A 243,793-nucleotide genomic window follows, 5' to 3' on the forward strand; every position below is an offset into this window, starting at 1 on the left:
TTCTAAGTACTCCCCTGACATCCTCAGCAGGGTGGAGGCAGCCTGCTGACCAATTGGCCATGTTGTCTTGGATGATGTTGGCGACCGCCCTCTGGAGACCCGAGGGCCGCAACTTACTTTGGCTGTCCTGCTGTAGGGCAGCTGCTTCCTCTGCATTCACAGAGGACGAGGCTGAAATGGTCACAGGCAAAGGGGATTCGGAAGGGTCGGACACGATCAGAATCCTGAGTGGTGATTCCAGGGGTTTTCAACTGCCGCCACTCCTCCCTTTGGGTGCCCGAAGGCTCCTGTCTGACTCCTCGAGGGAAAGGGGCACCTAGAGGGAGATCAAGGTGCCCCATCTCCCTCTGATGTAGCCACTGCAGAAGTTCACCCATAGCTACTGCAATGGAATGGAACTCTGTGCACACTGCAGCAGAATCTGCTGGACCTGGTTCTCCAAGGAGTCCGCCACCCTCCCCATGGAGACCTCCATGCATGCACAGGTCAGCACCACTTCATCAGAGAGCAGGTGGACGGACTCCTCCGCCTCGCATGCCACCCTGTTGAGGGCGTCCCCCACCTCTGCCTGATACTTCCCCACCTCTTGCTGCCTCTCCAGCATTTCTTGGAAGGTCAATTCCAGGTGCCTGTTGTCAGGCACAAACCTCACAGGTGCATCTTCCCCAGAAGTCCTCCCAAGTGCTGGTGAACTTGCCTGACCTGCCACTTCCTGTAGCAGACATGTGTCTGTGCAGTGACCACCAGAATGTGAGACCCTTCGTAAACTAGAACTAATACTCACTCACCGAGGTGTGTGTCACTGGGCTGGTAAGGGTGCAGGCGTCTGCTGTGACATCTCTATACGTGCACTTTCTTCATCAGCGATATCTTTGCTCCTCTCCAGGCTTGTGTTCATGTTTGACAGGGCTTCCTCCTTTCGGGCCTTGCCCTCTTCCTGGTGGCACCTGTAAGGGAGAGAGCATGTCAGAAAACAGCTAATGCAGAGAGATGGGCATGACCATGGACTGCTGATCACATTCCTGAATGATGATAAGATTACTGGAACCTGTTTTAATCACAAACTGTGGTATTTGCTGTGATATTGTACTTTAACCACATCACAACAGAATTGATCACATTTGGAGCCGGAGGTGTCCTCACCATGAGGTGGGGCCCATTGTGTCCTGTTGTGAAGTACAACACAAGAAAGGAGTTAATCAACCAGCAGGATGGGCCCGAGAGATGAGTTAATCGACAGTACAATACCACTAATAAGCCAATTTCCAGCAGCTATGGTCATGCACGAAGAAAGAAGGATAAAAGGAAGACTGAAGGCCCGGTGAGGCAGGAGAACCCGGGACCAACACTCCAGAAGCAGACCCAAGTTGGGACTTCATGAGCAAGTACCTCGCCAGCAGGCTTGATCAACCTGAGGACAGATGGATAATATCACACACATAAGAGATTATTTGGTTGATGTAATTGGGATATTTAGTGATTAAGCTAGGAAAATAAAGCATTGTGATTGTTTAAGTGGAAACTTGTGCGTCCTGGTTGTTACTCGATGCCACCAGCAAGTGCAGAGAATGTGCTAGACATGGGTCAACAACTGCATGAACTGCCTCCAACATGGAGACACCATTGAGCCTTAGGTTTCTATGACATGCATGGATCCTTACTGGAGGGAGGCCGCAAGCCTTTTAAATATGGCACCCAGATATGATGACGGGGTACGCGCCATCCAGCCTGCCCCACTGGGAGAAACGTTGGGAAGCCTCTGACTGCACAATTAATCACACCAGGGTCACGCAACATGGCGCAAACTCCCAGCAACCTCACGGCAGGTGACACTCCAGTCCCCGCCCTGAAAATTCCAACCAAGGTTTTGGGAAAAAGAACACACATCTGAGGTAGATTAGGGCCAAAGATGACACAAACAATGGAAATAGCATTCTAAAAGTAGTTTAGAAAAATTAAACATGTCATTTTAACCACATCAGTAGCTATTCCTTCCTGATTAAAATGAGGATCCAATCAAGAAAACTCCCACACAAAGCAATTTTTTTGTCAGGACTGACCAAAGGGAATGTGGAAATCTGCATGCTGTGGGAATATGTGTGTGAGATTAAAAATTATTCAACAGAAGATAATTCAATAATTGCATCTAACACCATTAAGTCTTCCTAGCTAGAAAGGGTAGTTTGACAATTAGGTTTATATGCAATGGCCATTCCTGAAGATGGATTATTGTATGTGGTTTGAAAGGGTTTCCCAGTGATTTCCCCATTCAGGAAGGAAGAAGAATGGAGAGAATGAGAACAGACAAAGAAATTGGAATTTAAAGCTAGAAAAAAATCGCAAATCTGTCCAAAAACAGAAGCAACATGGGGATCACATATAATCCAATGGGGAGAAACATCTGCTGCTGTGGGAGCTGGATGATGCAGTGGGTCTGACTCTGGAATGGTTACATCTGGAAATTGGATTTATCTGATTGAGGGGAGGGGAAACTCCATTAACACCTGCTTGTAAAGGCCTGACATGAAATAACTTGGAACAGTCTCCATTCAGTACCAAATCCTTGATGCTTGAACTGGTGTCTAAAATAGGGAGAGTTCCATTCCACAGCATTAACATCCCTCAGTTTGATGAGCACTGAAAAGTTTTAGCTGGAAAATAAAGACTTGCATTTATACATCACCTTTCACAACCACAGGACACCACAAAGTGTTTTAGATCCAATGAAGTACTTTTGAAGTGTAGTCACTGTTGTAATGTAGGAAGCGTGGCAGCCAGTTTACACACAACAAGCTCTCACAAACAACTATGACCAGATAACCTGTTTTTTGTGATGTTGATTTAGATAAATGTTGACTAGGACACCAGGAATAACTCACTTGCTCTTCTTTGGATTAGTGCCATAGGACCTTTCATGTTATCTGTCAGGAACTACCTTCCAGAATGCAGAAGTACCTCAGTACTGAACTGGAGCGGTCATCTTTGATTTTTTGCTCAAGTGTTAGAATGGGATTTGAACCTACACCTTCTGACCTTAGAGGCAAGGATTCTATCAATTAAGTCACATTTGATACATGGAAGCATAGATGTATGGAAGGCCAAGATGTATTCCATAATTTTACACTCGAAAAACATATTGCTCCCTTTTCCAATCTGGCCAAGCGGAGTAGTGAAACAGGTTTACAAAAAAAAGTGATGCCTACTATAGAAGATCTAGCTATAAAGCACTTAAAAGGAAGCTGGATGACAAGGAAGAAAGGAATAGAAAGCTAGGCGGATATCTTTACATAAAGGGCGAGAGAGAGGAGGAGGCTCATAAACATCAACTTGGACCAAATGGCCTGCTTTTGTGCTATGTATTCTGTGTGACTTCATGCAGTGAAGCAATAGCTGGCATAATAACCTTTTCTCTCCTCTTCCTGCTGACAGATTTTCCATGGAGCAGAATTTTATGGTCCCTCGTTGGTGGGTGTGCTGGCCGGATGGCTGCAGGGGGTGGGGTGGATGCTGTAAAGTTCCCCAGGTGCCTTGCTGTGACCCTTCTACCCACCCCCCCCAACCTGTCCACAACTTAACGTCGGGTGGGTGAGGCCTAAGGCAGCTCACCCGCTCTTGCCCCAATTAAAAGCCACACCCTGACCGGCCTCAATTTTGAGGCTGGTGGGAGGAATTCAGTGGCAAGGGGCAAGCCTGGCAGTTCACCCTTCTCAGGCCTTGGGTAGAAAGTGGGTGGGCACCTTGCTCAAGGATCCCTTTCCACATCTGGAACCCCTCATAGTCTGCCTCCTACAGGTGCTCTCTCCCACTCCCTCGCCCACCCCAGGGCCTCTCCATCAAGATCTCCACTACCCAACCCTCCAACTACCCCCCCCCCCCCCACCCCCGGCCTCATCTCCCCTCCCTGCTGTGAGACCCCCTGTACTTACCTGCCTCCACACCAATTAAGTCCATGGCGAGATTGCTCCCATGGACAGCCTTCCTGCCCCACTGCCAATTGAGGCCTTTAAAAGTGGGCATTAATTGCTCTCAAGTAATATATCATGTAAGGCAGCAATCCTATTAAGTTCACAAACTAAAACAAAATGTCCTCATTAATATGGGAATTAATGATATCTGTCTCAGCTCTAAAGGGGTTTAGAGGGACCATCAACATTTGAATATTCAATTTTTATTCTGAAAATCTTTACACTGTTGTATTAAACTTGAATCTTTTCCTACACTAACCTTGCTTTGTCTCTGCTTAGATTTCAGATTATGCTTCTCCTGAGTCCTCCACTTAATCAATTGTTATTGTTCATCTACTTCTCCTTTCTGCAGTTTATCTTATGCTCCATAAGCTCGAAAATCCACCTGGGAAGGGATACATCCCAACATCAATGTTAGAGTGGAGCAGCCAGAACTCAATCTGTTGCTTACCCCCCCAACCCCGACTTTAATTTACAGGGTCAAAGAGAGGAGCCTTCAATATGATACTAATGGCGGGCACCCACACCACAAAGGATGTACTTACATATGGTCAGAAAAGTGTGGCAAAGGTGAACAATCTAAGGATATGTGTCCCAGGTTAGACATCAAGGTAGTCCCCACTTTCATCCTTGTTGGGCCATATATCTGATCTTACCAATCATATACTGAGTGCCTTTGAGTCTCTAGTGAGCAGGAGCTCCCAACAAAGGGAGTTCTCACCCTAACCTGCACCCATTTACAACAATGCCATAATTGAGTTTGAGCCAAGGTTCTTCCACAAAAAATTATCCTTCCTTTAGCAACCGACCAAGACCCAGCATATTCAGGCCCCAGCTTACGTTCCAACCATTTTGGTAACCTCCTACCAAAGTTATGGCCAGAAGAGCAGAACAGACAGCACTTTTTGGGACCTATATTTCTTACTTCATGAGAAGTTCTAAACATTGAACATTGTAATAAATATGTTTTGCAATTGGGCTATGGTTTTCAGGGAGCTATTTAAGATTTATCAGATCTTCTGTTAAAAAAAAGTTTTGAAATGACAGTTGAGTTTAATTTTTTCATTGTAAAACTAAATATTTGAGTTTCTGTTTAACATTTATCAGAGTATTTGTACATGGTTATTAAAAGTTCTAGTTAAACTTTACACATTTGAAGCTTCTTTTGCAATAAAACAATCTTGGAAGTCTATAAGTGTAAAAACAAAAAAACTGCGGATGCTGGAAATCCAAAACAAAAACAGAATTACCTGGAAAAACTCAGCAGGTCTGGCAGCATCGGTGGAGAAGAAAAGAGTTGACGTTTCGAGTCCTCATGACCCTTCAACAGAACTAGGTGAATCCAAGGAAGGGGTGAAATATAAGCTGGTTTAAGGTGGGGGGGGAGGTGGTTGGGGTTGGGTGGGGGGAGAGAAGTGGAGGGGGTTGTGGTTGTAGGGACAAACAAGCATTGATAGAAGCAGATCATCAAAAGATGTCACAGACAACAGAACAAAAGAACACATAAGTGTTGAAGTTGGTGATATTATCTAAATGAATGTGCTAATTAAGAATGGATGGTAGGGCACTCAAGGTATAGCTCTAGTGGGGGTGGGGGGAGCATAAAAGATTTAAAACTATTTTAAAATAATGGAAATAGGTGGGGAAAGAAAAATCTATACAATTTATTGGAAGAAACAGAAAGGGGATGGATGAGGGAGCTCAAGATCTAAAGTTGTTGAATTCAATATTCAGTCCGGAAGGCTGTCGACTAGGCACTTTACACCCTTCTGGACTGAATATTGAATTCAACAACTTTAGGTCTTGAGCTCCCTCCTCCATCCCCACCCCCTTTCTGTTTCTTCCCCCTTCCTTTTGTTTTTTCCAATAAAATTATATAGATTTTTCTTTCCCTACCTATTTCCATTATTTTAAAATATTTTTAAATCTTTTATGCTCCCCCCACCCCCACTAGAGCTATACCTTGAGCGCCCTACCATCCATTCTTAATTAGCACATTCGCTTAGATAATATCACCAACTTCAACACCTATGTGTTCTTTTGTTCTGTTGTCTGTGACATCTTTTGATGATCTGCTTCTATCACTGCTTGTTTGTCCCTACAACCACACCCCCCCCTCCACTTCTCTCCCCCCACCCAACCCCACACCACCCCCCACCTTAAACCAGCTTATATTTCACCCCTTCCTTGGATTCACCTAGTTCTGTTGAAGGGTCATAAGGACTCGAAACGTCAACTCTTTTCTTCTCTGCTGATGCTGCCAGACCTGCTGAGTTTTTCCAGGTAATTCTGTTTTTATTTTGAAGTCTATAAGTGATCTCTGTCCGATCCTTTGCCTGAATACTCCTATCTGTTTAGAAATCCTGCTCTTTTTTATTGATGTGCTTTTCTGAATCTTTCCCTTTTCATTTCTATACTATTAATGTAGACCTCAAAATTTGTTTTTAAATATAGTTACACTGTTTCCTTTTCACTGCTTCCTCCAATCTTTTTTTTTTAATTCCAGCGCTGCTCTTCATCTTCATTAAACTCTCATTGCTTCTTGTTTTATTTTACTGCTAGTCTACCTCCAAGTGTTTCTGTTTGTATCGCCTGATCCCAATATTCCTGTTTCTTTTAATCTTGTTGGTTCCCTGTTACTCTCACCTTTGTTACTCTACTGCTGCGTTTAATCCAGCTCCCATCTTTGCATATTTTGACAATCCACCTTCAATTAAATTTTCCTAAACAACCCTTACAAATGCTTTTTACCTTTCCCCCCTTGATTCCTCCTGACCATTCTCTTCATAGCTCCCTCATTCCTCAACCTACTAACCTCTTGTACAGACCAGCACCTAATTCCCTGGACCCATTAAATTTTACTCAGATATTTTTCAATGTTTTCTGTCACTTAATTTTTACCATCCATTACACTTCACTAGCATCAACCTCTCCAGGACCCTCCCCGACATTTCACACCACTCCACCAGTTCAGTGTATTTCTCCCAACCTTATGCCTCCAATTATCAGAAATCCAACTTCTCACTTCCAGTCAAATGATCAAAACAATTAACGTCCTTAATACTTTTATTGCATTATTTATACACAAGTTACAAAATAGAACTTAAATTCAATGGTGTATGTACAACTTACACATTCAGATTTAACTCATTTTTTTCCTACTTCATACAATCCTTTATGATATTAAAACTTCTTATATAAAATTTCATCTCACCATCTAATTATTTCCATTCAGTTTAGGTAAATTTGTTTTGAAATTATACCTGACTCCAGTGGAGTCTCTGCAGTTCCACCGATATAAAAAGTGCAGTAAATTCACATAGGCAGTTACCTTTCATAATAAGTGTGCACATAGAAATTTATAACAGAAATTAAAAATAAGGGCAGAACATATGACTTTAAAATGGAGGCAGGACTTTATCCGCACAACCTGTTCTGATTATCCTCGATATCTAGCCCATTTCATCTGAAGTCTATACTTGGTCTTGTCTTTCCGTATGCAACATTATGAGAGAGTGACAATGTTCAATAAGTTTGTCTAGCGTTTTTTAGGCTAGATTGCAGTTTGATAAAAGCAATATCTATCTGTCTATTAAAGACGAGATCACATGGCAGCACATGCCCATGATACATCCCATTAAAGTGGAATACAGCGACATTGGGTGGAATCACAGAATCACGCAGTGCAGAAGAGGTCCTTTGGTCCATGAGTCTGCACCGATATGTGAGAAAACCTGACCCACCTCCTAATCCCATTTACCAGCACTTGGCTCATAGCCTTGAATGTTATGATATGCCAAGTGCTCATCCAGGTACTTTTTATAGGATGTGAGGCAACCCACCTCCACCACCCTCCCAGCAGTGCATTCCAGACCGTCACCACCCTCTGGGTAAAAAGGTTTTTCCTCACAGCCCCCCAAACCTCTTGCCCCTCACCTTGAACTTGTTGCCCCTCGTGACTGACATTCCAACTAAGGGGAACAGCTGCTCCCTATCCACCCTGTCCATGTCCCTCATAACATTGTACACCTCGATCAGGTCACCCCTCAGTCTTCTCTGCTCCAACGAAAACACCCCAAGTCTATCCAACCTCTCTTCATAACTTAAATGTTTCATCCCAGGCAACATCCTGGTGAGTTTCCTTTGTACCCCCTCCAGTGCAATCACATCCTTCTTATAATGTGGCAACCAGAACTGCACACAGTACTCCAGCTGTGGCCTCACCAAGGTTCTAAACAAACTCAACATGACCTCCCTACTTTTGTAATCTATGCCTCGATTGATAAAGGCAAGTGTCCCATATGCCTTTTTCACCACCCTACTAACATGCCCCTTCACCTTCAGAGATCTATGGACACACACACCAAGGTCCCTTTGTTCCTCAGAACTTCTTAGTGTCATGCCGTTCATTGAATACTTCCTTGTCAAATTACTCCTTCCAAAGTGTATCACCTCACACTTTTCAGGGTTAAATTCCATCTGCCACTTATCTGCCCATTTGACCAATCCCATCTATATCTTCCTGTAGCCCAAGACATTCCCTACCACTGACGTGAGACTCACTGGCCTGCAGTTCCCTGGCTTATCTCTACAAACCTTCTTAAATAGCAGAACTTATAAGCTGTTCTCCAGTCCTCTGGTGCCTCCCCAGTGGCCAGAGAGGAATTAAAAATTTGGGTCAGAGCCCCTGCGATCTCCTCCCTTGCCTCCCTCAGCAGTCTGGGACACAAATCATCTGGACCTGGAGATTTGTCCAGTTCTAAGCCTGCCAACACCTCCAATATCTTGTCACTCCCTATATCAATTTGCTCAAGAACCTCGCAGTCTCTCTCCCCCATTTCCATACCTTCATCCTCATTCTCTTGAGTGAAGACAGATGTGAAGTATTCATTCAACAGTGATGTCCTCTGGCTCCACCCATTGATTGCCCCGTTGGTCCCTAATGGGCCCTGCTCTTTCCCTGGTTATCGTCTTCCCATTAATATACTTATAGAATGTCTTGGGATTTTCCCTACTTTTACCAGCCAGAGCTTTCTCATATCTCTTCTTTGCTCTCCGAATTGCTTTCTTAAGCTCCACCCTGCACTTTCTGTACTCCACTAATGCCTCCACTGATTTGCTCCCCTTGTACCTGCTAAAAGCTTCTCTTTTCCTTCTCATCATATCCTGAATATCTCTGGTCATCCATGGTTCTCTGGGTTTGTTACTCCTTTCTATCATCCTAGAGGGAACATGTTGAGCCTGTACCCTCCCCATTTCCTTTTAGAACGCCCCCCCACTGCTCTTGTGTAGATTTCCCTACAAGTACCTGTTCCCAGTCTACCTTGGCCAGGTCCTGCCTTATTTTACAAAATCCGCTCTTCCCCAATCCAAAACATTTTTTTTGCAACTTGTCTATTTCTTTGTCGATAACAAGCTTAAATTGTACCATATTGTGGTCGCTTTCACTAAAATGCTCCCCCACCACCACCTCAGCCACCTGTCCAGCTTCATTCCCCAGAATTAGGTCCAGCACTGCGCCGTCCCTTGTTGGACTCTCTACATATTGACCTAAAATGTTCTCCTGTACACATTTCACAAAATCCACTCCATCCAAGCCCTTAACATTATGACTATCCCAATTAATGTTGGGAAAGTTGAAATCACCTAATATAATTACCCTATTGTTACTATTTTTACACACCTCCACAAATTGTGCATATATTTGCTCCCCAATTTCCCACTGACTATCTGGGGGTCTACAATAAACAGCTAACAACATGGCTGCCCCTTTTTTTATTCCTAAACTCTAACCACAAAGCTTCATTCGATGCCCCCTCTCCTTACTGCAGTAACTGACTCATTAACTAATTTTACAATGCCTCCTTCTCTTTAACCCCCTCCCCTGTCTCACCTGAAAATTCTATATCCTGGAATGTTGAGTTGCCAATCCTGCCCCTCCCTCAACCACGTCTCTGTGATGGCTACTATATCACAATTCCACATGTCAATCCTCACCCTTAACTCATCCGTTTTACCTGTAATACTCCTGGCATTAAAGTAGAGCCATCCAGCCTTGCCTTACTCCCTTGAAGCTTAATGCAGCTGTACTCCCTCCGACTTGATTGTTTTACTGTATTATGATGTGTTCCTATTCTGCTAACATTCTGTGTCCCCTCCCCCTGCTGAATTAGTTTAAACTCCTCCCAACAGCACTAGCAAACCTGCCCACAAGGATGTTAGTCCCGCTCTGGTTCAGATGTAGACCATCCCGCTTATACAGGTCCCACCTTCCCCAGAAATGGTCCCAGTGATCCAGGAATCTAAAATCGTCCCTCCTGCACCAACTCTTAAGCCACATATTCAACTGCACTATTCTCCTATTTCTGTGCTCGATAGCACGTGGCACTGGGAGTAATCCAGAGTTAACAACCGAGAGGTCCTGCTTTTTAGTCTACTGCCTAACTCCCTGAATTCTTGATGCAAGACCTCATCCCTCTTTCTACCTATGTCATTGGTACCAACATGTACCATGACTTCTGCCTTATCACCCTCCCCATTCAGGATGCCCTGCAGCCATTCAGTGACATCCCGGACCCTGGCACCAGGGAGGCAACATACCATCCTGGAGTCACATTGACAGGCACAGTAGCGCCTATCTGTTCCCCTGACTATAGAATCCCCTATTACTATTGCTCTTTCTCTCTTCCTCCCCTCCTGTAGAGACAGGCTGCTTGTGGTGCCAGAAGCTTGGCTCTGTCTGCACTCCCTGGAGGAACCAGCGCCTTCACCAGCCTCCAAAATGGAATACTGATTTTTGATCGGGACCGCAGGGACTCCTGATCTACCTGCCTGTTTCTCTTGGACTGCCTGGTGGTCACCCATTCCCTTCCTTCCTCAAGTCCCTTCAGCTGCTGTGTGACCAATTCTCTAAATGTGCTATCCACAATGCTCTCAGACTCACGGATGCTCCACAGTGTCCCAACCAGTCGTTCCAGCTCTGAAACCTGAGTTTCCAGGAGCTGCAGTTGGACACACTTCCTGCACACATGCTGGTACTGGGCACAGGAAATGTTCCCGGCTTCCCGCATGGGGCACGAGGAGCACACCACGGCATTGAGCCCTCCTGGTATAACTTATCCCTTTAAATTAAACCTTTTAAATAAATTACTCTAGGGCCCTTCTCTCCTGATCCTTGTTACTACAGAATAGACAAACTATAAACCACAAAAAGACCTTAAACTATAAGTGATAAAAGTAGTAAATACTTACCTGACCTTACCCACTACTTAACAGTCATTCCTCTCCCTTGTAGCCTCTACTGCTGCAGCAGGGCAAGACCACTCTCTGAAGATTTAAGAAGTTGGATAGCAAGGAAAAAATGCAAATAGCACCACTTACCCTCTGCACCGAATTCCCACTGTGCACCAAATTGCCAATACCCACATTCACTCTGGCTGTGTCTCACCCAGGATGAGGTGTCTCTCCTGCTCGTGTGCAAGCACACTGATGCATATACACTCCACGTCCCTGCCAACATATTCTTGGGCATGATAACATCAGGTCGTGCCCCTACTTCTTACAATCCTTTATGATATTATACATCAGGTTTACATAATATGGCAGGTGAGCAGTCTTAAAAATTGAGACCCTACCCGCATTATTCAAATTTTATTTAGGTAGTTATTTAAAGTCGTTAATGACCCAATTGACTGCAGTGATATGTTGTGTCAACAATAATATGTTTGCAGAGTCTGTTTCACGCCATGTGCAGTTCCCTTTTTTATGAGGAAGCTTGTTAGGGTGAGGTTAAAAGTTCAGCTGAGCCCTGAGTCTCATTCAGAGTTCTTTTATTGTTGGGAGTGCTTCATACAAGGAGCAGAGTTTCCATTTAAAACTGATATTAATTCTAGGTCTTTTATTTGCCTGCTGAGTGCTCTATTTATTTCTTATCCATCACCCAAGGCATTAAAGTAGTTGAGAAATGTGGGCATTGTGGTCTTGGCGGCAGAGCTGTGCCAAACTGAGAGGGAAATGAAGGTGTCGTACATCCTCAGCTGACGTGTAGGAGGTCTTATGCAGCCTCTTGTACAGGCAGAAACTGAGCTATCTGCAGATGTCAGAGACTCAGTGCAAAAGAAGGCTCGAGCTTTCAAGAGCCACAGTCACATCACTGCGGCATGCTCGCGAAGAAAATCGCCTCCAACTGCCTAGGGGAATACCCAATGCCCATAGCTCTGAAGGTCACTGTCAAGCTCAGCTTCTCCACGCCAGGCTCCTTTCAGGTAGCATGTGGAGACCTCAGTGGCATAATGCTTTCTGCTGCACGCCACTATATCGAGGTCTTCATTAATGCTATATTTTGAAGGGCAGGGAAATACTTCTCCTTCATACTTGACTAGGGTCAACTGGATAGAGCCAGAGGGTTTGTGGCGATTGCACATTTCCCCAGGGTGCAGGGAGCCATTGTTTGTACACATGTCACCATAAAGGCTCCTGCTGGACAGCCCTGCACCTTCATCAAAAGGAGGGTGTGACGCTGCATCCTCTGAGGGTTCTTCCTCATCCTCAGAGGGGAGTGATGGCACGTCAGTGGAAGAGGCTTCACCCGTGACAAGGAGACGTAAGTCAGGGTATTAGTGGTCATCACAGACCTTAATGCATCTGCGGTAAGTCACTAAGCTCTTCAACAATACTCATGTCCAACATGAAAGATGAGACTACGCAGATACAATACAAACGTACTAATATCTGAAGCTTCCGTTTTGAAGCTTCTCATGATTTCAGTGATGGAACTTTATTAATGAGCTTCATTGCATCATGCCTAACCTCTATCCACCTCCCACTTCCCTTCTCCCCTTTTCAATCACTTCATGCCATTTGCCATCTCACCAGACCCAGGCCTTCCTCCAATCTCACCTCTGCCACTAGTCCTGGATGACTCTGTGTCAGTGAACGCCAACACCTCCTCTTCAAATGGAGTCAAGAGCATTAGGTTCGCCACAACCCCACCAGTCTGGCCTCACTCTCGGGAATTGTGGGCTCACTTCTTCTGAAAAGATGTGCAAGATTGCGCTCACTCGCACTGTCAGCTTATTTAATGGCATGCCGCTGACGTATTATTAGCAAAGTGCCTGGCAGCCTAGATACTGTGCACACCCCTCATCTGTACAGTCTGCCAACTCCTTACCCTCTAATTGGACCAAAGCTTTAAGAGCACACTGACATTGTCACTGACCGCAAGGTCCTTGCACTTCATACTGCCTTGGAGCTCCAGCCAAACTCATGTACCCCCTGCATTTGCAAGGGCACCCTGTAACACTGGCACAAAATTGCATATACTGAGGACTTATTCATCTTGACTGACCTCATGAGGTCATTAAGCCTTTTCTGGCATTGAGACCACGATCTCCTCACCAGCCTAACACTGCTGACCTCCTCGGCTACCTCCTCCGAGGCAGCATGTGTTTTGGTTGTGTTTCTCCTCTTCACACTGGATATTATCAGCTGTTTATGTCGGTTTGATGTCACATGGAGGAGGGCTCTGAGGAAGTCATCATTAAATCGAGGGGCTAGTTTGTCTCTTCTCCCCTGCCTCTCCCCTCACTCCAACAACTCTGATATCTCTGGAGGGAAACATGCAACAACTAGACAACTCCTCCATGCAAAGATGCAGAAAACTTGTTCAGGTTGAAAAGGAAAGCCTCCTCTGCAAAGCTTGGACACAGAAGAACTCAAATAAATGCACGCTCACCTTAAAAACCTGCAAATCACTGAAGTCATAATGAGCTTCCAAACTTTGAGCAATGCTGGCATTTGCTAGGTCCCCTGACACTGTCCCATGGCAGGGAGCCCTTTAAATTACTGGCCGTGACCTCATTCCAGGTCAGGGCCAACAACCTCTGTTTGGGTTTTGAAATGTAATCACTCTGATGTCACATCTGGCTTTCTGTACTCATGTGACTGTGCCATGCGGCTGTCTCTCTGGAGGGAGACATCTTAAGGCATATCAATAAAGACCTCTCACTGAGTCAGAGACAGATGAAGCTCTTCTGTCCTTAAACATGAAACAGCCTCGGAGGCTGAACATCTCACCCTCCAGCACTGATTGGGTGAGATGAAGGTCTCAAACCCACCCGGTGTTTTCAAGTGCCCCAATTAACGCTTTACCGAGTGTGTTTTGAAGGCGGGCCCAGAAGTTGAAAGACCGCCAACGTCGGGGTGCAGAACCCACTCATTTCCTCCCTTGTCAACCCCGGGCCACAGCATATCATTCAGCCCATTGGCTCTCTGTTCATAAATGGGGTTTTATTACATTTACTTAGATATTGGGCAAGTAAAGGTTCATTATGGTTTGTAGAGGGCACAAGATCTGCTTCCAGGAGTATCCAGTAATACAGAACCTAAGGAACTACCTATTATAAAAACTGCAAAACATAATGCATGGGTAAGGGAGAATTCAATATATTATGCAGATAAGATAAAGCTAGAAAACAGGATTAGGTTACAAGAGCATTCGTGCTGTGCCCATGGATCCTCCTTAATATGAGTATCATGGTAAACTGCATTTACAATTTCATCTTAGTTGCAAGAAGGATCAGTTATGTCAATGTTTTATTTTCCTAACCATGACTTATTTTCAATTTGTTTATACAGAGTTTCACAATTACTCTTACAAGAAGTCATACATGCTATCTAACCTATTTGGGTGTAGAAAATAGTTGCAAGGTATTATTTTATACACACAGTCTTCAGATACATTATAATCATTATTAATTCAAAACAATTTTTTTCATTATTTTGCACTGTAATGTACCCAGTGATTACATAATGATGTAAGTATGCTGCTATCAACTTGATAGCTTGAGGTGTCCTGTAATAATTTATTGGTATAACTGATAATAGGTTATGGATGAATTACTTAATTTCCAAGACTGATAATAACACAGGGCATATGTTGTCTAATCTATTCCCCACCCACCACCACCCCACCCCCGCACCCCCCCAACACTACAAAATAAATAGCTTGATCACTAAGCTCAAATAAAAGACGTTAGTGTCACTGAGAGGATACAGCTGAAATGGGATAATATCTAAATCATCAACTGAGCTCTTAAATCCTCTCCGTCAGCACATTAATGGGGTCAGCAGCATTTCTCAAACATATCTTTAACACTCTTCAGTAAACTCATTGCTGTTCACTCCACTTGCCACTGAAGGGTAAGTTTCTTAAAGGCAGAAATGTTTAAACTAAGACGCCAGAGTCTGTTTCCGAACTACAAATTAAGAGAGAGTTTAAATGCACCACAGCAACAAGGGAGTGATTTGGCAATTGTAAAAGAATTGTCCTTGAAACCATGGAGCTCCATGCAAGAACTCGGGTCTGATATCTATGAAATTAATTATACTGATGTGGAATCTGATGACGAGTTCATAGGGGTCTCCCAGAACTGCCCAAGTTCTCCCTCAAAAAATTATGAGCTGAATATTAATGTTGGAGGCAAATTGTTCCAGATCACTTACCTTGCTGCTGCCCGGTTTCCAAAGAGCAGAATTGGAAAATTAGCTACTTACACTGATTCCACAAGGAAATTGGATTTGTGCGATGACTACAGTGTAGTAAACAATGAATATTTCTTTGATCGCGATCCTGCAATCTTCCATCATATCTTCAACTTCTACAGAACAGGGGTTTTGTGGATCAAAACTGAGCTCTGTCCCAGAAACTTTCTTGAAGAGATCCACTATTGGGGTATACGGATCAAAAACAGTAATAGGTGCTGCAGAATTTCCTTTGAAGAGAGACAAGATGAGTTGAATGAGCAGCTCAAGATCCAACAAGAGCTCCTAGCTGAACTTGAAATGGAAGAAAATGAGGAGCATTTCAGAAACTTGATGTGTGGTTGCCAGAGAAGAATAATCTGGAACTTAATGGAAAAGCCTTTCTCTTCAGTCATAGCTAAGATGATGGCAGTGGCTTCCAGCATGTTTGTACTAACCTCTATTGTAGCCATGGTCTTGAACACAGTTGTAGAAATGCAGTACGTCAGTGCAGCTGGCCAGCTGAGTGGACATACCTACCTGGAGAATGTAGAAACCATTTGCATCATTTTCTTTACTGCAGAGTACCTGCTGCGAGTTGTGTCCACACCAGATATTGAGAAGTTTACACGCAGTGTTCTAAATGCAGTTGATCTTATTGCAATCCTCCCCTTTTATCTCCAGATCACCCTAGAATGTTTTGAGGATGAACACCATGGGAGGCATGGGCAGGATATCGAGACAGTGGGCAGAGTGGGAAAAGTTGGCCAAGTGCTGAGGATCATGAGACTGATGAGAATTTTCCGAATTTTAAAGCTTGCCCGACATTCCATTGGACTGAGGGCATTTGGTTTCACATTGAAGCAATGTTACCAGCAGGTTGGCTGCCTTTTCCTTTTTATAGCAATGGGCATATTTTCCTTTTCTGCTCTCGCCTTCTCAGTTGAACATGATGTCCCAGATACTAATTTTACCTCCATACCCCATGCCTGGTGGTGGGCTGCGGTGAGTACAACCTAAGAATTCCAGAAAAAATGGGATAGCATTACTTTGTTTAATAATTAACTATCCTCAGGGCTTAAAGTGGAGTATGAGGAATGTTATATTGCTGTACACAAAATATATTCCTGTGATGATGTTAAGGGCTGTCAACATAGGGGACAGGGTCATTAATTTTCATTATCAATCCTCCCTGGTTAGGTGGATGGGTCAAATGCAGAGATAAGCTGTTTACTGTGCTTCAAAATAATAACTGCGACCACAGAAGAGTATTATGCTAATATGGACTTCAGGCTGACTCAAATGTGATCTTTCCCATTTTGTCCCAAGCAAAATCTTTTGACTGGAACTTTAGTGTCAATTCATACAAAATTACGGAGTCTTGAAATTGTTATTTTAATATTGTATCCTTACAATAGTAGGGAGATAAGGCTGTCAACATCAGTCCATGACAGATGAGGACAAACAATGGGATGGGGGGATGAATCAGCAATGAAGGAAAAGTATGGAAGAAGATTTTATGAATGTACAAAAATGGTGGACAGGAGAAGACCAGTAGATTTACTTTTCTTTAGGCCTCCTGAAATTCAACCTAGTTCTGTCCTTGTGTTAATACATGACCCTTTGCCCTCCCTAGTCTATCTAATTGAAATAATCTGTCAAATTGAATTCAGCGTATTCCCTTCATTATTTTAAACAAAAACAGAATTACCTGGAAAAACTCAGCAGGTCTGGCAGCGTCGGCGGAGAAGAAAAGAGTTGACGATTTGAGTCCTCATGACCCTTCGACAGAATTTGAGTGAATCCAAGAAAGGGGTGAAATATAAGCTTATATTTCACCCCTTTCTTGGATTCACTCAAGTTCTGTCGAAGGGTCATGAGGACTCGAAACGTCACCTCTTTTCTTCTCCGCCGATGCGGCCAGACCTGCTGAGTTTTTCCAGGTAATTCTGTTTTTGATTTGGATTTCCAGCATCTGCTGTTTTTTTGTTTTTATTATTATTTTAAACACCTCTATCAGTTCACCCCAGATTCTATGAATCTTTAAAGTGAATAGACTCAGCTAATTAAGCCTATTTTATTAACTAAGCTTTTCTGAGTTTGGTATTGTTCTTGTCCCCTGAACCTTTTCCAATTCCTCTAAACATCAGATGAGAGGATCAAACCTGGACCCCGTAACCAAGTGAGGCCCAATCAAAGGCTTATACAAGGACAAAATTATGTGTTTGTTTTATATTAAATTGTCCTGGCAATGCAACTTAATGCTTTATTTGCTTTGGTTACTCCATCATGACATTGGTGATGAACTGCAAGAGAATTGAATACTGTACTACCAACATCTTCTTCAACAGACTTTCATTCTGCATCCCATATGATGTAAATATACTTGGGGCTGGATTTTCTGGCTGGTTAGGGGGGACCGGGCGTGGGCGGGCACGGACCCGGTTGCCGCCTGCAATGGGGTCTGCGCCGCCATTTTACACAGACAGGCCAATTAAGGCCCCCCCAGTGTGAATCGCGGCTTCCGAGGACAGTGGGAATGGGCGGCGGCGGGGGGACTGCAATGACCACTGGGTCCAATGGTGACCCGGCGGCCGGTTTAAAAAGCTGCTGCAGCCGTTCAAAGGCTGTGAATCATGGCCAGTGGAAGAGCTCCCCAGAGCGCTGCTGGTGAGCAGGCCAGGAAGGAGGGTAGGGCAGGGGGGCACAGTGCCCTTGTTTTTCTGATGATTGTCTTGCTGTCCTCCTCGAGGAGGTGGCAGCACGGCAGGAGGTCCTGGTACCACATGACTGGGAGGAGGTGGCGGAGGTGATGAGCTCCTGCAATGTGATGCAGTGCACCTTGGTCCAGTGTCGCAAGCGTTTCAACGACCTGTTGCACTCAGGAAGGGTGAGTACCATGTTGGCATTGGTCACTTAAACCTGCAGGTAGGCTTTCCCCCCCAGTGCCCCTCCCCAAGTCTGAGTGTAGTGACTGCATTGAATCATTGATGGCATGTGTCCTTCGCTGGGTGGGCCAGCAGATATTGTCCATGCCGAGGTCATCCTGAGAGGATGATGAAGAGATGGGTTCTACCCCCGCAGTATGTGGTATACTGAGACCCACATTACTGTTTTGAGGGCAACCTGGAGGAGCTGCACCTAGGCGCAGTGCTGGAACTCCAGGACATATCAAAGTCAGGGTGATGACATGCTGGGAGGGGAGCTTCGAGGTGTCATAGTGTCTGCTGTCCTCTGTGTTCCATGTGCTTGCGCCTCCTTGCTATAAAAGGTTAGACCGTGTGGTGTAGGCAGCATTTGGTCAAGGGGGTGAGGGAGGAGGCGGGGGGGGGGGGGGGGGGGGGGGGGGGGGGGGTGCTGGGGGGGGGTGTGCAGGCCTAGCATCTTTGTGTGAGTGTTCGGCAGCAACGGGGTGAGGAGACACTGGAGTCCTGATATGTCCCACTCTGGTTGGGGTCGGCCGTCCGCAAAGAGAATCAAGGTACAAGTAGCACAAATCAATGCTCTTCTCTCCTTCTCAGGAGAAGAATGCACATAATGCCGCCGAGCGGGTGAGGACTGGCAGAGGGCTGGCACAGTTAGCGATTCTCAGCCGCTTCCAGCAGGAAGCCCTAGATCTGGAGAGGCGCATGTGCCCAGGTCCACCAGAGTCGGTGAGGCTGGGGTGCCACGGGCAGGTATATTTGCCCAGCAGTGAGGTCACCATTGTTCTCCCAGCAGCCATGGCAGTGCTGAATGTTCAGTGATTGAAGTTTGCAACATGGCTTGCCCATTGCTTATGGAAGGATGAGCGCATCATGATACGGGGGAACAGGGATACACATTGACATTGTCTCCACATTAACTGATCCAATGTCCTTGTTCTTCCTTTCAGCATCAGTGAAGCAGGGCTGGGAGGAAGAGCAGCAGGGGCCCCCTCTCACACCTGAGGGCCCTGAAGTCTCATCAGCATCACATCATCTCTGCCAGGCAGGCACCAGCGCAGATACTAGCACCTCAGTGGGAATTAGAACATCGGCTAGTGTCCTGGGGCACAGCAGTGAGGGCACTTCACAGTCACTGGAGGAGCTGGGAGAGACAAAGAGTGCCCATGGTGCCAGCAGTCAGAGGACTGAAGGGGTCCAGGGACATGCTTAGTCAGTGGCTGATGATGTACCTCTGTATCGTCCGCGATGCAGCAAGCGCAGAAAATGCGGCCTGGTGTGCGGAAGCATCTGGTGGAGATACATGAGGTTATGCTTGGCTTGGTGTCCATGATCCAGGAGTCTACACGGACTATCGCCGAAGCAATGAGTCTCATGTCCAAGGGCCATGCATCCTCCATGGAGAGTGGTGACTCTTGTGGAGGGGCTCCTCCAGGAGACCCATCAGGGCTTCCTGGGAATGCTCTTTGACCAGCAAGCCCTCACATCAGTATTGACCTCAGCTGGTCAGTGCCAATGTGGGAGATGGTCTGGGCACCAAGTTTCCCAGCTCGATGCCCATCCATCCACGGTGAGCAGGGAGGCCCAAAGCAACCTCACGTCAGCGCAGCAGCTGCCTGTCATCTCTGCGGTCTCCTCTCAGGGCGCTCCAGTGAGGGCAGCAGCTCCTCTGCCCCTCTGCCAGTGATCGTTGCATCTGGTGAGGCTATGATGACTGGGGAGATGCCAGCTGTGGAACTGGCAGCTCCCTCCCAGGTGGGGCCAGCACTGGCTGCACGGGCCAGAGGACGGCCGCCAAGGTCATCGAGGCCAACAGGACAGCAGTCAGCAGGCTGTCTCAGATACCACTCCCAGCAAGGGGTCAGCACCAAGACGTAGCACCCGAAAATGTCAAAATAAGGCACCTTAGGCACACCACGGGTTTATCACTGGTGCTTTTGTGCTGGCCCGCAATGAGGTCTTTATGAGTTGGTGTGATTTTTAACACCTTTTTCATTTTGTTTCATTAAGTTTTTTTGGTTATAATATTAAATTCAGACATGTCACCATGGCTGAGGTTGCCTCTTTTGTTCTGCAGGTGGATGGTTTCCAATTATGTAATGAGTGCTTTGGGGGACATTCAGCTTTATTAACAAGGACCTTATTTACTGTTCCTATCCAGGCAGATTTAGCACTCAGGTCTCGAATTTGGAGCATACAGGCTAGCCTTTTCCTGGAGCTCCATCTGTGTTGAGCGAGCTGAAGAGTCATTAGATTAAAGCCTCCCGGGTGTCCCTGCCTCCCTGGAGTATGCCTGGGTCAGCGTCTACCTCCTCAGCATTTCCCTGTGTGTGCTCATCCTCCTTCTCACTGCTGGACTCATTGTGTGCAGCCGCAGCCACTGTGTCAGCGTATTCATCATCCACAGTGTCCCCCCCTTTCCAGCGCAAGATTGTGGAGAATGCAGCATGTAACCACTATCAGCGACACACAATCTAGGGGGTACTGGAGTGCACCCCCTGAATGGGCCAGGCATCGGAAGCACATTTTGAGAAGACCGATGGCTCTCTCCACCACAGTCCTTGTGGAGGCGTGGCTCCTATTGTACCGCTGCTCAGCCTCTGTTCTTGGATGGCGGATAGGTGTCATGAGCCACCTTCTGAGGGGATAGCCCTTGTCACCCAGCAGCCATCCAACCAGCCGGGCTGGAGCACTGAAGAGACCCGGCACCTGGGAGTATCTGAGGATATAGGCATCGTGGGAGCTGCCTGGGTACCTTGCACAGACTTGTAGAATCTGCATCCTGTGATCACACACTATCTGCATGTACATGGAGTGGAAGCCCTTCCTGTTGACGAAGGCACCGAGCTCACCTTCATGGCCACATGTGTGCAGTCCATTGCACCCTGTACGCAGGGGAAGCCGGCAATGGCCGAGAAACCTCTGGCTTGCTGTATCTGGCTTGCCTGGTCCCAACAGTAGTGGATGAAGGTCAATGCACGCCTGAACAGAGCATCTGTAACCTGCTTGACACAAGTGTGGACAGCTGATTGGGAGACAATGCAAAGCTCCTCCACCAACCCCTGAAAGGAGCCAGAGGCATAGAAGTTGAGGACAGCTGTGACCTTTAGAGTCACTGTGTCCACCCACACAGTTAGTGGAGATCTCAGGCCTAATCATCTGACAGATATAGTTGACTGTCTCCCTTGAGAGGTGGAGCTTCCTTCAGCACTGCACCTCAGACATATTGAGGTAGCTGCTTCGCCGCCTGTAAACCCTGGCAGCAGGATAGTGGAGTCTTCTGCAGCCCCTTCCACCTTGGTCTACCTCCTGGCCCTGCACCCCTTGTGCCTGTGCCTGACCTCCCAAAGGTGGCTCCCCTGGAGGCTGGATGTACAATCCTGGCCTCCTCCCTCTTCTAGCCCTCCCTTCCTCCTCAGAGAGTTCAACTCCCATTTCCAGACTAAGGGAAGGCTTCCTGAAACATGCAGGCCCAAAAAAGATTCCTCACTGCAGAGTGCTGACCTGAAGGTTGTGAGACCAGACCAAGCAGCTGGTTGAAGCGTTTTGAAGTATTGCAGATCACACAGGCAAGTATCAGTATATGTGAAAAATCAATATTTGACAGAGCACACTCGCAACCCCACTGAGCCCTCTTATCCTGCCCATGGAAGAGGTTTGTATAAATGTGTCCTACATGCCTACCCATTGCGCCCTTGTGCTGACCTGAAGATTGCACGGGCGCCGATAAATCACGGTCGATTGGCGTCTCAAGGACCTTAAGTGGCCGGTTAATTAATGGCGGGCGGGCATCGGAGAGCGTCAAACACCCGCCCAACTAAATATCACGTGTGCGGGGCCCGCCCCTGCACGCCAATGGGAAAATTCTGCCCTTGGTGTTGGTCCCTGTCCTTGTGCATAACGCTACATTTAAATACTATTTTCCAAACACAAGCCCACTCATCATATCAAGACCTGCCTGCTGTAGTTTATCCGCATCCACAGGCCTAACACTTGCACAGATCTTTGTGACTATTCCCCCAACACCTCCAAATGAATAATTAATGAAGATATAGTAAAAAGCAATAGCCCTAACACCTTCTGGAACACTTATCGTTACTGATTTCCAAACCATTAAGAACAATAATAATAATGCTAATAATGAGAATGCAGTCTATTTCTTAATCCAATGCAACAAATTATCACCAATTCTACAAGATTCTCTCTTGTAATCTATTGTGTGTACCTTATCAAATGCTTCCTGAAAATCCAGGCAGGCCATATCTACAGGGCTATTCTCAACCACCAGCCTCGTTACTTGGTTAAAAAATTCAATCAAATTAATAAGGCATGGCCTTTCTTTTCTAAAAGTTATTTTAATGTCATTGGTAATTTCCAGCCAGGTGACTATGAAGAACATCTTTTCAGATCCCTACTGGTATCTTGCTTATGATTGAAGTGAAAGTAATGGCTTATAGTTCCCAGGTTCTTTCTCACCCTTTTTGAAAATCCAAACTGCATCAGCATTGTTCCAGTGCAAGGGAGCAAACTGTTAAAGATTTGGCTGAGGGGTTTGTGAAGCACAGACCCATCTCATTAAACACTCCCAGGTCAATGTCATCTGCACCAGCAGCCACTTAATTCCAGGAAATTGTTAGCAGGAGATAATTCTATTCAAACACATAGTCTCAGCTAATTTAATTTGTACAAATTTCATGTCAATAGCGCAATGCATTGCTGGTAATTGAGCATCATTCACAGGACAGGAGGCAGATGCAAATTAATCATTTAAATCTTCAGCCATAATCTGGAGATCCACTTGAATCTGTTCTGAGGAATATTTCAATGCTCCCATTGAGCTTTTAATGGCCCTCTGACTCCAGACATAAAAACAAACATGTTTTTGTTTTCTGAGTTAAGCTGAAGACAAATAACAATTAAACCTCTGTGACCTTTGGTGTGGCAACACCGATATCAAGGGAATTGTGCCTAAAAGAAAGCACATATGAGCAGAAACTCCAGTCTAAGTTCTTCTTGGTTTATATGCTGTTTTCTTTTATTTTAGCTATGTTTACTTATAGTTTTAAATTCCCACCTCTTGTTCCACACATGATTCCTTGGCATCAATTATAGTTTCATTTTCTGTCTCGTCCTTTATTTTAGAGTGATCATGATTTTACTGTTAATAAGTCTTTTTTTACCTTCACTATGGCTGGAATTTTCCACTCCCATTGGCAGCAGGCATCATGGTAGATGTGAGCGGACAATACAGTGAGAAGGCCAAAAACCTGTTTTATGCCGTCATGAAACCAATTTGCGATCGTTCACTCCGCCCGTCAATGGCAGGCTGTGTTTCCCGCTGTCCAACATCAGGAACTTAGGGAAGAATTTTCCTGTCGGCGAGCAGGGGCAGGGCCCACTCGCTGATGCGTAAAATGATGCATGGTGACATCGGGTGTGCGTCCTGAGGTCACTGCGCATCATTTAGATTTTCAGTTCGGCAGGCAACAGCCGCGTCAGCTGTGCACCCACCAAACTGTCAAAGGCCTATTAAGGCCATTAAGAAAGCCATTAAAGCTGTTAAGAATGCTGCCCATCCAACCTTAAGGTTGGCGTAGTAAGACAGAGGTCCAGTCACTGCACTTATTTCACCCAGTAACCACTTTGGTCCTTCTCCAAAGTTCTTCATATAAAGCGTCTCACCCACGTTAAACTTCCTGTTATGGCTATGCCAGTCATGTCTAGTTTTCTGACTTCCCTGACTCCCCCCTAAATTCGGCATTATTAAGCTCAATCTTGTCCTGAGGCGGCATTGCATCAATAATTCTGCAGGAGTGACACCTGTTGTTGTGTGAGAGGTGATCCAAAATGGAAAGGAAAATGTGCTAGCTTGGTTGCTATGGAATCTCCAGTTAAAATTTTCATGCCTGACTTGAACATTTGAACCACTCTTCCTGCCAGTCCATTTGAGGAAGGGTGGTACAGTGAAGCTTTTACAAGAATGATACCGTTGAGGCTGATAAACCGTTGAAACTCAGCACTCGTAAATGCTGTGCAGTTATCAGATACAACTACTTCTGGTGGTCCATAAGCGGCAACACTTTGACGTAGCTTCTCAATTGTAGTAGAAGACGTTGGTGACTTCATCTCATATATGTTCATCCATTTTGAATGGGCATCAAAAATGAGCAGAAACATTGTTCCCATGAAAGGTCCCACATAGCCAATGTTTAACCACACCAATGGCCTTCCAGGCCACACCCAAGGGTTTAACGAAGCTGTTGAAGGTAACATTTGCAATTGCTGACACTGCACACAATTCTTCACTAAGCTCTCTATTTTTCCATCTATCCCAGGCCACCATAGATAGCTGCAAGCTATGGTCTTCATTTGGGAAATTCCTGGATGTGCGCTATGTAGTTCAATTAACAACGGCTTTCTTTCTTTTGGAGGAACAATCACTCATGTTCCCCACAATAAGATACCCTCCTGGCTGGCTCTTTCATATCTTCTGTTCAAGTACAGTTTCGTTTCATCAGATACATGCTCTTGTGACCAACCATGAAGAACTTTTTCTTGTACTTTTGGCTAAGACTGGGTCTTGACTTGTCCAGTCTCTGATCTGTCTAGCACATATCGCTGATGAATCTAAGAAATTTAACAATAACAGTAGTTCTTGTGGAACTGGGACATCCTCATCTTTTTCTTGTAAGGGCCATCAACTCAGCGCATCAGCGTTTACAATTTGATTTCCAGGCCTGTGGATGAAAGTACACTCATACACTGCCAGGATCAATGCCCATCATTGTATTCTTGCTGAGGTTATGGGTAGTATAGCCTCGTCCTCGCTGAACAATCCTAGCAATGCCTTGTGGTCTGAACCGATTGTAAAATGATGGCCTTGTACATACTAGTGAAATTTCTTGACACCAAAGATGATTGACAGGCCTTCTTTTTCTATCTGCAAGTATCCCTTTTCCACTGTGGTGAGCATTCTTGTTACATGTCCTATTGGCCATTCCGTGCCATCATCCCTTTGATGGGAGAGCACTACTCCCACTCCATAGGGAGATGCATCACATGTCAACACCAATTCTTTCCTCTGGTCATAATGTACTAATAGGTTGGACAAGTGCAATAATTGCTTCACCTTTATGAAAGCTTCTTTCTGTGGTGTCTGCCAAGACCAACATTAATTCTTCTTGAGTAAATAATGCAAGGGTGCCAGTTCTGTAGACAAATTGGGTAAGAACTGCCCATAATAATTGATCATTCCTAAGAACAATTTGAGTTCTGTGTTCTTTGGCGTGGGTGCCTCTCTTATGGATTTCACTTTCTCCTCAGTTGGATGGAGGCCCTGCGAATGTACCCAATGACCCAAAAACCTCCCTCGCTTGGAATGAGCAATTTTCTTATTTTAAATGCACTCTAGCCTGCAAGAAACATTTTAAAAGTTGTTCTATGTTTGCCAAATGCTCCTTTTCAGTGAGTCCTGTCACCAGAACATCATCTAAATAAACTACAACGTGGGGCAGCCCATGCAGTAAATTTTCCGTTGTTCTCTGGAAGATGGTGCAAGCTGAGGAGACACCGAAAGGCAAACGGGTGTATTGGTACAACCCTTTGTGTGTATTAATTATGACAAATTCCTGGGAGGCCTTCTTTAACTCAAATTGTTGATGAGCATGACTGCCAGCTTGGCATACAGGTCTTCAATTTTTGGTATGGGGTGTCTGTTCAGCTTAGCCACTTTATTAACTGTCAATTTGTAGTCTCCAGAAATTCAAACACTTTGTTCGGGTTTAAGGACAGGGACTATTGGTGCCCATTCTGAGAATTGCACAGGTTGTATAATACCCATTTTCTCTAATCTGTCCAGTTTGGTGTCGGCCTTTTCCCGCGGTGCATAAGGTATAGGTCTTGCCGTCATGAATCGGGGGGTTGCCTCTGGATCCACATGAATTTTTGCTTGCAGCCCCTGGCTCTTCCTAAATTCATCCTTGAAGACTGAGACATATTTTTGTAGTAGCTCTGGTAACCCACTTGCTCTCAGCTTGAAAATTTCAGCTTATTCTAATTTCTTGTGTGCAGCATTGGCACTGACTGCCTCTGCCACCGCCTCCCAAGTTGGAGTGGTGAGACTGATGGGTCTCCTGCAGCCAGAGCTGAGTAGAGGACATCCCGGTGGGCCTCCACAGCATTCAAAAGACATCATCAATGAATCGGGGTGGGGGGCTGCAGTCTTCCTTGCATTTGGGGCTATTGTCTTCACCGGAGCAGTCCTGGGCTGCAAGCATTGATAACTGTGCACATGGCTGCAGTTTAAATATGGTGCCCGGAGTGAGGAAGCAGTGAGGTAACTGCGTGGTGGGCAAATTGGAGGCCGGCCACCAGCAATCCAGCATGTTTCCTGTGAATGCATAATTTATAATACAGGAAAGGGACAGACAGTCACTCCCTCCACCACCGACACACAGTGGTAGCAGTGAGTACCATCTACAAGATGCACTGCAGAAAATCACCAAAGCTCCTTAGGCAGCACCTTCCAAACTCACAGCTGCTAGAAGGACAAGGGCAGCTGATAGATGGGAACACCATCATCTGCAAGTTTCCCTCCAAGCCACTCACCATCCTGACCTGGAAACATATTGCTGTTCCATCACTGTTGTTGGGTCAAAATCCTGGAACTCCCTCCCTAACAGCACTGTGGGTATACTACACCACAGGGGCTGCAACGGTTCAAGAAGGCAGCTCACGACCACCTTCTCAAGAGCAATTAGAGTTGGGCAATAAATGCTGACTTAGTCACTGACACCCACATCCCATAAATGAATTTAAAAAATATGGTGCAAAAATCCACCATTGCGGTGGGCCGGTAAAACATTTTTTTTCATGCCCACTACCACACTTAGTGCAAATCTGGGGCAATTCCGCCCTGTGTCTTTTTTGTACATTGTTTTTCCTGTAACAGTATAAAACACTTCTATCCAGTGTGGTCTTCACTTTTACTTTTCAGGGCTAGTGCAAGCCAAACTCTATGGTTCCCCTTTATTTATTTGCTTCTGAATTTCGCATTTGACTTTCATTCTTTCTACTTAATTCTATTGGCATTAACTACTTCACCTGTAATTTTTAGGCCTTTTGTCTACTCATACAAACAGATGCAGGTTGTAGCTGTTGTTTGGGTCAGATCATAAAATGAGTGCCCCAAAGTTCCATAAAATCATAGAAATCATGGAAATTTATGGCATAGAAGGAGGTGATTCAGCCCATTGTGTCTGTGCTACCAAAAATGAGCTATCTTGCCAAATCCCACTTTCCAGTTCTTGGTGCATAGCCTTGTTGGTTATAGCACTTCAGGTGCATATTCAAGTTTTTAAAAAATGCAATCAGGGTTTCTGTGTCTGCCATACATTCTGACAGTGCATTCCAGACTCCCACTGTCCTCTCGGTGAAAAATTACCCTTTGCTTGCTGACACTGACTCAACCACCAGCATAAAATTATGCAGGTCAATATCAGCTTCCCTTGCAGTTTGCATGCCTCTATACTCAAGCCATCTACCATCCTACCATTTGTTGGAGGAAGTGCAAGAATCAAGGGTCTGGCTGCTAGGAGACCTTGGCTACCCATTATTACCATAGCTGGCATGCTATGAACCTCTAGTACATTGAGGTTCAAGTGCTTGGATTGCTCCAAAGCTGTCCTTCAGTATAATTCATTGAAGGGTTCCAGGATCATCCTATAATGCTGTAATCTGCGTGACATTTTAATAGGAGAATCCAGCTAAATGGTCAGGTAATTATAATGGACGTTGACCCCATTTCAAATCCCCGGGATAAGGTAATAGGAAAAATGGTGGAGGTGATGGGTGGGGGTGGGGGGTGGTGGTGGTGGGGGGGGGGGGGGGGCACAGAAGCAATGGCTGGAAAAAGGCAACATTGGCAAAAGCTCCAATAAGGTCCTGAAAATCAGAGAAACATCCCATCATACCAAAGAACTTGAGGACCTTATTGGGTCCAACATTAAATTTTACAAAAAGCATTTTTGTTCCTGCAGGAAATGTGTTGGTTGCCTACTTAAGGCAACAACCCCGTAACTCTAGTAGGACAGGAGCCATAGAATCCATTGCACCAGTTCTCAGCCATTGTGGGATATTCCAGACAGCCTAGTGAGGGGTAGAATTTCTGTCCATCCCTTCCAAGGTAAATAAATTCAAGGGGTCATCCCATGGTGGAGACTCCTTATGCTGGGAGTTTCCACTTCACCAACTCTGTCAGGACCCGGTTTTGGACTGGAATCCAATACATCAAGTGATATTAGGTGCACTGGTCTTTACTGGGAAGGGTCCTGTCCTGGGAAGTAGACTGGACCTTCAAGAAACGGCCAAAGGTTGTTTTTAATGAAACGGAGGGCAAATGGAAATCTTAATGAAATCTGGCAAAGGACAGGGCAGGGGAAGAAGTAAGGGGGTTGGGTCGGTGGGGGGGGGGGGTTATATATAATTTGAATGAATCCTAACCCATCAAAAAGCAGGCACTTGGGCACCAGAGAGTGGCCCACCAGTCTACTTGCAAAATAGATGCCCTGCCCGGAATCCACAAACTCCAGCAGAGAGGGTGATGCCAGATATTGTCCTGGCTAATATGAGGTAAGACTTAATTTAAAATCTGTTTATACACTAATTTACCTAATTTAGGCAAAATTTAATTTAACAATGAAATTATAAAGTCACAAATAATTTTTCTTTTGTTTTTGATAATGTAATTATCGTTAGCATCTACACCCAAATTTAATTTGGCTGACACATCTTTTTAGTACAGATTAGTTTTTTCCCTTTTCCTTGTCCATTATATTTATGAGTGCAGGTAAAGCTCTGACAGCTACTATTGGTTTGCTCCTTCTTTGTCATTCCTATAATTCCCTTCCCATTAGTATATCAAGTGATAAGATTCACCTATTATGCTCCTCACATGCACTCTCTCTTCTTTCATGTGGCCTCATATATGAGTATCACATGCAAGGCTATAAGCAGCTCAAAACCTACTGTATTTTTGTAATTAAGTTTAGATTTTGCATTTCTGAAAAGCACAGTTGAGAAATTCATAAAGTGAGTTGTAAACCCTGATTTAATACCTCAGAGCAAGATTTGAATTCATACTTGCATACTTTCTACTCTACTTTTATAGGAACACTGGACTTAGGAGCAGGAGGAGGCCATTTGGCTCTGTGAGTCTGCTCTGCCATTCGATAAGATCATGGCTGATCTGATTGTGTTCTCAATTCCACTTTCCTGCCTATCCCCAGTAACCCTTGAATCTCTAGTCTATCAACAATCTAACTCAGCCCTGAACAAAGTCAATGACCTAGCCTCCATTGCTTCCTGGGGAAGAGAATTACACCAACTAACTACCCTCTGAGAGAAAAGAAATTCTCTTCATATCTGTCATAAAAGGGAGACCTCTTATTTGTAAACTGTGCCCTCTAGTTCTGGCCTCTTCACAACAGGAAACATCTTCCTGGTATCCATCCTGTCAAGTCCCCTCAGGAGCTTATATGTTTCGATAAGATCGCCTCTCATTCTTCTAAACACCAAAGGGTAAAGGTCCAACCTGTTCAACCTTTCTTCATTAGGTATGTCCTTCACCCCAGGAATGAGTTGAGTGAAACTTCTCTGAATCTCTTCTAACACAATTATATCCTTTTTCAAATAAGGAGATCAAAAGTGTACACAGTACTCCAGATGTGATCTCACCAATGCCTTATACAGCTGCAGTAAAACATCCCTATTTTTATATTCCATTCCCCTTGCAATAAACACCAACATTCCTAATCACTTCCTGCACCTGCATACAAACTTTTTGTGGTTCATGTACCAGGACACCCAGATCCCTCAGTACCATTGAGTTCTACAGTCTCTTTCCATTTAAATAGTATATTGCTTTTCTATTCTTCCTGGCAAAGTGGACAAGTTCACGTTTTCCCACATTATACATAATCTGCCAAATTTTTGCCCATTCACATATCTATATTCCTTTGTAGACTCTTGCCCTCCTCTTGACAACTTACTTTCCTACCTATCTTGGTATCATCGACAATTGTAGCTACCATACATTCAGTCTCTTCATCCAAGTCACTGATATAGATTGTAAATAGTTGAGTCCCCAGCACTGATCCCTGTGGCACTCCACAAGTTGTGTTGGCCACCTTGGCTGATTGTGCTAATTGGACAAATTGTGGGGAAAAAAAACAATTATGTAATAGCTTCACTTTATCTGTACAATTTTTTTTATCATTGTGAAAGGAAAGAGATGATTTGGTTCGTTGTCATGGTAACTATATGACCTGTGGAAAAAAATGACCTTTGAAAAATTAAAAGCATACTTTTATCTGAAATGTGAAAGCAACAGATGAAAGTAAAATTAGTCTGAAATCTTGTTACTCATGTGAAGTGGAAGTTGCAGGTCAATATTCTAACATAGATGCTCAAATTACAGTGAACAGGATGTACTTTGTAAATAAAACTGCATCATTTGTATACAATTGTATGTCTTGTAGCTTGTGGCAAAAGTCACAACAGTAAACAAAACATTCGTGCTTCTTTCCTTCATGCCAGAAGTTCTCCTGATCTGATTATGTACTAACCTTTATGCCATTAATGATAGATAAGCAATTTGCTGTTATATGAACATCCCAATGTGTTGTACTTTGGAATTGGAGGTGAAGAGCTGATGTGCAGCTGACAATTTTAATTTGCTCTAACTTTCCCCTATTGGGCACAAAAATGCTAGAATATTCATTATAATCACCTGGCATTGTTTTCCTTTACTAATGGGATCCAACTTGATTCTCTTTCTGCTTCTTAATTTCTGCAACCATTAATATTTTTCTTCCATTAGCAAACTTTTATCTCACCACACCTTCCCCACTCCACTTAAAACTGGTCTTCCATTTCCAGCATTTTGAGTTCTAACCCTAATCTCCCATTTCCATCCTTCTCCATTAATAGATTCTACTTTCTCCGATCTCCCTTTCTCAGTTCTGCCTATCTCTATTCAATTCTCTTCCCTCCTCAGCTTAGTCTTATCTTTTGGTCTGATGCCTACCTTTTCTGAGCACATAGTTTAATAGTCCCATGCATTTAATAATTACCAATTCGTGTACGAGTTAGATCCTGTTAAAGAAAATGTTTTGTCAAGTTAGCTACTAAATAATGGTTTTATTTTATTACAGGTTAGCATTTCCACAGTAGGCTATGGAGACGTCTGCCCAGAAACAGTACTCGGAAGGTTTTTTGCTTTTGGCTGCATTTCTTTTGGTATCATTTTAAATGGCATGCCAATCTCCATCCTTTATAATAAATTCTCAGATTACTATTCACAGCTCAAAAGCTATCAATATACAACAACTTCAAAGCAGCGAGGCAAGATCAATTTTTCAGGAAGAGCACGGAGGAAGATGCTGGAATGCTGCGGAGGGGTCCCACACCATCATTTGCCAAGAGAGCAATAAAATTTTCTCAGAAAATGATGAGTATAACACATGCTTTCTTATTTTCTTTCCTGAAATACAATAGTGGTTTGAAGAAACAGCCCATCGTTAAAATCCAGAGAACAAATTGGCAAGTCCCCTGGAAAATGGATAAATACAACTAGAAATATTCTGAATGTTGTTTTCATGATTAAATCACACAGCATGAAATGTATATTGTATATGTTTTTAAGTATTATACTCTTATTCAGGATTACTTGGCATAGAGTTGATTTAATTCAACCAAAAAGTAAATGGTCTGGATAAAATACATGTTAAATAGCACAATACAGGTAAAAAGTAAAGATTTTTTAGCAAACAAGATGTCGCAGAAGAGACTTGTGACCAAATTCAGAGTTTGTGCAGTCAGAGCCAGGTTGCCCAATGGATTGAACAATGTCAGCATGAAAGGATAAGGGTTGAGTGATGTTTTTCAGACTGCTGGAAGTGCAAATTGGGATTCCACAGGAATCCTTGTTGAGAACATTGTTATTCACCATATACATAAATTATGTGGACTTAGAAATTAGGAGGTGCGGTGTCAGAAATTGCAGATTACATCAAATTAGGGGTTAAAATTAAAAACGTGGAAGTCAGCACTAATATATAAGACAAACAGGTTTGCCAAGTGACAGATAGGCAGCAAATTGACTTAGATATATTGTAGAGTGTGAGATAGTTCCTTTCAGTAGGAACAAAGAGCTAAACTATTCTTTGGAAGATGTAAAAACCAAATGGGATGGAGGAGCAAAGAGATCTGGGAATATAGATACATAAATCACTAAAAATGGCATTACCAGTTGATAAGAATTTATTGAATACAAACAAAGTATTGGGCTTCATTTCTAGAGGAATAGAAATACAAAAGCAGCTAGCTAATGTTAAGTTTATACTGAATCTTAGTTAGACAACATTTGGCTTAATATTCATAGTTTTGGTCTCCATACTGCAAAAAAGGATATTGTAGCACTGGAGATAATGCAGAAAAGATTTGCTAGGTTGTTAGGAGCAGTTGAGAGAATGCAACTACCAATAAACTGCCATTCAGAATACCGAGGCTCTTTGGAAAAGAAGACTGGTAGAAGGCCTGATAGAGGTCTTTAAAATTAAGGAAGGTTCCATATGGTGAATATGGAAAAACTGTGGGTTAGTAAAGAAGTGGGCATAAACATACAATAGCCACCAAGAGCTCAAATAAGAAGTTTAGGAGGCATTTCTTTACACAGAATGGTGAAAATTTGGACCTCAACAGCCACATGGGTGGTTGAAACAGATAGCATTGATGCATTTAATGGAAAGCTTGCTGTATATGTGAGGGAAAATGTAATAGAGGGATATGGGGCCAGGATAGCAAGAGGTTAGAGTGGGAGGAGGTTTGTATGGAATATGAATGTTAGGGACTGAATGGTTTGTTTCTGTGCTGTACGTGATTCCAAGCTAATTCTATGTAAAATTTACCAAAGAAATGCATTCAATATGGACAACAGAATAAATGTCTGACACTTATTCAAACCATTGTTTCTATAATACAAATTCAATGTTATTGCAGAATTCCAGTAGATAAGCAAGGAATGGGGCCACTAATTTTGAATTAGGATTCAGGTATGTTTCCCATGACACACAGAAGTGCCAGGGTCACATTCCCTGAAAGCAGCCAGTGAAAGAATGCTAACTACCCATTGTGTTCAAGGCACTTTCCCAGGATCAGGAGAGGACACATGGCAAAGGGAGGTGTGAAGACACTGGCGGGTGACAAATGGCAAGGCTGCCCATACATACTTTTTAAACTGGAATGCCAGACCTCTTCAGCACACATTTAAAAGTAGAACTTAAGAATCTAATGAGATAAGTACACAGGTTATGCAGAGGCTTCCAGCCACTTTGCACTCGCCACCTGCATTGATATATGCTGAGTTTCTTGGACACGCTGCTGGTCTCAGGCCTCCATTCATGACATTCTAGACAGCATGTGCACAATGTACTTCAGTTTCACACGCCCCAATGTTTATTTTACAAGAGATATATTTTACAAATATCATTTTGTCTTTAGGTTGATGTCTCAAATGTTAACTAATTCTAGTGTAATGCCTGAGAGAAAATTGGAGAGAAAAAGGTGATTTAGTACTTTAATAGATTTCTGGGCTCTCAGCCATGTATACATAACGAGGCTTGGCTGAGAGGCCAGAAATTCTCAGCCCCAGAGAAAACGTTGCTTGACAGTTCTGGCTCTCTGATCAATGGTGTCAATTTCACAATGTTTATTTACAAAAAACAAAGAGGTTTCATGTTCTTTCACTTTCTGCTATTGATACTTTAAATAGTCTGTATGGTTGATGCTTTTAAAGGGCTCTAGTAAAAGGGGGGGTTTTATTCAGGGAGTGGAAAATTATTGATGAATGCAATTTTTAGAAGTTTTTTTTACACATCCTACTGTCACTATGGAGTCCATTGCTTCTATACAATATACAGTGGGGTGAATGGGCATGGAAGTGCCATACATTAGTATGGGGGGCATTAAAGGCCATAGAGGATGTTTGGTGGCCATAGCTTGGTTTGGGTGAATGATGGACCATAGTGGGTGTTTGGGAGGGCTTAGCTTGGCATGGGGGGGCATGAAGGGCCAGGGAGAATGTTTGGGGGTGTATAGCTTGACATGGATGGCCATAGGGGTGAATGAGGGGTGGGGGGGCATGAAGTGGTGTGAGGGCTGGAATGCCTTTCTATTCTTATTTTAACTGGGATGAAGTCCTGCAGCACTGAGGTGGGCCTTTCAAACAGCTCAGCTCTGCATCCGACAGCTCCTGTGGTTGCCTCTGAACTTTCTCCTGGGTTGGCTGGCCCAGCTGTAGCCTACACCCACCCCTCCACAATGAAAATACGGGCCTTTGGGCACTTTCTCCTGAGACAGGTGGGTTGAGCTGAGCATTTTCCTGACTCCCGCTGCCCGTATTGAGGATGAAAATCCAGTCTATAGAGTCTAGGAGACCATTGGTTCTGTATTCTGAGAAGGCTTCAAACAATGGCAGGTGTAAATTCCACAAATAACATTCATCTTGGTATAAAAACAAAAAAACTGCAGATGCTGGAAATCCAAAACAAAAACAGAATTACCTGGAAAAACTCAGCAGGTCTGGCAGCATCGGCGGAGAAGAAAAGAGTTGACGTTTCAAGTCCTCATGACCCTTCGACAGAACTTGAGTTTGTGTCCAAGAAAGAGTTGAAATATAAGCTGGTTTAAGGTGTGTGGGGGGGCGGAGAGAGAGAGAGAGAGAGAGAGAAGTGGAGGGGGGGTGTGGTTGTAGGGACAAACAAGCAGTGATAGAAGCAGATCATCAAAAGATGTCAACAACAATAGAACAAAAGAACACATAGGTGTTAAAGTTGGTGATATTATCTAAACGAATGTGCTAATTAAGAATGGATGGTAGGGCACTCAAGGTATAGCTCTAGTGGGGGTGGGGAGAGCATAAAAGATTTTAAAATATTAAAAATAATGGAAATAGGTGGGAAAAGAAAAATCTATATAATTTATTGGGGAAAAAAAAGGAAGGGGAAACAGAAAGTGGGTGGGGATGGGGGAGGGGGGGTCGTGAGCTCCCTCCGCCATCCCCACCCCTTTCTGTTTCCCCCTTCCTTTTTTTTCCAATAAATTATATAGATTTTTCTTTTCCCACCTATTTCCATTATTTTTAATATTTTAAAATCTTTTATGCTCTCCCCACCCCCACTAGAGCTATACCTTGAGTGCCCTACCATCCATTCTTAATTAGCACATTCGTTTAGATAATATCACCAACTTTAACACCTATGTGTTCTTTTGTTCTATTGTTGTTGACATCTTTTGATGATCTGCTTCTATCACTGCTTGTTTGTCCCTACAACCACACACCCCCCTCCACTTCTCTCTCTCTCTCTCTCTCTCTCTCTTTCTGCCCCCCCCACCCCACCCCCCCCCCCGCCCCCCCCCACCCCCGCCCACACACCTTAAACCAGCTTATATTTCAACTCTTTCTTGGACTCGAACTCAAGTTCTGTCGAAGGGTCATGAGGACTCGAAACGTCAACTCTTTTCTTCTCCGCCGATGCTGCCGGACCTGCTGAGTTTTTCCAGGTAATTCTGTTCTTGTTTTTCATCTTGGTATGCCCATTCCAGGGGGAGGCCCCTACTCGTGGTTATTTAATTCCAAACTTTCCAAAAGCTTGATAGTCTGTGTTGAATAAGCAGAAGTCACCTGAACTCTTGACAGCCACCTTAACAATTTATCAGTGTCCATTTTAAATAAATAAAAGGCAGTTCCAGAAGCTTCTTTGTGGGCAGCGTCCATGTTTAAAGTTATGAATATGATAGGCATTTACTGGGCATGACAATATATTTAAATAGCAGCTGTTATTTAAAGATGCACGCTCCCCTTATCAGCAAGCTTCCAGTCTCAAGCCATTCTGGGCCAGCAGTTCACTGAGCATAAATAACCAAGTCCAATCTTAGAAAGTCCCATCAACGCCCATCAGGCAAGTGATCCATCCAGTCAGTGATGTGATCGCTTGTTGCTTCAGATCCAATACCAGGAAGTTACCCCTTATAGTCCTAATGCATTTGCCATTCATATCACTTGGTAGGTGAGCAGGGACAGGTGTGGTGGGGGGGGTTGGGGGGGGGAGCTGATCAGCCATAAACTTCATATAAGCGCTCGAGCAAGGGAGAGCATATATAAAAATGATCAGCTTTCATTACATTTTACAGTAGTCCTTTGGGAGCAGAAGTACATAAACATTTGGTACAGTTTGAAAAAGATAGAAATTAGAATTCAGAATGTGAAAAAATTAATTAGATACTTAATACTTGAAACACATGACAAATAAATCCTATATCTGAACTATTGTAAGCAGGACAGATTTAATGTTTATTTAATGTTTATCTGTAAACTGTTTAAGTTCACATATTCTAACACAGTTATTTATGTATTCTATTCTTGACAAATACTAGATTGTTAATTACTCATCAGCTTAGTACCTCAATAGTTATAACATATCCTCCTCAAGAAAAGAATATTGACAAGGAAGATTGTTGAAATTGCTCAAAAGTAAGATTGAGATAAGAAAAATACACAGCCATGCAAAATTAACTGAACATTGATCATGTGAAGACCATGCTCAAAGCTTTGCATTTTTAACTTCTTGAATGCACGGAAAAACAATTTTCTAATGTGCTTATAATCTACCAAGTTTCATCTTTCCCCTCCTCTCCAGAAGGCACCAACTCCTTAATGATGTACAGTTTAATGGGAACTTTCTGATATTGGCTTGATGGCCATTATTCATGTGTTATCCTCATAGAGTGTTGACAAACCATTCAATCATGGTGGGAATCACTACTAAGGGTGATACCACAAACACACATGCTGGAGCTCACCAGGGCCTGGAGGCCAATTGCCATCTCCTAAAGCCACCAGGTAAGATCAACTAAGCTGCCAGAGACTGGGGCTTTGCTGGTCTGCATGGTTCAGGTACTCACTGCTTTAACCAGCTGAGCTTTGATCCATAGATAGTTAAACAAAAATGAACACCCACCCTGCCCTCATCACAACAGTCCACCAGAAATCATAATAGGCTGGTCACTGTGACTCTTTCTCGAATCAACTGAAAACTTTTTAATCAAGTTATTACTTGAATCTGAACACAGCATCCATGACTGCTATATGTTGTCAACGTATCATCAGTGGCACAAGGAATTCATATCCTCTTCACTCTAATTATTACCAGTCTACTGAACAGCAGAGAAAATAAATGTTTAAAATATTGATCAACAAGTATTAATTACTCAGTTAATATTAGTGAATTATGTGTTAATGATTTTTTTCAAACAAGGAAATCCCAAGTTTCATTAGATAAGAAAATGCCACCTCAGAGGCCAATTTTCATCAGAATTTATGTGAATGCAAGACACTGCACCATCTTAGTAGTTTCTGCTACCAATGGGCATTTTTTTAGTACTATCGAAAAAGTGGCTGTCTCCCGCAGCCATATGTCTATTAAGTGTATCTTCTAGAGAACTGAAATTTATGTTTGTGTATTTTATGCTGCCTTGCTCTTGCAGCAAGACAATTGGACTTGCTTGTCACATGCATGATATGGTTATATACTTTGAGGAGGCAGAGTCCATTACTCTCACCTTCATTCTTTTCCAGAGACTGGAATCTATTTTTATGTGAATAGAGAGACTGCATTCACCTTCACAATTGTTGGCAGTACAGTCTCCAGCCAAATATTTAAATTCCACTTCATGCTAGGTCTGTTTGACACTAGGTTTCGAAGAAGGGTACTTTTTAGCACTAAAATTGACAGCCATCCTTTGTTGACACCTCCTTGAAACATTTGCCCAGTGCCTTTTCAAATGAATTTTTCTCCATTTCTTTCTTCCATCCCATAAGCCTGCATGGTGAGCAACAAGCCCTCTAAGAGCTACATCACTAGAAATCTAACCCTGTAACCAACTCTGTGCAAGTTCTATGAAGCTATGCAAGGACTGTATTAAAGTGGATTTCATGGGCTGACGTTGCAAAAGTGCCCTGAGCATAACTAACCTCACTGTCATTGTGCTCCAGGAACCATTGGTTACAATCCTGATAGCTTTTTATGCTAAGATTGCCAAATTGGTATTAATGAAAAGGAACAAACATCATGATTAATAGAATACGCAGAATGAGTTGACCCATTGCTGTCCTATGCCGATATGTTAGTTAGTAAATGCTATTGAAACAATTTTCCAATGTGACAGCTCTGCAGCGGTTACAGTGTTACAGTCCAGGGCACCATAAAAATGTCCACAGTGTATTTCGTATTTTTAAGGTTCTGAGCGGGCATATCAAATATAGCTGCCTCTTGTATTTAGCCCAGTTTATTACTTATCAATATCTTTAATTTCTGCATGAATCATTAATCTTTTGATATTAATTTAATATTTAGTCACTTTAGCATCATAAGAGGTGAAAGTGCTTGAACATGCAACATTGAATTAATTCATGCAAACACACTGCATGAAATGTCATTGTCAATTAAATTTAGATTAAGTCTGAGTAATTAAAGCTCTCTGTGATCCTGAGCAACGTATGGCAAATAGGCTTATGTCACATTAGTATGTAGTAACTTTCCATTGCATGCAATTGTAGGAAGCAGTTGTGGCTGCTATATGCTAGAATTGCACAATTGATGGATCCACAGGCAGCAGCTAAGCTTCTAAATCCCCTCCTTCAGAGATTATTTCAAGCACTTACATGCAGACTTCAGATATGCACTTCCATCCAATCCATGTGCCTCTCAGCCCACTGATTTATTGCAATGACCTCAAATGGAAAGGAGTAGGACAATGAAAGTTTACAAATGAATTTGACCTTCCCTGTAAATTATGATGCACCATTTCCCTCTTAAAATACTATAGTATGCAAATAAATAAATTTTACTATAGAAATTCTGTTAACATGTTAAAGTACAGCTCAGTTGGAAAATGTTATGTTAAAAATGGCTTGTTCCATTTAGTTTTTTTTACTTCATATAGGTCATTGATTTTAAATGCAAGACAAAAAAATGGTGAATCTCTAGAGGGTTGGTTACCGCAGTACTGTAAAAAGCTGGCATTCAGGATTATGAGGCAAAAGTTAATGCATTTTACTTCAAGAGTTCATTACAGTTTACTATTTTTGAACTCAATCAATTTTATACCTTTTTTAAGTAAACCTTTTTTACTCATTTCACCCCTAATTGCCTTTGAACTGAGTGGCTTGCTAGGTCATTTCAGAGGGCAGTTAAGTGTCAACCACTTTACTTTGGGTCTGGAGTCACATGTGGACCCCACTGCAAGTAAGGATGGAAGGTTGCCCTTCCCTAAAGGACATTAGTGAACCAGATGGGTCTTTATAACAATCGATGATTCAATTACATATTTTTATTAACTGAATACAAATTCCACCAGCTGCTGTGATGGGACTTGAACACCTCCCCCAAGGTATTAGCCTGGGCCTCTGGATTACTAGTCCAGTGACATTACTATGCCATCGTCTCTCCCACTTCTAGGATCCCAAGCTTTGTAAATAGAGACATTGTGTACAAAATCCAGGAAATTATGCTAAACCTATATAAAATATGACTTTGGACCCAGCTGGAGGTTTTGTCCAATTCTGGGCACCTTATAAAGGACATGAAGGCTTTGGAGCAGGTACAGAAAAGATTTACTGGAATGATTCCAGGAATGAGGGATTATAGTTACTTGAAAGACTGAGAAGTACAGAAGTTCAGAAGCGATTTTGCACAGGTGCTTAAAATCATGAAGTGTTTAGATAGAATAACTAGAGATGAACAGTTTCCGTTGGCTGCAGGATCAATAATGGAAAATACAGATTTAAGGTGATTGGCAAAAGAGCCAGAGGCAACATGAGAAAAGATTTTTTTAAAAAATCAAACAATTAAGATTTGGAATACACTGCCTACAGGGTGGGAGATAGATTCAACCATGACAGGAAATAGGAGCAGAAGTAAGCCATTCAGCCCAAGCCTACACTGCCATTTAATTAGATCACGGCTTGTCGTCTACCTCAGTGCCATCTTCCCACACTATCCCCATATCTCTTAATATCATCGGTAGCTAGAAATCTATCAACATCTGCTTTGAACATACTCAATGACTGAGTCTCCATAATCTTCTGGGGTAGACAATTCCAAAGGTTCACCACCCTCTGATTGAAGAAATTCCTCAAGTCAGTCCTAATTGGCCTACTTCTTATTCTGAGACTGTGTCCCCTGGTTCCAGATCCCCCCCCCCAACCCACCCCAAACAAAGGGAAACATCATTCCTGCATCTGCCCTGTAAGAATTTTGTACACTTCAATGAGATCACCTCTCATTTTTCTAAACTCTAGCAAATTCAGGACTAGTCTCCTCAATCGTTCCTCATAGACAATCGTACCATCACCCAATGAACATTCGTTGTACTCCCTCTATGGCTGGTCTATCCTTTCTTAGGTAAGGAGACCAAAACTGCACACAATACTTCAGGTGTGGTCTCGGCAAAGCTCTATACCTGCAGCAAGACTTCCTTATTCCTGTACGCACGTCCCCTTGCAATAAAGGCTAACATACCATTTGCTTTCCTAATTACTTGTGCAATTGCATGTAGCTTTTAGTGACTTCATAAGGCCATTGGTTAGAGGAAAAATTGCAAAAATATGGGAAAAAGCAGGGGAGTAGGACTAATCGGATTGCTCTTTGAAAGAGCAGACTTGATGGGTAAAAATGCTTTCTCCTTCATTCCCTAAAAGTGACTAAGAATTCAATGCTCTTTAGCTTGTAGAGTTATGACCTGTTGAATTCTCATACATAAAACATGCTCCATATAAATTAAATTCCTACCTTGAAAACATTTCATGCTCCACTAAAATGTTACCACTGTAGCTTCCTTCAAGTAAACAAGTATTGAAAGCAACATGGGCCATCAGAACTTGATTCTGATGGTGATGGGGACACTGTCAGTGGCCAGTTCCATACAATATAATTATCCCTTTAATAGAGCCATTTGAAAAATCCAACCCAGTAAAAGATATTTAAAAAGCTGAAAGGGGGTACAGGTCAAATAAATTGCTAATAAAATCATGATTCAGCAGAGTCATATGATACATGTAAGCGATAAAACCAGAAAATGCTGGAAATACACAGGTCAAATAGTATCTGTGCAGTGATGACTCAGCTGAGAGAAAAGGAAGGCATATTAGAAGCAATAGTATGAAAAGTTGTACTGTCAGGACAAATGCAATAGACATGCTTTTCTCCACCTCCCCTTTCAATGTTCCAGAAGGACCATTCCCTTTGCTACGCCTTTGTCCCACTACATGTACCACCTTCCTATGCAAGCACTTGTTCTTTCACATCCCCCATCTCCCTCCTAACTATACAGGGCCATCATTCACAAAACAGCAACTTACTTGACTTTTAAATTGGTATATAGTACTCACTATATCATCTCCTCTACATTAGAAAACCAAACACCAGTATTATGTAATCATTTTGCTGAACACCTCCACTCATTCTACAAGTCAAAACTTAGCACATTAGTTCTCCAATTCACTCACTGGCCTCCTACTCTTTTCCAATGATGTTCAACACAAGCTTGAAAACAGCACCATGTCTTTCTAGGCCTACAGCTGCATTAGAGATACTGGCAAGTGGCATTGTGGTTTTGTACATGGGATGGGGATTCCACACCCAATACACATCTAGCAGGTGATCTGCCCTCTGAGGTCTAACTAGCTTTCTCCACCACCTCCCTGGACTACAGGAGCCTTCGCTTTGCCAGATGTGCTTCTTTGTTTTCCCCTATAATAATTTACATCTCCTCTACATCCATCTTTTGTTTCTTTACTTGTCTCATTTGCCTTGTACCATATTCCCACCTACCCTATCACAGATCTGCTCTCTGGTGAAGCACTTGCGTAGAAACTGTTAGTTTATACCATCTCAGTTCTGATTCCACCTTCACAGGTGATGTTGAAAAACACTCAAAATCGGGCATCTGTATTTATCTCATTGCTGCACACTGCATGGTCCCAGAAGCAAAGTACCTGTAACAGGGCCATAAATATATATTAAAGTGAATGTAGTCACATGGATGGACAAATGACTTAATGATAAAAACAAAAAACTGCGGATGCTGGAAATCCAAAACAAAAACAGAATTACCTGGAAAAACTCAGCAGGTCTGGCAGCATCAGCGGAGAAGAAAAGAGTTGACATTTCGAGTCCTCATGACCCTTCGACAGAATTAAGTAGAAATAGGAAAGGGGTGAAATATAAGCTGGTTTAAGGTGTGTGTGTGTGGGGGGGTGGGTTGGGTGGGGATAGAGAAGTGGAGGGGGGTGGTTGTGGTTGTGGGGACAGGCAAGCAGTGATAGAAGCAGATCATCAAAAGATGTCACAGACAACAGAACAAAAGAACACATAGGTGTTGAAGTTGGTGATATTATCTAAATGAATGTGCTAATTAAGAATGGATGGTAGGGCACAAGGTTTAGCTCTAGTGGGGGTGGGGGGAGCATAAAAGATTTAAAAATATTTTAAAATAATGGAAATAGATGGGAAAAAGAAAAATCTATATAAATTATTGGAAAAAAACAAAAGGAAGGGGGAAGAAACAGAAAGGGGGTGGGAATGGAGGAGGGAGGTCAAAACATAAAGTTGTTGAATTCAACATTCAGTCCGGCAGGCTGTAAAGTGCCTAGTCGGAAGATGAGGTGCTGTTCCTCCAGTTTGCGTTGGGCTTCGCTGGAACAATGCAGCAAGCCAAGGACAGACATGTGGGCAAGAGAGCAGGGCGGGGTGTTGAAATGGCAAGCAACAGGGAGGTTTGGGTCATTCTTGCGGAAGTGTCAGAGATGGACCACGTGAAACTGATGGAGGGGTGGAGATTGGAAGCAAAATTAATACATTTTTCCAAGTCCCGGCAAGAGCATGAAGCAGCACCGAAGTAGTCATCGATGTACCGGAGAAAGAGTTGTGGAAGGGGGCTGGAGTAGGACTGGAACAAGGAATGTTCCACATACCCCATAAAGAGACAGGCATAGCTGGGGCCCATGTGGGTACCTATAGCCACACCTTTTATTTGGAGGAAGTGAGAGGAGTTGAAGGAGAAATTGTTCAGTGTGAGAACAAGTTCAGCTAGATGGAGGAGAGTAGTGGTGGATGGGGATTGTTCGGGCCTCTGTTCGAGGAAGAAGCTAAGGGCCCTCAGACCACCCTGGATGTGGGAAGGAGGTGTAGAGGGATTGGACGTCCATGTTGAAGAGGAAGCAGTTGGGGCCAGGGAACTGGAAATTGTTGATGTGATGTAAGGTGTCAGAGGAATCACGGATGTAGGTGGGAAGGGACTGGACAAGGGGAGAGAGAAGGGAGTCAAGATAACGAGAAATGAGTTCTGTGGGGCAGGAGCAAGCTGACACGATCGGTCTACCGGGACAGTTCTGTTTGTGGATTTTGGGTAGGAGGTAGAAGTGGGCCGTCTGAGGTTGGGCGACTATCAAACTATATTTGTTTGACAAGGTGTTTACTAAAACCCGCTTTCACAGCCATATCTCCTTTCTCAGTGACTGTCTCTGTCTTCGAATTACCCCACATGGATTTCAACTGAAATTCCACCCCTCATGTTTCGAACCCACCCAGGATTAAAGTATTTCCGGGACATAAAACGTTTCTTGGATTGCTGTTCCCATCGCATCCTGAGATCCACACTCAGTGCCATGCGCCACCATATGAACACACTCGACCTCTCCCTCCAGCAGCACCGCCGTACCCTTTTTCAAAGCTACGCATGCCCCCAGTTTCATTTTATTCTTCATCTCATCCGACACCTCAACAAGAAACTTTTTCTCTTTCTCTCAAGTGCTAAGGAACGCAAGCTCCAACAACTCATCGACACCAACACCCATCTAGGACCCTCCAACCCTGCCTGTCCCTCCGTCCCCACCCCATCTTCCAATCCCAGCCCCAGCCGTGTATTCACTATACCCCCTGACCTTCCCCTCTCTGATGCTGAACGTTCAGTGCTCAGCAAAGGACTTAGTTTCATACCCCTACGCCCTCACCTTAATGAATTTCGGGCTCGGCACGATGCTGAACTCTTCTTACGCCGTCTTCATCTCCGGGCTCACTTCTTTGGGCAGGAGTCCTCTCCCCATTCAATGGATCCTTTCACCCACCTCCAATATTCTCCCTCCACCTGGACCCCTCCCTCTGGATTCTTACCTTCTCTTGATCTTTTCATTGAGAACTGTCGGCGCAACATTAGTCATCTCAATTTCTCTGCTCCTCTCACCCATTCTAATCTCTCTCTTTCTGAACTTACTGCACTCCATTCTCTCAGGTCCAACCCTGACATCATCATCAAACCCGCTGACAAGGGTGGTGCTGTTGTTGTCTGGAGCACTGACCTCTACCTCGTGGAGGCTGAGCGTCAACTCGCAGACACTTCCTCCTACCTCTCCCTGGACCATGACCCCACCACTGAACATCAAGCCATTGTTTCCAGGACTGTCACTGACCTCATCTCCTCTGGGGATCTTCCTCCCACAACTTCCAACCTGATAGTCGCCCAACCTCGGATGGCCCGCTTCTACCTCCTACCCAAAATCCACAAACAGAACTGTCCCGGTAGACCAATCGTGTCAGCTTGCTCCTGCCCCACAGAACTCATTTCTCGTTATCTTGACTCCCTTCTCTCTCCCCTTGTCCAGTTCCTTCCCACCTACATCCGTGATTCCTCTGACACCTTACGTCACATCAACAATTTCCAGTTCCCTGGCCCCAACCGCTTCCTCTTCAACATGGACGTCCAATCCCTCTACACCTCCATCCTCCACCAGGATGGTCTGAGGGCCCTTAGCTTCTTCCTCAAACAGAGGCCCGAACAATCCCCATCCACCACTACTCTCCTCCATCTAGCTGAACTTGTTCTCACACTGAACAATTTCTCCTTCAACTCCTCTCACTTCCTCCAAATAAAAGGTGTGGCTATGGGTACCCGTATGGGCCCCAGCTATGCCTGTCTCTTTATGGGGTATATGGAACATTCCTTGTTCCAGTCCTACTCCAGCCCCCTTCCACAACTCTTTCTCCAGTTCATTGATGATTACTTCGGTGCTGCTTCATGCTCTCGTCGGGACTTGGAAAAATGTATTAATTTTGCTTCCAATCTCCACCCCTCCATCATTTTCACATGGTCCATCTCTGACACTTCCCTTCCCTTCCTTGACCTCGCTGTCTCAATCTCTGGTGATAGACTGTCCACCAATATCCGTTACAAACCCACCGACTCCCACGGCTACCTCGACTACAGCTCCTCACACCCCGCTTCCTGTAAGGACTCCATCCCATTCTCTCAGTTCCTTCGCCTCCGTCGCATCTGTTCCAATGATGCTACCTTCAAAAACAGTTCCTCTGACATGACCTCCTTCTTCCTTAACCGAGGTTTTCCACCCACGGTCGTTGACAGGGCCCTCAACCGTGTCTGGCCCATCTCCTGCGCATCTGCCCTCACGCCTTCTCCTCCCTCCCAGAAACATGATAGGGTCCCCCTTGTCCTCACTTATCACCCCACCAGCCTCCGCATTCAAAGGACCATCCTCCGCCATTTCTGCCAACTCCAGCATGATGCCACTACCAAACACATCTTCCCTTCACCCCCCCCGTTGGCATTCCGTAGGGATCGTTCCCTCCGGGAAACGCTGGTCCACTCCTCCATCACCCCCTACTCCTCAACCCCCACCTATGGCACCACCCCATGCCCACGCAAAAGATGTAACATCTGCCCCTTCACTTACTCTCTCCTCACCATCCAAAGGCCCAAACACTCCTTTCAAGTAAAGCAACATTTCACTTGCATTTCCCAAAACTTAGTCTACTACATTCGTTGCTCCCAATGCGGTCTCCTCTACATTGGAGAGACCAAATGTAAACTGGGCAACCGCTTTGCAGAACACCTGCGGTCTGTCCGCAAGAATGACCCAAACCTCCCTGTCGCTTGCCATTTCAACACCCCACCCTGCTCTCTTGCCCACATGTCTGTCCTTGGCTTGTTGCATTGTTCCAGTGAAGCCCAACGCAAACTGGAGGAACAGCACCTCATCTTCCGACTAGGCACTTTACAGCCTTCCGGACCGAACATTGAATTCAACAACTTTAGATCTTGACCTCCCTCCTCCATTCCCACCCCCTTTCTGTTTCTTCCCCCTTCCTTTTGTTTTTTTCCAATAATTTATATAGGTTTTTCTTTTTCCCACCTATTTCCATTATTTTAAAATATTTTTAAATCTTTTATGCTCCCCCCACCCCCACTAGAGCTATACCTTGAGTGCCCTACCATCCATTCTTAATTAGCACACTCGCTTAGATAATATCACCAACTTCAACACCTGTGTTCTTTTGTTCTGTTGTCTGACATCTTTTGATGATCTGCTTCTATCATTGCTGCTTGTCCCTACAACCACAACACCCGTCTCCTCTTCTCTATCCCCACCCAACCCAACCGCACCCCCCCCCCCCCACTACACACACTTAAATCAGCTTATATTTCACCCCTTTCCTATTTCTACTTAGTTCTGTCAAAGGGTCATGAGGACTCGAAACGTCAACTCTTCTCCGCCGATGCTGCCAGACCTGTTGAGTTTTTCCAGGTAATTGTTTTTGTTTTGTGTTAAATGACTTAGTGACAAGCTGTTATCTCTGTTTTCTGTAAATGAAGGTTTTCCAAATGGAGTCCTCAACGGATTTCTGCATTTGTTATACTGGTATATTTCTAAATTTGCATCGATAGCACTGTTTTCCTAAGCAGCAAGACATTTTAATTACAACTGTCCCCAAAATAAGGGAGGTTTTGGGCAACAAATGCATGTCACTTATGAAAAAACTGAAAACAGAGCCCAGGAGAGGCTATTAAAGTCTCCAGAACACAAAATAGGACAAGAGTGTTTGGAAACGGCTAGGAATCTTACTTCAAGTACATCAAATAAAGGGACGACAATGAGAAGGGGGGGCGGGAAACATAGGACTGAAAGTGTTGTATCTGAATGCACTCAGTATACGAAATAAGTTAAACGATCTTGTGGCGCAGATTGAAATTGTCAGGTATGATGTGGTGGGCATCACGGAGAAATGGCTGCAAGGGGATCAGGACTGGGAGCTAAATATCCAAGGATATACATCCTATCGAAAAGATAGGCAGGTTGGCCGAGGGGTTGGGGTTGCTTTGTTAGTAAGAAATGAAATTAAATTGACAGCAAGAAATGACATAGGGTCAGATGATGTAGAATCTGTGTGGGTAGAGTTGAGTAACCGCAAAGGTAAAAAAAACATATGAGGAATCTTTGAGGACTCTGGATCTATACTCGATGGAGATTAGAAGGATGAGGGGGGATCTGATTGAAACTTACAGAATACTGAAAGGCCTGGATAGAGTGAATGTGGGGAAGATGTTTCCATTAGTAGGAGAGATTAGGACCCGAGGGCACAGCCTCAGAGCAAAGGAAAGACCTTTTAGAATAGAGATGAAGAGAAACTTCTTTAGCCAGAGAATGGTGAATCTATGGAATTTATTGCCACAGAAGGCTGTGGAGGCCAGGTCATTGAGTGTATTTAAGACCAAGATAGATAGGTTCTTGATTGGTAAGGGGATCAAAGGTTACGGGGAGAAGGCAGGAGAATGGGGTTGAGAAACTTATCAGCCATGATTGAATGGTGGAGCAGACTCGATGGGCCGAATGGCCTAATTTCTGCTCCTATGTCTCATGGTCTACTTATATTTAAAAGCTGAACTTTAATTCGGTCTCACTCCCATAAGTGACCTTGAACATCCTACAATCTGGAAGACTGCTTTAGTACCCACTTCTAGCTAAATGGTTGTAGGTCAGGAAGATATGACAAAACCTCTCTCTAGTTTCTGCACCCCCCCAGGTGAATGCACGGATGCTATGGTCTGACATATGCCACCATGTGTCCTGTATGTTAAAAGACAGACTGAAAAATATTTTTGAAAAGCAAGAAACTGCTTGAATAACAATTAACTAGCTTCTTGTGCATGAAATATACTTTTCCAGAGATACATTTATTTCATACCAACTATACAAAATACACAATTTTACACTTTCCAACTAGAATCCACTCAAAACTAGCTGCCATGCAAACCCTACATTGTTCAGTTGTGCTTTGTTCATTTGTGCTTGGGTCAGGAGTCTCCAACTGTCTCTTTGCCTCAGAATCCCCTCAGGGATTGCCCCACTAAGCCCGAGCTGCCAAACAGTTACTAACTTGAAACAAAAAACACCCCTTGCTGTGGAAAATCACTGCATCTGTACTTAGAATTTAACAAAACTCCCTTCAGTCATACCGAATGAAAAACAGCCTAGGGTTAGGACGAAAACTGCTGCAGTGTGCTCAACTTCCATTAATTTATTGCGCAAAAGAATAGACCAAGGACTATACTGACCTACATCATGTTCCAGATCAAGATCCATCCAATCAACATTCTAAATAACTAGTATATCTTTGGGAGTTAATCCTTTGCAAGCTGAATTTAACTTTGCATTCAATAACATGGTCCTAAGGGAAAATAGTTAAAATCCAAACTATTATACATAAGCATCAATAGAAATGGTGTATTTCCTTTCACACATTGGTTTGGAAAGTCATATGATGTTGGAAGCTGCAAATGTCATTTCCACTGATAAATACGGATGAACGTGAAGGTTTCATTCAATTCTTTCAGGGGACAAGAAGAAATTCCACTTTTCTTTTTGGAGTTGTGTGTGCTTATTTGTTACATTTGAGAGCATAAACAGAAATAATGGAAAGTGAGTTGTATTACAAGAAAGCAAGAAGGTATTAATAAACTGCAGTTGGAATACAGAAATGTTTCTTTTTGCACTTAAGTAAATGGCATGTTACATTTTTTGCATAAAAAGCACAACTTGGTATCCAATTAAAAAAATGAGAAACTTTTACAAACATGATCATATTCAAGGCGTTAATAGCGATAGACACTATTTTACTTTGCTCGCACCAACTGCTTTTTCCAAATCCTCTCAAATGAAGAAATACCAGGAGTTGAAGCCTAGAAATCAGCTATTTGTGCCTTCAATTACAAATTTATATGTGTATTATGTAAACTACAATGTAATCATGACCTTTTGTAAGTTAGTTGATGTGTTATTATTCCAATAGCCATTCTCTCTAAAAAGCTACTGCTTGCTGAATGGTGAGTGTAATACTGAATGAAACTTGTCTGAGACACCTGGTATTTTAGATCAATAGGAATTCAAAAATAGCTGCTGCCACCCCAGTATGAAAAACGTTACAGGAACAAATTATTATTTCTTTACATTTTAAAAGTATTAAACAAGTCAGAGTTGTTTGTACTGAGGAGCAATCTTGTTTGCTGTCTTCACTAGGCAGTCATTTTCTCCAACAACATTTCTACACCCTTCACATTTTCCATCTTCTTTAACTTTGGAATGAGACTCTTTAAGCCTTTTTTTACTTTCCTGGCTGCATCTTCATCTTTACTCTGAAGAAGACTTAAAAAAAAAGAAAAATACATTAAATCCCATACTTGTAACAATATCACACGAGTTCAAACTGAGGTTGCTCTTTAGGAAATGAACTGCCTTTTTGAATTTCAATAGCAGTAACAGAAACCTACTAAATTGAAACTGCATGAATACACAGCAAAGTCTATTTTAAAATCAGACTTGTGAAGCACACTGATCTTTTACGTAGAAAATAGTCACTTCTCAACACTATGAAATGCCATGCTCCAATATAAAATATCCTTTGATTGAAGTCAATGACACCATTAAACCTCAAGAGTGAGATGAGAAAGGGAAACTTAAGAGGTGGATGGTATTACCATGAGCCTTGTAATTTGGTGGTGGAGGTCAGGATCTTGGGAGGTGCGACTGAGAAAGCTGTGGCGAATTGCTCCACTCCATCTGACAGATAGTACACACTGCAGCCACAGTAAATTGATGGTAAAGAAAGTGAATCTTTAGGATAGTTGATGAGGTGCTGATGATGCAAACTACATTGCCCAAGATGGTGTCAAGGCTGGGTGTTGTTGAAGCCGCATCCAATCTGACAAGTGAAATATATTCCATACACTCCTGACTTGCGCCTTATAGGTGATGGAAATGGGAGGCGAGTCAGTAGCTGTAGAATGCCCAGCATCTTACATGCCCCAACAGCTACAGCAAGTATAGGCTTGATCCAGTCGAGTTTCAGGTTAATGGTGCCCACCAGGATGTTGATGCAGCAATGTTGTATAAAGGGGGAATTCAATTCAATCAGATTTAGTGCTCTAAACACATCCCTCCCATCCTAGGACCATCTCATTCAAATGTATTTTACCACTCTTGACTCTCTACCTTATTTCCAATCAGCATACTCATTATCCAGCATTTTATGAAGTTCTCTGGAACATCTCTGCATGCTTTGAGAGCAATAGGAGCTTAAGTACGCTTCTATTTTGCTAGAATCAAGTATTTTTTAATTCTGCCACTAAAAGATTAGTCATACACAATTCTGGTATATGAACACCAATTTAATTAATATGCATATATACGTACAATGAAATCATGTTACCATGAATTAGAATTTAATGCTTACCAGCAAAGCACAATAGCTCCACGGTTTACCTGCACCCAGGTCTTTAGATTCTCAATCCCAACATATTCTACCAACGTTCTTGCAAAGGATTCTGTAATAAATATTTAAAATGCATTCAGTAATTTTCCACGGAAGCTTTGGCTTTTGCTTAAGATTTTAGGTCTTATTCTGGAGCAGTTACTTTTCACCTGCAAACAATTTTTTCACATTAATACAACAGGCAATTGATCCTGAAACAGATTAATTTACTTTGATAAGTATGACAAGGACATAAATAGAACTGTCTACACAGGTTATAACAGAGAACGCAATGATTAATCTACTGGCCTTCTAGAATGCCACTGCAGAAAAACCATCAACATAATCTAATTTGGCTTTTAGTCTCAGGTTGAAAAGCTTGCAAAGATATTGCTTAAAAAAAGTGTCCAAATATCACTGCACATAATAGGAATGTATATACTATCGATAGATTTGATCATCTGGTTCAAATTTAAAATGCTTGTCATTGGAAAGCATAAATGTCTATACTTTGTTGGTAAGCAGTCTACCCTTAACACAGGTTTAAAATAAAAGTTTATATTTTCAACATGCCTCTTTTCAGTTTTGAAAGCTAAGTCTAGTAGTAGTATTCACATGTTAACATTTTGAACAAAGGCAATTTACATTTTGAACAAAGGCAATTGACCAATGTAATGGAACACAACTGGACTTGAAGTAGACTCCCAGTTAAATGACACCTTGGAAAAAGATTCATCGACTGAATTGATCTTAGTTGGTCAATATTGACCCTCTTGTGTGATTCCATTGGGATAGAATAAGGCTTTTAAGGCCATGCTTGCCAACTGAATCAGCTCTTCTACAGTCCATAAATGTTTGAGTGTAAGTTGGAAGGTTGTGTTTAATCAAACAGGGGAAAACAGCAAAACGTATCACAACTGTCAGTAGCTTAAATATGAGTACAGAAGTTTGCTTGTATGTATATATATCTCAGTATTATTACCAAAAATAGATTAAGCCAGCACTGGTTGAACTCTGTTGAAGGAAGCTTACAGCCATGGATGACAACTCAGCACAGCCACTTCTAAAGGAGAAGGCAGAAAAGCCAAGAGAAAGGCAAAAATGCCATAGCAGTTAAAGCACTAAAAAAACACTTTCTCTTATGCTGATGTCAGAGGGTTAGCCGAATACTGGAACTTATAAAGAATGTATTTATTATTCTTAAACAGGATGTGGGCGTCGCTGGTTAGGTCAGCATTTATTGCCCATTCATACTTGCTGTCAAGAAGGTGGTGGTAAGCCACATTCTGGAACTGTAGTCCATGTGGTGTAGGTACACCCACAGCGCTCTTAGGGAATTCCAGGATTTTAACTCAGCGACAGTGAAGGAACAATGATATAGTTCCAAGTCAGGATGATGTGCAACTTGAAGGTGGGTGTTCCCATGCATCTGCTGCCCTTGCTCTTCTAAGTGGTAAAGGTTGCAGGTTAGAAAGGTGCTTTTGAAGGAGCCCTGGTGAGTTGCTGCAGTGCATCTCGTAGGTGGTACGCTGCTGCCACTGTGTGACAGTGAATGTGAAGGTGATGGACGGGATGCCAATCAAGTGGGCTGCTGTGTCCTGGAAGGTGTCGAGCTTCTTGAGCATTGTTGGAGCTGCACTCATCCAGGTATGTATTAAAATACAATAAACTTAAACTTGTTAAGCAATCTTGCACAATCCATGTAACTCGGCTAATTATTAAGTAAAACGCATCTGGTAAAATGTTGTGATGCACAACTTTGTGCTGGTATCAAATGCATGGTCACAACTGTGAAATCACACTTAGTGCTGCGCTGCTGGCTTGGAATATATGGTTAAATACCTGAAAAATCTTAAGTCCCTATATAATTTTCCAATATGTATGTCGGATGCAAAAGCAGGATTTTTGGAATCATTTAGCCATGTCACCATTTTTCTGAAATTGTAAAACTTCAACTTCGTTTGTCTTCATTATTTGTTTAGCTAGATGATGAAGTTTGCGTCATTTTGTTTTTTGTCCAGAATTTACAGAACCTCCAGGTGTGCAGATGTGATTTTAGTAGTTTCAGAAAATAGCTTAGAACAGAGCAAATGGGTTTTGGACTACAAGCAGGGCTTTGGATTTGGGAAATGGCAGCACGCCTCTGCTGAGACGTGGAAATTGGATCCACAAATAGCAAATAGTTGGATTGTGAGGGACAGAGGATACTTATCTAGGTTTGGAAATCCACAGATCCAATCTGAATTCTATTGGACTGCCTGAATGTTGTCTGGCTGGTGGTGACAATGTGGACTTGGGAGTAATCGCCACTTGGTTCTGGACCAGAAACAATAGTTCTCTGGTAACTTTACTTCACCAAAAATGCCATGAAAAGACAATTCTCTTAATTAGTCAATAATGCAGAGCCCCACTTGGTGGGTAAAAATTTAAACCAACACACCAAAGCCCCAGTTGCTGGGTATGGTTACCATGCTTTAATGCAGGAGTGCAATTGCTTATCCTTGGCCCAAGTTCCTTAAAGCATCTTTCAAGCTCAAGGCAACATTAGTCCTTATAGTACAGTGGAATGGGATCAGATGGAAGAGAATGAAGGCTACAAGCATTCTATTTTCCACTCACCAAGAAGTTTCAGCTCAGAGCTGCGGAAGTCCTTAGAGAATTCCATTTTCATACTGAATAAAGGCAAAATTGCTGCCTTCCCAATTGTGACACATAACTTGTAAACCAAATACCTAAGTATCATTGCATTATATTTTTACTGAACCCTAAGGAATGGATTCAATATAAAGAAATTCAATAAAAAGTACATCCTAGTAGTATCAAAAGCAAGACATTCTGAAATGTCAATTGAGAAGAAATATTTTCCCTTCCTTTTGTGGGGCGGAAGGCACGCTCAAAGTGATAACATTTTAGTTTAGTTCAAGCGCTGAAACTTGCTCAAAAAATCAATGTGATCACTCCTACCTGACTTTCCAAGTTCTTTCATCTTTTCATCTTGTTCTATCAACCATTTAAGAACCAGGTGGCCTGCAGGGTGCTCTGCTATATGCAGCTAAAAAGAGGAAGGGGTAAAAAAAAGTAATCACATTTAAAGTATGCTCTATAGTTACCAATTTGCTCACAGTTTAATTCCACAATAAGTGAATTTAAAATAAAAGAAAAATAACATTTGAAAAGGGGATTTTAATTTTTAAAATCATACTTGCTAAGATAACTAGCACTTCTGCATTTTTTTTTTTGTCACACTTTATTCTTGTGGAGAAGCTTACCACTAAATATGCAAAACCCTCTAATTAGGTTTCCTCCCCTAACAACACTGTAATGGCTCTTGTCAAAATCACAAATGACATCCTGTGTGGCCAGTGATAAGGTAAACTTTCCCTCCTTGCCCTTGTCAATTAATCTGCAACCACTGGCACAGTTGACCACACCATTCTCCTCCTTCACCACTCCACTGTCATCCAGCTGCTCTCACCTGGTTCCATTCTTATCTAATCGTTACCAGAGAATATCTTGTAATGGCTTCTTTTCCTGCCCCTGCACCATTACCTATGGCACAGGCCAAGAATGTATCCCTGCCCCCCTCCTATTTCTCATCTATATGCTGCTCCTCAGAGGCACAGCATTAAGTTTTCACATACAAGCTGATGACATCCAGCTCTACATCACCACCAACTCCTCTGCTGTTGCTAAATTATCAGACAGCTTTTCCGACATCTGGCACTGATCAGCAGAAATTTCTTATTAAATTATATCTTAGGAACACTGAAGCTACTGTTTTTCAGACCCCACTCCAAACTCCATTCTCTAGCTACTGACTCTATCCATCTCCATGACAAGAGCCTGAGATTAAGCCAGTCTGTTCACAACCTTGATGTCACATTTGATCCCGAGATGAACTTCCAACCTCATATTTGTGCCATCACCAAGGCCGTCTATTTCCACCATCACCACTGCCCGTCTCAGCTCACCTGCTGCTGAAACCCTCATTCATATTTTTGTTACCTTTAGACTCGAATATTCCAATGCACATCTGGTTACATATCCCACAAACCTGCAGACACCCAAGACTCTATTGCTGTTGTCTTAATTTGCAGCAAGTCCCATTCCTCTATCATCCCTGTACTGGCTAACCTACACTGACTCCCACTCATACACCAACTTGATTTTAAAAATTATTATCCTTACTTTCAAATCCCTTTATGGCCTTGCCCCTTCCTAACTCTGTAATCTCCTCCCGCTCCCACAACTCTCCGAGATATCGGCGCTCCTCTACCTCTGGCCTACTGAGCATTCCTAATTATAATTGCTCTAAAATTGGTGGCTATACCTTCAGTTGCTTGGGGCCTTAAGCTCTGGCATTCTCTCCCTTTACTCCTGTGCCTCTCTAACTTACTTTCCTCCTTTAAGTCACTCCTTAAAACCTATAACCAAGTTTTTGGTCATCTAACTAGTATCTCATGTGGTCCAGTGTCACACTTAATGCCCCATCAAGTCCTTGGGGTGTTTCATGACATAACAGGCCTTATACAAATATAAATTGTTGTTACTATAATCCAATCCTATAAAAATAACCTTATATTACATAAAACTCCTTGTTCTCTATTAACCCTTTTCTTTTAATTATATCTAGTTCTCAGAGGTATTTTAATTGCACTGATGTGACCAGATTGACTGGTACTTGTACACCGCACATCTGTTTTGAAAGGACAAGGCAAATTTGAGTGATGACTTTATGAAGAAAGCAACATAATGCAAATCTGAAAACATTTAACTATTTTGGAGTCATTCTGGACAATCATTCCGAAATAGATCTGGTAAAAAGCCACAAACCAGAGATAGTGATTTTACTGGGTGGGTGGGAGGAGGGGGATCAGGAAAACAGCCCTTTTGATAATCTTTTGGCATTTTGGTGAAGTCAATTTAGTTATTGCAGCTTTTCTCTGTATGACGAAGCCTTGTAAAACTATTAGTGACAGAATATAATCGGAAATGTATGCAGAATGAGAAAGCAATTGTCTGCTTGTATGCAGGAACAATTGCAGTGAAGAAAGAAATGGTCCTGTGTAAGATTTAAAACCTATGTAATGTCCTTTAATGACCACAAGTTGATCTTGAAAATGTAATGCAGCTTTCTGCATTCAGAATTTATCAATTCAAACTTATAAAAGGCCAAGGTAAGTTAAGTGCTGTCTTTCTACAAAACAATGCAACTCAGTGATTTAAGATGCAGCATGTTTGATGGCACATAGATACAAGGGAGCTTAAAATAAAAGGCGAATATTTGCACATTACCTCACCATTATTGCCTCCAGGTACAAAATCTTCTGCAGCCAGTTCAGCGATAGCATTTAAGGCAGGCTGCACATCACCAATGGCACAACCGAGAATATCTGCCACAATGACACTTGTTGCCTTATTCATCACCATTTCACGAGCATTCTCCTGCAAGTATTGCAGCAAACATGGCGAGATGACCTCCAGCAACTCATGATGGCGGATGCTTGTATCTTTTTTACTGGGATAATAAAAGAACACCGAAATCTTATGACTCTTTCTGGACCTAAAATTTGGCAGTAATGCATTTTCATAACATTTAAATAAATTCTATGGAATATACTTTTAATTTTGATTTCTGATATTCAACTTTCAATCCCTAAATAAAAAAGCACCACATCAGAATTTACTTTCATTCTTTCTCCTCTTTTCCTTAAAGTTGGAATACTACATTTATTAGAAAAGGATGGGGAAGTAAATTATTTAAAAAACTGAAGCAAAGGCTTGGTATTGTTTTAGTTCAATTCACACACACATGTAACATAGAACAAAAATAACTGAAGATCAATTCTAGAATCAAAGACTACTTTTCAGCAACTTATGGATAGGAATATTAATACATTTATCCAGAAATGGTAATTCAAATTGAAGAAAAAGTTCTAAAGGTGTCGAGGACTATATCAATGATTGCCAAAATTTGTAGCCTTGGCTTTTATACTTGCAAACATTTTCAACTGCTCTCCCTCAGATTTTGTTCAAAACTACTTTCACAACCATCATAATGCCCCTTAAAGAACCAACTCTCAATTGTCCATGCACTCCCCAGTTCCTAGTCTCTTCTTCCTCAAAGAGAAGTCATTGTCATCAACTTCATGCCCACTACTCGCTGTTCAAGTCCCCTCAGATCAGTTCCCATCACAGAACACAGAAAAAAAATCAATATTGCCACGTAAACTTCAATAAGTGCCGGAAGGGTAGTTAATTAATGAGGACATCTGAGCTGTGCTTAAATTTATCTTAATTTCACATTCACACATGCACATTTTCAGGAAAGGAAATCACATAACATTCATAAATGTGTACCCTGGTGTGCTCATACCAATTATGGTGTCTTTACTTCCAACCCAACTTGTGATAAGACAACTATTCAGACTGGGAGCTAAACAGGTACACTTCCAAATTTGGCTAACAATGAAATCTCTTATTTAATGATAATGAGGTAAGTCAGTTTTTCTGCATCATTGGTAACTTAAAATTGTGAGAATATACGGCTATGGAAAATTTGATTACCGAGAATGTAATCTTAAGGGGGAGAGAAGAGGGCTGTTAATTGTAAACACAGCAACAATTTTTGACAGGAGATGATTGTCTGACTATCTACCCACAGTATTCCTTTTGCCTATTTCTAATGACCCTGAGTCCAATTTGTTGAAAAGAACCTAATTCCTTCTTGAAACCCATCGAGGTTTCTTGTTCCACCAGCCACTCCAATAATCTTGTCAACTACTGCAGGATAAAGATTTGTTATTCAAATGCATTATACTCTATCTTCTACATTCATTGATCGATATGAAGTTCAAGCATTGTCATTGAAATCAACAGAGCACCTGAAAATTTAAGACCAAAAGGGCTAATCCCTGAACACAACTACAGTCATTTGAACATGTGAAGCATTCTGACCTGTGGGCATTGCCATCTCCTTGCTGTAGAAGTTTAATCATTTCTGGCACGCTGTGTGCTGGGTCCCTCGGACTTAATAAATACACCAAAACCTTCTTGCCATATTTATTGTTGATCAAGTTAGGTAAGGCACCGATGATCTCCTGTAAATAGAGAGTTTCAAGATGGCATGGACAAGATGGGCTGAATGGCCTCGTTCTGTGCTGTAACTTTCCTATGGTTCTATACTAAATGGAAATCAATTCTTCTGTTGGTTCTGATTCCAGTTATGCAGATATCAAATTTTTAAATAGCCAACAGAAAGTAGTCAGTCATTTAATTTCCCAGCTCATTCAGTTCTCCTACTTAACCCATCTTCCATTTCATTTCAGACTTTCCTTCCATCCTCCACATCTCTTGAAGGTGGTAACTTTTGCTGAGATTTGATTTAACAGGGATTTGATTTAATCGGTGTCAAGGAAGATGAGAGCTCCCAACTCAGATGTGCTTCATCAGGGAATTGCATCTCAGGCAATAGAGTTCAGAGACACTGTCAAATCTGGGCAATTGTTTTCCAAAAGAACAGTGGCTTTATATTAATTTAACACAGTCATTAGCAATACATAGGCTGGGACGGGGATCGAGTAGTGGATGAAAGGCACAGCAGGGCCCAATTACTAAATATGCTCCAGGCTGAAAGTTTGCATGCTGGGAAACTACAGGGCTAAGATCTGCTGTGATACTGCTGTCACTCCACTAGAGGGCAGTAACTGGAGCAAGATACTCAAAGGTTGCTAGCCCTCATCAGCGTATCCTCCAGCACAAAGTACCATCTTTGGGAGAAAGTGGTGGAGGAAGACTAGGAGGAAAGGGAAGAACCTAGTTTTGAGACGTCCTGTACACAGGGAATGTTAAAGCTTTGACTTTAGAAGATGCTCAAAGCAATTTTATAACTTATAATGTTTAGAGCTCTCAACAAACATATCCTTTTAAAACAACCTCACTTTGAATAACAATTGCTCGATTTTCAATTCAACTTCATCTTCACCTGCTCAAATTTTATTGAAGTATCAGGCTCAACAGTAAAAAAAATTGCGCCCGTTGTTGCTTAGTAGCATTGGACACTGGCTCACTTTTGTCTAAGTTTTCACCATTAACCTTTCCAAATAACTGAGAAAAATTATTTTGTGAATTGTTTACAGGCTTCATTGAGGTTCAAACATGTCACCATTCAAAGCCTACATCACTTCTTTGGGGGCTCGGCAGCTTCAGAATGGCTTTCAGCCAACCTGAAATCAAGTCTGCTGCAAACAAGTCATTCCAGTATTCATTCAGATGCTCATCAATTCATATTTGCACATCACCCAATAGGGAAGAATTTACTAGGTTTCCTTGTCAGCAAGTGAACTGACACATTAAAACAACATTCATATTCTTTCCTACTGAAAAAATGCACTTAAACTAAAATTTCTTTCTTTTCCAAGTATTATAGAAAAAGTTTGAATACTTACTGACAGAATTATCTGTTTTACAAGTTTTGTGTCATCTATACAGTCGAAAGCAGCCATGAGAACCAAATGGGAAAATTCACCCTGCAAGACAATTTGCGTGAACTGCATGGGTCAGTATTTCAGGATTCTTTAGTAGTACCCTCCGAAATCAACTACATAAATGTTGCTCTTCGTGATATCAGGATTTAAGCCAAGAGCACAAATAAAAACTACTAAACGTGTAATCGCCTCTCAAACAAACTCATTTCTTAAGTCACTACTAAAACTCCATTCTTTAATTTTTATTGGAGAATGAATGATTGTTCCTTCACTGTTAGTCATAAAATTAAAGCTGAAGAGTGCAAAGGCTGCACCATAAAAATAAAAGTGCTGAGTAGTACAGAATGTGATGTACTGATTTGCCTCATCAATGAAGTTAAGGACAGCTAGGATTCGTTGTACTGCAAGATACCAATCTTCACTGAAGAGGTCATCATTGTCCCTCCTCACAGGTAGGGCCACTTCATTACAAATTGTTCCCACACCCAATCCTGATAAGTCAATGTGTAAACTAGTAATGGTAGGTATCATAAAGATTCAAAAATAGGAGGAAAACGGAATCTTCCAGTCCATGACTTGTGGAAGATGGTGGCATAGTGATAATGTCACTGGACTAGTAATCCAGACCCAGAGTAATACTCTGGGCACAAGGGTTCCAATCCCATCACAGCAACTAGTGGAATTTAAATTCAATTAATAACATTTGGAACTGGAACCTAGTGTCAGTAATAATAGCCATTAAACTATCATTGATTGTTATAAAAGCCCATCTGGTTCACTAATGTCCTTTAGGGAAGGAAATCTGCTGTCCTTGCCCTGTCTGGCCTATACGTGACTCCAGACCCATAACAAATTGGTTGACTCGCCTTCTGAAATGGCCTAACAAGCCACCCAGTTCAAAGACAATTAGGGATTGGCAATAAATGCTGGCCTTGTTAACAACATCCACATCCCATGATCAACTGTCAATGATAATTTGCTCCAAAACACAAGTCATGTTCCAGAAAGCAGGTAACTTTACTCCACAGGGTCATTTATGATCAAGTAACAAAGAGATGCAAAGTATTAACAAACTGAGCTAAATGTGCTCCATCTTTTAATTGACTTTCCCATATTCTCTACTTCTCCACTTTTTAAAAAAAAAATAATCTGGTTACATTTCCAAAAGGTCTTTTGGAACTGCTGGCATACAAAAAAACAAGTTGCAGATTCACATCTTACAGAAGCAATTTTCTCTATGTAGGTCTTCATTGTTTTCACAATAACTTTTCTGTCCTAGGAAGAAATAAAAGAACTTTCAGTAAAGAATTGTATCCAAACTATTCTAACAAATACATAATTGATGAATACACCAAGCTGTTTAAAAACTGGGCCCAACAAAAAAAAAAGCAACCTGATTAACTGGTCAGTGTAACCCAACGATTTGCTCCTTTCAGGACTTCAAACAAAGTAGTTTTATTCTAATTAGATTCCCTCCCCCTCCCGGCCCTCTTCTAAAAACACTGAACTGTGGATGCCAGTTGCCCTCTAGTGACTCCAAGTGGCTAATCATTATGCCTTAGCCTACATTACATTGGCAGACTATTCATCATCACATTTCTTATCTGACATTTGCATACATGCCGTTCCAGAGGCATCACTGTATAGTGATCAAGAGTCAGAAATGTTAATGACTATCTCTTCCCTAATTCAAGGCATAGTGAGTTTACTTGTAGTGGCCTGTTGTCACACTACCAATACTCCACTTTCACCCTGCCTATCATCAACCATGGGTGCATCCAGGTACTTCCTTGGAAAAATACACCACAACAAATGCATTAGACCAAAAAAAAAAGGAAAGCAAAAGATATTGTGTTCTTCTTCAGCTTACTTTGGGGGTCCCGTGCCACAAACATTGCATGGCTACTCTGCTTCCATCATGTGTGTGCGCCATATAGATGACCGCTTCTCTCACTGTTTCAATCATTTCCTGAATTCAGAAAAGTAAATTTCAAATAGATGCATCATAATTGGTGACAATATTAAAATATACTATATAATCCTTCAGTCTGCATAATACTATGCTAAATGTTATGTATTCTACTAAGTGAAGCAAACTAGGTACTGAAAAAAAATCACTAAAGTGCATAACTGGGAGTAATTTGAAGGCTGTAATCTCATCTCAAGGGCCAAGTGAACATTAAAACTACTTGAGATTCATTTGACGCATCAATCAAACCCCAAATTGCATTGCTTTCTATCCTGTTCATTTTATTGGAGTAAGTTGCAGTGAACACAACGTTCAGAATCAAAAAATCATTTGTAACAATAACAAAGAATGCTCAGCAGGTTCAAATGAAAGGCCATTGATTTGAAACGTTTCACTCTCCACAGATGGTGCCAGGCCTGCTGAGCATTTTCTGTTTTTATTTTAGATGTCCAGCAGCCTCAGTATATTGCTTTCGGGCAGAATATTTAGCTTGGCTGGGCGCTGATGTGAAATCGCTCAAGATGACGTCGCACGAGCGTCCCAATGTCATCCTGCGCTCATGTACAATTTCAGCTGGCAGGTGCGCACAAAAGTTGGAAGTGTGCCCGCCAACAATTAAATGTCCAATTAAGGTCATTAATGTCAAAATTGATTTTAATTTGATATTACTCGTCCAACCTTACGGTTGCCGGACAGGTGAATTGGCCAGGCGGACTTTGCATTTTTCATGAAACCTCATCCAAGGGCAGGATGAGGTTTCTGTTATTAAGTGAAAGAAAAATAAAAAAACTATGGACAGCATTTTTATCATATATATGTTCAGGTAACTGATAGTGACACATGGACATTTTTTTCCTGATTTTAAAAACTTTACTTAATGCTTTTCAGGTCTTCAGCTCCCTGCCTTCAGGGAGCTTCTGTCTGCACTCGTGCTGATATCAGCACATGCCCTCCCCCTGTCCCTAACCTGGCAGCATTGAGCTTCTGAGCGCGCACTTCAGGCTGGCTGGCCATTAATTGGCCAGCCAGTGTGAAATTGCTGTCAGGGCCAATCGCAGTCGACGGTCCGTTCCCCGCCCACCTGCCAACCTAAAAATTCTGCCCTTTGTGATAGTGTTAATAATGAATACATTTTTAACATGTTATTTCTTCAGAGTATCAGCCTCTATCTGCATCAGATAGCCAGAAAGTAACTGCACTCATACCAGAACAAAACCACCCCCCAAATTAACATGCAAGAATAAGACACCCTTCAACAATTATAAGGCAATTATAACTTCAAGCTTCACATGACAGTTGTGAACCACACAAGCTTTGGTATCATTTGAATGAGTCAATGAAATCACTTCAAGGCATCCAACATATTCTGGAATGGGTATTAAAAACAAAACAAACTAATCATTTGTAATTTTTTTCCATCCATCACTATTCTGTACAAGACCCTTTGTACTGATCTACAGCTGTTTGTAACTTCCTGCATAAGGATTTTTAAAATAACATTTAAGATTTAATGTGCATCATAATCACAGTGCTTTAAAAAAAAAACAAAATGCTTTGTGCACAAGGCGCTTGACCATCTGAAATGAACAAAAATCAGTGTGTTAAACTATATTTAAATTATTAATTTTTATTCTGTGTGTAATGCAACTTACTCCAATTAAAAGGAAACAGGAGCATAAACATTAAAGGACAGAGCACATTTAAAGCAATTCCACTACTGGCTGAGTTTATACAATACCTGAGATTTACATAGAAATTTTTACATAGCAAGATGCTTCACTTGATTATGGATATTAACTAGTAAATCACGAGTGATTACTCAAATTCAAATTAAGATTTGCTCCAATTTTTTTAAAACCAACTGAGATTCTAGTCCCTGACAGAGCCATAATGAAAGTGGCCACTGTAGCTGATTAAAGGGGTCAATATGGCTGGCTTTCACTTGTAAAGTATCTGGCCAGTTGTGTACTCATAAAAGCTAGTTATTACAGCTAGTCCAACTCACAATCTGAAATTGTATTTTAGTTTCAAAAGGATTAAGGATTCACTGAACAAATTTAACACAAATGTATGACAATACAGAAGATAGCAATATTTAAATTTACTAACTCGAATATTCAAAAATTAACTAATCCTTCTAAATAGACTACAACACAAATTGGAAACAATAAAAATAATGAATGGTTATAAATACAGAATAGCATTTAAAAAAAAATAATTTACCGTTCTCATTTTATCTGAGCAGTGCGTGAAGAAGTCCAAAAATGCTTTGTGTACCAACGTGTGCTTTATTACCGCCTCTCTAGAGATGACCAAGGAGATCAAATGGATTAAACTACATTTATATTATTAGCTTTGATTGAAAATTGCGTGCAAATAATTACACAATGAGCGTAACCATTTGTTAACTCTGAAAGCACGTTTAAAGCAGCTGCTTGATTGACTCTGCAAACTTATACAACTTAAGTTTCAACAGCATCTTTCACAAGATATTTCACAGTTGAGGGGGGGGTCAGACTCAGGCAGGAAGAAGAGCTAAATTAGGGGATTCAGCCAAAGATGCAATTGAAGTGGTAGGTTTTTCCAAAAACGGCTTGTGGAGGTGGAGAGAGGTTTAATAAGGGGGAGTCCCAGAATGTGGAAGCTTAGTGGAAGGAGACAGGTGACTGCCACCAATGGCAAAGCAGGTGCAAATATACACAGTCGAGGACAGATGACAGAGCAGAAAGCAAGAGTAGCAACTGGAAGGTAGCAGAAGAGACTGTTAAGTTATCTACAGAGGGACCAATGAACATATATACATATGGACAGGGCATTGGACCTGGGCAGGAAGGACAGTTAGATATATTTTTCAGAAATATAACAGAAACAAACAGAATTTCACACACAAAGCAAATACTGCAGCTTTGGAAATCTGAAATAAGAAACAGAAAATGCTGGAAATACCAAGCAAGTAAGCCAGCATTTGTGGAGAGAGAAACGATGCTAATGACCTTAAATCTCTAACATTATCCAGTTCTGGTGGAAACAAAAGTTAAGCAAGCAGAGGGTGGGGGAAACAAAAAAAGTCTGCAGTAGGGTGGAAGGCAGGAGATGTGACAACAATTTCTATTGACATAGCATCTTTAATGCAAAAAATCCCAAGTCATTTAACAGGACCATTATAAAACATAATATGACACACAGGAGTACTTTGCTTATGTGCATTTAGTCTTACAAAAATTGAATGACCTCATCTGCAGTTAGCTAGGTAGGAAAGGGTACAAGTGAAAGGTGGTTCATGCAGGATAGGATGCAGGTGGCAAAGTTCTGTATGAGTTGGAAGTTGGGAGATTAACAAAAATATCATACACTTGACAGTTTATGAGGCAATGGAATGGGATAAAATTAGGGGCCACATGAGCGAAATTAAAAAAATAGGGATGAGGTTGGCTGGCAAGAGATTTATTTTACCCGAAGAGTAAATTAGTTCTGGAATAGAATACCTTACTTCAAGAAGGTGTTAGATAGAATTCTACAAAACAATGTGATCAGAGCATACAGAATGGAGGAGTAAATTATTATGGAAATTAACAGGTCTGGTATTTCCTTGGGCTTACCTAGTTGTTTACAAGGGGCTGGATGGAATTACTTGGCACAAGACTCCTTATTGGTTAGTTGATTTCCCTTCCCCAAACCCTCACACTAGATTGAGCTGATGGGATGACTGATGTACAGGGTTGTAACCATCATGTTTCAGGTCAATTCACATACTGGATATAGAGATATTTTTATTTGGCAATACCCTAGAGACAGGTCACTTGTTTCATTGGAATTGAAAGTCTCTAATAGTTTTCTTACTTCTGTGCCATAGGAGCGAGGATCTCTTTCATTTCCCCCATTACGCCCTCTCGTTTATCAGGATTGGACTCGAGAACTTTGTCCAATGTTGGACAAAATACAGACTAGTAAACAAAAAAAAGGTTACAATTCATTTCAAAGAACAACTTTTAGAAGCCTGTTTTAAAATCATGTTCTACATAAACATTAACTATGTTCCTTCTTGTTTCTGCAGGGAACCTATGAGTACAAAGCCAAGTCACAACAGTCTACGCACTGTTGTTCTAATGCACCAAACTATCTTTCACAGCACAGTATAGCTCTAGATGAAAAATATTTATATTTACAACATTTTGTTGTACAGCAGTAGTGTTACATACACAATCAAAACTGAAAAATTGCAGTACATTTTTGCTGCTCTATCAGATTTCTTGTCGATCGTTAAATCAAAGTAATAGTTCCTCGGACCAGTGGAAATTCCATACAATTTTATGTGAAAGCTGTAGAAATTCTTGGATTAGCATGGAAAACTTGCATAAAGGGTTTATCACATTCCCAAAGACTGCTGAAGTTAAAATTTTCACATTTATCAATATGCAAAGTTTAATATTGTTAACATTAATATTTGAATAATGAAAGATATTAGTATTCTGAACACTGGAATAGAGAGAAAATTTTGTGATTTAGTGGAAATAATGCATAAAAAGCAGCAACTGAATACAGGTCATGTGCTCGAAGAATGAAGGAGAAAAGAAAAAAATACATTTTTAGATGCTGATACTGAGTTTTCCATTGGGCCTCTTTTGAACATTACACTAACCGCATCAGCAACCTTTATCACTAAAATTTGTGCCACTGGTTAGCAAGACCATAAAAAAAAGCAAAACACCAGGCTTTATTCCTAGACAGACAGAATTGAAAAGCAGTGAAGTTATACTAAACACTTAGCCAACCTTGGTTAGGCTACACTGCATGAAGTTCTGTTTGTCGTATTAATAAAAGATATAAAAGCACTGGAGAGGGTGCGTACAAGATTAACAAGGATAATAACAGAAATATATGGATGTGTATCTGGGGAATACCATCCACTAGCCTGGATGAGTGCAGCTCCTACAACACTGAAGAAGCTGGACACTGTCCAAGACAAAACAGTCTGCTTGATTGGCACATCTACAAATATTCAATCCCTCCACCACCGACGCACAGTAGCAACAGTGTATACCATCTACAAGATGCACTGCAGGAATTCACCAAGGCTCCTTAGACAGCGCCTTCCAAACCCATGACCACTACCACCTGGAAGGACAAGGGCAGCAGATAGATGGGAACGCCGCTACCTGGAATTTCCACTCCAAGTCACTCACCATCCTGTACAGGAAAGGATTGACAGGTTCCATCTCTCCTCTCTTGAAAAAAGGCATCTGAGAGGTGACCTAATAGAGGTCTTCAAAATTATGAAAGGCTTTGGGCACAGGGAGAATGTTTTCTGTTGTGGGGAAGAGCATAACTAGAGAACATCAATATAAGATAGTCACCAAGAAATCCAAAAGGGAACTCAGATGAAACTTCTTCACCCAGTGTGGGAAGAATGTGAACTCGTATGGCATGTAAAAATTAAAAAAGGATCTGGTCAAGGGTGACCATCTTTCATTGTTTAGATTAATCCTTCCAATGTGGGTTCCACCTACAAAATGGACAGTAGGTGGTGAGATAGAAGGAAATTCAACTACAATGTTTCAAACAAAAACTGGACTGGAGAAAGGGGAATGACTGGTTAAAAATTAGAAATAAATTAGAACAAGGCTAAGAGTAAAAGAGGGCAGGGTAATCAGACGCACTTCAAATTTTGTTAAAATAATGTGTGTGATTATTTGAGTTTATACATAATCCACTCCTCACATCAAGCAGTTTTATTACACTAATGTTACTGTTTGTTTCAGTGACAGTATGGAAGCCAAGTTAAAATAGACAAAGACATGGACATTGGGATTTTTCTGGACTCTCAAAAATAGTCAAAAATTACCTTGCAAATCATAAATGTATTTCCATACAGTTCCTCTGTTAACATTTTCCTCTGTTCTAATATTGCTTTGTCATTGTATGCGTATTCCACAATTGCGGATGCCTCGGAATGTCGTAAAAGTTTTTTTACTTCACCTTTAAAACTTTTGATTACTTCTGCGACTTGTTGCTTGTTTCTAGCAAAAGAAAATCCCACATGAAATCTTTCAACACTATTAATTTGCACAGCAGCAAGGGATGTTCTTTTACAACTTCACACTTATAATAATTTCACTACTGTTGAAAATTAAAGTTAACATTGTAAAATTTACGTTTGTCAGAGATTTGGTTGAGATTCATAATGGGAAATCAACAGTTATCTTTCTTCATCTGACTGCACTCAAGAATTTGTTTAATGTTTTTTGCTAGCCTAGATGCCACTTGCAGATTATCTCCAGTTGACCTGTGGCTTCATTTGCCTCTGCACATAATCATTAAGGTGCGAGAGCTGGGAACTAATGCTGCTTCCTCTCCCTTTCTTGATTTCCCACAGAAGCCGGTAAAGGAATTGCTCTAGGAGGCAGAAGGATGACCCCAGTATCCATAAAGCAAATCCAAAAGCTACTGTAAGACCAGATTTATAGCCTTCTTCCTATATTGAACCATCTCTTTTGGTTTCTCAATCTATTTGCTAGGATCTTTACTATTACCTTGTATGCATGTGTAATCAAAAGGTATGACGTGATGCTCTTCACATTTTGCAATATTTGCCTCTTCCTCTATTGGGACCATTGTGCTCCTCAAAATGTTTTCCGGCCATGGTCCCTTACTGTACATTCTTTATACAAGTTACATCAATACTCGTGTTGCCTTCTCTCAAAGTCCTTTTATCATTATGTAGAGCTTCCACCACATCCTTCTGCTTTTCCTGGCTTCAGTTCTTTCATAGCTCTATATATTTCACACTCCAGAGGATCAGGTCCTAAACCATCCTGGGAAATGTCGTCTTCTTTCTCACGTTCTAGTTTTGTTGGTTTGCCATACACGTCTTGGATGTACTCTTTACACCCATTCTTTACTTCCTCAGGCTCTATAAGCAGCATACCATCTCTATCAATTACTCTTTCAGCTTGTTTACCTGTCGCCCCCCGCCCCCCAAATTCAATTCCTTCATTTTGTCATAGAGACTGTCCGTTCTTCTTTTTGTAGCTCTTCCAAATTCTCTACATTGCTATCACCAACAGCTCTCTCTTACCTAGTCAGTCACTTCTCTTAGCTCATTGATTAGTTTTCTACACATTCGTTTACCTTCATTAACATTTTTGTTCTTCCATCATTTCTTCTGAGATCCATGACTTTCTAACGCTTTTCCCTTTAACCATACCACTGTGTTTTCTTTAGCACTTTCTAGGATGACACTTCTCAATCTCTCTCATTAGTCTTGGCAACTGCTTTTTGAACTGTTTTTAACATTCAACCTTTTCTTTACTGCTTGGCAAACCTTGACCCCCTCAGAGCCCTGTATCTTCTCTCTAACCCACCAAGATTTTTGATTTCCCTTCTTGATTTTTTTCAGCTTTTTTTTTTTCACCTTCATGGCAAACAGATTGGAAGCCAAAGCAAGCCACTGCATTTACTGTGATCAATTCTGTTTTAGGAAGAGTTGTGGAGCTAGAGAGGCTACAGCAGTGATGAGAGAGTTAAACGAAAGCAGCAGAGAATACCAGCAAGAAGTATAAATTTGCTTTGTGGAATGTGAAAAGGTTTTTGACTGGGTGAACTGGGAAAAGCTGTTGAAAGTGCTGGAGGCAGAGTTGGTTGTAGAGGTAAAAGAATGATCGTAGCTCTGTATATTGGACAGACTGTTACAATCTAGTCAGTATTTGATGAAACTGAACCTGGTGTAATTGGGTGCAGGGTGAGACAAGACTGTCCACTATCAACATTACTCTTAAAAATCTATGCAGAAGCCATGATAAAAGAAGCACTAGATGAAATACATACTGGCGTCAAAGTAGGAGATCAATTGGTCAAGGTAGCAAGATTTGTAGATGACTAGGACCCTGGTGGTGAGAACAGCAGAGGATTTACAGATACTAATCGACAGAAGGATTGAAGTAGTGAAAGTTTCAGACAAAAAATAAATTTTAAAAAGTCAAAAGTTATGAAGATTGGAAGAAACAATAGTGGAAAAATAGAGGTCAAGATAAATGGTCAACAATATGGAACAGGTATCACAATTTAAGTAGCCGGGATGGTTATTGCCATAAAGAAATCAAAGTGAGAATAGCAATGTCGAAGAATACATTGTCCAAATAAAGAACTGTTCAGTATCTGAATTAGCAGAAAATTTAAGAGAAGAATTATCAAGTCTGTGATTTGGAGTGTCTTGTTGTACAGACCAGAAATGTGGACTTTGGGAAAAGCAGAGATCCAAAGTCTAGAAAACTGTGAAAAGTGGTTCTGGAGAAGGATGGAGCAGGTCAGTTGGAGAGAACATAGGAACAATGAAAAAGTTCTCAAGATGATGTCAGAGAAAAGGTAATTAGTGAATATCAAAAAATGGCAACAAGGTTGGATTGGCAATACACTTAAAGACATGAGAACTTGATGGAAGCGACTGAAGGTTCGAGGGATGTATTGACCAAAAGGGGCACAGGGAATGATAATGTTAGACAATCTGAAATTGAAAATAGGAGACTCTTATATAAGCAATTAAAGAGGAAAGCGGAAGACTGCGAGATGTGGAGAAATGAGCAGAGGACTTGCCTTTAGGCAGATAACGATTACTTCTTGGTTTCATGTGGGATGTGTCTGGTCTCACTCAAGAATGTCCCATGCTCACATGATAAGAAACCTGGAACTCCACACTCAAAAAAAAGAAAATCACACGTACAGACCTACACCCCATTATCTCATGATGCAGTATATAGAAGCCTAGCTAAGTAGTCTAGTTAATGGCTGTTTGGGATTTTGGCCCAGACAACATTCAAGTAACAAGTGAAAAGTTGGCATCAAGTCTGAAGGATAATTTACTAATTGATTTAATGTGATACATCTAAACCAAGGAACACCAGAAACAATCCTAACAGTTAGAGAAACATTGGCCCAAATCTTCAAGTCTCTGACATATGACTGAGATGAGTGTCAGGACCCTGGGAATCCTGAAGCACTGACTTAAGCACAAATTGCCCAGGAAGTTTCAACTTCTGATGGGCAATTCCCCTACACCCCAGGGTCTTCAGCGAATGTCTCAGAGCCAGAAACTTGAGACAGTTGTGATGTACTTACCTGAATAGTTACCCAGGAAATGTTAGACAGTATAAAACCTAACTCCTTGGTAACTACAGAACTGACCCCTTCAAATCGCTCTCACAGATCCCCCAGATCCGACTACCACCCCAAGCACCTCACTAACTTAACTATATCACCACCCACCCTATCTATTCACTCACTCAACCATTCAAACTGGACCTTTTAACTTACGACAGGGCACCTAGTGCCATAAAGAAGAAGCATGGCCTTTGTTGCCTTGTTCCCTGGTTCTATTTGGTTGTCGCAGAGGTCTCCAAGAGACACTGCACTCCGCATTTTTAATACAGAGAGGCATCAAGTTGTGGCAATGTTCGAGCTGACTGGCAATTCGACAATGACTGCTGCTCCTCGGAAGATTCAGGCCATTGTCAAATGCAAATTTCCGTATTACTGCCTACAGGATCACAATTATCTCTAAACATTCTACTTACCCATACATTAGAAATTTTTTCACAACATGCCTGCCATATTTGGACTTGCTTAAGTCAACCAAATGCCCTGAAAACAAAATACAATAGTATCAAGCAAGGGGTATTATTTAGCAAACATCTTTCCTCAATGTAATGAAGAGCATACAAAAATTTCAGGTACCTTTCAATTCCTCAAAGGCCTCTTGCCTTTGTTTTTCATCCCCAAACTGAACATAACATTGGATAACTCGGGCAGAATCATGTGCAAAAGCAATCTGGAAAGGTGACAAATAACAATTCATACTAAAAATCGAAATCTGCAACCTCTAATTGCGTAAATGCTTTGTTATAACCAAGTTTATTGAAGGAGAATTATGGATTGAGTGAGATATTTTCAAGGTGACACAATTCGATAGTATTTGTGTGTCAACCTAATAATCCAATACTTATAGATGTCTTAGAAATCATGTATGTCCTGGTGGGCTTCCTGTGGCATCACTCACAATAAGTCAGACGATACAAAGACAGGATACTAAGATGGAGCTGTGTTTAATTTGTCCAAAAGGTCACAAAGTCTATTTGCAATTTCCAAAAATAGCCTGAAATAAGAATTTAAATGTTATCTGATGAGAAGTTTGGCAGACTAAAAGTTTCCAATTCCAAGGTAGGATAATGAAAAGTAGCATGAAGTAATTGCCTCTCTATTTTTAATACTTAGCATATGCAAGTTTTACATCGAAACATGATGCACACACTCAGAACTTGAAGAATTCCCCAGGCACCACTCGTGAATAGGTCTTATCCTTTTAAAAAGGATAAGATGTTGCACAATGTGAAACAATGTATTACTCTGTTGATGAAGAGTGTCTTTTTTAGGCTACAAAGTGTAACTATTCTATATTACTGAAATGAACACGGATGTGATTTACAGGTTACGCCATAGATTGGAACACTCAAGACGCCAATTAAAAACTTGCAAACATTCTAGTATTGAGTATGATACAGAAATTTGTACTGAAATGCGAGATATCTGCAGCATGTGCACATATGGAGACTACATAATGAAAGCAGAAGGCACAATGAAAGATTGAAAGCAAACTGGAAAAAAAGCCATACATTTTTAATGTTTCCGTGGATTAGCTTCTGCAAATCTTTCATTAGTTCTGCTTTCTTCTCTTTACTGCAGTCTTTCCTGTAAAAGAAAACCTTTTTAGAAAATATAAAGTAAATTAAATTACCTTACAGTCACTCTTACAGGAAGTACGCTTTCCAAAAGGTGATTTAGAAGTTTTAAAAACTAGACAAGGCCACTTTGCCATCATACTTTGTAAGCATACCTTTTCTTAATAAATACAAAAACAGTTGTCCTCAAAGGTGATTCCAGCAAGGAATCCAAAACATTTGTCGCCTGCAAATAGTTAATAGCGAAAAAATAGTTGTAGTGAAAACTATAGAATGTTCATGGCAATTGCTGTCCACTTTATGAAGTAGCCACCAAACAATATTCCAACTGCTGATGGATCTGGAATTGGCATCCATGACTACCCTAATAATTGAATGTTGAATAATTCAACACTGATCAACTTAAATTGTTGATCTGAAGCAGTTTTCTGATGGAATGTAAAGGTGATGGTCTAAAAGCAGGAAAATTCTAATTATTTCCCAAAACTGCACAAGTAGATATGCAATTTACAATGAAAATACGCTGCCCTGTCCACAAGTACTAAAGGTAAGCTTTAATCTTTCTTCTGATAAGATATTTACTGTAGGCGAGAGGCTGCTTTTCTTAATTTAAAGCTTATTGATAGTGGACAACATGCAGCTGAAAATCACTTCATAATCATTTTCTATCCCTGCCTTCAAAGTAAGCTTTCCCTTTATCTACACTTTTTCTTTTAAAGTGCTCCAATTTTGGGAGGACCAAGATTGGGAAAGCAATAGTGATAGACAATTCAATAGTTAGGAGAACAGGTGGGTATTTTTGCATTTGCAGACGTGATTCCAGGATGCTATGCTGCCTCCCTGGTGCCAGAGTTCAGGGTGTCACTGATCAGCTGCAGAACATTCAGAGGGGGAGGCCATACAGCAGAGGTTGTGGCTTGTATTGGTACCAACCACAAAGGTAGAAAGAGAGATGAGTTCCTGTGGCAGGGAGACACGAAAGAGACTAATAAGCAGGATAGATACTAGATCAAATACAGTAATCTCTGGATTGCTCCCACTGCCTTGTACTTGAGTACAGAGATAGAAGAATAGGGCAGATGAATGTGTGACTGAAGAAATGGTTCAGGTGGGAGGGCTTTAGATCCCTGGAGAATTGGAACTAGTTCTGGGGAGGTGGGACACGTACAGGTCTAATGGGGTTAAGTTAAAGAGAGCCGGGACCAATATCCTTGCGGGAGGATTGCTAGTGCTGTTAGAAAGGGCTTAAATTAATTTTACAGGGGCATGGCACCAAGGTATAGTGTAAGAAAAGATAAACAAGGGGCACAAAGGATGTAAATGACAGATAGCAATAGGATAAGAAATGTAAGGTATTAGGTAGGGTTGGCATAAAAGAGAATCCAAGAAAGTCTAAATTAGATTACTGTGCGTTTACACACGTGCACAAAGCATAGTAAAAGGAGGTTGGTGAGCTGCAGGCAGAAATCTGCACATGGGAATCTGATGATGTGATGATAAAGGGTGCCTGGCTCAAAAGAGGACGACTTGGTACTAAATATTGCTGGATAAAAGGTGTTTAGGAAAGCTAGGGAAGGAAAGAAAGGAGGGGTAACAGTATTGATTAAGGAGAATATTACAGTGCTGGAGAGTGAGGATGACCTGCAGAAGTCAAGGGCAGAATCTATTTAGCGAGAGTTAAGAAACAATACAGGTGTCATTATAACACTACATGTATTCTATAGATCACTAACCAGTAAGAAAGATATGGAGGAAAAAATCCACAGGGAAATTAGATAGGTGCAAAAATTATAGAACAGTTATAATGAGAGACTTCACTTTCCTAAATGGACTGGGATAGTAATGGTGTTATAGGGCAGAGATGGGAAGTTTCTGAAGCATGTTCAGGAGAATTTTCTTGATCAGTATGTTTCTGGCCCAACAAGGAGGCATTTCTAGATCTGGTTGTGTGAACGACATAGGTCAAGTAGATCAAGTGTCAGTATTTATCAGCATATGGAAAAAGTGCAAGGAGCAATCTAGGGGAAAATTAATTCACTGCAGGAGGGTCAATTTCAATCTTATGAGAACAAAACCGCTCCAAGTAAAGTGGAATCAAAGACTCGCAGGCAAAACTGCAATCGAACACTGAGTTGTCTTTAGGAGGAGGATATTGTTAAGTACATTCAAATGAGGGGGGAAACAATAAGGCAACCAAAGCCAGAACTTCCTAGATATGTGAACAGAATGGAGAGGCTGGGTTGTTCTCCTTGAAGACAAGTTTGAGGAAAGACTTGATTGAGGTGTTCAAAATCAAGAGGGGGGTCAAGACAAGAGTAGATAGAAAGAAACAGCTCCCATTGTTGGATAGGTGAGAACCAGAGGAGACATATTTAAGATTAATGGCAAAAGAACCAAAAATGCAACATGAGGAAAATCTTTCTTATATAGCAAATGATCATGATCTGGAACACGCTGCCAAAAGGGTGGTGGAAACGGATTTAATCATGGCTTTCAAAAGATAATTGGGTAAGCAGTCAAAGGGGAAAACTGTGCTGGTGAAGGAGAAAGGGTGGGGGAGCGTGACTAGCTAAATTGCTTTTGCAGAGTGCCAGAACGAGCCTGATGTGTCAAACAGCCTTCTTCTGTGCTGTAACCTACGATTCTATTAAAATCCCACAGTTCTTGACATGATGTCAGAAACATGAGGGGAACATCCGTGCAGAAGAAATTAAATTTAAAATACAGATCAAAGTAAGCAATTAGATTTAACTGAAATCAAAAACAGCTGTTTCCTTTAAAAAACCTGCAATATTTGAGCTGAGGTTTTATGCATTAGTTTAATAAAATCTATACATTTTAAAACAAACCACATAATGCAGATTGAGATCTTAGAACAAAATAACTACATTTTCCATTCCAGTAATGTTTAAAAAACTCAAGAAGCTCAAAAGTATCTAGGATAAAGCAACCCACTTGATTGGCACCCCATATATCATCTTAAAACATTCACTCCCTCCACCAACAACTCATAGGGCAGAATTTTGTCGTCGGTGAGCAGGGGGCGGGGCCCGCTCACCGACGTGTAAAATGACGAGGGAAGACGTCGTGCGGAACCCCCGACATCATCCCAGTCCATTAAAATTTTCAGCAAGATGGGCCTGCAGCAAAATCAGCTGCGGGCCCGCCGACCTGTAAATGGCCAATTGAGGCCATTGACAGGATCAATTATACAATTAAAGGACCTGCCCGTCCAACCTTAAGGCGGGCAGGCCAGGAGCCCCGGTGGCAAATAGAAAAAACAGGAAACCTCATCCACCGGCGGAATGAGGTTTCATGTAGGGTTTTAAAAAGTTTAATAAAATTATGTAAATTATGAACATGTCCCATCTCATGTGACATTCTCACATGAGGGGGACACGTTAGGGAATTTTTTTTTTCTTATTTTTCATATTTTTCAAACCGTAAGTGATCTCTCTGAGGCAGCACTTAGCCTCAAGGAGATGTGCGCTCTTTTGTGAGCATGCGCGAAAGAGCGCACTCTCGCTTTTGGAGAATCCCCCCCCACTCGCACAGGAAGCGCATAGCGCTTCCCGCCGGACGTCACGATGGGCAGGCCTTAATTGGCCTGCCCACATAAAATGGCGGCAGGGCCCGATTATCTGGCGGGGATCGGCTCCCCACCCGCCGGAGATTGGGTCGGGCCCACCCGCCCGACAGGCAGAAAATTCTGCCCATAGTGACTGTAGTGTATATTGTGTACAAGATGCACTGCAGCAACTCACTAAAGTTCCTTGACTTCCAAACCTGCAATCTCTCCTATCTAGAAGGACAAGGATAGCTGATGGAGAGGAACATCACCACCTGCAAGCTCCCCTCCGAGCCACACGTCACCCCAACTTGGAACTATTCCTGACTTGGAACTATCGCCGTTCCTTCACTGTCACTGGGTCAAAATCATGTAATTCCCTTCCTAACAGAACTTTGTGTATGCCTGCACCAGATGGACTGCAGCAGTTCAAGAATTTGGCTCACCATCACCTTCTCAAGGGCAATTAGGGACGGGCAACAAATCCTGGCATTGCCAGTGACTTCCACATCCCATGAAAGAAAATAATTTAAAAAATTGTGATTGATCCATTTATGTAGAATTTTACACTATTGGAACAGGCCATTTGACTCAACAGGTCTGTGCGGGTAATTTTGCTCAACAGGAGCAATTACCAAAACGTGACAAATCCACAGGGCCCATATTCCTAGGATGAAACCACAGCTGGACTTTTGAACTGATCAAAGTAGTTAGCAGTGACACATATGAAGTCAGGTTGCAACGTAACGTATCTACAGACTAGACAACTAGCTGCGGTTAAAATGATCAAGTGGAACCAGGTAGCTTTTCTGTTGGTGCAGCAAGAAATCTTGATGGTAAAAGAGTGTAAACAAGTTCAAGCAAGATATAACACTTAAGTATACAGCTTTCTGATAAGACCAGCATTCAACTTACTTAAATGGGAGGTAGTCTTCACCCAGTGATGTTAACCTTGCAATTTAATGTGAGCACTTATCAAGAACTGTTATAATTTTAGTTGAACTTTGTTAAAAGTACCTTCTTACAGTTTCCCAGATCTGCTTTGAGCGGATAATTAAATCATAATTGGTTTTCTTGTCCTGTTGTCTGTTTTGCTTTAGTTCTTTCTTTTGCTTTTTGAAATCATCCCATTTAGGTTTCTTTCCTATTGAGCCTAAAATACAAAGTGTTACTAGCTTCACATTATAGTTAACACAAATTAAAAATTTATGCACATTTTAAAATGCCATGGGTAGACTGCTACATGAACTCAAGATCCAACATAGACCATTAAAAGGCGATGTCACTGATATGTTCAACAAACAGAGACCTGTTGTATCTTACACAAAAGGAGGGAAAGCACCAACGATGCCCGGGTCTATAACTGGAGGCAAGAACTTAGTAAAAAATGAAACAATATTAAGTAAAAAAGCAAGATCCCTGAAATGATTATTAAATTAACATTAAACTACAAATAAGATTCCTTAAGCTTAAGAACACTGCTGATAATTTGTTCACATCTTCCCAAACCAAAGATTTTACTATTGGTAGGCAGTTACTAAGGTGTATAACAGCAGTGTAATTTTCTTTGCCCTCCATTTTCAATACACTCCCGAGCAGGGCAAATCATTGAACCTTGGAACAGCAAAGCCAAGATCAAGAAATCAACACAAGAACCATCATACCCATTGCTAAGTCAGCACAGCATAGCATGCAAATAAATACAATGGCCATCAATCCTTATATAGTGATATAATTTTTTCCAACAATGATCAAAAAGCATAAAACAAGACTGACAAATAGCAGTGCTTTCTCACAAAATCTGTTGAATCTGCAGATGGCTTGAAAACAACTTGCTGCCAAGAACTGGTTTCACTTCTAAAAGTTTGGAATATTAACCCAAAACAATTCAAGAAAATACACATAATTTAAAAGGGATAAATTACAGGTATGGTCATATTATATACAAATTAGACAAAGCTTGAAATATATATCACACACACACATGCTAATTTTAAAAATTGGATTTCTAAAATTTTGTTTAAAATGGTTAGCAGTTGTTTTTATTTTCATTCTGCAGATTTGCTTAACAAAACAAATAGGAGAGCCCAACCCAAAAGAAATACAATCAGCTAAATACCCTCTTCATTTCCAGCCAACTGCTTCCTCTTATTTCCAATCTGCTGCTTTCCCTTAAACTTCACTACATCCACTTTTCCAGCAGCATTTGTCAACTTCTTGGGACTAATTGTTTCTGTCTTTTTCTCATACTTTTGAGATATGAATTTTGATTTGCCTTTCCCACTTTCACCTTTGAATTTTTTGGGAGTGTCAGAATCTACATAAAAAGAACAAAAGAAAGTTACACAGATTACTGTTCTTTCTATTACAATGTAATGCAATATCCACTTTGGGAAATAACAAAGCATAAAATCCCCTGGTTATTCACTTCTACAGTTTACCTGGACCAATTAATACACAACAGCCAGCTAAGACACAATAAGCATCTGTGGCTTGTTTGCAAAATATTTCATGCAAGTAGGACCAACTTTGACAGGAGAAAGCATTTAGAAGATGTAAGGTGAGAACGAAAAAGAGATAGAAATAGGTTATACTGACAAGGGGAGATGAAGGGGAGTGGGAGGAACCTCATGTGGGACATTAAAATCAACATAGATTATTTAGGCCAAATGGCCTGTTTTGGTGTATATCCTATTCAAAAGAAACCATGAAGTTCTTGCTTTCAAATAAACACAACTTGTTTTAAAAACCAAATGTTACTTTGATGGTGGGGTTTGATACACTGGGGTGGTGATCAGTTATGCACAAATATTTTAAATCAAAAATAAATTCCAAAATTCTCTTCTTTTATCTTAACGTGAACATTATAAACAGTATAAACAAAAGTACAGTTGCATGCATTGATCCTTTGTATTTGCGAAACATTTACTTGAAAAGTTTTCAGAATTTGATTCCAGTTTCTTAATAAAATCTCAAATTGAACAAAATTAAATAAAATGTTTAAATATTGTTATATTTTCAAATTCTAAGAATCTGTTGAATTAACTAAGCAGTTTAATTGTAGCAAAGAGCAAAAAGTTGTAAAATCCATTTCTTTGTATCTGACTAAATAGTGACCAATTTTGTAGCTGCTTTTCAAATCACTTGGAAGATACATACCCTGGAAAATACATGCACTGGGAAATCATTAAAGTGATTCCAAGACGAGGGTATTTATTATTGGCTGTGCTCAAATTTTATACCTCAGTTTAGTCATGTTGTTGTGAATTATTTTTACAACTCAACACATTGGGCTGGTCTTTGAGGTCAGCGGCAAAGCAATAGCACTAAAGAAAGTTGTTTGCAAAGGTACAGATATCTTTGTGGCGCAGACCTCTTTACCTGAGGGTAGTTTCAGTCTGTCGTTAAACTAAGGGGATCCCCAAGCACCCAGCAGCAGTGACATCGGCAAACAGGGTAAGCAGTCAATCATATTGAAGTATTTTCACAGACAGCAGACCAGAAAGGTAAAATCACTGAATTCCTTCACTTCTAATTTAAAATTAGATAGTGAAATAAACCACATTGCCACAAAACCAGGTAGATAAACCTTACTTTAGACATCAGAAATTTCAGTAGGAGAACAAGAGAGGCTAAAAGGATTATTCCTTTTGGGTGATTTGATCAGTTGAGTTTGTAGATATTTGAGAGCTGCACAGGTATTAGACGATTGGTAGAGTCAGAAAGCTGCAAACCAAAAAAAAAATGACAGCATGATGTGATGGACAAAAAATGAATGCTAGATAGTTTTAATAGTTCATCTCCCTCAGCATTGTTGAGTCAGAAAATACAGTCTGTAAAGAAACTGGATCTTCTGTGGCATAGGTTATAGTAGTTAAGGCAATGTGGCTTGTAGGAGAAAGCTTTTTAGTTTGTGAAAGTTTAGGAAAAGTGTGGGAATAATGAAGTGGTTTGGGGAAGCAAGTTGTGAAGACATTGAGCTTTCGTAAGAAAATTGAGAATTTTAAAGTGGTAATTGAGATAGCACATATAAGGGGAAGGAAATGCTAGTGAGTTTTTGAATGAAGAGTTAGACACATTTCATATGGCATACTTAGAATTTGGGTCTGTGATTGAAGAAGGCAATGGCAAACAGGAGCTGAAAATGGAGAACGCTCCTTTGAAATAAAAGACCATGCCAACTATCATTTGTTTACACATGACCAACAGATCCAAGTTCTGTCGAAGGGTCACGAGGACTCGAAACGTCAACTCTTTTCTTCTCCGCCGATGCTGCCAGACCTGCTGAGTTTTTCCAGGTAATTCTGTTTTTGTTTTTGTTTTGGATTTCCAGCATCCGCAGTTTTTTTGTTTTTAACCAACAGATCCATTGTTTTTGCCAGTAAACTTTTCCAAGACAAACAGTGCTTTAATAGCACTCAATTCAATCATCGCACCATTCTCATGAACTTAAGGAGGCTTCACATTGCTATGTGGAGGAGATTCTTTCAAGGTCTCTGCATTTAATATATGAACCATTTAATATAGGGCAATGGTAACAGGAGGTGGCAGGAGAGTGAAATTTCATTTCTGGTTTAAAACTGGCAGAAGTTTGTTGCACATATTATATTCCAAAGATATCAAGGTCTTACCTGATGAAAAACGTTTAGATTGTCTGAACTTTTTAAATTTGCCCTTTTCAGGTGGTGCATTTCTACCTTTCCCAGAAAACCTTTTACCTTCAACCACCATGATCGGGCCTCACTTCAAGAAACCTGCAAGGACAGAAAGAACAGTTACAGCATTAGACCAAATGAAAGTGTAACGCTTTGCTATGCTACAACAGATTTTTTTCTAAAGTCAGGAATTTGATCATAGAGGCAAAAATACATACAAAGATGTTACATTTCACTCATTCAAACTAGGAAACTGAAAAATACGTTACCTCATTTTTTCTTTTTTTAATAGACTACAATTATTTCTAAATTTGTAATGCCTCACCGTTGTCTTTGTTAATAGAATGAATTAATCATTTAACAGATTGCTGCACCTTGAAGTTTTGAAAGGAAGAACCATCAGGCAATCTGAGCACTACTCTGTCTCACTAGCCCAAAATATTTGCTTCCTTGAGCTGAATTTCTCTGAAAACTGAAGTACTGAAGCTTCTGCATACTTAATCAAAAGATGATTAATGAAACAAAGGCATCATGTGGGAAAATATGTCTCAAATACATTAATTACTTAGCTATTTTGATGATTAATAACCTAAATGTAAAACAAACGAACGGTAAAAATAGGCAGCTCAAAGAGAATCTGGCAAGTATATTCTGACAGTATGTACAATTTGCAAGGTGTCAGACGGCAATAGCAGAAAAATGAGGAGGAAGGCAAGAGCTCACACATATTTACTTTTCTGAATTACAACTTGCTTTGGTCTTGATTTTAGAGTTATATTTCCCTTAAATTCTGTCAGAGAAATATCAGGTCAAACATGCTTTTGATTAAAGGAGGAACAAACATTGTAACCGACAAATGGTCACAGTTAAATCAACAAAACAATTCTGAAAGTGTGCAGCACTAACTGCATCTTTAATATCTCCTCGTCCATGAGTTTTAAGATATAAGTAACAGAGGGAACACTTCACCTCACTGCAGAAAGGTGAAGTGCAATCATCTCAAGTGCAAATCTCAAGTACAATCATGGGAGCAATATGGGTCACAGAGAACCAATGACAATATGTTTAGGAAATTTAACCTTAATTTTGGAATTATCGTTGGGGAATCATCTGGCAGAATTTAACAAGGGGGGGGGGGGGGGGCAACATCAGCCACCAAAATCAGTTGCACCCTTGTCCACTTGATCTAAGGGAACCCCAAGGAAATGAAGTCCCTAATTGGCAGTGGGAATCCTGCCACCAGGGCTCCATGGAGTTGTTTAATTGCAGGGTTTCCCCCAATAGGGCAGAAATCCTGCCACGAGAACTGCTAGCCAATCAGAGGCCGGCAGCTTTCTGCTAATAGCAGTGGTGGCGACTGCCAGTAACTCAAATGAAATTTCTCCGGGGAATCCCTGGTGAAGGCAAGCGAGGGTTGGATGATAGTTCATGGGGAAGGGGTGTCAGTGAGGAAGAGTGGAGTCAGAGGAAAGGGCTTTAAGTAGCACCCCCCTTCCCGATGCCAGGTCCCCTGCTGAAGCACTGACCACCTTGAACAATAGAACCACAACCCCCCCCCCCCCCCCCCCCCCCCAGCCCCAAACAGGCTGCAAGAAATCCCAACAGGGTTTGCTGGGCAGCCTCCCCACATAGTGAGATGGATTCCCTCAGCAGCAGTGGGATGAGGCTCCTAAGTAGGCATTACTTGCCCACTTAAAAGGCCTTCACTGGCATTTGGACAGGAAGGCCATCCTCAAGACTTCCTACCCTGAACATAATTGGAGGGAGGCAGGAAGGCAGTGGGGTCCCCATGGATCACATAGCCACATGCAACACCACCCCACTCCAAGCTTTCACTAAGGGACAATTAAATAACCCCCATTCTATTTATCCCTGAAACCAGAAAGCTTGTGTGTACTGGCGATACAATTGTAGTATATACTAGCAAACCTGGGAAAGGTAGATACATGGTTAACAATTCCATACACACTTTAAACAACTCTTTGGCCATGATCTATTCCCAGAGAACAAGACCTGGTTCTGGATTTTTAATTTGTTCTCAGACTGTGTGCATAGTTGATAATGCTACATTTATGCCTGCCCTAATTGCCTCAAGAAGGCAACCTTCTTGAAACTGTTTGAATGGTGTGGCTTACTAGGTCACTTCACAGGTTATTAAAAATTGTGTGGACTGAAGTCACATGAGGCTGGACTTTTTTTTCCCCATTCTGTTGCGGGATGTCTAGGCCAGAATTTATTGCCCATCTCTAATTGCCTGCTTTCTTAAACTGCTGGCGTCCATATCCACCCATGCTGCTGTTAAGATGTCATAACAGTACAGGTGGCGAAGGACAACATAGGTCTAACACAACAATCCAACAAGACTGGATTTATTGAGTCAGGCTTCACAACCTGTTATGTTACGATTTGAACTCTCAGTTTCTATACTGGTAGTACAGGGCGGTAACAATTGTATTGCTATCAGAACACTGCAACAAGCACACAGCCCCCGAGGCTGCTTTGCCACTCATGGTTGACATATCTCAGTTCATTCTACCTGCTTTGGTTCTGTAACCCTTATTACCTCTGCAGCCTAACAAAAATCTGTTTGAAATTTTGAACTAACAACTTTTTGGGGACAATATCTAGATTTCCAAGGCCCAGTCACACTGCATACTACGTGTATTGCGGCTCTTCGTGTTGTTTTTCTAGGCTTGGACACTTATGTAAAAAAGCCAAATCCAATTATAAATACTGAACAAAAAGCACCATGATGAGAAAAAGAAAACAAAAAATGGTGTTGAAGAGTAAAGCAAGCTTGCAGGTGAAATACATTCATTACATCCATGCTCTAGATTTATTTCTTTTGTATCTGACCCTGTGCTAGTGTCCTTCACCTTTCATATTGATGCTTACTGGTGTCAATGTCCCATACAATGTGTCCCACACATTGTGGAAGCAAGGGTTGCCCCACCCAGCCCCAAGAAGCTGGAGCCCGGGCAGCCTGCTCCTCCTCTAATTGGTGGCTAAATAACATGCCGGTCAATCATTCTTGTTGTCATCTCCCTAACATGAAAGATAATGCAACTCTGATCCATCTACTTCGCAATCTATTTTTATAGTTATCTGAGTGCATCATTACATGGTATCCATCTTCTGGCACCTCATACAATATAAAATAATATTTCTTCCAGTAAAGAACCATTTGAACTCTGAGCCCCAGGTTTGACATTTCTGGTAAATAGGCTGCAGTTGAGGACCACTGCTTTAGGGCATTTTCTGAAGTATACACCTTGTAGGTGAAATTATGTTGAGCAAACTGTTCAAATTCATCATATAATTTCAAAATTCATGTACGGTAGGTGACTTCAAGCTCTACGCCATTTGGAATTTTGATATATAATTCTCTTTATTGACAGGTCAATTAATTGGTCAACTTTATTTGATTATGAATTAACTTTTATCACACATTTCACTCTAAAAGTTAACTCAATACCATCTCTTTGTAATTATGACCAATGTGTACTGATTTAAAAAAAAAATCCTTCTCCCATTCAACCAGGTCCACCCCCACCGAGTCTCCAAATTCTCCCAGGTAAAAACTGGCATAATCCCAGCAAATCCCTGAAAACATTAACAACATGCTCTCCAACACTGCCCCCGCACCTCCTGAATGACGATTGTCCTAATTTATAAAGGTGAACAACAGTAATCACAATGCTTTTAAATTCATAGACAGGAGTGATTGTATGTCAATAAATAGGCAGTAATTCCATCAGTCCTCTTCGCAAGCTAACCTAATCTGAAAGCCTCTGGTCTACAGCCGTTCACTAACGATTGAAACACACAGAATTGCACCCTTAAAGTAGCCATGGAGTCAGCAACCCCAGAGCTCCTTGCATCTCACCAACAGCGCTGCCATTGTGGCTGCCTGGGCTCCTCTGCTCCCCGCTGCAGCCTGACACTGACCCATCAAGGGACAGGGCGGCTGCCTGTCTATTCCTTATAGAGAGAGATAAATTCCCAGGGATTTCCACCATATTTACAGGAGAGGAGGAAACATTGGTGAAAATCAACCCCATTAATGGTGTCGGAATTGAACACAGGAAAAGGAGTTGGCCATTTAAGCCCTTGTACTTGTTACGCATTTAACAAGATCGTGGCTTATCTATGATCCAACTCTATGCACCCACCTGTGCCCCATATTCGGCTAACCAAACACTATCAATCGCAGCTTAAAATTGTCAATTGATGGAGCATTACAATAATTGCTGTTTGCAAATGGCTGCAAAATTCAACCACTGTTTGTCTTATTTTAATTCATTTACAGGATGTGGACATCGCTGGCTAGGCCAGCATTTACTGCCCATCCCTAATTGTCCTTGAGAAGGTGGTGCCTTAAGTATTATTTCCAAATTTCACACCATAAAAGTCAGACATTAACTTTTAGACTATACGCCCTGAGACTCCCCCAACCAAAGAAAATAGTTTCTATCTAACCTATTCCCCTTAAAATATTGCAAACTTAGATCAAATCACCCTAAAGAATACCATCTTAGCTGTATTACAATCTCTCCTCATTTTCTAACCCTTAGAGTCCAGGTATTATTCTCTTAAATTTAAACTGGCTCCCTTCAAGGTCAATACCTCCCTCCTCAGGTGTGATGCCCAAAGCTGCTCATAAAATAGCAGAATGTGGTCTAACCAGGGCTTTGTATAGCTGAAGCATAACTTTTAACCACCCACCCGCCCCGCCATTGTAGCCTTCTAGCGATAAAGGCCGGTATTCCAATAGCCTTTTTGACTTTTTGATCATTACCTATACCTGATCATGGCATTTTAATGTACGCTCCTAGCACAATAAAATACATTAGTTTAAGTTCCTGGATCTCTAAGAGTCTTTGGACGTCCACTGTTTTTTCTCAGCATTTACAAAGTATCCTATCCATATCTCTACGGTCCAAAGTGAATGACCTCATATTTGCCTACATTGAAATCTAATTGCCACGGTTCTGCCTTAACGGCAGGGTCCCGGTCAGAAGCTCCACCGGTAAGAGTCTTAGCCCGGACCAAGCCGCCAGGCTACCCCCGCAGCTTTCGGTGCCACTCCGCACAACCGTGACTGCAACAACCAACCTGCGTCTGCTCCGCTCCACGTGCCGCTCCGGGTCCAGCTGCGGATGACGGCTCCGCACGCACTGCGGGTGACGTCACCACGCTTGCTCTTTCATTGGCCGGGCTGGAGCGTATTTCCTGCAATGACATTAATTTTAAAATTACGTTGTCGAATTTGAAATAAAATGTAAAAAAAAATCAAAATTAAATTTAATAAAACCTTTAAAATATTAATCCTCAATTATGGAGGTTACCCGACACCTCTCGAGACGGTATTTAACACTGAAGAGGGGCGTGTTGACCTGTGACTCCAGGAAATACTGCTGAGTAGGACAGATTTAGTGTCCGGGTGACTCCAGGAAATAGAGGCTGGTACAGCGAATTTGATGTCCGACTAATGCTTGCTCTCTGAGTACTAGGTTTGCTGTGGACTATGGTGCTTATTTTGATCGGTCTATCATTTAGCTTTGAGATTTTCGATCTATTATTACACAGTAAAAATAAAAATGTAATTTATTTAAATAGGTTTGGAATCTAACTCAATATTTTCGTGATGCTGATAATCTCACTTGTTATATATTAGTTCTAAAGTTTCCTTTGATGTTGAGCTGTGGAAATACTGAGCAGGGAAGGCAGAATCTGGCCAATATGATAAAACTTAACTTTAACGTTCCAGTGAAGCTCAAACCTGAGTAAGGTCGAGGAACAGCAACTCATCTTTCGTGTTTATTTTGGATTTCCAGCATATGCCATATTTTTCTTTTGTATAAAACATAATAGATCCCACCAAACAATCCCCAACCTAAATGACTTCTTGTCAGGAAATCAGAGTGAAACATGCATGCATTGCCAACATTTCGGAATGGATCGTCGGTATCCCCTTAGGCAGTCCCTTATGGTTAAGGATTACTTGCTTCTGCTGTAGTTGGATGGGCTCAGAGATGGCTTATAAGTCCAATACATGACCTTTAGATTCTAGCCACATGAAGCAGGTTGTGCTTGAAAGGGTAGTAACTGTTTGGAGGTTTGTGCGTTCCCTCTGATACCTTGACTTCACCTCACCTCTACGTTCTGCACATCAAAGTTGCTTATTGTGTTGGTGCCTTTTTGAATGAGTCTTCTCTATTTTGGTTGGTCATATATTTGACCTTGTCAGGGATGCTTTGAGGACGACACTAAAGCAATTCCGCTGTCCTCCTGGCAGTCTCCTGCTGCAACCACGGCCAGAGTAGAGTTGATGCTTCAGGAGTCTGATGTGAGGCATATGAATAACATGTCCCAGCCAGTGGAGTTGGTTTTGAGTGATTAGTGCCTCGATGCCGGGCCAGATAGCTTGGAAGAGGACGGTGCTGTTGGACAGCCTTTCTTTATACCAGATTTGGAGGATATTGTGAAGGCTCCACTGGTGTACTTCTCCAGCACTTTGAGGTGCCTGCTGTAAGTTGTCTAAGTCCTTGAGGCATATGGAGAGCTAGGTATAGTCCCACCTGTCTACTCTTATTGGCTATTCAGTAGTAACCCAAACAAAAGTCTACCAAAAGTGCCCCATATAATAAACACCCACAAAGTACAAAATTAGAAAGGAAACAATAAATAATCAGAATGGTTCCAGCAACATTACCACATGCCTATAGCCTTCAATCTGGTGTCAGGTAATTTCTAACAGTTTCAAACAATATTTTCATTATGACTGGGACATTAGGCTTGATCAATATCTGGGCCTCACAGTCTAATGTCTATATATGTGTTCTTTAAAACACATGGTCACTTGATAGGTTTTCCCCCATCATTTGATTACCATGGTTACTAATATATTTAATAGCTATAAATAGCAAGATTCCTGTGCATCACATTCTCATAGCCTGAAGGTAGTGTTAAATTGCTGAGTGATTTTATGACCAGATTTTGAAATGCTCAGAGAAATATACAGTGCAGATGGAAAGTGGTTGGGAACCAGAAAATGAGCAAAAAAAAATCAAGCTTTGGAGAAGACTTGGTATTGTGCAGAATTTCTCATGCAGTCCCCCTACACACAGAATACTGGCAGATATCACAATTAATGTAATGTTTTATGTGAAAATCCTCATTTTGAATGATGTTTTTCCTGTGTGTACATTTATCACAATACTTTTTGTACTGAAATATATTGTATAAAACAGAAAAAAATCACAATGAACCAAAGCTTCTGGAGGTTCCAGCATACCTGGCAAATTTGAGTATGTTTGTTCCTTTGAAGCTTTGCTGACTCTCCAAACTCATGAAATTAGCCTCAGGTTGAGAATACTGTTTATTGTGCAATAGTATACCAGATAAAGCAGGATATCCTGTACTGATTTACCAACAAAAGAACTGAATTAAGTTAGGGATGGAATTGAGGAATATAGAGTTGATTGAATGTTGTATTGAACCATGCTGTTTCTGGTCCGCTGTGATCCAGAAAATCTCATGCAAACGAAGGCGGCTGATCAGGGATGAATAATGTGTGATATATGATTAATGTGAAATGTCTAAGTTTCTCCCAGTTTGGTTTTGGGTGAGAGCAGGAATAGCAACTTCTTGTTGTTCCATGTTCTTATCAAAATTGCATGAAACTAGAGTAGGGAAGCTGCAGCAGCTGCATAAAAGCTTCCATCACCAGGTGGCACCAGCCTCATTTAGTGATTTTTTTTCTCTTTCTCTTTCTGGGAAGCACAGAAGTCCCAACATCCACCTGAGAAGATAGTTGCTGTGCGGTATCAGACTTACATGATAAATCCAAGGTCAGCACCACATATGTGGAGAATATACTGTGGTCTTTAATCATTCTGTGCTAATAGGCCACTTCTGGAAGCACTGGACTACTTTGCATAACAATTCATTGCTTTCATGGCAGTCCATCATTTTATAAGAGAACAATCAGACCACCCCCCGCCCCCCCACAGATTAGTGTAATAAATTCATTCATAACTCACAATAATGAATACCTTGATATCTCATACTGAAATAAAGCTAACTTTGTCAGAGATTACACCCAGGGATTTTGCAGATAATATTTTCTGCTTTTGTATAATCGTTTCTGTTACATATTTCAGGTTTGCCTTACATATTCTCTCACATTTTCTCCATTAAGCAGATCCCCGTTGTTCAGGAGTCTGCCCAAACTGCTCAATATCTAATCCTACATTTGTATAACCTGAGGCTGTAACAACAAAGTGACTTGTGATCCAAACAGGATATCATAGGCTGGATTTGTAGGAACTACTAGGCGAGAATGGAGACGGGTGAGTGATGAAAATACCAATGTTAGCTGGTGTGCCAGTTTCCCATTGCTGCTCCCGGCTCCAGTGAGTTTCACCAGGGAAGGAGGAGTTAACTCTTTAGAGTATAATTAAGTTTGTTATAGAGAGTATAATTAAGTTTGTTAAAGAGCTCATTGAGAACTCATTGAGAGACATATTGAAATTTTGGTGGGAAGTACTGGTTGCACACTGAATCAGGTGCAGACCAGGTGCATGAAGATGGCAACACAGCGAGGAGCCAGTCCAACAAATTAGGTGGGTGCCACTTGGTCATTGGTTCTCGGCTGCCATTGGGTCAGTGCAGGTTGCGGGGAGACAGTTCAGTAAGTGCTTGGGCAGTGCAGAAGGTGAGCATGTGGGCCCAAAAGAGGAGGGGGCAAGGCTTCCAAAGTTAATTAGGAGGCTGCACAAGCACAAGGAAGCTGCCCGAGCACTTTCAGATTTTGGGCCCAGTGGCGATGAGCAGCAATAACCTTTGCGGGAAGAGCAGAGTCATAGGCATGAGGAGGGCAGAGGAGAAAGATGAATATCAGGAATGTCAAATATTTTGAAAAAAGCTGACTGCCATAAAGTAAGCACTGTGGGGAAAAAAGTGCAAAATGACCTGTGCACCATTGCATAAATTTTGAGAATTTTGGATCCAATAAAATTCTCACTTCATTTTTTAAAAAATAAATTTATTCTGAAACAGCAATTATAATAGATTTGATTACAAATGAAACTTTACTGCACCTGTTACAGTATCAAGTTTTACAGAATCTTTCTTTAAATATTCACTGACGAGAAAGCAGCGCGAATGTTGAGACAGTTGGGAGATTGTAAACAGTGCGAGTGGAGAGTCAATCGGGAGCATGAAAACAGAGCATGTCCTAAAACACATACCTGTGTAATTAAGATATGAATAACTTTTAGCTGTATTTATAGTTGGTACTAGCATTTAATAAGCACAGTAAATTGAAGTATACATAGGAAGTATTCTAAATTAATTAAGAAAATATTTAAAATAAATTAGTAAATAAATACTGTAGTAAACACTTTATATAAAGTTCAAGGTGTGTCAGTGTAGCTCGGCCGTGTAGAATGTGCATCCTGCGGGATGGGGTAGTCGTGCATGTACAAAGTGCCCTCGATGACTACACTGCAGGATGTGTCACCAGCTGCAGAAACCTGAGCTCTGAGTTGTGCAGCTTGAGTCACTGTGGTGCATCTGCAAGGCTGAGGATTATGTGCGTAGCACATTTAGAGAGGTGGTCAGACTGCAGCTAAGTAGTACACAGGCAGAGAGGAAATGGGGTGATCGCCAGAATATCTAAGAGGAACAGGCAAGTAGTGTAGGAATCCTGAGGCTTTTTACTCTCCAACCACTTTTCCATTTTGAATACTGGTGAGTGAGATAGTTCCTCATAGGACTGCAGCAACAGCCAAGTTCGTGGCACCACAGGTGGCTCAGCTGCACAGGAGGAAGAGTGGAAGTGCTATATAGTAGGGGATTCCATAGTTAGGGGAGCAGACAGGTGTTTCTGTGGCCATGGATGTGACTCCAGGATGATATGTTCCCTCCTAGTGCTAGGGTCAAGGATGTCAGTGAGCGGCTGCAGGACATTCTTTTGCGGGAGGGTGAGCAGCCAGAGGTCGTGGTCCACATTGGGACCAGTGACATAAGTAGGAAAAGGGATAAGGTCCTGAAAGCAGATTTTAGGGGGCCTCAAGAGCAGTAATCTCAGGATTATTCCCAGTGCCACGTACGAGTGATTTTAAGAATAGGAAGATTGAACAGTTCAACACATGGCTGGGGAAATTGAGTAGGAAGGAGGGCTTTAGATTTCCAAGGCATTGGGACTGGTTAGGGGGCAGAAGGGACCTGTACATGGAGGACGGGTTACACCTTAACAGGACTGGGACTAATTTCCTAACGGGGATTTTGCTAGGGCTGTTGGAGAGGGTTTAAGCTAGATTGCCAGGGCAATGGGAACCTGAGGGGGAATTCAGAATGGAGAGGAGAAAAACTGGCAGTGGGAAATATCAACTAATAATGAGGATATATCAGAGAGTAGTATCAAGGTAGATAGAAAACTTGGAGAGTTTGATAGAATTAGAGTAGGCAATAGTAAGTCATTAGATGGGGTCAGAATAAGAGGGAAAGTAAAAAAAGACTAATTCAGGGCTAATGTGCATGTATGTGAATGCACGGTGTGTGGTTGATAAGATTGGTGAACCGCAGGCACAGACTGACAAATGGAATTATGATATTATTGCTACAACAGAGTCCTGGCTCAAAGAAGGACAGGACTGGGTGTTAAATATTCTGGGGTACAAGGTATTAAGGAGAGACTGGAAAGAAAGTAAAGGGTGGGAGTGGCAATATTGATTAAAGTTGGCATTACAGTACTGGAAAGGGAGGATGTTTCCAGAGGAGTCAAGGCTAGAATCTCTCTGGCTAGAGGTAAGGAATGAAAAAGGTGCAATAACAATGATTGGTGTAGTATATAGACACCAACTAGTGGAAGGGATGTGGAGAAACAAATTTGCAAAGAAGTTACAGAGAGGTGCAAGAATTATAGAGTAATCATAATGGGACACTTCAATTATCCAAATATAGACTGGAATAGGAATACAAAGGGACAAGAGTTCCTGGAATGTATTCAAGATAATTTTCTGCAGCGTTATGTCTCTGATCCAACGAGAGGACATGTACTTTTGGACCTGGTTCTGGGGAATGAGTTGGACCAAGTGGATCAAATCTCAGTGGGAGAGCCTCTAGGGGACAGTGATCATTGTATCATAAGGTTTAGGCTGGTCATGGAAAAGGACAGGGCACAATCCAGAGCAGGGATAATTAATTGGGGGAAAGCCAACTTCGATGGGATGAGAATGCATCTGAGTCAAGTGAGTTGGAGTCAAACGTTGGCAGAAAAGACGGTGGCTGAACAATGGACCACCTTCAAAGAAAAGGTATTATAGGCAATGTCAAGGTATATTCCCTTGAAGGGGAAAAGGTAGGACAAATAAATCCAGAGCATTCTGGATGATGAGAGAGATAGAGGTGAAGATGCAAAAGAACGAGTACAAGTATGACAGATGTCAGGTAGAAAATACAATGGAGAATCAGGCTGAATATAGAAGGACCAGAGGGGAAATGAAGAAACTAATAAGTAAAGCAAGAAGAGAGCATGAAAAGGGGTTGGCAGCTAACATGAAAGGGAACCCCGAGGTCTTCTATAAGCATGTAAACAATAAAAGGGTGGTAAAAGAAAGATTAGGGCCGATTAAGGACAAAAAAGGGGATTGCATGTGGAGGCTGAAGAAATAGCGGAGGTATTGAATGAGTACTTTGCATCTGTCTTCACAAAGGAAGAAGATGCTACCCAGACCAAGGTGAGAGAGGAAGTAATTGGAAGAATTTATAATTGATAACGAGGAAGTGTTAGCAAGGCTATCTTTACTTAAAATAGATAAGGTACCAGGGCTGGATGAGATGCACACAAGGGCACTGAGGAAAGTGAGTGAAAATTGTAGAGGCACAAGTGCTAATCTTCCAGTCTTCCTTAGACACAAGGGAGGACTGCGAATGTTACAGTCTTGTTCAAAAAGGGGTGAAGGATAAAGCTGCCAGTTACAGACCAGTCCGTTTGACCTCAGTGGCAGGGAAACTTCTGGAAACGATAGTTCGGGACAAAAACAATAGTCACTTAGACAGGTGCAGGCTAATTAAGGAAAGCCAACATGGATTAATTGAGGGAAAATCATGTTTAACTAACTTTCTGGAGTTTTTTGAGGTGGTAAGAGAGCAGGTTGATAGGGGAAACGCTATGATATGGTGTATATAAATTTTCAATAGGCATTTGATACAGTGCCACACAACTGACTTGTAAGCAAAATTCAAGGTCATGTAATAAAAGGGAAAATAGGCATTTGGATAAGAAATTGACTGGGTGACAGGAAACAGAGTAATGATAAATGGTTGTTTTTCAGATTGGAGGAAGGTTTGTAGTGGAGTTCCCCAGGGGTCAGTGTTGGGACCCTTGCTCTTCCTGATATATATTAATGGCCTAGGCTGTGATTTCATGATTGGCATGATTTCAAAATTTGCAGATGATACGAAGATTGGAAATGTTGTCAACTGTGATGAAGATAATCTTGAACTTCAAAAGGACATAGACATTGGTGGATTGGGCAGACAAGTGGCAGATGGAAGTTCAATGCAGAGAACTGAGGTGATCCATTTGGCAGGAAGAATATGGTGAGACAGTATAAAATAAGGAAAGACTCTAAAGGAGGTGCAGGAACAGAGGGACCTTGGTGTATATGTACATGGGTCATTGAAGGTGGCGGGGCATGTTGAGAGAGCAGCTAATAAAGCATATAGTATCTTAGACTTTATAAATAGGGCCATTAATTACAAGAGTAATGAGGTCATGTTGAACTTGTATAAGACACTAATTAGGCCTCATCTGAAGTACTGTGTTCAGTTCTAGGTGTCATTCTTGAGGAAGGATGTGAAGGCATTGGAGAGAGTACAGAGGAGATTCACAAACTGATTCCAGTGATAAAGAACTGTAGCTGTGAGGATAGAGGGTTGGGACTGTTTTCCTTGGAGAAAAGGCGGCTGAGAGGAGACTTGATAGAGGTATTCAAGATTCTGAAGGGTATGGATAGGGTAAATAGTGAGAAACTGTTCCCATTCAAGGGAGCATCAAGAACTAGAGGGCACCGATTCAAAATAATTGGCAAAAGGAGTAAATGTGATGTGAGGAAATTGATTTTCACCCAGAGGGTGGTTGGAGTCTGGAACAAACTTCCTGAAAGAGTGGTGGAGGCAGGTTCGATTAAGGTATTCAAAAGGGAATTGGATTGCTACCTGAAAAGAAATAATGTGCAAGGTTACAGGAATAAAGACCAGATGGAATGTTCTTTCAGAGAGCCAATGCAGATTTGATGGGCAAATGGCCTCCTCCTACACTGTAAAGATTCTGTGATTATGCAGGATTAGACGTATGTGGGGTTAGAATGCTACACTAATACAGTAATCAAATACAAACTGAATCATCACTGCAACATATTGCTTCCACCATTCCATCACTGCAGTTACTTTGTCCAGTGATTTCCAACACTAGTTTGAATTTTATCTTAGAAGTGCAGTAAGTCATTGTTTTCAAGTAGCAGTTTTAGAGCATTTCCATACTAACAGCAGATTTGTTAGCCTACGTTATGGTATCTAAAAATAAAAATGTTTTTGAATTTTTCTAACACCTGGTGTATATATGAACAAAAGCAGCTAACCTCAAAATCCCAAAGCCAACATCTTCCACATACAACATTTAAAGTTAGCTGTGTGATCATTTTTCAAACAGATCACACTTTAGAAATAAAGTGATTTTTGCTGTTGCACTGTCTAGTGACCTGGCGGTTAAACAACTGAACAACGAACTTAAATAGTGTCAAATGATTCCTCATGTATTGGTTGCAAGTAAATAGTGGAATGGTTGAATGAGCTTAAATGATAGCATTGTGCAGCAACGATTTGTCAGAAATCCCTGGAAAGATTTCAATAATGTGGCTTTGTCCAGCAAGATTCTCCCCAGCTTGTCTCCCCTCTTTCCCTTTCCTCCTAAACCCAAAATGATAACCTGCATTTACATCCAACTGGAACCTGATTTAATTTCAGCTGTAAATTGCAAGTAACAACCCTTCCCTTAATCTACTGGAACAGAAAAAAGGCAAGATTGATATAGAGATGATGTTTGTATGGAGACCAAAATTAAAAACCATAATTAAAAGATACTCATTAATAAATCTAATAGGGAATTCAGGAGAGTTTTTTTTTAACCTAGAGGGTGCTTAGAATGTGGAACTTGTGTTGCCACATGGAGCCATTGAGGTCAATGGCAATAGATGTATTTAAGGAGAAACACGAGGGAGAAATAAATGGAAGGATATACCAATAGGGTTCAATGAAGTAGTGGGAGGACTCTCCTGTCAAGCATAAACACCGCTGCAAACTCTAGGTAATGTGAAATGTGCTTGAAACACAATTAAAAATAATTTTCCTTTCAAAAATACCACACCAAAATTTTGACTTGAATAAAAAAATAACCGCTTCCATAGTAGTAACAACACCAAACAGCTTGGTGTGGATTTTTGCTCCCAAGTCGGGTAGGGGAGTCAGGAAATTTCCCGAATTGCCGCATCTGCCTCAGAAGAAAATGGTGGGATCTTCAGTCTGGAGTAGCAGGTGGCTGCTGCCCCCAGACAGAGATCCGAGCCGTCCACAGGGACTGCTGAGCACTGAGGCAGACTCTGATAAAGGCCTGCCTTGGTGCTCTGGGACTTTATCCTAGTTGTTTGCTCATATTTTAGGTCCTCTAGCTCTTACCCCCCAACACCATCTCCCCGCCCCACCCATTTCTCATGCCTATACATGCCAACACATGATCCCTTACATGATCCCCATGGCCCCCAATAGCCCCATATTCCAATTTGTTAACTCTTGACCCCACCCACCACCCTTTGCTCTTACACCATCCATGCCAACTTACCTAGTATCTGCCATAGACCAACCTCAGGAGCCATGCTGCGATTAAATAAAATAAAGTTCAATATCTATTACAGAGTTCACTATTTAAAACACACTCCAATTTATGAAAGCACATTCAATACATTTAAATCCTCTCAAGTACTTAATCTCATAAGATTGATAGCTCAAAAAGGTTTGTTCTATCAAACTGAACTTATAGCTCCCCCACCCCCACTGTGAAAGTGAAGGTTGTGGAAAGCAGTTAAATATTAATAATGCTATAATGGTAGCACCTGAGTTATGTCAACAACTAGCTGTTGAAGCTGCTAAAACATTTTTTTTTTCAGATCTCAGGCACAGGCAGGCAGTTTTTTTTTCAATTTTTAAAGGCTTTCTATTTAAATAACTAGACAGCTGCCAGTTCTACAGACCTTATCTGCCCTTCAAGAGCATTTACGACTTCTCTAAATATTCGTAACTCCCACACTGATGGATAAGGTCCCTGCTCCAGCAAAAAACTCAGCACTGAGTTCAAATGTGGGTTTCCCATATGTAGCCCTCCCTCACTCCCACTGGCCACCCCCTGGCGAAAAAAGATTGTCAGATATGGGGGTGGGACTTCTAGATTCAGGTCCTGCATGCCATTTTGAAAGGTCCCCAGAGTCCATGAAAATACAGGCTCTTGACTCTTGGCTTTGAAGGTGAGGATTCAGTCACTGTATAGGTTTTGTATTTTGTCAGCTGATTCAACGACACTTCGCCACAGCCGCGTTTCAATAGCTGTAAACCCTCTTCTCAGCTTTATTTTGGGTCCAGTTCTCACACCTATACAATGCAATGCTCCATTGGAAGTTTGCTTTTGCAAGTGCAGGCCAATATTGGATGCCCTCCATATTTTATTCAGCTAACAAATTGTAGAGTGGGCAATTGCTAGCCTTGTCTTGATTTCAATGCTGCTATCCCCATTTTGGTCACTTTTGATCCCAGAAACGGAAGTTGATATACCTTCGCAATGGTTGTGGATTGAAATGCCACGCTGCTCTCAACATGAATTGTTATCAAGTATGTCTTGTTGTTGATGCTCAATCCAAACCTCAAACTGTAATAATGCTACTCAAACAATATATAATATTAACCTTGAAGAACTAAAATGTACACTTAAAGCACAATTTTAACTTGAAGACAAATCACTTATTTTTCCCATTTACTATCTGGTCTAATTTTTATTAGCATCACATTTCCTTTGCTGTACTATCAACTTCAAGCTATCTTACCCCAACTTTTTTTTAAACTAAAAAAACTTCCAAACCTTTCACTTGTTTCTTCTTCCTCCTGGCTCTCACTGTCCACTTTGAAAATGGGAACATACTTGAAAAAGAGAGGTTAGATTAGCTGAAAAGTGGCTCTGAAGGGTAGTTTTCCATAAAACCCACATTTTGATTTGAAATTGATGTTAAAAGGCTTATAATGGGACCCGCTCTAAATGTGAAACTGTATACACGGGCAAAAGATGACATGGACGACAATCTAAACTGTGGACATGGCGAGATATCAACACTTTACTAATTAGAAAAGGATACCAGATCTTTAGTGCTTGACTAAAGAAAAACAGCAAATGTTAGAGGAATACAGGCTGAATGACACAACATAACACAATTCTGCAGTTTATTTTCTTTTGATTAGATGATACAAGCAAAAGCCATTGGTATGAGGTAGCTTTTTCGTATATCATTCAGTTCAAATGAGATGTTACGCGACTGATAGCACCTGATGTTGTTCAGTGAGCAGCAGGCTCCTGGACTGTGACTAATAGAGTTTTATTGCAAAAACAATTATATTGACTTGGCCAATTCCGACTGCACTCATCCATGTCAACTGCTATCAGTGTCATAAATGTGGATTCACCATTCTCTAAAATGTACCGTCGTATGTACAGGAGATTAAATTTCAGTTCTAACAATTTTTGTTCTACAGATATCAGAAAATATCTCCCATAAATGCTGCATTAATTGAGTTACACACGACTTTCAGATAAACAATAGGTTTCAGAGTCTGAATACTTTTCTTTGAAAATGTTGATATTCAGGTAAACTAAGATTCTTAAGCAAAACTGTGTTTTCCAACAGAAAACAGGGGTGGGGGCTGGAATCCTTTGAAAGGAAAATGCAGCAAGGTCTTCAGTTCCCTTACAGTCCATAATAATTGCGGGTGTAATTCGATGCATCATCAGAGCTGGCAGTTAGCCTGAAGCCTTTTGGGAAAGCCTTTTGCAGAGGTCTTGTGGCCTGGAGATGTTTTGGCCGTGTGGATTTGCAAAGCGTTACAAAGTATAGTCTCTCGGTATCCTTGGAAAATTAAACAAAACACTTCTCTAATTTTCCAAAACATCTTTCTTCAATCCTGACTTCAAGTTACCGACTTGAAATCATTGTATTCCTTTAACAAATACAGTCTTAGAAAAATAAATATAAAATTGAGCAACTTTAATTTCCTTTTGAAGTGCTGAACTGGTAACATTTGAACAACTTTTGCAAATAATAAACATCATCAATAATTCTTTACAGGAGGCCTGAATATGGAGTTTGGTGGCACACTAGCCTTGCACCTCCCATGGTAGTCCCTTGCAAGATGAGTTCCATGATAAAGCCACCCATAACTTGGCAGAAGTTAGAACTAACTGGCAGTCATGTTTAAAATGCTGCGAGAAAAGTTGGTTTGGAAAGTGCAATTCCAACTGCTGCAGTAGCAGGTACTGGTCTGACTTTCTGGTTGTTCTTCATTGTTGGGGCAGAGTTGGGGTGTTGGGGTGTTCTCCTCTATATTTGGTTCTACATCCAAACCAGGAGTGAGTGCTTAGCATTGGATAACAAAATATGTCACGTCCCCTTGCACTGACATCCCTCCAATTTAATGAGTGTAAAATATCATTACAAAAGTTAATAATTCTAGATTGTAGGCTGTACAGCACTCATATTTTCCACTGCAATATAGCTACATATGTATAATATATCACACAGAATCCCAATGTATAAATAAGCCATACCTATTAAATGATTGATTCTAAAATCTTTTCCTCTAAGCATGACATGAAGCATTTTCTTATGTGATCCATCTATTATTAAAGTTGCAATAAAAAAGTCACATCACTGTCCAGCTTGATATAACTGTCCAATTTACACAACATTTTTGATTAGATCTGACCTACTACAGATCATCTGACTGTGTGCACAGACACATATACATGTATAAAATTTTAAGTATCTATACAATTATCACATTACTTTTGTTGCTTTGCAGCTGCCAGCTGATGGTTTGCTTGGCTGCCTTTGGCTGATTCAAGAGCTGAGACTACATCTGATATTTTGCATATGTGCAGAATAACTACGTCAATTCACACAATGTGTGTTTATTTATTCTTTAATACAGCTGATAAAATGTTCTAGGAAAGGGGTTATTGCAACTTGGAGGCATCACCAAAAAATCTGATTCTAGTTCCACCCAGATATTGTTGCATTGCAGTCCTGCTCCTACGCATCACCTGAGTATCTTGTTCGGTAGATATGCTGGTGTCAGTTTAGAGAGGGATTTATCACAAGGACTTCATTCATAAGAACTGATGAACAAACAGAAAGCAAAAATAAGAGAAACTGATGATTCAAAAGAAACAATCTTTCTCTGACTTCTATTCTTATTAACAAAAAGATTTATTCTGCGAAGATAACTCAAATTTTCAAAGTTTGAATGCTAAAGAATGCTTTCAAATTGTAAAATGTTTATTTTCTCTCTTTAACATACCTGAAAGAAAACCTTTCTTTAGCTATGTCTCATACACACCTTTTGCATGATGCTTTCTAGTTGGTTCCTGTCCAGTACACAGGGTTCTCTCAATAGCAATAGTGACTTGGATTCAGATAGCATCTTTAGCATAGTAAAAATGTCACAAGGCACATCAGACAAAATATGGCAACAAGACACATAAGGAACTATTAGGACAAGTGAGCAAAGACTTGGTGAAAGAATAATTATGAAGAAGCATTTTAAAGGTAATGAGATAGAGAGGTTTAGGGAGGGAATTCCAGAGCGCTCAGTCTAGACAGCTGAAGACACAGCCAACAATGATGGGAAAGAGAAAACTGGGGATGCACAAGAGGCCAGAATTGGAGAAATGCAAAGCTCTTGGAGGGTTGTTAGGCTTATCTTAAAAAGGCTGCACAGGGGACATTTTTGGTAAATCTGCCAATGCCATTCTAAAAATACTTACTAAGAGGCATGCAACAACTGTACATAACAACTTATCTGTTTCTCACTCTGATGAAGCACTCATCTACCCAGTCCAACTGAGGTTTGAAGTTGACCTTGCCGAAATATTAACGAGTCTGTTCTTGCCTGACAGATGTTGTCTGACCTACTGAATGTTTCCAGGGGAAGAATTTCCCACCCCGTTGGGGAGTGGGGGGGGGCGGGGAGAGAAGAGTGCAGGACTGGGCGCGCCCAGTGTAACGTCCGCCAGGAAGCGCAAAAGAGCGCACTGATCTCCCTGAGGCTAAGTGCTGCCTCAGGGAGATCGGCTCAGGATTAAAACTTTTAACCTAAATGTTTAAAAAATTTCCCAGACATAAGTTGGGACATGTCCATCACGTAAACTCAAACCTTTATTAAAAATTTAAAAACACTCATGAAACCTAATCCCGCCCGTGGATGAGGTTTCATGCTTTTTCTGAAGCCCACCAGGGCTCCCAGCCTGCTCGCCAACCCTAAGGTTAATTAGGTTATTGACTTTTTAAATGGCTCAATAGACCGTTGACAGGTTGGTGGGCGCACAACTGATTCAGCTGCGTCCCTGCTGACCTGAAAATGGAGATGACGCAGGGTGACGTCGGGAGTTCCGCCCAATGTCATCCTGCGTCATTTTACGCGTCGGTGAGCGGGGAGCAGGGCCCTTGCTCACCGACCTAAAGATCCTGCCCAGCATTTTCTGTTTTTGCTTTACAGAAAATGCCATGGGGAAAGAAAGGAAACCGCATAATGCACTACTGATGTTCTTTTCCAATGATCTTGATAGAAGAATGCACTGAGTCACTAAACATCTATTAAACATGAAATAATTCATACAAATCTTCTATCTGTTCCATATGTATATATAAATAAAATCCCCTCTATTCCACCATTCAATTAGATCACGGCTGATATATACTTCAAATATAGTTACGTACCTTTTCTCCATAGCCTTTGATACCTTTAACAAAAATCTATGATTCAGTCTTCACATTTTCAGTATCTACAGCCTTTTGGGTCAACCAATTCCAGATTTCCACAATCCTTTATGTGAAAAAGATTTTCCTAATTTCACTCCTAAATAGCCTAGTTCTAATTTTAATGTTATGTTCTCTTGTTCTGGATTCTTCAGCAGCGGAAATAGCACCTGTTATATCTATCTACACTAACAAATCCCTTTATGCTTTTAAACAACTCTGTTAGATCACCCCTTGACATTCTAAGCTCAAGGGACTACAAGGCAGGTTTATGCAACCGGTCTTCATAATTTAACCATTTAACCCCTGTATCAGTGATTCCATCACTGCTTGTTATATCCTCATTTATCCCTCCATGGTCAATATGTCGTTCCTGAGATTAGGCACTCAAAAAACCGAATGCAGTAATCCAGATAGAATCTGGTCAAGTCTTTTTACACTTCCTCACTTTTTAATTGCAAACTCCTTAAGATAAAGGTCAACATTCCTTTATTATTTTTTGTACCTCTCATCTTGCTTTTACTGATTAGTGTAAATCAGGCTTGTCTAGCCTTTTTTGTGAGGGCCACATTTCCATTTTGTTTTCACTCAAGGGGATGATGAACAAATACTGGAAAGATAAGGTTTGGCACAACATTAAACTGAATTTGAAAAAAAGTGCATGTATTAAGAAAAGAAATAATTGCTGAGCAAAAATTACACTATGTCATAGCAACAAACTGTTGTTAAAAAAGAGTAATTAATAAAAATGACCACAGTGTGAGAGGGCCAGGGTGTATGTGCCAGGTTCACTTCCAGTCTCAGGGTGGTCACTCACTCACGGGATTTTCCAGCCCCGTTGTGGGTGGGACCCGCTGCGGGGAAGGTGGTGACCCAGCCAGAAGTCCACTGACTTGCAGCAGGACCGGAAGATCGTGGCGGGTGGGTGGGTGCGGAAAATCCCGCCCTGAGTGGGTGTGTGCATGCGTTGGTGTGAGGTGCTGAGAGTGAGTGAGAAACCTGACACTGGGAGTAAGGCAGACACACACTCCCACACACATATTTGCTCTCACACTCACTCCCACATATGCAAATGTGCACACATACATTTCTCACTTCCACACACACACACACACACACAGTTATGATCACAGTCAATGTTAATTGCTGTGCAAACCAAATCCCAGAGGGAAAGTTGGCTTACGGGCTTTTTTTGTATTCTGAAAATGAGAAGAAGACATGCTGATCTTAGCAGCAAGAAGTCCAGTAACACTTTTGGGATTTTAAAACTAAAAGTAAAGGTTTTATTCACAAGAATAAAAGAAAATTTAAGCACTCAAGATTGCAGCTACACAGTTAAATTTAGTCTTACAAAACATTCCCCCAAAAAGACTCTGCATGGTCAGACCCACAAATAAACACATAAGAACATAAGAAATAGGAGCAGGAGTAGGCCATTTGGCCCCTCAAGCCTGCCCCGCCGTTCAATACAATCGTGGCTGATCTGCCCCAGGCCTCATCTCCTCTTTTGTGCCAGCTCCTCATAGCCCTCAACTCCCCAATATTTCAAAAATCTGTCTACCTCCTCTTTAAATACTTTGTGATCTGGCCTCCACAACTCTCTGAGGTAGAGAATTCCAGACATTCACTACCCTCTGAGAGAAGAGGTGTGCATGACCTACACTTTCCTACATTAAACTCCACCTGCCAAGTTTTGGTCTACTCACTGTCTATATCCCCTTGCAGATTCCTTATGTCCTCATCACAACATGCCCTCCCACCTATTTTTGTTTTGTCAGAAAATTTGGATACATTACACTTTGCCCCCTCTTCCAAGTTATTAATATAGTTAGTAAATAATTGAGGCCCTAGGACTGATCCTTCTGGCACTCCACTAGTTACATCCTTCGAACCTGAAAAAGATCCATTAATCCTGATTCTCTGTCTTTGGTGTGTTAACCGATCCTCAATCCATGCTAATACATTACCCCCAAAACTGAGCTCCTATCTTGTGCAATAACCTGTCATGTGGCACCTTAATAAAATGCCTTCTGGAAATCCAAATACACTATATCGACCAGTATGCCTTAATCAACTCTGCTTGTTATATCCTTAAGGAACTCTAGCAAATTTGTCAAACATGATTTCCCTTTCACAAAACCTGATTCCATTAAGCTTTTCTAAATGTCCTATTTCTTCCTTAATAATGGACTCTAGCATTTTCCCAACAACAGATGTTAGGCTGACAGGAATTTAGTTTCCTGCTCGTTGTCTCCCTCCCTTGCTGAACAGGGCTGTCACATTAGCGGTTATCCAATCTGCTCGGACCCTCCTGGAAACCAGTGAGTTCTGGAATATTTCGACCAATGCCTCCACTATCTCTGCAGCCACTTCCTTTAAAACCCTTGGATGCTGGCCATCAGGTCTTGGCGACTTGTCTGCCATTAGTCCCATTAGTTTCTCAAATACTTTGTCCCTCGTGATAGAGACTGTTACAAGATCTTTCCTTCCATTAGCTCCTTGTTTATCTGATATCTTTGGAATGTTTATTGTGTCCTCGACCTTGAAGACAGATGCAAAATATTGATTTAAATTATCTGCCATTTCCATGTTCTCTTATCAATTCTCCAGTCATATCCTCCAAGGGACCCATGCTCACTTTAGCTACTCTCTTTTTATATATCCGTAGAAGCTCTTGCTGTTTGTTTATATATTTCTTGCCAATTTACTTTCATAATCAATTTTCTCCCTCTTTACTAGCTTTTTAGTCACCCGTTGCTGGTTCCTAAAACATTCCCAATCCTCTGGCCTACCATTAGTTTTCACCACTTTGTATGCCTTAGTTTTTGATTGGATACTCTCCTTGACCACGAGTGCTCCATCCTTCTCATCAAATCTTTCTTTTTGACCGGGATAAATTTTTGCTGGGCATTATGAAATATCTGCTTAAATGTCTGTCACTTCGCCTTAGTCTATTTTCCCAGCCTATTTTAGACAACTCTTTCTTCAGACCCCTGTAATTGCCCTTATTTAAGTTGAGGACACAGGTTTGAGATCAGAGTTGCTCACCGTCAAACTGAATTTGAAATTCTACCATGTTGCGATCGTTACCCCCTAGAGGATCCTTAACTATGAGATCTCTTATTAATCCTACCTTATTACATATTACTAGCTCTAAAATAGCCTATTCCTAGTAGGTTCTGCAAAGCATTGTTCTAAGAAATAATCCCTAATATACTCTACAAATTCATCTTCAATGTTAGCCCTGCCAATCTGATTTGTCCAGTCAATATGCAGATTAAAATCATCCATGACAATGTAGTGCCCTTCTTACACGCCTCCATTACTTCCTGATTTATACTTTGTCCTACAGTGAGGCAACTCTTCGGGGGCCTTAAGATGAGTCCCACCCATGACTTCTTCCTCTTGCTATTCCTTATTTCCACCCAAACTGATTCCACATCACAATCTATTTCACCTACATAATTATTCACCACTGCACTGATACCTTCCTTTATTAACAAAGCTACCCCACCTCCTTTTCCTTTTTGCCTATTTTTCTGGAATGTTGAATACTCTTGAATATTGAGTTCCCAGTCTTGGTCACCCTGCAACCACGTCTCTGTAATAGCTATCAAGTCATATCCATTTATTTCTACTTGTGCCATCAACTCATCTATCTTGTTACAAATGCTGCATACATTCAGATAAAGAGCCTTAAGCTTTGACTTTTTAACCATTATTACTCATTCTGGTTCTAATTTCTGCTGCACTCTTCTGCTTATATTTTCTGCCCCTTCTTGTCACACTTTGATTATAGTTCGCCTCTTCAATACCCTGCACCTCTGCTCGCTTAATTATTTTTGATTTTCTAAACTTCCCTTCAATTAAACCCCCCTCCCTACTAATTAGTTTAAAGCCCTATCTACAACCTTTGTTATACGATTCGCCAGGACATTGGTCTCAGCATGGTTCAAATGAAGCTCACCCAAACGGAACAGCTCTCTCTCCTTCCCCACTACTGGTGCCAGTGCCCCATGAATCGGAACTCATTTCTCCCACACCAATCTTTGAGCCACGTATTTACCTCTCTAATTTTATTTACCCTATGCCAATTTGCATGTGGCTCAGGTAGTAATCTGGAGATTATTACCTTTGTGGTTCTGCTTTTTAATTTAGTCCTGGGCTGCTTGTAGTCCCTCAGGTAGGACTAGGAAAGAGGTTCTGCTGTGCCGTTGGTATCTACGTGGACCGCGACAAATGAATCATTCCCCTCCCACTCCAAGTTCCTCTTCAGCCCTGAAGAGATGTCCTTTACCTTGGCACCAGGTAGGCAACACAGCCTTCGGGACTCTCTGTCTTTGCTGCAGAGAACAGTATCTATTCCCCTATCTATGCCCCCTTTTACTGCTACATTTCTTTTTTCTCCACCCACTTGAATGGCGCGCTGTACCATGGTGCTGTGGTCAGTTCGCTCATCCCCCCTGGAGTCCGTGCCCTTGTCCACACTGGAAGCAAGAGCCTCATACCTATAGGACAAGGGCACTGGCTGAGGCTCCTTCAATTCTGGATCCCTATATCTGCCTCACTTGCAGTCACACCCTCCTGTCCCTCACCACAGACCAAATTTGATGTCTGCCTCCTGAAACAGTATCCAAGTAATTCTCCCCCTCCCTGATGTGTCGCAGTGTCCACAGCTCGGACTCCAGTTCATCAACTCTGAGCCGAAGTTCCTTGAGTAGCCAACACTTGCTGCAGATGTGGTTACCGTGGATCGGACCAGTGTCCACCATTCCCACATACTACAGCTGCAACACATCACCTGCCCAGCCATCTCTATTCTATTTAATTAATTAATTTGGATGTTAAATATTTTAAAAGTGAATTTCTTAACTGTACTCTTCAGCTGTAATAATATCTCCTGATTTAAACCACTTGGCCAATCAAAAGAGACAGGGAAGAGATACCCACCAGTCACCTACCTGTTTTCCTGTGATGTCACACTTCGGTCCTTAAAGGCAGAAACAGGTTGAAGGGGCTTTCTGCCGCCAGCTTTTATCTCCTGCCGCCGCTGCCCTTCTCACGCCAGTCTGATCTCCGTGTGCTCCCAGCTCTCGTCTTACTGTTTTAAACTGTGAAAACCCTCAGCTCTCCTCTCCCAGTTTTAAACTGTTAAAATCCCGGCTCTTGTCTCACTGTTTCAAACTGTAAAAATCCCAGCTCTGCTCTAGCTGTTTTAAACTGTGAAACTCCCGGTTCTCCTCTTGCTGTTTTAAACTGTGAAAATTCTGGCTCACCTCTCGCTGTTTTAAACCTTCCAGGCAACACTCCCTTATAGATGTTTAACTATAAAAATCCAGTAATATTACTCAAGGCAAACTGCTGTAGCTTCAATAAAGCCACCACATGACCGTGCACACTGTTGTGGAAATCTAAACTTCAGAATAAAACTGTTTATTGCAGCCTAAGACTTTTCTGGCTTGACTGGATGGCTGATTCAAATTGCATCTTCTCCCAGCCCAGAGCTACCAGCTCTCAGCTCAGCTCCAGCCCAACAACTATAGCTCACAGCTACAGTAACTCTAAAATATATTTTTTCCCTTTCATCTCAGGTTCGGTTGTTCTCACACCTCTGAAACTCAAAGCCTTCGAAATATAAAATCTTTCTTGTCTCTATTTTGTCTTTGCTTTTGGGTCAATAGAATACAATATCCCCACTTCCATTTACCTACGAAACTCCTGAAAGATAGAATCACGTTTCTTGGCACCTCTGACTTCCCTTTGATATTCGGACAAACTCTCAACTTATCTAAAAATACAAATGTTAGACCCAACATATTTACTTGTACCTTAGACCTAATATCTCTATCCTTTTCATATTTTAAACCTTCCAGAGAACCTGTCTCCTTTTAATCTCTGGCCAGCTTAATTAAATCACACATATAGCCTTCTAACACATTATCCAAAACTATTTTTAACAATACCATCCATTCTTTCGATGCTCACTCTCTCACTCTTACACACACACACACACTCTCACCCATCTGCCCCCAGGCCTCAGCAGCCTTGTCCACCCCCAGGCCCCAGTACTCGCACCAGCCCGCAGGCCTGGCTCTCTGGTCCACGCCCAGGCCCCAGCTCTCTGGTCCGTCCCCGGGTTCCAACACGCTGGTCCACCCCTGGGCCCCAGAAATCTTGTTTGCCCCCCACCTACCTACGGGCCCTGACACCCTTATCCCCCCCCCTGCCCTCCCCTGGACCTTGGCACTCTTGTGCCACCTTGGCCCATGGCACTGTGGTCCCCGCATGCATGCCCCAGTCCACCTCCATGGTCTGGTACTCTGGTTTCTCCCCACCCCAAAAAAAACCTCTTTCTCCCCAGCAAACCCATCATTGCTGGTGTTCACTGTTCCTCCAATCACAGACTTTTTCTCTCCTGCATGGGAGAGGAGTGGCCTGTGATTGGACCAGCAGCCCCTTGCAGACTCTTTCACTCAATATACCTGTGTGACCGGCACTTTGAAAACTAACTCTGGGGTCCACATAGACTGGCTTCGGGGGCCACAATCCGGCACACGGGCTGCTAGTTGGACAAGCCTGGTGTAAATGCACATCTAAATCCCTCTACTCCTCTCAATTCCCAGTATCAAACTATTAAGAAAATATTCCAGTTTAACTTGATTGCATCCAAAGTAGATGTCATACTTCCCCACAAATGAATGCCTTCTGCCACGTTTCGACTACTCACTTAGTTTATCTATGTCTCTTTGTAACTTCCTACCCACACAACCTACTGTGCCTCCTTCTTACTGGCATCTTAATCTTGGATATACAACTCTCTTCCTATATCCACATAATGAATATATTTGGTGAAAAGTTGTATCCCAGTATAAATCCCTGGGAAACACTACCTACCAGATTCCAATACTGCTACTAACACTCCTTTCCCAACTTCCCCATCTTTTCTAAAGATACAATAGCTTGGAATATTTAACTCCCAAGGTCAAGTTGTAGAAATTTCTCTGTAATGGCTACATCATTGTATATTTTAAGGTGAATTTGTGCTTCCAACTCACTTGTTTTATTACTCATGCTACATGCATTCTTATGCTATGTACATCCATACAGAACTCTTATCTAGGTAACTTTCCCCACCTTCCCCTCATGTCTTGCTCTTTATATGTTTCCTCAGTAATTTTCACTATGCTTATACAATGCAATTTGAATCAAATATTTTAATCTTTAAGTTTATATTTTAAAAAATAAGCCTTGCATTTGCATTTCCTAGGAGCAATTTCCAAATTCCAAAAAATATTAATCCTTCTTGAAACATCAAGCCATTCAGATAGGACCTGCAACACCTCAATTATTCACAATGCTTTTGTTTTAATGGCAGTCGGAGTCACAGTGCATTACATCAGGTGTCTTTGAAAAAGGGCTGACAGGTACAATTTCCATATAGAAAAAATCCAATCACAGCAACAATGTAGGGTAAATGCTCAGGGGAGACAAAAATTTCCCCACGGAGGTGAGAAAGGGAAGAAAGTATGAGGGGAACGATAAATTTATGACATTCATACAAAGGGGCAGTTGGCAGATGCCTGGACATGTTTATTGCCTGCCTCCCAGTTCAGGGTATATGGTAATACACAGGAATGTAAAAATTAGTTATGAAAAGCAAATAAGGGAGAAGAAAATAGGTAATGATTAATATAGTTTCACATTTGTGTGTATACTGAGCCAATTCACATTATCAACTTGGAATCCAAAAATCCATGAAGTTTAAAGTTTATATTATGTAGCAAGCATCACTGAATTACTGTATACACTTAACTAATACTCTATGTTCAAAATATTCGCAAGCCATGCTACCTTCACATTCTTCTAAGGAATAATGTAATGATGAATTCTAGTATTTTATGAAACAAAATTGAAAAGCTTACCTAAAGAAAGGATTCTTTAAGTCTAGCAGGTTTCCAGACTTGAAGCCAGTTTGGTCCACCATAGCCATAATGTGAATATCATAGCTTTGTCTGTGATATGAAAGCAGAAGGAAACATAAGTAAAGTAAACTCACTTGTCATCATCTTTGATCAAAGATTCAGGCAATAGGTTTTTATTGCAGCTGGGAAAGTTGTGGAAAAATTGCTTCCTAAATGCTATTTTGACTGTGACTACAATATACTGATGCAGTTTCATCCCACAAAGTTATTGCCCCCCATTTCCACCTTCCAATGGGCAATTCTTTGACAGATTAATTTTCGCTCAGCTAGCTTTAAAAAAGATGAAATGCTGATGCAGTTCCTGCTATTCTGATCTCTGCTTCAATGGGTAGATGGAAGGAAAATACATCTTCTTAGTTAAAAATGTTTCAAAGAGAGGACAATTTGGGGATTTGGGGGAACGTGGATTGGTGGGGTGGGTAAATAAGTGGCGGATGGAGATCGGTGTGGACAGGTGTGAGGTGGTTCATTTTGGCCGGAGGAACAATGCAATACAACACATGTTGAATAATAAGAAATACTGGTTCATGTGACCTTGCAACCCTTGACCTGGAAGCAGTATCAATAGGAAGGAAGTTAAGAAATGAAAGCTGTGTAGTGTGCCTGCAGATACAAAGGAGAGCCAGAATACAATACAATGTACAATACAATGTAGAATGGGGGGTACAGCTCTGGGGCGGTGGACCTGGGTTTGTGTGTGGATCATTGGGGGTGGCGGAACAGGTGGAAAGAGCAGTTGATGGAGCGTGCAGTATCCTGGGTTTTATTGGTGGAGGTGTGGAACACAGGAGTGGGGAAGTTGTGAAGAACTTCTGTAGGACACAAGTTAGACCTCAGCTGAAGTATTGTGTACAGTTCTGGGCATCACATTTTAGGAAGGATGTGAACACATTGGAGAGAGTGCAGGAGAGATTTACAAAAATGTTTCCAGGGATGAGAAACTTCAGTTATGAAGATAGGTTGGAGAAGTTGGGACTATTTTCTTTGGAGAGGAGAAGGTCATGAGGAGATTTGATAGAGGTGTTCTAGATCATAAGGGGGCTAGACAGAGTTGATAGGGAGAATCTTAAGAGGATTGAGAATGAGAGGGCACATATTTAAAGCGATTTGCAAAAGAAGCAGATGCAATGTAAAAAAAAACTTTTTCACAAAGCGTGTGGTTTGGGTCTGGAATGCACTGCCTGGAAGTTTGGTGGAAGCAGGTTCAATTGAGGCATTCAGGAGGGCATTAGATTATTTAAATAGAAACAATGTGCAAGGTTATGGGGGAAAGGCAGGAAAATGGCACTGAGTCATAATGCTCATTCGAAGAACTGGTGCAAACATGATGGGCTGAATGGCCTCCTTTTGCGCCATAACAATTCTGTGATTCTACCAACCAATAACACCTGGTTCACGGTTTGGCCATTTCTGGTAAAACCAGCAGCTCTAGCATCTTTGAGCTACTCACACAACCTTTAAGGTTTTAGATCTTTTTAGCCTGCTCACACAGTGCCTCCAAGAGCTCCTGCAGTGTGTGCAGATCACCTTCTGCCTACAGCTCTCCTTTGTATCTGCAGGCACACCACACAAGCTTTCATATCTTAACTTCCTTCCTGTTGATACCGCTTCCAGGTCAAGGGTTGCAAGGTCACATGGACCAGTATTTCTTATTATTCATGAAAATTACAATTGACTCCTTTACATTTGATACAAACTCTTAAAAACTCTTGTAAAACATTCTTTAAAACAACTGCAGATTCCATAGACATTTTAAAGGAATTACAAGCTTTCCTTACTGCATTGCTTTTGGGTCAAAGGTTGTCACACCATTTGATTTGAAAATCCCGCAACAAACAAAGGACCACAATTTGTATTATTACAGCAGCCAGTGACAGGTGGGTGGGATGATTTTCCATTTACAGGCCTGCCTGAGAATTGCATAAGGCAAGGCTTGGGTGTCAATGGGCTGGCCAAAGTGACTCCCCCACCCCCATCGAACCACCCCATCCCTTCCACCCCAATTTTCATTTGCCGATCATCCATTTTTTAGTCTCCAAACTTTCAAGCTGATTGCAGTTCACTTTGCCCCTGTTTTACTGGTTAACACGCCTATTTTTTACAAACTTGTTATCTGTTCAGCTTATGGTATGTCCATATCAAGTAGGAAAATTATTTTACTGGATCATTTACAGATCAGTATATTTTAATTCTTACCGTTTATTGGCCACTAGTAAGACTTTCCCTGAGAATGTTTCACCTTCTTTGGCAAACAGTGGGGTCTGTAGGAGGCAGCGCACCTGGTACCAGTGTGTGAGGGGTTCAGCAGGGGATGTTGACAGCCAGACTGTTTTCCTGAAAAGGGAAGAATTTATGATTTCATATTTTTAAAATAATGTTAAACTGCAATTTCAAACATTGAAAATTTCTGATTTGATACACTACTCAGAGAGTTAGCTGAAAAACCAAGAGAACAAGTTCTATAAGAAATAATATAAAAGGCTGTGTGGAACAGACAGGAACATAAGAGTGGACAAGACCAGTGAAGGAGCAAGCACTTGAATCTTTGATTTGCTGTATGATGTACTGTGTTGTAATTTTCCATGATGGAGAGTGAGAGGGAGAGTGAGAGAAAGGGAGGGGAAAAAAAGAAATAAATGATGAGAAAGGGACATGAGAGTTGAGCTGACAGAAGTGAGAGAAATTTGAGAGAAAAGTGTTGAAAGGGGAATTGTCTCTGTCCCTCTGGATTCCAGGTTCATCAATTTAAAAAAATATATATATATTTGTTCAAGGGATGTGGGCGTCGCTGTCTAGGCCAGCATTTATTGCCCATTCCTAATTGCCCCTGAAAAGGTGGTGGTGACCTGCCTTCTTGAACTGCTGCAGTTCATGTGGTTTAGGTACACTCATAGTGCCATTAGGGAGGGAGTTCCAGGATTTTGACCCTGTGACAGTGAAGGAATAGCGACATGTTTCCAAGTCAGAATGGTGTGTGGCTTGGAGGGGAACTTGCAGGTTGTGGTGTTCCCAAGTATCTGCTGCCCTTGTCCTTCTAGATGGCAGTGGTTGTGTATTTGGAAGGTCTAAGGAGTCTAAGGAGTTCTTTGCGTATATTATTCCCTCTGTTGATTTTAGCAAAAATATAGTTTAAAAAAATCAGCAACGATGCCAAAAAAATATGCTTGTTAAAAAGAAAAATACATACATTTATATATTGCCTTTTATGACCTCAGGAAATCCCAAGTGCCTTACAGTCAATTAAGTACTTTTGAAGTGTGCAGTCACTGCCTTGTTACAGTCATTAATGAAAAGGATGGGGACAGTCAAATTAAAAAGTGAGTATTCTACTCCAGGTTAAGTCTAGCATTAATGAACATAGATGAAAGGGAGGATTTTACCACACCAGTAACACAAGTGATTGCACTGATCAAAGTTCTTGAAAGCATTGTCATCTCCCAAATTTGTGATCATCTTTGCTGCAACTCCATGTTTGAATTTCTGTAGTCATGATTTTGTCACTGCCACAATGCCAAAAAGGCCCTAATAAAAGTCACAAGTAACATCCTTTGTGATGGTGGTTTAATCGCTCTTCCTGCTCCTCAGCCATGGTTGACCACAGCATTATTATCCAACAGTTCCTTCTATTGATCAGCTCAGTAGGATTTCCCTTGCTTGGTTCCACAATTACCTATACTATCGTACCCAGAGCATCTCCAGTCATGACTTCTCTTCTTGCCCCAATCTCCCATCATATTTTCTGAGTCCACCAAAGATCTGTCCTTGGTTCACTCCTCTTCATCTAGATGCTGCCCAATTCAACATTGTACAGACATGAGGTCCATACAAACATCAACCTCTTCACTGCCTCTATGTTAAGATTACTTGTTTAATATTCAGTCTTGCATTTCCCATCAGTTGAACATTAGAAAGACAGAAGCCAGCATCTTCAGCCCAGCCACAAATACCATATGCTTACTTACCATTGAAAGCATCCCTCTTCTTGACCATTTTCTCAGGTTCATCTAGCCTAAACTGAGTTTCAGACCCTTTACACCCTTCATCATGAAGACTGTTATTTCCAACTCTGTAACATCACCCAGTTCTGCCCCACTGATGCTGCTGAAACCTCATCCATGCCTTGTTCCCCCCCCCTTCCAACCACGACTATTCAAAAGTTTTTCTAGCCTCTCTTCATTGCCCACCCTCCAGAAATGACAGCTCATACAAAACTCTACAGCCTATGTTCTATTCCACACCAGTCCTGTTTTTTCATCACTCCAGTCCTTGGTGGTTCCTCATTATCCCTTCATGGCCATGCCCTTCTTAATTCTGTATCCCTTCCCGCTCCTAATGTTCTTCATTGAACTCATGTCCCTTTGACTCAGGACTTTGTACTCCCCCACTACCCCAAATCCTCTGCTCCTCATCAACCTTACACCTTTGCCCTATCATTGTCCATTAGCTGCCTAAGGCCCACATTGGAAATCCCTTGCTAAACCCTTCCATGTCCTCCTCCTTTAACGTTTTCCTTAAAACCTACCTCTTTTGAGAATGTTTTGGTCACTCCTTCTAATATCATCTTTTTCTCACATCCATCTTTGTCTGACTACATCTGCAAAGCACCTTGGGATGGTTTTCTGAAGGTACCATTTAAATACAAGGTATTGTTGTTATTTGGGAGAAGAGATTTTAAGGTCCTCCTGCAAATAATAAATTGAGAAGAAACGGTCCAACATAGCAACTGGTAAAACCCTGAAAAATGGCAAAATGCATTTCTGGGGGGGCGTGGGTTCAATTAAATTCCTAAAGCAGAAACTTAATTAACTTAACAAAAATGCAAAATCCTTAGGGAGTAAAATGGGACACTATGAGAAGCAAATACACTTACTGTGAACCCACAAATGCCACATCAAACCAAAATGCCAAGCCATGGACAAGTCCAGACTGAAGAATGCGGAAGACAAAGGGGATCTCCATTCTACAAGAATAAATGTAAAAACCATTACTAGTCACTGGAACAAAACGCTATGATTACCTTAAGAAATGCAGGTGGAAAATTGCTGTACCTCCACACCACAGCTGGCTTCGACTAAAGCGCAGAATGAGAATATGAATACCAGTAATTTTCCAACTTCACCCTTATTGTTGGTGGTCTTGTCTACTTTGAGCAAATATCGGAAATTCAGCTGTGTGATGCATACAAATTTTCTGTCTACTTAACTAACGATTAGAAAGACTGCTGCAGCTCATGCACAAATTTTCAACCGGTGCAATCAGTGACCAAAGCTTTCCACCAGGAGAATTTCAAAAATAACCTCTAACATCTGCTTTCTCTTTGAAAATGCAGCTTTTGAAACCAGCACCTGGTAAGCATAGGTTCGCAGCACACGAATGCTTATAACTGGCATTGAACTGGAAATCTCACCACTGACTGATATGGGAAACAAAAAATTCAAACGGTGCAATGACACGCTGCTCTGCAGAATGTGAGGGCAAAGGAGAAGGAGCACCACATTGCATCTAACGGTAAATTCTAATACTGGGTGCAAAATATAGAAAGCCCCTGAGGTGCGTCGTTGTTGTCCTTTATCGAGATGATGACAAATTCATCTCTGTTGCTGATATCATGGTGACTCACTCTCAGACATCTATTGTCTTGTGTATGTCACACCTCAGCTCCAGCTATCCACAGAATTAATTTCAACAACTGTTGCAGAGCAAGTTAGAATTTCAACTCCAGCACCACTCACCTATACAAGTCATCTTCTTTGGATTGCAGAAAATTCACAGTGTACTTGACAGACCGTGCCATCAAAATAACGACATCAAAGGTATCCTAAAGTAGGAAATGTCAAATTGGTTATGCTGGTGGCTTGAAAACATTTTGTTCAAATCTTTGTAAGAACCTGATAATGTACAGTCTGCTTTTGAAGTCCATGAAGTAATATGTGAATTGCAACAATCTAACTTTTGTGTTGCTGAAAAAAGAGACCTGCTGTCAAAATTTTTCATCTTGCACTCATCAGGACAGAGGCAAGAATGCCAACATTTATACTGCATGAGAAGGGTGCATTGATTGGTTAGCAAGTTGACTCGGTGCCATGGAAAATGCAGCAGGGAACTATTGTCCCTCACGCTTTTGTTTATTCAAAAAAGGCTCAATGCCTTGGACTTATTCTTTTTGCCTGCAGAGGACAGGTCTCTGCATATGGATATATGTAGCTTCTAGCAAGCGTAAGTGCCACATTGCGAGCCTGATTAATAATCTTAAATTGGCTGTTAGCGTAATTCTTAGCACACTCAGGATTATTCTTAAGTACTGTTCAATTGTCGAAGCACATCAAACATTAGACGTTATATTCGTAGTTTTTCAAGCAGGGGCTGGTTGAGTACAGTTAGTCATCTGCCTATTCTGAACAGCCGAAAGGACATACTGCTTGATATGATCTGCCAGACTTTGGAATGTACAGCCTACTTACCTAGTATCACACCGGCACTAAAATTCACCTACCACATTACTCATTTGTTTTTTTGGGCTTGGTGGCAGCATCTAGTAATGAAAAATATCACTTGTGTTGCTATGGCACTCCCTTTTGTAAATGTTAAGATATGGGATCAAAGAGGATGTTGAAGTTCTGAAGAAACTGGTGCAGTCTAAGATAATGGCCAGGAAGAGGGGATGGAGTTTTTTTGATGGGTGGGGGAGGGAGTGAGATCACAAAGATAAGGGCTTCATTCCTCCCTAAATTTAGCTGGAGAAAACTGAAAACAAAGAGGAGCGACAAGAGATGAGTAAAGTTGGTAGAGATAAAGCTGGGTCAGCATACATGTGAAAGCTAACCATTTATAAATTCAATTTACCATCTTCCTTCTAATACTATATTGTAGCTTAATTTTGTCTAATTATACCCTTGTGGAACCCAGTCAAAGGCTTTCTTAAAGTCCATTTTACCCTATTTCCACTCTATCTGTTCCATCTATCATGTCTGTTAATTAGTCGAAGAATTAGGTTTGCAAAAGCACAATTATTCCTTAAGTCCCTGCCAGCTACTTCTAATTACTTTTTCATCTAGATACATACTAATTTTATCCTTAATTGGAGACTACAATTTTTTAAATAATTTCTAAGGCTTCAGCAATTTCTTCTTTTACTCCCCTAAGGATTGTTGGAGGTAGCCAGTCTGACCTTGGGCCTTTCTTTAGCTTCACTAAATTACTTCATATTTTCCTTTTATCCACTATAATGTCGCTCATCTCCCTCTCAGCCGCCAAGGTTCACTTCCTATCTGATAACCTCCTTGTTAGTAAAGAATATTGCGAAATACCTCTTGTCATGGTTTGATCACTTACAAATTAATCATCCTCTCATCAAAGGGGTTCCACCTGAGTTTTAACAATTCTCTTTTCACTAATATGCTTGTAAAGTACTTTACAGTTTGTTATGTTTTGATATTTTTCTCTTTTAACCTACCTTAGCTTTCCTTATCCCACTATTAACCCATGCTCTTATTTTCCCATATTCTCCTTTGGATTTTTCATTGTTATTACTCTTATTTTCCTTATAAGTTGTCTTCCTCAATTTTAACCTTTTTTTATGGATGGTGGATGCCATCCCTGTCAGGAAAATCTAATAATTCTCATAATATTATGATTTATTGTAAAGGTAGGTTAATAGCGCAGTTTGGATAGTGTCTGTGTGTGTGTGTGGTGGTTTAATGAATTGGAGACAGCTGGTCTGAAGGCGTTGAGTCATCAAAAAAGAAGCTAGGTTTGAATTGCTAAATATGTAAACATGGCTGAAGTTTTAGAACATGAGGTGTGAGGAAAATTTGCATTTTCAGATAAACTAAGCTAGTTTAAATTTCAAAGAGATGGTAAGATGTTACACCTAGTCAGAAGACACCAAGCCAAACAATGTGCTTATTTCTCCCAAAGGTTATTGATAATATGAACACTATGAAAAGATTTATATTATGAGAAAGGTAAAGTTCCAAAGACAAATCAGAACAATGGAATTTACATTAAAAAGGGAGAAAGGAGATGAGGCTGTGTGTTAAAGAAGAAGAAATTCTAAAATCTAAAAACAAGTGTGAAAAGCCTCCAGCCTCTGTGCATCAAATTGCTGTCTACAGGAACTGAAGCTGAGGAAACTCACTTTAAATATTACCGTTCAAGGCATTGTGTTGCTTTGCCTGGAACTGTTTAAATCTATTTGTTTTTACTGTTGCCTTAACAGAGGTGTAACTGGGAGCCAGATTAGTTAGGGGTTTTAGAAGTTATTACAGTAATGATTTGTAGACCTATATATCTGCTTGAAATCTTTTCTTTTGTTAATAAATGTTTAATTTAGTTTTCTAAAAACCTCTGAAGTCATGGTAGTCCAATCACTTCTGAATTCAGGGCACGCATCTCGAAATAAAGTACAAATTGCAAAACAGTTGTGACCGTGTGATCAAGTTTCGCTTGTGGGTTGGCCTGCCTGGCCATCATCGTCTGCCACATCATTACAATCCCAAAACTACAAGTAATTTCCTTCTTAAAAAACATCCCATTGTTGCTCCATAGTTCTATGGGAAAAATGATGCCCCCCCCACCCCCCCCATTGCTGGGGGGGCTGGGGGGGGGGGGGGAGAGAGAAAGTGCAGGAGCGGGTGGGGATGAGCGCTCCCTGTGCGGGTGGGGGGGAGGATTCCCTCAGCCGGGAGTGCACTCTTTTGCACATGCTGCCTCAGGGAGATCAGCTCCGAATTAAAACTTTTAAGACAAATGTTTAAAAAATTTCCCTGACATGTCTCCTCATGTGACACTGTCACATGAGTTAGGACACGTCCAGCACTTTAACTCAAACCTTTATTAAATATTTTAAAACCCTCATGAAACCTCAACCCGCCCGTGGATGAGGTTTCATGCTTTTTCTTAAGCCCGCCAGGGCTCCAGGCCTGCCCGCCAACCTTAAGGTTGGACAGGCAGCCCTGGCATTTACCTGAATTGGTTTATTAATGGTTTCAATTGGCTGTTGACAGGTCGGCAGGTGCACAGTTGACTCGGCTGCGCCCCCACCAACCTGAAAATGGAAATGATGTGGGGTGACGTCGGGAGTTCCGACCGACATCATCCCGCATTAGTGAGCGAGCCCCACCCCCGCTCGCCAAGCAGAAGATCCTCCCCTATGTGCCAATTTCTCTTTCAACCTCCCTCTGGCCAGCATGTTCTGCAACTTTCTAAAATTCGCCCTCATTCAATTTGGTGCTCTACTTTTTGTATCTACATTTTTTATTTCTAGTTGAATCTTGAACCTTAACATGTTGTGAGCGCTTCTGTCCAATGTTTTTCAAACTCATTTAGCTCATCAACCCAATCTATTTCATTACTCATAGCCTCTGTCCTTGCAGGCCTATGAACATTGCAGAAGTATATCATGAAATGCATTGATGTGTGTGTCCATGGGTGCTAGAATTCTAAGTCTGTGGAGATTGTAACATTTATTTAAGGTACAGGATGTTCCAATGGTTGTTACATTAGTTCCTGCCTAGTAACAAGGGTTGGACCCTCTGGGAGTGTTTTGATAGGTCAACAGAACAGTTCAAGGGGCATTGAACAACTTTGCTGCAGTCAGCCAGCTTCAGGGAGCTAGTCAAGAAGCGTCACAGACAGGGACAGGCAGAGATTCCAGTTAAGTTAAAGGAAGAACTGCGGAGACAGAGTTTAATTAAAGAGGGCCACTGGGGCAAAGGTGCCCCTTTGGAGCAGTGGTGTTCTGTTTGGCAAGGTCATAGATCTGAAAGTGTGCTTGTAAGCTAGTGCTCGACTTACTCGGGAATCGAGGGAGAAGGAACTTCAGAAGCTGAGATTGAAACCCTGCTTGGTGGTCCATTGTTAAAGCCATCTGAGTGGGTCCAACATTTGGAAAGGATTCCAAGGCAAGATCTTCAAAGATGGAAATTGGAAACCCTTGTGAGAAAGGCGAATTTTCAGTGAGATTGGTTGCCTCACAGAGGGGTTAAGGTCAGGATGGGTTCCTGAAAAATCATGGACTCTGTCTTGGTTACATCTGTCATTTACTCTGCAATATGGTCTGTTAATTCATATGTACCTCATACATACTCTTGACATTCAGGGTAAAAGACATATCTTGTAATTTTTTTTATCTTTCTGAACTTGTATAGTAAAGTTTGTTTTTGCTTGTTCAAAACCCATGGAATGGGCTGCAGGAGGACATGGGACCTGAATATTGAAGGGCACAGGATATTTAGGAAGGTCAGGAAGCGAGGAAAAGGTGGAGGGGTGGCTCATTAGTTAATGATGGTATTAACACAAAAGAGGGGGATGACCTAAGTTCAGTAAACCAGGATGTGGAAACAATTTGGGTAGAGATGAGAAATGGTAAAGGCAAGAAGTCGCTAATGGGAGTTGCATACAGGCCCCCTAACAGTAACCACATGGTAGGGTGGAGCATAAAGGTAGAAATAATTGGAGGTTGTCAGAAAGGCAGAGTGATAACCGTGGGAAATTTTAATTTACACAGACTGGAAAAGTCAGATGGGCAAAGATAGCCTAAATGAGAAGTACATTGAATGTTTTTGGGATAGTTTCTTAGAACATCATGTTCTGGAACCATTCAGAGAGCAGACTATACTAGTGCTGGTATTTTGCAATGAGATCAGCATAATTGATAATTTCATAACGAAGGTGCCCAAGATAGCGGCAACTATAACATGAATGCATTTTACATTCAGTTTGACGGAGAGAGGAGGGGTCTGAGACGAAGTTTTTAAACTTAAATAAGGGAAATTACGAGCGTATGAAAGTTGAGCTGGTGAAAGTGAATTGGCAAATTAGGTTAAGGGATAGGTCAATAAAGAAGCAGTGGCTAATATCTAAGGAGATATTTCAGAATGCACAGAATAGATTCATTCCAGAGTAAGAAAAAGCCCAAGGGAAGGGCACACCATCCGTGGTTAACTAGAAAGGTTAAAGATAGTATCAGACTTAAAGAGAAAGCATATATTTGTGCAAAGATAGGTGGAAGGCCAGAAGATTGGATAGAATATAAGGAACAGCAAAGGATGACTAAAAGACTAATAAGGAGGGAAAAATTAGAGTATGAGAGAAAGCTAGCCAGAAATATTAAAATAGATTGGAAGAGATTTATAAATATTTTAAAGAAAAAAGAGTTAACAAAGTGAGCGTTGGTCCAAAGAAAGTGAGTCTAGGGAATTGATAATGGAGATGACAGATGAATTGAACAGGGTATTTTGCATCAGTTTTCACTATAGAGGATCCAAGTAACATCCCAGTAGAAGCTGTAAACTGGGAAATGGAAGTGGGGAAGGAAGTCAGGAAAATTACAGTCACCAGAGAAGTGGTACTGAGTGAATTGTTGGAGCTGCGAGCTGACGAGCCCCGGGTCTTGATGGACGTTATCCTCGGGTCTGAAAAGAACTGGCTAGTGAGATAGTTAATATATTGGTTATAATTTCCAAAACACCCTAGGCCTGAATTTTTCCTGCGTTGCGGCAGGGGGGTGCTCGGAGGTGGCGGTTGTGGAGCTGACTGCCACCCGCAATTGACTTTGCAAATAAGGCCCGCCCAGCGTAATACACGAGCGGGCGCACTCAGTGCTACCTGTGTGGGTGGGACGAGAAGGCAGAGTCGGGGCCAACGCTCTTTTGCGCACGTGCGCACATGCGTGAAAAGGCACTTCAATCTCCTCTGAAGTGCGGAGCTGCCTCAGGGAGATTGAAGCGGTTTGTAAAAACATTTTTACAGGAATTAAGAATTTAATGAAACATGTCCCTCATGACTGTGTCACATGAGATGGGACATGTTTTTATTTTTCGTATAAAATTTTTATTTAAGTAGTAAAAGCTTTCGGAAACCTCGTCCCTCTCGTGGATGTGGTTTCCTAAAAAACGTGAAGGCCGCTTGGCATTTTCACTTGCCCGCCAACCTTAAGGTCGGACGGGCAGCGTAAACAATGACATTAATTAATTCGTCAATGGTCTTAATAGGCCTATCAGTTATCGGCGGCTGGCAGCCGATTCTGGTGTGCGCCCACCAAGCAAAACATCATGAGACAGCGCGATGACATCAGGACGCATGCTCGACATCACCGCGCGTCATTTTACGTGCCGGCATGGGGGGCTCGCCCCCCCCCCCCCCCCCACACGTCGACTGAAAAATCCTGGCCCTCGATTCTGGGAAGTTGCCATTAGAATGGAAGATAGCAAATGTAACTCCATTATTCAAAAAGGGAGGGAGACAGAAAGCGGGAAACTACAGGCCAGCTAGCTTAACATCTGTCAAAGGGAAAATGTTAGAAGTTGTTACTAAAGAAGTTATAGCAGGGCACTTGGATAAGCTCAAGACAAAAGGCAGAGTCAGCATGGTTTTGTGAAAGGGAAATAGTGTTTAACCAGCTTATTGGAGTTCTTTGAGGAAGTAACATATGCTGTGAATAAAGGGGAACCGGCGGATGTAATGTACTTAGATTTCCAGAAGGCATTTGATAAAGTGCCACATCAAAGGTTATTGTGGAAAATAAAAGCTCATGGTATGGGGGTAATATATTGGCATTAATAGAAGATTGGCTGGCTAACCAGAAGCAGAGACTAGGCATAAATGAGTCTTCTTCAGGTTGGCAAGATGTAACGAGTGGTGTGTTACAGGGATCAGTGCTGGGACTTCAACTGTTTACAATTTATATAAATGACCTGGATGAAGGGATGGTTGCCAAATTTGCTGTTGACACAAAGGTATGTAGGAAAGTAAGTTGTGAAGAGGACATAAGGAGGCTACAAACAGATATAGATAGGTTAGTGAGTGGGCAAAGATCTGGCAGATGGAGTATAATGTGGGGAAAATGTGAAATTTCCCATTTTGGCAGGAAGAATAAAAGAGAAACGTATTATCTAAATGGTGAGAGATCGCAGAGCTCTGAGGTGAAGAGGTATCTGGGTGCCCTAGTGCATGAATCACAAAAGGCTAGTATGCAAGTAATTAGGAAAGTTAATAGAATATTATAATTTATTGTTATCAAATACAGAAGTAGGGAGGTTATGCTTCAGTTGTACAGGGCACTAGTGAAACCACAGTTGGAGTACCGTATACAATATTGGTCACCTTATTTAAGGAAGAATGTAAATGTCTTGGAAGCAATTCAGAGGTTTACCAGACTAATACCTGGAATGGGTGGGTTGTCTTATGAGGAAAGGCAGGACAGACTAGGCTTGTATCCGCTGGAGTTTAGAAGAGTAAGAGGTGACTTGATTGAAACATATAAAATCCTGTGGAGTCTTGACAGGGTGGATGTGGAGAGGAGGTTTCCTCTTGTAGAATAATCTAGAACTAGGGGTCACTGTTCAAAAATAAGGGGTCACCCATTTAAAACAGGAATGAGGTGAAATTTTTCCTCGGAGGGTTGAGAGTCTTTGGAACTCTCTTCCTGAAAAGGTGGTGGAAGCAGGGTCTTTGAATACTTTTAAGGCAGAAGTGGATAAATTCTTGGTAAACAAGGAGGTAATAGGTTACTGGCGGTAGATAGGATGCAGATTTCACGTTACTATTAGATCAGCCATGACCTTATTAAATGTTGGAGCAGGTTTGAGGGGCTGAATGGCCTGCGCCTGCTCCTTGTTTATATGCTTGTATGAATCTAGTGGCTTTATTCCAACAGCAGGTGTCTTGAGTCTCAATCTTTATCTACCTTAAACAAAATGTTACTGGTCCCTAACCGGATCTTCCCCCCCACATCCCAGGATCTGGCCAAGGATCATAACAAGTAGTTCTGCACTCATTTTTGGAATTCTATTTGCTTTTCTCTACTTGGTCCCCCTCTGTCCCAATCAATAAGTGGCTTACTTAAATTCTCCCAGAGCAATAATGTTATTATTCCTACTCATCTCTCTAATCTGACTGCAGGGCCAGAACTTACCCAACCCAAATCGGATGGGAATGAAAGCAGAATGGCACAAAAAAGGACCAGAAATCCCACTTCCGTATCAGCTCTCTACCATGTTTCCCCGCAGTTAGGAGAGGGAGTGGGCCCTGAATAGTCCCACTTCATTTGAGGAGCTCATTTACATAGTGACAGGCTCATTAAGAACCCATCTCCAGAATGTTCTTTGGATTTTGTGCAAGGCAGTTGGGGTTCAGCAGCTGGGGTTCACAAGCTGCATGGGGGCAAGAAGAATTTTAAAAGTTAAGTAAATTTAAGAGCCCATAAATCTCCCAAATAAAAAATGTAACTCCTAACAACGATGAGACAGCTGCTCTGAAGAGCCATCAGGCCAGATTACATGCTGAGGGCGGACTCCCCGCAATACAGTGTCAATGTTGGGGGTAAGCCAGACTCTGCTTGGTCGGCTCACCCTGCTTTAGTACTTCGGGTGAAAGCACTTTAATTAGTATGAGGAAGAAGTTCCACCCCTTTCCAGGAGGATGTCCCGCCTCATAAAGCAGCCGGCCAAGTGGAGATCAGCAGCTTTGCACTACCAGTAACCCCAATACTGGCCACTGCTGGTATTGCAGGAGGCCCAGGAGGAAGGGCAACCATGGAAGGCCCGGAACCCAGCAAACTCTGGGATCTTGCCAGGGCCAGGTTGGCAGGTGCTGGGGGCGGGGGGGTGGGGGCATTTTTGATAGGGCACTGTGGAGGCAAAAATTGTGGGGGGGCATCCGATTGGCACAATGGGGACTAGGAAAGACTGGCCAGCAGCTCACAAGTCAAACCTGTCTTGCTCCATGTTGGGCACAGGCCTCTCCTGCCTCCCGATAAATCTGAGGCCCTTAATTAAAGGGGGATGTGGGGTGAGGAGGCTGTTGGGGTTGAGGGGATGGTGGGGGTATCGAGGTTGGATGTTGAGGGGGATGAGGAAGCCGAGGGCGATGCAGTTGAGGAGGAAATTCATTTAATTTTTCACAAGCGTTTGAGATAGCTTTAAAATTCTTTTAGGCCGATGTATTTGTGAACAGATGGGGATGGAGGCAGGCCTTTTAACCTGCCCGCTCCGGAGTTGGCCTACCTCCACTCCTATCTTCGGTTTTCCAAAGTGGACGGCAGACCCAACTCAACGCCAGTCAAGGCCCGAGGTCTGTAAAATAGTGCTTCCTGGAACCTGGAGATGGAGGTGTGAATGGGTTTGGTCCCTACTCCCAATTTCCCCCTCCCATGGGAAAACTGGGCCCAGTGTCTCCTCTTCCATTTCCTTCCCACAATGCAGAAGTCTGTAATAACCCCTAATGTAACAGGCCTTTATTTCATTTTTGCTTTCCAAACAAGTTGACTCGGTTTATGCTCCTTCCTTATGTACATAAACGCTCCTGTATGTATTCCCTCTTTCAGCAATATTGCCACTCCACCTCCCTTCTTAACTTTGCTAATCCTCTAAAACAGACTACATCCCATTTTCCATTTTTTGTCCAGTTTGCAACTAGATTTCTGTTATTGTTAGATCTTCCAGTAAAATAATTGTCCCAGTTTATTTTCCATAAAGGCAATACATAACTTTAACCTTTTCTTAAAAAAACACTACTCTTTTCCTGCAAATTTTCTTCCCCATTTATAACTAGACCATTTGATTTTATTCCTAAACTTTGCACGCACAAAGCACCCCAGGAACAGAGATATCATCTTATGCACGTTTATTTCTCCCTTCACTATAAAATACGAATAAGTAATTGGCATTTTGTGCAAAATTCTTATTTAATTTCTAAGATGTAAAAACATCAGATGAAAAGACTTGGTAAATAGAACTCACCAGAAATTCAGCAAGAAAGTTGACAAAATTTTTCAGAAATACATCAATTTCCCTTTGAAAAGGGGAACTACATTAAGATCAGTTAAAGATAGTGAGATTCTTCATTAAATGGATACCAGTGCTGGGATTCTCCCTTTAAACAGGTTACTGATGTTAGAAATCTCTATAAAAGAACTAGAATGGTGGTGAAACAATGCCATGAAATGATGCCATGTTGGTTTAATCCCTTACAAACTAAAGGATCAACCCTGGTTCACTGAAGAGTGCAGGAGGGCATGGCAGGAGCAGCATCAGGCATACCTAAAAATGAGCTGTCAACCTGGTGAAGCTACATTACAGGAGTACTTGCATGCCAAACAGCGGAAGCAACATGACATAGAGTTAAGCAATCCCACAACCAATGGATCAGATCCAAGCTCTGCAATCCTGCCACAGTTGTGAATGGCAGTGGACAATTAAACAATCAACAGGAGAAAGAAGCTCCACAAACATCCCCATTTTGAATGATGGAGGAGCCGAGGACATCAGTGCAAAAGATAAGACTTATGCATTTGTATTCATCTTCAGCCAGAAGTGCTCAGTAGATGATTCATCTTGGCCTCTTCCTGAAGGCGCCTGCATCACAGATGCCAGTCTTCAGCCAATTTGATTCACTCCATGTGACATCAAGAAATGGCTGAAGGCACTGGATACTGTAAAAGCAATGGGCCATGACAACATCCAGGAAAAAGTACTGAAGACTTATATTCCAGAGCTAGCTGCATGCCCTAGCCAAGCTGTTCCAGTACAACTACAGTGCTGGCATCTACCCAGCAATGCGGAAAACTGCCCAGGTATGTCATGTCTATAAAGCAGGACAAATAGAATCCAGCCAATTACAGCATCATCAAGCTCCTCTCAGTCATTAATGTCAATGCTGTTGTGCTTCAAGGAGAGCTTCAAAGTGTCTGTGTAGTGTTTTCTTTGTCCTGTCCTGGAACACTGGCCAATTGAGTGTTGAGAAAACAGGACCTGGTGGGGAGACGCTTTACGGCCATCCGGACACAGTGTCCATTCCATCGAATTTGATTTTGCAGGAATTTTGCCTGAATGTTTATGGAACTGGCTTCAAGTGTTTGTTCAATTGTCCTCCCACTGAATCTGGAGGATGTGGCGAAGACATTGCTGATGGACTTTCTCTAGCGCTCTTATGCGTTGCTGATACACTATCCAGCTCTCACTGCAGTACAGGAGTGTGGTGACAACAACTGCTCTGTCCAATAAGACTTCTGTTGACTTGAGGAGGTCTTTGCTGTCAAATGCTCGCCGCTGTAGTTTGTAAAAGGCTGAGCTGGTGCAGCTGATACAGTGATGGATCTCCTCAGTAATTGTGGCCTTCTGAGAGAGGTACCTGCCAAGGTATGGGAAGTGCTCAATATATTCCAGAGTCTCTTCTTTAGGCGAGAATACTTGACTGACCAAGTCTGCGTTGATATATGAATTTTGTTATGGCAACATTCAAGGACAGGACAAGTCTCTTGTATACAGAATTGAAGAGATCAAGAGTGGCTTGCAAATCTGGTACAGAGTTGTCAATGACACTGCAGTCATCTGCAAATTGTAGGTCATGTATATCTATGATGGTCAGTTCAGTTTTGGCACTGAGGCGACTGAGGTTAAAGAGATTTCCATCTAGTCAGTATTTAATACACCAGAGGGCAGTTGATAGCCACTGTCAGGTAGACTGTAAATAGTATGGGGTCTATCACACAGCCTTGCTTGACACTGGTATGGATTTTGAAGGGGACTGCTTCAGATCTCCCACTCAAGACAGTTGCAGTCATAGCATGAAGCAGTTGCAGGATTGTGAAGAAGTTTCTTGGCCATCAAAACCTTTGGAGCACAATCTACAGCGCCTCAAAATTTACTGAGTCAAATGCTTTGATCAGGTTGATGAATGCAATGAAGAGTTTCTGGTTTGTTCTGAATAATTTTCTTGGATTTGTTTGACACCAAAGACCACGTCAGAGGTTCCTCTGGAAGGTCTAAAGCCACACTGTGCCTCTGGGAGAATTTCCTCGGCCACAGGGAGTAGGCATTTCAGGAGAATGTGTGTCAGGATTTCCCCTGCTATGGACAAGAGGGAAATACCTTAATGGTTTCTACAGGACGATTCATCTCCCTTCTTGAAGGTAGTTACAATTGTTGCATTCCTGAAGTCAGTGGACCGTGGAAGTTCTTTTTCCTCCCAATCCATAGGATGAGTTCATGGAGTCTTGATATGAGCAAAAGCCTGCGAGCTTTTAACACCTCAGCTGGAATTGCATCAGAGCCGCAGGCTCTTATTGCTTTTCAACAGTTTAGTTGCTTGTTGCAGCTCTCCCATTGATGGTGGTTCACACAAGGAATTTACCACAGGGTACTGGGGGATAGCCTGGAGAGGATCAGCTGCCACTATGGATTTACGGTTGAGGAGTTGTTGGAAGTGTTCTTTCCAGTGTTAACAGATGGCATTGTCATCCTTAAGAAGAGTGACACTATCCTGTGAGCAAAGGGGATTTTGTCCATTTGATCTTGGTCTATATATGGTGCAGGTGGCTTTAAAAAAGCTCCAGGTCATGACGGTCAGCATATTGCTGGATCTCAGATTCTCTCTCCTCACAATCTCCTTTATCTTCTGGATTTGTCTTCGAGCGTCAGCCTTGAACTGTTGGAATGCTGCCTTCTTGACTTGTGACCTTGGGTTGTTCTGCCAGGCAATGAAGGCTGCTTGTTTTCGTTCCAGGAGGTCACATATTTCTGCATCTATCTTGTCGAACCAATGCTCGAACCCAATAGTCTGGACACAGAAATAAAATACAGCTGGCTCTTTTGATCCAACTGTTCTGAACTTGAGGGGATGTGTGCAGATTTTCCAGATTGGTTGTGAGCTGCATTTGGAATTCCTTCCTTTGGTTGGACTGCTTTAAGCTGAGACATTGTTCTTCTTCCTCTTGGACATTTGGGCCTTGTGATGTGTTGGTGCTAGGTGAACGTTCATTACTGATTGAACAAGTCGATAATCTGCCCAACAGGCATCAGTCTCCCATGTGGATCGAGTGATACAGACATCACTCGGATCTTTGACTCAAACAATGACAAAAATCCAGGAGGTGCCAATGCTTTGATCTAGGATGCCTCCATATGGTTTTGTATCTGCCCTTTTGGTGGAAGAGGGTGTTTGCTATTATGAGGCCATACTGAGCACACTTTGTCAGCTGGAAGACACCATTTGCAATAGCTTTTCCTGCCCTGTTGTTCCTCTCCAGACATCAGAGTCACGGTCAACCCTGGCATCAATGTTTCCCAGAAGGATGATCTTTTCTTCTTTTGGGATAGCAGTGATGATTTAATCAAGGTCAGAATAGAACTTCTCCTTAACATTTCCATCGGAGTCAATGGTCAGGGCATTAGCGCCGGTGATGGTGGCATTTTGATTATGGCTGAGCTGTAATTGAAGTGTCATGAGCCTTTCATTTATACAATTGGTAGTGTATCCAAGGTCCTATTTACAACTCTCCTGATACTGAAGCAGTCTATGACAATGTACAGCAAGATCTGGACAAAATTTAGGCTTGGGCTGATTAGTGGCAAGCAACTTTAGCACCACACCAGATCCAGGCAATGACCAGTTCCAACAAGAGAAAATCTAACTATCTCCCCTTGACGTTCCTGAATCCCCTATTATCAACATCTTGGTGGTTACCATTGACCAAAAACTGAACTGGATCAGCCATATAAATACTGTGGCTACAAAAGCAGGTCAGAGACTAGGAAGTTTGAGGCCAGTAACTCACTTCCAGACTCCCCAAAGCTTGTCTGCCATCTACAAGGCACAAATCAAGATTGTGATAAAATAAGCTCCACTTGCCTAGATGAGTGCAGCTGCAACAAAATTCAAGAGGCTTGACACCATCCAGGACAAAGCAGCTTGCTTGATCCGCACCCTACCTACAAATTAAGCATTCATTCCCTCCACCATCAATGTGGCAACAATGTGTACCATACACAAAATGCACTGCAGCCACTCATCAAGGCTCCTTCATCTTCCAAACCCATGACCTCTACCACCTAGAAGGACAAGGGCAGGCAACACTTGGGAACACCACCACATGCAAGTTCCCCTCCAAGCCACATGCCATCCTGACTTTGAACTACCCGTATAATACTATTCCTTCACTGGCATCAGATCAAAATTCTAGAACTCCCTTTCAGGCAGCATTGTAGGTGTACCTGGACCAGATAGATTGCATGGTTCAAGAAGGCATCTCACTAACCCTTCTTAAGGGCAATTAGGAATGGGCAACAAATGCTGGCCTTGCCAGTGACATCCACATCCCAAAAAAGAATTAAAAAGTCCACATGGAGTTCCTGATTTCAGTTTCACTGTAATGGAAGATAATTCCCCACAGAAGAGACAGAAAATCAGGGAAGAGCCACCTTTTCTCATGGCCTCATGGGCAGCTTAAAAATGCACTCATGCCAACTAATTGGCTGGCAAAATGAAATAGTAGTATGGAGGGCAAGATACATGTCAAGTGTCAAGTATCCAGGCACAGGTGTACAGTGTTTAGTACCAGTGTGATTAAAGTAAGCACAGAGAGATCATCAAGGGCAGATTTGGCAACAAACAAATTTAGGAACCATGTTTATCATTACTGAAACTGACCTGGAAAGATTAAATCATAACTACTGCTTATCAGGATGTTATTAGTGCCACCTTATTTTTTGAAGTGATTTAACTGTTACTATGTTGAACATTTTCAACATTCTGATCTTTGGGCTGAGATTTTCTGAATGATGTTATTGTAACAACAAACTGCATTTATATTGCACCTTTGGTATAATAAAACATCCCCAAATATTGCTTCACAGGAACATAGCCAAACAGAAAAAACTGATACTAATATTTGGAGACAACATTTGGACAGGTGATCAAAGAAGTTGGTTTTAAAGAGTGTCTCAAACGTGGTGAGGTGGGAGAGCTGCAGAAACCTAGGGAGGGAATTCCAGAGCTTAAGGCCAAGGCAGCTGAAGGCACAGTGAAGGTGAGAAAGTTAGGGATGAGTAAGATCATCGAAATCAAAGAACACAGAGTTCTTGGAGATTTTCAGAACGAGAGGATGTTACAGAGATAGGGAAGAGCGAGGCTGTGAAGATCTGAAGCAAGTATTAACACATTTATTTTAGAATGGTTAACACTAACATCAAAATAGCATTGCTTGGGAAATCTAAGCCTTTGGGCTGAATCTTAAGATATGTCCAGGAGTGGGTCGGCAGGCAAGCTCGGGAGCATAAAATTGGGCACATCAGCAGTGCCATGCCTGTTTCCTGCCCATCCCCGCCCACCTTTGTGGATATTTTACCCACTTAATAGCCACTTAATATTTTCCCTCTGCTGCATTTCTCCTTCTCTCCAGCCCCGTCAATCCTGGTTCCCCACTTACTTCGCCAGGGTCTCAGGTGAGCACTTCAATGAGGTGACCTACAGGAAAAGGCTGAAGACAATGCACACCGAGATGCTGAGGCAGTGGTAGCCTGCCAGGCAGCCTCCTATCAAGGAGCATGAATGAGCGTAAGCTCCAATGTTGAAACCATCTTCTCCTGGGTATCTGGCACTCTTTAGTACCAGTGTCTTCTTAATTACTGTTATTTTGCTTATGTTAATTTTGGTGAGTCCCTGTCCCTTACTTAATATCAATTTCCTTGGTCTTTCAGCTTGCGTATGATCTCTTCCTCTACTGTAAATACTGACATAAAGTAATTATTCAACATACTTGCCATTTCCATATTTTCAGTGAGAATATCACCACTATTGCTCTCAAGGGGGTCACATTGCACCTGACCACCCTCTTTTTCCTAATATAATTCTAAAAACTGTGTGTTTATTTTAATATCCCTTATAAGTAAATTACCCTGCCATAAGGCCCAGCTTGCAACTGAACACTGGATCTTTGATCAGTAACATGTGAAATTCGTCCAATGGACCTGCTTGGTCCAAATTTGGAAGACAGGCGTTACGCCAGCTGGCAGGAATGTGCAACTTAAGAATAGCACCAAATCAGTTGCTTCCCGTTATTGCAGCGGACGTCTTGCACGTACTCTTCTCAAGTTGGCAAGCCATGCAGCAAAACAAAGGCACTCAGCTTCCATAGCACTGTCTCCAAAGGCATTATGGAAACAAAATTTGCACCCTATACATTTTAACTTAGTAGATGAGAGAATGAAACTTCTACACACTTGCAAGAAATATTAATCCTGATAAATTTTCCAATAATATCTATGGCATTCCTTTTCATCTGGGCATACAGGTTTATAGTCATACTTACTACGATTGGCTGACTGAAGTATTCTTCCATAGCTGCGCTGCAAAGACTGGACAAATTAATCCCATGGAAACACTGCTGGTACCTGGAGTGGGGAAGATCATCAGTAAATTAACAAAGGAAGATTTAGAAAATTGTAATTAGAGTAGTGATTATGAGCTTGGGTCTCAGGGACCTAGCTTGTGCCTTGTCTGATTTTATTGTGGCATCATACTGAAGGTTTGACTCTCCACTTGCTCTTACAAGGTAGTTCCTGTGACTGGATGATATCTGGTTCTGCTTGTAAATGTCACTTTTCAGCAGCTCAGGTTGGGGCATATGAGTTAGGTAACATCGTGACATGCAATGTCACAGGCACTAAGAAGATGCACAAAATAGTTATATTATCATAGGACAGGCTTTCATAAAGACAACCATTTAGCCATTTGAGCCCATTCTTCCAAAACAAAACTGTAATTTCTTCCCAGTATGACATCCATCTGCTTTGTAAATGAGTCGAATGTCCTGAACTGGATCACTATCCTTGGCAAACATTTACAGCTGTTGATCTGAGTGAAGAAATAGATCTTGATGCTTGTCATTCACACCTTTGTACTTGCGCCATCAGGTCCTGCAGCTTTGGCATATCTGAAAGTGTTGCCACAGGCTAACTTTCCTAATACCATTAATTATCTTATATACCGTTATATGGGCTTGCTGAAATGTCTCCTTTCAAGGTTAAAAGCCATAACTTTCACAAATCCCTCCTTACATCCCTCATCCCTCAAACACCAGGGGAGGAATGTCCTTCTTAAGTCAAAGCACCCAGTATTGCACCCAGGTATAACATGACCAGTGCATGGTATAGCTTTGGCATGATTCTGAGGATTTCCACTCAATGATTTGGCAAAGTAATTCACCATTCAACATGCTTTCTTGATTGCTGTCTGACAGCACTTAGTCATGACATCTTAAGATGTTTTCACATGACAAATTCTAACCCATCCTTCAAGTACATATGCTTTCTATTTTTATTTCCAGTTTATATAATTTGTATTTGTCCTCATTGAACATCATTTGCTACTGATTAGCATCAGTGTTCCACCCACTCCCTCTGTAAGATCATGGCTGCCAGTTTTCAGTAGTTCGGTGTCATTTGTAAATTTAACTCCTTGCACTGAGACTGCAACTCCAGATCATTTATGCATGTCAGGTTCAGAAGAGAAGCCAGAATCAACATCAACCTCTGTGACTCCTTACATAATACCTTTCCCAATTTGACCTTGCTTCCTTTATAATGACCATCTACTTAAATCCCTTTAGCCAGTTACTAATTAACATCCATGGTTTACACTTGATACTCATTATTCCTTAAGGCTTTTAATCCTCCTTTCTCCAAGATTACTGGAAGAATTTTCTTGTATTACATTTTACATCTGTCCATGTCTTTGTCTAGTTCTCTCTTGACACTTTTAATCTCTTTTTTACGTATTTATATACAATCTTCAGCCAAATTGCTGCCTTCTTCCTTCTCAGCTATGTTATAGGTAGTAGCAATGAAAAAACAAAATAAACATGTTTATTGAAACACTCCACGAACTTCCACTCAGATGCAGTTTAATAATGCAGCTTCACCATTTGCTTCATGCTTCACAGAAAATCTTTCAGTGCAATGATAACCCATATAGCACAGTCACATCTGCTAACAATTCAATGCTGAACATAAGGTATTAAAGACAAGTGGGAGTTTTGTTTTGAACAAATGCATATTCTGAACTCACACATAAATGCTGGTACATCATTCATCCATTCACTGGGATAAACCTAAATGTAGGCTTAATTTAGGAATATTTTTGCCAAAGTGCTGCGCGAGGTTAATTGTTGTGGATGTTAAGTATTTCCTGCTAAGTACATTCCAGGAGATTATTTATTTGTTTTTATATAAACTTTGGGAATTTCATAGACAGTTCTCCCAATTCGTTGCCATAACTTCAGTGGAAGGTTGTTGGAAACCCTGTTTACACAGCTACCAAGCTTACAACAGCCAACTGGGAGTACTCCTGAAGAGGTTTCTGGCAGTGTAGCACATGTCTTTGAAACAATTACTTTTCTACAACTCCCCTATGGCTCCCTTTTGCATTGTGTCCATGTCCTGAGATTGATGTCTGGGTGCTTCGTTTGTTTTCTTTCACAGCAGAAAATGAGAAGTCCAGTGCGACCTGTTTAATTTTCATTTCATGAAATATGTGAAGCAGTGATAGACAACTTTATGTCTGAAAGACAAATAGGGGTACATCATGACTTAGTGCGCTAGTGTAAAATAGGCGATAGCAAGTCTGGGAGTCCATTTTGCATCTCTCTTGATTTTTATTTCATAAAAGCCAATGGAAAAATCAGGCATTACACTCTTGCACAAAGTCAAAATCCATCCCATGAAGTTGACAACTATCACTCCAAATGCATTTTGAATTGTTCCAAATAGGAAGAGACATCAACAGTTTTTGTGTTCTCTTACAAAAGTAAAAAAAGCTTAGCTGGTCTATAATACAAGGATTAAATTTTCAGCTTCAGAGGGGAAAACATTTGCTGGAAGCAGGTTGGCCAAAGTTGAAAGTTCTGCTCATCAAAGATAACCTAAATGTTAAATTTTTTACACTCAGATTTCAGGGACTTTTTAAATTGTGATAATACCAACCCAACCACGGTGTGCTGATCAACTCATTCTATTCCAAGAAATTATCAGGAAATGCAGGCTTCAGTGAAATGCTGTCAGCACTCACCCAAGCATTAATGTGGGCAATATCATTTAGAAAGCTCGTTTGGAATGTTCGCATATATTGGAAGTTTCTGCTCCTGTAGAAACCTGTGATCTTCATAGTCCATAAAGCTTTGTTCACAGGGAAACTGAATTCCTGTGATGGATCTCTTATTTCACTTGCTCTCCTTTATATACATGCATCTTATAACCAGTGGAAGAAACAGTTTTCAAACAATCTGACTGTTTATTACCACATTTTAGACAGCATGGTTAGTTGTGGGGCCCATGCGACTAATCTTTAAAATAAATTCTAGCGTAAGTGCCATAGCAATTAAACCACCTCTCACCATAGTGAAGACAAATCTGGATCTCCAAATCATTCCCACAGAAGATGAAAGTGACCTTCCAGACACTAAAGAAAATTTCAGAATTCCATCTCCCCACTGAGCACAAATTCAGCCTTTCACTTCAAGGAATGAATTCTCACTCCCACAGAGGTGAAGCCTGCTTTCTGGTTTAAACAGGCCTATTCCTGCAGTAATCCATACTCCCAGCCTATAAAAAGCACATTCTCCTCAATCTACTGAGAAACAGTTTGTGTCCAATCCAGCCTCTCACCTGGAAGCAACTCTGCATTACTCCCTATCCTAGAGTAACTCACTGCAGCATTCTTGAGAAGAATTCCAACCCTCTCACCCACCCCAAAGATGGCAGAATTGAGTTGTAAATGTGCAGCATGCATTTTCAATGACAGGAAGATAGCACTGGCTCTATGCCGCTCAGCCCTTGTTGTCTTTTCTTCACCACCTATCCCCTTCCCCTATAGTAAAGAAATGCAGCACCGGCCCATTGCCAAATGCCCGTTCATCATCTTCTGTTGTCCTTTTACCTACCACCCCTCCCCATTCCCTCATTCTCACTCTTGCCTTCCATCTCACAATCCCCCATACCCACCTCACCTAAACCCTCTCCATCACCTGGATCTTACGGCTTTCTAACCTGCCTTACCTGAATGCTGGACTTTGCCTCTATTTTCCATATGCAAAGGCACAGGACATTTTATATATCTGTTTGTGTGTGTGTGTGTGTGTGTGTGCGTGTGCGTGTGCGTGCGCACACGTGTTACCAATTATCAATACGTCAGGGTCACCTGTGGCAACTGTTCTGATTTTATGGATGTAAATGCCTCCCAAATCTGTTCCGACCTTTCTTGTAACTCTATGTTGTAATCCCTCCAATCAGATTTCCACCCCTGCCACAATACTGAAATAAATCTTATCAAAAATCACAAATTACATCCTAAGTGACTGTTCCAAAGGTAAACTTTCCTTCCTCAATCTTCTCAATCTGCCTGCAGCCTTTGACATGGTTGGCTACACCATCCTTTGTCTTTGCCTCTCCACTGTTGTCCAGCTGGGTGGGACTGCTCTCGCATGGTTCCATTCTTATCTAATTGCAGCTAGCAAATCACGTGCAATGGCTTCTCTTCCTGCTACCGAACCATTAATCTGGAGTCTTCAGGGATCTATCCTTGGCTTCCTCCTATTTCTCATCCATGTGCTGTCTCAGGGCAAAGTCATCCAAAAGCACAGCGTTAACATATATTTTTGCTGGCGGCACCCAGCTCTACTCACCACCACCTCTCTCGACTCCTCCACTGTTGCTAAATTATCAGACTGCTTAGCTGACATCGAGTACTGGATGAGCAGAAATTTGTTCCAATTAAATATTGGGAAGACTAAAGTCATTGTTTTCAGTTCCTGCTAGAAATTCCAATCCCTACCTACCAACTCCATTCCTCTCCCTGACAACAGTCTGAGATTAAGCCAGACTGTGTGCAACCCTGGCGTTCCATTCGACCCCAAGATGAGTTCTGACCAGATATTCATGCCATCACTAAGACTGCCTATTTCCATCTCTGTGACATTGCTTAAATTTGCCCATCTCAGCTCATCTGCTGCTGAAATCCTCATTCATGCCCTGTTACCTCTTGACTTGACTATTCCAAATCATTCCTGGCTGATCTCCCACATGCTTCCTTTCATAAGCTTGAGGTCATCCAAAACTCTGCTGCCCATTTCTTAACTCTTACCAAGTCCCAGTCCCCTATTGGCTCCTAGTCAAGCAATGTCTTCATTTTAAAATTCTCATCCTTGTTTTCGGATCCCACCAGGGCCTCTCCACTCTCTATCACTGTACTCTCCTCCAGCCCCATAATCTCTGAGATATCTGCACTCCTCTAATTCTGGCCTCTTGTGCATCTCCAATTTTAATCACTCCACCATTAGTGACTGTGCCTTCAGGCCCCAAGCCCTGGAATTCCCTTCCTATACCTCTCTACCTCGCTTTCTTCCTTTAAGACGCTCCTTAAAACCTACCTCTTTGACCAAGCTTTTGTGCCTTGGGGTGTTTTATAACATTAAAGCACCATATAAATATAAGTTGTTGTTGATGTAAATTGTTACTGCACTTTTCAGTCATCCAAAGGAAATGCCACAAAGGCAAGGGAAGACTTGTGAGCTAAAAGTTCCCGAATGAAAACAAATCACATTGAAAGCTATGACAAATAAGGCAGTGGAAAGCAAGTCAAATGCACAAACATTTCAAGACTGGGATTTTGAATTTGTCTAAATAAATAAATATTGCACTTCTTAAACACAGGCTCCAAACAATAAATACAATACGCTTGCTCTGTGCTGCGATATTGGAAAAACTGTGACCAGAATTAATCACCGTTGCAACAGGACCCCATTAAAATAGACAATTGAACATAATATGCCCACAAAAGCTAAGCTTTTACACATCTGCTCATAGGAATTTTATGTCCATTGGATTTCTGCATTTATAAGCTACATCTGACTTGCAAGATCCAATACATAATGCATTCAAGGAGGACAGATGAAAAAAAAAAATTGTTATACATTTCTCTCTGTTGATCTAAACGTTTAGCAATAATCTGCCCATTTCCTTAGAATACAAGTTGTCCTCAAACATATCAAACATGCCAGAGCCTCTCATGAGGACATACCAGAAATTTGCCCTCGTGTAGTGTTCCATGTAAAGCTGCTCATCAGAAAACGGAGCTAGATGAACATCACCAAAAGTAGGAAACATCATCCCTAAGAAAACATACACAGCAGGGGGGTAAACATACCAGCTTGAATAGGGCTGTAATAGTGAATATAAAAATAAATAGTGCCTTATTTTAAGGAATAGCTAGCGCATCACTATTTTCACAAAAGCCTAAAAATGTAGAAAAGCAGTCAGGATGTCCAACTCTTTGATGCCTCTTTGGGAATAGGCAGGATGCCTGGCATTTCCCTATAGTTATTAAAAAATTATCACCTGGGAAATTACAGTTACAAAACTATGTCACTACTGAGTTCCAATGCAGTGTGCCACAACATGAATAGGTGCTCAAAATAAAAGTAAGATACTTCACCTTCATAATATTAAAGGATTTTGTGTTCTGTAAGGAGGTACATACTACAACCATTTTCTTCATGGACAGTTAGGTCTGGTGTCGCAGTCGGTTAAGAACATTGACTTTTGCCTCTGGAATCTGGGTTTTAATGCAGCCACATTGAATGTCTTCTCTTGCCATGAGCAGTAAGGGGCCAAAATAAACCCTTTAAATTGGTGACTTCGGCAGTTTTTAAAGCCAGTGAGTTCAGCTATTCATGATTCAGGAATTAGATATATTGCCCCAGGAAAGCATTGCAGTTAGGGAAAAGGAACTATCACACTGGGGCCTCTTCCTTCTTAACCCAGTAAAAATAAACTGGGTGGAATCTTCTGGTCTCACTAGCAGCAGGAATTGTGACGGGCCAGAGCAGATGGGAGGCAAAAATTCTGTTTCCCGACGGCAGGATAAACAGTTTGAATTTTGTTCTCCCGACCAAGGGCAGGTTGAGCTTCCTGATGAACAATATTGGGAACCCCATTTGCATGCATTAGCATCTCATGTAGGTGCATTGAAAGACCACTCTGTCAGAATTAAGTTCACCCTCCAAATTAAGTTCCCACAAGTGAGCATTTAGAACATTCAGTTTGACGACTGTATATATGCGGCATGCACCTGGTGAGTTTCAGCTCTCAAGACTTTTGAGGTCAGTAGATGCTGCTTTCACCTTTGCGGAAAGCTTGCATAACTTCACTCATGTCGTGCCACTAGCAAAATCTGCGCTAAGGTTGGACACAGAAGGCAGGCTAAGCGGGAGAGTGATGGTGGGGGTGGGGGAAGTGTCCAGGAAAAGGGGGTGGGGGAGATTGCCTGGGGAAGGTTGGCAGGGGAGGGGGAAGTGGCCGATTTAGAGGATGGGGTCAGTGGTGGGGTCCTGGGGGGATGGGGTGCTGAACTCAGGGTACTGGTGATAGGAGACAACAGTCACAGTCAGAGGGGGGAGTGGGATGCAGTAGGGTGGCAGGCCCAAAATAAGAGATTGGAGGTGAAGGTCTCATGGTGGGGAGATGGGGGGGGTGCTACAAAGGGGGACTAGACAGATGGCTTGGATAACGGGAAGCGGCAGGGTCGGGGTGGGCATGGGGACGGTAACGTGTGTCAGCCTTGAGGGGAGGGAAGGTAGGTGGAGGTGGATCATAATAGGATCCAGGGTACCAGGGGGAGGTTCAAGGGTGGGAGAAGGGAGAGGAACAGTGGTAACGGGTGGGTCAAGGATGAGGGCGGGGGAAGTTGCTTGGTGACAGGGGGATGGTAGAAGGTGGTGGACTACTGAGTCTGACCTTGACACGCAGTTAGTCTGTAGCTGAGATCCCTCGAAGTGGAAGGAGGGTCCTCTTCAGGTAGGTGGAGTTCAAGGTCAGCACAAGTGGTCAACTAAAGGGACACCCTAATAATTATGATGCAACTGGGTGTTAACCATGCTCATTTGTGTTCTCCTGGCTAAGGTGAAACCCACACAGCAGCACGTTTGTTCCCAACTCATGGGTTTCATAACATTGAGATCCCAGCAAGGTGTGGAGCTGCTGTTCATTCTGTGTGATATGCCATCTGCTGCAGTGAGGCAAGGGTGAAGGGAGGGAGGGAGGTGGATGCCTCCAAAGGGCACAGCTGGTGGACAGCAGCAAACGCCCAACTCTAAACCTCATTCCTCTCAGGTGAATGGTCATGACTGACAAGGGCTCATGTGGTTAATCTTTCTATGGTGCCAAGGCAATGGTCTACCAATAGAGTCTCAAAGGTAGTGGAAGCAAGTGGAATAATGTCAGAGGGAGGCTTCTTGCACATGGCTCTCAAAGAGCAATGTTCCCATGCTCAGTCATGTATGAATGGGAGTAACACCCATCTCTGGTCCTCCAGGATGTACTTCACCTGGAAGGGATGGGGTGTGGATGCCATGTCTAAATGAAGTCCAGGCTTAGCACTGGCCTGCTGGCTTTGAGATGAAGGAAAAACTATAAAGGACATGCTAACTCTATCACTTCAGTTCATTCGCAGATCCACTGGGGCAAACTGCAGGCAATCCTGCCTTGGTAATGGCTCTCATCCAGATGAAGAGAAGGAGGGCCAATTGCAGGTTGGCACAGGGCCAAGAGGATCAAGGGCCTGAGCAGCTAGAGGTGGCAGAGCCTCAAGAAGGTGAAGATGCTGGCGGACAGGGTCCACTGCAATGGTGAGCATTGGCTGGACCATGGGTGTATCACAGGTGGTGGTCTCATCTAGAAATGAGCAAAAGGCAATGCTGGAGATTACTTTGTATTGTCCTGGGATGTGGTTTTTCACATCTGCCAGCTTCCCCAGTGAAAGCTGCAGCCGCAAGGACTCTGGAGGAGTAATGCAGAGCTCCTGGCTTGCAATGAGTAAATGGCTGTCCAGGTGCCATTTAAATATGGTGCCAGGACCTTTGACCCCATGAGGTAACATTGGGGCAGGCGCCTTCCTGCCCATCCTGCCACAGGATTCACTGTGCTCCTCGCAGATACCTAATTAATGAGCTGAACAGCCAGATGATTGCACATGTACAGCCAACCCACCATCCAGCGGGAATCACACCAGCTTTCCCGCCCTCCACTGGACTCAAGACTCCAGAATGTAAGATTGCGCTCACTGTTAGGGTAGAACAGAGAAAGCTTCATTTTGCACCTAGCCTGATTTCAGAGCACTTGTTATTAACACTGGGTAACAGAAGTAGAAAAGTATTCCATTCTAACGTAAATATCCCTTGCTACAAAAAATCCCACAAAACTTCACCCCCCCTCAAAATGTTGCTACATTCTTTAATTATTCACCTCCCATTAGCATCAGTACAGCGACTGGCCTCACACTCCACCCTTAGACAACTTATAAACATTCGGACTACAAGTTAGATGTTTCTGCATGTGTTGACCTACCATTTGGCTTCAACCACTTTTTTGCATGGAGGTAGCTTTCGAGCATCCTCTCATTAAATAACAAATATCCCATAGGTTCTGAAATAATGATGTCCACTTTCTCAGGAATAGTAATTTCCTCGATTTTCCCTTCCAGGATCATAACCCGTTCTGAAAGATTGTTACTTTTCACTAGAATCTGAAGATATAAACAGAAAGCAACATCTTAGCACAGATTTGGTATCACAAGCAGGTGTGACTTTCTGCGGGCAAACCTACATCGTACTTAAAAATTGAAGAGACCGAACAGAAAAATGAGAAAAGACAATTTACTACATCTACCTCGCTCTATCTTAAGTCCATCACCTATCTTAATTCTATGCACAAAGATGACTTAGCTATATATGTACCCTTCCTGCCTCGGCACCAAGTCTTAATCCGTTAGTTTTCTATTGAATTGGGAACTTGCCTGTCACTTTATTCGGTGCTGCATGAAAGTTCACATTCAGAGTTCTGTGGTCTGCTTCCCTGGGGAATTTTATGAAGCTCCATTCCCAATGTAGTGCCTCACTGATGGTGGAAACAGGTCAGAAAATTTAAGCTGCAATGCTGTAATACTTCTCCATCACCATGCTTATTGCTGGCGAGGTCCAGTGCCATATTAACAACTTGCTGTGAAATAGTTCATCATTAAGTCACCTCTAGCTAAGTGTGTAGCTCATGATTAGAATTCATACTTTTTACCAGGGTATACCCCGGCGATGTGCCTGCAGCCTCGTGATCAGGCATGCAGGACCTTCCAGGCAGCAAGGGCTGCTCCACTTGAAGACTTACCCCTTCCCTCTTATGACCACCCCGCCCTCTCCCCCATAATCTCAGCAAGCCCACTGCACTCAACTCTCCTCTGCGCCTAAGCACTGTTTCTGGTCTGGGGCCTGCTGCAGTCTCTGTTCCTGGTGGCCCTGCTGGGACTGAAGAGCTGCAGGCTCTCAGAGAGGCAGAGGCAATGACTTCAGAGTACTAATTGCCTGAGCTACATAAAATAGGATTGTGGCTTCCAGGGCCGGCTTGCCTCCAACTTTCCAGCCAGATTACTTATTTTGTCTAGCTGACACAGGCAAAATAAATGATAATAAATGAAATAAGTAAACAAATTAAGTAATAGCCATTCACTGGTTCATTCCTCAGGTCAAAGCCTTGACCAGAGTCAAGCTACCTGGTTTAAATTTCAAACAATGCTTGGCAGTTAACTGTCAATCACCATTAACTGGTGCATTCTCCATGGCAACGCCTCTACCAGAGTTCACCTGCCAACCGATCAGCGCTCTCTTCACATACAGTATAAAGTTGTTGCTTCCCCTGACATTGGTATTCCTGCGATTGCCCTGAGTGCAAGGTGAAAAGCTTTGTTAAAATGTCTGTTTTCAGCAATACTCAAGCTGTGCACCAAACGAAAATTTCTAACTGCTAACATTATGGTAAGACAAGCTCTGTTTTCCAATTTGCTAAAAGAGCAGTGATAAATTTAGAAAGTAAAAGGCAGCATTACAATGTGTGACATTTAAAGATATTACAAGAAAGCAACTAAACATTACACATTCCAACATGACAAAACAGCTATTGTCAAAAGGTTCTTCCAGAAGACAGCAGAATAATACTTTATATGACACTTAAAATAAATAAAGTGACACTATCCAGTGTAATTCCTCTTTCTGTTTGACAATTATTCAACAACCCCATCCACAGATAATCAAGATTATTAATTCAGGGATGAGGGCTTTGCTGGCAAGGCCAGCATTTATTGTCCACACATGATTTTCCATGAGAAGGTGATGGTGAGCCGCCTCCTTGAACTACTATAGTTCATGTGGTGCAGTGAGCGAGGGCTAACGGATGGAAGAGTCGGAGTGGGAAACAGCAAAAGAGAATGTTGGGGAGGGAAGCGGCGAATGAGAGCCGAGAGAGACAGTCGGCAAGAGGGAGAGTCTGGGAGGTAAGTAGCGAGAGTTTGGACCCTGCACTTGTCTAGACTTAACAGTGATTTGATAAAAGCTTAAAGATGATGTTCAAGTCAAGTCAAAAGTTTATTCCATTTAAATAGGTTAAGGAGGACCTGGGATCACAATTTTACGTTGCATAAGGTCAAATCTAGGTTAGATATCAGATGGTGGTTCTTTTCCCAGACAACAGGCTGCAAGCTGGATGATGAATTCCTTCAACCAAGAGCTGAAGCTGGTTCTGATTAAGACACAGATCACTTCTTACAAAAAATAGGCATTGTATAACATTAATCGGGGCCAGAGTGGACTAGTTTCAATCACCTGGGAACAGTTGGAGAGGAATTACCCAGATTTCAATATCCGCCAGAAGCAGTAGATCTATAGTCCTAATGCCCGCACAGATCTTAGAATAATCTTCAAATTTGTAGGTACCACTAACTTTCCATCACCTCGAATGTGTTAATGCAGCCACATAAAATTCCTTTATTCATTATTTTCACGTTTTAGGTTTATGTTTTTGCTAAAAAGTGATCAAAAGCATTTCCTACAACTGAGTTAGCACATTATTATGTTGACATCACAGTGTTATTTCACCTGGTTAGTATCTTAACTTACTACCAATATAAAAATTCTCCTTAGGGTTAACAGCTGGGTGAGGAGCATACATGCAATGGTCCAAAATTAGGAAATAGATGTTATTAAAGCAACAAGCAGCCACTGTTAACTAAATAATTCCACCATTTCACAAATGATAGATGAATAAAAGGTCTGAGCAGCCTCCCAGCTAACTTTGTCAATAATATGTGAAGTGGGAAATTATGATAAATGTGTGACTAGGAATAATGCCAGGACCAAACACAGCCAGTTTGCCTTCTGTTAGCTATAGGAGACAGACCTCTTTTAGAAAACATTAGCACATGGTCAGAATTAAATACAAATGTTGTTCCTGGAACCATTCTGGAACAAATCTACCCAACGCTTTATTTTCATTCCTAAGTGAACCATCAGACCAGCCAATAGAGACAGCTATTGACTTAACAAACAGAACAGCAGTGACCAGACACAGTCTACAAAAAGTATTGTGTATAAGTTATAGATAAAGTGCTTGAGTTCAAAGTGATTGACAGTACAATGTTTATTTTTTTTTTAAATGTCAAATAATTCACTCTGACTGATTGTCACGGGTGCAATGGGTCTTTGTTCGTAGCACAAAATGAGCAACTGTGAATCAGCAGCTCATTTTATACTCACCATTGACTTCAATAGGTAAAGGTGTTATGTAAAAGGAGCTGCTGGTTTGCCATTGCTTGGCTGATACTACTGCTGAAGACCAACATGACCCAAGGAGTCGATACTAAGCACTATTTTTAGTTACAGGCATGAAGAGCTGAGGGGGAGGACGACAAGGAATGAGGGGAAAGGACAACATGGGGTGGGGGAGGGGCAGTGGATGAAGAAGAAGGGAAGAGGAGGAAGGGAGTAGAAAGAAGGGACAAAAAGAGGCAGGGAAGTTGGGTAAAGGAGGAAGAAAAGGATGGTAGGATAAAGGGAAAAGATCAAAGGGTAGGGAAGCTGGTGAAAGGGAGAGCATGGAGGAGGGGTGGAAGGATACGGGAAGAAAGAAATCAGGCTGAAAGGGGTGTGAAGAAGTGGGTGGGGAAAGTTTTGTGAAATCTATTATAAATAAAAACAATTTTTAATTTTGAGCACTGGTGTGAGTGTTTTCTTGATATATATGTAAGGCATTGTATTTCTAAATTTTATTTTTAACATTGAAGCTTGGATTTAAATGGGGTGGAGGGTGCAGAGTGAGATTGTGGCCCCAAATGCAAGTAGAGAGCTTCCAGGAGAGAAAGTGGAATGTTCTTTCTGCCAAAGATTGTGGAAGTAGGATGCTTGAATGATAGAGGAGTTAATGAGGCCAAAGACAAGGACAGGAGAGGCTGCAGTCACCTGTGCTAGCATGGGCAAGAGTGAAGGCACGGTGATGATGGGAGACTGGAGTTAAGGGGGCGGCAACTGCAAATAATCAGATGAATGCAGCATGTGGGGAATCTGATCAGTGGGCAAAGACAGAATAGTGTGAGGCGTCACCATGAGACAATCCTTATTCATCAACAACCATGTGATCTCCTGGGAGGTGCAAAAATACAGCTTAAAAGCTGAAGCAAATTTGGAAAAGAAAAATCTGTAACATGTCTTTACTATTACTTGAGGCAGTCAGAAGTTTGTCCATGAGAGCACCATCATCATGCTTTTTTTACCCCCTATTCAACTTACCTTTTATAAGGCAGGATCTCCCACCCCAGATAAGAGTTGGCTTAGCACTTTTGACAATTTGAGAGAGTCAGTATTCATAGCACAAGATGGCAACTTGTTCTGAAGGTTTACCATCTTCTGGGGAAAGAAGACCATCTAACATCTAATCTAGCCCTAGCCTTGCATAATTTACATGCATAATCCCTAGTCCTCCCCAATTGAAATAATCAAACAATAGGAACACAATTTAGTCCAAGTATTGCTGAAAAAGGACATTTTGTCAAAGCTTTTTGTCTTGCACTCATCAGGACAATCGCAAGAATACCAACACCTGGGGAAGCAATAACTTTATACTGTATGAGAAGAGCGTGCTGATTGGTTGGCAAGTGGACTCTGATTGGTAGAGGCGTTGCCATGGAGAATGCACCAGTTAATGGTGACTGACAATAACCTACCCAGCATTGTTTGAAATTTAAACCAGACAGCATGACTCTGATTGGTCAAGGCATTGCCCTGAGGAATCGACCAGCAAATGGCTATCAATTTGTTTAGCTGAAGCAGGCACAATGTGTGTACAGGTTCTTTCTGTCTGAAAGAACTGAGCCTGTGTATTAATATATGTTGCTTCCAGTACACGCAAATGTGTCACACTACGAGCCTGACTGATAATCTTAAATTGGCTGTCAGTGTAATCTTTAGCACAATGAGAATTTTCTAGCAAATGTTGTCCAATCGCGGAAACACAGCTAACGTTAGACGCTGTTTGAGTTTAGCCCAAGTCCTTCAACTGTTTTATATTCCTCAATAAAGTCACTCCCAAGTGAATTTTGCTTTTCTTCTTGTTCATCAAAAGTTAAAGTTCCAGCATTCAACAATCAGCAGACACAGCTTTCTATAGCTCTCTAAGTGTGCAACGGTTACTTATGATAGAACGGGTTCATGGGACTAACTGGCTTACACCTGTGGTGTTTGGATATGTTTGGAGGCACAATCACCATCTGAACATACAGTAGTAACAGTTTTTAAAAGTTTTCTCCTTTCAATGACAATTAATTTCAAACTTTGGAAACTGATAATTTTAAATTGGCTGTCAGTGTAATTTTTAGCACAATGAGGATTATCTAGCAAATTACATGTTATGTGCCTCTGGCTTCCTTTCAGTCATGTAAATATTTTTCAATTCCTTATAATTTGTCTTCTATTGTAATTAAGTTGTAAACAGTCTCTCTCACCTCCTTACTGTCTTGGTTCGACTTTTAATAATCTTTCTTTTTCTTTTGCTCGTTCATCAAAATGTTAGAAGCAAATCTCTCAAGACTGAATTTTTCTTTTACAAAATGGAAGGACATGGCATGATCTGGACATCTGGATGCTAACCAGGGATTTCAAAAAAAATAAGGTCATAAGTTCACCTTGGAACTGTCAACAAGCAGGCCTCTTCCAAGAAATCACCTGACCTATATGGTTCTTGAGAAAGAGTTGTTTGTTTGTTTTGAACTGCAAAACACTTTAATGAAAAGCTGGAAGATAAAAACACAGTCACATGGCAAAGGCAAACCTTAAGTTTGAACCTGTTGTTTTGCTTTCAGTTTTATTGGGGAACAAGCTGAGGAAAGAAGGCTACCCAAACTGGCACCCTCTCTCCAGCTTGCCTGAAAATTGTGTATGGCTATCAACCTGTAGCCAGAGAATCCTCACCCGAGTGTAACCAGTTTGCGTTTGGACCTGCAAAGCTGAGACCAATTGGTGAGAACTTCTAGACATCCATCAGGACCAGTGGCCCACCTTCGCACGAGAGAACTCCAGGTCAATGGCATTGAGAACCTATGGACTTTATCCTTTATTTTATAAATGCCCATCCTCCAAAACCCATCTCTGCAGAGAGACTGTTTGTCCTTTGTTTGTCTGTGTGTGTGCTGGGGGAATTCTTTAGGAAGGGATTGATAGTTATATTTCCCAATTACAATTTTGTTAACCAGTACTTGCAACTTGTTAAAAGAAGTTTGGTTTTAAAATAAATTAATCATTGAGGGTTTTTTTTGAAAGAAATCTGGTCAGAACCTCTTTTCCTCTGGGTGCTAGAAGTATAGGTACACAAATAGCCATTTGTGAGAAAATTAAACATTTAAATTAATGGTATGGCCCGTGGAGTAGTGGGGTTTGATAATTCGCACACTCCTCCCATCCCGGTCATAACAAAAACTTATCAATTAAAGTTCCAGTGCAAGTCCTCATCCTCAATAATGTAAGCCAATTAATTTTAATATTGTTTAATCTATGAAATTCTGGTAGTTTGAGACAGGTACTGTTTTGTTATTTATTTAGGCTTTTATTAATTCAAAGATAACTTGGGAGAAACTGAATGCATGGCAAACATCCTTTGTACAGATTATCTCTTGTTCCATTTTTGATTTCCTGCATAACTCTCAGGTTAAGAGAGGAGCAACTGGATCTCAATCACCTCTGCTAAAGCTGCTCTTACTCCAAGTAGCTTGTGCATCAGTAGATGTACAATTGGGTCCTGGGCTTGTCTTAGCAATTTATTTTACTCATCCCACTTTCCCCTGGGGACAGCACATCTCCTTTGCTTCTCCTGCTAACAGCAGAAATCGTGTGTGTGGTGGAAGGGGCAAAATACCATGTCTCATCAGTTAATTGTTCTGCACACTCAAGCACCAGCATGAAATACGAAGTAGGGCTTTCAGTACAAGGTTTGATTTCCAGCAATTATTCCCTATAGTATTCAGCATTGTATAATAATGTGTGCACTATAATTAACGAGTGATTATCCCACAGGCATTAAGTTTTTGGTTCACGTCAAGCACAATTAAATCCATATATGGCATTTGTATACCTGCAGAAAATTAAAGGAATCTGATCAGATCATGATTTATATTTTTTAAAATCCTGTTTTCTGAACAAATGGCATTTCTTTGGCTTTGTTTAAAGATGTTTTCAAAGCTGTGCTGGGACTGGAGAAGGTTCAGGGTATTTTACTTCTGTGATCCAGTGCTAAAATGTCTCTCCTGAGCATTGAAATCCACCCTCCTGCATGACTGCAACTATGTCCTGTTTATTCAAGTGCTTTGCACAATTTGGGTTTTGCCCCTGTTCTGGGTTACTTAGTTCTTTCAATAATGGAATGAGTCATGCTACCCATTCATTCAAGCAGCACTTTTCTAGTTAAAACAAACTGTGCAAGTAAAGGGATCAGAAAGCAAATACAGACTGATAGTGTCTAGGAGACAAGTAAAAACTGATCTTGGCAAGACCATTATCTGATGTGTATTTTCTGAGATATATCAAAGCCCAACAACAACTTGAAAGTTTTCTATTTAATCCATGATGAGCTGCTGCTGAATTTTCTGAAATCAGAAAACCTATGGAGCAAGTCCCTCATGTTGAAAATCTTACTGAAAAAGACAGCATTAGTAAACCTGATGTATTGTTTTTTACTTTATTTTGCTATAAAGTATTAACAGGAGGAATGTCATCCTTTAATAATGCAATTAAAGCTCTACCTAGTTTGTGAACTAGCTTGAATAAAACATTATTCACTCACACCTTATATGTACTGACTGGACCACTCTCAGTTCCTAACATCTGGTCTTCAAAAAGCCAGAGAATACCACCATTATTCTCTGGGAAAAATAAACAAATCCAGGAAGTCAATGAGTCTATTTACGTTATTTACCTATTTACATTGGACCAACAACCTACAGAAAGTCAATGCATTCTGGCTAGAATAAAATCCTAGTCTGTACATTTACCATGTATCTACTGTAGAAGTACAGACTGCACTGTGATGCGGAAACCAGGACGAAGAGAAGTGCACAAGTCCAATCAAACAGTTTAGGTTGCTGCACAGTTTGTGTTAGGGAACACTTGGCAGAGGATTGTGCTAGTGAGAAGCCTACTGAAATTTGTACTGCGTAAATGTTCACTTTTCCTTTATGCAGTATCATGAAAACGCTGCAGGAATTATAATTAGAAACATTATGATGTGTTATGCAGGAAAACATGGCAATAAACATATATTTCCTTTATCTTTTATTTCAATAACATAGTATTAAAGATTTTCAAAAATAGTAAGTAAAATTAGCTGTGTTGGAATATATAATTAGGACTGCTGTGTTCATGTTGTTTTCTCTTGTGCGTCTTTCTAATTACATTTTATTTTTGCAGTCGTCTCTCATGTTTTCTTCTATGTTGCCTTTCTCTGCACTGTCTTGTTTCTTAGTTTTTCTTGTTTCTCAGTTTCTTTTCCTTTAGATGGGATGTGGTTGGCCACATGGTAGGGAATGGAACTTGTTTGTGTTATAGGTTGGATTTCATGTAGGGCTAAGTTTGAGAAAAATGTGACTTGTTAATAGTTACGTTTAAATTGTACTGTTTTAGCAGCTCTTTCTCATGTACCTACACGAAGTCATCCACTCATTTTTTAAATTCATTAATGGGATGGTGGGCGTCACTGGCTAACATTTATTGCCTATCCTTAATTGCCCTTGAGAAGGTGGTAGTGAGCTGCCTTCTTGAGCGACTGCAGTCCATGTGGTATAGGTACACCCACAGTGCTGTTAGGAAGGGAGTTCCAGGATTTTGACCCAGCGACAGTGAAGGAACGGCAATATATTTCCAAGTCAGAAAGGTGAGTGGCTTGGAGGGGAATTTGCAGGTGGTGGTGTTCCCATGTATCTGGTGCCCTTGTCCTTCTAGATAGTAGTGGTTGTGGGTTTGGAAGGTGCTGTCTAAGGAGCCTTGAGTTCCTGTAGCACATCTTGTAGATGGTACATACTGCTGCCACTGTGCATCGGTGATGGAGGGAGCGAATCTTTATGGATGCAGTGCCAATCAAGCGGGCTACTTTGTCCTGGACAGTGTCGAGCTTCTCGAGTGTTTTTGGAGCTGCACTCATCCAGGCAAGTGGGGAGTATTCCATCACACTCCTGACTTGTGCTTTATAGATGGTGGACAGGCTAGCCAGAAACACCGACATCCCATTAATGAATAAAAAAGCAGCAGCACTTATCAGCAGGAAACCTGCATTTACAGCTTGATAGGTGAAAATGAACACAAGATATTCTTATCATAGATGCTGAAATAAGATATTCCATGGCTAAGAGTGTTAAGTTATGAGGACAGTTTTCATACACCAAGATTCCCTCAAGAGGGTAGATATGGAGAAATTATTTCCTCTAGTGCCTAGATCAAGAGGCTACAACCTTAAAATGAGAGCTCGGCCATTCAGGATGTCAGAAAAGCAGCATTAAAAGTTATGGAACCAAGGTGGGCAGATACAATTAAGATACAGATTAGCCACAATCTAATGGAATGGAAAACAGGCTCCAGCAGCCTACCCCTTTTCCAATTTTAAGAGCTTTACTCAAAAATTCTGACACAGGAACCAAGACCACTGTACACAAGAAGTGCATGCCATACAACCATACACAACATTGCTAACATATTATTGTTTCATCTACCGATGCAATTTAGCTGTGCTTGTTGCCAACGCCATGCATGCACAGTCGTACTGATTTATTCCGTGATGTCATTATCAGCGATGGACTAGGAAGCAGTCAGGAGCAGAGATGCTTATCAAATAGCCATGGAAGACAGTGATTAAAAATGCCTCACCTTCTCCGATTCAGTGGGGTTGAGGGAAGCAATGGAGCCGGGGATCGGGATGGGATGGGAGGAGAGGCTTCTGATCCACCCAGGGACAGCTGCAATTCTGGATTATAACCCCCGTATCCTATCTTTGGAGCTTCAGGGCTTCCCCTTAACTTAGGCCCGTCACCGGGAAGCAGCTCCAAAGGCGTGATGTGGAGATTGAAATCTGGAATTGTGGCCATTACTGGGTGGATCAGAAGCCTTCCCTCGCTCCCCATCCTCATCCCCGGAAACTGTGGGGAGGCCATGCCTGTGTTGCCCACTCACCGTGGGGCTCAGAAACTGGGTGAACAGCTTCAGGATCCAAATAAGATCCAACCAACACTGTGTCTCCTGTAAGTGACATCATTGGTTTTCTGCGCATGCCTGGAAAAATGTGCATGCACAGACAGGCGTTGGCAGCCATTTTGCATGGTCATCTTGCATTGGCAGGAGACAGAGTGTTAGAATTTACCTTTCAAAGTCAATATATTCTGTCTTTATTTTTGTATGTCCACCATAAATCTGGATTTAGGAACTTGCAATGGATAAAGTTGACAGAAGGTACATGTAGTTGAAGTAACATCAGAAATGGACTACTGGAAACAAGACATCCAGGAACTTAAAAACATTTATTAACTATTTACAACTCTGTACAGAGACAAATAAGCATACGGCTCCTTCCAGAGGCATCTCTGAGTTCTAAAGACATGTGAACTGACATCACTGATGATGTAGATTAGCCAGTAGCATTACAGCTGTTAACCCTTTGTACTACAGTAGTCATAAGGACCTGGATATTAACCACCATGCCTCCCATTGCCCCCGCTCCTCACATTGGGCAAGAGAGGTCAGGAGTTAAGCATGTGGCGGATATTGGGGCATCCAAGTAGAGAGGCAGGTCACTTAAGTAACATATTTAAATTGGGCTTCCACTGAAGATGTTACAATTCTGGAAGAAACACTGAAGCTATTTATAAAATCAGCCACTATAGTTAATCATTCCTACAGATGTCTGCCATACAGACCAGCCTCTGTGCTTTCCTCAGTCTAGTATAGTACTGAACACTCAAGATGAGTTTTATGGTCAAGATGCCTGTGAATGGCCAGTTTTACCATGAATCATCAGCAAGTTCTGCTCCTTTAAAGTCAATCCTAATTTTCTGATTGGATCGGTAACTAATTCCCTCCCCCCACCCCCACATGCAGTCTTCTGACTGGTAGTCAAGACTAGAAGCAGGGAACAATAAAATTCTCACAAAGTTGCCATTACTATACAGTTCACCGCATCCAGAAAGCTATTAAACCAGCAAATCCCTACTGTGATGAATAGGGGTTCAAGTTGGGAGGGGGGGGTACAAGTTTAACTTAACCTGCCCTGCAGAAACTGGGCAGGTGAGAATTTAGAAGTTCCCCGTGGACATTCCCCGGTGATGATCCTCACCGACCTATAAACTACAATTCTAGAACACTGACGGAGTCCATCTTTAAACATGAAAATTGGGCTTGGATGACATCCATGGGACCCGATCGTTATTTTAACCAGACATCTACACTGGGAAGTTGTGTGTCAGGATGAGAACTGTGTGTGAATAAATGTATCCCGCTACTTATGGAGACTGTCAAATATACATAATGAGCTCCTGACACTATGATTAAACAAGTCACAAATTGCAGATGAGTTTGCTCAAGTGCCTAAAAGCTAAAGCTGCAAATGCAGAGTGAGTGCTTCGTTTCTCTTTGTAGGGATTTTAATCAGTGGTTGCACTTTATCATACCCCAAAGCACATTACAGCTAATCAATTTATTTTTTCCCAGGGAAGATGCATGGGGAAAGGGAGGAGCACTTGGGTTTCTCCTGGCCTCCAAGATAATGTGTAAGAATTTCCTCAAATTCTGAATGGCCTGCAGCCCAAGGACATTTTAGGACTGTTGGTTAGACCGCTTGATGCCTTGTACAACTGTGTGGCACATGCATGGCACAAGCTACTGCTCCTTTCTTTCTAAACTTTGCGATTGGGAATCCTATAACAACGTGGGATCCTTATTTATACTCTTAACAACTCTCTGCCTGTTTCATTCGGGCTGCTCACCCATTCACCGGAATGTCGCACCTGTTCGATACTAGGAGGAATTCAAGTAGTGGATGAAGTGCCACCACCGATTGCCATCAGCTAGCCGTCCATTTCTCAGCTGCTGGACAGCTGGCTGCGAGTTAGCTTTCACCCAGAATCTTTAAATTCTTTATTCAAACACAAAGAATTTGAACTTCACATGCTTGCTTATTTATTTGTTGAATTATTATGTTTGAGAGAGTCATACAGCAAGATAGTGCAGCTAACTGGACAGCACTTTCAAAGAGCTGAAACAGGCATGATGGGCCAGGAGGCCTCCTTCTGCACCATGAGATTCTACGAATTATACTTTTCCACAATAGTAATATCAGTGCTGGGAACAGACCACTATTATTATTTTCAGCACCCAGTGCTACAATGCATCATCCAGTCAAATGCAGAGTAAAGCTTCAGCAATGTTTCTTGGTCTGACCGTCAGAGAAGTGTCTATTAACATTCCTGTACAAATTCTTCTGTTTCACCTACTGGTCATACTTTCCCCTCTCTGAGCAAGAGTGCAAATATAATGCCAATTTACAAAGAATCATAACCCACTAAGAGTCAGGGGGAGAGTATACAAACTCATTTTGCATTGTACTAATTTTGTACTGGAGAGAAGAGATTTTCATCTGTTCAGCATGGATAAGTCATCCATTCTGGCCTAGCTATCTCCATTGACCCTGGCTGAGAATCCAAATGAAGGTATATGTGACACCCTCCTTGGAAAGTTCATTTGTTTATTCCCTTAAGCAGTCACATTTTCTTTAACCTTATTCATGGGATGGTGGCCTGTCAGGACTAGCATTTATTGTCCACCCCTAATTATCCGCGAGAAGGTGGTGGTGAGCTGCCTTCTTGAATTACTGCAGTCTGTCTGGTGTAGGTACACCCTCAGTGCTGTTAGGTAGGAATTCCAGACTTTTGACCCACTGACGTTAACAGGACTTGGCAGGGAGCTTGCAGGTTCCATGTGCCTGCTGTCCTTGTTCGTCTAGGCTGCTAAGGTCATGGGTTTGGAAGGTGTTGTCAAAGGAGCTTTGGCAAGTTGCTACACTGCAGGCATGGTGTACCAGTGGTGAAGAGACAATATTTAAGGCGGTAGTTGGATGCAAATCAGGAGGACTGCGTTGTCCTGGACAGTGTCGTGCTTCTTTAATATTGTTGGAGCTGCACTTCTTCAAGCAAGTGGAGGATATTCCATTGCACTTCTGAATTATGTCATTTAGATGGTAGAGACACTTTGGGGAGTAAGGTGGTGAATTACTTGGTGCAGAATTCCCAGCCTCTGACCTGTAGCCACAGTATTTACTTGGCTTATCCAATTCAGTTTGTAATTAACTGTGACCTCCCCAACCCTCTTTCCTCTCCAGAATATTCATGGTGCGGAATTCAACAATGGTAATGCTAGTGAATGTTAAAGGGAGGTGGTTGGCCTCCTTCCGGTTAAGAGATGGGCACTGCCCATCACTTGTGTGTCATGAAAGTTATCAGTCCAAACCTGAATGTTGCCCAGGTCTTGCTGCACATGGGCACAGACTGCTTCAATATCTGAGGAATCACAAATGGAAGTCAACAGTGTGCAATCATCAGCGAACATCACCACTTCTGACTTTATGATGGAGGGAAAGTCATTGATGAAACAGCTGAAGATGGTTTGCCCTAGGACGCTAACCTGAGGAACTCCTCCAGTGATGTAGTGGGGAGGAAATGATGAGCTTCCTTAGTACAATCTGTTTTCCTTTGAGCTAGCAAGTGGAGTGCTTTCGCCATGATTCTCATCGACTTCAAATTTATTAGGGTTCCTTGATGTCACACTTAGTCAAACAGTGCCTTGATATCAAGGGCAGTCACTCTCGCCTCACCTCTGGAATTGAGCTCTTTAGTCCATGATTGGACCAAGGCTGTAATGAGGAATAAAGTCAAGTCTAGGTGGACCCCAAACTAATCATCAATAAACAGGTTATTGGTGAGATAATTGCTACTTAATAACACTTTCAATGACACCTTCCATTACTTTGCTGATGATTGACAGTAGACTGATGGGGCACTATTTAGCTGGATTAGATTTGTTCTGCATTTGCAGACAATACATACTTGAGCAATTTTTCACTTTGCTGGGTAGATGCCAGTGTTGTAGATGTACTGGAACAACTTCGCTAAGGTCATGGCTAGCTCTAAAGCATGTCTTCCACATTACAGCCAGGATGTTGTCAGGGGCAAAAGCCTTTGCAATACTTTTTTTAAATTCATTCATGGGATGTGGGCTTCACTGGCTGGGCCAGCATTTATTGCCCATCTCTAGTTGCCCTTCAGAAGGTGGTGATGAGCTGCCTTCTTCAACCACTGCAGTCCAATAGCACCCACAGTGCTATTAGGGAGTCCCAGGATTTTGACCCAGCGACAGTGAAGGAATGGTGATATATTTCCAAGTCAGGATGGTGAGTGACTTGGAGGGGAACTTCCAGGTGGTGATGTTCCCATCCATCTGCTGCCCTTGTCCTTTTAGTGGTTGTGGGTTTGGAAGGTGCTGTCTAAGGAGCCTTGGTGAATTCCTGCAGTGCATCTTATAGATGGTACACACTGCTGCTACTATATGTCTGTGGTGGAGGAAGCGAATGTTTGTGGATGTGGTGACAATCAAGTGGGCTGCTTTGTCCTGGATGGTGTCAAGCTTCTTGAGAGTTGTGGGAGCTGCGCTCATCCAAGCAAGTGGGGAATATTCCATCATGTTCCTGACTTGTGCCTTAGAGATGGTGGACAGGCTTTGGGGAGTCAGGTGGTGAGTTAAACATCCTAGGATTCCTAGTGTCTGACCTGCTCTTGTAGTCACAGTATTTATATGGTTAGTCCAATTCAGTTTCTAGTCAATGGTAACCCCCAGGATGTTGATAGTGGGAGATTCAGTGACGGTAATGCCATTGAACATCAAGGGGCGGTGGTTGGATTCTATCTTGTTGGAGATGGTCATTGCCTGACACTTGGTTGGCACAAATGTTACTTGCCACTTGTCAGCCCAAGCCTGGATATTGTCCAGGTCTTGCTGCATTTGGATATGGACTGCTTCAGAATCTGAGGAGTTGGGAATGGTGCTGAACATCGTGCAATCATCAGTGAACATCCCCACTTCTGACCTTATGATGGAAGGAAGGTCATTGATAAAGCAGCTAAAGATGGTTGGGCCAAGGCCACTACCCTGAGAAACTCCTGCAGTGATGTCCTGGAGCTCAGATGACTGACCTCCAACAACCACAACCATCTTCCTTTGTGCTAGGCATGACTCCAACCAGTGGAGTTCTGGAACACAAGTCTTCACTACGATTGCTGGAATATTGTCAGGGCCCATAGCCTTTGCAGTATCCAGTGCGTTCAGCCGTTTCTTGATATCACGTGGAATTAATTGAATTGGCTGAAGACTGGCATAAGTGATGCTGGGAAACTTGGGAGGAGACAGAGAAGGATCATCCACGGGGCACTTCCGGCTGAAGATTGTAGCAAATGCTTCAGCCTTATCTTTTGCACTGATGTGCTGGGCTCCCCCATCATTGAGGGTGGGGATATTTGTGGAGCCTCCTCCTCCAGCGAGTTGTTTAATTGTCCATCACCATTCATGATTTGATGTGGCAGGACTGCAGATCTTAGATCTGAGTGAGAACGTAAGAACTAAGAACATAAGAAATAGGGACAGCAGTAGAACGTTCATCCCCATGAGCCTATTCCACTGATCTTATTGTGTTTCAATTTCCACATTCCCATCTAACCCCGATAGCCTTTGATTCTCTTGCCTAACAAGAATCTATCAAACTCTGGCTTAAAAATATTCAATGACCCCCCGTCCACCGTCTTCTGAGGAAGAGTGTTCCAAAGTTACACAACCCTCCAAGAGAAAAAAAATTCTCCTCATCCCTGTCCTTTAAGAAAGACCCCTAATTTTAAAACAGTGCCCCTTAGTTCTACACTCATCTTCAAGGGGAAACATCCTTTCGACGTTCACCTTGTGAAGGCCATTCAGGATCTTAAATACTTCAGTGAAATCACCCCTCACTCTTCTAAGCTACAGTGGAAACAAGCCCAGTTAGTCCAGCCTTTCCTCATAAGATAGCCCACTCATTCCAGGTATCAATCTAGTAAACCTCCTCTGAACTGCCTCCAATGCATTTTCATCCTTCCTTAAATATGGAGAGCCAAACTGCACACAGTATTCGAGGTGCAGTCTATCAATGCCCTGTATAACTGAAGCATAACATCCTTACTTTGATGTTCAATCCCTCTTGTAATAAAGGATAGCACTCCATTAGCCTTTTTAATTATTTGCTCTACATGCATACTAACATTTTGTGACTCATATACTAGAACACCTAGATCACTCTGCACCTTAGAATTATGCAGCCGTTCTCCATTTAAGTAATACTCTGCTTTTTAGTTCTTCATGCCAAAGTGAACAACTTCACATTTTCCCACATTAAACTTTATTTGCCAGGCCTTTGCCCACTCACTCAACCTATCTATATCCATCTGCAACCTCATGACCTCTTCACAACATACTTTACTACCTATCTTTGTGTCATCTGCAAACTTAGCTACCATGCCTTCACTCCCCTCATCAAAGTCATTGATGCAAATCGTAAAAAGTTGAGGCCTGAGCACAGACCCCTGTGGGATTCCACTTGTCACATCCTACCAATCCGAAAAAGACCCATTTATGCATACTCTCTGCTTTCTTCCAGCCAGCTAATCTTCTATCCATGCTAATATGTTACCCCTTACACCATGCACTTTTATTTTCCATAATAACCTTTGATGAGGCACCTTATCAAATGCCTTCTGGAAATCCAAGTGCAGTATGTCTACAGGCTCCCCTTTATCCACAGTGCATGTTACTGCTTCAAAAAAAACTCCAATAGATTGATTAAACATGACTTTCCTTTCACAAAACCATGATGACTCTTCCCAATTGACTTAAGTTCTTCTAATTGCCCAGCTATAACCTCCATAGTGATCAATTCTAACAAATTCCTCATGGCAGACGTCAAGCCAACTGGCCTATGGTTTCCTGTTTTCTGCCTCCCTCCCCTTTTGAATAGAGGGGTTATATTTGCTACTTTACAATCTGATGGAACCTTTCCAGAATCTAGCGAATTTTGGAAAATTAACACCAGCGCATCAACCACCTCATTAGCCACCTCTTTTAAGGCCCTAGGATGTAGTCCATCGGGACCCAGAGACTTGCCAGTCTGCAGCTCCATCAATTTGCTCAGTAGCGCTTCCCTAGTGGTTGCAATTTCACCAAGTCCCTTTCTCTCGTTCACCTTCCGATTTTCAGCTATTATTGGAAGGTTTTTTGTATCCTATATAGTGAACACAGAAGCAAAAAATATGTTCATTTCCTCTGACATTTCCTTACTATCTACTATTAACTCCCCACTGTCACTCTCTAGAGGACCAACACTCACTTTACTTACTCTTTTCATTTTTAAATACCTGTAGAAACTCTTGCTATCCACTTTTACATTTCTAGCTTTGTCTCATACTCTAATTTCTTTCGCCTGCTTAACCTTTTGGTCAGAATATAAAGAACGGCGGAGAATGACTAATCATCTGTCCTGCCATTCATCTTTGCGGAATTGTATGCTGTTTCCTTAAGTTTGATGCTTTCCATAACTTCTTTAGTTAACCACGGATGGTTAATTCTCAGCCATTTCTTGATAACACATGGACTGAATTGAATAATTGGCTATAGACTGGCTTCTATGATGGTGACCACTCCGGAGGAGGCAGGGATGGATAATCCACTTGACTCGTCAGCCTTGTCTTCTGCATTCAGGTGCTGGGCATCATCATCATTGAGGATGGAAATATTTGTGAAGTCGCCTCCTCCCATTAATTGTCCACCACCATTCATGGCTGAATGTTGTTTTATTCATTCATGGGATGTGGGCATCACTGGCTGGGCCAGCATTTATTGCCCATCCCTAATTGCCTTTGAGAAGGTGGTGGTGAGCTACCTTCTTGAACTGTTGCAGTCCATGTGATGGTGTTCCCATCTATCTGCTGCCCTTGTCCTTCTAGATGGTAGTGGTCGTGGGTTTGGAAGATGCTGTCTGAGGAACCTTGGTGAATTCCTGCAGTGCATCTTGTAGATGGTACACACTGCTGCTACTGCACGTCGGTGGTGGAGGGAGTGAATGTTTGTGGATGTGGTGCCAATCAAGCGGGCTGCTTTGTCCTGGATGACATCAAGCTTCTTGAGTGTTGTGGGAGCTGTACTCATCCATGTGATTGAGATTTGATCTGACCCATTGGTGATGGGATGACTTAACTCTTCTCTATAGCATGCTGCTTCCATTGATTAACATTTTTTTTAATTCATTCACAGGATGTGGGTTTCGCTGGCTGGGCCAGCATTTATTGCCCATCCTTAGTTGCCCTTAATAAGGTGGTGGTGAGCTGCCTTCTTCAACTGCTTCACCAGATTGACACTTCTCTTTCAGTGCTGGCAAGTGATGCTCATGCCATGCTCTTTCACACTTTCCATTGAACCAGGATTGATTCCCTAGCTTGATGGAATAGTAGAGTGAAGGATATGCGGGCCATGAGGTTGCAGATTGTAGTTGAATACAATTCTACTGCTCTTCATGGATACTCAGTTTTGAGCTGCTAGGTCTGATCTGAATCTATCCCATTTAGCACAGTGGTAGCAACACCCAACATGATGGGCCTAATCTTTCTTTCCTTTGCTTGACATTGGACTATCTTGAACACTTTAATCTGAATAAACATTCGTAACATAGCCTGTTAACATAAAATATCGGTGTTTCTAAATTCACCAATTCTCAGTCTCTCACCTTTTTTTGGAGATAACTTAGCGACGCTCAGTTCCAGACTTGGAACTTTACCAGATGGAAGCAGCAGTCAGAGAGGGTTGATTCCATGGCCCATGGTGCCCTATAGCAAGATTGCACACAGAAGCCTCACCTTTCATAACATACACTAAAAATATTTAGAATTCTGGAGGCTCATAAGCAATTGGATTTAAAAAGCATATTATACCATCCTGAGAACATTTCATATCTATTCACATACAATAAATTACTTTTTTTAAAGTTACTTAGGTAAATGTGACAGCAAATCTGTGTATAGCGAGATCCCACTGTCAGAAAATGAGATAATTGTGGTATTTGTTGAAGACAGACACTGGCAAGATTCGTTGTTCTTCTTTTTGATTTGTTCCTTTACATTTGTCTGAATAGGCAGATAAGGCTTTTGTTTAATATCATATCAAAAAGATAATTTTTCAGGTCCTAGTGTGTGTTTTGAGCTTTCTGACTCAGAGGCTTGTGGGCCATGGACTGAAGATTACAGAAACTTGCATACAGAAAATGGAAAGCTCTCTGCCAAAAATGCCAATACATTCTTTGTCATACAATCTTGACTTTGAAGATCATTACAAAAAAGTAGTTCAATCTTTAGAAGTCAGTAGTGTATGTATTAATGTGAATCCTGGTAGTGTGTTTGTGCAATACCTCTGCATACTTGGACATTGAGCTGGCTTCCACACCATAGACTTTCCTAGCTCCTGCTTGAACTGCGAAGAATGAAAGGATTCCCGACCCACAACCAACATCAAGAACAACCTTTTAACAAAAAAAAACAACAATCAGAACTTACTGCATCCTGATTGTGCTAAACTTTAATCACAGCAAATGTTCAGATCAAGTTCGCTGAGTAGGTTTCATACGCATGATTGCAATTTGTGAACATGCCCTTTTCAGGGGGAGGTAAGCTGGCACACTTGGTTGTGGAATCGGCAGCAGCATCAGATTGGTGAGACATGAGTTTGTACGCACAAGTCTCTGCAGCCCTGAGCTCAGCTAATAATACTAATAAGTATTAAGTGAAAACTGGGTGTTTCTGCACAGTGAAAGGGAAGTTCATTTATGGCAGAAAATGGTGCAAATACCATAATTAAGGGCATCCAACAGCCAAAACTACATTCACACAATAGATCATGTTGTGAATAGCTCATCCTCTGTTCATGAACAAATAAACATAGTGCAGCTCGATGTTCTCAATTCAAAATCAAATCTGGTGCATGAGAAAACTTCAAGGATGTTTTCACTCCGTGCAACATTTCATTTAATTTGTTGGCATAATTTGGTTTTAAAAGTTATGAGAACACAAACTTTTGCTGTGATTTGTTTCCATGGATCTGTGATGAAACTAAGTTATGTGTTTGTTCAGTTTGGATCTGGGTGTTGGGCTGCTTTAAATGGATTTACATGCACACACAGATACAAGGACAATTTAATATAAAAGCAAAATACTGCAGATGCTGGAAATCTGAAACAAAAACAAAAATTGCTGGAAAAACTCAGCAGGTCTGACAGCATCTGTGCAGAGAAAGACAGAGTTAACGTTTCAAGTCCATATGACTCTTCTTCAGAACTGAAGAGAAGTAGAAACGTGGTGAAATATATACGGTTTATGGGGCTGGGACAGGTAAAGCTACATAGAAGACCAGTGATAGGTGGAGGCAAAGGAGAGATTGCAAAAGATGTCATAAAAATAAGGTTGAAGGGATGTTGATGGTGGCTAAAGGAGGTGCTAATGGTGACATTAAGGGTAGAAAGCAGGATGAACAAGTGACAGATGGTCCTAGTGGGAGTAGGGAGGGGGGAGGGGACGGTACAGGGACAAAAGGATGAAATAGGCTAAAAGGTGAGGATAAAACAATGAATGCAAATAAATTTTAAAAATAATAATAAAAATAGGTGGGGAAAAATATATATAAAAATTTAAAAATGAATACTGAAAAAAGGGGATCAAAAGGGGGTGAGGACGGAGGAGAGAGTTTAAGATCTGAAGTTTTTGAACTCATCATTAAGTCCGGAAAGCTGTAAAGTGCCTAATTGGAAGATGAGGTGTGTTGAGCTTCACTGGAACATTGCAGCAGGCCAAGGATGGACATGTGGGCATGAGAGCAGGGTGGTGTGTTGAAATGGCAAGCGACATGAAGGTCTGGTTCATGCTTGCGGACAGACAAAAGGTGTTCTGTAAAGTGGTTACCCAGTCTGCATTTGGCCTCTCCAATGTAGAGGAGACCGCATTGGGAGCAGGGACAATTTGTTGGTTTCAGTCCCTACTGCAGTGCAATTTTAGAAGTTCAATTAGAAGTTTCTATCCAGGTTTGCTGTTGACGGGAAGTTAATGGTGGCAGATTTTGTTACCTAAATGGATAAAATAGAATGTTTTTATTAAAGAAATTAAATGTACTTTTACTAATCTTTTTAGCTGGCAAGGGTAAATTGATGTGTGAAGTTTGTCTAAGTTTTCTGATAGGGAGAGTTTATTCCATATACATATTAATCTTCTCACCAATTTAATGATTTCTAGTTGATTACATGGACTTCAACAGCACACCCAATGGAAAAGTGTAGGATCACTGACAGTAGCTCCTAGATTTCTGTATTTAACTGTGCATATGGGGACACCAGAAGTTGCTGTCGGTTTCAGAGGAATAATGATGGTGAGCGTTGAGTTTCACCCTGATTAAATCATGGTCACTGCCTACTGGACTATTAAACTACCAACAAAATCTTAGAGCAAAGATCTTAAAATAAATACCATATTAACCAGATGAAATAAACTTGCAGAAATTGTAAATTTTGTTGGAGGCTGACCACCTATTTGCTGCAGTTAGCTTAATAACATTTTGAGGCAGAATATAGAATTGGCCAAACTGTGGGATTAAATGCAGACAGATAATAATTGCAAGGTTAAGCCATGCCCCCGTTCTGTCCCACTCCAACCCCTGTGCTCTCACCTTATCATTAAAATCATCATGATTCTGGAGTATTGCTTTTTGGTAAGTGGCTGTCCTTATATAGTCCTGCAACATGTTCTGTTGCTGTGATAAACAGCCATAAAACTGAAAGGAAAAAAGAGTGCATGGCTTTAGTCAACAGCTGATCAGTCCTATTTCCTGTTTTCAAGCATTCAACAAATTGTCCCTTGCTGCTTAACAAGTAGCATTGCCAAAACCTCGATGCTCCACTTAATTCAGCAAAGTTTCCACTTACTGTGCATTAGCTCACAGACTCAGGTGTCAGGAATCGTGATCAAACTGACAGCACAACCATAGGGTAAAAAAGATCCTTTTCAACCAAGTGCAAAACACTTCCGTGCAGGAATGTGAATGAGACAAGTGGAGGTGTAACATGTTCAGTTGCCAAGGAGCTCCCCGTTTCAATTTTCATGGTGAGGGGATTGGGTAGGGGTTGCATGGAGAAGGAAGATGGGTGGGAAAGTGGCAGGGGAGGCGGCGGGGGGGGGCTGTGGACTTGGAGGTGGTGGTGGTAGTCAATATTGATTATGGAGATCTTTTTCTGGTAAAAATTTATGTCCAGAACCAATCATAGCCCTTTAAAAGGTTTAATTTTCTGCAAAGTAAAAGCATGTTTAAATTTAGTTTGTTTGGGCTTCCATTCTCTCCATAGAGTTTAAAAATTATACTTTCAACTTTTCTCTCCAAAATCCTTGAACACATTGGTGCTTCACAAAAATGTGTCCATCTTTTTTAGAAACTCCATGTTCCAATCCCTATGAATCAGGTTTCTGGCCTTGCCATAGGCATGGAATGGCAATGGTCACAAATTACATCCTCTGTGGCAGTGGCCAATGTGCATTATTCTTCCTCAAATGCCACTCCTAAATTGTCCAGCCCCATTTGACTCCCCACGCTTGAAACCATTCATCTATTTAATTGCAGTCAGCGCATCTCCAGCCTCACACCGAGATTTATTTTTCGCTCTCTCCCCTGGCTCATCCACAAGCCACTGGTTGGTGACATCAGCTTCCACGCATATGCTGACAACATCCTGTTCTATTTCTCAGTCTGTCTCAACCTCTCCATTGCCTCTGTCATCAAATTGCTCATCCAACATCCGGTCTTGGATGACCTGCAGTTTCTCCATTATTAAAACAGGGAAGAGTTAAGCCATCACCTTCACAAACTCCATACCCTTGCTACCAATTCTATTCTCTGCCCAAGGCACTTGTTACAATTACGAGGTTTATAAGATTATGTTTTGTGACTGTATCTTTAAATTTAAGGTAAAGGAAAGGAGAGTCATGTGACCTGTTCTGAAGTCTGCCTGGCAGTAAGTCTGGGTGATGTGATTGCTCGAGATTAAAGGAAGGCATAGATTGTTTTACTGAGATGAAGATGCAAGGTATTTGCACTATGAGACAATGGCAGCAGTCTGAGTTTACAATCAGCAGACTCTGAAGGCTGAATTTTCATCCTTGAGGCACGTAATGGGAGTTGGGAAAATTCACAGCTTTGCGGGCCCACCTTGGGAGAAAGTGGCTCCAGTGGCATAATCCTTGTTGCCGGGAGGCAGGTGCAGGTTGAAGTCAGACAAGCCAACCGTGGAAACAGTTCGGAAGCAGAGGCGGGACTTTCACAACTCAGACCCTATATAAAGGGCCACCCTGAAAGTCACTCACTGTGACAAGAAGTAAGTTGTGAAGGAGTCATAAGGTTGTGTGGGAGGAGACTTCATTACGTTGTCATGTGAGTATAAGTTTTCAATGTTGGCCAGCTGGTTATTTTTGCTGTAAGAGCTGGCCCATTAAGAATCTTCCACAGAAAACTTTAGATGCTGATGTCTGCCTATTGCAAATGTGTAAGGAGTGTCCACACAGCTGACATTCACTGTTTGCGAAGATCCGCCATACCCAGCCATGCAACTGCCAATGTCTTTGCAGCTACAGCAGGTCACAACACTGCGCAGCAAGTGAAATGAGCACGGGGCTGGTATCAAGACCCCCACATACAGATCCTTCATGTCCACCAGCCACATGCCATTTCATTTCTCACATTTTCAAATGTGGGCACCCAGAAGAGCCTCAACCATAACCGTGACATCAGCACACTGTCCTATAAACTCCAAACGACACCTTGGCACTCAGGGTGCTTGCAAACATGCACAGTACCCCTAACCCATGAACAGAACCTCCTCCTCTAACAACATAAGTCTGTACACTACTCGGGAAGAAGGTTCCAACAGGTGGTTGCACATGGGTATTGAGTAACAAAGCATGAAGAGAGAATCTTGACTCCTCCATAGGTTTTATTCATTGTCACGGCAGAATGTCCCAGAGGAGCAGCGTGTCTGACTCTCGTGGATTGAATGCACTCAGGTTCTGCGATCAGGGCCTAAAGATCCTAGTGGAGGAAGTTGAAGGCTGGAGGGATGCCCTGTATCCAACAGATTGATGAAACTCTCCTGCAGTCATAAAGTGTGTGTGACAGGCAATTGCTGCATTAGTGAGTATCAGCCGAATATGTCCCAACATGGATTCAGTTCTGCAAGCGGTTCCATGACCTGTTGCCCTCAGGCAAAGTGATCAGTTTGACTGAACATACATTTCCCTCGGGTTTGGGTCTCAGATGACTGAGACATCAGATGAGGCACAATTGCCGTGTACGGCACCACCAGCAAGAATGACCCAATGGGTCATACACTTTTGTATGTCCAAGCATAAATGGGATGGCATCTGAATGCCCACTTTGACACCCAGTCGCAATGAATCCTGCATCAATGTTCAAGCATGATCTATGTCCCTGAATCTGTTTTTATTGTTCACTTGCAGGAAAAGAGAGCTCAAAATGTTAAAGCGATGACCCAGACAGGGGATGGAGGTGTAAAACTCAAGGTGACTTGTCCAGTGGAGGAGAGGGCAATGCAGATAAGCACGTGTGCATTCCAGGGCCAGTGTAGGAGATAGTGAATCATTCATTGTAGGTACCAAAGATGGGGATAAAGGAACCTTTGATCACAGCTTCACTGGTGGCAATGGTTGTTCAGCATGGGGGAGGCGGATTGAGCATAATGGGCATTAGTCACACAGTAGAGCACAAAGGAAGGGTTCTGGGCCATTATGGTCTCAGCATAAGCATAAATCACTCACCAAAATTGCCAAATGCTTACCCTTGCTACTGCTAGGCCCAGAGACTTTAACCAGGCTTCTTCTAATAAACTCAGAATAATTGATTTGTGATGAAACAAAACTTATTTTTTAAAACAAATAGTATAAGTGGTTGACATACAACTTATAATCCAGAAATTTAATGATTTACTTCTTTTAAAACTCCAACATACACACACAAAACAAAGGACAAGAAAAATAAGGTCTCTGCAGCTGTTGGCATAAAGGAATACTATGAAAAAGGATAAAGCTTGAAAAGGTCTTGACACTATTTGGTATTCCTGCATATGAAGACGGAGTGCTGGTCTGGAAGTCCTTTCCAAAAGATCTTCAGGGAAACACTTCTGTTAACTCTCACTTGTTGCGGCCTTGCAAGCTTTCAAATACAGGCAAGTTATACTGAGATAAGGATGAGGATTTTATGGCTGAAGCTGAACAGCCACTCTGGACTAAAGGCAATACAGGGAGAGAGTGGGGCAACCTTCCTCCACAGTTTGCTCCCAAGACACACACTGAGTTCAAAAAATATGTTCAGACATAACTTCTCCCAGGCCAGCTGTTTTTCAGCCAATCAGCAGGAGCCCCCAGCCTGGCAACAGTAGTTTTTTTAAATTTTAACTCAAGTAAACAAAATAACTCATCTCCCCAGGTGTCTTGCTGGTCACTTAGCTGACAATATGTGATTTCTTTAAAAAAATCAGCTTTCTCATAAACCAATGTGAACTTGTAACATTTTAGAAAAAAACAAACCCCGGGAGCGTCCAAATAATTCAATGTCCTTCCAATTTTTAAAAAAAGCATATAGCTCTTGGAGATATGGATTTCTAACACTTGTCTCGGGAACTCAATCGCATAAGCTTTAACCATGAAATACAGGCCAATCTCATGGACAGTCACATGCAGCATCAATCCCAGTGGATGTAAGAGCAGCATGAATTCCTGCAAAGGGAACAAGGCTTACTCAGTAGCCTCAAGCAGTTCACTCAGAGTGTGAACACTGTCCTCCATGGAATACATGAGGAGCTGCGTATCCATAACAGGACATTCTCCCTGATGGCACAACAGATGCTGGAATAGATAACTGCTGTGCCCAACAGCCCATTCCATCCAACCACCCAGAAGGCCAACCAAGGGATTAGGAGGTTACAGAGGTGAACGGGTTTGCCCTGAGCACTTCTGCACATTCATCTTCCACGGCTTCCCTGGCCCCTCCACCAGAGCCCTAATCTGTGCTACATGCTCCAGTGACCACGGCTGCCCCTGCAGAATTGCAGGTCCTCCAGTCTTAGATACGTCCTTAATGGACACCTGCATGAAGGGGCCAGTCATGATGTTCCTCAACGCCTTATAGGCAGAGAGGTGAGCAGACTGTGGAGGCTCCTCAGAGGCAACATGGGGAATGTTCAAGCTCAAAAGGCACCACACCGTTTTGATCAATGAAGGGTTCACATGTGATGTTATCCCTCACGTTGTTAAGTATGCCTTTTCTATTTCTGTAAATACACCATCTAAATCAAAGGATGGATGTATTGATCTATACTTGCTGAGTGGCACATAATAATCAGGTAAACATACAACTGCGTGATCTTACCAGTGTCACTGAAGATTGCAGCCAGGAGTCCATCTCTCAGTCACCTGACAGTTGTAAAGGATGAAGCCATGCATGTCCTTCATTGTCAAGTTGGGTGCTCAGTGAAACTTCCACTGCTGATAGCAGTCAATTATGGGATATGGCTCACTAGCCAGGCCAGCATTTATAGCCCTCCCCGACTGCCCTTACAAAGGTGACGGTGAGCCACCTACTTGAACTGCTGCTGTCCATGTCGTGCAGGTACACCTACAGTTCCGTTAGGACACAAGTTCCAGGATATTGAGCCAGTAACAGTGAAGGAATGGCAATATAGTTCCAATTCAGGAAGTTGTGTGGCTTGGAGGGAACCTTGCAGATGGTGGTGTTCCCATGCATCTGCTGCCCTTGTCCTTCTAGGTGGTAGAGGTTGCACATTTGGAAAGTGCTGTTGAAGGAACCTTGGTGAGTTGCTGCAGTGCATCTTGTAGATGGTGCACACTGCTACCACTATGCATCGGTGGAGGGAGTGATGTTTAAGGTGCAAAATAGGTTGCCAATCGAGGGGGCTGCTTTGTCCTGTATTGTGTCGAGCTTGAGTGTTCTTGGAGCTGCACTCATCCAGGCAGGTGGAGAGTATTACATCTACTCCTGACTTGTGCCCTGTAGATGGTGGACAGGCTTTGGGAGCGAGGAGCTGAGTTACTCGGCTCAGAATTCCCAGCTTCTAACCAGCTCTTATAGTCACAGTACTGTTATGGTTGGTCCAGTTCAGTTTCTGGTTGATGGTAACCCCAAGGATGTTGATTGTGGGGGATTCAGTGATGGTACTGACATTGATTATCAAGGGCAATTAGTTAGATTCTCTCATGTTGGAGATGATCATTGCGTGGCACTTCTGTGGTGCTGTTACTTTGTACTGTCCAGTCTTGAATTGCAGCATTTCTGTTGGCGCATCCATCATATCTGCATGTCCTAAGTCTGAACTGACACTGCTTCGACCAGGCTTCAGTTGCCAGCCAGGTGAACTCCTCACCTTCTATTTGACAATTTCCAAAAAAAACTTGCAAGCTCCTCTGTCACAGTACATCTCAAAGTCAGTCCCTCAAGATGGCTAAATGCTGAAATATGAAGGTGAAGATTTCAGCCATTGTAATGCCAGTGTGTGTCAAGGACACTAGATTTTCTCCCTTGTGGTGGAATGGGTATCTCCTGGAAGATGTGAGGTGCCTATGGTATTAAAGAAACTCATCTAGCTATGGCTGGACAGCCATTTACTTCTGAGGGTGCATCTATATCCTCAATGTTGCTTAGGAGAAACTGTTCTGTATTAGGTGCTTCCTGTTGACTATGGCATCATGTGCTGAGCTGCCTCTAGGTACCTGGGTATGCCTCTCATCATTTCCCCTATTGTCCTCATCTTTTTCGTACCTTCACAGGATGTGGGCTTTGCTGGCTAGGCCAGCATCCTTATTGCCCATTCCGAATTGCCTTTGAGAAGGTGGTGGTGAGCCACCTTCCTTCTTGAGCCATTACAGTCCATGTTGTCCTGGCCAAAAGACAGGAAGAAAAATATCTATATATATCTATGTCAGCCTGGCTACTTTATAAAATTATATTTTTCTATTTTTCAAAATGAACAGTTGCTGGGCTGATAAAAATGGCTGCAGGTGGTCACATGCTGGTTTCTGGAAGATTCTCAGCTGTTCCAATGGACAAAGGTGACCTCGTCATCCTGGAATGTGACTTGTATTGTATAAATATTCCAGCCAAGCCAACACAAAGGATTCGTAGATGATAAGTCTGCACCAGCTAGCTACGGACAAAGGTAGAGCTATTTGTCACTCCTACTCTCCAATATTGTGCTAATGGCCCCATTGTAACCTGCTCCAAAAAACAATGGATTCCAACCAGGCACCTCTTTAACTGAATAGCTCAACCCGAAACCACCCTGTCACATGACCGAGACTTGAACTGTTAGAATTCCTTTAATTATACAGCTCTTGAATTTTATCTTCAGTCACTGTTTGGCCTCAGAAAAGCAAGACTCCAGGCAAGCAGCCTGTGTCTGTCTACTGTTTTATCATCTAACTGGTAGCAGCAGAAAGAACGCTGTTCAGATGAAGCGCCTGGCCCTGATCTACAGAGTGAACTACTGGAACATTGGAGCTTCTGTATTTGTGCCTTCCAGATTAATTCATCTCTATGTATCCTCTCCCATCATGGAAGTCCTCACTTCTGGAATGTCAGATCACCCTGCAACAGTTTCAGCCTGCTAACCTCTGAAGGAATACACCACTGGACCTCTGACTCTGGACTCACATGAAACCATGGCCTGAATTTTACCTTTGGCAGGTGCACCCGATTGGCAGGCCTGGGAGTGATTGGGAAACAGACTGCCAACCACGATTTCACGCTGGCTGGTCAGTTATTTGCCCACTAGCGTGAAACATGCACTGAAATGCTCAGCGCCGCCGGTGTGAGAGCGGGAAGAGGGCAGGCAATGACATTTCCACGGGTGCGGATGAGCGCTGCGAGCAAGTTCCCTGAAGGCAGACAGCTGCCTCAGGGAGCTGGAACTCGAAAAGGCTGAAATAAAAGTTTTAAAAGCTGAAAAAAAGTATCCATGCATCATATTCAATCGCCTGAAAATATAGCTGATAAAAATACTGTCCACAGAAATGAATTTTTATTTTATTTCCTCATGGAAATTTCATCCCGCCCTTGGATGTGGTTTGATGAAAACTGCAAAGGCGGCCTGACTGATTTTCCCATCCGCCAACTGCAAGGTTGGACGGGCAATGAAAAATCGGAGTCAATTGCGCCATTAATGGGCTTATTTGCCTCTTAATTATCGGTGCATGTGCTTCTGACTTTTGCGTGTGCCCAAGAGAAATAGCACACGAGTGCGCGATGACGTCAGGGCGCTCACCTGACATCTTCTCGCACAATTTTACACCCGATCGGGTCAGGCACGTGCATGCCCGCAGGACGTAAAATTCTGCCCCATAACTCTTTTTATTGTGGTATTGCCCTGTTCCCTTCTTTCCCACATCCCCCTTTTATTGTATGACTGCAAAAAGGATGTCTGTTGCAAAACCCCATTCCCGCGTTGTGTGTCTAAATAAACCAACCCTCTTATTTTACCTGATCTCAAGTTTGCTGTGGGATTATTAATAGAGGATTGGATCCCTCCAAACTGAAAGGTTGGGAAGAAATCAGAATCAAAACCACCTCTCTTTTTTTAAATCCATTCACGGGATGTAGGCTTCGCCGGCTGGGCCAGCACTTATTAACCTCCCTAGTTGCCCTTGAGAAGGTGGTGGTGAGCTGCCTTCTTCAACCGCTGCAGTCCATGTGGTGTAGGTACCTGGTGAAACCCAAATTGGGTGTCGGCAAGCAGGTTATTGCTAAGCAAGTGCTGTTCATAGCACTTTTGAAGGCCCCTTACATCACTTTACTGATGAACGAGAGTATACTAATGGGGTGGTAATTGGCCAGGTTGGATTTGTCCTGTTTTTTATGTACAGGACATACCTGGGCAACTTTCCACACAGCCAGGTAGATGCCAGTGTTGTAGCTGTACTGGAACAGCTTGGTTAGGGGTGCGACAAGTCCTGGAGCACAAGTCTTCAGTACTATTGCTGGAATATTGTCAGGGTCCATAGCCTTTGCAGTATCCAGTGCCTTCAGCCGTTTCTTGATATCACATGGAATGAATTGAATTGGCTGAAGACTGGCATCTGTGATGCTGGGAGCCTTGGGAGGAGACAGAGATGGATCATCCACACGGCACTTCCGGCTGAAGATTGGAGCAAATGCTTCAGCCTTATCTTTTGCACTGATATGCTGGGCTCCCCCATCATTGGCAATGGGATTATTTGTGGAACCTGCTCCTCCAGTGAGTTGTTTGATTGTCCACCACCATTCACGACTGGATGTGGCAGGACTGCAGAGCTTAGATCTGATCTGTTGGTTGTGGGATCACTTAGTTATGTCTAACACTTGCTGCTTATGCTGTTTAGCATGCAAGTAGTCCTGTGTTACAGCTTCACCAGGTTGACACTTCGTTTTTAGGTATGCCTGCTCCTGGCATGCCCTCCTGCACTCTTCATTGAGCCAGGCTTGATCCCCTGGCTTGATGGGAATGATAGAGTGGGAGATATGCCAGGCCATGAAGTTACAGATTGTGTTTGAGTATAATTCTGCTGCTGCTGGCCCACAGCACCTCATGGATGCATCTTGAGTCGCTAGATTTATCCCAAATCGCTCCGATTTAGCATGGTGGTAGTGCCACACAACACGATGGAGGGTATCCTCAATGTGAAGGCAGGACTTTGTCTCCACATCAGCTGTGCGGTGGTCACTCCTACCGACACTGTCATGGACAGGTTCAGCTGCAGCAGGCAGGTTGGTGAGGATGAGGTCAAGTATGTGTTTCATCTTGTTGGTTCCCTCACCACCTGCTGCAGACCCAGTCTAGAAGCTATGTCCTTTAGGACTCGGCCAGCTAAATAGTGGTGCCACCGAGCCACTATTGAAGTCCCCCACCCAGAATACTTTCTGCGCCCTTGCCACTCTCAGTGCTTCCTCCAAGTGGTGTTCAACATAAAGCAGCACTGATTCATCAAATGAAACAAGGTGGTAGGTGGTAATCAGCAGGTGGTTTCTTTGCCCACGTTTGACCTGATGCCACGGGGTCTGGAGTCAATGTTGAGGACTCCCAGGGCAACGCCCTCCCATCTGTATGCTAATGTGCCGCCACCTCTGCTGGGTCTGTCCTGACGTTGGGACAGGACATACCCAGGGATGGTGATAGTGGTGTCTGGGACATTATTTGTAAGATATGATACCGTGAGGGTGACTATGTCAGACTGCTGTTTGACTAGTCTGTGAGACAAGTCTCCCAATTTCTGTTTACAGGCGGGTAGTGAGAAGAGAAATCAAGGCTGTTTAAATTAATCCTCTCCTGTCTGTAACAGAAATTGGGAGCTCAAGTCTGGGAAAACCCAATTTGAATTTGGCCAGAGTCCAAAACTTTAAAACAAGCCAGAATTGGATATTGAAAGAAATTGATTGGAAGCCAAAGAGGGAAAATTCAGTGGCTGAAATTATCTGTAAGACAAGTATGTGTACCACAGCAAACTCTTTTAGTCTTACATTAGAGTGCCACGGTAAATTATACTACAAAGATGGGTACGGAAAAGGGAGTGCTAACTAATGAAACCTTAGCCTACCGAAGTCGGGGACAATTAAGATTTGTGGCCTGGAAAATATGGGTAGAAGTTCCTCCAGAGGCCAAAAAGCCCGAGGTGCTCCAGATATTTTTGGAGAAGTTAGATCTCAGTCCCTATCCAGAACAGATAGAAGAATCAGAACCAAACAATGGTTGGAGACCTGTATTTAATATAGCCGCCCTGGCCGCATAACGGTTGTTAGAGCTAGAAAAGAGGAGGCTAGAGAAAGAGTTCCTGAAAAGAGTACAAGAGAGAGGATGGGCTCACCAGAAAAAGATACTGAGATGAAATTAAAAGCTCAAGAATCAGAGAGGGAATTCCAAAAGGGGACAGAGGGAAATAGCTATATTAAGGGGGAGTAACTTGGTGAGGTTCCAAGCATCGTGTCCCGAGGAGCCAGGCAACCCATACAATTTCTCCAAAACTCTGCGGTGTGGCAGAAGACTGAGAAAAGTTCAGAGGTCCTGCAGGGGGTGGGCGAAAGAACCCATCAGGGACAGATGGCTCAGGGAAAGCTACCTGGATTTAAAAAGGCTGAGACTGGGCCAGTAAAAGTAAAGGAGGTCAGGAAAATGGATTTGAAAAGAGATGAAGGGAGTGAGCCGGAGACCGAGTTAGCTAAATTAAACAGGGAACAGGGCCATTCCCAGGCAGCAAAGCAAACAGTGAGGGAGCTGCCTCACACAGTCAAAGAGCTACATGGCACAGCAATAGAAGCTAGCCAGCCCCACGTGAGCCAGAGTGTCCCAGAGGAAATGGGACCGAATAGAGACCAGCCATCCCTACAGCAACTACATTGGGGAAGTCAATACCAGGTGGGCAAGTCCACACTTGCCACCACCCAAAAAGCAGAACAAGTGTTGCTGTTAACTCCCAGGCAGCAAAACATGTGGGCAGTACTGAGCCTGGGGAAGCAAAAAGGCTGGGATGGGAGTAGCAAAGTGTGGAGGAGATGCAGCCAAAGAGGGGCTGGTGAAATCCTTCTCCCTGGGGATAAATAGGGGCACAGAAAGTCCCCAGATCCGGCCAGCAAATTTAAAAAGAAAGGAGCCCGTACCCCTTCTGAATGAGCAGGAAGTCTGGCTTTCTGAAACCTTCTCTTCAATTTTTGAAGAGGGACGCCAAGAATGTCCGAATAGATACGCGGTTGGTGAGAAAAGCTGCCTTGCCCAGATCTAAAACAAAAGGAACCTGCGCCCCTGCTGGATGAACAGGAGCTCTGGCTACCCAAACTCGCCTTTCTGAATTTGAAGGCAGACCCAAGAGATTCCCCAAGTGTCCTAGAATTAAGTAGGGACCAGTAAAATCCTAGAGCAAGGAAAGAAATAATGAGGGAGATGCCCCTTGTGCCTGAAGAGCCTGAAAGAAGGCAGGTGATGAAGCCTGGAAAGGAAAAAGGTAAAGGCTTGCCTGAAATATGGCCAACAGAAACCTTCTTTCTGACATTAAATAGGGAAAAAGGGAGTTCCCAAACCCAAGAGTAGATAAGGAATGAGATGCCTCCCCCAGCAGAAAAGCCAACAGGGAGGGTCGCTGGAGCTGCACCTCCACTGGAGGGCAGTGGTGTTCCAGAGGACATGGAGCATGTTGCGAGAATGCCCTCTCCAAAGCCAAAGGCCCCAGCCAGGAAACCAGCGATTCATTTTGTTGACCACTTTACAGCGAATTTAAACGTGGAGCAGAAAAGTTCCCAAATTGGCCCAGAAAGCATGAGGGTGATGCCTCATGTAGTTGATAAGCTACCTGGAGGTACAGAAAGAGCTAACCATTCCCAGAGGAATTTGGACCAGAATGTGACTTGTATTGTATAAACATTCCAGCCAAGTCAACACTAAGGATTCATACACGATACGTCTGTACCAGCCGGCTCTGGACAAAGGTACAGCTATTTGTGACTCCTAATCTCCAACATTGTGCTAATGGCCCCACCATTACCTGCTCCAAAACACAATGGGTTTCAACCAGGCACCTCCTTAACTGAATAGCTCGATCCAAAACCACCCTATCACATGACTGAGACTCGAGCTGTTTGAATTTAATTAAACAGCTCTTGAATTTTATCTTCAGTCACTGCTTGGCATCAGAAAAGCAGGACTCCAGGCAAGCAACCTGTGTCTGTCTACCATTTTATCATCCAACAGGCAACAGCAGAAAGAGCGCAGTCCAGTTGAAGCACCAGGCTTTCACCTACACGGTGAACTACTGGAATATTGGAACGTCTGTATTTGTGCCTAGAAGACTAATTCATCTCTACGTATCTTCTCCCACCATGGAGGTCCTCTCTTCTGGAAAGTCAGATCACCCTGCAATAGTTTCAGCCTGCTAACCTCTGAAGGAATACGCCACTGGACTTTTGATTCTGGATTCTGGACTCAAATATAACCATAACTCTTAATTTTCTTTTTATTGTGGTCTTGCCCTGTACCACTTTCTTTCCCTTATCTGTCTTTTATTGTCTGAGTGCAAAAAGGGGCGGATGTTGCGAAACCCCTTTCCTGCATTTTGAGTCTGTAAATAAGCCAACCCTCTAATTTAACCTTATCTCGAGTTTGCGGTGGTGTTATTAATAAAGGATTAGATGACTCCAAAACTGAAGGGTTGTGGAAAATACACCATGGCTTATAAAGAGAGAAATCAAAATTATAAAACACCTTTCTGTTTATGGATGGGTAATGAGAGAAGTAGGGGCTGCTCAAATTAATCCCCCTCTCCAGTCCATAATGATGTGGTGTAGGTACACCCACAGTGCTGATTGGGAGGCGGTTCCTCCTGCTCATCCTCCTCAGTTACATCATCATCTGAAGCAGTTGGCTCCACTTCCTCCTCTACGTCACTGAGTTCTGGATTTTGAATCTGTTACACCCCTTCACTATGCCATATTATGCAGCATGCAGCAGGCCACCACTATCCTTTACACCCTCACAGGTGAGGATTGCAGCGCTCCTCCCAAGCGATCAAGGCATCAGAAATGCATTTTTAAAAGGCCAGTGGCCTGCTTGATGAGTGTCCTGGTTTAAGGATGACTGCCATTATAATGCTCTTCTAGTACCGTCTCCATTTGGCTCAGTAAAGTAAGCAGCCACCTCCTCAATGGGTAATCTTTGCCCCTCAGTCGCCAGCCACAGACCTGAGGTGTAGGCTCAAAAAGGTCCAAGAGGTTTGACTTCCTCAGGATGAATGAGTCATAGCAGCTTCCAGGAAATCCTGTGCAGAGATGGAGGAAAATCTTATCGTGGTCACACACAAGCTGCATGTCGATGAAAAGAAAAGACTTTCTATTCATATATCTGTGCATCTTCTGTGATGGTGATGTGTGCGCAATCTATCACACGTTGCACCTGTGGAAAGGCAGCTATTGACACAAACCCCATTGCTCTTTGGATCTGAGACTCCACAACTGTGGGAAGATTAATGTGCTCCCTACCCTAGCAAAAAGGGAATTGGTTACTGATGTTATGCAACTGTAAATGGCTGATTGCAAGATGCTGCAGAGGTCTGCAGCAGAGTCCTCGAAGGATCCAGCTGCATAAAAATTGAGGGTCATGGTAACATTCAATGTAGAGCTTGGGCACTTGTTGTTCAAGAGACAAGTCTATGTCCAACATGGCACAAACCTCTCTGACCACATCCGTAACATTTTAAGCCTTCGCCTGCATCCCTTTCGGTCATTTTGAGGAAGCCATACCTGTTTCAGTATACCCTTCACTTAGGGTAACATCTCACCCTCCTCGCTGTTCTGACTGGCGACTCTGTCATCTCATGCCCGGGAGCCATAGCTCTAGCCACAGGCTGCTGCCTCCACCTTTCCTCTACATGCTGCTTGAAGGTCCTGCACCAATTTCTTCAGCCTTCCTTCCTTCGTGGACAACACTCTGCACACTCAGTGAGACTGGCAGTCTGAAATGTAGCCCTTTTTTTTTGAAAATGAGGCAAGGCATGAAAGGAACCTGCACAGATGTGCCCTTGTTCTTTTTCAGCCACCCTACTCTCCCCTTCGCTGAGGTCATACAGCAGCCTCTAACTCAGAGGCAAACTGAGCTTTAAATCTGATACCTCACACAGCTCGATATAAGGCTTAGAATTCTTTATCTCAGGCTTTCAGAGCTGTTCACATCTCCAGTACCAAGTCGTGGAGCGTGCGCACACAGACTTTTGCACCTTCTGACAGTGAAAATCACGAGTTCTCTCCTATCTCTTTAAATGGCCCAGCTGACTGACAAATATCCTTCACACAGCTGTCAATATTGGAAATGCAGAGAATGGGGGTGGGACTTCTGGATCTGGGTCCCGCCTGCCATTTTGAACCCTCCACCAGGGGGAAGAAGAATCACTGGAACAGGCTTTACTGCTGGTGGTGGATTTAAGAACCTCTCCTGCTCATGGTCTCATGGCATTTTCAATATTGCAATTTGCTCAGCAGTTGTTAAGATTCAGTCAGGAAATGTTCTTTTAATTTTCTTAATCAGCTGTTTTTATTATGGAAGAAAATTTCCATGTTTTTGTATTTTGTGGCCAAGACGTACAAGTTTAACTTTCACAGTTTGACACGTCTGTTTTAATGGGTAAAATGGCCAAAGCAGCTGCTCTATTATATTCAAACTAAAATTGTTGAGTGAATTAAAAATGTCATGATTGATTGCCATATTGCTAAATATAGTAAAGCTAAAGTAGAAACTTCAGTGGGTTAATGTGCTACCTGTGGTATTGAACCAAATAGATCTTAGCCAGTTTAAATTCTAAATATGTGTGAAGTTGTTCGATCTTGCCTAGAATAGCTCTTGGGTTGAAGAACCACCCTTAGTATCCCAGTCAATGGAAGGAAGATATCAATCAGGGTTCCCACTAAAGATGCATCTGCTAACAAACTCAAAGCTAAACATGGAGTAGTAAGGAAAGCAGTGTTTTGATTTTTCTTTGTTGATGATGAAAACATATTGAAAATCTGAGTAAGTAATGATACTGTGTTGCAACCAGAAAATAACTATTTAAAAAACCCCACAAATTTTGGGTTTTATGTTTCTAGTTGGGTCCAAAACTGGAGAGGTGGTAACATTAGTGCTAACATAGTGGATGAGATAAAGGCTGCTCCTTCCTCACATTTAAAATGGCCATTGCCAGACTTAAGAAAAAAATAGCCACTTGGGCAAGTTGGGTCTGCTCGTACCTTTAGAATTGTAATCATCATGGGTCAAAGTAGAAAACACTAGAAATACACAGCAGGTCCATCAGCATCTGAAAGAAAAATATCAGGTTAACGTTCCAGGTGGGAAAGTTTACCCAAAACATTAACTTGTCCTTCCTCTTTCACAAGCTCGCTGTGTATCTCTTTCATTTTCTATTTTTTTTTAATATCAGATTTCCAGTACTCAAATTTTTCTTCTTACCTCAGCCCAACCTGGGTCATTACCTTCAGAAAAGAGGAGAGAAAATAGTAAACAAGAACTGAAGCAGCTACTATTAAGAGAAGTTTATGAAAAAAATTCACCATAAGACCTGTATTGAATAAAGCTTTAGCTTTCCTGAATAGCAGAGTTATCTGGAGGTATCTGTTTTGGTGATGAAATTCTCTTGGAAACTGCTGTGGTTCAGACATAAAGTGTTAGTCCTTCTAGCCTGTGCCCTGTAGTTTAATCCCATTTCAGCCCAAGAGTTGGTCAAGTGTTCTTTACAAGGAAAGAAAAGGAGATAGAACCTCACAATTCACATTCGTCAGCTTTAATTATTCATTCCCGCAACTTTTCAGGTCGAGGGAAAATGACTTTTCAAAAAATAGCAGCTTTAACATTGCAGCCAAGGCAGGGCTGGTATTAGGACTGTGCACTCTTTGCAATTGCACATGACTTTGAGCCAGTCAGGTCCTGAGCAGATCCACTGATCAGTTTAACAAGTGCAGTAAATAGATCTAGACTTTATCAAAGGACCCCAAACTTACCTTTAAAATGGCTACAGTATGGGAACCCATGATTCTTCAGATGTGCAGAGATGGCTGTGAATAATTATGTCACAATATTGAGCTGTGATGCTGTAGAGAAGTAATAGGAAGCTTTGCATCTGATGTCTTGTGATGGACCGACACGACTGAAATTCACTGCAGCAACCCTAGAACTACCTTTATTAACTCCAGTCAGTGAAAAATGGTTTTTCCATGTTGCTGGCCTAAAACCCCAACAGGTTGAATGTTGATGTGGTTGCCATACTGCAGGAGGCTTGTGGGGGAGGGGCTGGGGTGGGGGTGGCAATTAGGAACTTATAAAAGTGGATAACATGTGTCACAAAGGAATGAAACCAACTTGGTTACAATTTATTTTCTATGGATGATGATCCACTTGGCATTGGGACTCATTATGTGAGAATATACAAATTCAGGTTGAGCCACAGCTTATTGGTATTCCAATGTGCTCTCTATTGTACACTGCATTTCTACACCAATATGCTGCATTTTCAACTGAGCATTTATAGTGATTCCTGAAATGCCATGATTATAAAGAGTATTCAACAATAACGATCAGAACTGCAATGCACCAGAGAAAGACTTGTGTCTAATGGCAGTAAAAACATTGGATCTGCACAGCAGGTCATTCAGCATTTGAAATAAAAGGATAAGTTAATTTTTATAGAACAGGATCCTAGAATTTGAAACTGAGAAGGAAACCATTTGGTCCATCATCTATTTGCTGCTGCTAGCTCTTCAATGAAAGCGATTCAATATAGCCTCATTTCCCTGTCCTTGTGTATCCTTTCAATACATACTTTTCTAATTTCCTTTTAAATCATGTTATAGCTTTTGCCCGAACAGCCACTCGAGGTAAAGTATTCCATGTTCAATTAACTCTGGGAAAATTCTCTTTTAAGTTCCTCCTTTGTTCTTCTAGTGATAATCCTGAGCCTATGCCCTTTGCTTATTTATTTATCAACCAGTAAAATCAATCTTTCAAAAATTAAGTTTTCAATATCTTTAATAATTTGACATCTCCATTATATCCTCTTTTAACTTTACTGTTTCAGTGAAAAAAACTTACTTATCCTTTCTTCACAATTATTCCTCATTTTGGTGTCAGTCTCATGAATAGTTGTTTTGAATTCTTTTCCATGGCTCTAATATCTATTCTATAATGGGACCTTTGACAGCTTTTCCTGCCTACACTCCCACTTTTTAAGATCCACATATCAGCACCCCTGAATCTATCTACACTCTACTCCATTAAGTGTCTCTCCATTTACGGAATAATTCCTTTCACTATGATCTTCTCAAAACGTGCCACTTTACACTTACCTGCCTTGAACAGTATCTCTCACCTATGTGCCCACTCTATTACCTTGTCTCTGTCCTCCTGAAATCTCTTACGTCCTTCTTCACAGTTTGCTATGTCACCTAGTTTATCAACAAAGTGATATTCCTTGTGCTGGGTTCAAATCATTTACAAATGGACATCAAAAATAAAGGTCTACAGCACATGTATTCCAGATACATAAGCCTGAAATTTACTGCAGTCTTCTGGACACCAACATTGGGGTGAAAAGGGGGTCCCAAGCCCCCACTTGCTGGCGGTGGTGTTTGCTCGGCCAGTTTACTGCAGATGACCTCCCAATTAGCTGTCTGCGGGCCTGTCATCAAATTAAGGGCAGTAGGTAAGCTCCTGATGCTACCAGCCCTATCACAATGCCAGCAGCTCTGAAGCCCCAGCAATGCTGCCAGGAAATGTGATTATTGCTGAGGCATGCAGACGACCTCAGTAGTTCAGGCAGGTAAGAATATAAAAAATTCAGGGGGCTGATCGTCAGAGGGAAAACCCCTTTGGGGAGAGCGTTGGGGCCTTGGGGGCTGCTTTCCCTGCCCATGGCTCTCTCTTTGGGCTACTGAGTCTCCAACTCCAATGGTTCCCAAGGCTGCTTCAGAGAGGCAACCTGAATTAAGCTGGTGGCCTCCCCATGCGGCAGGAGAGGTTGCTCTGCCCTTGGCAAAATGCCAGTGACTCTGTGAAATGGCCCTTAACAGGGTTTTTAAGCATACAAATCAGCTGCTCGCCTCCTGGAAGTGGGTAGTCGGTCCACGTCACAGCTTGCTGATGGGGGAATGCCCCGGCCACAGGACTGCGTTGGAGTGCCGACCTGACACACTGCCCCAATTTTACTGGCTGCCTCCTCATGTCACCCTGAGGAGGTAAAAATTCTTACCATTATTGCCCACATCCAGTGAATCTTATAAAGAAAAACCATTTATTCCAACACTGGGTTTCCTAGCTCCTAGCCTTCCCACTATCAATGTAATCGAAATTGGTTTTTGACAATAGCAGAAAATGGGCAATCATGAATCATAGCCCATTTCAACCACCACCTGATCTTTACCATTGTTTTCAGTGGTGGCACTTTTACAATGCTTCATAGAATTCTATATTCAATGTATTCCCTTCATCTATACGCTGTGATTTCTTTGAAATTCAATTAGTCAACCATGATCTATCCTATCCCCCAACGTGTTCACTAATTTTATCACACATTAGGGACTCTGGTGTTTAGCCATTATTGAGATAAGATTATGTTGTTTACAGTTTTAAATTTTGTTTTTGTCCTTTTTTAGAGCAGGGATATAACATTTTGCAACTTCAAGCCCTTTGGCTTACTTCAGTTTCTCCCTCCATAGATTGTGCCAGAGCTACTAAGCTTTTCCAGCACTTTGTTTTGATTGAAAGGAGTTCAGTTAATGGACACCACTCAAAACAGTCACTCATTTTTTTTTTAGATGCTGAATTAATTGTTAAGTATTTCAAGCATTTTTTGTCTTTCCTTCTGAGTTCCAGCATTCCTTTTATCACTTGTCAAATTACCCACCCACTGACAAGGAAGAGGCAGTAATTTGTCCTGAACAGCTGACTGGTTCTTACCTGGAAATATTGTACTGCAGATGCATCTTCGGTTCGTCGGCTGAATGCTGAATGAGCTTTATTGGAGTTTTTAAAGATCTTTAAGGAATTGTAAAAGGTGAAGAACTCTGAAAACAAAGAAATAAAGATTCTGTTAAAAATTAAATAATTATAAGCCATGCTATAGACAGATAATGGCCATTGTGACCACAGCTATCAACTCACAATAGTCTTAGAAATGTTTCTCTGAACACCTCTTGATACGGTGTGCAATAGAATCAGCATTTTCAGTGCCAGGTTGATCAATTTTGCAGTTTAAACAGTACTACACAAGGAAATGTTGGTATTGTGAAACCTCATTATACAATCTGATCCAAACTAATATCTGTTATTAAAAAAGTACTTCACTGATCCTCATAGGTTTGTAATATATGGTAAGCTACTTAGAGTGCATTAGTAGATTGTCCAGCATATCCAACATCTAATGGACAAATCAGATCACTCTGGGTGTGCAAGCAGTGGAAAAATGCACCTGGACATTCGTGGAGCTGCACAGTGCATGGTGAGGGCGGATGGAAGGCAAACAGTCTGGAAATGTACAAATAAACACACGATTCCACCTGACAAGATCAAAAAAAGATAACATTCATGCTTATTGCCACTCAGGCAGATACTGCATGTCGAGTTTGTGAACCTTACTGGACTGAAGTTTAAAAATTACTTCAGTCGCTTAGTAATCAAGGGTTAGTAATAATATCTTAAATTCTCCTAGGATGAAACTATTCATTATCAATAATCAATTCAACTCAGCACACCAATTAGACCAGCCCACAATATGTTTCTGTATCTCAAATCACATGACCTTATGCAAAGCCAATTCCATTGCATTTAATTTCTCTGACACTTGTGAAGCCAGTAATATTTTCACTTGACAAAATCTTAACAGATTTCAGAATATTGCTCCCCCAGTGGAATTGGAGCAAACTTTCACTGGCATCATGAGTGCTTTAAGTGATTTAAAATTAAGTGGACAAGCAGTCTGTTAATTCAGAAATCCTGCAGTTTAACTGATGTTCTGGAATTCTGGGTCCAATTCCCTCATGGATTAACCCTCTGGACAATTGCTAAGGTGCTTAGCATGGGTGCTATCCAGTTACAGCATTCTTTTTGAAGCAAATCTCTACTAATGGCTGGTGTCCAATAATGCTGCAGTTTAACAACAGATAAAGAGGTGAACTCTGCTCATCTGATATCACTCTGACCCTCGTATTTCATGTGTCCTGACCACAACTCTCAGGAAGTGTGGTAAATGTGGGCAACCTTCCTTTTATCCCTTCAATGAGCAGATGCACTGACAAAGGCAAGAATGAAGAATATAGTAATCCACTAGAATCATTAATGCAAATGGATACACTGAGCTAGAGATCTAGAGCTGTTAGGCTCTGGTTGACTAGTATAAACTGTGCTAGATATTTGGTGCCACCAAGGTCCAGTTAAGCCTCATTGCTGGAATGCACCCAGTACAAAGGAGAAGAGAAAAGGGGTTAGAAATCAATTACACTGGGTTTCCACCTCCTTTTATATTGCCCAGGATTTTCTGGGAGTTTATGGTGGGGGCAGGAAAGGGGGGACACATAGTGGCAATGGTGATACATTGCCAACAGCTGGTACCAATAAAGAGCAGCCATTCAGCTGAATTGGAATTATGAAAGGGGCCTTCTGCCTATTTTTCATTAGCTAAGCTGGGCAAGTGCACACTAGGGGCAGAATTTTCTGCCTGTCAGGCGGGCAGACCCGACCCAATCTCCGGCGGGCAGGGAGCTGATCCCCGCCAGCGAAAGGCCCACCCAGTGTGATGTCCAGCAGTGCTGCCTCAGGGAGATCACTTCCACTTTGAAAAATATTAAAAATAGAAAAAAAAAATTCCTTAACATTTCCCCCTCATGTGACAATGTCACATGAGATGGTACATGTTCATAATTTACAGAATGAATGCATTAAAATGTTTAAAACCCTGCATGAAACCTCATCCCACCGCTGGATGAGGTTTCATGTTTTATCTAGTTGCCGCCAGGGCTCCTGGCCTGCCCACCAACCTTAAGGTTGGATGGGCAGGTCCTTTAATTGTTTAAAATGACCCTGTCAATGGCCTCAATTGGCCACTGACAGGTTGGCAGGCCCGCAACTGATTTTGCTGCGCCCCCGCCTTCCTGAAAATTTAAATGGGGCAGGATGACGTCAGGGGTTCCGCCTGACATCATCCTGCATCATTTTATGCGTCGGTGAGTGGGCCCCGCCCCCTGCTCGCCAACTGCAAAATTCTGCCCTAGATGTTGCACCCATCCATCCTCTGACTAGAAGCCTAAAAAGGTAAAAGCCACGTTTCTTCTGCCAGATACACAGTGGAGGCTTGCAGCTGAAGGTTGCTGACTGAAGTTAAAAAAGCCTTGCAGTTAACAACCATGAACACTGCTTCAAGCCTGAGGATGGATTTCTATCCCTGATTGAGGACAGTCCTTGGCCAAAGAATGGGTTTGTGCCTAAGGTAGGTGAGGACATTGCAATGGAAATATCCAGGTCATTTCAGGCAGAGCACACTTTGGTCCTTATTTGGACAAGATGATTCAGAAGATGCAAAGAGTAACAATGGAGAGATTGTCAAATAAAACCTAAAATCTCCTTACATTAGACTTGTTTATCGAGATAAAATTGAAATGTTTTTCCATGTGAGATCTGCATGGACCAAAAATTTTCTTTGTACTCTATTCTGGTAAATTGAGAATTATGGCTGTTAAACAGGAGATTATTACAATTTCACATAAATAAATAGGAACAAGATGTCTTTGATAAAGATTTATGTTTTTTAAAAAAACTCACTCTATAATAAATAGAACATTTTACAATTTCATTGATACCATACTTTAATGCAAAATGTACACAGCACCTTCCCTAGTATGGCCAACTCAGAACAAGAGTGATTTTCAACTGCAGGCCACTCATTTGTCATCTGAAAAGCCGATGAGTGGAGGATGAAAATCAGGGGAAACCATTGTCGCCCGACTGACACGCAAGGCCTGCCTGATGCAATTTTCAAGCAGGCTTGTTAGCGGGCAAGCTGCATACCTGCCTGTTTTGGCTGCTTACGTTATATGCAGGAACTTATTAGCAATTTTCAAGTACAAATGGATGGAGTGTGCACATTTTCCTTTGTTCCCTACCACTATCCTGCTCGATGTTGCTGCATTGCGGTGGAGAATCTGGCACTACATTTTTAAATTTCATGAAGAAACAAACTAGTACGTAAGCACCTTAATAAACATAAGAACTTATAGGTGTGTGAATGTAAGGATTATTAGAATGAAAGTTGCCATTTGGTTCATTATGCCACCACCCCTTTGACAAATCATACATAATTTGCATTATAATGACCTCAATGTAACTTATCTAAAGAATGCAATGCTCCCATAAAAAATAGATGGTTTCTGAAATTTCACCATGACCCCCAGAGTAATCTAACACATCGCTGTATATTACAATCTGCATTATTCAACCATGGCTGACTGCATTCCACAGAAGACTTTCCCATGATCTCAATAGCATTGGGAGAATAATTTTCTATCGAGTACTGATCATCCGTGTCTATACTTAACCCTCATAATGGTTAATTGTATACTTATCAAGATAAACATCAGGGTTAATCTTCGTTTCCCTTATTTGTTTTCCTTTCTGATGTATTACTCTGAAACTAAGCATTCATTAAGAAAGCTGAAAATGGCAGTAAACTGCAAATTAACTACATTAATAACGCAATTTTAGAGATTCTCCAGACTTAGCAATAAGCTTGTTGCAAGATCCAAAATAAATGATTTACCCCAAGCTTTTTTTTTTAAAAAAAAAGAACACTTTCTATGCAAATCTATGTAAATCTCTGAAATTACAGAATGAAAGGGCTTTTCCTTTTGGTGTTTTTGAACTAGCTCTCCTTCCTCATCCATACAAAATCAGGTTATACTTGTGATTTGGTTCAAGCCCTAAACATACAGAAATGAATGGATAGTTGTTTTTGTATGCAACAAACAAATCTGGATGGGGGGTCTGTAACAAAAAAATCAATGAACAGAAAAAACAGCTAAATAATAAAATAAAATTGCATTCAGCCACCAAGCAAATTCAGTTCTGGCGGAGAATAATCCCAATCTCGAGATTTAATGGGATGGGCATTTTGAGTAAATAACAGTTCCACTAATTATGCCTAATATCTTCCAAATCTACCTTGGACTTTCATCTACACCAGTTAATCTCTTGTGGCGCTGCCCATGGGAAGTTGGCAGGTAAACTAAGGAAGATATTGGTCCCAACTCACAATACAACAGGCCTCTGTGGACCCTTAACATTTACACCCACCCCTTCTCCTGCCCCGCATGACTTAGCTGCCACCCTGCTTGGTATTCCATCCATTTGTATTTGCAAGCACCATGGGCGGGATGAGATTTCCAACAGCAATTAAAAATTAAATAAAATTTTTAATATTTCATTGAAAACATGTCCCTCTCATGTGACAGAGTCACATGATCGGGGACATATTTTCAACAGTGGTAACTTTTTTATTTTTGAGTTTTTAAATCTCAGGGAGCTTTCATTGCGTGCAAACTTCCGTGCTCGTGCTCCTCCTGAGCCCACCCCGGCAGCGCTGAACGCTGCAGTGCACCTTTCACGCTGGCTGGGTAATTGGGAATCAATGTCGGGGCCCGATCGTGGGCGGCGGTCAGCTTCATGACCGCTCCCGGGCCTGTCCGCCGCACCAAGGTAAAAATCCTGCCCAAGGTGTGCATTCCAGATGTGTTGTCCACTTCACCCCAGTTCCTGCTGTGAAACCAATTTTTCAGCGAATGTCTTCAGGACAGGACATTTATATCATGTGACACACTATGCATTATTCTTCTGTTAATGTGACAAGAACTCTTTTACTGCAATTAAACTTTTCTACCTTCTTGTATAGTAGACAGTAATACATAATTTTAACGCAAAGTTAAAAACTATGTTGTAATTAATTTAGGAACACATAACTGCTACATGAAGAAAGGCCAACGTCCATTTAACTCACCTCCTACCATCCTGATAGCTGCATGGCACAATGACAATGGATTTGTTGATTAATCGGGACCATCAATTTATCAATTAGCCTCCTACAGACTCAGGCATGAGATGATGAAAACCCCCAATGTTGGAAAGGCACCTGTTCTGCCCAAGCGTGCTACACATTTGTTTACATAGTCATTATTTTCCCATTTTTTTCAAATAACCATCAAATTCCAAAAAGGGAATAATGAGATACGAATCTGAATAAATCACACAGCATGTTTAAATTTGAACTGAGTGAACTCTCTCGTTGCTCAAGCAAGCTAATTAAACTGGGGAATCATTTCCATGAGTAAAGCAAGTTTTTAGTCTATGTTGCAGGACTAAATCAGAGAAGTCAATACTGTACTAAATATTAGACAGAGATAATTATTTCCACGAAACAATTATTGACAAAACAAGCAGATTGCAAGATTTAGATTTAGCAGATAGACATATTAAAGGTTGACCTAATGTTAAAAAGGAATGTTACCACCTTAGAGATAAGCATCATATAAAGAAATATGTTTGTGTGTGCCTATACGGAGGTTATAGTCAACAGAGAATAATGTTAAAAAGAAAACATTGAGTTGTTAACTAGTTGTTAGAACATGGGATTTTCCCACAAGTGGCATTGAGACAAAGAATTTACCAGGAGAGAATTGAATAAGGGTTTGAAAAAGAATAATATAAAAGAGGAATAGGCAGCAAAAACAGGTTGGAGTGCATACTTCCATTGAAGATTACAGATGTGATGGATTGGAAATTATATGGTTCCGCAAAATCTCTTTCTTCAGGTCAGTTAGAACATGAGGGTAGAAAAAAAAATACTAAATCTATCTATAATGGATACATTTAAGGGGAAACTAGAGAAATACAGAGGGGGGAAAGGAATAAAAAAGTGGGAGGTTGCTTGTTTAGAGCATAAATACTGGCGTGGACCAAAATGGCCTGTTTCTACGCTGTATAGTTTATGTAATTCTATTTATCACAACAACCATCATAATCAGACCCTAAACAAACACAAGCACTAACACAGCTCTAGCCCAACAACTTTGAAAACATAACTAGGCAGAGTGCATACTGTTGCGAATATTTGATTTATAATTCATATGTTTCAGAAGATAACTTTTAGTTTATGAATTGAATGTTAAATATGGATAAATGGGAATACTTGCTTGATAAACTGGTAAATAGATCAGGGGTAATTACAGTTGGAAGGGTATACTGTGTTTATTTAATAATGTTAGAGTCAGAAGTTACAAAACAAAACAACGGATGACCCATCTCTGAGCTCTTGGTAGGGACAGGAAGCCTACAGTTATTTCAATAAAGAATTTAAATTATTAATGTTTGTCTCACATCAAAGAAGCTAAAAGGATCTTTGAAAACAAAGGGGTCTCTTGGTAGAAACAGCAAGTCTGGAAAAAGGGCTGTAAACTCCATTACAGATATAAATTATCCATGCGGTCACAGAATCAATGGGTTGGTTTGAAGGCAAAAGGTAATTAGTTTACATTTTTATTTGGAACATCCCAAAGTTTGCCATGTTGTCATGGAGATGGACTGAGGGGGTTAGAAAAGTTCCTTAGATTTACTTTGTGTGTGTTTGCTCATAGAAACAGGCAGGCAGCAGTGGAGCTTGAAGATGACAGAGAGAGTCTGTCAGGAGCTGTAAAGCAGCTGTGGCACCAGGGGCTGTGAGGTCAGACTGAGAGAAAGCAGTCTGTGTCTGCCCAAAGCCAGGATAAAAAGCAAAGAGGCCATTAGGAGCCAGGGGAGTTCTTCATTTTTAAATCACTGAGCACAAACGCAGTGAGGCCCAAGCTTGAACTGAGAACTCTACACCCTTGAGGTCTTGAAGGGGAGTTGGAGGGCTGCTTAGCCAAGGAGAGGTGATGGGTGGCCAGTCCACTCTTGCGCTGATTGAGGCCTTAAGTGACCATTTAATGGCCACTTGAGGACCTCCTCCCTCTGCAGCAGGTATTTTACCAGAGGTGAGCAGTGCCCACACCATGTGGCGAGGCTACCAGGCTGTGGGCTGGGGGATTGTTCTTCCAGTTGGGCACTCTTTATCCAACAGAGCCTGCCACCTCCCCAATGGTGCTCAGTGTCTCTGCTTGTTCCCCGTGGCCCTCCAATCATGGCCCCCACACCCCATCCCGTGGCCTGCCTGACTGGGTCTAGTGAAACTTCCCCACTTATCAGTACCTCTGTGTCTGGCTCCAGCAATGATCCTCTTGGTTACTGACTACAGTCCCAGCAGAGGCCACCCCTCCTTGAGGCACTGCTAGGACTGGAAAACCACTGGTCATCTGACTGATTGGCAACTCTTGAAGGCAGGACTTCCTCCCAGTTGGGGGAAGAAGTCTCAACCTGAGCCAGTTAAGAGGCAGCTAGCCATTTAATCAGGTTGATGCATCCTGACTATGCGGAGGTGGGCTCATCCCTGACTTTTCAGCTGAAGGAGGGGCCACCTCCTCTGTGAAAAATTCCAGCCTGTAGATTCCACAAGTATTGTAATGGTAAACCAATCCACTGCACCACTCAGGCTTTCATTGTGCAAAACTTGCTTTAAATGATCTATAACCTAAAAAATGTAGTTGGTAATATTCATAGATGGATAATTAATATTTTAAAAACATGCATTAACTCAGTTATATATTTGAACCAAGTCAGTTTGTAACTGCATTCAGTCCTACATGAGTGTTGAATTTCTTTTCCAATATTATGAGCAATTTTTAAGCTTATAAATGTGTCCTAAAATCTGCCTACAAACTGTGACTGCCTGAGACCAGAAAGCTTCCCAGAACTCTGCATTTGCCTCACCTCCATTCCCCTTAATACACCATTGATGCCTGGTACAGGGGACGGTCTGGGGGACACAGCCAGAGCACCAGTTTTAGAAATACCCATCGGATGCACCTATGCTAGGGAGGGAGCATGAAGACCTAAGATTTTTTCTCTATCTCTCTTTATTCTCTTTTGGTTGTGATGTTGGCGCTGCACTGTGGTGACATGGGTTGTTATGCTGTAATTCTTTTTTTGTTGGTTATGCAGAAGCAACTGCACCCACAGCAAATTTCCGTAAGGACATTAAAATTGTACTGATTATTGACTAAACTCTGGTGCTGCTATTAAACCAACAGCAGGGAGATGGATAACAGCAACACTCCTCCTTTAAAGATACAAAAAAAAACATAAATACTGGAAATCTAACATATGAGCAGAAAGTGCAGAAAATATAAAACACCTCATATCAGCCTCTGAAAAAAAAGTTGACATCTTGGAGGCAAACTTTCTTGGAACTGACCAGCTGATGAAGGGTCTCCACCTTGAGATACAAACCTCAATTCTTCCTGTTTTCTGATGTTGGCAGTCCCGCTGTGGATTTCCAGCATGTTCACATGTAATTATCGGTGAACCTGATCTGAATTTTACTCACCTTTCCCCATTTGACTTTACTTGGTATCGCTTTTTAAGAGCTTACCATGAGACAGGAAATCAATGTGTGAAATTCCTCATCAATAACTTCAGCAAAATAGTGCACCTAAGTGCTGAACAGGATTTCTCTCTTTGCAGCCATGCTATCTTTTATAAAAATAATTAACAACATTAAGCATCTCACCCGTCAGATAAAGAATCTAACTATGATCAAAACACATATTTTACCATTCCACTTCACAGCTAGGTTTACCAAATGTTCAAACAGGCTGAAATGAGTGTCATGTTTCACTGAGTTTGACATTATTAATTTATGGAACTGATAAGCCTACACCTACATTTAGCACAATTTAGCCGCTGGCCAATGCTCTGGCTTGTAGAGAGATCAGGGACATATTGGACAAGATTTTCGGGTCATTGGGTGGGCGGGCACAGAAGTGGCTGGGAAGTGGCCCGCAGCCAGCGATTGGCCCCCAATTAATAGCCAGCCAGTGTGAAACATGTGCTGAAAGGCTCAGCGCTGCTGTGGGGATGGGGGGGGGGGGAAAACAAGCGCTGAAGTCAGCACAGGCACGGGGGAGCGCGCAATAAAGCTCCCTGAAGGCAGAGAGCTGCCCCAAGTAGCCGAAGTATTTTAAACCCTTAAACGAAGATTTTAAAATCCCAGAAAAAAATTCCACCCATGAGAATCACTCACCTAAACATGTTGATGATAAAAATTCTGTCCAAACATTTCTATTTTTAAAAAAATTATCGGAAACCTCATCCCGCCCTTGGATGAGGTTTCCTCAAAAATCCAAAGGCCGCCTGGCCAATTCACCCACCCGCTAACCGTAAAGTTGGACGGGCAGTGAAAAATAGTAGTTAATTCATTGATTAATGGTCTTAAAAGGCCCCTTTATTGTCAGCGGTTGTGCTGCCGACTCTCGCGCACACCTACCTACAAAATATTGCGCAAGTGCGTGATGACGTCAGGACACTTGCCCGACGGCATCATGCGCTATTTTATGCCTGATCGGGTTGGGTGTGTGCCCGCCTACAGGATGTAAGATCTGCCCATCGAATTGAAAACCTGAAATGACTGTATTGCAATGGCACAGCAAACCAGAGGCTGAACACATTCCAGCACAGTGTTTGGCACAGCTTCAATCCTTCAGAGCCCAAACCTCTTCCTTCAGAGGTGACAAGAAACCAAAAGCAAAACCAAAAAAAAGTCAACAGAGTGCCTTCACACAGTTCCAGATGGCCAGCTGCATTTGCGATGGCCTGTTTAGGGTGTCTGTACTGCCTTGTAAGCTACACTGGGAAAACACCAAAACTGACACCATTGATCGCAAATGCCTCAATGGCCTTGTCACACACTACCTTCAGAGCTGGGCCAGACCCAAGACCCAGCTGGCTCTTGTATCCAATACCCTCTGCACTACGATGCCTCATTCTTCCAGTCATAGGTGGCAGCATCTACAATTCTGAACTTTGGAATTCTCCTTTTAAATCTCTCCACTTAGCTAACTCACCCAGAAATGGTACAAAACCTACCTCGTCAACGCTAACTTTGGTCATCTCCTTTATCTCTCCTTCCAAGTTTAACATATTCTGCTGCTGCTAATGACGCTGCACCCTGCACATCTGATATGGCATAGAATATCTTTTTATTAACATAAAAGCTCCAGAAGACTCTCGCACAATGAAGTGATTGGCCTTTTTTTATATATCTATTCCTTATTACTATTTTTTTTCCTCTCTTAATACAATGGGTGAGATTTTAACTCACTCAAAACCTATCCACTTGCACGGAGTTAAAATTGGGCCCTATTTCTCCATAAACCATCTTTTAAACATTATTCTCCTGTAAACTGTCTTACTGAATGAGAGCACAATAAATGTAGCTGCATGTACTCACCAGGGCGACCAAAATGGTAGCAGGGACTTTTCAAAGCAAACTGTTCCTGACTGAAACCTTCTGACAGCGAACCTCCTTCCCTTCATAACTTGTCAAAACACCAAAATACATATAACGCCATGGGAAAGTCCAGACTTGGCCCTTGTCACAATTAAAATCTCCAAGGACTGAATTTTTCAGATGGCGGTGTCTCACTTCCCAACATCTGAAGGGCTGGTGGGGAACACATTTCTGCAGACTCTGAGTGCCCCGCAGCCATTTCACGCTCAAATGAGTATTATGATGCTGCAGACGAGACTTCTGCCCCTCACTCGGAGGAAGTCCCAACTTAAAGAGCTGCTGGCCAATCACCAGTCCCTGCAGCGATAAGTGCTGCAGTGGATTGGTGAAAAAAAACGCAAGAGGACCTCTGAGATGAAGCCTGAGCACCGGAGGCACAAGTAAATTTAAAGGGTCCCAGGGTGGGGAGGGTAAGGAAGGCCTGGTTGAAGTGAGGGAGAGGGGTGGAGTGGGGGTGGTGGAGCGCGTAGGGCGTGATTGGGGTCTCGGAGAGGCCAGGTGGTGGGGGGAGGTGCGGAGGCCACCAGACCTTTTGGGGAGAGGGGGTGGGGAGGCGCCCAACTTCAGAAGGGGGCTTCTGATGAAGGCGACACCCCCGCCTTCCCACCCAAGATCAAACCCCTTTGAATTTATGGCTTCCCCACACAACTGCAATCCTCCCGCCAGCCTAAAAATTGAGGCTTGGTGGGACACGGCTCTTAAGGGCCTCAATTAAGGCAAAGGCGGGCTTCTTGTCCGAGGTCTTGTCCAACCAGTGTAAAATTACTGTGTAGCTGGGACCAGTGGGAATCTGGAGGGAATCCCATCCCTTCAATTTCACACTCCTCACCCTCTCTGCCTAAAACCCTGCCAGTGGGTGGGGGGGAGGGTTGTAAAATTCTTGCCCAAGTCATTCCATGCTGCCAACAACCAGCTGGACAAATCCTATCAGACAACTATCCATGCTAGAATTATTTCTAGTTCCACTCAGTTGTTAACAGAATTAAAGCACAAAACAAAATCTCAGCAGAGGCAGTGAATAAAATAAATTTTTGTTGCTGTACAATAAGTCAATACCAACAAGATGTCCTTTAAGGAAGGAAATCTGCTGTCCTTACCTGGTCTGGCCTATATGTGACTCCAGGCCCATGGCAATGTGGCAGACTCTTAAATGCCCTCTGAACAATGGCAGTTAGGGATGGGCAATAAATGCTGGCCTAGCTAGCGATGCCCACATCTCATGAACGAATAGAGAAAAAAAGATCAAGCTACCATCAGACACATGCTCTGATTCCTCTTGTACTGCACAGTCCAGGTTGCAAAAAAAAAATAAAGATCAAGAAGATAAAATAAACCATCAAGGAAGTATTGACACACATTTAGGAAGGGGGCTTGGAGCTAAGTGGACAAGCACATTGAAACGGAAAAGTATTAACTGACCCAACACTATATCTTTACCACCACCAAGACAATGTACGTCTACCTCCATAATATTGCTCATCTCTGCTCCTGCCTCTGTTCATCTGCTGCTGAAACTCGCAACCACACATTTATCATACCTCAGCTTGAAAACTGACCTCCTGGACAGCATCCCACCTTGCATATTTGGTAAAACTGAGCTCATCCCAAACTCTGCTGCCCATATCCAAAGTCACAAGTCCTGTTCAATCATCACCCTTTTGTTCGTTGATCTCTATTGGCTCCCCATCCGGCAACACCCTGATTTTAAAATACCTTTTTAAAAAAAATCCCACCATTGCCTTGCCCCTCCCTATCTCCGTAACCACCTCCAGCCTTACCCACCTGACCCCCCCTCCCCCCGAGATACCTCCGCTCCTTAAATTCTGGCCCTTTGAACAGCCCTCATTTTAATCGTTCCGCCATTGGTATCTGTGCTTTCAGCTGCCAAGGCTCCCCTTAAACACGTACAATTTTCTATCACTTTTGCCTCCTTTAAGATGTTCCTTAAAACATTCCCATCTGACCAAACTTTTAGTTACCTATCTTAATATCTCCTTATGTGGCTCAGTATCAAATTTTGTTTGGTATTATTCCTGCAATGCTTTACTACATTAAAATGTATAATATAAATAAAAGTTGTTGTTATAATTCTATGACATCCTTCAAAATGCATAAAATACTCTTCCCTTGGAAAACAGTGCGAAAAATTCGCCAGGTTGCAATTGATTGCTCCTTCCTTGGCCATAACTATTTTTATTCCAACTGATCAGGTGATTATTCCAATACAGCAGGAGGATTTTATGGGCTCCCATTTCCCACACAACTGGGGGTTCCAACCACACCCACCAAACCTAAATGCCCCACTATCAGCCTAGTGTCCAGCATTGAAGCGCCAGTCCCTGCTCACTAGAGTTGTCTGGACCAGGTTTCAAACCTTGCACCCTCTGACTCAGACCTACAACTAAGCTAAAGACTCACTCACATACAGTTCCTTAATGACACAAGTCTAGGAATGCAGCTTTCAGCAAACTCAAAACCGGCAAAGGCTGTGTGTGCTCTTATTGTCTACTGAATCATGTACTGTAGCAGGACAGTCAATTTGCCAGCTGAATCCTACCAGTTCATGTACAGTTTAAAATCGGATTCAAGGCAGATCTACACTTGAATTTTTGTTTAATACTAATTTGCAAACTATGCTTATAACGTACACCACAGTACATACTGAAGGATCAAGCCTTCTTGCAAAAAGTAAACAATAAACTGCCCCAGAACAGTGGATGCTGCCACATTCTCCACTGGTAGAAGATTAAGGCACCATAAGCATAAGACTGCAGAGCTCCTAATCAAACCTTGGGGCATATCTTTGCACATTCCCTTGAGTGGAAATTCACAGAGAGCCTGCCAGACAGAATAGGTGCTTCAGCCTGACTTCGATATTGATATTATTTCATTTGTTTTCTGCTACTACCATATGAAAGAAGAACAACATCCAGCTATAACTATTTAAGGATCTCTATCCCCAAATATAAACTTGTTCAGTTCTGAACCAAGTGCATTGCTATTTCGCCAATGTCTTTCATCTTGGATACCACAAAATTCATCCAAAAGTCCAAAAACTAGGTTTGAAGATACCATTCTGCACTAAAGAACTACATATGACAGTCAATACTAACGCAATTTTGTAAAACCTAATGTAACAGGATGGATTTTAACTCCACTTCCCCAACTGGAACCATTCAGATATGGAATTGAATTGGGAGCTTCCTCTATCGTTCCTGACCTGTTTATGGTGGTCATCATTCAAACTGCTGACTTTTTGGCTTCCAGAATCCCAGATATCGTGGCTATGAGAGACTTAAATAGGTTTTCTTTCATTAATTTTTAAATGGAACCTCGGAGACAATGAGAAGCAGGAGTGACCTTGAGCCTCTCTGTCTCAAGTCACCCATCCCCCAAGTGCAATCATCTCTGACACCACACCTAACCAGCACCCGCTCCCACCAACCTACCTACAACCACTACCTCCTGATTAACCTGACTGTTTCTGTGGATCTTCAGTTGTGATCTACCATTTCACAAATTTCCACTTCCCACCACAAAACGCAGGTGCGGGCCAGTAGGTTATTTGTAGTCTGAGAGATTGTGGGAGACCCAGAAAACTAGGCCGCATTCAAGAACAAACTTTTCCTCTGCAGTTTAAACAGGGATGGAGTTTATGTCAGGGACTGAGGACATTGGCTTTGGACTCCTCAATGTTTAGCAGGAGGAAGTTTCTGCTTTTCCAGTACTAGATATTGGACAAGCAGTCTTGGCAATTTGAAGACAGTGGAGAGGTCATGTGCGTTGTTAGCGTACATGTGAAAAATGAAGCTTTTGGATGATGTCATCGAGGGCAACATGTAGGTGAGAAATAGGAGAGAACCAAGGTTAGATCCTTGGGGAACACTAGAGATAATGATACGGGAGTGGGAAGAAAAACTGTTGATGGTGTTCTCTTGCTATGAGTAGATAGATAAGAATAGAAACAAGCATGTGCAATCCCAACCAGCTGGATGACAGTGGAGAGGTGTTGCAGGAGAATGGTGTGGTCAACCATGTCAAAGGCTACAGACAGGTTGAGAAGGAAGAAGAGGAATAGTTTACCTTTATCACAGTCACCTAAAATGTTGTTGGTGACTTTGAAAAGAGCTTTTTCGGTACTTTTGAAGGAATTCAAACATGGAGTTCAGGAAAGAGGGTCATGGATTTGGGAGGTGACAACATGTTGAAAGACTTTGTAGAGGAAAGGTGACTTGGAAACAGGGCAGCTGTTTTCAAGGATGAAGGGGTCAAGGATTGGTCTTTGAGGAGAGGGGTGAGGAAGACAGATTTGAAGAAAAGTGGGATAGTACCTGAGGGGAGAGACTTAGTGGCAATATCAGCTAACATGGGAGTCAGGAAGAGAAGTTCAGTTGTCAGCAGTTTAGCGGGAATAGGGTCGAGGGAGCAGAAGCAGGAGTTGGGCCATCAACAAGATGAGCTCAGAGAATGGATGGGGGGAGATAGGAGAGAAACAGGAGAAAGATGCAAGTTCAGGGCTAGGGCAGGAACTAATCTTAGAAGAAGCTTGGCTTAGAGGGCTAGGGAAAGGAAGAAAGAAGGCAGAAGGAGCTGTTTGGATGGTCTCACTCTAGTACCAAAGAAATCCTTGAGCCCCTGACATTTGTTGAAGGTGAGAGCGGTTTAAAACAACGGTTTGCAGTAGAGAAAAGAAACCAGGGGTCATCGTTGCAGAGTTATCTGATTGATGCATTAGCTATTATCTCCTACACTGCCTCTTGTTGTGAAGTCTTTGCATCTACTGGGACCTGACATTAGTTTAGGAATGACTCAGATGTTTGGCACACTTAATATTAGTGAACAGTTTTTGAGAGCTTCAGCTTACAATGGTCATCAGTTAGGGACAAGGTCCAAATCAAGTTTTAAAAATTAAAAAACAAAACATATGTTTACATATTGAAGTGGTTGTAAACATGCCATTTACAGAAGCCCATATTGATCCAAAGATCCTAAAGCAAATAATGCCTTTGCACCAATAAAAACACCTAAACTAAGAGATCCATTTCAGCAGATAATGACTTCTTGAGATAAAAGCAAAAAACTACAGATGCTGAGAATCCAAAACAGAAACAGAAATACCTGGAAAAACTCAGCAGGTCTGGCAGCATTGGCGGAGGAGAGCACAGTTGACGTTTTGAGTCCTCATGACCTTTCAACAGCATTGATATGAGGACTGCTTGAGTACTGGTCACACCTTACATGTTAACACAGGGCCAGTCATTTGATTGTTTTAGTACTTCCAGCCTGCAGTAGGTCATTACTTTGGGAACACAAAATAAACCGCAGGTTAAAATGCAGGGAAGCAGCCATCAGGGAAGGACTGTGGGTTGCTCTTACAGTGCTGCCATTTTTCTTTTCTGCCTGTAGAGCCTGCAAGGTCCCAAGGCCCTTGGTCAGGATTAAGCCATTTAGTAGGATGGCCTGATATTGAGCAGTGTGTCATCCAAGAACAATTCTTACACAGGTCTGAACGTATCAGTACCAGGACCAGAAGTGCAATATCACTTAAGCAAATTTTCAGAAGTCAATTGTTCTGGCATCATAATGCCTTGAATGGGTAAACATAAAGTTTAACGTGGTACTCAAAACACAGACAGGAAAATTTTAGATTCAGCCAAAAATGGGAGGATTGTGAGCACCAAACAATTCAACATGGCTGCAAAATAACTCACTAGAGGACATACAGGTTCAAGTTATTACATCACATCTAGATATTATGGGCTGAATTTTCATCCCAAGACAGAGGTGGGTTTGGTGGCAAATGTGCCGGTCTGCAGGCCTGTTCAAAGTCTCCGGCCTATTTTCAGGAAGGTGGCTTCTGGGGTTGAGCTCTTAATTGGCGGCCTTCTCAAAAATTTCCTCCAGGGTCCTGCTGCGGACATTTCTGGGTTCTCGACCCGGAGTTCGGCCTGGTATCAGGATCAGGACCCTGGAACTAAAATGCTGTTCCATAGCTATGACACCATCTAGAGTACTGTCAGAACAGAGGGAACATGCCCTTAATCAATACTCACCATTAAGTGATTTAAACTGAAGTAGCACGCTGCTGTATCCCACTGTAATGAGAAAGGCTTGTTTCCCCACACGACAGCTTTCTGTCTCACGGTTCATGGAACATTTGAATACACACACTCCATTTCCTGAAAGAAACAAAATCTTATATCAAAACATATCCTTGGTTCCCATTTAGTTTGCATCTTGTGCTATGGCGCCAGCTGTATATTCAAGTTCTTTTTAACTTCTTAAATTTATGACAGTGTCAGCTACATTCTGTTCCTTCCACAAAACCAACTGCAGTGCACAAACAGCATTTCTAAATGGGCAAACAGAATGTGTGTTGTTGTCATGTGTAATTCTGAGTTTACGGATGCTTTGGAATCATCGTTTCCATGTGTGCATAAGCATGAGGCATATTTCTGGGCACCAGTGACGTCCTGGCTCAGCTGATGTAGTTGTGGAGTCACAATAAAATCTGCTTGTAAGGCTCAATTGGCAGTTTTAAATAAGTTAAGAAGCATATAGCTTTGAAATTATGAAAGGGTTCAATAAGGTATACGTAGAGATGATGCTTCCAACCTTTCAGGAAGACCAAAACCAGGGGTTTACAAAATATATTTTTAAAAATTTAATTCATTCACAGAGTGTAGGAATTCGAAATCGCAGCCAGCAATATTCATTTTCCATTGCAGCTGGCTTGGTTTGAAAATTGTACTCTGCAAACCCCAACTATCTATGAAACTCACGTTCACCAATGTCAATAGATTACATTTGACAGAACCTTTAAAATCTCTCCGTCCATCATCACGAGAGGAGCTGGTTTTCTTTCATTGAAATTTTCACTGGCTTCTGCAAACCTTTCAGATTTTCTAACTGATAACTGAACAGAGCCGATCTGGTGGTCTGTATGTTACCTAGTTCACAGGCACCACACAGCTACTGACAAAAGTACGACAGCTGTGTGTTTCCTCTTCTTACTTTGACACATGACAAATAACTGAGGGAATCTGGCTAACAAACTATCGTTCAAGAGTTCAACAGCCTGTTGTCACACTCTATTCATCATTAAAATGCCTCAGGACTAAAATAACATTGTGATTTGCTGCTTTTCCCTCTAGACCCACCCCATAATGCAACCAAATCCCTCCATACTATTGTGAAGAGGCATAGCCCTACAAATACTTCCTTAAAAGACAATGAACTGACCATCTTGTAGAAGTTTTGTGAAAATATTACATGCATTGCATAAGTTACATAAGTTAACATGTACAAATAAGGTACCGAAGATATCACACATGCCAATCCTATAACTGGAAATGAACAGCTGTTAATTGGTTTCAACTATGCTCTTGGTAGCTTCAGTTAATACGGATTAATAGAGCTTCCCGATGGCTTCGCAGTTCAGTACGCCATCTGGCATAGTAATGAACCACAGCCAGGAGAACCCGAAATTCAAAGGCCTATGCTATGGACCAACAAACAAAATCAACTAGTGAATAACAAAGCCATAGAGATCAGCAACGACCCCGGTTCAAAGTAAAGTGCTGAGTAAGCTGATCTCAGTTAAGACAGCATTAAAGAAGTTAAAAATTGGCTTTGCTATCCCCAGATTAGGGAGGGAAGTTTAGCCAGCGTTCCTGTTTGTGATTACTACCTATTGTTGAGCCCAGTGCATGAATGTTGGGTGAGCACAGGATTAGGATCAGACCCAACTGTGATGTCACCATGCAACTGAATAGCTGCTTAAGCTTACACACGAGGAGGGAGAACTTGATGAGGGGGTACTAAATGCCCATGAAACCATAACTCGCTAAGGAGTCAACACAGGAGAAAACTAGAAGAAGGGGAAATTTACAAATGAAACAATTAACAAGGATGTTAATGAAGATTCTTCCTGCTAATAATGTTAGTGAAAAAGTCAGCGTGAGTAAAATAAAGAGCATGAGAAATTAGGATTAATGTACAGAACATCATGTCTGGTCTGCTAACTCCCACACTCAAATTCTTGATATGCAGTTATGACATACAGAGTTCCACTTTGGCAATTTTGTAAGTCTGCCTCCAGACTTTTACTCCCTATTTGGCTCATGTTATACCTGACCTGAGAGTGCTTGAGCCTGACACGGAGCCCAACATTGGAAAGTGTTTCAATTACTGGCACTTGTATTCACTCAATGGGGTGAAAGAGTCACTCAATAAAACTTAAGAACAGACATCTGAAATTGAACTATTCTATATCTTTTAAATCATTCCAATCAGAGCTGGCATTTAATAAGATTTTATCTATTTTTAATCCAGTAGTTTTCATCAAGCATAGTGTTACAGACAGGAGGGGATTTAATTTAAACATACCTAGTTTCTTCTCTCACACCCATCCATAAACAGAAAGGGGTTCTGATATGCTTCCCCTTTTATAAGTGGTGGTGTATTTCCCAACCCATTGGTTTTGGTGTGATCCAATTTCTATTAACAACCCCAAAGCAAACTTGAGATAGGATGAACTCAAAAGGGATTTGTTTATTTGCACACTCTCTAACACACAAAGGGTGATTGGGTTGGGGGGGTGTGTGGTGTTGGTACATAGCTCCCCTATGCATTCATATAGTAAAAGAGGGATAGATATAGAAAGATTACAGGGCAAAGTCTACAGAGAGAAGAATTGATTCACTTGAGTCCAGAATCCAGAGTCAAATTCCAATGGTGTATTCCTTCACAGAGATCAGCAGGCTGAACTAATTCTGGATGATTCACTTTTCCAGCAGAGTTGACTTCTACGATGAGATAGGCACACAAAGTTGAATCAGTCTTGTAGGCAATGGTAAAGAAGTTCCACTGGAAACAGTGTAGATGGGGCCAGGCATTCCAACCTGAACAGGGCCTCATTCTGTGCTGCTACTTGGTAGATGGAAAGATGGCAGACTGAGCTTTTCAGATCCGCAAGGCAATATTACCGGTTCCACCAGCTGTCACATGTCACATGACTCCCACTTTTCCACTTTGGCTTTGACAAAGGGGGTGTATCCCTTTGTCTAGGTCCTTTGTCCTAGCAGAGGAATTGGCACTGGTTGGCCAGGCCTGGATTATAAAATGTAGATGGTCTCTGTATAGTTCCCTTTGAATTTAATCTCTGCAGCTCACATGGGGTCTTCAGAGATAACGACTTGTGATGTGGGGGTTTGGAGCTGTACAACAATTATGGGGTTAAAATGATTCTCGAACATTAAGCTTATTAGGTGCAAAGCAACAAAGCAATTTTTTTGCAGATGTGTGAGTGACATCTTGCTGAGTGATTGGTGCTTAGCACCCACTTTGATCCAGCAGCTCTGTTCTGGACAGACCTGCTCAGTACTGATGTGATTTCCACAACTGAGAACAATGGATCCAACCAAGATGCCCTATCCCTGGCTCCAAAGTTGACCTTTATATAAAAGATTTCTCTCCTTCCATGACAGGGACGTTGTCTTGGGCATTTGGTTGTGACAATGGCCTCCTCCATTTCTTAATTAGATTACATGAAGGTGGTTATCCTGTGTTCATTGTTGTGACGTCCTGAATTCCAGTCCTTCTAATGGTATCAAGTCTGTTGTGATCATAACACAATTAGAATAGTATATAAACTGCTTGAAACTCTGTATTGTTGGAAAAGTCTCCTGGTTTACCAGTAGAGATCGTCTCCCCACTGGTGTAAAAAATAATGCTTGATGTTTGAACGAAAGAGCCTGTGTTGAGTGTTGCTTTAAAATACTCCACAATGGAGGTGCAAAAACCTCTTTGATACTGCCAAATAGCCCCTTTTGTTCAGGGGCACAGCCAGACATAGCTTCAGCCATTTCAAAAGGTCATTGCCCAGTTTTTCACATTTTGGAAATTAGCCATAAGGATACACGATATATTTTTATAATATACATGTTAGGTCTTAGCCCCCTGACAGTAGTTGACAATAGTTTTATGGTTCGGACTGCAAGGCTCCTGACTGGCCCAGGTTTTGCATGTTGTCTCAGTCTGGCAGAAACTAACAGTGGCAGAACAACTCAAAAGGAAGGCTGACCTCTGAAGGAAAGTATAACTTGAGTGAACACCAGTTTAGCTTGAATACAGCTCAGGCAAATTACTTGGAATAGAAGTACCAGTTATCAGTGAAACAGGCAGTATCAAAGTTGATGAATTTACTCTAATGGCAGCTCAACAGTCTTTAAAGTGTAATGGTCAATAGATTTTTCATCAGAACCATCACCAGTATCACCGCTATTAACAACCCTTTGATCTTTTGTTTATGGCATCTTTCGCAATCTCTCCTTTGCCTCCACCTATCATTGGCCTTCTATCCAGCTTCACCTGTCCCAGCCCCCTTAAACAGTATATATTTCACCACATTTCTACTGCTCTTTAGCTCTGAAGAGTCATATGGACTCGAAATATTAACCTCTGTCTTTCTCTCCACAGATGTTGTCAGACCTGCTGAGCTTTTCCAGCATTTTTTGTTTCTATTTCAGATTTCCAACATCTGCAGTATTTTGCTTTTTTATCCAAGCGATAGACAGAATCAAGTAATTCCACAACCAATGGATCAGTTCTTCGCTCTGCAGTCCTGCCACATCCTGTTGTGAATGGAGGTGAAGAATTAAACAACTCACTGGAGGAGGAGGCTCCAGAAATATCCCCATCCTCAATGATAGAGGGGCCCAGCACAGAAGTGCAAAAGACTGAAGCATTCACAACATTTTTCAGCCAGAGGTGCCAAGAGGATGATCCATCTCGGCCTCCTCTGGAGGTCCCCAACATCACAGATGCCAGTCTTCAGCCAATTCAATTGACTCCACGTGATATCAAGAAACGGCTGACAGGCACTGGATACTGCAAATGTTATGGGCCCTGACAATGTTCCGGCAATAGTACTGAAGACGTGTGCTCCAGAACTTGCTGTGCCCCTAGCCAAGATGTTCCAATACATCTACAACACTGGCATCTATCCAGCTATGTGGAAAATTGCCCAGGTATGTCCTATACACAAAAAACAGGACAAATCCAACCTGGCCAATTACTGCCCTATTAGCCTACTCTTGATCATCAACAAAGCAATGGAAGGGGCCATTAACAGTGCTATCAAGTGGCACTTGCTTAGCAATTAGCTGCTCACTGATGCTCAGTTTGGCTTCTGCCAGGGTCACCCAGCTCCTGACCTCATTACAGTCTTGGTTCAAACATGGACAAAAGAGCTGAACATCAGAGGTGAGGTGAGTGTGATTGCCCTTGACATCAAGGCAGCATTTGACAGTGTGGCATCAAGGAACCCTAGCAAAACTGGAGTCAATGGCAATCAGGTGGAAAACACTCCACTGGTTGGGGTCATATCTAGCACAAAGGAAGATGGCTATGGTGGTTGGAGATCAATCATTTCAGCTCCAGGACATCACTGCCGGAGTTCCTCAGGATAGTGTCCTCAGCCCAACCATCTTCAGCTGTTTCATCAATGACCTTCCTTCCATCATAAAGCCAGAAGTGGGGATGTTCACTGATGATTGCACAATGTTCAGCACCATTCGCGACTCCTCAGATACTGAAGCAGTCCATATTCAAATGCAGTCAGACCTGACAATATCCAGGCATGGGCTGACAAGTGGTAAATAACATTTACTCCAGACAGGTGCCAGGCAATGACCATCTCCAACAAGAGAGAAACTAAACATCGCCCCTTGATATTCAATGGCATTGCCTTCGCTGAATATCCCACTATCAACATTCTGAAAGTTACCAATGACAGGAAACTGAACTGGACTAGCCATAAAAATATTGTGGCTACAAGAGCAGGTCAGAGGCTAGGAATCCTGCGGCAAGTGACTCACTTCCTGACTTCCTAAAGCCTGTCTACCATCTACAAAGCACAAGTCAGGAGTGTGAGGGAATATACTCCACTTGCCTGGATGAGTGCAGCTCCAACAACACTCAAGAAGCTCGACACCATCCAGGACAAAGCAGCCTGCTTGATTGGCACCCCTTCCACAAACATTCGCTCCCTCCACTACCGACGCACAGTAGCAACAGTGTGTATCATCTACAAGATGCACTGCAGAAGCTCACCAAGGCTCATTAAGTTCCTTCCAAACCCCCTACGGCTGCCATCTAGATGGACAAGGGCAGAAGATAGATGGGAACATCACCACCTGCAAGTTCCCCTCCAATCCACACACTATCCTGACTTGGAAATATATCACCGTTCCTTCACTGTCACTGCGTCAAAATCCTGGGACTCCCTTCCTAACAGCACTGTGGGTGTACCTACACCACAGGGACTGCAGCAACTCAAGAAGGCTGCTCACTACCACCTTCTCAAGGGCAATTAGGGATGGGCAATAAATGCTGGCCTAGCCAGTGATGCCCACATACCATTAAATGAATTTTTAAAGAAGTATTTTTAGTTGTTTCTGAGAGATGTTATAAGGTGCTAGATGAATGCAAGCCTGTCAGTATACGAACTCACTTCAGTCTTCGTTCACATTTTTGGGCCATCAGAACTACAAATTCAAAGCTTCTTTTGTGCCATAGTTCAGTATGTTGCTTTCACGTAGCACAAAAATTTGCCAAAGTGCAACATAATCTGGATGGGCTGAGGGTGAAAGTAGATTGTACACTTGCTGGTTATTGTGACTAAATATAAAACTGCTGCCAATAATCTTATCCCACCATGAAAGGAAAACGATCAAGAAAGATTATCCACCTCATGTCCAATAAAATATCAGGCAGCAGAGTTACCCTTGGGCTACATTCCTCAGAGCAAATAAAGCAAGACCAGTATTCATGAACGAGTTTGCAAAAAGCAGTTTCCATTGCAATTGGAGCCAGGTTTGTCTCAGTTCACTTCGGATGAAAAAAAAACACACAGTACAGCCTAATTGTACATTTATTTTGTTAACAATCCTCTCTATGGATCTCACAAAACAGTTGCCTCTTAAAGCACCATAATTAAATACTTCCAGGGACTGAATTTACCTTCACAAATGTTAGCACATTTTCAGCACATTCTACTCTACTTTTTTGGCAAAAGTATCAAAGATAGGAATATCAAGGATTAATTGTCAAATATCTGCACTTATTTTTATTCACCTTCCTTTCCGTTCTCCTTTTATTATCCTCTGCTTTCTTGCCCTTGTGTTCCCCCCAAGTTCCCAATCATTCTACAGTAACATTTATAGGTAAACAGTTAAGTGTTCAATTGCTTTATTGACAGGTCACTGATGCCACTGTAAGCAAATGGAAAAAAAGCCTGAAGAATACATAAACTAATTGGCACAAACAATATAAAATTAAAGTGAACTAGGGAAATCTCTCAAAATTATTCCCAAGTAACTTACTTTCAGGATTTTCACCTACAAATCACTGGTATTTTTTAATATTCTTCTCAATAAAACCACTTTATTGTATGACTTAGTGTTTAAAAACATAAAGGGCGGTGGTGATGCCTGTGCCAGAGTTTCCTTACAACAGTGATGAAATTGCAATGCTGCCATTGTCTGCCTAATATTAAAATATCAACATAGATAAAGATGCATCAAAGATTTGGACATCTCTTTCATTTCATGCTGACTGCATCATCGCTACACCTGGCGCATAACCTGTAAACTAATTATTTTTTTAAAAAACAAAATGATTCATCTTACCATATTCATACCCTTAGCTCTTTCCAATCAATACTGGCAAAACAGAAAACCAGTATATCACACTTCATCATAAAGATAAATTTTTTTGGCCACCCCTGATTTGAGGATGTTGTCTCTTCAGGACCATGAGTTTCTGCCATGGGTCTTCATGTGACTTAACAGGCCGATTCTTGACCCACAGATCTTTGGGCACATGGGGAAGGACATCCCATGTGGTAATGGGATCTGGAGTGCAGGATTTGCTTCCTGTTCTTTCTTTCTCTGTCTCATCATTTTGGCATTGAAACTCAAAGTATGCTCCTGCTTGATGGACAAGTTATGGCTATTTTGAACAATTGGCAGCAAGCTCCTCTCAGTAACTAATGTCAATGCTGTTGTGCTTCAAGGAAGCTTCAGAGTGTCTTTGAAGCATTTTCTTTGTCCTCTCCGGACCATTTGGGATTTAGAGAACCAGACATTGTGGGGGAGATGGTTTTCAGCTATTCGGGCAGTGTCCAGTCCATCAAAATTGATTTTCCAGGAGTTTTGCCCGAGTGCTGGCTTCAAGAAGGACAGTAAACATTTGTTCAATGATCTGCCCGCTGAATTTGGAAAATATGATGGAGGCATTGCTGATGGAATTTCTCTAGCACTCTTATGTATTGACGAGCACAGTCCAGCTTTTGCTGTAGTATAGGAGCTTGATGATGACAACTGCTCTGGTCACTGCTAAGGGCAGGAGAAAGATAGGCAAACTGCAATGATTTCTTCATATCACACGTCGGTAAGCAGGTGCTTTGAATTATTTTTAACTTATGTGGTGGCATGGTTTCCTAATCCCTCAATTTGCGTGACCAATTTACAAATAATCTACAGTAAACTCACGGTATGATTAACTCAGAAGGTTAGTTTATTTCCTTTCAAAAATCTGGGGGAGGAGTGTCTCCCTCTCTCACACGGTCACGCAGTATTGGAGGGGCGTGGTGTGGAGATAGAAAAATGAAGATTAGTTCACATGATTTCTAGAGTCAGAGAAGTCAAAGTCCAGAGGGTGTTTCCTTCGTGGCGGGGTTCAGTTCTGATGAGTTTCTGGTTGGAGATAACAATACAAAAATCCTTGGAACAAACTATGCTGTAGCATGATGGGCTTTCTGTGCTTAGACTGCTTGGCAGGCAGGGATCAGAGGCTTTTAATATCACGCAGGCTTCGTGGAGTCGAGAGGTGGTAACCGATTGCTTTCTCAGCCAGGCTGCAGGAGTTCTGTGCAGTTGATGTTCAAGCAGCAGCAGTTTTCAAAGGCATGTAGAGATTTCAAAATGGTCACTCGAGTCATGTGACCTTCTTTCTCCACAATAAATTCCAAAAGAGATGTTTGCAGTGTCTGGAACTGGCTTATATTTCAGGACTGATAACATCCCAGTCATTAGGCATTTAGGAGTTCCCATACACATTGGAGGATCTCGTGTCAGGGAGCCATTGTCTAGGCAGACCCACTGACTCCGTTAGCAAGGTGAGCTTAGCAGATGCAAATGATATCACTTTGGTTTCCCTTTGAAATGGGCCTGAACAATCCCAGGTGTGATGTGAGTCTGTTAGCACCTCTGTAAGCATAACGAGTTTCAATGTGCCAGTCTCCTGGTTTTCATGATTATAAGGGGTCTGTACAATGTGAGAGACAACACAGGCTAAGAAAATAATTACTTTGTTCTTATAACTCCTGGAGGTAGCTCCCAGAGAAAAGGGCCAACCATGTGGTCATGTGACTTGTAGAAGCCATCTTTTTGGTTTGCAGGAAATCTATTTTTTTTTAAAGTGAGAAGAATAAGGTTCTGGCTTTCTTTTCATGTCCCAGGGACCCAACAATATTAAGGATTTTGTTGACTTGCAGAAGTCTTTGTTGCCAAACACTTGCTGCCATAGTTTGTAGAAGGCTACACTGGTGCAGCTGATTCTGGGTTGAATCTCCTTGCCTTTTGAGGGAGGTGGCTGTCAAAGTATGGGGAGCGTTCAACATATTCCAGAGTCCCTCCTTCAACATATATGGGGGGTGGAATATTTGGCTGACCAGGTGTGGGTAAATATATCAGTTTTGTTTTGGCAACCATCAAGGATGGGACGTGTTTCATGTATACACAGTTGAAGAACTCAAGAGTGGCTTTCAAATCTGATACAGAGAGGGCAATGATATTGCAGTTATCCACAAACTTTAGATCATGTATATTTATAGTTGTAGTGGGGTGTGTTGTATTGGTTGTTAATGGGTTAATTCTTGTCATTTAATATGCTATACATATACTGTGTACATCAACACAGAAAGTGATATAACATCACATGATTGGGTCTCATACGTCTTCCATGAGGTTGTAAGCCAAAGCAGTCAAACGTGTTCCAATAAATCTCCTCTTTCATGCACCTCTGCATATTCTTAAGTACTTTAACAATACCCAAAATATTGCATGGTGGCAGTGCATGAAAAATAGTAATGGAGAAGACTTCACCATTGTCCAAAAGCTTTGAGAAGGCTGCAGGTCTCAACCAAGCAGAAGCATGCAGGGCCAAAATGGCACTGGAGATTTACTGGATTTCACACCACATTGGGCCTTGCTGCAAAGGCATACAGTTAGCATGCCAGTATGCTATTATCAGTGATGAGTGGTTGTGCAGGCGATATCCTCATCACCCAGGGTATCGATGAGGAGAAAGCCATGTTTGATGAAGTGAGTTAAGAGTGACTGCCCTTGACATCAAGGCAGCATTTGACCAAATGTGGCATCAAGGAGCTGTAGCAAAACTGGAGTTAATGGGAATCAGGGGGGAAAGCTCTCCGCTGGTTGGAGTCATACCTAACAAAAAGGAAGATGGCTGTGGTTGTTGGAGGTCAGTCATCTCAGCTCAGGTCTTCACTGCAGGAGTTCCTCAGTATAGTGTCCCCGGCCCAACCATCTTCAGCTGCTTCATCAATGACCTTCCTTCGATCATAAGGTCAGAAGTGGTGATGTTCGCTGATGATTGCGCCATGTTCAGCACCATTCTAGACTCCTCAGGTACTGAGTCCATGTCCAAATGCAGCAAGACCAGCCAATATCCAGGCTTGGGCTGACAAGTGGCAAGTAACAGTCTCACCACACAAGTGTCAGGCAATGACCATCTCCAACAAGGGAGAATCCAACCATCACTCCTTGATGTTCAATGGCATTACCATCACTGAATCCCCCATTATCAACATCCTGGGAGTTACCATTGACCAGAAACTGAACTGGACTAGCCATATAAATACTGTGACCACAAAAGCAGATCAGAGGAATGTGTAACTCACCTTCTGACTCCCCAAAACAAGTCAGGAGTGTGAGGGAATACTCCACACTTGCCTGGATGAGCGCAGCTCCCACAACACTCAAGAAGCTTGACACCCCATCCAGGACAAAGCAGCCAGCTTGATTGACACCACATCCACAAACATTCACTCCCTCCACCACTGACATACAGTAGAAGTGTGTACCATCAATAAGATGCACTGCAGGAATTCACCAAGGCTCCTTAGACAGCACATTCCAAACCCACCACTACTACCATCTAAAAGGACAAGGGTAGTAGACAGATGGGAACACCACCACCTAGAGGTTCCCCTCCAAGTAACTCACCATCCTGACTTGGAAATATATCACTGTTCCTTCACTGTCACTGTGTCAAAATCCTGGAACTCCCTTCCTAACAGCACTGTGGATGTACCTACACCACATGGACTGCAGTAGTTCAAGAAGGGAGCTCACCACCATCTTCTCAAGAGCAACTAGGGATGGGCAATAAATGCTGGCCCAGCCAGCGAAGCCCACATCCTGTGAATTAATTTTTAAAAAGTAATCAAAGGATTTGATACAATCTTCAATCTGAGAAAGAATACCTTTGTTGAACAGGCTAAATTTAACAAACGTACCCAATGTCAAGGGGAAAGTGTTGATGCTTTCATAAATGACCTGTATGGACTTGTAGAGGACTGAGACAAAGATTGAAAGATGAACTGGCCAGGGACAGAATTGTCATGGCATTGTTGGATGATACCTTGTCTGACCGCTTGCAGTCAAGAGATAATCTAATCTTAGCAAAGACAATTCAACTGAACAATCAAACTGAGGTCTAGAAACAGAATCAATCTGTGGTTCGAGGTGACAAGGAGAACCCTATCTCAAAAACAGCTGACTCACTAGAGTATGGCAAATATAAAAAAGAGAAAATCTGTTGTAAAAAAAGCCAGGAAGGGTGTCCATCAACAGCTCAAGCTAACTAATTGGTGTGGCAGGGAAATACACAGGCATGAAAACTGCCCTGCCAATGAGGTCAAATGTCATTTATGCGGAAAGATGGGCCACTTCCAGCTCCATGCCACAGGTAGAAGCCTGTACAGAATATGCACAAAGGGACACCTTCAAAAGGTGAAACATCCATGAAGTAGATGATATCCATGATATTGAGGTGCCTTTCCTTGGAAAGATCCAGGGGCCAAGCGAAAGCTGCTAGAGTGCTGATATCTTAGTAGAGGGAAACAAGACGCACTTTATGTTAGATGCAGCTGCAGCAGTTTTAGTCCTTTCAGATGCTGAATTGTGGGTTGCAAAGAAGCTCTCTTCAGCCACCATGCAAAAAATTGTACAGGCCGGGAAGGATAGAACTCAAGGTCATGGGAGAACTGAAGGAAACCCTTCAATAGCAAGTGAAAGAATTCATAGAAACATTGTATGTGACTCAGAACCACAGCTGCTCATTTGAGCAGAAATGCAGCCTGTATCGACTTGCAAATGATTTAGACTAGAGGAACTAGAAAGCTCAGACAATCAGCCAAAAAACATCAGAGCTGAATTCGCACAGCTGTTCTCAGGACTTGGAAAGCTGAAGAGGTCTTACCACAGAACGTCCTGATATGAATCCAGTGCGCCTGTGTACACTGAAAAAAGTTTCTGATCCACACTTGCCAAAAGTAAAGAAGAAAGTGACTATGCTGAAGCAGGGGGTTATTTCACCTGAGACAGAGCCAACAAGTTGGTGCTCGGGGATGGTCCCAGTGCCAAAACCTAACAGGTCTATCAGAATTAGTGTGGATCTCACACAGCTGAATATGAAGTTCATCCTATGTCATCTGTGGATGAGAGCTTAGCTAAATTGGGAACGACTTCAATCTTCACAAAGATAAATGCAAATAGAGATTTTTGACAACTACCCCTTAATGAAGAATCTAAGATGCTCACATCCTTCATTACCCCATTTGGGAGGTTTTGCTTCAACTTTTGGCATCACCAAAAATCTTCCAAAGACAATGTCAAGCATCCTTAAAAAGGGCTTCTGAAATTGCGGGTCACACCATGGTCATGATGCAAAATTTTGGCACTATCAACAACCTGATGGCTTTAAAAAAGTTTCACATGTCACAAAGATGATCAGACTGTTTGATCTCTCAGGATCTCTCTTCCCACCGCATGTCCTTTAATTCCGGATTTGTCTTTGGGTGTCAGCCTTGAGTTGTTGGAATGCTGCCTTCTTGAACTGCGACCTTGGGTTGTTCCATCAGGTAACAAAAGACTGCTTGTTTTTCTTCCAGGTGGTCACATATTTCTGCATCGTTTTCACTGAATGCATACTGATGACGACAATGCTTGTACCTGATGGTCTGGACACAGGACTCTAGTACAGCTAACTTTATCTGATCCCACTGTTCTGAAATTGATTTGGATTTGTGAAGGTTTTCCAGATTCTTGTGAACTGCACATGGAATGCCTCTCTTCAATCAGGCTGTTTTAGGGCTGAGGCATTGATCTTCTTGCACTTTTGAGCCTTGTGATATCTTGGTGCTAGGTGGATGTTCATCACTGATCAAACAGCTTGATGATCTGTCCAACAGGCATCGGTCCCCACATGTTCAGATACTGAAAGCAGTCCATATCCAAATGCAGCAAGACCTGGACAATATCCAGCCTTGGATTGACAAGTGGCAAATAATATTCATGCCACACAAGTGCCAGGCAATGTCCATCTTCAACGAGAGAGAATCTAACCATTTCCCTTTGAAATTCAATGGCATTATCAACACTGAATCTCCCACTATCAACACCCTGGAGGTTACCATTGACCAAAAACTGAACTGGACTAGCCATATAAATACTGTGGCTACAAGAGGAAGTCAGAGGCTAGGAATCTGCGGTGAGTAACTCATCTCCTGACTCCCTAAAGCATGTCCACCATCTACAAGGCACAAGTTAGGAGTGTGATGGAATACTCTTCACTTGCCTGGATGAATGTAGCTCCCACAACACTCAAGAGGCTCAACACTATCTGGGACAAAGCAGCCCATTTGATTGGCACCTCTTCCTCAAACATTCACTCACACCACCACTGACACATAGTAGCAGCAGTGTGTAACATCTACAAGATGTACTGCAGGAACTCACCAAGGCTCCTTAGACAGCACCTTACAAATCCCGACTTTTACCATCTAAAAGGTCAAAAGCACTACCACCTGTAAGTTTCCCTCCAAGCCGCACAATCCTGACTGAGAAATATATCACCGTTCCTTCGCTGTCACTGGGTCAAAATCCTTTAACTTCCTCCCTAACAGCACTGTGGGTGTGCCTACACCACAGGGACTGCAGTGGTTCAAGAAGGCAGCTCACCACCACCTTCTCAAGGACAATTAGGTGTGGACAATAAATGCTGGCCCAGCCAGTGACATCCACATCCCATGAATGAATAAGAAAAAAAAAATGAAGAAGAAAAACTTTGCATGAAAATGACCAGATAACATGTTTTAGTGATGTTAGCGAATGTGAATATGATTGATGAGGATGGTGTTAAGAGGCTTCAAGGCAATTTCGACAGGTTGAGTGAGTGGTCAAATACATGGCAGATGCAGTATAAATAGATAAGTGTGAAGTTATCCACTTCAGCAAGAAAAACAGAATGACAGAGTATTATTTATTTGGTGATTGGGAAATGTTTATGTATAAAGGACCTGAGTGTCCTTGCACACTAATCACTGAAAGCAAGCATGTAGGTGCAGCAAGCAGTTAAGAAGGCATATGTAACATTAGCCCTCACTGTGAGAGGATGCGAGTACAGGAGCAAGGATGTCTTACTGCAACTGTACAGGGCCTTGGTGAGATCACATCTGGAGCAGTGTGCACAGTTTTGGTCTCCTTACCTAGGAAAGGATAAACTTGCCATAGAGAGAGTACAGCGAAGCTTCACCAAACTGATTCCTGGGATGGCAGGATTGTCTTATGAGGAGAGATTGGGGCGACTAGGCCTGTATTCACTGGAGTTTACAAAAATCAGAGGAGATCTCATTGAAACATATAAAATTCTGACAGTGATGGACAGACCGAATGCAGAGATGATATTTCCTCTGGGTGCGGTTTGTAGAACAAGGGGTCACAGTCTCAGGGTATGGGGTAGACTATTCAGGACTGAGTTGTAGAGAAACTTCTTCACTCAGAAGGTGGTGAACTTATGGAATTTTCTACCACAGAAGGCTGTGGAGACCAAATCGCTGAATATATTTAAGAAGGACACAGAGTCCAGAAATCTATCTAAAGGCATCAAGGGATATGGGAGAGCGCAGGGGTACGGCGTTGAGGTAGAGGATCAGCCATGATCATACTGAACGGCAGAGCAGGCTTGAAGGGCCAAATGACCTATTCCTGCTCCTATTTTCTATGTTTTTATGTATCTGAAGGATAAATACTGACCAGGAAACCAGGGAGTACTTCCTTGTCCTTCTTGAAATTATTGGCTATCGATCAATTCAAGGATGATGCCTCCTCAGGTTGCAAGTTTCTGCCATGGGTCTTAATGGGGGTTAACAGGCCGATTCTAGACCCACAGATCTTTGGGTACAAGGGGCAGGATGTGAAATACCGTCAAAGGATCTTTTATGTTCAGCTGAGAAGGCAGATGTTGCCTTGGCTTAACGTCTCATCAGAACTAGTGCAGCACTCCTTCAGTATTGCACTGTCAGTTTTAACCTAGATTTTGTGCCAAGTCTCTGGAGTGGAACTTGAACTCACAACCTTCTGACTAGACAGTGCTACCAATTGAACCATAGTTGCCGTCTGTCTGTGAAACAGCCGAGAGTGAGGCAATGGAAAAGTGATTACTCAAAAACACAAAGCATGGTGTATGTGGGATTTTATTTTTTTGTCTCGAAGACTCTTTAATTTTGTCCCTCCCAGCATGCTCATTTTTGTAATATCAGGGAAATGGTGTCTGCTGCTGGAGAAAACAACCCTGCTTGTGCCTCAATACTTGTGCATTTAGATAATAAACAAAGGACTTGTGCTTCATTAAGATTGTGCATAAAATATAATGCAATCTTTCATCCTCATCGCCACTCCTTAAAAACCTACTGATGTTATCCCAAAGAACAACTAGTCTCATTTTGTGTTACCCAGTTGTGGAGTACTGTGGTGTAATTGAATCACGCTCAAAAACTATGAACACAAATTGATAGAAAAGTCATTCAACCCTCTCAGATCACCACAGGGACTTTGACTCCCTCACTCTTGTCATACTGAAGCCTGGAAATTGCATCACCATCACTTCAAGTTAAAAAAATAAGAGAACATGCAAAAACAGGTACATGATCCTTGACACCCCCTGCATGGATACATTTCACCACCAAGAGGTTGAAATCCAGGAAGATCTTTGCCTCTGAAAGTCTCTTACCCCAAAATACCAATGTGGAAGATTACAGAATAAAAAATGGCAGGAAGTACTGTTGATCTTGGAGAAACAGTTTCATAAGACATTGGTCATTTACATTAGCAAAAGTAATTACTAAATTAGCAGCTTCAATTCTAACATAAGCAAGAAAAGAACAGCTAACCATAATCACGCCTCCATTTTGAATTTTCTAGTTTTCTATTGATTTTACTTTGACTGATATGATTGGCACAGAAATTATCGACCAGTCATCAAGATCGCAAAATTTTTTGCTAACTTCCCCAAGCATGGCTGCTAAGCAAGCAATAAATAGTTACTTCCATCTACATGTTGCTGGCAAATCCGAGAAACAGAGCATGAACTAATCTACATGTACTGTACTGGGGTAGGCAGTGGCATAGTGTCACTGTATATGTAATCCAGAGACCCAGGGTAATGTTCTGGAGACTCAGGTTCGAATCCCACCAAGGCAGATGGTGAAATTTGAGTTCAATAAAAGATCTATAATGATGATCATGAAGTGCTTGTCATAAGAAAAACATCTGGTTCACTAATGTTCTTCAGGGAAGGAAATCTGCCGTCCTTACCTGGTCTGGCCTACATGTGACTCCAGACCCACAGCAATGGCCTAGCAAGCCACTCAGTTCTCAAGGGCAATTGAGGATGGGTGATAAATGCCAGCGAAATCCCCATTAAAAAAAAAACTGCTTGGGCAGTGGTGAGTTTGTGAGGTCAGTAGAATCTAAATTGTCAACACATCTCTGATCTTAAATTATATCGACACGTTACTAATCTTATCGATATGTTAACAATCTTATGAAAATAAGTTAATTGCTGGTTAAGTCATTTCAACTATTATGTCAGCAATGAAAACTTGTGATGAAAGGATCTGAAGTTAGCAACTTTACGTAAACTGTTTTAATGTCTACTACTCACCATAAGAGGACAGATAGTTGAAGGAAAACTAACTATTGTTGTGTCAAAAACTGTATTGTCTTTGCGGGCTAATTATGGCTATAAATTCTGAAGTAGTCTGAGGTGACAGCAGAAGAGAAGTCGACAATCCAGCTCAAGTTTGTCCTGTCATTCAGTTCATTTATGACCGATTTCATTTATGATCTTAATTCCATCTAACCACCTTGGTTCCATAACCTTTGACACACTTTCCTAACAAAAATTCATCATTCTCAGTTTCAAAATTTTCAATCCCAATGCCCAGCATCCCACATCACCTCCAGATCTGTTTTTTGAAGGGAGGTAGATGGGTGTAGGGACTGTCAGCAAGAAAGGATTTCAGGTTTCTGCTATACACTTTGTTTGAAGAGGGGCTACCTGTCAGGAAAATATAATAATTCTCACAATGTTATTGGAATTTATTGTAAAATATTGGTATCTGTGTCTGCATTGTGTATGCGTGTGAGGCTTAATTGGGTTAAAGGCAGCTGGCTTTGATGTAAACATAGGAGAAGTTTAGAATGTACGGTGTAAAAGGATATTTGTATTTTTAAATAAACCAGAGTAGATTGTTTTCAAAAGAGGGAGTGAAATGTATCACCTAGCCAGGTGAAGTTCAGAAACAGCGTGTTTATTTTTCCCAAAAATTACTGGTAAAACTTAATGCTTTGAGAGATTTTTATTATCAGAAAGATAAAGTCCAAAGACATAGTGAAACAACAGGCATTTGCATTCAAAGGGGAAAATATGTATAAAGAAGCGAAGGCTGTGTGTAAGGGTAGGCATTTTTAAGATCTAACAGGTGTGAAAAGCCTTTAGCATCTATGCCTCAAGCTGCTGTTTTCAAAGAACTGAAGTTAAGAAAACTCATTTTGAATTCGACTGGTTCAGGGTATTGTGTGTCAACTTGCCTGGGTCTTTTAAAATCTGTGTCTTACTGTTGCCTTAACGGAAGTGTAACTGGGAGTCAGATTAAGTAGGGGATTTAGAAGTTATCACAGTAGTAATTTGTAGATCTATGTATGTGTTTAAAATCATTTCTCTTATTAATAAATGTTTAATCTAGTTTTGTAAAAACATATAAAACTTGGTGGCCTTATAACTACTGAATTCAAAGCATCGCAAAGTTTATACAAATTGCAAAACAAGTTGTGGCAGTTCTTTCAAGTTTCCCTTTATGATTTCAACAACTCAGCATTTACCATCGGCTGTGCCATAACACTACCTGATACCTGAACAGCTGGTACTACTTTTAGAGTTATGTCCGCTTGATCCCCGCTCTCAAAGGAAATAGTTTCCCTCTATCTACCCTATGAACTCCTCTAATTACCTTAAACACTTCAATTAGATCATCATTTTATCTTTATACTCAATAAATATCCTCGTAATAAACCCTTTTAGCCCAGGTATCATTCTGTTAAATCTGTGCTGCACTCCCTCCCAACATCAATGTATCCTTCTTGAGGTGTGGTGCCTCTCGAATTGAACAGGATACTCTAAATTGGGTCTTACCACAGCTTTATGCAACTGTAACACAATATCCATCCCTTTGTATTCCAGGCCCTTTAAATAAAGATCAACATTCCAGTAATCTTTTAACTTAACTTTTTGTACCTGTCCAGTAGCCTTTAGTGATTTCTGTACTTTGACCCCTAAATCTCTGCTCCTCCACAGTTCCTAGCCTCCCACCATTCAGAAAATATTTTCTTTTATCTGTCTTAGGTCCAAAGTTCATGACTTCACACTTCCCCATATTGAACTCCATCTGCCACAGTTTTGCTCACTCACATAATCTATCATTGTCCTCTCTGCAACTTTCTGCTCCCACCTACACTATTTACCGTACCACCTAACTTGGTGGCACCGGAGGATTTGGATATGCAGTTCTTAATTTCTTCTACCCTCCATAAATTTGAATGCATCCAAAACTCTTCTGCCCATATCCTCACATCAAGCTCCATTCACACATCACCCTTGTGCTTGCTGACCAGTGGTTCCTACTTGGCCCCTACCCGCACCCCATCTCCTTTTTCAGTGCAATGATGTCTCTATTAGTGCCGCCTTGTGCTTTTGCCATGAAAAAGAAAATTTCACTGTTTCCAAATTCCACTTTTCCCTCACCTTCATCTGGCCCATCTCTGACTCTTCCCTTCCCTTCCTCAAGTTCTCTGTCTCCATTTCTGAAGATCTACTAATGTTCTCTACAAATCCATGGATTCCCACAGCTATCTTGACAACATTTCCTCACACCTGCTTCCTATAAAGGATCCATTTCATTCTCCAGTTTCTCAGTCTCTGTTGCATCTGTTCTGATGACGCAAACCTTCCTTCATCTCCAAAGATTCCCACCCAACTTGGTTGACAGGGCTCTCCACCTTCCAGCATTCTGAAGGGACCCTTCCCTCCACGGTACCATGGTCCACTCCTCAGTCACCCACCCCCTCCCTTCCCTACAGCACCTTTCCATGCAAGTGTAGGAGATGCTACATTTGCCTTTTCACCCCCTCCCTTCTTCTCATTGTCCAAGGCCCTAAATGCACCATTCAAACGAAACAGCAATTTACTTGTACTTCTTTCAATTTTGTATACCGTATTGGCTGTTCACAATGTGGTCTCCTCTACACTGGGGAGACTAAACATAGGCTGGTTGGCCATTTTGCAGAACACCTCCTTTTATTCCACAAGCATGCCCCTGAGCTTCCTGTTGCTTGTCATTTTAAAACTCCACCTTGCTCCCACTCTGACCTTTCTGTCCTTCACTTGCTAGTGTACCAGTGAGGTTCAATGCATGCTCAAGGAACAGCATCTCATCTTTCGTCTCGACATTCCACAAACTTCTGGACACAATATAGAGTTCAACATCTTTAGATCATAACCTCTGCTGCCATCTTGTTCTGTGTTTTTTTGGGTTTTTTTGCTATCTTTTTTCTTTATACCTTCAAGTTACATTCAAATAGCTGCTATATAGCCATTCACATCTCATCTGAACATAGCCTTTGTTTCTGTACTATACCCATTACTAGTCTGCATTTTGCAACATGAAATCTTTTGTTTGTTAATCTCTCCTGCCCTCCATCCTATTACAGACTTTCCCTTTTGTTCTTATTGTCCACTGCCACACATCCCGCTTGCCACCACCATCCACCCCCCTCACCGCTGCCACACAATCCCCTCGCCACCGCCATACACCCCACCACCACCCACTCCCTCCATCACTACCAACCCCACCCACACTTCTTCTGGTTTAAAATTTCTTACATTTCTATCTTCCTTCTGTTCTGATGAAAGCTCGAGGTAAAACATTAACTCTGTCTCTCTCCACAGATGCTGCCTGACCTGCTGAGTATTTCCAGCATTTTTTGTCTTTACTTCAGATTTCCAGCATCCACAGTATTTTGCTTTTGTACATTGGCTCCTGGTCTGGCAATGCCTCAATTTTAAAATTCTTCTATTTGTATCTGAATCTCTCAATGGTCTCACTCCTCCCTATCTCTGTAACCTCCTCCAACCCTACAACCCTCAGAAATATCTGCACTGCTCCAATTCTGGAGTTTTGTGCATTTCCAACTTCCAATACCTCACTATTCGCTTGAAGAACCATTGACTTAGAAGTTTTAGATCTTGCAGGACGAATGTGGCACAAGATTGATAAACAAGACCCGAAAGGTAGAAATGCTCGTGTGCTGCGTAGTAAACAGGTTTAGGAGAGGAAGATCAACATGTGCCTGCAGGATGGTGTAGGAAGGAAGGGCTCACTCTCATGGAACACTGAAGCAAATTCTGGAACAAAGTAGTGCTTAGCCCTTCACCTACACTGAAACACAGGAGTCTGCTACACCTGATACATTACTAAAATTGTGCAGAGGGTCAAAAGAGCAATGAGGATGGAACTAAACAACTATGAAAGGGAAAGGGGAAAGACTAGCTTTCAAATTACAAAAGGGAGAGCAGGATTAATAAAGCTGTAGAAATTGAATCAGAAGGTTCGCTGAAATAAATAGCGATTCTTGATCCTTCCGAAGATCCACACAGGAGACCTCTGAATAAAAGAATGTTTGGGATGGATCATCTAGGCTGCATGTGACTTATTCCATAAAGGTACCATTAAATCTTATTAACACATATATCAAGAGGGAGTTCAGCTAAAATAATCTTCTCTCACAATTTGAATTGTACTGTCACCGAATTTTATTTGTGATTACAGAGTATTTTTTATTAAGTAAAACACATTTTAATTTTACAGGGTGTTTTTACTGAGCTTTGAAATCCTTTATCAGTGTAGCTGTCAGTAAAGCAGGTTCTATCTGTTAAATATCTCTGTGTACTTTTACATGATTATCAACACAATAATGATTTGAATTGATCCCTAGAACTTCCATGACCACTATATATGTCAAATGACAATAATGCAAATAAAGATTTGCATTTATAAAACAACTCATCACATTTCTCAGGAACACCCTAAAGTACTTCATGTACAATAATTCGAAGAGAAGTATTTTGTGAATAGTATTGAAATAGCCAAGAAAGAAGCTGATAGAGACTGGGGAGGCTTCATTGACTTGATGCTAAACGTGTCCAACCAATGCAGAGTAGTCACAAACAAAACCAACAGAATATTGAACAATGTAGCCAAAACAGTAGAATACATGTTAGAGCAAACTATACAGTGTTCTGATCAGACTGCATCCTGAGAAATACATTTAGTTCTGGTTGCTGAGACACGAGGGAGACAATCATGCAGTGGAAGCATTGCAGAGAAGAGCCACAAGACTAATCCTGAGTATCAAAGGTCACAGTTATAAGGAAAGTCTGGAAAAACCTGGTAAACAATCCTCCTTTATCCTTTTTGACCTGTCTGCAGCATTTGACACGGTTGCCCTCGCCTGGTTCCATTCCCTTCTATCCAGGCAAAGTCAGAGAATCACCTGCAATGGTTTCTATTCCTGTTCCTGCACTGATGCCTCGAGTTCCCCAAAGATCTAACCTTGGCCTCCTCCTATTTTTTATCTACGTGCAGACCCCAGCAACATCATTGAGAAATACAACTCAGATTCCATCTACAGGATGATTACACTCAGCCCTAACTCACCTCCACCTCTCAACAGCCCCACCAGCACCCCTGGCTTTTTTAAATTAAATATTGGAAAGACTTTTGGTCCCTGCCACAAAATCTGTTGCCTGTCCACCGACTGCATCCCTGTCCCTGGCCATTGTCTGATGTCCAACCAGCAGTTTGAAATGTGACCACCTATTTGACCCGAGCTGAACTTCCGATCCCATATCCACTCCATCACAAAAACTGCCTACTTCCACTTTAGCAACATTACTAGCTAGGGCTGAATCAGAGATAATTTGATGATAAAATCTTCATCCATGGCTTTGTTACCACAAGTCTATGCCAATGCTTTCCTGGGTGGCCTCTGTAACCTTGAGCTAACCCAAGATTCCAATGCCTTATATTCTGCCTCACAGCAAATCCTATTCACACATCAACTGTGCTCACTGACCTACATTGGCTCTGGGGTTGGCAACACCTCCTATATAAAATTGTCATTTTGAATTACAAATCCCTCCATAGCCTCGATCATCCCCATCTCTACAACCTCCTCCAGCCCCTACAACCCTCCCTAACTCTGTAATCTTCTCCAGCCATACACCCCTCCAAGATCTCTGTACTCCTCTGACACTGGTCTTTTGCATATCCTCAATTTTTAAATGCTCACCACAGCATTAGTTGCCTAGGCCTTAAGTTCTGGATTCCCTCCCTAAATCACTCTACCTCTCCCTTCTCCTTTAAGACACTTCTTACAGTTGACCTCTGGCTAATTTATCATCATGTGCATTAAATTTTGTTTGAAAACATGCCCGTGGTATGCCTTAGGACATTTTAGTTTTTAAAAAGGTGCTATATAAATGCAAGAAAGAAGGTAGCTTATAGAGGCTTCTATGAAGGTTAAGGCGATGGGAAAGGAAAATCCAGAACATTACTTTAAAGCAAGAAAGTAGGGCAAGGGGACACAAGTTCAAACCAGTGAATGTGAAATTTAGGACCAATATCATTGGAAAATTATTCCTTACAAAGAATTATCAACACTTGGAATATAGTTCCACACGGTAGCAAAGACAAAAACCCTGAAATCCTTTTAAAAAGTAACAATGCTATAAAGTGGAGATAAAGCTGATGAGTATATAGAAAACTGAGATAAATCTCTTCCCTCATCCTTAATTATCATGAGATCATGTAAGCATTTCAAAATACAGTGACTTTGAATTTGAATACCTGATACTCCTCCAAGTTACGACGAGGTTACAATTACGACCGCTGCACAACGCCAAGTAGTTTCAGGTGAGCATTCACCTCAAACCCCTGCAGCCTACATCAATCGCAGCTTTTCATACAACTGAGAGGCGTGCTAGGCCTCTTCAGAGGCTACCACATTACTGTGTGTCTGAGTCATACACAGACCAAGCCGGGTAAGGGCAGCCTAAAGGACATAAGTGAACCAGTTGTTTTTTTTTACGATTGAAGTTGGATCCCCCGTAATAATCCAGTCTGAATTCACACTATCGTGGTATAACTTCGGCCTGACGATTAGTTAATCCACTGGATAATGTGAGAACTTTCTCAACTTCATATGGAGTCCTTCTTAACGTTAGCAGAAGATGTTTCCACTAGTCTATAGCCGAGAGTGAAAAATAAAATGGAGCGGGTAGAGTTCCATGCATTACGTCTAAGGCTGCACTATTGAGTTGGTCAGAATGAGTTTAATCTAATCTAACTACGATTTATGGTTTAACGTTGGTAACTGCAGTATATCTGATGCTCTGTCATTCAAATTGAACCAAACCCATGACCAGGTCACTCTCGCAGCATCTCGGCGCTCAGCTAAAAATAAACTTACCGTCAATCAGCCGCAGGTCCGCTCCTTCCTCCTCTGTTTTCACCTCCAGTTTAAGCGGCTGATGACTCTCCAACGAGTTGGAAAACTGGAATCCTCCCTTCTGATCCTCCTTGACAAAGACCAGCGAGACATTGTGCTCCTGCACCGAGGTGGCCATCAGCAGAGGAAGGAAGAAACGTACAAAGACAGATTGGAGCAAGGAGCAGCCAGCCAAACCTGAGCACGATCAAAACAAGAACTGTGCAGGCTCGGGAAAGCTGGACATCTTCCGTCCCCTACTGGCGGAGCCGGTGTCCTGAAGCTGCACAAACCAGCTGCTGCAGCAGGAGCTTCCCAGGGACCGGCTCCCAGCATCTCACTGACACAGCATGGGGATTTTCACCCATCACAGTATGGACAACACCAAGCCTGTAAAAGCAACAAGCCTTTTACAACAAATGAAAGATATAATTTTAATTCACATTCACACAAGTAATGGAGAGGAGAGCAGGTGGAACAGATTCGCAATTTACCCCCTCAAAAAATGAGCAGAATAAATATTTGGTTAAGAATGCATTGAGAAATACAAAGGCACACCCATGACGTTGGACAGCCTTTGGCTATTTTTCATAATGTCCCTCACTCAGTATTTTAAAGTTAATATAAAAGCAAAATATTGTAGATGCTGGAAATCTGACATAAAATCAGAAAAATGCTGCAAGTACTCAATAGCATCTTAGGACATCGGAACTCTTTCTTCTAATGGAAGGTCATTCACCTGAAATGTTAGCTGTGTTTCTCCCCCAACAGATGCTGTCAGGCCTACTGAGTATTTCCACCATTTTCTGTTTTTGTATTCATGTTAATTTTATTACCATTTGGGTTGTCAATTCTGGTTGGACTGGGTTTGATCACCTGACATTTAGAAGGGAGAGAATGAGACCAAACTATTAGGATCTACAGTGTGAGATACCAAAGTAACAGGCACTTGGAGTCAGAGCAGGAACCTGAAATGGCTGATATTGCAGAAGAAGCAGGACAAATGTACTGACAGAAAATACCAGCATTAAACCCAGCCCGAGCAAACCAGGACAAAATTCCAAAGATTATATTGAGGTTTAACTTCACAATGTTCTGTTTGTTCCAGCTGAACAACTACACATCCTCACTCACCCCAAAATGAGGGCATTATTAATGGTAATGGTGTGAACGGATTGCAGCATTTCATTTGTTATGTTTCACACTAGCTGAATCTTCAAGATATGAGGGCTCCTGGTATCCTAGGTGGCAATGTAAGTAGCTGCTGTAGTGATGGGTGTCCTATCTTCATCCTCCTGCTCCTCCTCCATCTCCATATCTGTCCTCCTCTGCCTTCAGACCTCCCTGCTGTGCACCTCTCTCCTGCATGTGTGTTTATCCTACAGCAGCACATTGTCACTGCCATGGATGATGATGCTGCTGTTCCTCTGATCTGCTGCCAAACACATGCAAGGTGCCTCCCATCCTGATCTAAATAATTTGAAACCCTTCAAGTTGAAATGTAGCTGCATCTACACAAGCACTCTCTGCCAAACATTTGCCAGAGGGAAGGGGGACAGCATCAATAGTAAGTGAGCTTTTATTCAGTTGGAACAATGAGAAGCATAAATACCCACTTGAAACAACAGCTCAAACTCACCTAGTCAAGATCATATCCAGTGTTCTGTTCTATCCCACAAGACAGTGGGATAACTGACCCCAGAAGGGTGAGAGGCCTAATGCATGGGAAAGAGGAGGAAAAGACAGATGAAGATTGCTGGTGCTGGGGGATGGTTGGAGAGAGAGAGATGTGGCAGGAGGAGTGTGGCCAAAAATGAACTATGTGTAGCACTGCACCAGCCACTTTTCTTCACAGTGTAGGGGATGGAGAGAAGGAGGAGTAGGAGAGAAGGAAGGCAGAAGATCAAGATGGGGCCAGGGATAGTGGAAAAGGTCAATGGACAGGGAGCAGTTGCGTGACATTCAGATGCGGCAAATTTCTTTTCAGTGGGAGGGTTCAATTATTTTGCAGACCCATTGTTAACTCTCTATAAATCCCCAGAGGACTGCACACCCTAAATGGACAACCACTAGTCTGTGCAACTAGTCCTCATAATTTAATCCTTTTATCCTTTCTCCGCAGTGTCCCCCACCACCCCACCCCCCTCTCCCACAGGGCCGTCTGTCACTTGTTTTATGTTTTGCTTTCACAGAGCGCTGACCCTAGTTCTGCTATTAACACCTTCTGCTATCTTACCTTTATGCCACTATCAGCACCTTCTTTACTCTCTAACGTTACCATTGTAACGTTACCATTGTAACGCTGGTGCAGTGCTACACATAGTTCATTTTTGGCCACACTCCTCCTGCCACATCTCTCTCTCTCCAACCATTCCCCAGCACCAGCAATCTTCATCTGTCTTTTCCTCCTCTTTCCCATGCATTAGGCCACTCCCTTTGTCTTGTCTCCATGCCATCTTCTTTAATCTCTCCTTTGCTGTCACTTATTCCTGACCTTCGACCTTGTTCCACCTGCTCCACCTCCCCCCCACCCAACCCCCCACTAAACAGTATAACATCCATCACATTTTTACTTAGCTTTTGCTCTAAAGAAGAGTTATATGGACTCGAAACATTAGCTCTGTTTCTCTCTCCACAGATGCTGTCAGACCAGCATTTTCTGTTCTTATCTCATACCTTAATCCTTGGAACCCTTGTACCATTCTGGTGAATCTGCACTGCAACCTGCCAAGACTTTTTGGACAGCACTTCCCAAAACCACCTGGAAGAACAAGGAGAGCAGGTGCATTGGAGCACCCTGTGTGTGATGCCGCTTTTGACCTTTCCTCCACTCTGCCCTTCTCAAACAAAGGAACAATGAAATTCCCCGAGAGAAATGATTTCACCATGTAGACCTCCCCTTAAATTCACAGCAAGCTTCACAAAATATCTAATGGGACCCATGCTTGCGATTCTTGTGCTATGTGCAAACTCCAGCACACTTGATTTTTTTTATTCATTCATGGAATGTGGGTCTCGCTGGCTAGGCCAGCATTTATTGCCCATCCCTAATTGTTCTCATTCAGAGAGCATTTAAGAGTCAACCACATTGCTGAGAGTCTGGAATCAAATGTAAGCCAGACTAGGTAAGTACAGCAGATTTCCTTCCCTAAAAGACATTATCATCATCAGACTTTTAATTCCAGGTTGATATTGAATTCAAATGTCACCATCTGCCATGGTGGAATTTGAACCCAGAGCATTATCCTGGGTTTCTGGAATACTAACCCACTGACAATACCACTATGCCACTGTCACCCCAGAAGCTGTTTGAACTGAAGCTCAGGGTTTCTGAGAAACATCTAGCGTCACTTGAGTGAGTGAATGTGGGAGGCTGAGAATTTCCCAATTCACGTATTCCAAGAGATGGTCACCCTGCAGCTGCATGGAGTTCAAGAGAACAGCAAATGGTTGGCCATCAGAATAGGAAGAGGCAGCAGTACAGGATTCCTCCAAGTCAGGGCAGACTCAAATCAATTTTCAGTATGGAATATAAGAAAGGGTGGTAACAACTTGGTGGTGTTGCCTAGAGCACCATGGAGCAAATGATTGCGGTTGTTATTGGGGACTTGATAGAGAATAGACAAGCTTTTCTACAATTGTCAGTTTAAGTCTAACATGGTTTGTTGCCTTCTTGGTGCAAGGGTAAAGGATATTACTGAGTGGGCACTGACCATTTTGCAGAGGGAAGAGAAAGAGCCAGAAGTTGTGGTCCACGTTGGAACCAATGAGAAAAGTAAGACAAGTGTTGAGGTTCTAGGGACAGAGTTTCAGGAGCTAGAGAGGAAGATAAAGAGCAGGACAATTAAGGTGGTAATCTCTGGATTACTCTAGGTGCCACATGCTAGTGAGTGTAGGAGCAGCAAGATAAGACATGCTACCATGTGACTGCAGAAATGGTGCAGGAGGGAGGACTTCAGATTCCTGGCACATTGGAAACAGTTCTTGGGCAGGAAGGGATTTGCACAAGGTGAATGGATAACATGTCAACAAAGCAGGGGCAAATATCCTTGTAGCAAGGTAAATTAGTGCTTTTGAAAAGGTTTTAGTTGGTGGGGTTGGGGGAGGGGGGGTGGGGGGTGGGTGGGGGCGGACACCAGGATAAAGGATAAAACATTAGAGGGGAAATATATGATGAACAGAGGACTTAGAGCAACAGCATTAGAAAAAGAGTGATTCATAAACAGAAGGTGCCAGACGGGAGGAAATATGGACAGCCTAAGATAGGTCTGCAGTACATGTGTGCAAATGCACAGATCGTGGTAAATAAGGTTGCTGAGCTGTATGGCAATATCAGCTAGTCCTGGCACAAACAAGAGGAGGAATGAATACTTACCATTCCTGACTACAATGTATTCAGGAAAGATAAGGAGAAATGTGGTGGTTACAGCACCAGAAGGAGATTATGTACTTGATAGTTCAAAGACAGAAACTACTTGGTTAGAACTAGAGTGAGAGTGATGGCCCTTGACATCAAGGCAGCATTTAACCAAGTGTGGCATCAAGGAGCCCTAGCAAAACTGAAATCAATGGGAATCAGGGTGAAAACTCTTCGTTGGTTGGAACCACACCTAGCACAAAGGAAGATGGTTGTGGTTGTTGGAGGTCAATCATCTCAGTTCCAGGGCATCACTGCAGGAGCTCTTCAAGGTAGTTCCTAGGCCCAACCATCTTCAGCTACTTCATCAATGACCTTCCTTTCATCATAACGTCAGAAGTGGGGATGCTCATTGATGATTGCACAATGTTCAGCACCATTTGCGACTCCTCAGGTACTGAAGCAGTCCATATTCAAATACAACAAGACCTGGACAATATCCAGGCTTAGGCTTAACAAGTGGCAAGTAACATTCACACCATAAGTGCCAGACAATGACCATCTCCAACAAAAGAGAATCTAACCATCTTCCCTTGACATTCAATTATATCGCCATCGGTGAATCCCCCACAATCAACTTCCTAGGGGTTACTATTGACCAGTAACTGAACTGGAATAGCCATATAAATACTGTGGCTACAAGAGAAGGGCAGAGGATAAGAATCCTGCAGCAAGTAACTCACCTCCTGACTCCCCAAATCCTGTCCGCCATCTACAAGTTACAAGTCAGGAGCATGATGGGATTCCCTCCACTAGCCTGGATGAGTGCAGCTCCAACAACATTCAAGAAACTTGACACCATCACCATCCAGGACAAAGCAGCCCACTTGATTGGCACCCCTTCCACAAACATTCACTGCCTCCACCATTGACAAACAATGGCAGCAGTGTGTACCATCTACAAGATGCACCACAGAAACTCACCAAGGCTCCTTAGGCAGCACTTTCCAAACCCAGGACTGCTACCATCTAGAAGGACAAGGGTAGCAGGCACATGGAAGCTCCCCTCCAAGCCACTCACCGTCCTGACTTGGAAATATATCGCCGTTCCTTCACTGTCACTGGGTCAAAATCCTGGAACTCCCTCCCTAACAGCACTGTGGGTGTACCTGCTAAACGGGGACTGCAGCTGTTCAAGAAGGCAGCTCACCACCATCTTCTCAAGGGCAATTGGGAATGGGCAACACATTCTGGCCTAGCCAGTGAAGCCAACACCCCATACATGAATTTGAAAAAATAACTTAATTATATACATATATATTAAGTTGCTGGGTGTATACTATAGGCCACAAAATAGTGGGAAAGAGATAGAAGAGTAACTTGGAGAGTAAATCTTTAGTGTAGTCATAATGGGGGATCTTCAATTATTCCAAAATGGACTAGGAAAATAACAGCATAAAAAAGCAAAGCAGGGGTTGGAATGAAAGATAAGTTTCCTGATCAGTGTGTTTCAAGCCCAGTCGGGAATGAATCAGTGTTGGATCTAGTTTGGAGAATGGAGTAGGCCAAGTGAACACTGATCATAATACCATCAGCTTTAGAATAGTTATGGAGAATGACAAGGAAAAATTGCTAATTGTCGCAAATCATTCAGTAATAAATCTTCCTTCTCCAGAAATGTCTTAGTGATTGACAAAGCCATTCTGCTTTTCGATCAGTATCGTAAAATCACCGTGGAAATCTTATCAACCTTAACCTTGGCAAATATTAGCACTTGTTTTTGTCTGTCTTGAAACCCCGCAAGAGCCCCCAATTTATGTTACAATCCTTGGCCAGGCCCCTAGGTTATTGGTAAGATCAGGTTAGGGACCAATAACATTTTGTTTAGACAAAGTTTGAGCTTCAAGACAATTACTAATATAATAAAGTCACAAGATTCCATAGGTTTTGAACAAACAAAAATAAACTTTATATAGTCAGAAAGACAAAACAGTTTACAATATCCACCTAATACTCTAACATTTAGGGTAAGTGTGAAGTATATGTGAACTAACAAGCTAACTACGGTTGGACACACCACACTACATGATAAATGACAGATGTGACCAAAACAGATTCCATGGATTTCTCAACAACCCATCTAGATATTAGTCACACCATGAGTCAACCAATTTCACTGAAACTCCATCTCTCTCACGAGAGTTTTCAATCTTCACCTTTGAAGATCTTGCCTTAGAATTCTCTCCAAAAGTTGCTCCAACTTGGAAGGTTTCAACCACGGCCCACCTCACAGGCTTTCGATCTCAACTTCCGATATTCCATTCCTCTGGATTCTCGAGTACACTCAAACATCAACATAAAAGCACAATTTCAGCTCTTTGCCCATGCCTAGGGGAACACTGTTGCTCCAAAGGGGTATCCTTGCCCCATTGGTCTGCAGCATGGAGTCGCCAACCTTTGGCTGCCTTCTTGAATCTTCAGGGCTTCTTCTGAGTCCTTTTCAATTACCGGGGCTTCTCCTGAGCCCATTTCACTTAAGGTCTTCTCCCCACAGCCCTTTCTTTAACTTGGAGCCTGTTTCTCTGCTCCTTTCTTGTTTCTTAACTTAATTGGGTCCTGTTTCTGCCTCCTGTCCTTGTCCCTTACCTGGGACTTCCTTTTGTGACCTCTCTCTGTCCCCTCTCTCTTGTTCCTTGTCTGAAACATTTCTTGGGACCTCTCCCTTGTCCCACTATCTGGGACACTTGCTGGCCAAGGCTCTCCACACTCAGTCATCTGACCCAGTTTTTCACACCCTTTTCTCTCTATGCCCAGGTGCACAAGGCCCGTCCTGGGCCTGAAGAACGTAAAGATGCCGAACTGCCCATGTACTGCTGGCTCCGGCCTACACACATGCAGAAAGTCCAAGGTCCATTGGGACTTGGAGTTCCCAACCTTAGCTCTCAACATGGTAAGCTTGGGTTTCTTAACAGCATCCAGGGCTAAAGCTCTCTGGATAATAAAAGGCACAGAGGAAAAATTAATAAGACCCAAAAACAGATGTGAGGATTGTTGTGAGCTCGAAAAGAGGAATAAAATAAAACTTACTTATTAAAAAATGAAGTTCGGGCCCTCAGAGGCAGGGAACTACATGTCCCAGTAGGCCTCAGTGGTTTCTGTGTATGTACCAGCCCTGAAATGGCTGTACAAGTGCAGATTGTTCCTTTTTCCAATCTACTGTGGCTCTGCATGTGTGCCAGTCAGAGTCTGGCTGCACATGTGCAGTTGGTTGGGATCCTCGTTGTAAAGCTGGTAAATGGCCTGGCGCACATGCACAGTTTGTTCTTTTCTGATTTTAAAGGGAGCCTTGCACCTCTGCAGAAGAAGAAATGAAAACAAAGGTAAAATGGGGCAAAAAGATCAGATGACTCAGAAGAAAAATGCCATTACTGTGACGAAAGTATAATAATTTTCAAAATATTTTTCTGGTTTATTGTAAGTAGGTTTAAAGGTCTGAGTATAGTTGGGTCTGTCTATGTGATTTAGTTACATTTGGAGTCAAATAGACTGCAAGCTTCAAATCATCAAAAGAAGCTAGGTGTAGAAATGTGCTTGAAATGCTAATAAATAAACATGGATGCTGGCTTAGCATGTAAGGTGTGAAGGGAATTTGCATTTTTATATAAGGGAAGGGATTGTTGGATTTCAAAGGGATGTTAGTCTGTTTACAACTAGACAGGTAAGCAAGGCTAAGGAGTGTGTTTATTTTTTCCCAAACGTTACTGACAATATTGGCAACATGAAAGTTTTTATATTATGAGGAAGATACAGTTTCAAAGACAGATGGAACAATCGAATTTACATGTTAAAGGGAGAGAAACATATATAATGGAGAATGAAAGGCTATGTGAGGAGTAGGCCATGTAAGATCTAATAGAATTGTGTGAAACAGCCTTCAAGAAGCCCCCAGGTGCATAAGTCTGTGATGTAAAGTAACTGAAGTTGGAGAAAAAACATTTGGAATTCCACTGTCAAGTGGATATTGTGTTAACTTACTGGTATCATTTTAAATCTAAAATCTATTTTGGATTGTTGCCTTAAAGAGTGTGGGTAACTGGGAGTCAGATCAATTAGGGAATTTTAGGATTTGTTGTAGTAGTAAGTAATTGTAGCCTTATGTGTGTGCTTGATATGTTTTATTTTGTTACTAAATATTTTAGTTTAACTTTTTAAAATTTCTAAAGGCCTTGGTGGACTTATTACATCTGAATTCAGTGCACACATCTTCTCGCAATAAATAAAAAGTGTAAAATCATTGTGATAGCACGACCAAGTTTCCCTTGTGGATTTGGTCCACCTGGCATACATCATCTGCCACGTCATAACAGTTATATAGAGAGGCACAGAAGAAGCTAGACATGATAGTGGGTGCTGCAGAGAGCAGATTTCCTGAAGTCCTAGAAACCAGTGAGAGGGGGTGTAGAAGTAAGTCCCGGGATGACAGTTAAGTCAAGGAACAAGGACAGGAATTGGAAAGAGGTCCTGCTCAGTGAAGTTAAAGTAAGGAGCAGAGGAAAAGGATCTAAGTTAAAGAGAGGAAGTTTCGGGGAGCAGTATTAAGGCAAAGTGGTCTTATGAGAAGCCAGAAGATCTGAGGAGACAGTCAAAGGTTGGTGACTCCTTTCTATGAGTCTGTGAAGCAGTGGTGTTCTGTTCGCACAGCCAAGTCTCTGAGAGGGTGCATGGAAGGCAAAGCTAGAATGCACATGGTGATCCAGTGAAGAGAAACATTGAAGGGAGAAATCAAAGACTGGAGGTGGATCCTTGTTGAAGACATCAGATAGAAAACATCGCTTGGGAAAAGATTCCAAGATGAGTTCTTTGCGAGTGAAGATCAGAAACCCCCGTGTGAAAGACAGAGTTTCTGTGAGACCAATTTGCTCACAATGTGATGAGCGTCTAGGGGAATTGATGAGATCCATAGCATCTATTTGGGTGGCATCTGTCACTTGATCTTGGAGTGTGGTGTGTCTGACCACAGGTCGTTTATTGGCTTACATGGACTGTGTACTTACTGTGAACATTAGAGTATAAGATAGATATTTTGTAACTTGTGTTATTCTTATGAATCTGTATATGTCTGTGAAGGTATGGTTGTGTGTGAAGGACTAGTGGAATATAGTTAATCTTTTTCTTGTTTAATAAGTGTTTTATTCTTTTGTTAAAAGTACATCTGTGACTCTGTTCAGTAGCCACCCTCCATGGTTCTAAACAAAAGTAAAAGTTAGGATCTATCATGTCAGGTTCTGCCCAGGGATCTGACTTGTCCAGTAGTAACATCAGCTTGGATCATAACAGAATCATGATGCACAATTGATCTTCATATTGTAACACCTAATAGGAATGCTGGGAAATCCCTATGCTGGCCTTTTCTTGCTAATTAACAAAAACTAACTTAAATACCAGGACTGAATGTACACTTGTTAAGCTCATTGTTACACTGAATCTTTGACAGAACTGTATTTTTATTCCTGCTTGTGATATACTCTGGGTAAAGTGGCTGAAAGGTAATTTGATGGGAAACTGTAGTTCCAACCAGCATTGACCAACTGATTTATTGACCCATGTTTTAATGGACAAAAGACTTTCTGCAGAAATCTAGTAACGTGTAAAAACAGAAACCCCAGAAGATATCGAATACAGTGTAGGTAGCTGTTTTATGAGGACTTAAAAGATATAGCCCTTCCAAAGGTCCAGATGTATCTAGAACTAGGACAAGGTAACTGGGTGCCAAGACCCCTATTTGGTCAGGCAGTAGCACTGGAATGTTTATGAGCTGATAGGTGTCGTAGCATGGGAAGCCAAAGATCTTGAAAGTTTGACCTGTCTTAGGCTAAATGTCATCTTTGGAATTGATTGGGCCTTTTGAATAATGGCAAGGTAATGATTGAGTTCAATCAGTCTCCAGTGACTTTACAAGGAAAAGAACTATATAAAGGGATCCCTGAGGCATGGAGAAGGAGATATTTGGCCAGAGGAGATTTGGAACCATCCCACAGATGGACCCTCACAGAAAAAGGGGGCTGGCAGAAGGACCACGTGTGTGTATGCTGCATTGACTGGCGTGACCAGGGAGTGCTTACAGGGAGATCGCACTTCTACCCAGAGTATAATGGTAATGCTGCTGCATTTTGGATATTGCTGTTCAGATATTAGTGTATATCAACCTTTACCTACACTGAATAAAATCCTGGGGTGGCAGATTTGTTGTATTGGGAGAGATTGGGTCAACTAGGCCTGTATTCACTGGAGTCTAGAAAAAAGGAGATCTCATTGTAACATACAAAATTTTGACAGGAATGGACAGACTGGGAGCAGGGATGATATTTCCTCTGGCTGGGGGGATCTAGAACAAGGGGTCACAAGGGATACAGGGTAGGCCATTTAGGATTGAGATGAGGAGAAACTTCTTCACTCAGAGGGTGGTGAACCTGTGGAATTCTCTACCACACAAGTCTGTGGAAACCAAGTCATTGAATATATTTAAGAAGGAAGTAGATAGATTTCTGGACTCTAAAGGCGTCAAGGGGAATAGGGATAGTGCAGGAGTATGTTATTGAGATAAGGGATCAGCCATGATCATATTGAACAGCGGAGCAGGCTCGAAGGCCTGAATGACATACTCCTGCTCCTATTTTCTATGTTTCGCTGTAACCACTGTCACCAATAAAGGGTGACTTTGAATCATTTCAGAATTTGGGAAAAGGAGATAAAGGGTTAATTGACTCCCTTATCCCAAATTTCAACACTCTGCTAGAGGTGACAGTTCTTGCCATCATTGGCCAGGGCTGAAATGATTGAAGACGATGGCATGTTCCTATCTAATGCTTTTTCTTAGATCCGACTTTGCCCTCATTCCGCAATCTCTTTTGGCTCCCAAGCTGCAGACAGTGTAAGGATGCACCTCTTGCTTTCCCCCTGTTCCCTCACCATAACCTCTTGTGCCTTTCTCCTATAAGATACCCAAGAACTGACAGATGGCCAATCACTGGTACTGGGGTGTGAAGTGCAAAAGGAAGAAGAAACTGATAATGAAACACTATCACTCGATCTGATACTTGCAGCCACCAGCTCTGGCTGGTGTACTGGCTGAGTACTTTAGAGGGTGAAATGGAGGCAGGATCCACATGTAGTTATAAAGCTATGGATTATATCTAAACTTACTTTGTTTATGGAGTGGACTGAAATCCCAGGATAAGTATAAAAAGACTGGCATTTTAAGTGGATTAGACAGCAGGTCTTAAGATGGCTGCACATTTACATAACTGAACCTGCAAATTCCAAAGCAATCAGAAAGGAGCTGGGCTGTCTGGAAGTAGCCCACCAGGGACAATCAATTAAAGTGAGTATAAGTGGCCCATCCCCTGAACCATTCACAGACATCCATGCATAATCTGTTATTTAGGTGGGTGTGGAACAAGCAGTTAGACTCAATCACTTTGGACAATGGATCCCACCTGAGAAGGGCACTCCACTGACCATGTAACCTAATCATTTTAAATAATGGACCTGGAATGAGGGTTGCCCAGCTTGCTGTAACTATAATAAAAGCAAAATACTGCAGATGCTGGAAATCGGAAACAGAAATAAAAATAGCTGGAGAAACTCAGCAGGTCTGACAGCATCTGCGGAGAGGAATACAGTGAACGTTTCGAGTCCATCTGACTCTTCAACAGTTCTTGAAACGTTCACTGTATTCCTCTCCGCAGATGCTGTCAGACCTGCTGAGTTTTTCCAGCTTTTTTTCTTGCTGTAACTATACTTGGTAATTGGACAGTTTGTGAATGGAGGGCATGTGATGAGCAAGCTAACCCTTTGTGTTTAAAGAAACTGCTTTTCCAGATTGGTTACAACAAGGTGAGCACTGTCCCTATCTCTCTCTCCCTCCAACAATTCTGCAGGTTGTGCCCTGCCTGTAAACCAAGCAACTACTGCCTTCAGAGGAAAAGACAGAGATTGTCAGTCAAGTTTTTAAGTTGTCTTGACACAGAATCCAAAAAGAAGTGCCAAACATGTCCTGAACCATTCACTACATCAATCTATAGGATCCGTATATAATTGATTTTCTTTTTGAACACTCTTAAACAACTTACCCTTGCTTCCCTCCCTGTAACTTATGTGTGTGTGTGTGTGTGTGTGTGTGTGTGTATCTCTTTGATGTATGTGTGAGTGGAATTTTTTTTATAGATCAGGTGTTAAGCACAATAAATGCTATTTTCTTTTAAAACTTACAAGACAATCTGTGTGTGTGTGTCTTTTACAGTTACAGCATTTAAACAGTTAAACACTTTCTTCCATTAGACTGGCTAGCAAGTTTTTTTAAAAAACAACTGTTGTGGTCAACCAAGAGATGGAAAGAGAGGGGAGCCATTCCACCACTTCTCACCTGGCTGTAACAACATGGTGGGCCGAAATTTAACCGTGGTGCATCATTCCTGATGAAGGAACAGGAAGTGGGCCACACTATTGCTCCCTTGCCAATACTACAGTGAAGGGTGGTCTACTAAAGAGCCTCCTGGACGAACAGGAGAGGTCTTCATCACAGCCATAACTTTCCAGCACAAACACATTACTATTAACATAAGACTTATTGAGAGCACAAAGGGCATTTTTCAAATTTAAATTTCACTTGTAAATATTTCACATCACATTGGTTTCACTATAGTCATTTGTGCATCATCAAGCACCGCCGTACCCTTTTTCAAAGCTGCGCGTGCCCCCAGTTTCATTTTATCCTTCCCGTCTCCACCTTTGTGCATCATCATTATTTGTTGAGACTAGCTTAGTCAAAGAGTTAGATGTACTAGTATGCCTCATGGTTGGCAAGCAGTGATGGTTAAAGGGGAGATGGGGGTGTTTCTTTATTGTGGAAGAAGCAAATTTGTGTTTTTGCGTTCAATCTTTATTGAATGTTCTTGTTTGTGTCCAGTGCTATATTCACCACCCTGTGGGACCTGGCTGAACTTGCAGGATCAGCTGGCCCTTCCTTCTGTGCATTCTCAAAGACATTGTCCAAGATCACTCTCAGCTGGGATAATTGAAACATTGTACTGAACTCAAAGCCCTGTAAGGGCTCTGCCAGCCAACACCCTGAAATGGTCTCACATAGGGACAGCACTGACACCGCCCTTTAGGCTCATTTTCTTACCTTGACTGAATGTTTCCACCACCTCCTTACTACACCAAGGACACTTCACTATTCACTACTCTATACAAATTCACTACTCTATACTTCCAACCGTACCCTCTATCCTCCCTTGGATACCCCTTCCACACCTCCTTCGTGTCCCTAACCCCAACCTCTGTCCTCCTTTAGAACCCTCTTTCACTCCTCCATGCCCCCAAACCCACTCCACAGCACCCGCTCCTCACCACTGACTGACCCTTTCCGGTCCTGAGCCTCCACGCAAGCTGCCATTTTCCTGCTCCCCTCCCTTGTGCCACAACAAGGAAAATCCCTGACCTCAGACACAACTACACAAAGCCTACTGTTGCACACCGCCTTTAAACAATAGTAAACTGGGTGCCACAAGATTCTCATGCACCACTGACTTTACCATGCAGGGATGAGAGTGGCTGAAGACAACAAGGTCTGAAAATTTTTTGTGACAAGGAATCATGTAACTTTAGAACTTTCCACCACCCTGATTGCAAATACTTCTAAGCCACTTCAAATTGATGGAATTATTCGACTTCAAGTGGTTAGAAACATTAGTTTTCTCTTTGTTAGCCTCTATTACCATCAAGACTGTGGACCAATGCTTTTGTACAAATCATCAGAGTGACCTCAGCATTCAATACAGTTAATGCATGTAATACCACATGAAGTCCATACTAACAACAGAACATAACCTTGCTGGATTGTGTACTTGTGACGTGAAGCAAATGACTGGCAGTTTTTCACAAACTATTTTCCAATGACCCATTTTAACTCACCATCACCTTCTCAAGGGCAATTAGGGATGGGCAACAGATGCTGACCTTGCCAGCGATGGTCATATCCCAGGAACGAATATTTTAAAAAAAAATCTTGAAAATTAACATGTCCCCAGATGCTATCAAAAACTAAAGTGATAAAGCAGCATAGTAACATTCAATATATAATTATTAAAGTTCACGTATTATGGATCAACAGATCAACATCATATAAATACCAAAGCTTGTATTTTCAAAGTACTTTGTAAAAATATTGTTTTATATACTTGTAGGTAAAGCCTACTAAGTGAAGCTCCTTACACCCTCACCCTCCATACACACATTGTAACCAGCCTCTCTTCTCTCACTAACACAAACAAATACATACACAAACACACCTCTTCCCAAACTCCCCTTCCCTCACTCGCTGAGCAGCCCCTCTTCTCAAACTCCCCTTGTCCACTCTCTCAGTTGGCAGCCTAGCCTTTCCAATAGCTTTACAGCAACACGGAGCCACCCTAGGGCCCCACAGACCCCTTTATGGCCGGGCTGCTGTGACTGAAAACTGGCACTGTTTCACTATCAGACTTGGGCTCCACGCTCCCTCCTGGGTAGCTATAGTTGCACTGTGTCAAAGCAGGTCCCTTAACATGTCAATTTTATCCTATTTTGCAAGAACTCTCGTTCGGGCTTGATTCAATGAAGAGCTCCCGTTATTAACAAAAAAACAAACCAGTTTCAATTAGCAGCAGGGGCAAGTCCTCAAATTAACTTTAGAATACAAATTCATCTAAACAAGGTTGTTCTGAGTTTATTTCCTAAAAGTATTTTGGTTAAGGAACAGCACTTTTCACAATAACTGCATGTTTGACTTTCAATATGCTGATTTTGCATTGTTTAAGAAAGATTCTGGCATTTTGCAACTTTTTTCCTTTTTTGCATTGGGCAAATATTAAAAGTTAATTGCAGTATCATGACGGTAGGACACAATTATAAAAAAGTTTTCATACGAGTATTCATGGCATGCAAATGTATTACAAGTAGGAACCCGCCATGGGACAGCAAGAGGCCTGACATGCCATAAACACGCCCCTGAGTTAATTTATAAATTTGAGCCACCTTTGGGAAAGCAAAATTTCAGCTCCTTCCTAATTTAGTCACCTCAGCTGCCACATTTCCTGCTCTTGTGGGCTGTATAAAATCTCCCGTGTTGAATTGCCAGACACAAGTAGGCTACAGCTAGGCCAGGAGAAAATGGGAACACAAGTGCCAGCTCCCTGGAGGGCAAGGTCACAAATGAATACTGCTTTAGAGGACCCAGATAAAGACTTAGGTGGGGAATCCCACAGAAAAAGGCTGATAGGCATGCACAATGAAAAGCTTGGTGCAATGGCAGCCCTGCCAGAGAGTCCAGCATTGACTTGGCATAGGTCTTTGTGCAGAGCTTGGAGCCCATTCCTTTCAACATGGAAGTAGCAGCCAACTCCATGTGAAAACTTACAGCCCCAACCACAATGGCCGATGTATCAGCTTCCATTGTAGCGCATGGAAAAGCCACCCAATGTCTGAATGCTGCAGTGGAAGCTCAGACTGAAGTCATGCAATCTCACCTTGCTAGGTCTGTGCTGGCTGTCACTTATTAACCCATGCTTCTCCAAGTGAGAATTAATTTTGTTGACAATTGTTTCTAGTACTTTTCCATCACTGACATTAGACTGATTGGTCTGTAAATTCTAGGTTTATCCCTCTCCCATTTTTAAATGGTGTGTAAGATTTGCAATCCTCCAGTCCTCCGGCACTACTTCAATATGTAAGAACTGAAAGGTTGCTGTTAAAGCTTCTGCTATCTCCAGCCTAGCTTCCCTCAACTATACTGAGGATACATCCCAACTGACTAGGTGACATGTTAATATTGAATTATTCCAATTTATTAAGCACCTCCTTTCTATTTTTATCTCATTTATTATCCCTGCTGCCTCTTCTCTGCTGTGACATTAACTTCTTCCTTTACTTTTGTGAAGACAGATGGGGGTTACTCCTTTCGTACCTCTAATATATGCTCTGCCTCAACAAGATTGTTTCATAGGAACATTTTCTTTTTTGCCTCCAAATGGCTCCACCATTCCTCTATCTATCCTTCTACTTTTTATATTTTTAAAATATGTTTGGTTCCTTTCTATGTTACCCAGTAATCTTTCCTCACAGTCTTCCCTTGTCCTTCTTGCATCCTTTAGCAATTTCCCTTTGCTCTGTCATCTGCCTTTTTTTGACAGTACTCTGTATCTGTCATGAACCTTTTTCTGCTTTACTTTAATCTCTATTTACTTTGTCATTTAGGGACCTCTAGTTTTGGGCGTTCTATCTTTTCTCCTTGTAGCAATATGCTTGGTTTACACCCCACTATTTTCACCTTGAACGCTCAATGTTGTTCTTTTACTGTTTTCTTGGACAATTTTTGTTTCTAGTCCACCTGTGCTAGATCCCTTCAATTCATACATCTAAAAACATGAAGGAAAAGTATGCCTAAAATGAGACATAGCAACTCCATTATAAGAAAATGAAAGAGAATGTGCAGGGGTAGTCTCAACTAAAACTTGGACATACTCTGACCATCGTCTCCTATGACCCTGTAAGTAGCAAACCCTAAAGTTACCTTGTTCAGAGAAATGTTTTTATTTCTTACAGTATGGAGGTGCGTCAGCTGATAGTTTCCTCCTTAATATTATGGTTTGTTATTCTTTGTTGGTAAATGTGCCTTCATCATTTTAAATAGTCATGCTGAGTTCTGTCAGAAACATCATAACAATGTGGGCATTTTGTAAAGATCTGCCAAGTTAATTATTCCTGTAAAGTTTTAATTGTAAGGACTATAATTTAAAACATAAATCAACTTCAACTGGAAATTTTAATGAAGGAATAAAAGTTAAGACCAATCAGTGCTGAAAAAGAAATCTTTCAATTTAACCAAGTCAACATCTAGAACATTTTTATTGTAAATTAAATTTTATTGAGATTAAATTACAAATATTTGTCTTTTGTGACTCTTTATGTAAATACACACATTGTGCAACTGAGAGCCAGGGACATCATACTCTGTATCAAATTAGCAGGTTGCAACAAAGGGGGCATTAGAATTGTTCACAATATCATAGAGCTGGGGACTTGAAAATAAAATGACTAGGAAAGTTCCCAATTCCTGATTTCTACACAGTGCCTGCTTCCATATGTACATCCAGATCTAATAAGGATAAAAGAAAAGGACTTGCATTTATATAGTGCTTGTCATGACATCCCAAAGCACTTCATTAGCTGTGAAGTGCTTTTGATGTGTAGTCCCTGTTGTGATGTAGGATATGTATATGTACGGTAAGATCACACTCAACTATTATGACTTTCACAGGTGAATCAACCAACTGTAATCATGCTCAGTCTCAATTCAAGTGAGGTATCAGATGCCCACAGAACTGTATTTTCAGTGCATGTTGTTATTTCAGGGAAAGGGTTGTGTGGAATAGATTCTTCAAGCAAATTTAGCATTGGAAACAAACTTAAAATCATGGCCTTCATAGTTTGCATATTATTTTTAAACTTCCTGAATGTTTGTTACATCATTATTGAATTGATTCTCGTCATTAGCTAATAGATATGTGTATACTTAATGGCAGTATCAAGCACCTTACTGAATTGAGCCCTGTATTCAAAAAGTATTCAGGTTGTTGGAGGAGATGATAAATGCATAAGTATACCTTTAAATGACAAATAGGCTCTCACTGTCCCAATAACCACTCAATATGTTCCACCTTCTTCATACTATTAGTGGTACTGCTGATTATGTTCGGTGCTACAAGATGATAAAGTGCATTTGGTAATGAAAGCAATTTGTTAAGAGGTCCAAGTTAATTATTTCATGGTGATTAAGGGGAAGGCATCAAAAGGAAAGTGTAACCAAAAAGAATTTCCTCCACAAAGTCAAGATTAAATGGTAAAACATTGCTACCTATAAAAGGAATACAAAAATCAGGTCTGTGAAAGTCATTAAAAGGTAGAGTTGCTCAAAAAGCTTCTTATTCTAAGTTGCAAATGGGCAATGATTTGAAGCTGCAGGAAGAGGCAAACATCAGTAGGTACCTTCACATTGCACAGGGCAGGAAGGGAAGGTCAGATGTGGTTCCAACTACATAATTGACAGGGAGTCACTGTGATTTTACTAGTTCTTTGTGCTGCTGATGTTTTCAGGGAATCTGAGGTATAAACAAATGCAACAGGCAAGATTTAGAGGAAAAAAAAACACTACTTTAACCAAGAAAAACAATTTTTTATTGATTTTTTTTTTTTTACAGACAAGCCACAGCTTATAGAAACACGACAAGAAAAGCTAGCCTGAGTTCAAGTCTGAAATATTAAGAAAAACTTTCTACACAAGTGTCTTCAGTATATACTAGTTGCTTGTCTACATGTAAGAACACACTATAAGATTTCATATTCTTGTTTACAAAAAATTCCTGTCATTGTACAGTACACAGTACAAACCTTTCACACGCGCACTATTAGTTTGCTTCAACCAATTTAGAAAGGTCATGATATATTGAAAGATTTCATAAAACATTTCTCACAAAATCACAGCATGAAATATATATTTACATAATTGAACATTATTCAAAATCACATCCTCATCATAGGTGTTTAAATAATTAAAACTATATGCAGCTGTCATTCAAAAAAACTCAGAAAAATTACATAATTTCACAATACATTCTCTACAAAAAAATCTGAAAAATCTTAACTTTTACATTATTAATTCATACAATTCAGATGTAGTTAGACCAATTAAAAAAAATCCCCCAATACTTTGGGCCTTTTTGTGCTTGTGCATCTGAATACACCAATTTGCCACTTTGTAAGTGAATTCTAAAATGGCACTGAAAAACTCTTTGAAAGGGGCATATATACTGAATTGCCAACAAGTCACTCAGTGTTAAAGGCTGTAGTTCCAGGAGTCTATCATTTGCATCTAGTTGCGTTCATGAATTGCAAACATGAAGGAATTTGCCAGGAAGCATTTTGCACAGAATATGTTTTCTCCAGATATGACGTCATGATACTGTCATGAGTGGAGAGTGTTCACTTCAGTCTATTGTTTCTATTCTTGTTGCTGGAGTAGAATATTGTCTTGTAAACGGAAGTTCTATACAGAATGCCTGTCCTCAGCAGTTATAAAACTTAAAACACTGTAACAAGGGGGCAATTCAGGCACAGTATAAGTTTCTTTCTTGGGACAATAGAGTAGAATGTACGTCTCTTAAATTACTCAATTTTAAGAACAAAATATAATGATGTGGAGTCCAAGGAAGCACTGAGTCAGTGTTGTTTTGCAGCCTAGGTGCATATGTACAAATCAGGCACAAGATTAACCAGTGTTCTTAAAAGGCACTCACTTTTCTCTTCAAGGTCAATTTAGTCAAATAACTTATATATTTGGTATATAGGTGCTTTATTTTACACTTTCTGTTTTAGAGTCAATTTTTTCTAGCCTTGGAATTCCAATTTGTGCTGAGGTGGGAATGAGGTGTTTGCTGGAAGTTAACGTTCTGATTTGTACAAGCTTAATTGGGGAAGCAGGTGGGAGAAAAGTGTCTAGTCTTGGCAAACAATCTAACTGGGATATAAGGTGGGACTTTAACACCACCCCCAACAGCAAGTATTGTGCACTGGAGGAGTTAAAAACCAGATCCAACCCACTCAATTTCCAGAGCTGTAATTTTTATGACAGCAAATCAGACCATCTACAGGGCTCTTACTAAATACTCTTAAAAGGTGCAGCCCAATGGTGTTATCAGCACTGTGGCACGTTATTAAGTTCAAATCAATCCTGCACTGTCTGCAGCCTGATGACATGGCTGGAAAGAGCTCACAGGCCATGAGGCTAAAATAAGTTTGAGGAATTTCCTTCAGTTTAAACTCCTTGAGAGCCAGGAAGAGCAGCAGTGTTCCAGTCGGGCCCCATTAGGAGTCCATAGGTCTCCAAAGTTCTGGCTTCCTCCTGATCAAACTGGAACTACCCCCCTCCACCTCACCCATGATTGCCTCCAAACCAGACTTCCAGGGAATGTTCGCACGGATCCCAAGCTATTGCCTCTTGCTGCCATATTACTGGTCCTGCCGAATGGACAGGTGGTGAATTTGGCTGGGTGGCAGGGAGGACTCTGGGAACTTTCATGTAAATGAGGCCCTGCTGTCAACATTGGCAGTGCCTTCAGATCCCCAAACTCTCAGGGTTCCCAATCCACTACTGGACTCATGTGCACTGTTACCATTCCACCACTTCCCCCTCTACCAAACAGCCACCTCATAAAGTTCAAGGCCATAGAAATAAATTAGGGAAGAACCCTCAAACGGATAGAATGGGCCCTGAGATAGAATATAGCAAACTTAATGGGATGAAAGACTATTTCTGTTTCCTATATTAAAGTTAATGTCAAAGAAAATCAGGCTAAGTGTGGATGGCCAATCCTATAGAGCCCGTTTCATGCCCCTCGCTGCAGTTAAATGTTATAGTCTTTGGCTACACCTTGAAAATAGGTGTAAGAGTGTGCGCCTTGTCACTACATAGAAGATACTAACTGGGATATACAAGGTCAAAATCCAGAAAATTATTACATGTTGCAATTCAACTGTGGGACAAATAGGCATATATGTAATCTGGTAATAGAAAAGTTCAGGACTGAAGCCAGTGTGTGTTTCTTCAGGTAAAGTGTAATTAATATCTTGATTGATCTATTCAGAAAGGGTAGTTAGTGGAGGCAAATAATCTGGAACCATTTGAGAGGCAGCTAGGTGTTGCATTGTCATTATTGAGATGTTTCTGCTTACAATTTAGTGTTTTGACCATGAATGAGAATACCTTTGCAATATTTCTTGGGATGTTAAAAACAACTTATCAATTACAGCAAAATCAAAACATATTGGAACTGCTATGTGTCTATTTTAATATCCAAACCTGAAACAGATGTGTATAGAATGTATTCTTTAATTTTCTATATACATACTACATATTCAATGACTGGAAACAAATATAATGAGAATATGCCATAAATGTTTAAACTGCTTCTGAATCTCTGAGTGTAATTGCTTGTTGTGGATTCATAGGAATAAGTTGATTAGTTCCATGAATCCTCACAAGGTTTCAGTTGCCATGGTAGCATATGTCAATAGGCAAACAAAGATATGCAATTACAGCTTGAGCTACATAACTAGTTTACATGAAATGTTTTCTAGCAAAGTTCAGAAAACCTATTTGTTTAATAACGAACAGACTTGGCATTGTTCTTTGTAAACAACAAAGTGATGTTTTTCTTAAATCCAATGTCTGTATCTGTAAAAACATTTCAATACTTAACATTTGGCCTCTGAATCTTTCATTAAAACTTCTAAAGGTAATTTTGATCATAGAAACATACTATACCCACCCCAAAAGCAGGAGTGGAATAGCCACTAATGTTGTGCTACATAAGAAGCGTAAGAACATAAGAAATAGGAGCAGGAGCAGACTATTTGGCCTTTTGAGGTGGCTCTGCCATTTACTAAGAACATGGTTGATCTGACTGTGGTCATAACTCCCGTTTCCATCATACGTACATTACCGTAACGCCTTCCCACACCTGCCACTACCACACACACACACACCCCCCCCCCCCACCCCCACCAATAATCCTTGACTCCTATGCTGGCTCACAGGACAACGAGAAATGGATTCTCTTCTTCCATTGATCCCATTCTCTGCATCAGGAAATCTCACTATTAGCTAGCTGAAGGGTAGGAGTGTTAATGGATGGTATATCAGAGAGGGAGCAAATAAATGTCACTTTTGCACCCCTCCTATAGGCCAGAAGAGCACCATCAGCAAAAATTTGAGTTCAGGTTACCCACCTAGTTCACGGTCAGCAAAATGTTATGTATGTGCATGTGATACAGAAAGGAATGAAAACAGGAGGAGAAAATTATCCAAGACGTGAAAGCAATGGAATTCTTATTCATAACAGATTTTAAAAATAAATTGTAATTATTCCCAAATTAGCTGAGCTTTACCAATGCCAATCATGACCACTGGATGCTACTTGCTAAAATTTAACCAAATTGATAATTAGTAACACCAAAACTGTGTCAGCATGTCAAAATATTATGACTGTTCAGTGCTTCTGTATTCCACATCATACCGTTTGGCAAAAAA

The 243,793-nt window shown here is 42.0% G+C and overlaps 3 protein-coding genes and 2 long non-coding RNA genes across 6 annotated transcripts; 2 read left to right on the plus strand and 3 right to left on the minus strand.

The window, feature by feature from the left end:
* Positions 1–15,185: 15,185 nt before the first annotated feature.
* On the plus strand, positions 15,186–31,899 carry kcnv2a (potassium channel, subfamily V, member 2a). The gene is made up of 2 exons (XM_041185291.1): positions 15,186–16,490; positions 31,621–31,899. The coding sequence occupies exons 1-2, from the start codon at positions 15,186–15,188 to the stop codon at positions 31,897–31,899; spliced, it is 1,584 nt and encodes a 527-aa protein (XP_041041225.1).
* A 16,632-nt stretch (positions 31,900–48,531) lies between these two features.
* Positions 48,532–85,760, minus strand: pum3 (pumilio RNA-binding family member 3). Of its 2 annotated transcripts, none has more exons than XM_041185713.1 (18): positions 85,644–85,760; positions 80,505–80,627; positions 77,993–78,190; positions 76,891–77,026; positions 72,240–72,315; positions 71,305–71,398; positions 71,145–71,211; positions 67,421–67,595; positions 65,419–65,522; positions 63,802–63,880; positions 61,480–61,578; positions 60,831–60,884; positions 59,571–59,651; positions 58,081–58,223; positions 56,419–56,641; positions 54,088–54,175; positions 51,106–51,196; positions 48,532–50,018 (listed from the first exon to the last, which is right to left on the minus strand). In XM_041185713.1, exons 2-18 carry the CDS (start codon positions 80,602–80,604, stop codon positions 49,889–49,891), a joined length of 1,938 nt encoding a protein of 645 aa, XP_041041647.1. In that variant the 5' UTR covers positions 80,605–80,627; positions 85,644–85,760; the 3' UTR covers positions 48,532–49,888. The 2 variants fall into 2 exon arrangements, with proteins under 2 accessions (XP_041041647.1, XP_041041648.1); XM_041185714.1 differs by having other exon boundaries at positions 85,497–85,650.
* A 174-nt stretch (positions 85,761–85,934) lies between these two features.
* LOC121276965 lies at positions 85,935–147,730 on the plus strand. Its single transcript, XR_005942770.1, has 5 exons — positions 85,935–86,058; positions 88,317–88,381; positions 88,735–88,882; positions 138,917–139,102; positions 145,648–147,730. It is a non-coding gene; the product is annotated as an uncharacterized LOC121276965 (long non-coding RNA).
* On the minus strand, positions 89,591–96,925 carry LOC121276966. The gene is made up of 3 exons (XR_005942771.1): positions 96,724–96,925; positions 95,437–95,471; positions 89,591–89,782 (listed from the first exon to the last, which is right to left on the minus strand). It is a non-coding gene; the product is annotated as an uncharacterized LOC121276966 (long non-coding RNA).
* Positions 97,063–221,496, minus strand: carm1l (coactivator-associated arginine methyltransferase 1, like). Its single transcript, XM_041185716.1, has 13 exons — positions 221,238–221,496; positions 197,055–197,180; positions 180,498–180,604; positions 161,642–161,746; positions 159,342–159,452; positions 139,821–139,998; positions 136,498–136,588; positions 130,736–130,817; positions 114,381–114,466; positions 113,519–113,608; positions 110,845–110,982; positions 108,589–108,678; positions 97,063–99,027 (listed from the first exon to the last, which is right to left on the minus strand). Exons 1-13 carry the CDS (start codon positions 221,392–221,394, stop codon positions 99,015–99,017), a joined length of 1,374 nt encoding a protein of 457 aa, XP_041041650.1. The 5' UTR covers positions 221,395–221,496; the 3' UTR covers positions 97,063–99,014.
* Positions 221,497–243,793: the final 22,297 nt, after the last annotated feature.

The sequence above is a fragment of the Carcharodon carcharias genome, chromosome 4, assembly GCF_017639515.1.
Source record: "Carcharodon carcharias isolate sCarCar2 chromosome 4, sCarCar2.pri, whole genome shotgun sequence".
NCBI classification, from domain to species: Eukaryota; Metazoa; Chordata; class Chondrichthyes; order Lamniformes; family Lamnidae; genus Carcharodon; species Carcharodon carcharias.

Bases quoted from the DNA above. Each gene is read 5' to 3' on its own strand.
- carm1l (XM_041185716.1), bottom strand. From the start codon at position 221,394: ATGGCCACCTCGGTGCAGGAGCACAATGTCTCGCTGGTCTTTGTCAAG. The intron at 180,605-197,054 runs GTGAGTATTGAT...CTTTGTTTTCAG, and splicing joins TCAGTTTAAATCACTTAATG to AGTTCTTCACCTTTTACAAT. The intron at 161,747-180,497 runs GTAAGAACCAGT...TTTTCCTTTCAG, and splicing joins CTGCAGTACAATATTTCCAG to TTTTATGGCTGTTTATCACA.
- kcnv2a (XM_041185291.1), top strand. From the start codon at position 15,186: ATGTTTAAACTAAGACGCCAGAGTCTGTTTCCGAACTACAAATTAAGA. The intron at 16,491-31,620 runs GTGAGTACAACC...ATTTTATTACAG, and splicing joins ATGCCTGGTGGTGGGCTGCG to GTTAGCATTTCCACAGTAGG.
- pum3 (XM_041185713.1), bottom strand. From the start codon at position 80,604: ATGGTGGTTGAAGGTAAAAGGTTTTCTGGGAAAGGTAGAAATGCACCA. The intron at 78,191-80,504 runs GTAAGACCTTGA...CTTTTTATGTAG, and splicing joins ATCTAAACGTTTTTCATCAG to ATTCTGACACTCCCAAAAAA. The intron at 56,642-58,080 runs GTCAGAATGCTT...TTATTATCCCAG, and splicing joins GGAGATGGCAATGCCCACAG to TAAAAAAGATACAAGCATCC.